This window comes from Notolabrus celidotus, chromosome 14 (genome assembly GCF_009762535.1).
Source record: "Notolabrus celidotus isolate fNotCel1 chromosome 14, fNotCel1.pri, whole genome shotgun sequence".
Lineage (NCBI taxonomy): Eukaryota > Metazoa > Chordata > Actinopteri > Labriformes > Labridae > Notolabrus > Notolabrus celidotus.
The window spans coordinates 24,376,804-24,664,000 of record NC_048285.1 but is presented as its reverse complement, the minus strand read 5'-3'; the positions used below and the strand labels follow the sequence as shown (position 1 = coordinate 24,664,000).

At 40.5% G+C, this 287,197-nt stretch overlaps 14 protein-coding genes and 1 long non-coding RNA gene across 37 annotated transcripts in view; 8 read left to right on the top strand and 7 right to left on the bottom strand.

Annotated features, from left to right (window-relative positions):
* ywhag2 (3-monooxygenase/tryptophan 5-monooxygenase activation protein, gamma polypeptide 2) overlaps nt 1–5,568 on the bottom strand; it is a 7,003-nt gene extending 1,435 nt beyond the window's left edge. The window contains exons 1-2 of the mRNA XM_034700404.1: nt 5,215–5,568; nt 1–1,896 (exon numbers count right to left, since the gene is read on the bottom strand). The exon at nt 1–1,896 is cut by the window's left edge and continues 1,435 nt beyond it. Of these exons, the coding sequence (XP_034556295.1) occupies nt 1,240–1,896; nt 5,215–5,301 (744 nt within the window). The 5' untranslated portion in view covers nt 5,302–5,568 and the 3' untranslated portion in view covers nt 1–1,239. The remainder of the gene's footprint in view (nt 1,897–5,214) is intronic.
* Nucleotides 5,569–8,143: 2,575 nt separating this feature from the next.
* On the top strand, nt 8,144–13,727 carry LOC117825480 (RIMS-binding protein 2). The gene is made up of 6 exons (XM_034701345.1): nt 8,144–8,173; nt 11,289–11,470; nt 11,805–11,961; nt 12,625–12,749; nt 12,860–12,931; nt 13,010–13,727. The coding sequence occupies exons 2-6, from the start codon at nt 11,408–11,410 to the stop codon at nt 13,073–13,075; spliced, it is 483 nt and encodes a 160-aa protein (XP_034557236.1). The 5' UTR covers nt 8,144–8,173; nt 11,289–11,407; the 3' UTR covers nt 13,076–13,727.
* Nucleotides 13,728–17,523: 3,796 nt separating this feature from the next.
* Nucleotides 17,524–20,006, bottom strand: ca4b (carbonic anhydrase IV b). Its single transcript, XM_034701514.1, has 8 exons — nt 19,925–20,006; nt 19,734–19,778; nt 19,477–19,641; nt 19,148–19,293; nt 18,968–19,060; nt 18,288–18,354; nt 17,886–18,049; nt 17,524–17,761 (listed from the first exon to the last, which is right to left on the bottom strand). Exons 1-8 carry the CDS (start codon nt 19,983–19,985, stop codon nt 17,576–17,578), a joined length of 927 nt encoding a protein of 308 aa, XP_034557405.1. The 5' UTR covers nt 19,986–20,006; the 3' UTR covers nt 17,524–17,575.
* Nucleotides 20,007–22,809: 2,803 nt separating this feature from the next.
* LOC117825943 (dehydrogenase/reductase SDR family member 11-like) lies at nt 22,810–26,051 on the top strand. The gene is made up of 7 exons (XM_034701936.1): nt 22,810–23,141; nt 24,356–24,565; nt 24,842–24,936; nt 25,261–25,390; nt 25,508–25,603; nt 25,686–25,751; nt 25,880–26,051. The coding sequence occupies exons 1-7, from the start codon at nt 23,010–23,012 to the stop codon at nt 25,919–25,921; spliced, it is 771 nt and encodes a 256-aa protein (XP_034557827.1). The 5' UTR covers nt 22,810–23,009; the 3' UTR covers nt 25,922–26,051.
* A 4,830-nt stretch (nt 26,052–30,881) lies between these two features.
* proca1 (protein interacting with cyclin A1) lies at nt 30,882–34,729 on the bottom strand. Its single transcript, XM_034701282.1, has 4 exons — nt 34,137–34,729; nt 33,889–34,021; nt 32,966–33,100; nt 30,882–32,862 (listed from the first exon to the last, which is right to left on the bottom strand). The coding sequence occupies exons 1-4, from the start codon at nt 34,663–34,665 to the stop codon at nt 31,107–31,109; spliced, it is 2,553 nt and encodes an 850-aa protein (XP_034557173.1). The 5' UTR covers nt 34,666–34,729; the 3' UTR covers nt 30,882–31,106.
* On the top strand, nt 34,604–40,886 carry zgc:174895 (uncharacterized protein LOC100126024 homolog). Its single transcript, XM_034701283.1, has 6 exons — nt 34,604–34,671; nt 38,732–38,993; nt 39,154–39,247; nt 39,521–39,667; nt 40,299–40,394; nt 40,744–40,886. The coding sequence occupies exons 1-6, from the start codon at nt 34,664–34,666 to the stop codon at nt 40,884–40,886; spliced, it is 750 nt and encodes a 249-aa protein (XP_034557174.1). The 5' UTR covers nt 34,604–34,663.
* Nucleotides 40,887–42,183: 1,297 nt separating this feature from the next.
* Nucleotides 42,184–49,256, bottom strand: rab34a (RAB34, member RAS oncogene family a). 3 transcript variants are annotated; one of them, XM_034701280.1, is made up of 12 exons: nt 48,995–49,254; nt 47,663–47,773; nt 47,013–47,093; nt 46,835–46,926; nt 46,672–46,740; nt 45,398–45,499; nt 45,246–45,310; nt 45,037–45,088; nt 44,866–44,947; nt 43,828–43,918; nt 43,493–43,600; nt 42,184–43,397 (listed from the first exon to the last, which is right to left on the bottom strand). In XM_034701280.1, exons 3-12 carry the CDS (start codon nt 47,085–47,087, stop codon nt 43,330–43,332), a joined length of 804 nt encoding a protein of 267 aa, XP_034557171.1. In that variant the 5' UTR covers nt 47,088–47,093; nt 47,663–47,773; nt 48,995–49,254; the 3' UTR covers nt 42,184–43,329. The 3 variants fall into 3 exon arrangements, with proteins under 3 accessions (XP_034557171.1, XP_034557172.1, XP_034557170.1); XM_034701281.1 differs by lacking the exon at nt 47,663–47,773 and having other exon boundaries at nt 46,672–46,737; nt 48,995–49,256; XM_034701279.1 differs by lacking the exon at nt 47,663–47,773 and having other exon boundaries at nt 48,995–49,253.
* Nucleotides 49,257–54,100: 4,844 nt separating this feature from the next.
* On the bottom strand, nt 54,101–64,581 carry tlcd1 (TLC domain containing 1). 2 transcript variants are annotated; one of them, XM_034700745.1, is made up of 5 exons: nt 64,496–64,581; nt 60,853–61,527; nt 60,155–60,237; nt 56,184–56,266; nt 54,101–54,805 (listed from the first exon to the last, which is right to left on the bottom strand). In XM_034700745.1, the coding sequence occupies exons 2-5, from the start codon at nt 61,056–61,058 to the stop codon at nt 54,404–54,406; spliced, it is 774 nt and encodes a 257-aa protein (XP_034556636.1). In that variant the 5' UTR covers nt 61,059–61,527; nt 64,496–64,581; the 3' UTR covers nt 54,101–54,403. The 2 variants fall into 2 exon arrangements, with proteins under 2 accessions (XP_034556636.1, XP_034556635.1); XM_034700744.1 differs by lacking the exon at nt 64,496–64,581 and adding an exon at nt 61,710–61,725.
* Nucleotides 64,582–66,626: 2,045 nt separating this feature from the next.
* On the top strand, nt 66,627–79,821 carry nek8 (NIMA-related kinase 8). 2 transcript variants are annotated; one of them, XM_034700741.1, is made up of 15 exons: nt 66,627–66,733; nt 69,126–69,331; nt 69,788–70,020; nt 70,113–70,244; nt 70,629–70,837; nt 70,925–71,004; nt 71,098–71,282; nt 71,820–71,967; nt 72,374–72,450; nt 73,315–73,432; nt 73,588–73,738; nt 74,607–74,770; nt 74,987–75,139; nt 76,013–76,171; nt 77,306–79,821. In XM_034700741.1, exons 1-15 carry the CDS (start codon nt 66,687–66,689, stop codon nt 77,332–77,334), a joined length of 2,091 nt encoding a protein of 696 aa, XP_034556632.1. In that variant the 5' UTR covers nt 66,627–66,686; the 3' UTR covers nt 77,335–79,821. The 2 variants fall into 2 exon arrangements, with proteins under 2 accessions (XP_034556632.1, XP_034556633.1); XM_034700742.1 differs by lacking the exon at nt 66,627–66,733 and adding an exon at nt 69,408–69,498 and having other exon boundaries at nt 69,221–69,331.
* A 288-nt stretch (nt 79,822–80,109) lies between these two features.
* On the top strand, nt 80,110–119,888 carry traf4a (tnf receptor-associated factor 4a). The gene is made up of 7 exons (XM_034700743.1): nt 80,110–80,679; nt 108,874–108,925; nt 112,413–112,517; nt 112,747–112,908; nt 113,689–113,850; nt 115,255–115,410; nt 116,461–119,888. Exons 1-7 carry the CDS (start codon nt 80,537–80,539, stop codon nt 117,091–117,093), a joined length of 1,413 nt encoding a protein of 470 aa, XP_034556634.1. The 5' UTR covers nt 80,110–80,536; the 3' UTR covers nt 117,094–119,888.
* Nucleotides 119,889–130,629: 10,741 nt separating this feature from the next.
* On the top strand, nt 130,630–131,257 carry LOC117825595. The gene is made up of 2 exons (XR_004633876.1): nt 130,630–130,742; nt 131,071–131,257. It is a non-coding gene; the product is annotated as an uncharacterized LOC117825595 (long non-coding RNA).
* Nucleotides 131,258–157,614: 26,357 nt separating this feature from the next.
* tada2a (transcriptional adaptor 2A) lies at nt 157,615–173,241 on the top strand. The gene is made up of 15 exons (XM_034701847.1): nt 157,615–157,747; nt 158,176–158,282; nt 158,366–158,425; nt 158,517–158,608; nt 164,005–164,162; nt 164,666–164,754; nt 165,668–165,740; nt 165,848–165,911; nt 167,197–167,240; nt 169,047–169,157; nt 170,565–170,636; nt 171,123–171,255; nt 171,692–171,735; nt 172,090–172,169; nt 172,463–173,241. The coding sequence occupies exons 1-15, from the start codon at nt 157,723–157,725 to the stop codon at nt 172,646–172,648; spliced, it is 1,338 nt and encodes a 445-aa protein (XP_034557738.1). The 5' UTR covers nt 157,615–157,722; the 3' UTR covers nt 172,649–173,241.
* Nucleotides 173,242–185,131: 11,890 nt separating this feature from the next.
* dusp14 (dual specificity phosphatase 14) lies at nt 185,132–194,135 on the top strand. 2 transcript variants are annotated; one of them, XM_034701863.1, is made up of 2 exons: nt 185,132–185,416; nt 190,957–194,135. In XM_034701863.1, exon 2 carries the CDS (start codon nt 191,045–191,047, stop codon nt 191,672–191,674), a length of 630 nt encoding a protein of 209 aa, XP_034557754.1. In that variant the 5' UTR covers nt 185,132–185,416; nt 190,957–191,044; the 3' UTR covers nt 191,675–194,135. The 2 variants fall into 2 exon arrangements, with proteins under 2 accessions (XP_034557754.1, XP_034557755.1); XM_034701864.1 differs by lacking the exon at nt 185,132–185,416 and adding an exon at nt 185,611–185,818 and having other exon boundaries at nt 190,957–192,457.
* Nucleotides 194,136–202,457: 8,322 nt separating this feature from the next.
* synrg (synergin, gamma) lies at nt 202,458–245,711 on the bottom strand. 17 transcript variants are annotated; one of them, XM_034700647.1, is made up of 24 exons: nt 245,624–245,711; nt 239,969–240,009; nt 239,008–239,144; nt 238,415–238,542; nt 237,897–238,002; nt 237,689–237,800; nt 236,315–236,728; nt 234,035–234,313; nt 232,782–232,862; nt 232,473–232,669; nt 231,277–231,528; nt 231,060–231,199; nt 228,881–229,005; nt 227,869–227,931; nt 223,939–224,901; nt 216,666–217,217; nt 214,737–214,900; nt 214,508–214,561; nt 213,771–213,867; nt 213,303–213,451; nt 211,000–211,110; nt 210,829–210,867; nt 207,073–207,105; nt 202,458–203,477 (listed from the first exon to the last, which is right to left on the bottom strand). In XM_034700647.1, the coding sequence occupies exons 1-24, from the start codon at nt 245,656–245,658 to the stop codon at nt 203,346–203,348; spliced, it is 4,404 nt and encodes a 1,467-aa protein (XP_034556538.1). In that variant the 5' UTR covers nt 245,659–245,711; the 3' UTR covers nt 202,458–203,345. The 17 variants fall into 17 exon arrangements, with proteins under 17 accessions (XP_034556538.1, XP_034556544.1, XP_034556545.1 ...); XM_034700653.1 differs by having other exon boundaries at nt 216,666–217,073; XM_034700648.1 differs by having other exon boundaries at nt 203,346–203,477; nt 232,782–232,859; nt 245,624–245,658.
* A 7,537-nt stretch (nt 245,712–253,248) lies between these two features.
* Nucleotides 253,249–277,892, bottom strand: hnf1ba (HNF1 homeobox Ba). 2 transcript variants are annotated; one of them, XM_034700467.1, is made up of 12 exons: nt 277,819–277,892; nt 277,021–277,214; nt 271,310–271,710; nt 268,993–269,192; nt 268,456–268,723; nt 268,153–268,376; nt 261,405–261,559; nt 259,910–260,036; nt 259,627–259,809; nt 258,922–259,040; nt 258,552–258,596; nt 253,249–255,434 (listed from the first exon to the last, which is right to left on the bottom strand). In XM_034700467.1, exons 3-12 carry the CDS (start codon nt 271,687–271,689, stop codon nt 255,414–255,416), a joined length of 1,722 nt encoding a protein of 573 aa, XP_034556358.1. In that variant the 5' UTR covers nt 271,690–271,710; nt 277,021–277,214; nt 277,819–277,892; the 3' UTR covers nt 253,249–255,413. The 2 variants fall into 2 exon arrangements, with proteins under 2 accessions (XP_034556358.1, XP_034556359.1); XM_034700468.1 differs by lacking the exons at nt 277,021–277,214; nt 277,819–277,892 and having other exon boundaries at nt 271,310–272,218.
* Between the last annotated feature and the right edge of the window lie 9,305 nt (nt 277,893–287,197).

Genomic DNA, 287,197 nt, shown 5'->3' with positions numbered 1-287,197 from the left:
ACAGAAAAAAAAGTACTTAAATACTGTTCAAAGAACAAAATATATCATAATCATACTTCAATGTGACAAACACCAGCTGGTAAGATTAAGTGATCACCGGTGAGTTTTTTATCTTCCTTTTTTTTCTTTCATTAACAAATTAAATACACATATTGCATGTCACTATAGCAACGCCCATTTCAGGTCAATTTTTACGATCACCATTTTGGTATAGCAAATCAAAAACCATAACAAAAAATAAATTAGAAATTAGAAATCAACATCTGACAAAGCCTGTTTTTCTCAATCATATGAATACTTAACACCCACAGTATAAGTTAATAAAGTCAAGCTACTGTATATAAATACATCACCAGCATGCACAATATTGAATAATCGATATTATTGTTGTCATCATCTTACACTGAAGAAACAGTATAGTAGGCAAGTGCATTTAATAAAACAAACACAGAAGTAAACCACAAACTCTGAAGCTGCTTTTATTTATTTTTTTGTCTTTTTTTGTTTTGTTTAATATCGTTAAGTCTCTGCCTTTTATAATCTTCACCTCCAAAAGAATCTATGGTTCCAGTGACATAACAGACTAATCTGTGAGATGCCAAATACACTTTAGACAGAAGGTAGGGGATCTGTGTTTTTTTTCAATCCAACCTCATTTTAACTCCAGTATAATTCATCCTCTACATTTTTTTTATATATATATAATTTTGGGAGGGGGGGAACTAATCTGGTTAGAACTTTCTCGTTGTTCGTGTGAGATTACGATCAATAGCTTTCTGGGCCCTTTTCTCATTTTTAGACTTCCACTGGAACCAATGCAAACTAGTTTTTGTGAGGCATTCCCATTCAAGCATTTTCTCTCTCAAGTGACTCAAATGCATCTCTTATCACGCAAAAACCTAACTAAGCAGCTTATCTTGACAGAACAAGATCAGTTCCTATGCCAGTGTGAGGCTGCCATTTCAATCCAACAACAACCACTTCAGGCTGATTGACTGACATATCAGTGGTTTTGGCAAATGTCAAAGAGAAAATCAAGAAGACGGAGGCCCCTTTCAACTGTATATATATTTCTATATATATTTAAACTAAGATTTAACCTCCACTCTCACCTCTCTTTTGATTCTTTTCTTTTAACACATGGAAAAATAAAGAACTGCTGCTGCGGTAGTATCATCGGCAAAAGCGGCTGCCAAAGTCCACCGGCCCTTCATATATTTTTTGTAGTGTGGTTTCTCTTTAGTTGTTGCCCTCCCCTCCCTCGTCATCCTGCTGGTCACTTGTCCACAGTGTCAAGTTGTCTCGGAGCAGCTGCATGATGAGAGTGGAGTCTTTGTAGGAGTCCTCGTTGAGGGTGTCGAGCTCGGCGATGGCGTCGTCGAAGGCGGTCTTGGCCAGATGACAGGCCTGCTCCGGGGCGTTCTGGATCTCGTAGTAAAACACTGAGTAGTTGAGAGCTAAGCCCAGGCGGATGGGATGAGTGGGCTGCATGTGCTCCTTGCTGATCTCATGGGCTTCGTTGTAGGCCTTCTCCGACGACTCCACCACCGTGGCCCTCTTCTCCCCCGTGGCCACCTCAGCCAGGTACCGGTAGTAGTCGCCCTTCATCTTCAGGTAGAACACTTTGCTCTCGTGCTGCGTCTCGCTGCAGTTCTTGATCAGGAAGTTGTCCAGAAGGTTGAGCACATCCTGACACACGGCCTCAAGCTCCTTCTCAATCTTCTCCCGGTAGGCACGCACCATCTCAATCTTCTTCTCATTGCCATCGGCCGAAGTCTTCTGCTCAATGCTGGAGATCACCCTCCAGGAGGAGCGACGGGCCCCCACCACGTTCTTGTAGGCAACAGACAGGAGGTTCCTCTCCTCGTTGGACAGGGCCTCGTTCAGCTCTGTTACCTGGAAGAAGGAGGGAAAGGACTGTTAAATAATCAACTCCTGATCACAAGCCTTGATTAACAGGAGCAGATGCATAAACATTATACAAATAAGAATATGAGGACAATTCATCCAAGAAAATCTGGCAAAACTGAAGAGCTGGCGACTCATTCCATCATTTTCCGGTTCCAGCTTCTCAAAAGTGAGAATTTTTTACTTATCTTTGTTTTACATCATAGCAGATAGAACATATTTTGGTTCTGGATTATCTGATGGGCAAATAGTGGCAGTTTTAGGAAGCTATACGGGGAGATGCCAATATGGCTTCCTAGAAACACGGAGACCGTGGACTGCAATGACCTCAGATTGAGACTGGCCCAAGCCTTATCTATCTTTTCTGCTGACTGCCAGGTAATGCATAAAAGAAATCAGGGCTCAACAAAAGGCTCTGTAAAGCTGCAGTCAGCATTTAACCTGGTTAGTTTTACCAAGCACAAGATGAATTGCTGAGAAGCCAAGAAAATGACTGATGAACCAGTCAGATTGAATCATGTCTTTCTACGTGAATCTACTAAACTGTCTTTACATTTCATCTCAGGGGACAAGTAATATTTCACTGGTCATGTGTAACACCCAGTTTCCATGCCAATCCATTAATTTAGAGCACCAGTAGCTCCAGCTGCCACGTGGACTAGTTTGTGTGAGAAAAATTGAAGATATATAGTCGTTGGCAGTGGAGGGTGGTGAGAGGAAAGGTGGGGTGGGGTGAAAGGAGGACCGGAGATGGCTAAAATGTTCCCACGAGCCCTTCAGGGGCAGCTGCACTGTAAGTGAAAACCATCACTGCACAGGCGTTTCGCGTGTCCCAGTGACCTTCTCTCCGGCTCAAGCTGACCTTTTTACCTGTCTAAAACGCCAAGCAGTGACATCACACTGAGCTCCACTGTTAAATTTAGACTCTGACAGATCAGTTTGATAGCTGGTTAGACTGTTACTATTAAAAGATCACTTCAGTCACAGTTATTTGATAGGAAAGGCAAGCTTGTGTTGGAAGATGGCTTCTGTCAGATCAATAACTGCACTGTGAGTGAACCTGCTATAAAAAAAAAAAAGAAACTCAGCTTTCACAAAACCTTACACTGCTCTTCATCTCAAAAGCTCCCCTTGATGTGCAAACATTTTTTTATCTTGCAGGTTTGACCTTTTCTGCTTGGTAAGAGGAGCACAAAGATGGCGCAGGATCACCGGCGTCACACTCTCACACTTACACACACACACACACACACACACTGAGTGGATGGAGAGTGGAGCACAGAGGTTGAGGCACCTTCTCTCTGTTTGATCAGTGCTGTGACACAAATGCAGGGATGCAAATTCAGTCACAATATGCAGATTTCTGTTAATGAGAGACTCAACTGTTGTTTTTAGGTCATCACTACAGAGTGCACCAGTGCTTGGAAAGTTTACAACCATGCTGACAGATAGGCTGATACTCTAGTTAAAAACAAGAAGAAAATGCATCAGAAATGTCAGTGTTTTACTGATAAAAGTGTATCTTTAGATCCTAAACTAGAGCTTAACTGCATACATAAATACATAGAGCTATACAAAGTTCAGCTGGAAATGTATCAACTAATTGATCATTTGTTAAGTATGTTTTTAGGCCAAAATGTGTTGATTTTCTGCCTCTTTGTCTCCTATGACAACAGCTGAAACAGATATTAAATTGGAAAAACATTCTAAGATATCCCACCTTTTGACTAGACAATGAGTAGTAGTTTAATCAATAATGAAAGTGATCTTAAGTCATATAAAGATGGAGTCTGAAAGCTGCACCAAAGGCTGCTTCTTTATGAATAAAATACATATTTCATGGAGAACTGGATGTTGCTGTCGTTGTCATCTCTGGCTGCGATGGCAAGGGATTCCCTTTTGATTAGAGAGTGAGAGTACACACACACCCCTGCAAAAGGGCCTGGTTTGGACCGCACTGACATGGCAGATTGTTTAAAGGGAAAGGAATCCCTCCCTGCACACACACACACACACACACACACACACACACACACACACACACACACACACACACACTATCCCACCTCCTGCAACCAGAAACCCTCGATGACAAACGATCTCACTCCATCTCCCCCCAGGAACGTAAGACTAAATGTTCCTCGCTTTAAAGCAGGCATGACGACTTCAATCTATATGTGAGGTGTCACACAGGCACCGGGTGAGTCTCCCAGGGTGCTTTTGGTTCCAGTATGAGCTGGTGTGACACAGCAGTTTTTTTTAACCCATTATTGAATCCACCTCCCAGAATTTCTTCAGAGGGCAGATTAGGAAAAAAAAAAAAAAAAGCAGACAAAGGCTTTGTCCTCAACAGAAGCCAATGAGAGCTTGGAAAGCTGAACTAGAGTAAGGCCAGTCATGTCATCCTCTTTGCATCAGATATTTAACACTGAGTCTAGCTCATTTACCCAAAATGACTCCAAATGTCTGTGCATATGTGACACAGGACTAGCACATGCACACACAAGGAGAAAACTAAGCCTACAAATGTGATCATATTGCTTCACTGCAATATGACAAAGAATATTCTAGAGAGATTCTACTGCCTCCTACGTTTGTTTAGAGGAAAGAGCAGTTTAAGAGCTTTTGTTTTTTGGAGCCTTTTTCTATGAAGCACTTGTCTCCAAAAGTACATCCAAGTCTTTCCAACTAGAAGTAATAATGAGCTCATTTTTAATCAGATTTAATATAAACATGAAAAAGACAGGGGGAAGAAGAGCAGGAGGAGGAGGGAGGAGGAGGAGGGAGCAGGAGCAGTAGATGAGCTTTTTCCGAGCAACCTCACATGGCTTCCAGCAGCAGCAGCTTTTATGAAATTCGGCATAATGAAGGGATGAGAGGTGGGGTTGGTTGAGAAGGGAGGACAAAAAAGCAGCAAATGTAATTGAGCAGAGTCATTATCTGATATTAGGCTCTCATTAAAGGAGAGATGAAGCTCAGGCCTGTGTGCATTTCATTGTAATATCTCTTCATTGAACGGTACAGCTGACAGAAAGGCACCGCCCAATGAGCAGACGATTTGGACTCGACACAGGGAAAAGATGGCAATGAGCTGTGGATGAATTGGCGACAAGACATTACAGACATTGAATAGTATTTTTTCTATAGTTTTGACTTGTTGTGCAGCAGTATAAAGCCGGTGTAACACCAGATTTACAGCCAACTCAGTCCAGATTGCAGGAGCGCGTTTACGCACAGAGCAGCGGTTGAACATCATCCACATACATGTAGATCATCAAAAGCCAAGATGTGTTTGAATGGACTTACCGATTTCATAGCTGCTGCCATATCATCATATCTCTCAGCCTGTTCAGCCAGCCTGGCTTTCTGCACCAGCTGCTCGCGATCGACCATGTTTTAAACGAGGTTTGGTTGCTTTGTGTCGAGCTGCTGTACTCGGGGTTTTGGGGATGAAATGATTGATATTTTGAAATCGCAATGCAGTGAAATCCTACGCGAACCTAACGCTGCAGCTGTTCCCTGCTGTCTGTCTGTGCTCCGCGCAGACGGGACACCCTCTCCTCTCTCCCCTCCCTCACCCCTCCTCCTCCTCTTTTTCCTCCCCCTCCTCCCCCTCCTCCTCCTCCTCCTCGCACTCTCTCCCTCGGCTGCGTCATCACTCAGAAAGGTGGGAGTCTGTGCCAATGATGTAACACTCCATAGAAGGGAAGCAGAGGGGGCAGGCTAAGGGAACGGATGGATGGTTAGATGGATGGATGGTTAGTTGGATGGATGGATGGAGGGATGGATGGATGGATGGATGGATGGATGGATGGATGGATGGATGGATGGATCTATGTATGTATGGATCTATGGATCTATGGATCTATGGATGGTTGCCTGGATGGGTAGGAGCAGCTGGACCAAAGGCCTTGTGGGGAGTGGAGTCCTTTGGGGCCAGAGGGCATGTACAAAGGTACACACAAGGTGTACCAGAGCTTATCAAGGTGGGTGCTAATGAGGGGGGAAAGACTTGAAACTTCATGGTACACATTTATTAAGTTTGGCTAGTTTTGGACCCTGACCCATCAGAGGTGGCACAATGTTTCACACTGTCCACAGCCTGCCTACTCAGTGTTTTCTGCTCTTAAACTCAACTTAATAAACAGATTTAACTGTGAACCAGTCTGGTTATTCATTGACGTCACTCTTTGTTTTCTAAAGAGGCAGAGACATCCAAAATGACAGTCGCCATATTGGAACTGCTGATGCCAACTAACTTCTGGCTAAGCTTGTAACAGGTGAAGGGATGGAGTTTAGCCCTAACATTGCTGCTACTCAAACGCACCCAGCTGTACAGAAAAATTTAATCCCTGTGAAGTTGTTACAATAGAGAAATAAGGTATAAAGACCAAAACCATTTTCGTACCAGGCTGTGAACATATAAATTCTGGTGTCAAATGGACCCTTTAATATGGGCTCTGATGCGGTTTCTTTGGCTTCTAGAGTCGGTCTCAAGTTGACACATGAGGAACTGTAGTTTTGTTGCAGCAGCACGTTCACATCTCTTTCAACACCACCTTGGTTTGTTCACAAAATTTTCAGTGACACCATCTGATTACAAGGGGCGCTACTGCTGTAAGTTTCACTTTCACCACGCAACCTTGTCTGCCACTGGGTTCTGTTTCTGTGAGACAACGGAGGCCCAATTTACAGAACAAATAAAGTGTGTCACTGTCAGCAGTGTGCGAACAAAACATAGAAATGATAGACCTTGTTTTTTTTGGTTGTAGTGAAACAACCAGAGAGGAGTGGATGCTCTGACCTACCTGCAAAAGAAAAATGGTCAGGGGTTGCCATTCGTGTTCATGTATCTGTGTGGACCATGTTTTGATCTTGTTGTGACTGGGGGTCTATTTCAGACTGTTTGTCATTTTTCAGACTTTCTCATCTTTGATTGTTGATTGATTTTCACATCCTCAATTCTCCCTGAATCATTCATAAGAAGGGCAACTATCTAAGGTCATTCAGATTCCACAGCTCCCCCCCAAAAGTGGAACTTTCCGAAGTTTCTGACAACTGGGGGTTTTGTTAATTTGATTAATTGCAAATCAGTCTGCATAATGGGACAGCTGTAATTATTTTCCAACTTGCAGTGGATTCCAAAGCTCATCAAAATCTCACCCTGATGGATGAATAATGACTCATCATTATTCATCCATTAATCCTCAATCTGCCCCGTATTCAAGGCCAGGTCATGTTGGCAGCAGGGTCAGCTAAGGAGTGCAAAAGTTGCTCTGCCCAGAAACTTTTTTCCAGATAATCCAAGATGATCTTCATGGGTCTCAGTCAGATGGAATTTACAGTTACATTGTTCCCTGATCATCATTTCTGCCAGATACCTCCTCACCGGCACTTTTTGAGGAGCAGTAAGCTCTTTCCAGATGTTTGAGCTTCTTACTTTCTCTATGAGGGGAACCCCAGAGGACAGTTTGCACACATTTCTACATTAGCTCTGTTAAACAAGTAAACGTCCAAATTTGAATCTCCCTTGGTCACAGAGTTACAGAAGAACATAGTCATTACATTCACTGACCTTTCGTTGTGTACAGAGGAATGTCAAAACAGAGTAATTAAGCCAAGTGTTGAGTTTAAACAGAACCTTTAATAAGGATGGAAAATCTGTGTTTGGGCTGCCAGACTGACTTTTTTTCTGGTCCTTCCTTTCTCAGGATCATTTATTTCACTGCAGCAATGTTTTAGCCTGATATCTGGGTATAAACTACACACTGATGATGTTTTATTTTGAACATTATGTCACAAATATTCTGTTATCCTGGACTGACTTTGCAGAGTATTTTCAATATTTCTTGCCAGCATCACAGCATCCCATGTTCAGTAAGAATTTCCATGTTTTTTTTCTCAATCATGACAGAATCATTTTCGCACAGCAGCTCACAGGACGCCCATAAACTGTAATCCGAGATCGCAGCACTTCCTGTCCTCAAGGCCAAATGTTAGAGAGTGATGGAAAGGACAAACTCTGCTGCTGAGGTTGGATTTTTACAGTTATTTTAATAAAAATACTGACAGCACAACAAACTTAGCAGAAATAAACAAATAAATAAAAAGCTTTAATACAGAGCTACTTATTGCAGCTTTAAAGACTGCTCTGCATGGCTCCCTCTTGTGGATGCAAATGTAAGTGAAACTATCAGGGGATGAGATCATGTTCCGCAGTGAGTCAACTGTCTTCTGAAACCAACAAGAGTCAAAGTGTTTCTAGGTGAGAGGGCGTGGAGGAACACTGAGTGAGAATGAGTTATAAAAGAGATGATTTTATATGAATAGAGCAACCAGTTAGTCACTGAGGACAACTCAGTCCAATTCTTTTTACATTCAATTACTGATCTGAAGTCAGTTTAATTAAGTTGAAAAATCAGAACACACATGCAGTGAGGAAGCCATGAAAACAGACATTTATTAAACAAGAACTGAAACATCTAAAGAGGAATACACATAAGTAAAGAAAATCTTCATGTTACATCTGCAGTCAGTTTATGACAGTTTCAGAAATACTCATGTTGGTGAATTCAATCTTCAAACTGAGGCTGCATGTGGATTAGATTTGTAAGTATGATACCCTTTTACTTGGAGCATAGATAAACTCAACAGGGAACATTCATGCTCTGTAGAGAATTAAAAAACAATCTGTAACAGGGATGCTGGTTAGCCAAGGGGTTTAAGCGCGTGCCCCCCTACAAAAGCTAAAGTCCTCATTGCAGTAGTTGCTAGTTTGACCCCAGGCCAAGATCCTCTGTTGCATGTCTTCCCCCACTGCTCTACATTTCCTGTTATGTTGTGTTGTTTATTGTTGTCTTCATGTAATTTTTACTTTTTACCTTGTAAAGCACTTTGGCCAACACTGGTTGTTTTAAATGTGCTATATAAATAAAGTTGACTTGACTTGACTTGACTTTACTCTACATTTCCAGTTCCTCTTCAGCTGTCCTATCAATACATGCAAAAATGGCCAAAACACAACTTAAAAAATAATTTAAAAAGAACAATCTGGACCAAGGGGTTGTTGTGAATTAAAATGATTATTACAAGATGCTATTAAAAAAGTAATAAAATGAATTAGCCACCTTTATTGGGTTTATGCCACACAAATTAATTCAATTAATCTGGACACCGGGCCTCCATGCTCCCCTCATCGTGAGACGTGGAGCCTTAATAACATCTCGATGTGCACTGACATGTTGCACTGGTAGAGCCAAGGCATGCACAGAAGACAGAAGTGATCTGGCTGGTGGAGCCATGGGACAGATGCCATAACCCTTCCACTAACCAAAACACACATTTAACACACAGACAAAATTTTAAAGATCTCTCAGGTCGTTACAGTCCACAGGAGAACAGATTCTTGTGTGGGTTTGAAGCAGACACTCATAGTTATGGAAAGTTTAATGACTCTTGTGTTAGTGTTTGTCATATTTCTCTTACCATTCTTCCTCTAAGAATGCTGCAGGAACCCTGATTTGTCAACAGAGCTGTCCATCAATCATATTTTTTTATCATAAATTAACTTATTAGAAATTCTTCTCATAAGAATTAACACTTAGACATCGATAAGCTTGATAAGAACTAACTAAATGATGGTGACCATGTTTGAAAAAATCCTAATTTGACTCATGGCTCATCTGTTAACATGGAGGAGGTGGGGCTTATAACTTATAGTGCAGCCAGTCAGTAGGGGGAGCTCCATATATCTTTATTACAACAAACTTCAAGCATGCACACTGTAGAGATTCAATGGGCCTGTTTGGGGAAAAAAAACTAAGTTACTGTTAAATGTTTTTCTCTAAGTTCTAACTTTTAAGATTGTATGGATAAATAAACATGAGATTGTACTGGAAAGCAGATAAACCAGATAGAGTAGGCCCTGAAAAGCAGCCCAGTAATGTGGAAGTAGAATGTGCTGGATTTCAAACACTGAATAATGGACCATGCTTATGACCTATGGTTGAATCCTGGAGGGGGATCCACTTGTATGGTATTCAGTGTTTTGGTTTCCTTCCAGTGTATTGTGAATGCTTCCTTTGAATGGATTTATAGAAAGTAGACCCTATACCTGAAAAAGCACTGACCAGCAGTGGTGGTAGGGACTGCTTCTTCAAAGTGAGGAGGTCATAGATCGCTGCATGGAGGGGAGAGTGTATGGACAGGAAAAAGAATAAAACAACTATCTCCCTTCATCCCTGAGAGACTAAAGATTATTTCATAGTAATCTGATTCCTTAGGAAAGGTAATCTCCTTACTCTACGCCCTTGAGCATTTCCACTTCAGCTTGTGAGACAATTGATTTTGGCACCCAACTATCACCTCACCTAGTTACTCTCACCTACATACATGTCTCAATCCTGTGTCACTCTTACTGTCTCTCTCTCTCTCTCTCTCTCACACACACACACACAAACACACACAAACACACACAAACACAAACAAACAGAGAATAGTTAAACCGTCTCTTCCTCTGCAGGAGCGGATTATCACCTGATGACCTGGCCGGAGGTCAGGAGAGGAAGTGTTGACTTTCAGTGACGTGTAAACTGGGTCATGTCCTGGTGGAGGTGGAAAACAAAGCCTCTACACTAGACTATGGGTTGATGTTTTACAGGTTTTAAATAATACTGATTTGGCTTTACAACTTTGCAGTATTTATGTTTGTATTGTAGTGTGTTATTTCAGAATATAAATGAGTTATACCATTTTATGTGAAGTAGATGCAAAGGTGAGACCTTTAAGTTTCTGTAATACAAGGCTTGTTTTAATGTATTCCTACATTTTGACTTCAATCTAAATCTTCTCTAAGAAAATGTATTTATCTATAGAGGAATCAAACTCTTTACTTTATACTTTTAACCCTTTTCTCTTTATCTGTTTGCTAATTTTGAGGCTGAGACTTTTGAAGTGTTGTGAAAACCTCCTTTCCCATGACAGTCGATCATGCTCTCTAAAGTGTCCATCTATTTTTTTCCTCAGCCGTAATGTTCAGAGTTGGAGCAGCCTTAAAGAAGTTCATGCTATTATCTGGCCAAGATAATGTACTTGTTGTTTCTTTGGAGCCTGTTTAAAACCAATTAAACTCCAATTACACCGCATTGCACAGTCCCACAGAGCAACAAGTAGTGCTGAACTAATGAATAGTTGTTCTGCCTTCCAAGAGGATTACTGCTCCTTCTGCTGAGCTTAGTTACTTCAAATTAGGATAAGGGAAGGGACAGGTCTGCCGTCTACAGCAGCCATCTGTCTGCCAAGTGGACGGTCAAAGAGTGGACGCTCACTGCTGCTGCTGTCAATGGAGACGAGTCTGAGTTTGGATGTTCTGATATTTCCAGATGAGGTGAGGCTCGCCACACCAGATGAGCTCAGAGAATGGGAACTTGAGACTGCGAGCCAGGTGTCAATACCGACTGTCAGACTGTTTGTGGCTCTTTACCCATACAACCCTGCTGCCATGTCGCCCAACCATGAGACGGCTGCTGAGGAGCTGCCGTTTGTACCAGGCCAGATAATCAAGGTAAAAAACAAACATGTAACGTCTTTGGTTTGCAAATCAAAGTAAAAGTGCTGCAGGACAAATAGCAGAAAGTGCATTATGAAGCATTAGCATGTAAAACTCACACGTTTGAGTTGTATTTCCTGACTTATTCAGTTGACATTTCCTGTTTGTGCTTAGCTGTGTGTAGAAGTTTTTATTGTATTTCCTGTCACCACTTCCAACTAAATGATGTGATTGACCTCCTTTTCACTGAGGCCATTTGTCGCTGCAACATGTTAACTCACACATGCATTTATTTTGATTTTAGCGTAACTTTAGAGAAGTATAAGTTGCTGTTTACTACATTTCACAGGTCTGTGGAGACAAAGACTCAGATGGTTTCTATCACGGTGAGTCTGGTGGTCTCTCTGGTTACGTGCCAGGTAACATGGTGGCTGAAATCCCGGTGGATGATGAGTACCTGAAGCATCTACTCTTGCAGCAGGGATTCCTGCCCGTGGACCACGAAGGTACAAAACCTCTGTTTCTGCAGGACACTGTGCTTTAACAAACAGTAACACAGGGCGTATACACAGAAAGTGTCTTAGGAAAGTCAGGTCAGAGAGAAATGCTCTCTGAACTTGAAGGTGAAAGAGGCTCAGAGATTATAGGCGACAGGATGACTGAGTGGAATTTTTTCAACTCTCTGATCGAGAAAGGAAAGTAAAAGTAAATACAAACCTTAAAATAATAATCAGCATCTTTTAAGAAATGCAGCATAAAGTGATAGATAACTGCACCTAAAATCAGAATAAACAGGCCTGCATGGGTGCAAAACAGTCCAAATATGATAAATACAAGTATGGAATAAGGATGCATAGTGTTAGATAGAAAATGTAAAGACATGAGATAACAACAAAATAGAAATAAGAATAGAGGACACAGTAAAAATAATACTAAAGGCTAAATCATGGTTAAAGAGAAGAGACAAAATATCAAAACCATCCTTTTTATTAATGTATCCATTTAATTCTTTGTCTGTGTGTGTGTGTGTGTGTGTGTGTGTGTGTGTGTGTGTGTGTGTGTGTGTGTGTGTGTGTGTGTGTGTGTGTGTGTGTGTGTATCTGTGTGCACACTGATTTTCTGTTTAAGTGTAAAAGTTTCAAAGACCTGACGGTTCATTTCTCTACCAGCAGGTATGTCTGTAACGCCAGCACTAAGTGAGGTCACCATCATCCCTGACGATGTCATCGTTCGACGAATGGTGGCCTTATTCAACTATGACCCGTGGGAGAGTTCACCCAACCTGGACAGTGAAGTGAGCACTACAACGACACTTGAAATATGTATTGCAGATTTTTAACCTTTAGTTTCTATAATTTATTTTTACCATCTGTGATAATATTCTTCACTCTGTTTTCTCTGAAGGTTGAACTCGCCTTCCATTCAGGAGACATCATATATGTGTTGGGTGAAATGGATCAAGATGGATTTTACTTTGTGAGTGTCACCTCTACAATTAAAATTCAACAACTACTGCTCAATTCTTACACTGATTTAATTTCCATCTAATTTCAGGGGGATCTGCACGGACGGCGAGGTTTGGTTCCTTCAAACTTCTTGCAGTCGTTACCCTGGGATTAAAAGAAAACTCCACTTAAGGATTTTCACTACAAATGCCAAGTCTTAGACACAGTGAGAGATCCAACGTTTTTATGAAAAAGATGGTCAAATGTACAATCTTTGTGTCAAAAGGTGTTTTTTTAACAGTTTTAATATACGGCAGTGTTATAGCTCCTGCTTTAGATCTGACACTGATGAGGGTTCACGCAGCAGACTCATGACTAAACCCCCTGCTGGTTCGGATCAGGATGCTGCAAAGTGAAGATAGTTCTCATGGCGAAATTTTCAGATCACTTCTTTATTGAAATTTTTAAAGGACATTACAAATCATCTGCTAAACATATACAAAAAAAAAATCACAAAAACAAAACAATGTGAATTCCAGCAAGAGACAATCTCTAAGATACATGAAATAAATACTTTGTCACACCTGATGGCGATGGGTGGATGCTTTACTTTAGCCTTAATAATTCAGCTTTAGCTCAAGCTGTATATAGTATGTCCTCATATGCCTTATACCCTGTTTTATATTTTCTATCATTGGCAGATAGTTTTTTTTCATTCTTTAGGAGGATTTTTCAGTTTTGCAAAAAATTTTCAGTAAAAAAACAGAACATATACTTTGTACAAAGGAAATGACTCATGTTGTTTTCAGGTTAGAAATGTAAAAACTCTAAAGCAGAAAATAAATGTGAACTTGTACAATGTCTACCTGCTTCCTCACTTGTTTGTGATTTTACTATTTGACAATAAAAAGTTTAACTTCAGGCTTCACACTCTTCAACATCCTGCCAGTGTCAAACTGACCACAACACAAAGTGAATTGATGAGAGGTTTTTTCGTGACACGTCTGAGTCCGATGTTCTTCTTTGACATTTCTCTGCAGCAAACAGTACACTCATCCATAAAGTAGGAAACACTACACTGTGCAGTCAAGTTTAGTAGTGCTTTCTACTTTATGGGTGACAACACTGTACATCAGTAGATCCTGTTGCTCCATCACAAACGCTGAAGACGAGAGGGTCTGTGCAAAAGTCGTCAAACATCACATTCACTCAGAACATCCTCATCTTGTACACTCTATAACTAAGAGACATGAAGCAGATACATTCACAGAATTTCACAACAATGCTGCTGTGAAATATTAAAATATAAAACATTAATGAAAGCAAATGTTAAAACTCCTGTATAAGTGCATTAAAAAAGTTCTTAAAAAGTTACAACAGGAAACAAAAAACAGGTTTTGGAATAATACTTGCCGTCAGGTTCTAACCCGTGTTTGAACTCCAGAGAAGAGAGAAAACCCAGAAGTGAACACGTTCTTTTTATTAACCCTACTGAACCACGTGGTTCACACAGGAAGAGCTCTAACTGTCACACACACATGAACGCACACACCAGCTATACGTGCAGTGTGTGTGTGTGTGTGTGTGTGTGTGTGTGTGTGGGCAGGCTGTTGCATGCACACACACACAACAGTTGGAGTAGTGTTTGAATTACATGCAACAAGTGAACTTCTCATCATTTTCATACATATTTTCATTCATTGTTTGTGTAGAGATGCTACCTTAGGTGGTTGTGAGTGAAACACCTTGATATATTTAAGTGTATTTATTCTAACACTTTAATTTTTTTTAGTTTTTAATAGTTCTATACTCAAGTTCAGATGTTTAAGTTACTGTTACTGTCAGATAGAAGTGTTAGAATGAGAAAAAAGCTTATAAACTCGAATTTAATCTAAGTTTGAGGAACTTCACCGTATTACTTCGCCCATCTGCACACACATGTTCACACACACACATACACACACATTCACACATTCACACATATGCAAATTTTAAGGCCAACACTCATGAGGCCGTGGAAGGCTGCAGCACTGCTTCAAAGCATGAGTTCATCCCTTTTAAGGAGATACAGTTGTGAGGCGCCACCTGTTTTTAAAAAAGAACACTGAAGCAGATCGATATAGATGCCACTAAAAAATTAATGTGAAAGAGAAGCAACTGTCTCAGCATAAAACTCTGTGTGGATGCAGCAGTCAGATGTGAACTTTGACTGAAACATATTGATAAAATGTCAAAGTAAATCAAAGATTATTAAAGCTGTGAGTTAAATTTGATTGAGCTGAATTTAAAGATGTGAGTTAAATTTGATTGAGCTGAATTTAAAGATGTGAGTTAAATTTGATTGAGCTGAATTTAAAGATGTGATGTGTGTATGTTTGTAAAGATGATATGGCTCTCCTGTAATCAGACATTCTATATTTTCAAGCTGGGCCAGTCCAAAAACTTCAGCACAGGTTACAATAAAAGGTTCACACTCTGTCTGTGTTTCTGAGAACTCCTTCTGACAAGGTGTGGGTGAGGAGTGTTGGCGTGAGAAGGCCCTTCCCCTCCCCGACATCAAACCTGCAATATGCTTGCAACAACAGAAACTTCGCAAACAGAGTAAAGACGAGCCTGTGTCCTCTGTTGTCACGACAACCCAAACCTCAGAGTCACACCAAGAGCAATAAGAGGAAGTGGGGGATGGGCAGCATGCACAAACTGAAAAAAAAAAAAAGATGTCCTTATGAGAAAAAAAGAAGACGAGCACTTAGTAATGTAGAAGATGAAGAAGAAAAGACGTTTTAAATTAAAGAACTGGCTCAAAGTTTAACTTGCTGCAGAGTCAGAAACAGCAGTCCTCTGTCCAACATTACGCACAAACACTAGATTGAGATTAGGATTCTTTACATGACTTAGTTGGTCTGTGTGTTGTCTGAGTAAAACAAGGAATGACCCTCTGCTGCAGGAGAGCATGACTGTGCATCCTGCAGATTAGCTCAGCACTGTTGTGCCAGAGGATGTGCTTGCATCAGACATCTATTTCAGTGCAACATGGGATTATATCCAAAGTGATCTCCTGGAGTGCTTAGGGTGATATAGATAGCGTCAGGGTGCCAGCAACAAGCTCAGCGTCCACTGACACCAGTACGTATTATCCTCCCTTGTTACTTCTCAGGACTGATGGAGTTTGTTTCACCTCTGATCATCGGCCTCACACAGAGGAGTGTAAGACTTGAGTTTAGCTGATTCATATACTCAAAAATAAAATTACTCTGAATCTTTTTCAACTATTTGTTGGAGCAGCTTGTGGGAACTCAATCTGTCAAGTAGACAGGCACATGTTCAACAAAAAGGCAGCATTTCTGTGTCTGTACATTCAGACAGGTAACAGACTCATGACATAAAGACTGCAGGTTTATCAGCAAGTCATTATTTATGAGACAAAACACAAGACTCACATATGTTATAAAAAAGTTTAGAGGATATTTATGAACTTTTTGAAGTTAGTTCACGTATTTTACAGCTACAATAAAGTCAAACAGTACATCAGCTTTGTTGTGTGCTGCCACCCAGTGGTTGAATCTTTAGGTAGCACTTAAAAAAAATCTGAAATGATATTCATGAAAGGAGAACATTTCCATAAATTTACATATCTGGCTCGAAAGTGAGGATACTTGATTCATACTGTTTTCTGTGAATTGACACTATATTGCACTTTTGTAAACAGATAACTCTGCGCACTGATGGGAGTTTAAAATGGATGAAGTTATTTCAGATTTCATTAGTCATTCATTCACTGTGTGGTTCTATGTCATGTTTATTTAGTTTCATTACTCAGTTCAGTTTCATTTACACATTTTAATGAGAGGTTCCACATTTGGATCATTCATACCTTTGAAATCTGTATTTGTTCCATGGTTTGTGTCCACTAGAGGGAGCTCTGACATGCAAATGTTCTTTGCATTGAACCAATTTAAATAGAAAGTAAATCCTAATGTCACACCATCTCTGTCAAAATATCATGCCCATAAATTGGAAGATGACTCTAATATTAATTTTGAAGCAGCACCAGAATCATACTGTTGTCATTTATCTATTAGTTTCATGATGTTTTATAAACATTTGAGATGTCTCTTCAAGTAAAAACATCAGATCCTTTTCATCACAAGACTCTTTTTACATCTGAGCTACCATCTACATGATACACCGCAAAGAGGTAAGTGATCTGATTGGACAAGTGGAATTCTGAAGTGCTGATATAAGGCACACTACTGGGCCTACATGCATCACTTTGCTTCAGCCAGGTGCTCTGCATACAGCCGACAGTCTTGCGTAACCAACTGATACGCAGCCATTCTTATTTCACTACTTATATGAAGAATTAAAACAAAGATAAATGTACTTGTTACTCGACTTTCTTACTAATCACCCTGCTGTGTTAACTACTTGATTCTGATTGGTCGAAACTCCATAACGACGGTTATTAATTCTGAAGAGCAAATGTGTGGCTAGAGTGACACAAGACTCCTCTGCTTTGTGTTGGGGTCTTGTCTAACCATGTTGGGTGTTCTAGTTTGCATAAGCACCAGCTAATTATACATTATCCCGTACATATTCCATGTTCAATATAGTTCACAATCATTAAAAAACACTAAACAGTCTTTATTCATGAAGGTAAATTGAAACACAGCTCTCATCCTGTAGTGTGCAGGGATAGTAAACTGGATCCAATCACAGATATGACGAGTAACAAGGTGCTAACCACTCCAACATGGCCTCTGGAGTAATACACGGGACGTCCATTCAAGGGCTGAATAGGTCTGTAAGTTCTGATCATCTGCTTTCCATTAGAGAACTGCAGCTTGGAGAATGCAGCCAGCTGTAATAAAGAAGACATATTTTGTTTTTAAAAAGTTTGACATTTTGTTGGGAGGAACTCATCCTTAGAAAACTCTACATCAGCAAATGAATATGTTGGTGATAGGTGATTGGTGATTGATTACCTGCTTCCTGCTGAGAGGGATGGGGTTTTCAAACAGGCTCCAGATGACAGCTTCAGCACAGCTCGGTGTGGTGAGAGAGCCATAGTATCGATAGTACTTTGTCATATCAGTCCAAGCAGGGAGGAGCATTTCCAGAGACACACCCCTCAGTGTGGTGCTGTTACCTGGTTTTAATAAAATATTCACAAGACACTAAATTAGCAAGAAATCTGTTAATATGCAAAAGAAAAGTCATTTTTATAATTAATTTACTGTTGAGATTTGAGATAAGGTGTTTTATGTTCATGTGTTATCTTAAAGGATTGTAATGAATCCACTTTAGCCTCCCTCTTTATGTTGAAACAGTAAAAATATGTCTGGTAGACATAAATGCAGTTATCTTATCTGCCAAAGAGGACTCACTGGATCGGGTGACATATTTCAGAGAGTTTATGAGGGGATCAAACTTCTTATTGGCAGACTCTGACTCCTGTAATGACAAAGAAACATGTCAGTACATTTTTGTCAAAGCTGGGATAACAGACACATTGGGAAAACATATTGTTGTTCTTAAAGCTCCCATAAACTCTTTTTATTGGTTATGAAACAGTATAAATAAATACTAGTTCATCTTCATGACCTACAAGAGCAAACAATGCTCTACTAGAGTCTTTAGTTATTTCTCTATACATGTTTCTTTGTGCCATTATTTCGAACCAGTGGAGATGGTTGTTGATGCAAAAAAGTCTAATATCTAATGTAATATTGTCCCATCTTCTTCCCCCAAGTGTCTTGCTCTTCTCTGGAAGTGATGGTGCAGCTGTAAAATGCAAAAAAAGGTCTCGAGCCATTTCTTCAGATCTGACTGGAAAAATACTGAATATTCCCTGCACTGCTAGACCTGTAAGTTATGAGACGGACGACATATGTTCAATCATCCTCTGAGATAGGCTACTTTGCCAGACTTTAATGTCCCTATTTTTTGTTGATAATTCTGGACCCTCAATATTGCACTTTTTGTGTTACATCTATTGAACATCAATTTTCACACGATCCCTTCATTTTTGATGCAATAAAATGAATTTAAAAAAAAAAAAAATTACCTGAAAGAAAAATCCAAGAACAGCCACACCAGTGTGGTCTCTTAAAGCCTGGGATACAGTCTCATATTCTTCTTTTATATGGACAACGTGCATCTGTGTATGACGTCGAAAAATAAATAATTGTGCAAAAATTATGCTTGAAATTTAGTGTTTACTGCAAAACAGTTCCACAGCTCATACCTCCATTGAAAATTGCTCTCCATCAATCGTGTGTTCAGACCCCGGTCCTCCATCTTTGCCCCAATGCAGGTGAGCTTGCACGGCTTTGTATGATCCAAAAAGATTTCCTCCTCTGATCCTCAAGCTTGAGGGCAAATCCAGGTGGACTACAAAAATATCAAAGTCAGTGATTCAAAAATCCCTAAACTCATCAGTCAGGTTAATAAAAATACCCTAAAATCTTATTCCATATTAATTTATGATCTCTGTTGCTCATCTCATTACCATTCTAGGTTCATTTTGAGAGGTACATTAATAATTTGTCTTATCCCTAATTTACAAAGACGTACCAGTGTGACCGTTATTTATGAGACGACCATGAAAAGCTTCTTGATATCCACTGAAGTGAAAAGGAGTGAGACGTCCATCTGGTAGCACTTTCCTTGTTACAATGTTGACTGGAGACTGAGATGTGCCGCTGCAATGACGTGAAACTGCTCCCCATATGTCTGGTCCTGTGAAAACACAAAGACAAAAATAAGTAACTTCACAACTTTATAGATTCTTCTTTCATTTTAAAGTCTCTCAGGCTGATGCTCAGGTTTACCTGTGCAGGTGTGACCACAAACATCTTGGTCATTGTAACACCAATCTATAAAAACACAAGTATTTTACAGATGTTAAAAACAGCAGGGACAAACAGAAGCCCTAAAACTGTCTTTTACCAGAAGTTCAATAATATCTGACACCATGCATGCCTGTGTACACAACTGGACTTGCATTATGTAAAGAACATACCTGACCCTGATGCAATCTCCATGGAAGATGCAAACAAGAGTAAAACTAATATGAGCAACATTATAAATGAGCTGCTTCTATCCGAGTCAGCATGCTCTGAGCTTTTCTGAAGTTGAAACACTTCAACCAGCCTGTTATGACTCAGGTAAGACCACCAGTAACACCGCCCACACGGCCTGCCTTGGTTTTATCAGTCCCCATCCTGTGACCACTGATACACAGCAGACTGAAACCTGCACACAAGATAAGGCAGCAGGACCCTTACTTGCAGAGTAAAGCTTAAAAAGCCAACAGTTTGAATAGGATTTGACAGAAAATCTCAATTTATAGATTGGCAGTAATTTATTTACAACTACAACCACCGCTGGTATCTTGTTACTTCTTCAGCCTTTAGGAGTAATATTACTGTGATCTGGCCTGTTTCTTCTCCCATTCTTCTCCTTCTCCTATTCTTATGCCTTCTTATGCCTTGTGCAAAGAGAGCACAGTTTACCAAAGTCAAATTCCTTGTGTGTTCAAGCATACCTGGCCAATAAAGCTGATTCTGATTCTGATTCTGATTCACTAAAACTGTTTTAGGAACCCTGATAATATCAAATACATCACTGCTGCAGCTCAGGAAAGCATAAGCATATTTTGTTCAGAAAACTATCACTATATGCTCTCCCTAACTTTAGACCTACAATGACAGTATGTTACATAATATCCAGTCAGTTTAGTGTCTGTGATTATTTGATTTTAAACTTCTGTTTGGTGTAATACATCATAGATTGGTATCACATCCCTGATCCTATAAAATGCATCATGTTGGTTATCAAGTTCAACTATCGACCTGACGAGGCATTGAAGAGTATACATTAATATTATTTTGACATTTTCCAAATACTTTTGGGAATTATTAAAACGATCACTGTTCATCTCAGGAAGAGACTGTCTGTCTGTATCATATTGTATAAGCTTGAATTAAACAATGTATTTACCTATGTGAGTATTTTACCACAACATTCCTTCAAAGCAGTCCATGGCACTGGGACAGTTTGATAAGATAAGCAATGATAAGACATGATATTGATTTATTAATCAAGACAGTGCCAAAGATGTCCATAAATTAAATCCATACAAGGCAACCTGTAAAATAAACTCTGTATATTCATAGAAAGCAAATACGATTATCAAAATATGAAAATACATAAGACCAGAAAGTGCATACATGCAGGATAAAGACGGTACAAAGTACAAATGATGCAAGGGTGAAAGTGCAGGGTTGTTTGCACCATGACATGTTTCATGTAAAGAAAAAGGGCAGTATGCATGTCAGTAAAACAGATAAAGAGCACTGATTGAATGAACTGTGTCAACTTGATGTATGTAAATTGAAGTTGAAGTGTAAATAAGTTGAATGGCTGATTTCCTTATCTTGACTGATGTGAAAACAATGTCATATGAAGTCTCTGATTATGAACCTTTGTAAAATATTGATCTGGAGCCTCTTTCAACGTAACAAATCCAGAGAGAATCAATCTGCAGGCGGCTGTAACAGAAAAGCACAGCTAGTGGCTGTTTTGAAAAACAGTCATCCATACTAGACGCTGTAAAGCCTTATATTGCTGTAAAGACGTGTGAGGGCCGAAACAGAGCTGAGGGACAGACACTGTAGGCTACTTGCAGCCATCAGGTAGACAGCAACCTAACTCTTATTCAGAGAGACTGTTGGCTAACATTTTTTATCAAAAGCAACACAGTGATTTGTTAACAATGTGTTCACAACATATTTCATGGGGCCCCCAAGTGATGCTGTTTTCCCCTTCATAACAGGTTGATTTGTCTCTCTCAAAAGAGCCTGTTTTCCCATGATAACGGATTAATTTTCTGGTAATCTGGAAAATGAAATAATAGACTTGTAACTGTTTGCCTTGGTGCTCCTGTCCACAGTAATGAAGTAAGTTGAGCCTATATTCAAGTTTGCTACGTGCTTTTGTAACTCTGAGAATACAAGTTCAGTCAGACAACTCACCTTTAAATTGTTTATTGTAGCAGCAATGCATCAAGTTTGGCGCCCAGGCTCCGGCCTCATCACTCCCTGCAGATAAGTTTACATGCAGACATTGAGGAGTGATGAGTAAAACATACTGAACACCCACCCGGAGCCTGCAGGTGGATGCTGGGTAGGCGGTGGGGATGAAAGAAAATTCAGCAGTAGGCATGCAGCAGCAGAGGCGTTGACAGGCTGGATGATGGTACTGCTCGAGTTGTCTGCCTGAACTAGCTCGCAGGCATCGCTCCATTTATTATCACCTGATGTGCCATAAAGTTTCTGGGATACAACCGAAAGTGACTTGTTATGTTTGTTTGTATGTTTGTTTGTTTATATGAATCCTAAGGTGGCCCTGAGGGACAACAAACAAATTTACCAAAGATGAAACACTTTTAAAAAGTTCGAGACAAATTTATATTTTGGAAAACATTTTTACATTTTATAAAACAAAACTAAATCAGCAAAACACTTTTACCAAGGCCAAAACAAATGTACAATTAAGATTTTTTTTTATTTTTTACAAAAGATGAAACACTTTTACAAAGTTGGAGACAATTTGCACAAACAGCTCACAACAACAGGATCCCCACCAAGGTAGCAACTACTCTTCCTGGGGTCCACTCATGCAAATATGTACAATCCACATGCAATTTACATGAAAAAAAAAAACTCCAAGTCAAGAAAGTAAAATAAATGATTGCATGTTAATCTGCTCAGGTCTTCCGTACCTTAAATATGAGAATACATGGTTGCTTTATTTTAGATGCAGCAGAGGGGGGCAGTATTGCACCCAAGTGAAAAGTTTCAGGAGGGAGTCCCGGGCTGTTGCATTAAAATTGCCATGCTGTTTGCCCCTCTGCTTTCATGTGAATAAACCAGACTCCTCCTCCAGCACCAAGAGGTTGAGCTGCAAACTTGCACCGTGCTGCGTTCACGAGCACCTGGCCACAGGAGTAGCTTCCGCCCATGGTTCCGCCGTACTCGGGTTGACTTCCCTTACTGTTGTGAGCATTACTGTGTATATTGAAGCACAACATTGACCCGGCTGAGATGGACCGATGGAGGGGCAGAGTGGCTCTGGTGACCGGGGCCTCGGTGGGGATTGGTGCCGCCATTGCGAAGGAGCTGGTCCGGCACGGTATGAAGGTGGTGGGCTGTGCCAGAGACGTGGAAAAAATTCAGGTTTGTTTGGACCTTAAACTTAAATTTGCACTTTAAGGTGGAAGCCTAATAAGAGTTATTAGCTCACTGAATAGAAACTGTCATGGTGCACAAGCAGAGACTGTAGCTTTGACAAGTTTGATACATTTCCATAACATCACTGTGTTGGTTTAGAGTTTAAGTTACAAGAGAGTAAGTTTTTTTTATTGATAAGTTCAAATACACTAATTTTTTTGTGTCAACATCAGAAACTTAACACCAGATTAAAAAAATAATATGAAAAGATCATTAAAAACACAAACATGATCTGTATTTTCAATGTTACATGTTAATTGTTTCTGCTGTGTCAGTCTTACCTTGGCTGATCTATGATTGGTGGGATTGATATCTTTGTTAATGTTTCTCCTGATCATTGGCTTGATTCCCAAGACATCTAACAGAGGCTACTGACTCCTTTCCTTTATAGCACTCTTTCACTAGCAATGACCACACCACCATCAACAGGATTTGACAATGCTTTATTTATATAATTGGAATAATTATAAGAGCCTTAGGTATAGAAAGAAAGAAAGAAAGAAAGAAAGAAACTTTGCAATATAGTATCCCTTCAACAGAGACCACTCTCAAACCTTGCTGTTAACTTCTAACAATGACAAAATGACTTATTTTTTAAAGAGAAACATACCTGATCCACGAGTTTCATAAAAGTTTACCTGATAACACATTAACCTTTTCATTGGAAATAGGCAGAGGTGAGAGAGAACAGGCAGAGAGAAAATGCATCAACCACTTCAGTCAGGAGATCAAATGCATCAAGACCTGTGTGCTGTCTTCTCAAGACAACTTGTAATAGATGCTGCCAAGTCTACATAAGGTGCCTATGAGTGGGCAGTTTTCAGCCTCAAACTAAGTTACTAAGTTAAACTTCTTTTTATATTATAGAAACAGCGAAAATGTGTTTTTCACCTTTTTGAAGGAGTGTGAAATAATAACCAAAAGAAGCAGGGATCATGAAAGTGAAGGGTCCAAAACACTATTCTTGTCCTAAATACTTATATGAACAGGCACTTCTTAATATTGCATAAGATGAAATTTAATATATATTTTAAGTTCTTTGATAAACCAAGTCAATGTCTCTTTGAATACAAGATTTTTTTTTTAGTATATGTATGTTTGTGAAAAATATCCTCCAGGACAAACCTGATTTGTCTGGCATCTGTTTGATATGATTTCAGAAACTGGCAGCTGAGTGTCAAAGTGCGGGACACAGCGGTGTTTTGGTGCCTTATAAATGTGACCTGAGCAAAGAAGAAGAGATCCTGTCCATGTTCTCTGTCATCAAAGCTCAGCACAAAGGTGTGGACGTGTGCATCAACAACGCTGGTTTGGCTAATCCAGAGCCTCTGCTAAACGGCAAAACAAGCGGATGGAAGAACATGCTGGATGTGAGAGCAAAGAGGCAAAACTGTCTCAAACAATAGGTTTAAAAAAAAAAAAAAAAAATGTATTTAAACTACAATTCTTTGGTTTCTAGTTAACATTACTGCAAACTGTGCAGTGAGATTTTAAGGGACACACTGGGTGCAGAGTAATGTACAAGAAGGGAAATAGCATGCATTTTAAAAAGAGTCTGTGAAGGGTAGTGGATGCCCAAACAGAAACTGTCCTCTGTGTTTTAATAACAATGTATGAGTTCGTATTTGCTGTTTATTGTCTTGCAGGTGAATATTCTTGCGTTGTGCATTTGCACACGTGAAGCGTATCAGTCAATGAAAGAAAGAAATGTTGATGATGGGCACATCATACACATTAACAGGTACAGTTTTAATTAAATATAAGGTTTACTCATGACAGAAAGAGAAATAGAAGTGACGCATTTTCTGTCCAGAGTATGACTCAAACAGGAATTTATCAAGCTAGGTGCAGATTATTTGTAACTGAATGACAACATGTTTCAGCCTTATTCCTAAGAGTTATGCAGGATCCAACTTTTTTTCTGCACTTGTGGCATTTAATAACTCACAGTCAAATTATATTGGTTTAAAAAAAGACTTGAGACTTCCATCATTAATGCATGCTCTGTTAAATAATTATTCTGACCTGATTTATTTAATCATTCGTAAATATTCTTCTGCTTCAGCATGAGTGGACATCGTGTTGTTCCAATACCTGACACACATTTCTACAGCTCCACCAAGTTTTCTGTGACGGCCCTGACGGAGGGTTTGAGACAGGAGCTGCGTGAGGCAAACACCCACATCAGAGCCACGGTAAGACTTCAGCACTGTTTGTCTCCATTAAATAATGAAGAAAATTCTATTCCACACATTCAGCACTGCTGCTTAGGGATATCAACACATTTAAAACTGAAATGGTCTCTCTTCCAGAGTATTTCTCCTGGTTTGGTAGAGACAGAATTTTCTCAGCGACTCTACCGTGACAAACCTGAAAAAGCTGCTGCATTGCCATTATATAAAGTGAAGGTAAAAATATTTTTCATACCTCTTTTAGAGTATTGCTGGTAAAATTGGATGCATAATATTTCACTGTCCATCTCTATTTCAGCCTTTGGATGCCATAGATGTTGCAAATTCAGTCACATATGTCCTGAGTGCTCCTCCACATGTGCAGGTGTGTGGTTTCTCTTTCTCGTGCTCATACAATTACAATGTTTCATGTTTAGTTTATTACATGGTTTCAACCCATGCTCATTATCTGTTGCATTAATTAACGATGAGATAACCTATGTTCTCTGTCAGATTGGAGACATACAGATGCGACCAGTGGAGCAGACATCATAGAATTGCACCATGTCAAGGTCGACAAACTCTTCAACTGATGGATTTTCTACGTCTGTAAACCTGAATACTGATTTTGACATTTGAACTTTAATTTTCCACAAAAAAATAAAACTACTGATTTGAGTAAGAATCTGTTGCAGTTGATCATTTTGATTTCTCCTGCTTTGTGGTTAGGCTGTGAACAGATCACGTCATGGGAAGAAACTCAAAAGGAGAAATGAGCTGCACTAATAAAATATACAAGTGTTTATTTATATTCTGGAGAATATTCCTTTGACAAGCGCCAGAGGAGGATCAGTCGATCACAGGTGATTTGGGAAGAGCAGCCTCATGTCTCCGGTCCTTCATTTCATCACCTCATACTAGAACAGCTCATAACTGTTACATACTGCTGTTTTGCATTAACATATTTTAGTGGAGCTATTGAATTAGGAAAGGTAGATCACAACTGTCACTGAAATTGCACATTGATTAAACTCAGATTGCAAAGTGAGGGTTGTTTTACATCCACAGTTAAATTCATTTGCAAACACTCCAAACTGCTGCCTGACACCACATTTAAACTGTTTCATTTTCTTTAAAGAAAAAAAAGTAGAGAACAAAAATTTGGCACAGGAGCTCCTCTGACAGAAAAAGGAAATTAAGCGATCAGGTGAAGTTCTAGTCATACTGGAGAACCATTACGACTTTTATAGGCAAGCCCTGGTAAGCTTGTATACGTAGGCAGGGAAATAGCCTTGAGATCATAAAGTGAGTTTTTTACAAACTGCAAAAAGTAGGTCAAACCAGACGAGATTCACACATCAAGGAGTTTTGATTTCCTTTGAGCAACTTGGCAAACATGAAGGCCCTTCAAGCTTTGCCCACTAGAGGTCACAAGCCCAACATTAGAGGCCTCTAGAATATTGATTACATGGTGGGCGCTCATGTCTTTGAGTGGATGACTCAGATTAGGACACTTCTTTGGCTTCAGCTAACAAACACAAAAAAGGGTTTATTCAAATAGGTTTACAATACTGAGGTGCAAAATGAAAACTCTGCAAACTCGGTAAATCATTCTCTGGTTGATCATTTCTAAGATGACTTTATTATTTACTTTAGACAGAGTGGAAGCAGGATATCAGTTACACCTCAGTGCTGGTCTTTTTTCAACATAAACATTCTTCAGTCAGACCAAACAGCTGTATTGTCACAAACACAATTTGATGAGAGTATAACTAGCTAATTCATGATGAGTTGTCTGAATCTCTCCAATCCCTTCTAGTCTTTTCTTCACCTTCAATAAGTTATCTCCCTCAGTCCTTATTGTATAGCCTCTACCTTCATGTGTATTCACTCCTTCAGTTCTCACTTCTTGAATAAGAAAGTATATTGTACCAAATCATATTGTATCCTATTGTATCATATCATAGTGTGGTGTGTAATTTATTTCATACCATATTTTATTGTATTATATTGTATTGCAGGCTTTTTAACCATGCTAGCAACATAGTTGCAAAAACTTCTGTTTTTGTATTAATCTGTAAGATTACATAAATGTGAAACTTTTTTTTAAACTTTCTTTTATTTCAGATAAGTCCAAAACTATTCCTACCACCTGTACCTGCACTTTAAGTGCCACTTAGGCTAAGTGGCATGCAAACATTAGCTTAATAACTTAATTATAGCATGCTAAGATATCACACCAAGTTTCCGAATAAGGTCATTTTGTTACTTAATAAGCATCCATATGTTAACATTGCCATTGTGTTAGCATGTTGAAGACACCGTGAGTATCTTAAACAAAACGTGTGTGTAAGAGGACTGTATGATTTTACAGTTATGTGTTCCCAAGGTTCAATGTCCCCTAGTAGCCTTTAGCTTTAAATCACAACATGACATTGTTTTACTCTTGGGTTTTTCACCTCATTTAATGTCCTAGACCTGAGGTGTTAATTAAAGAGCTTAAGAAAAGGTGCTAAGCGGATTTTTTTTTCATTTTGGATAAACCCTAGAAGGCTGTTTCCACCTGCTTCCAGTCTGGAGTATATTGTATGTGTATTGTTTCAAAACTCAATGCCCTCTTGAAATAACACATTAAGAAGACCTTACAGTGGGTTTTAATGTTCTTAGCTTTTTTTTCCTTTGGTCAAGTGTTCAGTGTATGTTTTACTGGGTTGTTATGTTGAAATAACCCACTCAAAGCTTACCTTCAAGTGATGTAAGACGGGCAAGGGTGAGACGTTTCTTCTGGGTTTAGATGTGTATCTCACATTTTTCTCATTCAGACTGTATCTGAAACATCCATCTATATTATTGTCGATCATAGGACCCCATAAAACATTGGGATGACCATTTATTTGCATGGAGGCAGTCATTTTACAAGGGAAATGTAAGATATGATATGATGCCCTACTTTCAGCTTGAGTGCTTAGTCTTTAATAGTAATTTGTCAAACTCCAATGTACTGTTCTTCAAAAATAAACCCTGCTTTTTGGTGGGTATTAGAACTTGGACATGGTCCTGGGGATAGAGAAACCTTATTCTCCTTCTGTAGATCTGGCTGCAAAGAACTGCTTAGTTTCCAGTCCTGTGGAATGCCAAGGTTAGCCAAAGACTGCCAACCACCACCCACTGTCTTTCTAATGTTAATTAACACCCCATTTACACAAGGCCTACATTGGAATTGCTGGCAAAGCATTTGGCACAAAGTGATTTTTGGCTGTATGCACTGGACATCTCCTCACACCCAAACACTGAAAGTGTGTCAGAAAAACTGGGCAAGTCATTGCCATCGTCACCTGACAGAAATACAACGAAAGAAAGGAAGGAAGTTTTAACATGGACACAATAAGCAGGTCATCGGATGTGTGGCCTCTTTAGGTGTTTGTATTTTATGAAAAGGAACAGTGTTCTACACAACCTACAGAAGCAGCATCTTGCTTCTTATTCAAGAAAAAAGCAGAAACAGAGCATGCCTTATCCCCATCCATCATTCTCACAGCAGCCAATTTAACCACTACAGGTTAGGTTTTCTCAATCGATGAATTTTCTCCTGTATCGGCAAATGTAATGGGATATTGGATTGGCTTACTAATGGGATACCATAGACCGTGAAGTCCTCCTACTTAAAACAAATACTATGGATTGTGCATTCATGTGTGTATGTGTTTTTGCAGAAAAACTGAATTATTCCACATTTTCAATAAGCACAAGTCCAGCGACCTTGGTACCAATTCCTACTTCTGATATATAACCAGTTTATCAGCATTAAACCCCCTCTTGTTGCTTTAGTCATCTTTTGCCCATTTACAGTCACTGTACTGTGAGAAAGTGAAGTCTTCTCACACCCACATCTTATTCCCTCACAGTGGCTTCAACCCATATTGTTATCATCACATCAAATAACAGCATAATGTGGGTGTTGTAGAGCATCACATTCTAAGGAGTTATAAAAATGTAAACATTGAGTTTCAAACGTAAGGCTAAATTGTGTTCATAATTTGAAGCATGAAGCGTGAACCTAAAAGTAACTCTCAGAGTTCATAAACCTGCCGATGTAATGGAAAATTCCTGCCACATTCTCTTCCCTCACTGTGAGAAAATAGTCTTATCACAGATCCAACTGTGTTAGTCGCTCTACCATTTCAGTTTATGATCGTGTCTGAATGCCAAGCTCCTTTGAAAGCTTGGGTATCTTCCAAAAAATGTGGGAACTTGTGCTGCAGCATAAAAGTCTTCATTGTTACACAGTTCCCATTGTTTGTAAGCTCTGCACGAGATGATTTCATGCTCTACAGTATGTCTGAGAATCTTTCCTCAGTATGACTTTATGCCTTTTTACATGTGCCAGATGTGATGAAGATCAAATATGAACATCCAAACCCCCTTCAAACTCATCCAGATAAACTCCTCTTATGTAATCATGTGGGAATCAGCTGACCAGGAGGATTTCAGCCTCCGCACTGGGTGTTACAACCAACCCTTAGGGGTTAAAGGTGAAAGTAATGTGCAAAGTGTGCACCTAATCTGTGCCGAGAATGTGACCCGGCCTAAAACCCCACAGGGATGCAACTATAAGGCCAAAGCCTCTAGTCTACTTCGAACAAAAGAACACCTGTGCATAAACTCTGAGTGCGCAGTTTGGAAGGAAAGACTCACAAAAAATAAAAAACAGGTTAAGTGGGTCAGCATTAAGATTCCTCACCAGATTAAATAGTTACAGCTGAGATAATAGGGATTTGTACCCACAAATCAACTATCTATTATCTATCCTAGCTAGCTCACTCTGTGCTATCGTTTCATATGTTGTCTGAATGTATGACTTCAGATATCGTAATAAAAACAGTTGTATATGTTGGACATTGTGGGAAAAAATGTTTTTACTTATTAAAATAATACAAGTTTACACACTAACTATGAAACTAGGGCTTGCAGTGGTAAGCTAAGCTTGCTCACTAAAAACGAACTGTGTCCGTGTTTCTGAAAGCTAGTTAGCGCACTCGCTCTGCGTTTAATCTGAATATATAGTTCCAGAGACACCATATTTTATTGTTGAACATTGTAGGAGATAAATTTGTTCATTTTCTTGCAGAAAGATGAAATTTGAAAAAATGTATAACACTTATAACCAGAAAATGTTAAGCTACGGCTAGTAGAAGTTAGCTTATATTAGCTCACTGAAAACAGAGGTACTGTGGCTTTGTCCAAAATTACCTGCGCCACCTAAACACAATCTCTTAAGCTTACTTATTGACAAATCAGACCCAATTAGTTAAATATGTGCAAAATTCAAAAAATATCATGTTGTTATTTTTAAGCTAACCGCTAATGGTGGCATATTTAGCGAAAAGTGGTGACAGTTCTCTATGCTTACTCTCTTCAAAAAACAAGAAAGGCATATTTCCAAATATCTTAGGAGTAGGAGGAGTAGGTTACCTTTCTTTATAACTTATCAGACACACTGTTGGATACATTCACAATCATTCACAATTTTATTGTAGACATGCAGCATACAGTTTAAACATGATTCTCACATCACATTCAAATATGATTTCTGTTCATTTAATGTGATTAAAACTCTGAACCTTAAAAGATTACACTGTAAATGTAACTCATATATTGCAAGTTTATGTGATCAACAGGAGCTAGCCTCATCAGCTAAGCTTGTTTGTTTAGCCTATCCTGCTGTGCAGCGCATCATGGCTCATGGTTGTCTAGCGGTCAGTGCTGCTTTCCTTCTCTTCTTCCTGCTGAATTGTGCTTTTGCTTTCTCAATAGATAACTGAAGTGGACTCATAATGGGAGTTGCTAAGGTGGACTTGTAGGGCTTTTCCATTGTTGGCAGGTGCAGCTCTACGGCGGTGGTGACTTTGGATGGGGTGGTTGTAAATGTCATTGGTGTTTGTTCAGTTTGTTTAGGCAAAGACATGCCATCACTGGGAGAAGTGGGCAAGGCTTTTTTTCTTGGCTTTCTCTGCTTTCTGAATGTCTGCTTGTGTGTTTTTGTAATGACAGATGGGGCCACTGTAGTAGTAGAAAGCCTCCATTCATTGTGAGTTCCTGTTACTTCTTTGGGCCTGCTAATCGTAGCAGTAGATGCTGGGATGTCCAGTGCTTTGCTTGTCCCTGGAGCAGGAAGAACTGGAAGCACATTGTCATAGCTGTTGTGGAAAAGTGGATTGTCACTTTGCTGAGGCAAAACTGTCTTCCTCCTTCTGCTTCTCAGCCCTCTTCCTTTCAACTTTTGCCTTTTTAAAACACTATAGGAGGAGTTCAGAGCTGTAACTTGGACACTCATCTGTCCTGCATGAAAGTCAAGCTTGTGTGAAACCTGCTGCTCTGTTGTGGGCAGCAAGGGCATGATGGGAGTCCCTGTGAGAGGGATCACTTTCAGATTGTCCATAGAGGAATTTTCATGGGCGATGGCCACAATGGGAGAAGCCGAGCTGACTTTCCTCCTTTTTTTCCTTCCTTCTCTGTCTCCTCTCTCCTTTGACCTGTTTCTTTTGACTTTGGGGATTACAATGGGCGTCCTGGCAATGCTGAAAACAGGTCGCTTCTCAGTGTCACTCGCAGTGCTTTGTTTTTCAGGCCTTGCTGTTGGGACTATGGTAATGGTGGCAGGGACAGAAGTGGTTTTTGAGTCATCTGTTGTGTTAGTAACAAGCTTCTCAGGAGGAAGAATTTCCTTGCCCTTTTTTCGCCTCCCTTTTCTTAGCCTTTTGGTTTTTGCTTTCTGTGGAACTACTGTTGTGGTGCTTGTAGGAGAAGGGATTTGTTCTGTAGACTCTGTCAGCGCTTCAGAGTCTAATCTTGCTGGTTTCTCCTCCACTGTTGTAGTTGTCGTTATGGGAACAGGCTCTCCCATTGCTGGTTCATCTTTCATGACTTCATTAGAGGGCTCATCTCTTTCTCCAAGCTCATATTCCCTGTCTTTGACGCCGTTTGTGTTTCTACTGGATGGGTTGTGTTTGTGAGACTCCCTGATGAAGTTACTCAGAGAAATGGCATCTTCTGCTTTGTTGCCAGAGGTGGACACTACAGCTCCTTCCTCTACTTTAACACCTGCCTCTGCTTTTTGCTTTCTCTTCCTCCCTTTTCCTTTTCCTTTCTGCTTTTTGGTCTTCTTCTTCTTTCCTGTGTTTTTCCTCTTCTTCTTCTCTGAGCTTTGTGTCTCTGCTTTATCAGGGTCGGTGGTGGAGCTTTGAGAGGTGGAGACTGTAGCAAGAACCTTAATGAAGTCCTCGGCAGCGGTGACAACATTTGTGAGTGAAGGCTCTTCGGGGCCTGACATGGAAGACTGAGTCGTACTCTCTGGTTTCTTTTCTTCTGGGCGGTTATCAGACTCTTCAGTCATGGGAGGAGCCAGTGTCAACACATCAATGACGTCAATACCACCAAAGTCATACGGTACCGCCTCTTTCACCACAGCAATGGGAAACTTCTGGTACCGTTTGCACCTATGAGAGAGCAAACGAGAGGGAGGAGGTTTCAGAATGTAGCACAGCTCAATGTGCTGCAAATCTACTTAAAAGTTCAACACAGGGGTCTACTGATACTCACATGCCATACCAGTGCCGCTCAGCACACTGCTCTTCGTAAGCAAACTCAAAGCAAGGCACGCCGATGACATTAAAGAACGCCTGACCAACCACTCTGGAGGATGTGTCGTTAACCCCCCTTAGACAATCTTTCAACCTGCAGAGAGAGGAAGGGACAAAAATACTCAGCCTCAAATGTAACTGCAATTTTCAGGAGATGGGAGTTTGATCTGTAAAAGAAACATGCTGTGTTTGATTGCTGCTGTGAATTCAGTTCTGCAGATGCTCCCTGCTCTCATTTTACTGTGTACCTGTTGTATTATATGTTGAACATCAAGAAATACTGCAGTTTAATTTTATTCAAAGTTTTGCATCAGTAAGTAAGCTCAGTTTTAAGTGGGTATTACCAACACATTACTCAGATGTTTTTTTAGATACCTTAATATGTTACTTCATCTCTATAAACCTTTTTGACCCGCAGCTTTGAACACACACCTGCCTTCAAATGGTCAGCACATTTCCTTAAAGCTTTTTATAAAAACAAAAGTTAATTTTCTAAAGGAGAACTTTTAAATGTGATTTGACTGACTTCAAGGTAGGCTCTAACATTTAGAATTTACAGAATGTATCCTAACAAGTCGGCTCCAAATGCCAATGCCTTACAACTATTAGTCTGTAGCTCATGCTTTTAAACCTCTTGAATTATATGGTAAGTGCATAATGCAATATTTTTATGAGTTTCAGAGTGTAAAAGTAGCCAACACTGTCTCTATCTAAACCCCCTCAGTCTGAATGCATTTCCCTTTACATGACTAGTTTAAGGTGGTTGGACATCTGCAGAAATGCTTTAACGGCAGTAAGTTGTGGAACTAGAACCAGAATGTCTTGTGCATAGAGGTGATATTTAATGTGAGGATGCATCAATAAAATGATGTTTGCACTCACGCATTGTCACAGTCACAATGACAGACAGAGTGCCACTTAAAGTTAGTGTAGCCGTATTTAGAGGAGAAGGCGTGGATGACATGCGGACAGTGGTCATGGATACGGCAGCAGCTATCCGTCTCTGCAAACTCTCCTGCAACACGGAGGTCAGAAACCGGTTGGTATTTGGCACATAGTCATATAAAGCATACATGGTAAACTTTATCTGTTAAGCTATCTGTTAAGATATTTGAAATTATCTGACCTACCCAACTGGTCGTAATTGTCAGCCATGTTTCCAGCTCCACACCACAGGGTCCCCGGATAAGTGAATCCTCTCTTGGATCTTTTTAAAACCTGGTCCTGCAGTGCCGAGTCATCACTTTCATCCTTCCCCAACCTGCCGCTGCCTTCCGACTTTTCTTTAAACTCCTTGCACATCATCTTGGCTTCCTCCATGTGCGTAAAACGCGTTTCCATTCGTTGCACGGCCCTCTGCTCTTTCAGTCCCATCCAGCACTCATGCATGAAGGATTTCACCTGCACCGGGTTCACTATGATGGAGCAGTTCACAAGCTTCCCGGCGGGGCTGACGAAGGAGCGAACAGCTTCAGCTCCATCTGACACCTGGTAGAGGAAATTCTCCCTCACGGTTGACATTTTTGCGCATAAGGTACCATTGAGCATGGAGAACATTTCTTTGCTCTCCTTTTCTGCATCCAAAGCGCGGTTCAGGAAGTCGCCTTTGACAAAGTTTCTGTCCAGATAAGACAGAAAGACAAAGAAGACCGACCACATGATGCGGTAAGTTGCACTTTCAGCACCACGCGTAATCGAGACAGCTCCTCGCGGTTTTCCAGGGCTCTCGAGCAGCCCTCCCACTTTTAAGGCGACGCGCAAGTGGTGTGATTATTAATACGATAAATGGCAGAGCTGGGAGGAGTTAGTCGAATTAACCTCTCCAGATTTCCAGCCTGGCTCCATCTCCATCTATCACACAATCAGAGAGAAGACACTTCAAAGACTTGTCCCAGCGTGCGTCAATGCAGAACCGACGTGTGGTGGATTAATTGATCTGATACCAACTAACTGTTTTCACTCAGTCCATATTAATGTAGTTATCCTTACTGTGTATGTGCAGTGCTACACTGAGTTCAAACATGCGCATGGCGAGGAGAGGGTTTATTTGTGTGTAGAGCATGAACTCCAGATCCTTTCAGTGCGGGGTGAGAGATGACCGAAAGTGACCTCCCAGCCCCCTCAGCTCGGCCCTGCAGAAAGTGGAGATTTACTTTGGGAACACGCAAGGAGGAGGTTCCTGCTCGCCTCTCTTTCCATGGTAACAGGCATGGGGTGACTGTGCCAACCTAGGAGATTGGACATCTTTCAAATGCCACAAAACAGGCAGTGAATTGGTGATGACCTAAATCACAATGTAGGGACAAAACTCTTTCATTGTGGAATGTGGAGAAAGGTTGGCTCTGTCACACGCAAACCTCACTGACTGAAGGGTGAATTGATTCAGAGAAACGCTCCTCACGATCCTGAGCAGCTTACATATCAGCCGAATTAACCCAAATCACACTTTCCAACTGACCCTTGATCTAACATTTTTTACTCACCCTCTCACCTTTTTGTTGAGCAGGACTAAAAGCTCTGATTTGTTTATTTCTTATTTGATAACCAGTGAGACATTACGTCTGTAATGTATTATATCCTTTTAAAAATTCAGCTCTGTCATTAAAATGCAATTATGAATATTTCATCTTTATCATGGCAATAGATTAAGGCTACATTTTAATCTCTAACAAATAAAAGTATAGAAGTTCAGCAGGCAAAGGTCAGCAGTTGAGCTGAGTGTGAGTATTTTTTCTCCTGCAGATGTTTGAAGACTCAGCAATATTTTAAAGACTGTGTGAGTTTTAGGATTTGGGGAGTGAAATGTGCCTCATTTGTTATGTGTTATAATCAGTCTTGATTTTCAGAAAGAGAATGTCTTGATCGACATGTGCAGATCACTCACAGTTAGAAAGGTTGATGTGTTTAAGTCAGTTTACTTTGGTTCAAATGCCTTAAAAAAAACAACAACAGAGATTTTCCCCTAATTAATGTTTGTTAGTGAGTATTCATGTTGCTGAGGACAATGGGATTTTAATGTTTTATTATAGGAACTTTAAGTGACTGTAGAGACAAAGGCTTGTATAGAAAGTGCAAAACAATGTTAGTCACCAGTGTGTATTGCCTGAAGTCAAGATGAAAGACTCAAGAAAATCAATAATACATACAAACAGAACAAAATGAAACACAAAACCTGTCCATTTGTTTGTGTACTTTTGTATTTTTTGAGTGAAAGGAGTTTTTTTATTTGGCCCTATATATTTATGGTATGTGATAAATCCATCTGCACTGGTTGCATAAATGGCACAATAATAGAAAAAGAGCCTGATTCAATAATGTGAAAAAGTAACAGTGATGATGTACTTGAACATTTACTCTGTCAGGTGAGGAAATGTATGGCATGATTGTTTTGAAGTTCTCCAAGCTATGTGATTAACTGCAGTCACTGTAAAAGCACACGTGACTTTGGACACTGATGCACAGCATACAGTTCTCTGCATCTGTTCATCTGTAACTTTTTAAGAGGAAAAGAAAAAACCTCTTGTCAGGTTGGGTTTCTAATCAGCCCAGTGTTTAGTCACATGGTTGGTCTTACAGGGAGCTCTAGAGGCGGAGATCCAGCCTACTCAAGGCACTGAAATCGGATTGTTGGAAGGCGGGGAGAAATGATGTAAAATCACCAGAGGCAACATTCGAGCAAACGTTGAGAGAGAGAAAAAAAGTTTCCCATGAATCCAAGTGGTCACTAGAGGAGGGGCTGAAATGAGGGGATATAATCTTGCTGACCACAGGAAAGCTTTGGAGTCAGCTAACACACGCACAGTGAAACAGAAGGGTGACACTTAATTAAAAACCCTCCTGGGTAAGGCTCTTTTTCTTCACTCTCCTCCACACACAGGCCAGGGACACAACAGCATCCCCTGGATAAGATGAGCAGGCAGTGATTGACTCAGGTTAAGAGTGTGATGCAATTAGTTTGTTAGCATAAAAACTCATCCTTAAAGTTTCGATTGGTATCCGCTCTGAGATTACTACTACCAAATATCATGGAGCGAGGAATATTAAGTTCTTAAAGTAAGAAAAACAAAAGCCCTGGGATAAGCTCTTTAAAAGGCCAGCGTGAAGGATTAACACATTTTATCAACACATCTCATTTAGCGTAGAATAGGAATTGTTTTTTCATAGTTTGAATTGAGTTCTTCATATCTACAGAGGGAGCCAGTCTGCTGTTTCCCATGTGACCACTTGAGGCAGGCTCTAAAAGCCAGTCAGGCTCAGTGAGCTCCATTTTAAAAGACAAAACTTTTACACAGCTGTTTTTGTGGATCTACCACCACTCAAATATAGTTAGAAGGATGGTAGTTTTTTGATGTAGGGTTGTATGAGATACTTGTCAATAGTATTGAATTACCAACAGGGGATGCCGGTCAGCTTAGTATGTTGGTGAGAAATACCTGTTCCTCTGCCTACAGGGCTCTTTTCAAGTTTTGAAGGGAGGATGAGGGAAATGGTTATCAGTTGATTGCAATCTGAAACATCACTTATATTTTCCATTAAATCTGGTCCTTCCAAGTGTTTAGTGATCAAACGACAGTGACATATGACATCCAATGAGGAAACCTCCTGGCGTTGTCACCTGACACAACACATGATTTCGGTTAAACATCTGTTTTTATTATCTTTATCACTCTCATCTGTTTGCTTTTGGACTCAACAGGTGAATTTTACTATAAAACGAAGCCAACTTTCCTCTCTCTCACCTGCAACAAACTGTTAGCAAAGATGTTAGGAGTTGGATGGAGAACATACAGGAGCATTTGGCACCAGAGTAGATCCAAGGGAAATTAATCATGGCCTTACATTCATCAGATAAAGAGTCATCTTGTCCTCGAGTCCTCACTGTCATAAATGTGTTTGTGGTATTTCTCTGGGACATCATTTGAAAGCCTTAAAATTATCATTATAAACATAAATCAGCAATGTATGTACATTCTGTTCAAAATGAGGTTTTAAATATATTAGTATAAAAACACTGTGCAAAAGTGCAGGTAAGCATTCCAGTGTTACATTCCTGGAAGTTCACTTGGTTCGAGACACACAAAGCCTGGCTGTGGGAAAGTACAGTGTATGCTTGCAAAAAGATGAACCCTCAGCTTGAACCCTGTTGCCCAAACTTGAATGATACTTGATATCAAGTTTATTTGATTACTGAAATAACAGTCCAGTCTGAGATTCGGAGAAGATGCTGTGAGTACGGTAAGAGGGTTAGACTGTGATTGCAACCTGAGCTTGTTGAGACACCTTTTCTCAAGACGAAGGCCTGAAGACTGCGGCTCTGTCCAACATCTGGAACAACAGCCTGAGGCTCTGTCCAACATGTGGAACAACAGCCTGGGGCCTGCACCCTGGGAAAAATGAACATTTAAAGAAGATCATTTGTGTAACTCCTGTCCAGCTTTGATATACAGTTATTATCAAGTGGCTAAAGGCTACATTTGTTTTGTATCTATGTCAATTTAATACAAATGATTGTATGTCTTTAATTTACTTGTTTGCAGGTGACTTTTGAAAAGGCAGTAAAATTACTTGTAATGAGATGCCTTTTTCATTTGTGTGTTAGTTTATTAATTTCATGTCTGTTTAAGTTTTTCATTTTAGATATATTTTTTAAATGTAATCTGATTACTTGCTCATTGCCTGATATGATGAGTTGTAATCAGTTTATTTGTTTTCTGTTTCGTTGCAGTCTAATGTTATTTACAGCCCCCTCCCACCCTCCACCAGCCCCACATGAACTTGATACTCAGACTCTCACACTCATTTACAGCCCGGTCCATTCACCACAGTTTCTCTCTTGCTCAGTGGAGACCAGTGTTATTGTACAAATGGACGTGTTGGATATTCCTGCAGACCAGCCCAAAGGATGGTACCTTTCTCTGATGGCACCAAACACAAAAGGACCAACATTTGCCTGGCTGGACCCGTCCAGACTCTACTGCAACTCTAAGGTTTGATGAGGACAACTTGTACTTTGAAGATTTTGAAGCTGTAATTCTGTTTCTACTGTCTCCCCTCTCATGTTAAACAGCACAAAATCATTTATAACTGCAGAAACACACAAGCTGTGTGTATTTTGTACCATTCTGTGCATTGACTGTCTTGATTCAGGCTCTTGCAGACTGTGTCAAAGATCTTATCAGCCCATTTCTGAATGACACCATAGACCTGGTTGCCGGGATCGATGCAATGGGGTTCATTCTTGGTAAGAAACTATTCATTTTATGGAGGTAAAGAGAAATAACTTAACAGAAAGAACACTTGGTGTGTAACTCTAACTTATTTTGAGAGGAGGTTACTTGCCAATGCAACCTAACCCCTCCAGCAAATATTCTAAATTTAGAAAGCCCATCTCCTCTAAACATTGCTGCATCACAATGCATACAGTTAGATCATCCAATGGCTGATTCTGTGAGATATCTATCTGTTAGAGTAAATCAATACTGCTGACTCGTGTTTGTTGTTTGTTTGTTTTCAGGGGCGTCTGTTTCCAGCGTCCTTGGAAAAGGTTTTCTGGCTGTGCGTAAAGCAGGACACCTGTGTGTAGCAACAGAAAACCAAAACTACAGTGATTACACAGGCAGAGAAAAGACTATGGAAGTAAGGCTGGATGTGCTAAAACCAGGTTAATCTTTCTTTTTTTGTACCAAATAAAAATGTCGGCTGAGAAGACGAATGTTTACACAGCTGGTAATGTTTGGGCACCACTGGGCTGAGAGAGCTACAGTGTCAAATAAAGGATCACACTTGGTTACATTTTTTTGTTTCATAGACTGTAAAGATGTTTCACGAAAAACAGGTGCAGATTCTGTCAGTTGATTTATCCTTTGAACTTAAAAATAAACAACGTACACAAATATGACTCACAGATTCAAACCACAGCTCTCCTCAAGTCCTTGTCATTTCCTGCAGCACAACACCCTCTAGTGTGAACCAGCAGATGTTGTTCTTTGTTTTGTAGCTTCTTAAACATCATTATATATATTACAAATATGCTCACATTTGAAACAGCAAATATCTACTTTGTTCTGTCCACAGACAAAAGCACTTATTATTGTGTCATCTTATTTTTCTGATAGAGTATGTTTGATGAGGATCTGACTTATTGAGGCTTAAATCAGCTGCAACAGTTGTCAAGATGCTAACTTTTTTTGTCCATGTACATTTCAAAAATGATGTTTTCTTCAGCTGTTTTTCAGACTTTTTTTTTTTTTACAGTTGGACGTTAGATGGTGACTTGTGTGTCCTGTCTGCAGGCATGAGAGTGCTGTTAGTTGACCAATGGATAGAGACTGGAGGCACGATGAAGGCTGCCATTCAGCTAGTTGAGAAACTGGGAGCCACTGTTGCAGGTCTGTCCAGATAGTTGTGTTGTGACACTACAATATTACATTTTTTAATGGTCTTTATCATCTTTCAAGGGGTGGCTGTGGCAGTGGTAACCATGGTCATCTCTCAATCTGAGGGTTTGGGGTTCAATCCTAGGTCCTGCTGCCCCCGGTGGCTGTGCCAGCAGTGTGTGAATGGGTTTAATTAGATTAGAATGGGTGCTTTGGATAGCAGCCTCTGCCTTCATTGTATAAATGTGGTGTTAATGAGGCACATAATGTAAAAGAGCTCTGATTGGTCAGAAGACTAGAGGAAGTGCTGTGTAAATACAGTCCATTAACATCTCTATGTTGATCTCACACTCACCTGTAGGTGTTGCAGTTGTGGCCATCGAGAACACTGAAGGAGGAAAGTGGATCAAAGAAAACTACAAATTCTCTCACTGCATCCCTGAAGAGCTCCAGAGCCAAATTGACCAAAAGAGTCTTCATTCCTTTAAAAATTTCAAAAACTGAACAAAGACACATGAACGTTCTGTACTTAAAATAAGACAAGTGATTTTTTTGTACGGCTTAGAGAGATTCAAACTATTATTTTATATAAGCAATCTTTCACATCAAACTGTAGCTTCCATCATCTTGCAAATGATACATTTTTATTACTTTGCTGACACAAAATACTCAAACAAATCCAACATCCTGCCTTCACACTTTCCAATTTGAATTTAGTCTAAAGCGTTAACAAGACAAAATATTACCCATTTTCTGTTCTGAGTCAGAGATGTTGACTGATGTTTGCACATCATGACACTGAATACCGACAGCAGGCAGACCCTGACGAGATACACTTACTGATTTAAGACAAAAATAATACTGAACAAAAATCACATACCCTGCTTTTAAAGCCTATTTTTTTTATTTCTGTGAGGAACTTATGGTTGTGTCCATTTTGGCGCCCTCTGTGGACAAGCTGAAACCACTGAACTCATTGCTCTTTTTGTTGTGTACAACGCTTGCTGTCATCAACTTCCTGGTTGGTCCTATAGCTAGAGATCTTATGAGGCGACTAGTTTCTTAGTCTTTTGAACATAAATTTAAATTCTGTGTATCTGACTAGTTTAAGGGAAAGGAAACATTCAGAAATCAGTCAAAATTCAGACAATGTATCTAACATGTCTGAACCATAGACTGTAAATAAAAATGGACAGTGTTGCTCCGCCTCTTACTGTTGTACAGTTCTGAAGCCAAAAAATCCCTCTCCTGGGCGCAGCCATTGTGCAGCCAGAGCCTGTGAAGCCTTTGTAATAAGCTCCGCCCTACAGCGTAACGTCACAAGACGCTGTGTGTCCTTTGAAGTTTCGTTCTACAGCGGCTGTGAATCAAAGGAAACCCGGAAGTAAAACCCCGTTTTTTAAACTCTAATAACTAACGAAAAAGAAACTTTTCAGAAAAAAGAGGCCTTGGACACAAAACAGTCAAATACTAACTACATATCACCACAGCATACGGATGTGAGAAACATTCGTACGACGTGTATTTATTTTTTAAAGCTTGACTGCTCCCTCATTCAAATGAATGGGGGAGACGGATTTTTTGACCTATACTGCAGCCAGCCACCAGGGGGCAGTCACCCTGCTGAAAGCCTCACCACCAGGGCCGTATCCGGCACGCTTGGTCTGAACAGGATCACACATTATCTGACCTTTCTAGCAGTACACTAATGCAAACACTAAACTAACTGGCATTTTCAGCACACAACATAAGTTTTATGTAAACTCGAGTCACTATCAAACAATAAAAACATAATGCATTGTTCTTTGATAATACAGCATTTTTTTTATTTTTGGTTAAGGCTTCACCGTCAAACACTGAAAGGAATTGTGATTTTCTTCATAAAGAACTGTTCTGATGTCTATTCTCTGGACTACAAGTCTTCTTTTCACAATAATAAAAAAAACAAGTTTGTTTGGTTCAGAAACAAAATGTCCTATGATAATAATCTGAATATTTTTTTCTGGTAAAACCTAAGCATTGTTATACAAGCCCTATTGGCTGTTCTCTTCTCTTCTTGTTTCTTTTCTTGTGTGTATTTTCAATATTAAATCCTCTATTAATATTAATGAAAAGAGGGCATGCCCTTAATAATTTAAATCAAGTTTAAATGAAATACAAACCCTCCTTCTTCATCAAGTGACAAACAATACTGTGATTACAATTTAAACTGTTTTTAATAAACTCTTGTTTAAAAACTTGCGGTATAAAAGTAACAAACTTAACTCAGTCACTCATGTGGATGTAAACAAAGAGTGACAGTACCTGTTAAGCATACAACTAAGACAGTTTTAAGTTTGCAAGTCCAGCAATGGTTTTGAACCATGTGATCGTGGATCCAACAAAGGGTTAAAATTAATCTGCTGGGATTGTGTGATGCTAAACTTGATAGCCGAGCCAAAAAAATACATTTCTGTTCAAAAAATAAAAGAGATGAATTAAGAAACTTCTCATCCACAATACACTGAAATGAGAACAAGTACCTTAAAAACAGACAGAAAATCTAAAAGTGTATCAAAGTATTATTGAAAAGAAAATGTTTTACAATGAAACTACAGCAGCAGGAAAATTCAATTCAAGCCCTAAGAAAGGTATAAACTTCCAGGCATGTTACACATCATCCTTTGGAATCTCTGAAGTACCAGAAAACTGTATAATTGTTGTGTCACCCTATGACTCCGGACAAATTAAACTGAGCAACACCACAAGAATCCACATCCCACAGAGAGAAAACTTGCTCTAGTCCAGAAGAAACTGAACTCAAGATGTCAGGAAGTTAAAGTCCAGCCTCCCTCCTCCTGCTCTGACCACAGAAATCCCTCCCATGAGCTAGAGAACAGCCACAGTCTTTTTCCACTGAGGGAAACCTCATTTTGCGACTGCAGCTCTGACTGTAAAATCCAGCTTCTTACTGACAGCAGCTCGGCTGTTTCTTCTTGGACGCATTGTGCAGGTTGTTTGAGGTGCTGCTGATTCCTGAAAAACAAACAAACATAAAGTATGAAATGCTCGGTCTTAAAAGCTTTGTGAAAAATGTGATTTGTAGTAAACAGAGACTGCTGGATACTCACTGACAACCTCTCCTATCTGCCTTGTCCCACTTTTTTCCAACTCAGCCAGAACGTTGGTTTCAAAGGCCAGGGATGCAACTCTAAAGAAGAACTCATTCACGTTTTCTCCTGCAGAAGGACAGAACTTTGTTATACATCATATAGCTCTGTATGATGAACGGCATGTAACTAAGGAACTTATTTTGTCATGCCATGTAGAGCATAAAAACAGTTAAAACTGCTGTCTACTGGAAATATGAAGGGTGTACTCCTTAGGGAGATAATATTTAACACCCAGTACATACAGTTTTTTTTGTTAACAGAAAATCTTCCTTAATTCAAATAGAAAACCTCACCTGTAAGGGACGACAAGGCCCAATACTCTGCTGTGATCTCTTGTGCTATTTTGAGAGCATCTTGTTCAATCTGAGAATACTGAGCAGGAGACTGTTGGGGAAAGCAGAGGCAGTGAAATTAGACAAATATTGACAAAGTCAAACAATGTGAACATAAAGATTCAATGTTTACTGACAAGCAATCGCCCACAGTGAATATTTCCTGTGAAAATGTAAACTATCTGTTTCTGCAGTGTGCTAATTATCTTTGTCTGACACCTACCCAGTGTTGACAGTTAAAAACTGTAAAAAAATGTTTAGGAATAATCAGTCTTCTTTCTGACAGTCTGTGCTGCTTTTGTAAATCATACAGAGACACCAGTGTTTGTATGAGTCTTTTTATAACCAAATAAAAACTCCTCACAGGAACTTTAACATAACAATTCACTTTGTAGTGTGTACTCATTCAGTTTCATGTCTGCAAAGTCTCAGTAACTTAAAAAAGCACATTTCAAATTACTAACTTCCTGAAGTAGTTCTAAAGGAGGATTTTGGCATTGATTTAGCATCATTGTTTTATGGATAGGCTGTAATTCCCCTCAGGGATAAATAGATTTGTTTGAATTGAATTGAATTGAATTGAATTAAACTCTCTTAACATCAGACTCATAACTGTAACTCTGCTATTAACCTGGGTTACAGTGGGGTTGACTTTTTATTCTTGCACACATTCTTCACCTTCATCAAAACCTGACTCCAACATTATCTATTATGCTGCTAGCATACTTGGCTTAAAAAAGCACAGGAAATGAGAATCTCAGCCGCAAGAACCTCAGAAACCCAAACGAACAATCGAATTTTAAAGTCAGTAATGTCTTAGAAATATCTGTGACTTCAACCTCAGTCTGGTTAATGATGGAGAAACAACATTCCTGAGGTCTGAGCGAGGGCACAAACTCTTTGTGCTTCTGGCACCAATCCAAACAATGGACATTTAACTTCAGTAAAAGACAGAAATGTTCACAGGCATTTTAACTTTAAACCTCAGAGCAGACTTACACTCAGGTCTTTCTTTGTGCCAACAAGGAACAGCTGAACAGCGGTGGGGTCGTTCTCTTTCAGGGCGTCTTCCAGCCACTGTCTGCAGACACAAACATTCAAGTGTGAGTCCTCCAGCTTGGAAACAAGCTGTAAAAGTGCTAACCATACGCTCATTATAAATGATCTTACCTCACATGGCCTAAAGATGCAACATCAGTCACATCGAACACGATGATCACAACTGGAATAAAGAAAACATGACATCACTTCAGATGTTTTTACAGATTTAAGAGCTTCAGCAGGCAAGCTTTCACCTCTCTCTGACTTTCTGTTCTTTGTTTGTGTTCAAGCCTATTTCTTATCAGCTCTATGCCCTGAAAAAAACACTAATTTCTCACCCTGAGCTCCTCTGTAGTAAGTAGAAGCAATGCACTTGAACCTCTCCTGGCCTGCAGTGTCCCATCTGTAACATACAGAGAGAAAACATTAAGCACACAACATACAGCCTCAGTTTACTGACATTGTGTTGTTTATAAACCTGAAGACTCACAGCTGCAGGCTGAAGGGAACTCCCAGCACCTCAAATCTCTCCATCTCAAAATCCACACCAATCGTGGCCTTGTAGTTCTTGTCGAAAGCATCTTTGCAAAACCTGAAACAAAAAAATGTCTTTGAAGATCAGGTGGAAGAAGTATTCAGATCCTTTACGTCGGTTAAGTATCAATACCACTACCAGAAAAGGTATTTCTACAGCTGGAGAGAGACAGGATATGTGGGTAGTAGAGAGTGGGGGAAGACATGCAGAAAAGGCTTGTGGTCGGGAGTCAAGCTTGTGACCGCTGCGACCACGTATAAAGCCTCTTTATAAGGGGAGCGTGCTATACTGCTAGGCCAACTATAGCATCCCTTCAACACCATACTCAACTTAAAGTAATGTCTACAAAATATATTTATATATAAGCAAAAGTAGTCACTGTAATATATTTTGATTTTGGGTGAATATTACTGCTGCATCTTTTATTTTGGTACATTTTCCTTCTGTATTTGTTTAAAACTTGGTCTGGGCAGCAGTCGCTCTCTCTGCAGTGACTTTGGTTGAGACCACAAGCGGCACAGGTTCAAGTCCCATCACAGACAAAATTTTGAAATTGTGCGGGTAGCTGGAGAAGTGCTAGCTCACTTCCTGGGCACAGGACTTAACCTCTCTGCACGGTCTTTCTTGTGAAAACCCCTCACTCTGCATCTCTCCATTAGTGCACATTCATAGGGAGCCGTTTGTGCATGTTTGAGTGTATTTCAGCTTATATGTGTGTGTGTTGCATGTTTGAACAGAGTGAAAATTCATAATTTCCCTCAGGGATTAATGCAGTATGTAAATTAAAACAGGAGAAAAAAATCGAAGCTTCTGAGGAGTCCTGTTTTTGGCTTTGGGGGGAGGGATTTGCCTTTTATAGCATTATCAAACTTAAAGGCAGAACAAGCAGGATTGTCCTTTAAAATAATGTATCGAGTCATTTCTGTGTCTGTAGAGAACCTAGAGTTTGATTTGAATGTTTTGAGTCAGGTAAACTGTACGATGAATTACATTAGCTATGTAGCTAGTCTATGCATGTTACTTCTAAGACAGAAGTTACACACTCCTCAGCAGAGGAGGTGATATTTTCAGTGCTGTACCCTGTTTGTTGTGTGAATCACATAAAAATACAAATAATTACAAAATGAAGACCTGAATGATTTCTCTTCCTTGTAGAAAGTTCACATTCTTCCTTGTCATAGTTATTCATTATCCAATCCAGTGTATCAAGTGACCGTGTTAAAGCTTACCTATTAATCAGACAAGTTTTACCCACAGCCAGGTCTCCCACCACGATGACCTTAGAGATCTTAAATCTGCTGAGAAACAAATAAGAAGAAGATGCTAATTGTAAATAAAAATGCCCCAAAACATGACTCCTAGTATCTTCTGTCCTCTGGTTGCAAAACTCACCCCACAGTGCCTGTGCGCTGCTCCTGACAGGCAGTCTTCACTTTGTTGTTGAAATCCTCTTTAGTGTGCACGGCTGCCTCTTTCCTAAAACACTACGATAGATGAAGAAGGAAAAGAATGAGTGAGGCTGTTCAGTCTGTCGAGTACAGAGTCAGGTAGTAATAATACAAGACGTTACCTGAGGGAGCTGAGCAATGACACGGTCCCTTCGAACAGGAGGAAGAACACTCATGGCTGGAACTCGGACAGACATGGAGACCTGGAGACAGACGGAAATCAAGAATGAATGATCTTACTTTGTGGAGCTGATTCTTCATCAGACCTGTGGATGTACAACAGACACCTTGATATGAAGACACACAGATAGATTCATAAATTGACTGATTCTTCTGTCTGTTATTTATGAGCTCTTTCTTAAAGTACACACTTCTTATTGAGTTTTTGTTCCTCTTTAAGGATTCATTTAATGTATTTTAAGGGATGGTAATTACAAATAAGCTTTTGAAAATGTGCTCATACAAATAAACATCAAATTAACTAAGATCTCAACTAAACTAAACTAAACTAAAGTAAATGCATATGTCTTCATAGGATTTTATGATACAAAATGGAAAAATAGTAAAATGCAAAAATGAACTAATGCATTATTATGTTAGGATGCACATTATGAACCAGATATATTGACCAATTGACCATCATTTTTATGGACGGATATCACCTATCACTGATTTGAAGGTGTTTGTTGACTTCTGTATGTCATTGACTTTTAAAGAACAACATGGACTTGCCCCTCTCTATATCTCTGAGCTTTTTTCATCCCCTACAAACCTGGACAGTCTGAGATCCTCTGGTAGTGCTCTGCTAGCTGTTCCAAGGACCCGACTGAAAACTTAAGGGGACAGGGCTTTTTCAGTCGGAGCTCCTACATTCTGGAACAGCCTGCCAGAGGAGATCAGACTTGCAGACTTAGTCCCGTGTTTTAAGTCAGTACTCAAAACACATCTTTACAGGAAAGCTTTTATTGTGTGATTGTATTTAATTCTAACTCTGATTTTATTGCTCTGTTTTATAAGTCTGTATGGTTGTTGTTTTTTTTTTTGGGGGGGGGGGGGGGGTTATTGCTTCATTTTGCATTGCATTTCTTCTTCTTTTTATTACCCACTGTGCAGAACTTTGTTACATGTATTGAAAAGTGCTATGTAAATAAAGTATCATTATATTATTATATTATATTATTATTATTATTATTATTATTATTGTGTGTCCAGTGCTGTTATTCCTATATTCTGATTTCTATTCCATCAATTTTGCAGAAGATGTTTTGGTAGAAAGATAAATTGACATGGAATTAAACTGTTTTTTTTTTTGTTTTGTGGTTGTTTGTCTTGTTTTGCTGACTGTGTGTTAGTGTGCATGATTGTATATGTGTTGGACCCCAGGAAGAATAGCCGATGCTTATGCTTGTGCTAATGGGGATCCTAATAAAGAAAGAAAAAAATAAACTACATCAGTAATCAATCATTGACTTTAGTCTTTCTCTTATTATGGTGTTTACAAACTACAGGCTAGAAACGTGTTTTAAAAACCCCCAAATTGTCCAGTTATCATTGTTCTTCTTTGTACTGGCTTTAAGAAGAAGATCATTTTGAGTCGACTATATTTCCCCCAGTTTGTTTTTGTTTTTCATTAACCAGGACATAGACTGTACCCACCAAATGCCCATGTACCCCTGTCTCTTGAGGCTACAGCTGCCTATATGAATTGAAAGGCATCCAGGCAAGGATCCAAGTCACACAGCCCCGTAACTATGGGGGGAAATATCTGTTATCGTGTGTGTAGCTGTAAGACTACATGTAGAGCCAGACCAGACAACTGTAACCAGTCCTGATCCCCCAACATGTAGACCTTTTTATAATCCTATTGTTCATCGAAGCTCCTGTTAAACCAGAAGAAGACTAATTTACTGGACTAAGTTTGGTCCAACATGTAGCAGAAACCTATAAGGTAATTGTAATGGTTATTTTTAAACACAAACCCTGGGTCAGGTTACATTTAGTCTCATTAAAACTACCCGTTCATAAAGATCAGTACAAAGTAACAAACATGAACATTAAAGAGTTACAAACGGCGTGTTTGACCGCAGAGCCGTAAAGCTGTTACCTTAACAACGAGTCACAGGATGGTCCTCTTAGCTTCTCTTCTTCTCTCGTCTGTGCTCCCAGCAGCTCGTCTTTTCTTCCACAGATGGTTTCTATCGTCCTGTAAACATATTCAGAGACATTATCCTACATTAACGTGTATGTTGTGTTTTAAAGAGCTGAGGTCGATGCACGGAAGTTGGGGGGAGACAACAGTCTGCTTTAGACCCGCTGCTGACTCAGATCCCTGGATCTTTTTTTTTTCTTTTCCTCCCACATTTTCTCTGCTGGGTCCTCTGCTGGAGGAAAAGAGGAATGACTGGAAATAATGTCTCAGTCAGTCAGTCAGTCTCGATGTGAAAAGTACCCTATAAAAAATGTAACTGATGCAAGTATGACCTACATAGATTAGCTATAATATTATTTTTTATTAGACTCAGAATAAGAATAAGAATCAGAATCAGCTTTATTGGTCAGGTAAACTTGAACACACAATGAATTTGGCTTAGGTAAACTGTGCTCTCTTTGTACAAGGCATAAGAATAAGACATACAAATAAAAATAAAATAAAAATAATAACAATAACATCAGCTATAAATACAAAATAACAACAAATAGGCATGACTAATATGTACAGGCTAAAATAATATGATAAAAGTGCAGTGGTGAGTAGCAGAGGTAGTTTTTACATTAAAAAAATAGTAGTTAAAGCTGCTGGGAGCAACTTTTGGTTTGTATCGATTTTGGCGCCCCCTTGAGGACATAGTGATACCTCTCATCTCTTGTCCTGTACATGCAAAATTTGTGTCTTCAGATAATAATCGCATGCTGTTGCGTTTAACACATAGATTTATCACACGGTGTGATTATTTGCCATGAAAACAGCCAAAAAAGGATGTTTCTAGAGCGGGATGTCAATCATCTGATCTGATACCTACCCCCTCAGAACAGTTTCAGGCATTAAAAATGACAACAGAGAAGGTATCAGGGTTGTTGTGGATGGTCTTGTTTGCTTTTGAGGGTCATAAAGGGGCATCAGTATCACTTTCAGTCTGTTTCTCAGCCAGTTAAAAACTCCTCATAGTGCCTTTAAATAATACAAAAAATAGAAATATGGAATTCTGCTTGGAGAATTGTTGCATTTTATATTTACATGTATATATACAGAGAGTATTTATCTGACAGGTATGACACTGTTATGGTTTAGTGTTCATCAGAGATTATGCTTCCATTGTATATTATATTATAATAGCCTATAAACAGCGTTACTGGTTTTTTAAATATTTGTATGTTTACTTATTTAGTTGTGTAGCCTATATAAGATATGCTTATCTCTACTTCTTTATTTTTAATTGCTAATACATTTTTAACAATTGCTATATATGCTATTGTTTACTTTATACTCACTGGCTGATTTTTATTTATAAATTTATTCTTGGACTTCTCCCTACATATTTGTGTGTACACATGTGTAGAAACCTCAGCCGATATGGCCTGCGCTCTCAGGACATCATACAGTTGCAGGTCCCGAGAGTCAGAACTGAACTGGGCAAAAAGGCTTTTAAATTTTCAGCCCCGTTTACCTGGAATGATGTGCAGAAGGACTTGAAACTGACACATCTTGTAACTCTGGGGGAATTCAAGTAACTCATAAAAGACAGAGAAACATGCTCCATTGGATCTTTTGATTGCACTGTGTAATCATGTAACCATGTGAAACTGTGACCGTATTGTGTGTTGTAACCTATTTTGTGCTGCTGTCTTGGCCAGGTCACTCTTGAAAAATAGGTTTTAAATCTCAATGAGTCTCTTACCTGGTTAAATAAAGAAAGAAAATACTGTTTTGCACTGTCTACTTTGCTGCTGTAACACATACATTTCCCCGTTGTGGGATGAATAAAGGATTATCTTATCTTATCTTATCTTATAATTTTCTCTGTTCAATAACCTAACTTATCTATGCATTAGTAGAAAGTGTACTCAGTGTATATATATTTGTTTTTATTCCCTATTTAATTTTTTACCTTTAATATAATTCTGTTTTAACACTGTAAGTGCATTGTCAATTCCTGTCAATTGTTGTAAGCTGCTGTGACAAAATAATTTCCCTCTATGGGGATCAATAAAAGTATCCTGTCTTTTCTTATTTCTTTTCAAAATTCTGCATTTTTAAGATACGACACTTCACATATTTTTCATGTTTTATTGGATTTTTTTTAAAAGTCTGGCTCTGCTCCTGCTTTTAAAGTAAAAATTTATGCCAATGATCTTATTTCCCATTGTGAAGCAAACAATAAAGTTGAGTCTAAGAGTAATGTAAAATAAGTTTTAGCAAAACACTTTTCAAAACACTTGAATCATGTTATTTAGTGTTATTATTGTGTGTTGCATATAGTCCTTGTTCTTAAAAAAAGGGGTAAATTATATACACTGCTCAAAAAAAATTAAAGGAACATTTTGAAAGCACATCAGATCTCTGGAAAAAATCTATACTGATATGGACTTTGTAATGTGTTAGGAACAAAAGGATGCCACATTGCTCACTGGAACTAAAAAATAACAACATACAGAGGGCTGGATTCAAAGATTCAGCCCTGTGTAGTTTCAGCTGCTTTTTTTTTTTTTTTTTTACCAATGTTTTACATCTAAATGCTGAATTCTTACTTGAAGTGTTGTTTTTCTTTACAATATTGAATAGAAAAGACACACACATTCCCTCATCAGTAGTGTTTTACAATAAATAAACATCAACACCCTTTGTAATTTTAAGCACTCTTTTAATTCTCGTATCATTCAACCGTCAACAACACGGGTCCAAAAAATCGGTTGTGTCTTGCCACATCATACATTACTGTGGTCAATTTTAAAAAGTACAATAATCTCTGTGTGTCTTTCACTAAGCATACAGATATCCTATGCTATGTTGATACTTCTCATTCGATCATGATCTTTATCTGTGCTTTGTTTTATGTATTTTATAAAAGGCACTCTGGTAAAGGCACTGAAGCACAGATCAGACACATCTAAATGCTGTCCATGTCTGCTGGAATTTTCTTGGCATTTGGTGGGATATAAAATTAAATGCAAAGATGATAAGGTTTTCTAATTCCACTGTCAGCACTTACAACTCCAGGCATGGTTGGGAAATTTTATGTCCACTAATGGTTTTTAATTCTATTACCATTTGAAATATACATATAAAAGGAATTCACACTTGAGGACATTATCTCTAAACATGTCTACATTTAGGAAAGATGAAGAAGAACATCTTCACCTCGACCAAATCTATTATTATTATTCAAAAACAAGTAAAACTGTACACACTGTGGTGCTACTATACTAATAGTCTACATCAATGACATATCAGTACTGATTGTGCTGCTGCCTGCTCACTTCCTTATGAGCGCAGTTACCAGACTGTTTAACGGCAGGAAGAACCAGCTTCAGCCCTACTTGTGTCAAATACCAACAGATTTAAGAAGCCTGTGAGAACCATCAGAAGGCCATAAATTGTCCTGCTGTTACCATCGAACTGGCCCTTGTACACTTTTACGTAAAAGAATAGTCTGCACTCTGTATCCCTTCAACCACAAATGGCATCATGCAGACCAAGAGAGAAGACATATCTTTTTAAAATGTGCGTTTCTGTTAAAATTCTGTGTCTAGTATCAGTAAATCTTTGCTGTCTGTTGTTCGTACCCTCAAGTTGGGAGGGGTCTGCATATAATAGCTGCCCTCCCATAAACATTGGCTACACATAGCCAAGCTAGGTTGTTGGCCAAGATTGTTAGCACCTGCTTCCTACTTTAAACATCAAATGTGTTGATCTATTTAGCAGTTTTTTGAAGCACTAAAGGAGTAGTTGGACATTTTAAAAGATATATTTGCTCTTAAGTGAGATTAATCTGAGATGATGAACAGCACTCTTGTATCCTAACATGTAAGCTAGTCCTAGCATTCAGTTGGCTTACTGTATTTTGGCATGAAGTCTTAAACTGGCTGACCCATTTCTGTCCAAAGGTGACCGACTCCTTTTAAAAAACATACAGTAGCCTACATTCTGTGTCAGATCTGTGATTACTATGAATTACCGTGCACATTATTCAAGTTCAATTTGTGTTCTTTGCTGCAATTTGGATTATTGTTTGCGCTAATATTTGTTTTTAACACATGGTTGTTAAACCTGTTATTTAAATTGGAAAACTAGTTTCAGAGATTAAAAACAAATAACATTTCTTACTAAGCTACAGGCACGCCAAAGACAGACAGTTAAGGGACAGAAATTCTACATTAGTTAAAAGTTGATATTTAGCTAGTGATGAAGCTTTCTTAGCTTAGTACAAATACTTAAATCAGGTGGAGGCAGCCTGCTTGAAACTGAGTTAAATAAGGAAAGGTAGATTTTTCTTAAACTGTTGGACAGACCCTGGAAGCTCTTTAGCCCTATTTTCAGATATTTTCCTAAATTAAGCTGAACATCTGCTGAATGTAGTTTTATTGACAGTGCATTAGAAAATACTTCTTTAAAGCACCAAAGCCCGTTCTGGAATAAACCAGACAGTTCCTCAATTTGGAGTATTGTTTGACTAAACTGATCATTCAGAGTATCACGGTCTTTAAAAAGGATCCAGCAGAGTTTCATGAACAACAGATAAGGCTAAATGTAGCAACTATGGACTGATAGATTAGTAAAATAATTCACTACACATTCCAATGCCCATTAAAGAGGTAATTTAGTTTTTTTCTGGCAAATGCTTCAAGATTATTGATTATGTGTTTAATTGTCAAGCTATTTAGCTAATATATTTTGCATGCAGACATATTTGGCTAATTTGTTTGAATGGAGCAAGTTACCACCGCTTAAGAAATTGTAAAACTTTTGTTTAATGTTGTGTTGTTTGCTTAAGTCGTTGATGTTTACTTAAAACACTAACATACGCTCTCCTCAGAGAGTTAGATGAATAGACTGACACAGTTTTAATCTTTACTTTCTGCATAAAAGGCTTCAGTTAGCTTAGTTTAGCATTAGGACTCATTACTAGAAGAAATAGCTGGCCTAGCTGGCAAAAAGTTGCAAAACCTGCAAGCAGCACTTCTAACGCTCGCTTATAAGCATGACACGTAAAGATTGTTGAATTTGAACAAAACATTTTTCAAGGGGGGGATTTTTTTTTATCAACACACAACAAACCACAATTAGGCTAGCTTTTCCATCTGTTCTTCTGACTATTCCAACATCCAATCCAGGCTAAGGCACATGGTTAAAGCCACTTCTTGTACATCCAAGTTTTGTTTCGGGGGTTCATCTTTGGCAGTGAGATACAACAAGGGAACCTGCTGTCATAAGAAGTGGTGTCAGTTTTACAGTTAAAGACAGACAAAATGCGTAAACTCCCAACATTAACAAAATCTGAACAGAGTTCTGTAAACCTCAATCAGTGAGGAACTTTTTTGAATTGTTGTTATATGTCCCGTTTTGTCCCACCGAGCTCTTTCTTGTGGAGAAGTCAGCGCGGAGCAGGCGGTAGAAATAAATCATCATCATAATATTCATCATCATGACAGCGATAAGGAAAAAAGTGCAGTGGTCCAGCTGGGAGTAGTTGTTAAGGATGTAGCAGGTGAGGTAGAACTGGGCACCCAGACGAAAGGTGACGTAGGTGAAAATGTTGACACATTTGTTGTAGTAGTACAAGGTGGAGTGCTGAGCGCCTGCCAGCTTCAGCATCAGCCTCAGGTGCAAAGTGATGCTGTTGACTTCTACGAAGAGAGCAATCACAGCCCCGGCCACGTACAGCTGGGTGTAGAGGGCATACAGGAATGAGGAGATTACCTGAGGAGGAGAGTGACGGAGGGAGACAGAGGAGTTTATACCGATATCAGTTGTGATGATGTTTCCTTTTATTTGCATTTCATCTGTTCTGCTTGACTGACTGGCTCTTTCTTTATTTGCATGATAATTCCAAGAGCCAGGTCTAAAAAAAGAAAGCACCTCTATTCCTATGTTTTAATTATAAAGTTTGAGTTATTTATCAGTTTTCTATGTCTGTGTCAACATTAATTTGTTTCTATTCTATTAATGGTAAGAAAATATAATTCTAACTCCCAAAAAGTTGGGACACTATGTAATGTTCATAAAATCAGAATCATATAGTTTGCAAATCATTCAAATCCTATTTCTAAAATAGGGAAAGGGCAGCAAATATGCTGTTGAAAGGGAAAACTTGTATTTCCTTTTTTTGTTCATTTTAAATTTACAACATGTTTCAAAAACATGGGGAAACTGGGACAACAAAACACTAAAAAAAGTTGTGTAGAGGTAAAAAAAAAAATACACAGAGGAACATCTCCCATCTAATTTGTTTGATTAGCAACATGTTAGAAACATGACTGGGTACAAAAGGACATTTCAGGAAGGCAGAGTCTCTCAAAAGTAAAGCTGTGGAGAGCAATGGAAAATATTAACATTTTAAAATGTCCAAAATACTCTGGCTCATCCAGGACATGACTCTAAACAGTGTTCAGGATATTTATTTTATAATAGGTATTTCTAGTCTCCTGGTGAGGTATGTGGATTATCCAGACTCTCTGGCACACTGATTACAAAATACAGATTTGTTTGTTTGGTTGTTTTGTTAATCTTCAATCCCTGCTTCTAAGGGGGTAAAAAAATGTCAGTTTGTTTGGCTTGACTCATTAAGAGTGTAACAAAAGCTTTGCTATGGATAAAGTGTTGTTGAATGTTTGACTATTAGACAGTATGAAAATAAATGGTAGACACTGTTTGCCCTGCAGGTAGGAAAAAACTCTCTTCAGCATGGTGTGCTTTGAAAGGCAGGCAGGCAGTTAAAGGTACCTAAGGTTTGATTTTCCATGAGTGGATATAGAGACATTTTAATGACTCTCAACAATGTAACCGCTGAAAACCTGCTGTCATGACAAACACAGGTTTCTAAAGATACAAGTGCACATAAGATAAATCACAAGTCTGTTGATTTTTGAGCTACACTGACTCTCTGCTCAGTGGTACCATGCTGCCCTCAGCTCAACTAAGGCTGCAAAAGTAAACACTTTTCCCTGTTATTACTCCCCTATTGTGATTTTGTATGTTCAAGTGTTAACGCTGTAATGCTCAACACAACATTGACCAGGAATGCATACTTCAGAGTTTAGAAATAAACACATGTCAACACACAGGTCAGCTTTCTTACCAGTACATGATGGAGTAAGAATTCCCATGATCCTCTTCCATGTCCTGACAGGATGATATCACTTGCATCATGCACAAAGTATCCTAAAAGAGAGGAGAAAAGGAACATGTCTCTGTCACTGGTATGACACTCACAGGGTAAATCAGCTGAATATCTTTGTAAGTCCAGAGCTGGTAGCCAAGCTGTCAATTTTGCTGAAATATAAACTAATGTAGGTAAATCTGCAGCTGGAATATTCCTCTTTAGATACTCAGTGCATGGGACATCAATTCTAATGTCCAAAAAGAATACCAGAAGAAGATATGGTGGGAAAGATATATACTTTAAACTTTAATTCATTGTTGTCGAGTTTTTGCAGTACATCTCAGCCTGTTTGAAAATGTCGCATGACACAACACACAGATGCAGGTCATTCACAAATATGAGGAGTTAAGTCATGACTCAGTGTTAGTAAAAGAAAATGAACTACACACTGCAGCACGTAACAACATTATGACGATATTGTGTGATTTGTTTTGGTGCGCAAGCCTTACCATGTGCTTTAAGTTTTAAGACAGCTTGTTTAGGTCAGTAATTGTTGGGTTTTGTTTACTTTGATTTGTATAAGGAAAATATTACCATTGGGGGAAAAAAGTGAGTCAACATGGGTTTCTCATAAGCAACACCGAAAGATGCCTCTTGTTTTTCTGAATTGATCTAAGTAATTTATGGTAAGCTAACTCCTGCAAACACAGCAGAAGGGCAGGTTTAGGCAGAACTCTAAGTTGCAATAAACTCTTGCACAACAGAAGGTCATATGTCAAAAGTTATGATTGAAACACCTGCCTGTTGTGCTTACAAATCCATGTTTTAACTCTCAACTTTTAGAACATTGATACTACAAAGTGAGCAAGAAAACAGGGATGAAAGGGGGGCTATTGTACTGAGCTGTTCTACCTCACTGAGGTTACAAAAACCAACAGAGTCAAGAGACTGTGAATGCAACACTGTTGAAGGTGGTGTGATTAGAAGTGGTGAACCAGACAGGTGTGACTTGATAAACCAGACAAATCTGTAGCTTCCAGCCAGAATGAGTGTGCGGGTTTACAGTTCTACCCCACTGGACTGTACAGGTACAGTCTTATAATAACATGTCATGAATCAAACAAAGAAAGGAATTTGAGCTTGAGGCAACTCATTGAAGAAATAATCTTAGGTTTGGGTTTATTTTCACGTTCCCTATGAGAACATGTGGTTAAAATGAAAGCTCTTTCATAAGAGATTGTATGATATATTAAATTATAACCTAGCTTTCTTGCTGACCACCCAGCTGTGTTGAACTTGATTCTGATTGGTCATAACAACGGTAATTAAGTCTGAATAGCAACAGCAACACTAGGAACAAGCTAATCACACATGTCATATCAAATCAATCCACAAAAACTGTATGGTTTCATGGAATGACATGGAGGATATTCATAATATTACTCACAGTTGATTTGGAGAGCAGAAAACTAGACTTTTGTGGTTAATGGCTGACTGGTCACCAGCAGAGGAAAGAAGACTAGAGGAGGAAAACAGTGCAGAAACTAGCAGGAGGGATATAATAGACGAGGAGCTGAATTGAAGAAAACAGACACAAAGCTACCACAAACTGCACCAGGGCTTTTATAGTGGGACAGGACTGGTTGAGTGAGAAGAAAATTCCAACAGAAAAGTTACGACTGCTATTATTTTCTGCATCTGTTAAGAATGCAAATGGAAAAACACACATGTTGAGACTAAACTAATGAAGGAAATGTTAAGTTTAAAGTGATTTATTACAGCAAAGTTATATAGAGTTATATATAGTTATTTTATATAAGTTATATAAAGGTAAGAATTTAAGGTGAAATGAAAACATGATTTTTAATATCAAATCCATGTGAGTTGGCTGATAAGAATACCGTTGCAACAAACCATTGAACCACAAGGGTTTTTTTGGCTGCACAAATGAATCCCTTTTAAATCAACACAGTCATCTTAAGATCAATGCTTGAGTCATATTGTTTATATGTAGCTGGATAATTAGCAGGATATTGTAAAATGAGCTGGCAGTTATGCAAAAAAGTATCCCGACAGGGTGAGACCAGACACCGAAGTTTGGCTTCTATTCTGCATTACTACCCACTCAACAATCATTATTACTAACTTATATATTCTAACTGTTATCTTTTGTTTCCTGTTTAGTATTTAAATAAAGTTTTATATAATGAGACAATTAACAACTGCATTATTTTTTTATTAATCTGTTTGGTTTATATGCTGTAAGAAATTGTTAAAGATGCCCATCAATTCTCCCCAAAGCTCAATATGAGATTTTGTTCGCAGCCCTCAGATGTGTGATTCATTATTCGACAAGCTGGCATCACTTTTTTTCTTATACACACTCAAATCTTTTGTCAAAATGCAGGCAATTATTTTCAAGTGGACCACTAATTGATAAGTCATTGCTGCTGTGAAGTAATCAGTGCTTTTAACTACTGTGATGGGAAAAATACAGACATGATAGTATGTTGTTCTCGCTTTGATTAGAAGCTAGAAACAGTCACACATCCAGACCTTCTGTGATTTGCATACTGTTATCTGTTCCCATGGCTGAGGAGTAGCTCATAAGGTGAGAAGTCAGGAAGGTGACCAGGAAGCAAGAGGTTGTAAAAAGAGGTCTTACAGTTCTTTGAAGATGTTTAATGATGTGTTAATCTTATTCTCTGGAGAGAATAAGTAACGTGTTGTATCTTCACTCTGGGTCAGTTGAGCAGACCTTGTCTCGGTTGTTAGATCACTCTGCCAGCTGACCGCTTTGCAAAGCTCACTGAAGGCCAGAATGAAGCTCACAAAGACAAACCGTTGTAGTTTGAGTCTATCATTTCCAGTTTCCACCTCAGTACTCATGGAATTTGCATAAAGATAACTTTTCAATGTTGAATATCTGACAAAGCAGAGTTTCCCTTGTGTCACATGTCACTCAGGAGATCATTGAGAGCCAGAGAGTCAGTGTTTGTTGAACTAATCTGGCAGCACAATACATTCTCTGTTCCTCATTAGTTCTAAAAGATGCACACTTGGAAATTCTTAACATTAACCATGGTTATTATTACACTTTATAGGCCTCATTCAGCTGGAAGTATTGAACTGACTGAGAGTCTTTGTGCATCTGTATGACTGGCATGTTGTGGCTGAGGCAAGACACACAACAGGCCCCTGTGATTAAGAACATGACCTCCAGTATCGGGTCGGCCTCTATGGATCTTATAGCTGTTTGCAGTTGTCAGGGCAGATCTCTACAGATTTATGTCTTCATGGTAACATAAAAAAACACACATAAGACCCAACCACACAGCTTAAAACCAGACCACAGAGTCCTTAGTGGATTGTCTTTGGTGTCTATAGTGATTAGAAGGAGACGCCCATTTGTCCGTTCTTAGAATCAGGTGAGAGGGGTGGAGGCTGTTTCTCTGAAAAACATCAACTGAAGGTGGCAGTTTTACCTCCCCTAGGATGGGAGGGGGGAAGAAAATGCTGCAAATCAAGAACAACTCACATTCATCAAACTACAGCTGCAAGGTCTGATTGATGGACAAAAAATGAGAAAAATGTCAAGTATTTCTTTTTTTTTTTTAACTTCATAAATGTGAAGACGAACAACTTTCAGGCACACGAGTTGATGACAACTCTTTGAGTTAAAGACTATTAATAGAAAAAAAATACCACCATCTTTGTTTGTGGTAAAATGAGACAACCTGTTTTCTCAGACTTCAGGCTAAAGGACATACTGTTATAAAATGCACTGGAAAAACAAGATTTTTTTCATGTGCATAGTCTCCAAAGCACATAACATTTTCAATGAACCACAAATGTAAGTGTTTTCATTTTTCATACAGCCTCTGAAACTAAACTTTGCAGTTGTGCAAATTTTTACCCTGTCAGTCTTTGGTGTTGTGTTTACTGACCTGTTGAGACGCAGATGAGCAGGTAGGACAGAGGTGTGTGGAAGGAGTGGAGGTCTTTCAACGTCTCGGGCCAACCCAATGCACTGAAGAGGGACAGATGGTATGGTTAGGTGGGTCTGTACTTGCCTCACTCAGAAAAACATGGGCTCACTCCCAGAGAGAAAACCCTGACTAAGCAGAGACATTTAACATTCAGTGTTTTTTTTCTCTTTCAACCCCTTAAGTACCCTTCTTTGTGCAGTTATAAGTTTATTCATTTACCTAGAAATAACAAAATGTCTACAGCTCTAAGACACATTATTTCTCAGTTAAGTCCTGATTTTCTGTTGCTGTTCAGCAAAAGGGGCACACCTCAAAAAGCAATGGTATTTCTGCATCCCCTCCCTGCATAAACACAGCGTGACTGAATTATTGTTAATAAATGACTGATAGCCCTTATGTGTCTTGGGAAGAAGTGTCCTTTGAAGTGGCATTTCCCTCCCTACTTATAAATGCCATTGTCTCCCCCATCCCTCACCCTGTCTGAACATGCCCTTCTTCTACTGGCTGCCACAGACTGTCACTGCTGATCACACTCCCACACACACACACACACACACACACACACACACACATATAACACATCATGTGCACTGTGAATAGACAATGGAGTCACAGTGTCACTGAATGTGTAGACAGATGTTTTGATGCAGACTCACCAGGTCAAGGCCCATATTCCAGTCAACCATGAGTGCACCATGGAGACAGAGAGGCTCCTCCACTTCCACAAGTGGTCTTCATTCTGTTTCACTATTTTGGGCACAGGTAGCCTTTGGACCAACGTGTGGACCACCCTGAAAAGCAGAGAGAATCCCAGCGCTGAGAGGCCGGGTCGACTCTTCAGCACAGGAATCAGGGCGTCCATCCTCTTCCCCCACACCCAAGCTCCCCCTCTGTCTCTGGAAGCTTGTTCTTGTTCTCCAAAGCAACTTCTCTTCCTTTCTTTCTTTCCGTCTGTCTCGTTCTCCTATCAGCGTCTCCTGAGCCCGGTGATGGACAGATATGCAGGGTATGCACGGGGAGTTTTTTCCAATATAAGGGGCTCCGGAGAGTTTATATTGTTCTTTGTTTTTAAAAGTCCTCTCTCTGATGCTGCAGCGTCCTTCTTCTTATCACGTTTTCAGCGTCTCGAGCAAGAAGGAAAAGGCTTGCAGGGGATTCCCGTAACAGCTCATGCCAAAACCACAGTCCGTCTTCACACAGAGCCTTGTAATGTTGTTATGCGCTCCCGCTCTCAGCAGAATGAGGAGCGGAGATGTGTAGAGGGAGCGGGGTGGGCGGCGCTGCTGCCGCTGCTCTCAACTCCAAACCAGAACAACAAGGAGGGGCAGAAGCTATGGTCAGATTACGCAAAGAACAAAACCACATTACAAGTTTGCTGAGGCGTCAATCTGAGTAAGCATGACATGAGAGACTTCTTAAAAAGATGAAATAGTGTCACTGTAATCATTTTAGGGCTCCATTTCCTCTTCATGTGCACACACCGTGCGTAAAAGCTCGCTCATTATAAACTTACCATTAATCTTATCGACATGCTCATCTCCAACGCTGGGTGTGATTCTTCAGTTTCTTAATTAAAGAAATCATCAGAGAAAATATCGGAGCAACACATTGCATTCCAAAATGAACGTGGTAAAAAGTGCAAATGTAGAATAAAAGTCATTATGTTGTTGAATTTTCCATTGAATCAGGATTTTATATTAACTTCATGTTATCCAGCAACATTTTAGAGTTAAATATTGACGCCGAGGTTTAGTGATCTCTTGACCAGGGGCACGTCCAGAACTTTTTGACCGAGGTGGCCCAACTGAGGCTTTAACATAGGCAGGGGTGGCCAGTGCATTTACAAATAATTAACATTTACCCTTCCTGTCTTCACAACCTACTTTTATTAAAGTATTAAACAGTTGTTATATTCCTTTTGACTTAAAAAAAATGACAATGTGGCTTAAATCTTCTAAGCTTAATTCTTTAAGGACTATCAAAATATGTTTTTTCAAAGTCACATTTGAGGGCACGAATAAAGACATCTACTGTCAGCCTTTTAACTCATCCCAAATTATAGATTTTAACAGAAACCCCACCTCTGACAAGACAAACAGCCAATCATAGTTTAGGATTTTGGGGTGGTCCATGGGGTGGCCAATTGGATTTCAAGGGGTGCAGTGCCACCCTTGGCCACCCCTCTGGACACGCCACTGCTCCTGACATGGGATCTGAGACATGATTATTAAGAAAATAACACTGGCACATGATTGGTTTTTCTTATTTCTTATCAATATGTCAAGCTGAAGCTGTTGAAGATAAGATGTGGTGGCTTGTTGTACCCCAAAGACCAATTCTATGGTCACTATAAGTTTGTCATATGACAAGGTCAAATGGTTCACAAACATACCGTTCACTTATATTTTTATACTAATACAGAACTGAATCAGCCCCTAAAACCAGTATCCATCCATCCATCCATCCATCCATCCATCCATCCATCCATCCATCCATCCATCCATCCATTTATTTATTTATCCATCCATAATGTATACATTCACCATTTATCCATCCATTGACGCATCAATTTATTTATTCATCCATCTATCCATTTATTCATCCATCCATTTATCCATCCATCTATCCATTTATTCATCCATCCTTTCATCCACCCATCCCTCCATTCATTTATCCATCCATTAATCCGTTCATCCATTCATCTACCCATCCATCCATTTATGCATCCATTTATTCATCTGCCCATCCCTCCATTAATTTATCCATCCATCCACCCCTCCATCCATTTATTCATCCATTAATCCATTCATCCATTTATGCATCCATTTATTAATTCATCTATCCCTCCATTTATTCATCCATCCATCCATCCATCCCTCCATTCATGTATTCATCTATCTATCCATCTATCTAACCCTGGGTTTTCCTCTGGGCCTCATTGGAACTGTATACAAAACCGCCAACAAGAGGCACCCAAGATCCTAACCAGATGCTCAAACCACCTCAACTAGTTCCTCTGGATTCACTTTTATTATTACTTTGTTACTTTTAGAAGAAACTCTGTACATTAGATCAAACACAGAATTCCTTTTTATTTAGATAAATTGGTTGCAATGTCAGCTATAAGGGTTGTGTAACATTAATGCTTTGTTTTGTTTAGATCATTACAACAATATAAATCTGCAGTCCAACAGTGGCACTCTTCTTCTCTGGCCCTTAGTCTTTCCATAAACACAGCGTGGCTCTCATTCCTCATAGCTGGCCTCTCTGCAGCCCGGAGGTGAGCTGAAAAAAAAACTCAGCAGCCTAGACCCCTTAGACACCACACACATTTGCGCCACCTGGACCACAGCTGTCTGAGTGAAACCTAAACCCACATGGGAGGAGTTTACCTCTCTTTGTTGAACTGCTGAAGGTTTTCCCATCTTATGCATGTTTCATTAGTACGCATGTATTGATATTTGCCAACTAAGAATTCATTATTATCAAATTATTTGTTATAATTTCAGTCTTCTTCATCAAATGAAGGCAAACGTGGAAAAACATGTGAAGCAACAGTGTGATATGTCATTACTCTGCCTCTTACATGGAGCATCAGCTTCACTGCAGTTTGAAATTAAACCATTAGGTGGCAGCAAAACATTGTGCTGTGATCCAACATCTCATGCAGACTGTCTTTTAACCTAGTTCTTTATTAAGCCACATGGGGGCTCTCTCTCAAAAGATATTTCTCTCTTGGGTTAGGCTAATAATAATAGACAGTTCCCTGTGATTAATAAAACTGCAATATCTTTAAACTTTAAGATGCACAGCCCTGAGCTATACTCCAAATTGAATTTCTATAGAGAGAGATCATGTGTTCTTATTTCCGTTATAGATCTGAAACCTGTTTTTTTTTTTAGCTGTGAAACTGGCAGCATGAAACCTACGTCTTTTGATTATGGTACTTACATAAATAGGGTTCATGGCTCTCAAGCAACAAAAAAACCCACAGAGAGAGGGAGAAATGTAACTCTATACCAAGCCTGTGTTTCCTGGTTTCCTCACTAGAGTTGGAGTGTGAGAGCAAAGAGAAGCTTTTCCTCTCATTGTTTTTACATAGAATCCTGTCCTTAATCACAGCTTCGGGTTTCCAAAGATACTTGCTTCAGATTCTTTACATCAGATGCAAAATAACTTCAAAAAAGGTCTCTCATAGTTTTAGAAGCTGTTTTTTTTTCTTTATGCACACAGGTCCCAGCATAGGCCAGAGAAACTCTAAATATCACGTGATACATTGAGATGTGAATCCTCTTGTACCTGGCTCAGCATCGAACCATATTGATCTCAGGGTGGTTTTTTCCCTCTCCCTTGGGGCCTGTTGAGAAACAGCTTTTGTAGAGACTCTGCAGAAGCCAATAGAGAGCAAATCTAGGGGTAAATTGATTTCCAGCAAGTGTATCATAAATATCCAAACACAAACAGGCCAGCCTCTGTCAGAACAAGATTAAGTGTCATGCTCAGTTGGTAATATGATACTTTTCAGAGTCTCAGAAAAGAGTGGAGTAATGGCAATTTATGATTTTCAGTACTGTATTGACATTGATAAAATTCACGGATTATACTAAATATACTTCTTTTTAAACAGCAATCTGTCATGTTTGAACCGTTACAGCAGCTATAATAAGAGCTGTAGTATCCAAAATGTTGCTGTTGTGACAGAGTAGAAGGAACTCTTCCTCTCTAATCCTGTACAGGCAAAAAACCCATACATTATTTAAAATAAGAACAACTAATATTTTTAAGGTGTCACAGTCATAGACCAAACGGTACATTCAAATACACACAAAGCTATAGTGTATGTTTATACACAAACACTCAGAATGGATGACTGGTTTCAGATATAATCTGCAATTAATATCTTACTATTTCTGTGATAATTGTAATGTCAAAGTATAAAAGTCATTATTGACTTATCTTTTGGCTTTCTCATTATTTGTTGGGAAACAAACACACCTGAGCCATGCCAGGAGGCCTTTGTCACAACAGACAGTTTGACTCATCATAGTAGGAAAGGAACAGGTGTTCCTCATAACACTAATGATCAAGCTGTCATTAATTTCATTAGTTGCACCTGTGCTCTTCCCTCTATTAAATGTCGTAATGTCTTGTCTCTGTTTGAGAACACAGAGGTGAAAGCATGGCCATGATGAAATAACCCCACCCACAGCTTCCTGTCACGTCAGGAGAAATCTCTCACAGATTAATGGCTCCTCAGGCACAGGTTCATACTTTGGGTTTAGCTTCAGTTTCACTGTCTTATCACCATGCATTCCTGCACACTGACTGAAACATCTCAGACAGATCTTCTGCTGACAGAAGACGGGCCAAATATGTCACTAAGCTGGTCTAAGGAGTGGCATATAATGCTACGCTCCTTTAGATGCTCCTTTGTTGAGACATTATATCCCTGAGAAAAGAGCAAACTATTGTTTGTGAAACCACCTACTCACCTGTCTTCCCTTCACAAAACTTCACTTAGAACATGGCAAATTGTAGAGAAAGGGTTCAATTATGAGATGATCACTATTTGTGGTGATGTGTCATTATTTGAGATTGGTAAAATTTTGGGGGTATGAGCTTCAGCACAGCACAGAGGTGGCTTTGTCACAGCACAAAGCATTTATTATCCCTATCATGGCAGAGAGGGGAAACGGCGCTCATATGCAGCCTCCTTCCTGCTAATCTCAGACAAAAGGAAGGTACTGGCGTCTGAATGTAAGACTAGTGTCTGGAGACCCTGCTCCAGACACAACTCAAATCCTGTCTGTTTCACTGTTCCACTTTATGTTTTTACCTGATGAATATGTTCCCTGGAGGACAACATTGCACTGCATTTTACACAACAAATACAAATCCCATAACATCAAGTGTAAAAACTAGTTAATTTATTCTGTAAGCAAACTACAGGGTCAACTTTTAGAAAGGGGGGGGGGGGGGGGGGGGGGGATTAGTTAGATGTGAGTTAATATTTGGAGAAAAAAAAAGTAGTAATTAAAATATGCACAATACCTACTGATATTTAATGCATTGTTGACCATAAACTATACACACTGTGTTTATAAAAGAAAAATGTATTACCAACTCAAAACTGACTCCAGAAACATGTCAAGCAAGAAAAACTGTCAGCTGTGTAAACAAGGACACACAAATGTACCCTTATAATTCATTAGACTGAAGAAAAGAGACAGGACGGAATAAGTACTTTATATCTTAAAAGCAGAAGACTCTCGACTATCTGTCTCTCTGTCACTAAATCTCTTCCTCTGTGACTACAAACATGTATTAACTTAAATATCCTCAACAGTAGTCATTACATACTTATTAAGTGTTTCCTCCTTTAGAGTGATAATAACGGGAGATTTCGAGCTTCGTCCCGTTTGTCCCTCATGGCTTCTTGTAGGACTTGGGACGGGTTGCCTGGAAACCGCGGAAACGTTTAGGAGCAGCGATGGAGAAGTATGAGAAAATCAAAGTAGTGGGAAGAGGAGCTTTCGGGTAAACTCGTCGTTCACTGACACTTTGTTTACACTTTGTGTTATGAAAATCTTTTTATGTATACAATTCTCGTCAGTACGGTGTAAACTAAGAAAACTAGAAGGCAGGAAAACCTTAGTTTTCCCCCAGATGTAACGGGATATGTGTCAGATGAGCGCCGCCCACTAAAGAAGACATGTCTAGAAACTTTCTGAGGATTGTTAAAAACAAAAAAAAGTTGTCAAAAAGCATGTGGAGGTTAGCTGTGTGTTAAATACGAATGCCAAATTACATCAAAGTTTCCATACTGGTCAGGTTTTGTGTAAAACAGCAGAAGTTTGTGTTTCTTTGGCTCCATACCTTTTAGCTGGGCTAGTTGTCGTTTGTTGAGTAAGCCAGGATAGACCTCTGCGCACAACGCAGAGTTTATGTGGCTACATGCTTGAAGTTTGTAAACAAAGTTGTTAAAAGATTGTAAGTTATTTGTCAATGTCTGCAGATTTTACTTCCAACTATGCACTGGAACTAATTTCATCCTGGACCATGGTCGTGGGAAGTAGGGGTGCTGAGGGTGCTGCAGCACCCACTGTTGGAAAAGGCATCACACAATTTTTTCTGGATGGATAAATAAGTTGAAACAAATACATTAATAAACACAATAAATCCGGTTTTTTTTCGTTGTATTATTTTCTGAAAATGTAATGCCTGAGGAAGATTTGAGAAATAATTATAACAATTTTAAATAATTATTCATTTTAAAATAACCCGATTCATGGGCCCTGTTTGTGTGCCTGCTTAAAAACTGAATGTATTTGGATAAGTTCTGTTCAATGCGCTTTACTGTCTTTTGGGCCTGTTTTACCAGGTTTGGCTTGTATGCTCTTTGCTGTACAACAGGAAATGAAAGTTGCAATTTGTGAATTTATAATGAAAAGTTCTCTTGAAAGCTTGTATTCAAACTAGATAAATAAAAATAAAATGTATGTGCGCTATAGCCTATCAGTTGCATAAGTAACCTAAATGCAAAAAGAAAAAAAAATTGCACCTCTTACTACAGCACCCCCAACTTAAAGCCACTTCCCACGGCTCTGTCATGTAAAAGGGAGAATAGAATAGAATAGAATAGAATGCACAGTGGCGGTTTTGGGGAGGGGCCAACAGGGGCCAGTGCCCCTGTAAAACTGAACCTGGACCCCCCTGTGGCCCCCCCTCCACACCAAACAAAGATTATACAATAATAGAAAGCTTCGGTATCGCGCCGATGTTACAGGCGGAAAACATGTGTGTGGCACTTGGTTCCAGTCCCTTAGAGCGCTAAGGGACTCATGTTGAGTGTAAACAGCCAAACAGCTGCTGTCAGTCTGCATTTTGATATAGTACACAGTAGTATATATGTCTAGTATAAAGGGATGCACTGATGCTTTGCCAGTTTGTTCTCAGCCGGTCCTCGCCCTTCTCAGTCTCTTTTGTCAGGATTGAATGTGTCCCTCTGACAACACCCTTGGCCCAAGCATGGCCCCCCCAGTAAAATTGGTCTAGAACCGCCACTGATAAAATGTACTTTATTAATCCCCAAAGGGAAATTCAGGTGTCTGGCTGCTCATCTCCCATTGGCTAGAGAGTTATGAATCCTAATGGCTGCAGGGATGAATGATTTTCTGTATCTCTCAGTCCTGCAGCGCAGAGAGATGAGCCGTCCACTGCTGCTGTTTCTCTGGTCCACAGAGAAGTTGTGAAGTGGATGATCTGTGTAATTTAGAATGGCCTCTAGCTTCTTCTGTGTGCATCTCTCCACCACAGCCTCCAGTGAGTCCAACCTGGCGACCTTTTTTTACTAGTTTGTCCAGTCGCCTCGCATCCTTGTGTTTTATACTGCTTCCCCCGCAGACTGCAAAGTGTCAAGTCAAAATTCTGTTCAACTGGACATTATTTATGACTACCTATGTATACTACAAGATTTAAGTGGGTCATTTTTGGCCGTCAACACAACTAAATGCAGACAATAACACAAAATTCACAGTTTGACTGGATCAAGGAAAAGACGACCTGTCTCACTCATGATAAGCAATTGAATGCAGGATATGTGCAGGTCATGGAGCTTTATTTACCCTTTTAAAATTTACCACAAAACCGTCAGTGTTTGTGTTTCATAGTGCCGAAGATTAAGATTTTTAAAGTAGTCCTCAAATATCAACAACACTTAAAAATAAGCATACATAAGTAAAGGAATCAAGCCACTGATTTCTTGTCCTACTTTCCAAAATTGTCCTCAGATATTTCCAAATGCTACTAAACCAGCACCAAAACACAATGACACCAGCACCCAATATCTAAGCCCCAAAAGATCATCTTGCTGTGTTGTTTATGGGTCATAATCAGCATCAGATTTGTTCTAATTTTCCCCTCCTTTCAGGATCGTCCACTTGTGCCGCAGGCGCAGCGACGGGGCCTTCCTCATCCTGAAGGAGATCCCAGTGGAGCAGATGTCACGAGATGAACGCCTAGCAGCTCAAAACGAGTGTCAGGTCCTGAAACTGCTGAACCATCCAAATATCATAGAGTACTATGAGAACTTCCTGGAAGACAAGGCTCTCATGATAGCTATGGAGTATGCTCCAGGTAAGCTCACTGTAATATCTTATTACATGAAAGCCTTTTGTTCAGTGTCTAATGATTCACTTTTCCCATGGTTTAGTACCGGAGGGCCACATACCTTGTCTTGTTCCCATGTCAAGCCTGGGAAAAAAAGTTGAACATCAGTCTGCTAGGTCGGGCGATATCATGGGGTAACTTTTCTGTCAGTATTACATGGTACAATTAAAAAAAAAACTAGGTTGTCATCAAGTATTCCAACTTTCTGTAGCAAATCCCAGATCCATTGTTCAGTCTGAAACCTTCCAACAAGGTGCTTTTAGCTCTTTCTATGTTCAGGTAAGAGATCAGACTTTAACAGGCTCTGGATTATCTTCTGAATTATATTTCTTGTCCATGTTTTTCAAAAGTCAAAAGTTACACTCTTTTTTATGAAGACTTAATATCTAAAAGGTTACTGTTTGTCCTGTTTTCTTCATACAGGCGGAACATTGGCTGATTACATACAGAAGCGCTGTAACTCTCTGCTGGACGAGGAAACCATTCTTCACTTCTTCGTCCAGATCTTACTTGCCCTGTATCATGTCCACAACAAACTCATCCTGCACAGAGACCTCAAGACGCAGAATATTCTTCTTGATAAGCACCAGATGATCGTCAAGATTGGTGATTTTGGCATCTCCAAAATCCTTGTCAGCAAGAGCAAAGCTTACACGGTGCGTTAAATTCACCTTCATCAACAAACTGTCCATGATATTTTGAACCCTTGGAATAGAAATCAATGTCTCATTCTGACTTAACTCTGCAGGTGGTTGGGACCCCGTGCTACATCTCCCCTGAGCTGTGTGAGGGAAAGCCGTACAACCAGAAGAGCGACATCTGGGCTTTGGGCTGTGTGCTGTATGAGCTGGCAAGCCTGAAGAGGGCCTTCGAGGCTGCTGTACGTAGAGCATTTTCATTACAGATATCCCTGGCTAACTTGCATGTATCGGTTAAAATCTCTCAATTCATTCAAACCAACCTCTCAAACCATCATAACAACCATCAGAGCTACAGTTTGAACACCACAGTGAGTGATTCTTTTGATTCCTCAGGATACTTTACAAAGAAAACACAGCTTTTCCCAAGTTTTACTCCAAATCAAGATTGCTGGGGCTTCTGATTTTAACACATCAATAATAAACAAAGTTTCACACTTTTCTTTCTTCACTATCAATTCTGTGTGAAAACAAGAATGTGAGAGTCTCTTTCCTTTTAGCAGTGATGCAGGGGATTCTTCTAATTTTCATGATACAAAATGAAATCCTTGGACTGTCTCTTCCAGAATCTTCCAGCCCTCGTTCTGAAGATCATGAGTGGAACATTTGCTCCAATTTCAGACCGATACAGCCCCGAACTTCGACAGCTCATCCTCAATATGCTCAATCTGGATCCATCCAAACGGCCTCAACTTAATGAAATAATGGCTCTTCCCATTTGCATCAGGCCATTACTCAACCTGTACACAGATATCGGCAATGTCAAAATGCGCAGGTAGTTTGTGAAAGCATGATTTATGACAAACACATTATTAGGTTTTTATTTGGGGATAAAATCACCACCTCTGACTTTTTTTTCCAGGATTGAGAAACCACTGTCTACTGTGCAAACTGGGCCTCAAGGTAGACCAGGAGGGAGAGTTCCTGCCGGCAGGTCCAGAGGTCAGAGTCATAATACATGTATTTTACTGAGATGCAGTTCATACCAGGTTTGTCATTGTGACTATGAAGTTGTTATTTCTTTGGATGAAACAGATGGATCGGTCGGTTTGGGATCAGGAAAGGTGCACTCCCTCCCGCTGTCCTCAGTGTATACGTGGGGAAGTGGAATCTCAGCGCCTCTCCGCCTACCAATGCTCAACACAGAGGTGCTCCAAGTGTCTCTTGGCCGCACTCAGAGGATGGGGGTGACCAAGTCAGGGCGTCTGATCACATGGGAGGTCTGTCACTGGAGTACTACACGTTTTATTTCATTTCTGTTTCTTCCAAAGACATCAAACTCCTTCCATAATAGATATAGAAGAGTGAACATTTCCAGCTATCAACACCACAAAAGGTAGAATTCTGTTATTTATGTAAACCCCTCAGAGAGTCTCTGTGTAGAATCAAAGATCACGTCAGAGGAGAAAACCAAACAGCAGTTTCTTCAGTAGCCCACAGGCAGAAACTGACAACTCCATTTAGTTAAAAGCAACATGTTTGGGGTTGTAATTTCTAGGAACTAGGAAACTCAAGAGAGTAGAGTTTAAATGTAAACTGTAACAAGACTGGAAAACACAGACAGTTAACAAGAACAGAGTGCCAGAAAGCACCATCACTGGAGTAATGGTTCCTATCAGTGTCTCAGAGGGTAGATTTTATCCTCACAAATCCTGAATTTCTTACATTTTCCAGGAAAGAGTTACGTACTCACTCTGTTTCCTCCATTATGAACTATCTTTTTCTAACCATCGACTGATAACCTCTTCTCCTTACAGGCTCCGTCAGTGGGTTCTGGTGAAGGCAGTCTACCTGGTGTAGTGGAGCAGATGCAGCCTCAGTTCATTTCACGTTTCCTGGAGGGTCAGTCCGGAGTCACCATCAAGTCTGTGTCCTGTGGCGATCTCTTCACCACTTGCATGACAGGTTGGTGGGCAGGAAATCAACAGTTATTCTCTTTTTTCTGCCCTCACACACTCACACATGAAGGCTGTGAAACACTGAGGCAGCCTTTAACTGTACAGATGAAACTGAGGACAGGATCAGCTCTTTTTTACAGACTTGATCAGATAGAGTGGATGTAAAATATAACTCTGCATGTATTCCTAGCTAGATCCAAACTGTGCTGCTTCCTTGGTCAGTGTGCTGAAGTCAGATAACACAGGATTAAAGACACACTTTCCTGACTCTGACAGCTTCCCACTTACATCACGTTTCCCTGTCCCATCTCCTGAATATGGAGTATTAGTATTCTGTTAGTCTAAACAAGAATACACCTGCACTCATCAACTAAATGTGTCTTTAATCTTACGCTTATATTTCCAATTTGCAGACAGAGGAATCATCATGACATTTGGAAGTGGAAGCAATGGCTGTCTGGGTCACGGTAACTTCAATGATGTAACTCAGGTACACGTCCACTGTTCAAAGGAAAATACTTGAATATCCAAATCATATCAGATCCACACTCAGTGCAGAGTTTAGAAGTGTTCAGAAGTTAGGTTTGTGTGGTTTGTTTATCTTATCAATAAGACTAAAAGTAAAAGATGGTCTCAGGTGCACCACATTAGTGACTAGTCACTAGCTTAGTCACAGCTACTCTAACATAGCCAGACTGATTAAAGCTGCAAACAAGTCTGAAGCTATATTAGTTACTTTGGGATTTCTGAGGGTTGTTGAAAAGGCAAAACCAAAATTCTTCTTGACCCAACAAACAATTAGAGAGAGAGAAAAAGTAGCTGCAGGCCACTGGGAGATGAATCTAGATCAAACATCCAGTTTCAGTTGACGTGTAGTTCAACAAAATACTCAGACATTCTGCATGATTCTGTAGCCAACTCTCAAAGTCTGCAGGCAGTGTGAGCAACCCTGCCAGTTTGTTTAATACTGATGCAATAGCAGATTAAACTCATTTTTAAATCAGCAGCGACCGTCTTGGTTGTTTACAAAAATGCCTCAGTGGAGCTGAAATCTGACCAATGCCAGATAAACAGATGTGATTGGCCTGACCTGAGGGGGACCAGAAGCATCCACTAAAGAAATGAAACAGAAGCCCTCAGATTAGCCACATTATCATCTGATTCTCATTCAGTCTAAAACATTAGAATCTGAAGTAGTCCAATACACTGTGCATTAATGTATTTTTGTAACGTACTGGAGGTTTCTGATGGTAAACTGATACATGGATTTTGCCGTTACCTATGTGAGGTCTGTCTGTCGTTTAAATCTCATGATGGATGCACTTCTTATCTCTTGCTTTGTTTCCCCCCACAGCCTAAGATAGTCGAGGCTCTCCTCGGCTATGAGCTGGTTCAGGTGTCATGTGGTGCTTCCCACGTTCTCGCTGTGACCAATGAAAGAGAAGTATTTGCCTGGGGAAGAGGAGACAATGGTAAATGAGTGGGTTGTTTTTAGACCCACTCAGTCTATCTTCATGCTCATCTTTTAGTTTTGTTTTTGATTGATTGATTTATGACAGCGGCGTCTGAGCTCACGGCGTGATTGCACACTTTGTTCTTTTCTCTGTTTCCGGTTTCTGTCATGAAGGTCGCCTCGGGCTCGGCACCCAAGACACCCACAACTCTCCCCAGCAGGTGTGTTTACCTGTGGAATTTGAGGCACAGAGGGTTGTGTGTGGAGTTGACTGCTCCATGATTATCAGCACTCAGCACAGCATTTTGGCATGTGGAAGCAACAGGTAGTAATTCTGTTTTTCAGGCTAAGCCTTTGAGTTTAGTAAATCTGAGCTAAAAATCACTTTTGAAACATCTCATTTGATATTTAATGAGTAAAGTGTATGTTTTTCAGAAAGGATCCTTTTTGACTCTGATTTTGAAAGTGATGCCCTAATATTAACCCCAGATAAAATTACACCACTATAGACCAATGTTACCAGCTTCTTTATGTGCACGGAAGAATAAAAAAATGTTAAAAGAAGCAGTTCAAAAAAAATTGAAACTCAAAGTAAATTTTGAAAAGAACCTCAGAGATAAGTATTTATTGAGAAGGAGCTGACATGACATCAGTGCCTGCAAAATGTCAGACCTCTTCAGGTTGAACAGACAAAAAACCTACTTGAGCATCTCAAAGTTGAAACTATTATGAACAGATCTAAGAGATCCACAAAAGGTGAGGAGAAAGGTCATGATCGGCCTTTAACTCAACCAGTAGGTCTTGAAATCTGCCCTAAAACATACTTGAGCCAGTATAAAGAGGCCAAAGCATGAGGGATGTTATCACGTTTCTTACTGCTGGTGGAACGCTATGGTGCACAACCAGTGAGGCAGCATTCTCCCAAAATGACAAACACTTCTCTTTCATTGTTAATCCCTCTCTCTTAGTCTGGCTTTGGGCCGGATGTAAAGCTGCAAACAAGTTATTTTCAAGCCTGAGTCAGAGCAGCATAATTCACCTGCAGAGCAGCATAATTCACCTGCAGCAGACAAAGAAACAACATAAGAACAATATAAGATATGAGTTTTGTGATTGTTGCATTGTTCAGAAGTATGAATGCGACACACTTATTCTGTTTTCAAAATACCTTGCTTTTGTTGTCTTGGGGTCAGGTTCAACAAGCTCGGACTGGATAAAATAACAACTGGAGAGGAACCACAGTCCTCAAATCAGGTGGAGGAAGTCCACTCTTACATTCCTGTCCAGTCAGCCCCACTCAACAAGGAGAAGATTATTTACATCGACATTGGGACAGCACATTCTGTTGCTGTTACAGGTGAATGACTCTCATTAGCAGTCAAGAAATCACATGAAATAAGAGAAGGTCACAGTTTCATTTAGCACTAACCAAACTTGTTCTCTTTGCTCTTTGCAGTATCGGAGTAAAAGAGTTCACTTCTAACATGTTTCAATGCTATCGGAAAACCACAGTGAAATAGATATTGAAAGAGATAGAGTTTTAATAAACTCAAACTTCATTTTCCTCTTACAGAAAAGGGTCAGTGTTTCACCTTTGGCAGCAATCAGCACGGCCAGATGGGCTGCAGCTCGCGTCGTAGCAGCCGTGTGCCCTACCTGGTGCCGGGGCCGCAGAGCATCAGCATGGCCGCCTGTGGAGACGCTTTCACATTAGCTATTGGATCTGGTGAGTTGGACTGTTTGTTGATGTGACTTTCACACACTGCAATAACAAAGCTAACAGGACAGGTAATTAAAAACAGTCTTCTCACACACTTACACACACACAGCTTGTCAGGTTGCTGTGGTTTAGCAGCTTGGAACGAAAAGAAGAGGATTGTGGGAAACTGATGCAGTCTGATGAGAGTTTCAAACAGTCACTGTGAGCAGCTTTTTGACCCCAAAACAGCAGTGTTACTTAGAAATTATTATTAACAACTTTTAAAATAGTAATGAAATGGGAGTTAAAAACTTGGTGTGTGGAAAAACTTGCGGTTTACTTTTGAAAACAATCAGCAAAAGTGTTGATCCGCTCTTTAAGCCATAAGGCCCAACACAGAAAAACATCTTATGTGTAGTTTTAAAATCTGTAAAGTCTCAGATAAAACACCAACAACAAAACATTGTTGGTTTCTGCTCAGTGTCAGTGTCTGAAGCCTCAAAATATATACTGAGTGGACATGGCACCCATATTTCATTTTTCAGCAACAAAAAGCAGATGCCTTTTCGCCAGCCTGGCAACTGTTATTAAAAGTCAGCGTTGAGCATGTTAAGTGAGTGTTTTGTTCTTGAAGCCGAGGGTTAAATGGTGAAATGTCACACTGTGCCAACGATTGGCTCCCCAGGGAGACTTCCAGCAGTGGCAGTCATGCCTGTAGGGTTTCTTTGTAGTGAAAAGTCTTTGTTCAGCTTTGACTTCCTTCAGATTGAGCCATTTTTCTCCCACTGCAGGAGAGGCAGGGCTGTCAGGGAAAGATTTGTGTGGATTAATGTGTTCTGAGGGTTGTGCTGTGGATTTGGAGAAACGATGACTAACTCTCCTCCTGCTTTCTCTCCTCAGACGGTGAGGTGTACACCTGGGGAAAGGGGGCCCGCGGCCGCCTCGGTAGGAAAGAGGAGGACTCTGGGATACCGAAGGCGGTGCAGCTCGACGAGAGTCACCCGTTCACGGTGACATCGGTGGCTTGTTGTCATGGCAACACTTTGCTGGCAGTGAAACGTAATATTTTGCTCATTACCCCTTTGTTAAAAATGCTGAGATGTTAGGATGTGGAGGAGGGAGAGGAGGAGGAGTCCAAGAAGGAGAAACAAGCCAAACTTTGAGATGAGAGTCTCTTGATGACACGGATGTGTTTGTTAGTGAAGAAATGACTCAGTTCCAAGTTTCAAAGCTGGATGGACGAAACTTTGTTTCATACTTTGAGCATCTCCAGTTTTTATTACAAGAAACATTTCCTTTTAGAAGAACTAATCTCAGCTGCAGACTGAAAGTAATAATTCAGTTTACCTTTTCATTGTTGTTGATTTTAAGTGAACAGCAGTGTGTGCCCCGTCCTGCCAACTGTGACCATCTATTATCATGAAAACTGAGGAACAGTTAAGGTGGGATTAAAGCGTCCCTCTACACTACTGAAATGAAAATAGCTGCAGATTTGGAGGAGATTAAACTGCATCACAATTTAATAAATAACAGAAATGTCAGTAATCCTCACCACAGCGTGCAGAGCTGCTGTTTACATGTGGCCTGGACCTGAACCATGAGACAAGGACATGACCTCAAAGATGCGGTTTACAGGGTCAGTTTCACGAGTGACAGCCCAGACTAGAAACTTTAAACTGATGAGTGCTGCTACTGGTTTTCATATACGGTCTAAAGTTTTTACCACTTTGAGATGTGACACCTCAGCGTCATCATTACTTTGTTACAAAATGAAATATAGAAAGCATCATGAATCGTAGTAATAGATGTTATCGGAAGGTAACTTTTAAATTCATGGTAAAGCAAGACGAGCTTTGACGGATGTTTAATCAACCATCAGCCTCTATTGGCCTCATTATTGGAATCTGCTTCTATGTTCAGTTGATTGATTGTGTTGTCTGACAAATGTTGAGAAATTGTGTTGTTGATATTTTCTAGAGCTGAATGTGGAATATTTGAATTTCTTATTTTTTCCACTGATCAGTCTAGAGTAGAAAGATATTTAGTGAACTGTCACATCTGTTGAAGAAACCCAGTATTTGGAAATATGTCATCAAAATAGTTCTCATTTCATTTTCTGTGAGTCAGTTAATTGATAACTGAACCTTTAATTTCAGCTCTACTGACACTCTCGCTTTGTCCCTCTTGTTTCAGCCTTGCTTGAGGAGCCTGTGCCGAGATGATCTGGTCCTGATAAAAAACAAACTCTCTCAGCATTCATCATGAAGTCCGGCGGTGGTGTGAGGTGAAGGACAGCTTCCTCTGAATAAGTCCTGCCAAAGGCCCATCTGCGCTGCACTTCAAAGATTCCCTTTCACACTGCAGCTGCGGCCTCACATTTTCACTCTCTCTTCCTCTCTAGCTTTTTTTCTCTCCTCCTCCAGGAATGAGTGTTTGTTTCCTTTAGTGGGTTGATATCAGAAGCACAGAAAAGATCAAGAAATGTGCGTTGCAGCAGGTGTATTTCACAACAGGTGAGTTGAAGGATTGCGGTTACTGAGGCAGGATTACAGGAAGTCGTCAACAGGCAGCTTTCATGTGGACAGCTATTGTCCTCTCTCACGTGCAGGCTTAGCATGAAAAAGGGCAGCAAAAGTCAGACTGGTTTGAGCTCCGCTAAGCCACTGATGAATGAGATGATACAAAGCAGAGAAAGAGAAGAATGACAGCCACTCGAGAGTTTGGAAAGTCATCAGTCAAGTGAAGCAAACATGTTAATCTTGATCACATCGTCAGTGGTCACATTGTGCTTTATTGGATTAGTCCTCAAATACATTTGTAACTCAGCAGCAGAGTTCAAAACAGATTGCTGCCTGTTGTTTGGAGCTCAACTGAACAAAGTATTAGGACTTAATGAGCGTTGTTGTGTCCGGAATTACTCTCTCGTTCGCTCATCCCTTTTTGTGTTATATGCACACAGCAGTGTGCACTAACAGCTAACCACAAATCAAGGTTTAGGATGTATGAATCATGTACAGTGACATATATTTAGTGTGACAAATTGCATGATGGGATTGTAAGGAGAAAGTATGTTTACACAGGGTGACTCTTTCTTTTCAGAGGGGAGGGTGAGCATCAACACTTTTTTCTGAGTCATGCTGAGCTTTTTTTGGAACAGATTGTGCCCTTTCTTCATCCATTTATTTGTCATATGAGAGGTTTATGAAGTTATATGATTTGTTTTTACTAGGTCATCGATTAATGAAACAGTTGAACTCAATATCTATGGTACAAAACATGAACACTATTAGATTTAATCCTACAATGCAACATTTAAAGCACAGATAATGGTAGACAATAAATGAAGGGTCACTAGAGTGAGTCATTTTCAGACACGTGTGTATGTTCATAGGTTAGTGTTTTAACTTCATAAAATGTGTAGAAATGTGATTTTTAACTTATATAATGTCTAATTATATTGTGTAATCTGTATTCATGTGAAGGTGTAATACTGCTGGAAATAAGTTTGCTGAAGTGGTGGAATAAGAACTCATATCATACCTTTAAAGTACTTTATAATCTGTAAGATTGCTTAAACTATTATAACACATGGTAATGTTTTATATGCATAATGATATTCTGATGATCTGCGTCTGCAAAATGACATACAGCTAAGGCTACCAAACTGATACAGTGAAGTAAAGTGTAGCTAGCTACATACTAAAGCTGCCTGTGCCTGTGGGTGAAATCTTGTATTTCATTCATTTTTATTGTGTTTGATGTTTTTATATTTCATTTTCTTGAATTTTGCTTTTCATTCTTAAATGTCAAAGCTCAAAAATAAATCATGTTTTAGAGCTGTCACATCCTGGGATAACTCTGAGGTTATCTGTGGTTTGACAGAGCATATGCTCAGTTTGGAGACTGTCAGAATCAGTTGTATGTGTTATCTCCTGTACTTTAACACACACAGACACCATTAATGCTCAAATGAACTTTGAATCTACATAATTCTCCAGAGGTTGCAAATGTATTGTATCATTTTTATCATGACTTCGACCTTTTAACAAAAACAAAGCTGCACATCTGCACCTGAAACTGTGTACATGGCCTACAACATAGTGATGATTACCAGTGCTATAATCTCCCATCCCTGTTCCCCCCCACACATTAATCTGTATCATTTTCACAGAGCTGATATAATCCGGTTTAATTAAAAAACTATTGTTTGCATTTTCTGTAATTTTGTTGATTAACATGCAAATCATCCATTTCTCTGTAAGTTTGTTTATAATGACGCTTTAGTTCAGATGTGTTCACACCTCTGGAGACGCAGATCGTTCACCATTGTTGTCCTGTGTGATGATGTAATGATGATGTAATCCGGTGGCAACACAGCAGGTGAAAAATGATCAGTGTTAGTGCTGGTGTGTAAGTTTGTGTGCTGTTTCACACTGTCATAACATTATGTCATATTTTTTTTAATTATTTTTTATTATGAGTGTTAAATCTATAAACCATGTTTTATTTACTTTAACATGTAACGGAATATTTTAACATTTAATTCAGACACAATGTATCATATTTCTGTAACTTGTGTGTGCGCTCCACCACCAGAGGGCGCATGTCACCTCTGACTGGACTGTATTCTGCATTATTAGGTCATATTTTTTATTTATTTGACTTAAATATTTGACTTAAATACAAACCACTTCTCACTCTTTTTCTTACTTTTGAGGACTGTAAGTGTTTTATTTCTAAGCAAATGCATGATGACAAAATGTGTGAATTTCTTATTTAAATAGACATATTGATGGCATAATTATGACAATGCAGAACAAACATTACTTATTAGTTTAGGGCCTCTGCATAACAAATAAGGCTTGAAATGTCCATTTAAAGAGCCGTAAATAGAGATGAAATGGGGGGAGAAAATGGTGTGAATGTGAGCGTCTCAGCTTCTTGACTCCTCCTGCACAGAGGGAGGAGGCGGGACTCGGAGCACCTAAACAGATAGAAGGGTTGTGCATTGTGCTCAGTGTGTCAGATCTGCATCCACCGCGGACGAGAGGGCCTCGCACGGCCTCTGTAACCCCTGAGCTGTAAACCTGCACACACACACACACACTGACTGATAAGGAGAGGAGGAATCTGTGACCATTTTTGCAGCATTTCCTGGACAGAGTCGCTCCTTTTGTTGCTGTCAGTCTCCGGGCTGCAGGAGGGAGAAGCTGGGGGAGGAGGAGGAGGAGGACGCGTCTCCTTTTATTAAATCCCGATCTGTCGGCGGTGGCGGAAGGAAGACGGGACGTGATATGAACCCCTCATCGGCTTAAAACGGCTGTGCAGCTAATAAATAGCCCCGATTTCAGGGGGAGGGGGAGACACCACAGAGGACATTTGTACCTTTAACCTGAAAAAGACTGAACCACGGAAGCTGCAGCGATGCCCGGGTTTGATTACAAGTTTCTGGAGAAGCCAAAGAGACGCTTCCAGTGTCCGCTCTGCAGCAAGGCGATGCGGGAGCCCGTCCAAGTGTCTACATGTGGACATCGGTTCTGTGACACCTGTCTGCAAGAATTTCTAAGGTACGAGCTCCATTTGTGTCTGTGTGTTTATTCAGATGGATCCACCTCCCTGCTGCAGCCGATACCAGAGACTGCACTGTGCAGCCTTGTCTAGTTTCGGTCGAGCAACAGTAAATAAAGGAGGTGCATGTAGGTGTGTCCTCCTCACCTTTCCTCAGCAGGTTATTTTTACAGTAATGTGGTGTTTTCTGCAGCCGCACATTGAGTATGACAGTGCATGAGGCCTGGTAAACAACGCCTGGCTGAATTCCCCTTCTTGTAGTTGCAGGTGTTGTATCCCTCTGTGCATTAGATCCAATGCATTATGAGGCACTGTGTCAACACAATGACTAAGGGTCTTTTGTTATTGTTGTTTTGATCAGGCATGCAGGTATTTTTATGACAGGTAAAGGACATCCTTTACCTGTCATAAAAACAGACGGAGGCTGTGATTCAAAACAATGAGGATTCATATTTGCATATTTTTTTGTGATTTCGCAGCTCTAGTCCTTTTATTTTAATTTTATCCCCTAACAGAAGAAATGTGTTATATATCTATAGTGTTTGGGTGTCGGTGTCCTGCAGAGGGCCTCTGCCTCCCCATCCTGTCTGTGTTTCTGCCCTCAAGGGTGACTGAGTCTGCATGGGTCTCAGGGATATTGAGGCAATCTGCCCTGACTCCCCCCCTCCAGCACCTCCACCACATCCTATTATGTCCTGCAGAACACTGTAGTCTGTGTTCACACTCTTAGAAAGCCGGTCTTTGTTTTATCTAAAGGTAGACAGCACTGTCCTGAAACCATGACTAATTATCAAACACCAAAAGGAAGCTCATGTGACGTCTTCATCTCTGATTCTCTCCTTGTATATCATGAACCCTTTGCCTGCTCCAATGGATGGAGCAGGCAGAGTATGTGGTGATGTTGAGGCGTCAATCAAACAGTTTGCCAGTAGAGCTGCTCTGCCTTTAAGGAGGTCTATAGCTTAAGTGCATGGCTAATCTGTGCTTTTGTTGTTGTACAGAGAAGTGATGTTACACGTGGTTTATCTGTAAGTCAAAGATCGTCAGGTGCAGAGTTGAAGGCGTTCTTGTTCCTGCAGGTAAACAAAGGGCTCAGGATGAGAACTGGTTGTTGAATTTGGTGGAATATTAAGTCGGTCCTGTTTTCTTTTCCACTAATTGTTTTTGCTGTCACTGTGTTTACTTTTTTTCTTGACAATAACTAAAACCACAACAAAAACACATCCAGTTTCCCAGAGCTCATGAGACATCTTTAGACATCTGGCCACCAAACTTGGGCTGCAACCACTGATTTATTTCTTCTGCTGTTATTTTCTTGACTCTAGGATGAGTTGTTTGTTTTATGAACATGTCAGAAAACTGTGACAATGGTTCAAAATGTGGGTCAGTGATCCTGTTAACCTAAAGTGATGTCTTGTTTTGTCCACAACCCAAAGATAGTCCGTTTACGGTAAGGACATGAAGCCTACAGAAAGCAAATTAAAGAATAAGGGATCACAGTGTTCTGACTTTACGCAAGAAGAGACCTAAGACCCATCTGGTAGAAGTTAGTCAGCCAATTTTATAGTCTAGATTTGTGGAAATTGGGTATCTTTGAGTTTCAGCTTGGTTGGTTGAACAAAACAAGATATCTGATGATGCCTCCTCAGATCTTGTACTATTTCAGACCCTATTTGACGTCCAAAATCACATTGATTGACCGAGAGAAGAATCATCACCCACAACCTTTCATGTTAGATTTGATGAGGTAAAGCTCCTATGAGGAATTTTGTGTTTATGTTGGTTTTTGGCACCCCTGTGGACATGTCAATTTTTCTAATCTCTGTGCTGATGTTGTCCTGTAGTGTTTTCTGACAAAAAATTCCACCCTGTTTTCCGTTAAGAATCAGACATATCACTCACTGTGAATACTTGTTGTGAAAGAAAGGATTAAAGCTGTCTCTTTAGTGTGCTAGCAGTCGTCTGATCCGACGCTTTCCCCTTACAGTGGTTACAGGCATTAGAAACAACAGTATAGAAGTCATCAGTCTTGCTGCTGATGATCTTGTTTGAAGTTCTCAGTCATAAAAAAGCATCACTGTTAATTCCAGTCTGTTTTACATCTCAGTAAAAACTCCTAACAGGAGCTTTAAAGTTTCTTGACTTGTCTGTGTGTTAGGATCTGGTCTGTGGAGTTTTGCCGCTGTAGTGATTCAAGAACAGCTCAGTGGATCTTATGAGTGTATGAATTCTTGTGGAGGCTGTGTAGAGCTGTGTGCATGAATCAATGCTAAAATCTTCCTTCATTCATGCATGTGGATTCCTCCCTCTCTCACAAACATCACGCTGTTGTTTACTCTAATGTTGAATCTTATCAACCTGATACAGTAAGATCAGCGGTGCTGACATGTTTTGTGCCTGAAATCAGAGCTTTAGTGATGTGTTTGAAAAAGATAAACAGAGAAAGACATAAGAAGTCTGACAACTCTGGGTTGGAGTTAAAGCCCTAAAGCTCTCACATGTAGTTAAATATAGCATTTCAATTGTTTTACAGCCCCTAAAAATGCTGTGGTTTTGGTCTTTGCTGTATTTTTGGTGTAATAACATTTGAATGTGACTGGTCTGCAGTTTAATTTCAGTTACAAGCTGTTATTTCACTGTAACCAGCGCTGAAAAAGATCATAAAATGTCTTCAGTTTTACTTGATGAAACTAGAAAACGCCCCGAGGGGAGACTCTCAAGCAAATAAAACTTCTTTGAAAACAGCACTTGCTTTTAGGAAAGAGGGATATCTCATCTAAATGTAAAATATCTTGTATCAACTTTCCCTAACCTCCTTCTGTCAGAAGAAACAGTCAGCTAGTTGACAGGAGGGAGCTAGGGATGTGACTTCATGCTCTGAATTCATAAACAACTGTTGTCGTGAGCTCCTGGTTTACACCTTGAGTCATCAGGAAGCCTCCTCTGGCTCACCAAACTGCAGCAAATTGCATCTGGTTGAAAAGCAGAGGCTGCGATGAACAAAGAGAGCGAGGGAGGGAGAGCGCTCGTTCACTGCTGATCAATGAGTTTGTCCCGACGCTTTGTCTGCATCATCCCGCCTCCGTCCTCATCCTCCGGTTTACGCTTCTGTTCTTAGTCCCACAGACCGACTGAAAGTTTCATAACTCCTGAAAGTTTTTGATGAGTAGCTCCGTGTGTTTCTGTTAGGTTGAGATATGAGTGCAGATATCAGTGTGAGTCCTCCCTGTCTGACCTGAATGTCGTAAAGTTCAAACAGCTGGAGCAACATCTGTGAGAACTGCACACTTTAATTGAACAGATTCACAGAAATCATTGAGAAGTCCAAATAGATGATAAGAACATTTTACAAAGTAGTCATAAATGATTAAAATGCACTTATAAAAGGTTACTTCATGATTGATTGATCCTTTTGTAAACAAGACATACACCAACAAATCAAAGATGTAGTAACTTTTAAAGCTCCTGTGAGGGACTTGGTGTTTGTGACATTTTGGCACTTCCTGTTGACCAAGTGATACCTCTTATCGCTCGCCTTGTGCATGTGTAAGAAAAGTTATCTGATGAAGAATGCCATCCTGGTTTCTGTTGACGGTAACCTGTATTACTCACTTTGAATGTTTGTGGTGGAAAAGAAAAAAGAGTCCCTTTCTTCAGGGTGCTGTCGGTTGTCTTGACTGACACCTACCACCTCAAAGCGGTTACAGACATTAAAAGTTACCACATAGGAAATGTCAGTCTTGCTGCTGATGGTCTTGTTTGATTTTGTAGGCCATAAAGAGCCATCAGTGTTAATATCAGTCTGTTTCTTAATCAGCTAAAAACTCCTCACAGGAGCTTTAAGTTGCCAGATTAACTAAATGTACCTTTTACAGTTCAACTGCTGCATGATTTACAACTTATGCTGTTACATTTTGCAGAGGGGATATCAAAAGACGCCTGTATATGACTTATTGTCACTTATAAATGACAGATAAGAGCATTAGATAATAGATCATAACCTTGAGCGTTTGCTTAGAGCTTAGTTTACAAAGCACAATTACAAAAAATCATCAACCAATGTTATTGCCAACCTGGCAACAAAACAGGTCTTCTTTAAGCATTTAACTCTGAAGTATTTATGAAAAGGTTTATTACACATGAATAAAGCCATTAGTTCCAACTTGTAAACTTTTTATAATGGCAGCCGTGTTGAAAGTGGAATGTCATTGTTTGAATCAACTTGTACATCAGATCTGAATGATTTGTTTCAGTCGGTCCGATTCTTTTGTTTTTGTGTCTTATTGTAAAAGATCAAGTCAGACCACAGCTCGAACAAACATTCATACCCACAGCAGATGATCATTCAGCAGAAACAGAGCCAGAGCCATGCGGCAGATCTTTCACCTCTTTAATGAACAGCGTGTGCCAGTCCAGGCCATCCTCAACTCTCGCTCTCCATCGAGCGCACGCATCTTTTGTGAGGGGCGTTCAAGTTTATTGGGGCTGACAGACAGTAGTTAGCTAATGCTTCACTCCCATTGTGCAACTAGCCTGATCCCTCTCCTGTAATTACTGGAGGCTGTGTAACATCGAGCCCGGGCCTGCCAGCAGAGTCTGCCCACTTTCACATTGACGGACTTCTCGCCGCCTCCAGAGCCCCGCTGCTCTGTCGCAACAAGCTGCAAAGGAATGCTGCTGCGTGGCATCACTACAGTGTTAATCATCCTTTCTCAAGGAAACGGAACAGTTGTTCCTGAAATCAATTATTGCATAATCACTATCACTATTACTTTTACCCCTCCTTTTTTAGCATTAATAAGCAGTGTAAAGCAGCGTATACATGCTTTATTGCACAATGTAAAGCAGAGAAGTGTTTATTATTGACATACATGGCAACATCTGTGCCCACGAAGAAGTTATTTTTAATGATGCGGTTGCCTGGAGTTTTTATTTCTTAAACCTGTTATTATTCATCTTTAAAGAATGATTGATTGAAATGGGTTAATCTTTTATTCCTACTACAAAGGATGTCAAAACAAAGCTCCCTGAGAGGCACTCGAGCTAACACATGAATTGTTTTAACTTCACCATGAGACTGCTGAAAGGAGCTGCAGTGAGCCTCCTCTCTGTTAGCATTTGATGCTAATGGGCTGTGTTTCCGCCTCAGGAGGAATGTGTAAATGCTCCTCGGAGTCCTGAAGGCTGCCTCAGCTCTGAGGGAGAGTCATGGGGTGAGAGCAGCTCAGCCTCCAGCCTCTCTGCAATCAAACATGAGTCACATGCTTCAACAATCCAGTGTGTGCTGACCAGGGCAGGCCTTTTGTTTTAGCAACACTGCCTCCCTAATAAAGGACAATCGACACTTAATGACAGGGCTGATGGCCGTGCCACACATGCCAGGCCTCCTGGCTGATCAGTGCTGGGTCTACTGAGCTGTGGAAATGAGTGCAGTGAGACAGTGGTGTCTCTGTGGGATGATGCAGTACGGTGCCACGGCCCTGACAGGGGTGTAATTGGTTTGTTGGGCTCAGGATCGTCCTCCTACAGGCCTCCACGCAGTTGTGTAGTGCTGCTGCAACTGCTGACTTACCCAGAGTCACGAGGAACTCCAAAGTGGGCTAATGCGAGAGTTTTTCACAGCTCCATTATTCACTGTCCTGCAGCCAGGGGAGGGTTTTTTTTTATTTTGGAACTGGCGGTGATTCATTATAACTTTGACACATCCTGTGTGTAGTGCTGTTTTTCTCTCCTCATTGATGTAGGTGATACTCACTTCTTCTGCGTTCTCTCCCACGCTTTGACAGTCTGAATGCCCTGATGCTCAATCACCAGCATTAGAAGTACTACAGCCAAACGCCTCTTCCCTCTGTTTGCTCTTAGTCCACGAGCAGCTGTTTGTCTTATTTCAATATGTGGGCACTTAAGTGGCAGAAAAATTAATACCACTTCCTGACAAGTTAACTGTTATGACAGATTTATAAGGTTCAGCAGACAGCTTTATAGATGGCTCATAAATCAATCAATGAAAGTAGCAACTTACAAATATTTCATACTTAATGAATAAAAAATAAGTCTCAATAACCTTACGCTGTCACAGAAAACCCAAAATGATGTGTTGAGACATGTAGTTTTGTACAAACGCTTTATGTACCATGATATAACCAAGAAAAAACAGCTTTTACTCAAGTAAAAGATCTCAACCTTGATTTGTCAGGTCATGTTAAATCCTGTTTGCTAGTATAAGGGCCTGTGTCCACTAAGAGCTTTATTTACATACAAAAAACACCTCTGCTGTCAGCAGTTTTTTGTCACTGCTCACAGCACTCTCAGGTTAAAATAGTTAAACTCTTGGACCACCACTGCGCTCATCTATATCACTTCCCCCTGAAACATCAATCAGAATAAAGAAAAAGCAGGACTTCTGATAGCAACTTTGTCAACAACAATGGCAGATGAGAAACTAATCAGGCTCATTTTTCTGAGTTTACAGTTTCATGCTCTAAGCTGCTGCTGTCTCCAGGACACAATTCCTTGCTATTGTTTTTACATTTTCTTTAATTATTTGCAAATGTTCAGCATACAGAACCAATTCAATCAGATTTCATGGTGAAGGAAATGGAAGTGCTGTGAGACAACTTTTGTAACCTAGAAAGAGTAAGCCTAGGTGATAATCATCTTAAAATTGAGGTCATGGGCACTGCCAGTGTAAAATTTTGCTGTTAGTGGACACAGGCCCTCATTTCTTTCTTTTGGTCATAAAGTTGTAAATCTTGCTACTAATCAACCCTTGTTCTGATAAGGCATTAAGTTTGCTGTTTCACATTTACATAAACTGTTAAACAAAAACTGATTTATGTATAAATTCAACTTATAAGGGTAGCAGCTGGTTAGCTCAGCTTAGCACAGACAATGAAACAGAGGTACCAGATTGATGACTTAATGTCACAAAATCCTCCAACTTGCACCTCTAGAAGCAAAAGCTGGTTTGCTGAATGTCGTTAAAGCTTTATACATTGAATTAAAGTCAAACCACAGACCTGAAATGTGTCTGTCTCTGCCAGCATGTGTTGATCTATCTTATTTCTCTCCTTTAAACTCATAATGAATCCTCCTCTGTCCATTGTGTGTGCAGCCGTGCAGAGGGATGTAAAGAGGGGCTCCTCAGCTGCTGTGACGGGGCGTTTCTTTAAGGCCTAAATGGAGCTGTGTTGCATTGGTGCCCAGTGTTGTGTGTAAGTCTGCCACTTGAGGCAGCTGGGGCTTTGTCTCTCTGTGGGTATCTGTATGTGAATGAGAGCGATGCCATGGATGGCTGATGAATGACTGTGTGTTCGTCCCTCGGTCCCATCAGAGAGACATTCACAGTCCCCCGCAGGTGTCCGAAAAAGGCTGCAAGGACATCCTGAGTCCAGATCCGGAGAGTCCTCTGCAGTTCTATCCTTCTCTTACGACAACAGCGGTCAGTGATCTGCACACAGAGAGAGGTTGTGTTCAGCTGAGTGAAAAGCCCTCAGGCCTCCGCTCTGCACTTTGGGGTCTGTGAAGGCCTCTCAGAGCCAAGCACTGAGGCCGCTGTCAGCTGATGTACTCGGGGTGACGGAGCTGGACAGTAAATTTAAACACATCAATGCTTAGAGAGAGAAGTTCACTCTGAGAGAAGAGAAACACGTGCAGAGTAGAGAAATGCTACAAGATACAGCAGCATTTATCTGCAAAAAGAACAGTCAGCTCTTAAAAAACCCTTCAGATGTACCTACACCTCCGTGATGTTCAGTACCTGAACGTAGAAATCGGCACCGCCCACTCTTTCCTTTTATTCTCACAGTGGCTCGAGTTGCTGAATGTTCCTGAACTTTACGCGTCATCACACTGTGGACTTTGAAACTATTGAGTGCAGGAGAAGTCACTGATCTTTAAAGTTTAACATGGATGTTTACTTCCTTCCTGCCAATGCTTCATATAACTGACTGAATCAGAAATAGAGATTGAAATGAAGTCACAGACACCAAGCCTGTATAAAGCTTATTTAAAATACGGACTTTGATTTATGGAGATTGGATCAGTAATGACAAACTAGAGCTGCTGCTATTAGCCAGCCTGCTAATTATTTTGTTCTTTCCATAAATCAATTAATCATTTGTCTTTGAAGTATCAGAAGTTTAAAAAAGACGTAGCTAACAGATTCACTCAGCTTGTTTGATCCAAACACAGTCATAAAGTTTTCTAATAAAGGAGATGAGCAGTACATTTTTTTTATTTGAACACAAAGAACCAGAAATATAAGGGTGAGACTAAACACTGCTCACTCTATCTGAATTCTAATTTGAATGACCCCCTGCTTACTTTACAATACCCGGTTTATTACCCGGCTACCAGGTAAAGACAACTTAGTGGAAAGAATCAGCAACTACATGCACCAGCTGTACTGTTGTTGCCTGGATTGCAGGACAGCATGTTGCTTCACTTTTTCTGATCAGAGATTGCTGGAGCCCAGAAGCTCCTCAGGCTTTGTGCTGGTAATTGTCATTATTAAAGACCAGACAGACATTAACATTTTTCCACAATGTTTACTGTTTTAAAATGCTTATAAATATGTTTTTGCCTCAGTGTCAACAGGCAGAGGTGAAATTTGCCAGACTCCTTATCGCTGATCGATTTAGTATGATGTGTGTGATCAGGTTGTCCTTGGCATTGCTTTTGTTGTTGAGAATTAATCATCATTATAATGGAGATTTTGACCAATCAGGATCGAGTATTTGGCACAGCCTGGTAATAAAATAGGATATTTGTGCCTTAGAAAAAAAAACATATCCATTCAAAAAGAGTTTCTTCTTCATGTCAGCTCTAGTAGGAACCACTTGAATTTGGATGCACATGAAAGTAGCTGCACAAAGCTGAAAATGAAAGCCTGAGAACATAACCAAAACAAACGGGAGGAAACGACCCTAAATCACAGTATTTTATGGGTGTTAGGAAATGGATGTTGACATCTGATAGCCAGTTATTACCAAGTGTTTATAAGGCTAGCATGAGAAAAAGACCTCATGGTGCAGTTTTGACCCACAACCTGATTTAAAACGAGTAAACTCTCATTTTGTTTAAACCTCAGAGGGGGTGCATTGTTACAGATTGTCCCAAAAAAATTCACTTCTTTGGAGCAACGCTGTAACAAATTACTCATGTGATGTTTGGTTCAGTTTGCTTTCCCATTATGGTTTGAAGTAAACAAACACAGCTCTGTGGGATGCTTTTTGCTTTTTTGCATTCCGGTTAAGCTTTCAAATTGATCTGAAACATTTCTGGTAATGAATGAATTGGGTTTAAGCAAGAATAAATGTCAAATTCCTATATTCATGATGCATTTTTTAAAATTACTGAACTCTTCTGCAATAATAAACCAAATATCTGTTCAGTTTTTGACACTAAAAGCTATTTGGGAGTGTCATCACTGACTTTGATAAACATGGTGGACTTCTTTAAGCATTTTTGGGATATCTTACAGACCAAACATTGAAACCATTCACATAAAAAATATTACAAAGATGGATGGATAATGAAAATCGTTGCACAACTCAGGCCAGATTTCATGCATTTGATGGGGGAAAAAAGGCACTCGGAGAGGAAACTTTGCTGAACTTAATATCCCTTAACTGTCATCAGATGCAGATTTGCTCTGAAATGTTTCATCTCTGAGAGTTTTGGATAGACAGAGACGCAGAGGGATGTTTGAGGATAAGGTAATCACAGCAGATCTCCTGGGAGGAAGCGGAGGGGCTTTAGAGATGCAGCTGTGATGATGACATCGCTGAGAGAAAGTTCTGTGACCGTTTCACACAGCTGCACGACAACACAGACGGGATGATATTATGAGCGTCAGTATTGTGACAGCTGCTCTGCGCGGATGAAGAAATTAGAGCGCCGGGCACTCGTGTCAGGAGGATGAAACTCTCAGAAGTCAGAGGGGGCACTTAAAATTCTTAGGTGGATTTTCTCATTTGAGCCTCTCGATGTGACGGGGCGGCTCTCAGCGCGTCACTTTCAGGTCACATCATCTCCTCTGCTGCTGCTGTGAGGGAGGTCAAAAGTGACAGCCAGTTCAAGCATAATTCATCGCTTATGAAAGACTTGTTAAAGTGACTGATTTTATTTGATTCACAGGCAAAGCAGCCTTCAGAGTTCAGCCAGCTGCAGCTTAGACACCCTAGATACTCAGACACATGCATGTCTCAGTAGTTATCAAGAACTCAGGGTGACTTTTACACGAACTGTGTATGCTCGTCTTAAGAAGTGACCACACATGTTGTCTTTTCACCGCTCTGTGGTGGAGTATGATGTGATAATTTGGACGGAGGCAATTTGTGGTTTGCTGAAAGTGTTTAAGCGCTGACTCATCGTCCAATCACCTGAGTCTGTGAGTTGAAATTACAGCAATTACTGTTTGACTTTGTGTTACATGAAGAGCCTAACCCACCTACACAGGTGGTTTGATTTGTTGTTGTGTAAGTTTGTGAATGAACTATGTCTTTTTTTTATTTTCTGTGTCATTGAGGCCAAAAAAAGTGTGACATTAAGAAAAGAACTACGGTTTTTGTTTGGTGTTTTTACTTTTAGACCTTCAAGGTTTAAAAAAAGAGAGACTCACTGGAAGAAAAACATGTTTAATTACAACTTTGGTGTCATTTTTAGCAGCTTTGTGGCTGTCATTTCTACTTTTTATGATGGCATTAAAAAGATTAGAGGAAATGTGAGAAAAGCTTGTCACAATTTCAGCAAGAAAAAAGTGAGTTTTTCATAAAGCTTTTTGCCACAGCAGCCACAAACCCACAGACGCTGCTATTTTTACTGCCACCGTTATTTTCTCTTCCAAATAAAGTAAGCTATACAGCAGATATGTTCGGAAGGAGGTGGGGGTGAGACTTGTGTTTTGAATGTGGTGTAGGTGTGAAATGTACCCATGCTATGTGTTAATTTGATTCATATTAATACCACTCAATCAAATGACACTGAATGAGCTAGAGAAACAGTGTATGTGTGTGTGCAGCCATCCCATAAGAGCCAGTTATAGACATGCCTCAACTTGTCCTGGTGTATAGGAGCTCTTTAAATGAATCTCACAGGCTTTTGGGCCAAACAAAGACGGAAAGCATTCCAGCTATGCAGCGCAGCACCTTGCCCCTCACACAGAGAGCATGCTGGGACCGAGCAGACAAACCCAGCCCTGCTGCTGCTGGACTGCAGCCAGTTGGCCCACATCTGAAACGCATGACCAGTGTGTACACGTGCCCCGGTATGTATGCTATGTGAGACAGCGTAGATAAATGTATGTTTATCATAACACGTGCATGCTTCCTGCATGTTCCCACTGCTGGAACACAGACATTTGTAGTTCTATAATTAAATTTTAAGAGTTTTAAACAGCAGATATTTGAAGCTATGAAGCACAGATTCCAGTAAAAACATCTCTGTGCTCAGTCTTACTCATCTGCACTAATGCAGTACCTCCAGCCCCCTCCCTGCCCCCCTTCCGTCTGTTTGTCTTTTGTACAGGTCACTGAGCCAGTTAGGAAGCAGACCGACCCAGTGCACATATGCATACAGCAACACACACACATGTTCAGACTCCCACAGAAATTATCCAGGAGGATGATTTTTGTTTTTCTGCTTTGGGTTTCTGCATAACTGTCGAGTTAAATGAACTCCCATCTGAAGAGTGCAGAGACAGATACCACTGAGAATCATAAATAGGGCAGATTAGCAGAAAATTAATTGGCAAATAAATCATTTTAAAAGCAAATGGAACAATAATCCACCCAATGTCTGCTTCTGATTGGAAGTTTTGGGTGCTTTTCTTCATCTTAAATGAGAGTAAATTCATATTTGTGACAGAAAAAGAAATTTCTGATGACATTTTGAGCATTTGAGAAATTTGTTTGCATTTGTTTGCTTTTTTGACATTTATTCAAACACATGTGTTTATGTCTAATTCTTGGCACAGTTCCACCTGAAATTGACTCCTGACTGACTTTATATTTTCTTGCACCTTTAAGTCTAATGGTGGTCCACTGTTTGCAGTGAGATCTCTCCTCTTAATTAATCCTAAAGAAAATGGAGCTCACACTTTGAGGGGACTTATTCCATCTTAACTGAACCTTCTAATGCTTTCTATGTGAACCATTATGTATCAAGTCACCATTAAATAAGAATCCTATAGTTTTTGTACCTCACTCATGTCTACCTGCTGTGAGGTGCTCCTGTGATGCTCCGGCAGAGACTCTGTTTGTATAGTGGATTTGTCTCTTTGATAGCATGCAGCTGAGCTTTCTCTGCAGTGGTTGCTGAGCAGATCGACCGGCATGTGAGGAATCTGTGTCTGAGATCTGAAAGGCCAGCAGCTGGGAGCGGAGCAGAGAGCGCGAGGAAGTAGACGGCCCGCTGCCGAGGCACCTGTCCTCAGTGAAAGGCTCCTCTGTAGAGCCGAACAGGTGCCGTCGAGCAGTTAAACCCTTCACTTGAGCACACTCTGAATTATAGTCATTTATCCACCAGGGACCCCGTCAATGTTAAGGTCATCGCCCAGTTGCCCCTCAGCGTTTCCGCCTTTCGTTTTTTCTTCTCAGGCGATGAAGGCGTCCTTCCTGCCAACACTCCTCATCTTCCTCTCGCCCAGCTGCTCTGTTTACTGTGGCAGTCCTTTAACCAAACAGCTCATTGACTCTGTTGAGGACACTAACTCCCTTGTGTTGTGTCTCCGGCTCTTGCTTGCAGCTCATTTTCAGATATGTCAACACAGCGTTGATGCTCTGAACCGCGTCTTCCTCCCTCTGCACAAGCCAGCTATTGATCCAATCAAAGAGCCGCGCAGGAAGTCGCTCTGTCAGGTGCACGTCCAGATGAATCACTCAGTCAGCTCTGCAGGATGAAGGAGCGCTTGTTTTCTAGACTCTCTCAGCTTACAAACAAAGGAAATAGGATTGGATTGGTTGATTGTTGTGGTAGTTTAATCAATCACACTATAAATTATTGAGAGAGAAGGGGAAAAACTACATGGCTTATAATCTCCACAAGCTGAAATAATCATCTTTTGAATGATGTTTTTTGTTCAGCTAACATTCTAGGACCAAAAGAAACTGAGACAGCTGTCATAAAAGACAAAGGAGACTAGAAAACATCCCCAATCAAGGAGCTAAAGAAGCTTAAATCTGTCCCTCAAATGCATCTCTGCTTCTTTCACAAACTTGTTGCAGAGTGGAAACAGTCCAGAAATACACCAGAGCTCTTCTTGGCTCAAGTTTTCTTTTCTTAAAAGGAATTGGTGGCATCCTTTTTTTTTCATGGCTAATTCCTCCTCTTTGCTCTTTTTATGCACTGATTGAAAAATCTGGTCACTTATCTCATTGTTGCTCTCAGCAACAGCAGCAGGTTGAAGAATTCACACTACACAAACAATGCAGCTGAGGCGCTTCTGAAACAAAGGAGGCGATTTGACGTCAGCACCTCGCCTCGCTGAACAAAGAAATTGCACCCACAAAGCAGAGAGGTGGACAGCTGCAGGAGGAGCAGCTCGCAGCGCGCTTACAGGCGGCCACAGGAGGGCATGTACAGGCTGGAGGCGGTTTTTCTGTACTGTTTTAGATTTGATCTGCATGTGCTCTCTGCAGTGAGACTGATGCAGACTAGCAGCAGCCAGAGAGTCTGATATAGTGGCAGATTATCAGAGCAGAGAGCACTGATTGTTTATTTTTTGTGAATCAGTGCATGTGCCTGTGTGTGATCTCTGTCTGCCAACTGTGCTCACACACACACATGCGCGCACACACACACACACACACACACACACACACACACACACACACACACACACACACACACACACACACACACACACACACACACACACACACACACACACACACCTACCTGAAAAGCTCTCACCTTCCCTCCCTGTTACCATGGACACAAAAGCACAGGACCTAAAATTGTCACTGCCACTGATGTGCACACCTCACACACTGACAAATCAGGAAAAGGAGCTTTTCCGCTCAGAGTTCAACGGAAATGCAAATGAGGCGGAAGCAGAAATTTAGCGTTATATAACTTTCCTTTTTGAAGCAGACAGTGAGGCTTTAATTTGACATCTTTTCGGAGGTAAGCAGCATCTAGGACGAAAAGTTAAGACGACACTGAGAGGGGAAGAAGTTTGCAGTTTTTCCGCCTCAGAGGAACACGAGTGACTCATGACACATCAGACTCGTGGCTGAGCCTCCCGCACTCCTCGTTGCGATAACGGTGAATCACAGCGAGGCAGGTCTCACTCTGACAAGGGAAAATCCAAATCATTAGCCTATCTGTCTCTTCTGCAACGCCTTCACTTCAGTTCTGTGACCTCAGAAACAAGGAGTTCTACTGATGCAGAAACTAATGTTCTTATCAGTTTCCTAACTTTTTAAGCAAACACACATGAAGGCTGAGCCATTGTGTCGACACATAAAAACATTTCCTGACTCTGCAGAATGAGACTCCTCCACCTTGAGCTAATAATTGGGTATGTCAAGGAGGAAAATCACACTTTTTATAAGGTATTCAGGCTGGAACTGGACTAAAACTACTTCCTCACACTGCAAAGTTGATAATGGTTTACCCACACCTACTATCTCACTAACACATTGTGGGCCAGCTCGAGAGGTGTGTTAGTTTGTGTCTTTGTGTGTGTTTGTGTGAAGAGTGGGGTGCTCTTCTGTGAAGGACAAGAATGGAAAGACAGCTGGTTAATGACTGCAGGGCTGTTCTTTCTGGTGTTACCAGCAGTTTGATGGAGTAGGTGTTCAGAGCACAAAACCAGAGCATCAGGTCAGCAGTGACCTTTTGACTGGAAACACTTCACGATGATCCTTTTTCTTCAGAGCATTACTCAGAGCAGACACAAGTCTAGTCTCATTCAAGTGTTGCACAGATTTTCTGAGAATTTGCAGAAGTCGTTTAATGTTGTGCAAATATTGAGAGGAGGGTGCATTGATACAAACAGCTGATGGTGTCTACTGAAAAAGAAAATAAGGGGCAGTGAGTAAGGAAGCGTCCTATTGGTTAATGAAGGTCTGGAGTTTTCATCTGCTACCATTTTTCAACTGTCAAGTTCAGCGTTTTTGTCAAACATGTCCTGTGAAGCATGTCTTTTTCCTCATTACTTTCGATTTAATTCAATTTTACTTTATTGGCATGAACAAAGACATGTTATTGCCAAAGCACATAAATTAATTCACATACATTACATATATATTCACGACATATTATATTCATTACATATATATGAATTACATATTATATATATTGCATATTTTATACGCATTAATGAATGATATTAACTATTGCGATTTTTTGTTTGCAATATTTCAACTGTTTTTGTATTTTCATCTTATCATCTTCATCACAGACACATTTTTTTCTATTTTTTTACATATAAGAGTTACTCTTTCCAAATTTAGTTTTACGCATCCAACAATGCTGTAAGTGAAACAGACAAACGTGCCCAATCCCAATGTCCACCCTAAAGCACTCAGAAAGTGGGTAATTTAATGTGTTGTAAAGTCTGCATCAGAAAGCTCACACTCTTGATGATGTGACGGCAGGAAAGCCAGTAGAAGTCACACTGTCACCGTGAACCTGCCCATAAGTCTGTGTGTCCGTGAGTGCAGAGTTTGAGATTGGGAAACTGTAGTGAATTGGCTGACCTGTTCCACCTCTTGTTCCAGTTCAGGGGTGAACAGGTGCAGGTTAATTAGAAGATCTGTGGTCCATAAGACGTTACTGGTTGGAGAGATTATCTGCACCGCCCACCTGCTGTTGTAGGAGGTTACAGTGAAGACGGTGCAGGACATAGAGGAGCTGATCTCCTCGGCTCTATTTTATAAGTTATTCAGATCTGTTTTTGTTTCATTTCAGTTTTATAGCACACATTGTGTTTTCTGTCCTTTGAGCTTGTTTACAACTAATTTTTGCTCCACATATTTTCAAAAGAAGGAAAGTCACTGCAACAAAAATAGTTTTGATTGAAGGGTGATGAGAGCTGTGTTTCTCTGAGGCTCTTTTCCCCCCCTGAGGATTTAGAGTAGATCTGCGTGCATTTAAAACAACTGTCCTCTTTCTCTGTTATTGGCTTTGGCATCAAGAGAAAGACTCCATAAATCAGTGAACTGAAGTGCTCTGCTTAACAATTGCTATAAAATAAGAATCATGATGAGAGCATGCAAAGCAGCAGCAGCAGCTCATGAGCTCATGTGTCTATGTGTGCTGCTAAATTGTGAAACTTTACCTCCAAGTGGCCTCTGATTGATGTGTTGCCTCTGGTGGCCAAAAGCTGGGTAAATTCTCTTTAAAGATAAACTGTCCCTCTTGGCCTCGAGGCTCGGTGAAACTTATCCTAGCCGTTTTGGAAGCCATAAAACAAACCCCACGGAGAGCAAAAGGAGGTCGTTACGCAGGAATAATGAGCCGTCAGGAGCAGCTAACAAGTCATTGGCATATTCCTCTTCATTCTGCCACAGGGGTTAGGACGGTCACCACAAAAAAAGGCAGTTGACACTAAATTCACTCTGAAATCCACACTGCTTCATTTAACAGCAGCTTGTGATTTACCCCACTATGGGATGACCTCATACACGGCGCCATAATTGGTTAAAGGAGCATGAAACCCCTGGATGTAAAATCCCGTTTTTACATTTAATGGCTTTTTAACACAAAGGCTTTGAGGGATTTTATGTCAGGATGTTTTTTTTTTAATCTTTGTTACAGAAAAAAAAGAAGAAAAACTAATCTAAAGCTCCACCCTGTCTTGAATCATGAAGGTTGCTCCTTCTCTCACCAAAAACAGTCTTGCATTTCAATCTTGTGTTATGTTTACCCAAAAAGCTCATCTATCTCATGTAGCTGCTACTATCCCAGCAGATCAGAGAAAGTGTGATTGCACTAAAACACTACACAAATGTGTAGTATCTCTGGATTTACAGGGTATTAGCATCCTAACCTCTCCATCAACCATCTGCCGGATACTGTGGCCATCAACGATACATTAGCTTGGTCAGAAGTCTAAAATTAGCGATAAAATACTTTCTGAAACTAAGAAGAATAGTTGACTATTTGGGGAAAACATAGCCTGAGTATTAATGATACAAAAGCCTTTTACCGCCAAATTTTTCAGCTTGATATGAAGCTAATATAGCAGCAAGCTGTTGATTAGCTTAGTTTAGCTTAAAACTGGTGTAAAGTTGTTAAGTAGCCAGTTATGGAGTTACTTAGGGTAGATTTTGTTCATTTTGAATTAGCTTGTTGTTTCCTTCTGTTTATGGTCTTTATGCTAAGCTAATTAAGGTTTCTGGCTGCAGCTTCTTATTTAGCAAACATAAGTGTATGAATCTGATGCCAAACTTTTCGTCTGACTAGCAGCACAAAGCTAATGTGTCTCCAAATTGTCTCGCTAGATCTCCATTAAGTGCATCAAGGTAACCAGACACCAGACGTTTGTTGTTTTAATGCGGATGTTTTCCTGAATCCTCCAAAAATGATTCTTTAAAATTCTAAAATATTCCTTTTGTAAGTGTTTACAGAAATGTATTCTGTATTTTTTAACTTTTATAACTACTTAATAAAATGATGTTATGAAAATGGATCATGTGTCATAATTCAACCTTGATGTAATACAGTTTAACTTATTGATGTTATAGATGTAAAACTCACATTATCCATTTTTCTTTTATTTTGGATGGACAGCTTGTCTAACAGCCATGAAGCACTTTGCGGCCTCCACACTTAATCTGGAGCCTATTAATGCTGACTTCAATGCTGCTCTCCTTCATGACTGCGACTCCAATAGCTGATTCATTAATACCATTTTAAGGAGGACTATATTGCTGGTACGGCTTTTCTAATGCCATATGCATACAGTTGGCAGGAAGCGCTCCTTTTAATAGGCCAGGCAATAGCTTGGCAGTCTCAGAGCCCCTCCGTCCAGAGCAGGCATTCCACAGGATTAGTGTGGCAGCGCCGCAGCTCCTGAGAGCCAGCCGCCGTCACTGCAGATCGCCCTTTTGAGCAGAAATCTGCCCTCCGAGGCTGAGTTAAAAATAGACCAGCCATCTGTGATTAAATCAGCTAAAATTCACACGTGTCTGGAGAAATTTGAAGCATGTTGTCTTTGTATTAGGGCTAAGTGGGTGAATAGCCGTTTGATCCCTTTCTTGCTCCATCGCAGCATTTGGATTTTCACAAATGTGTGTCAGTGGGTAGTAAAATGGTGAGTGGGGTGTTTCACACCTACTGCAACCTTGACAGCAGCTTTTAGCACATTTTCACCCACCAGAAGGTACCTCTCACATATGCGACATGTTAAAGCTCAGGACTTTCATTGATCTGTGGGTGCAGTCCTCCACCCACCCCGCCCCTCCAAAATCCGCCCTTCAAACCAGCTCAAACGTGAAGCATCTCCTTTCAAGCCCTCTTTTCCTTTCATGTACGCTGTGCGGGCCTGCATGTGTGTGTGTATATATGAGTGGGTAAGCCTCTAGTATGATGGTGGTCTCTTTCTCTTTTTTTTTTTTTGCTGTGTGATGCGTGGGTGAGGGTAACTGCACTCATGCATGCATGAGCTCAGCTCTTGGTGCAACTGATGGGACAGACTCCTCTCTCTCTCTTTCAACCCCCCACCCTGCATCCAGATCAACAGCAGTTAATGAAAGTGGATTGATTTTCCCGTACCTCCTGCATACAGCGAATAATCTGGGGGATGAAATCGACCGGGAAAACAAAAGATCCCACTACATTTGCAGATTTATTTATTTGAATGCCTGCCAAGCGCTGGAGAAAAAGACACATAGAGGTATGAAACGGCAAAACTGTGACTGAAATCAATATCATCGCCTGCAGTTTTTTTTTTACTATACATGGCGATAAAACAGAGTCTGACATTTTAAGGAAACATGGGTATTTACTTTCTTTAAAAAAGCTAGATTAGAAGACTAATTATACTTGGAAGTTATGCCAACAGCCAGCCGCCAGTTAGCAGAGTAACTTGAATCAACAAAGATGCATCTTTTGAGCTAACTTTATAACACAGCGTTCTATACTGTTTGCTTCAATTGCATATAAAACTTTGCATGTAGCTAGCTTGCCATTTCTGGTCTCGTTGGTAAGTTAAGCTGATTACCTGCAGGTGCTGACTTTATACTCGCAAGACAGACGAGTGAGAGATGAGAGTGGTCTCAGTCTTTTTATCTAGCCCCTTCTCAAACAGGAAATAAATCTCTTTCTTACAGTGAGGATTTATTCCTTTGACAAATACACCAGTTGAGAGCTAAGAGGAAGTCCCTGATAACTGTGTTGACAATATGGAGGCTATAAACTCATCAAGTCAACAGAAACAAACTAAGTAGGGCTGGATTAGAATTTCATGTCATAGCCCTCCCCTTTCTGATAAACACTCCATGTCAAAACTAGATCACACTGATGGAGGGAGACAGTGCGAGGGATTAGAATACTTGCTAGCGATGCCTCCCCTCCTCACACACTTAAAGATGGATTATTGCGACTCTTAGGTCTGCACTCAGCCTGCAGATGGCTGCTCCTCCTCCCTCTGGCCCTCCCTTCATCTATTCATCCATCCATCCATCCATCCCTTCCTTTTCCTCTTCCTACTGTTTTAGCAGGCTGCTTGTTTTCTGGCAGGTGGCTTTTTCCTTTTTTGTTATCAGGGTGGTGTGTCAAATCTGCACCTCTGGCATTTTGATGAGTCATCGTCTAATTGCTCACAAAATTGAAACGACTGTCTGAATTTGTCTCGCTAGCGTGTCAGAGCTACTTTCATAATCACGCAAGAAAATACATCAGTCCAGGAAATGTAGAACTGTTATCACTAAAGGAACTAAATAAACCGGTAACACAGTAACATAACTGAGTTATAATTCTTCCACCTACATATAGGAGAATCATTGCTGGGAAATCCATTATGCAACAGTCTTTTATTACACAATGACTGCAACATTTCACACCTGTTTCCCTGGTGTTATCAGACTTTATGTTGATGATGCAGGGGTTTTCTTTTCAGAAGTTATTGAAAACAAATATTTCTACTGGATCATGATGTGTTAGTTAAATAGACACCTTTTTATACCACTCATACATATATAAATAAACTGTTTACAGTATATTTCATAATATTCATATTGTAGTCTATTAATTGTAAAGCTATATGATCAGCGCAATGCAACAAATGAGCTATCTTCGGTTCAAAGTATTTTTCATTATCTAAAGTTTGCAGGTTGTTGTCAAAGATATGAATAATCTCCATCAGTGTGCAGTAACAACACACAGTACACAGTTATATATATACTTTTTATCTGCTCTAGATGCTTCTGCAAAGGTGACATTTAAGAAAAAAACAAACTGAGAATTTGTTAACCTTTGGACGTGTTATATCGCAGTATGTGAACTCCCTCACAGATGGCTTGTGCTCACAAATGTCAGCACGGTGAGGTGAACTGCAAGGAGACATGAATATCATTATGTAAGCGATGATGGCATGAGGATGGCCTCAGGTGTCCTGGCAGTGAGGATCTGCTCTGTGTAATGTACAATCAAAAAAAAAAAAATCTCTGTGTTGGATTGTTGCAAAGGAGCAGATGCAAAATCCCAGCAGCCTCAAAGAAAAAAAGTAGTACTTTTGTTCACTCTTGTTCACGTTTTGTAGGTAGTGTGAGTGCAGCTTATAATAAAACCATCCTTTTGAATATTTTTCTATCTTGGTCCCAGCGAGTGTGTTACATGGGGTGCTTGAGATGAAGCCAGGGAAAGAGGCCAGACATCCACCCACACACACACGCAACATACACTCTCATAGTAGTGCCTTTCTTCCACTTGCATCATTTCTCATCTCTTTTGGCAACACAACACAATAAAAAAATAGTATCCGTCTGGCAAAAGGAAGCATAAAATAGAGATTTTAAACTCTGCCTAAAAGTTTAGCTGTGCTTGATTTTTATGAATACGTGGTAATCACCTTTGGATGTGGTTTAATTTTCCGCCTGTCTTTTTAGGCTTGTCTGACACTGAATCAGATGTGATTTATTCCTGTCTCACTGATGACCATGACCTGCAGACTGTCAGCCATTGTTACTTCATATGCAACAGCTGCCAGTGGCTGTTAGGAGCGAGCGGAGGGCGTCAGATGAGATTTTACAGGTGTCATATTTAGTAAAGGTTTCAAATCTCGACAAACCGGTTCCTGAAATCTATCCGAAACCATAGGGTAAAAAATATACTTTAGGGAATCATGTCCCACTTTCACCAGGCTAGAATAAACGGGACATTTGAAAAACAGACGTATCTTTTTCTGTGATTTTTAGCAGAATTTCTCTAAAATGTAATCTTAGTTTCACTTAGATTTACGGACTCCCTGATGGCTCCCAAAATTGCTGTATCACTAAATCACACTGCTCCAACACTCATCAGATGGTCCTGTGTAGGGTGAATTAAAGTGTTATTACTGGACTTCACAACGTAAGGACACAGAATACTAGACTGAGCTTAGGCCCAAAGATAACTGTAGATACATTTAATCAAATGTTCAGAAGGTCACAGGTTATCATAACCAGTCCCATAAAACAGAAAGGAAAATGCTCTCCATGAGCGTTTAAGAATCCTTCGCTTAACTGGCTGAAAGGCTTTGCTAGGTTGTGAAGGGAGAATAATAGATAAACAGCGAGAAGACTATTGTTCCTAAGCCTTTGTGTCTGACTTACTTACAGCTGAAGTTGCTATAATTAGTGTGATTCAACAGAGCAGAATCACAATAAGCTCTGCTGGCCAAGTACACATATTTTATCAGATTTTATTATATTATTTTGTACAGTTAAAGACAAGACAAAGAGGCAGGACAACTACAATTAAGACGCAAAGATAATGAATAAAGGAAGGACTTTTAAACAGATGGATGTTAAAAAAGTGTTAATGATAGCAGTTGCACCTATTTTAGACTTCCATCTGCAACTCAAAAGCTGTTCAATCTGCCATTTTTCCAGTGGTACATTTTGGAAAAACTTATAAATGTACCTTTTATCTGATTTACAGTTTAAAGTGACTTCATATTGATTTTGTCACATAAATGACTGTTATGTTGCTCAGAATCTTCTTTATCAAACTATTGATGGTGTAACCTGCTGTAAGTAAAGTCAGTTGGTTTTTTTAAGTCTGACCACTCCCTTAAACCCCCAAATAATCACTTTACCACAATGAGAATGGAAGGTAAACCATACTCTATCATTTTTGAGCAGCTTTACTGAAGTAATGTTTGGATGTTTTACTTAAAGAAAGCTTGAGTAATCTGAAAATTCACTTTCAAAAGTTGGTAGAAGTGAATAGAACTGATAGAAGTTAGTTGTCCTTAAACACCTCACTGTGTTCTGGGCACCGTGAGTCATCTGTGATTCTTGGGATATTAGTTTAAGTTATTGGATTAGCTCAGTGTCAAACAAACTTCTCTGAACTCCTCCAGTCTGGTCTGTTCTTATTGTCTCTGAGAGTTAGAAGGTGAGTTGTTTGTGCACATTAGTCTTCCCATTAGAAAGTCCCCGCCAACGCTAGAGAAGGTTTACGCACAATATAATCTCCAGAGCACCACAGGTATGGACTGCTTATCATGTAGGTATTAAATCCCACACATAAGGCTGCCACAGCATTGTTCTGTGTGGATGCCCCACAAAGCCTGTGAAGGAGCAGTTGATCCACCTGTAGGCAGATTTGTCATCACAAACTCTGTAAGAGTTGGAGCTGCTCCTCCCTTTTCAGACAAACAAGAGGGCTGCATAGAACTCGGCTGAAAGCCAAACCGGCCTGTGGGCGAAAGGAGCTCTGAGCTGATGGGGGTATCAGGTTGCACAGGTGGAAACACCACCCAGCCCCTGCCCCCATCACTTCAGCTCATGAAGAGTCACCACTGATGGCTCACGTTTAAGGTCTCAATGCAGCTGGTGGTGGACGACAGAAAGAACCTCTGCAGCCAAACACTGTCAGAAGCTTCAGGTTGTTTGAAAGATGGATTATAAATTGATTTCAGCAGAGGTAAAATAAGCTGCACAGAAAGAAGACAGTTCATATGATCACTCAGTTGTATTCTGTTGTTCAAAATTGCTTGAAACAAAAAAAAGAACGGACTCTCCCCACAGGCAGCTCCTCAATTTTCATTTGGAAGAAGTTAAAGCAAATTGTGGGTTGTGGTGAGACAGCTCCAGAGACAGCTGGGAAAACATAAAACAAACTATTAAATCCTTGGAACAACATTTAGCTTTCTCTTGTGAATTTTCCATAATTAAAGTGCAATAACTGTCCACAGTCACACATAATTAAATGTCAGTACTAAACTGCATAGGTCCCTGATTTCTTCTGTACTATGAGCCTCTTTGCTCAGCAATATTTGTACTACTGTATTGGTGCAGGACTCCATGTATTCAAAGTATGACTTGGAGTGATAGATACATAGACACACGTCACAAATTACAGAAATAAAGTCATATATTTAAATCTATATTTGGGTTTTATACCTTAACCCAAAGACAAGACAGGGGATGGAAAGGTTAATTAGTGACTCTGAATTGCTGGATTGCTTATCAATAAATTCTTTTTTTTTAGCTCTCGTCAAAGAGATATTCCAGGAATATGTTTGACTGTCTCTACTGTCTCTGTAATACTCAATGTTCACAATAGGAGGATCAGAGAGAAGTCACTACTTCACACAGTCTTAGACACACAAACTCAAAACCAGATGGATTTATGGGGATTATAGAAACTCTCACTCTGAGATAAAACAAAATTCCAGTTTTCTCCAAACTTCCTGAGAGGAGTTAAGTTTCATCTGAGAGACTGAGTGTCTGCACAGAGGCCACTGTTGGAATTTAAGGTTTTGTTTGTGTGTACAAATGTTAATCCTGGTTATAACCCGAAAAGACAAAGAGGGTTTAGTATTAGGATGAACATGAAAGCTGTTAGTGAGCTCTAGCAGTAGATAAGCAGGAAGATCAGTCAAAGCTTGAGATGTTATCTGAGTCAATGAGAAAATACTTTGTGTGACAGAGTCTGTTTGGAGTGTTAATGTGCCACAGACTGGTGTTCTCCAAAGGCCTCATGCTTTTGATTTAGTTTGTTTAGTGTGCCTGGACAGCCCTGCCCGCCACATCGGCAAACACAGGGGGGTTTGTTTAGGAGTCTCTGTTAGTTAATAAGGAGCAGGTTTTCAAGGTTACCCATGGTCCTGATTTGCGTGAGGAATCGGCTGGTCGCCAACATGTCCCCTATGTGTGGCCTGCAGGGATAGTCGCTGTCGCTTAAAAAAAACACCCCTCCGCTCTGCACCAGTGAGATTACACCTGAGGGATTTGCAATTCTCACCGTCTGCCTGTCAGGAGCCGTGCATGGAGTGAAGAAGCGTGTTGTGACGCCTGAATGAATGGTCGGCTGTTTAATCTGCACCAGCAAAGAAGATTGGAGGCCCCATGGAGGGGAGAGGGGGCAACAAGAGGGGAGAGAGAGAGTTATGAAGGGGTCGAGTAGTGGGTGCATTTCACCTGGATAAAGGTGAATGTGTTATCCAGGAGCTATCACAACGTGATAATAACATGCGCACCCCCCATCTGACAGTGAACTTGAGGTGATTTAAACACAATCATCTCTGCAGCAGAGCAGCTGTGGAGCCTCTCTCAGTATGAGCAGACAGAAGGAGGCAATGAAATTTTAATGAGGTGATTGTATAATACAGTTAGCTGTCCGGTCTTAAGCTGCTCCCCTGTGACATCAAAACATGACACTGAAGCGCTTGTTTATCGCCCTCTAACCCTTCGTGTTGTTTCTCATGGAGGGTGTGAACTGTGGTCAGAGATCTGTGTTGTAAAGACATTTGTGTGAAACTTGTTTTAAAAGTGAGGTGCAAGTTCCCACTTGCATGGAGGTTACTCACACCGTTATCCCTTAGGGCTTTGTGTAACACAGTCATGATGCCTTAACGGCTGCGATTAATTTTCCATGATCAGGCTAATCAAGGGCCTAAGGGGACATGTTTAGATTGTTTGTTCTGTGTGACCAACACCTTAAGAGCCAGTTTGTGATCCTACAAAAGGGTTGGTTGTATGTTGTGCAACTGACTCACAAATGACTCTATGTTTGTCTTTGGGTAAAGCGTTCAGTAGATCAGTTATTGAATTAGATGAACAACTAAAAGCAATGCAAACAATTCAGATAACATCTTCATTTCATCAAACAATTAAAAAGCTAAAGCTATCATTCCAAGTCCAAAGCCTTGCTAGCAGCGCTGTTAGGCTATAGTGCTACTTCCAGCTAGGTATTAACATCAGCACGGTTACATGCAGGCTAGTACTGCACCTAAATGCCATTGTTTAGCTAGCAGTGTAATGTTTACCATCTTCACTGTCAAGCTGTTAGCATGCTATCATTTACTAGCTTAAAGCCACATCCCTAAGAAGCTAAACTGCACAAAATGACACTGATATTTTGATGTGTTGGTGTTTAGCTAGCAGGTGTTTACCATTGTTCCACATAGCAGTTTTCAAGTCAGCATAGCTGATTGCTACCCTGATGCCAAGCCTCCATATTACACAGCACACAATAAGATTACTAACATGTTTAGCTACATGGTAAAATTGTTTTCTTCATCAGTTTAGGGTGTTAGTTTAATTGATGTAGCTAATTTAAAGCCACACTATTACGAATAAGCATGCAAAGCATACAGTCCAGCTTACAGTGGGCCAATTTAATATAGTATTTGCTTTTGGTACTTGTATCCACTGACATTTTGAGGACAGACAAATTTGTCATTTCAGTTGGGAAACAATAAGAAAAAGATAAATCACTGATGTGCTTACAGTCCTATGTGTGTTATTCAGTTCTCTTTAATTGTCTCTCTTGACTCTACTAGAGTGCCCTCAAAAGTGAGAGAAACTATTCGATGGTGTACTGGGTGGACTGAACTGGAGCCTCAGCCCAGCTTACACAGTTAATGTGCTGTCACAAAGCGGCAGTGAGTTTGACTCACAAGCGACTGAGAGAGGGAGCGAAAGAGAGAGAGAGAGGGTTGATCTGTATTATCAGCAGTGGGTCCGTACACATGAGTGTGCGTCTCATGGAGCTTCTCTGCTACCATGGGTGGAATTATCCTGACAGTCTGTGACTAGGCTCTTTTCGCCTGTCTGCCTCTCTGTGCGTCAGATACAGGACCAAGCAGGACTGCGCCTCTGGCTGTCCCCTGTCCGGAGCTGAGAGCATGTCGTATTCTATCTCCTGTAGCTGCCTGGTTGTGGGAAAGGCATTGCTATCTATACTTGTCCTTCAATGGCCGGTGATAGCGATGAGTACTGTAAATGACTTCACACTACACATGAGATGCTGACTGGGCTCTACTAGCCTGTAATCGATTGACCCTGTTTTGCTGCCCGTCGTGGCTTGTTAATTGGTCTCCAGCTCCCTGCTGACACAGTGACCCTAATGGAAGAGAATTACTGCTGTCTCGTCATGCATTAACCTCCCTCCTTCCTCCACCCCCCTTTTTCATCACTCCTCCCTCACAGGCCTAACCTCTGCTCCTCCCTCCCCCTCCTTTGGCTCACTCCCTTGTTTCATAGCAGCTGGGTAGACGGGGCGAAGTACACATGCACTCCCGCTCTATCACATGTCCATGTTCCTTTGGGAGTCTCGGTCAGGTGACTCTGCAGCCAACCTCATTAAAGCACCCAGGGGCAAACACTTAATGTTTGCACACTGTTGTCCCTTAATTAGTTTAAGCATGGTTTAGGTATGGTCGGGGTTAGAGGAGGCCTCTTTGTGCGGGGGGTCAAACCAAGCTTGAGGACGCATGACTCTGGAACAAAACACAGTTGTGTGCATTTCTGTAGTCTCTAGTTTCAATAGATTTTAGAAACATCAAAGAAGGCATGAGGGTTGCAGCTAATGATTGTTATCTGTGTAAATGAATAATCCTCTCATTCTCAAAATGTCTGTTGCAGGCCAAATAACAGTTTGAACTCAAAACTTTGAACTTTCCATAAAAAAAATGGAACAAGCAGCAAATTCTCACATCAGAGAAGCTAAAATCAAAGAATGTATGCATTCTTGCAAGACTTAAAGCATCTTTAAGATAACAAACCATAAGATAAAGACAGTCTATGTAGGCATCTTTAATCTAGGAACAGCAGGGGGGCTCGAGACAGTCATACAAAGAGATCAACCAATGATTGCCTTTTCTTTATTTCTTTTTTTATAAGTAAGCTTGTGATTGTGTGTGTTTGTGATTGTGTGTGTGTGGACATGTTTTCTGACTTGGTTAGCAGCTCACCCCTTGTGGATGCTGCCTCTATTATTACCATGTGTGAATATTTCATGATGACATTAGGGTAGGGGCGTTGTGATAGGGCTGCATTTATAATCCCTGGCACCCGCTCATCTGGCCCTGAAAAAGGCCAGTGGGGACTCCTCTGTGGTGCCACAAAAAACACACAGGTGCCTGTTGTAGTATGATGGTTTCATTTTTATTTTGGGGGTTTTAATTGCTGCAGGAGGAAAAGAACAAAAAACTCTTCTCCCTGTCGCAGTGGCAAACCAGCAAATTGTTGTTTTATCCTGGGGAAGAGCCGTGAGCAGGAAGGCGAGGTTTACTCTGCTTTATTCTCAGAAACTAGCACATTGTTATCGAGACTGGAAACAAGGGCAGAAATTAGACACTGGAAGCTGTGAGAGAAAGTGTAGAAGTGTATGGAAAGTAGAATCTCGGCAATAAATAGACCACTTTTGTCCTCTGTGGTAATAAAAATCTGTGCATAACAATCCTCAGGTGAAGAAGATGAAAGTCATTTCAGCCAAAGTCTCAAGGATCTGTCTTTTTCAGACGCACACAACGATGTGTCAGAGAACCTCTCATATTGATAACGTTTGAAGAGACAGAGTAATGCAATGCAGAGCTGCTTTCACACACTGTCAAAGAAGTGCCTGTTAGCCGTGGTCATTCTAGGTCAGGGTCAAAGTTAGTAATGTGACTGAAAGCTGATTGTGATTTAAAAAACGTCTGACAGTCCTTGTTGAGCTGTTGTGAAGGGTTTTTGTCTGTAATCATATTAAACTCAGGGACAGGGTGGATCTCATAATAACAAAAGTTTTCTGTTGTTTTCTTTCAGTGAGGGCGTCTTCAAGTGTCCAGAGGATCAGCTGCCGTTGGACTATGCCAAGGTATGATATCACACACTGCTGTTGTGTTCTCATCTTAACCTGGAGTGGGAGAAAAGCAAGAATGCTGTTACAGATTCAGTCTCAATTATGGTAGCAATGACTCTTTTTATATAACACATAACAAAGAAACAGCAGGGAAGCTTATAGAAGTGGTAAGACTGCGTGCATGCTAGTAACATGTAAGGCTGAACTAATAGCTGCATTCTAGTGTCAGCATGCTAACTTACTTACATTTTAATGCACATGTTAATATTCAGCATAAGAGCTCTTAAATCAAAGCTGGAGCTGACAGAAAGTTCAGTAGTTTTGGAGGAATTTGGTCATAAACAAAAGCATTGGACAAATTGAAATGTTGACCTGAAGGGGAAATCATCTTTTATAACAAATGTTTAGGAAATTCATGCCAAAGGTGTTGAGATATTTCTCCAAAAACCATGTGTTGGTCATGTTGTGGCACCAGAGGACAATTTGAGGACAATTAGGGTTGAAGTATTAATCCTCTACTGATCATAAAGGACTGTTTAACAATTCATAGCAATCCATAAAGTTACTCTTAAGATATTTTAATAATTTAACCCTCGCTGTAGCCGCGCTAAAAGCCTGGCTATAACCATAAGAATGCCAGAACTTGTTAAACTTGTTAAGTAAAAGTAACAATGATACACTCAGGAGGATACAAAAATAAAACCAATAGTTTGATTTTTTTTTAAATAATCTGAAAGCATAAGTATAGCCTAGAGGTGCAAGAATTTGAATACATTTATTTGCAACCGTTCAACCAGTAAAATGTAAATCAGACGAGGCAGAGAGCCCAGATAGTGACAAAAATATAGTCCTGTCACATTACATCTACATATAGCCGAGATGTGAAATGCAAATAACCAGATTTTAGGAGTAAAAACATTTCATGCTCGGATGGTACTCTGACTCTAAAACAGAACATTTGTACTCGTGAACCTCTGAAAAACATAATCCAGAGTCAGAGGTTACCTTTCATTTCATTACAGTGGGAAAGTAGAGCGCATGGTTGATCTGAACTGCTGTGTTTTATTCCCAAATAAATCCCTCCCAGTCCAGGGGAAGAAACTGTATCCAAATTTCAACTGAGCTTTTGTCCCCTTTGTTTTTTAATCAGATTATGCCCAGGGGGAGAGATGGTGACTAACTGTACTCAGAGTCAGAGGATGTCTCTCTCTCTCTCTCTCTCTCTCCCTCTCTCTCTCTCTCTCTCTCTCTCTCTCTTGCACGTGATTTCCTCGTTAAGCAAAAAGAGAGCAGCACAAGAATAAAGGCTTCCTTTTGAAGTATGCATGAGAGACCTACAAATGAACAGTTAATGATATTCCCTGTTTCTGAGCCGCTATAAAAATATGCTGCTCTTTCTGAATCTCCCATGCAGTTAGTTAGCATTAGCACGAATTAGCCATCGAAGCATTAACCCCGAGCTGCAGCAGGATCAGCGTGTGCAGCAGTGCAGGTCTGCATGCTGTGCTGAGAGCGAGGAGGCGCCTGTAATAGCAGGGACTCATCCCAGGAAAGGATGTGCTCATGGCACACCTGTCAGACGTTGTTATTTACCCTCGCAGGCTTCCAGTCGCCTGCAAATTACCCCATCCTGGTGGTCTACTCTCAGGGCTTTTGTTGTGCTCGCTGCACACTCTCCTTTTGAAAAAAAAAGGACAAACACAACCCAACAGAACGAGAGCGCTGCAGTCATTAAAGCATTGCTGTAGTAGTAGAGGGACTAACAATGGCTAAAGCAGACAGAATAAACCCTCAAGTTGGAGCTCCAAAGAGCTTAACCCCCCTGATCTGCCTGGGACTAAGTTATTAAAAGGTCATCATTGCCGTCTCCCTGCAGATTCCAAGACTGGAACAATGAGAGAGTGTTTCACTTTGCTTGAGAGGATTTTTCCCCTCTTTGCCTCTGCTGAAAGAATGTGATAATGGCAGCAAAAAACACATCTGCTTCTCCGTATAAGTGGAGTGAAGCAAGTCAACCATGTGTTTAAATATTTATACACAGCTTTGTTTCTTTAGAGCATAATTAACAGGTTTGGATTTGAGTTTAATACTCTTATTTAGCCTGGCTGAGGCTTTTTCTAACACTGCTCTGTTTTATTGTGGATTGGTTTCAAAATTAACTTTTAATTTGAAAGCAATTGCTCCCCTGTTCTCAGTGCAGAGGCACGTGAGCGCGGTCCCACTGATACTGAGCTGTTGTTTGTTTAGAGGGCTGTTGTGACATTTTGTTGAAGTGGCTTTTCTTGTTTGACCAGTGCTCTGCCTGTGTGACAGTATGGGGGGATGGAGATGCAGAGCAGAGCTGTAAATCCTCAGGACAGCGGACTGTAGGGGAGGATTTGGGGTGTTTGGGACGAAAACTGACTCATCCCCATCGCTCAGTGACCGAGGAGAAATAAATCTTTTGCTCTGCTCTCTCAAAGGTCTCATAAAGCTGTAAACTAACTCATAATCACTGCAGTGACAGGGGCGACAGACTGCTGCAGTTTCCCGACACAATTATCGTGAGTGATTGTGGCGTGGAAGGATTTTTCAATTCCTCACATTCAGTTTAATAAAAGGCGTAAAAACCAACATGATACCAGCATTCTAAGAAAATTAATCACTTCCTTTTGCAGCAAAAAAGGATCCTTCATATGACTGGTTTGATCATCAACACTGATATCACATCCTCAACAACTGTGGTGAAGACATCCTCTCAGAACACGCATTCAAACTCAAACTCACCTGACATAATGGATGTGTTTGTTTAATTTACAAAATAAAAAACAGCCAGTCTCTCATTTTGGAGGGGGCTTAATGTTGGAGCTACTCATCTACACTGAACTGCGTTTTTTATATGCAACTGACCATGAAGCAAACACATTGAATCAGACATCAGATCAAGACAGTGATGTTTATTAAAGCATGACTGTCTGCTCCTGAAGGTTCAAGGCTCCCATCAGGATCAGAGTTAAACTGGGGTCAGCACTTCACAAACATCCTAATTATGTATGAAAAGCTCACAAGTACAAACTTTACATTTTGAAAATAGAGAACACTAGTTTCCATAAACAGCTGGCCACTTAAGTTTTAGCAGGCGTGACTCAAACAGGAATAAATACTGTATTTATTTGGTACTATTTTCTCCTGTGGACTGACACGTTTGGCACTTATTAGAAGAGTCACTATGTTGTTAGTTTTGTCTTTCTCTGGAAATTGTTGGTGTAAGAACATTTAGAAAACCACAGGGGTTATCCTTAACTGTATTTATTTAATTCTGCTAATTTGGTAATTTATAATTTTCCATCCCCATAAAGAAAGTTTATAAGATGTTTTTTTTAATCCACTCAGTTTGGTGTTATATTGGTCCAAACAGCAACATTCAGAGCAAAGCTTACAAAATCTTTGTTGTGGAAAGTGGTGTATCACAGTCTTTAAGTATGACCTTCTCATCCTAATGATCCCGTTTTTCTCCCCTCAGATTTACCCAGATCCAGAGCTGGAGCAGCAAATCCTTGCGCTGCCAATCCGCTGCATCCACAGTGAGGAGGGCTGCCGCTGGACGGGCCAGATGAAGCAGCTGCAGGTGAGACACTCCCATTCCTCCTCTCACTCCCCCTACATCTTATTATTTATTTTTTAGCTCTGCTGCCTGATGAAACATGCACCTCATCTTATCTCCTCCTGATACCTGTCGCCTCCTCCCTTCCCAACTTCTTGTTTTCTGTCAGCTTCCTGGCTGAACGCCCGAGGTCTGTATATGTGTGTGTGTGTGTGTTTTGGTGAGTCTGACGTTGTTGTTGTGTCTCCCTCAGGGCCACTTCTCCACCTGCGCCTTCAATGTGATACCCTGCCCCAACCGCTGCTCCGTCAAGCTGACGCGCCGCGACTTGCCCGACCACCTGCAGCACGACTGCCCCAAGCGCAAGGTCAAGTGTGAGTTCTGTGGCAGCGAGTTCACCGGTGAAGCCTACGAGGTAAACAACAACCCTCAAACCTGTTTTTATTCCCTTTTTTTTCCTGTTGGAACACAGCGAGAGCTTGACGTAAACAACCCCGAGTGACACCACATAATTTCCATGCGTGTATGAAAGACAGCTTTGAGAAAAGCAGCAGGAGGGACTCAAACACATGTGTCCCTGCTGGTCTGTTTTGAAATAACACGTGTGTTGGCAGAAGGAAAGAAGCGTTGACTGGGTCTTTTATGCTGAAAGTGTTTTCCTCAGTGAGCAGGATGAAGTACCTCAGACTCTCCTCGCTAACACCTTTCCACCACACCGCCTCTCCTCTGTTTACTCTGGCCCACATGTTACCCCTCTGCACACAGTCACAGCAGCATTCACCTCTTGGCTCTCTTGAATCACACAGTCATGTTTACAACTTGATATCCTTTAAATCCTTTTGATGCCACTGGATATGAAGCTGCAGTAAAGTATATGAAGTGCGAGAAAAGTAGTAAACATTCACTTTGATGAAGCCTCAAAAAAGTGATGTCACTTATGAGTCTGTCCTATTTTATGCTGATGTTTTATCAGCTTATCAACTCTCTAATCCATACTTGATTCATACTCTTGAAAAAACTTGACAGGTCTAAACCTGCTGCCTCTTTGTTGTTATGAAAATTGGGTTTCCTTTGTTGTTACAGTCTGCAGTGTTGACTGCTCAAAACTGCTTTTTTAAGTGTTTGAAATGTATCTGCAGTCTTCGTAGCATGTGTCAATACTAAATTGTAACCATGTTCTCCCCCTCCTCCCCAGAACCATCAGGGTGTGTGTCCTCAGGAGAGCGTTTACTGTGAGAACAAGTGTGGGGCAAGGATGATGCGTCGTCTGCTGTCCCAGCACAGCATGGCCGAGTGTCCCAAACGCACACAGCCCTGCAAGTACTGTGGCAAGGAGTTCGTCTTTGACACGATCCAGGTCAGTCTACCGTCACAATCGGTCATAATCAGTCTCCAATGTAGTTATATTTGGCAGGATCAAGCCAGGTAAGTGCCAAGACGCATTCACACTTAAAATGTGACTCCTGTCACTTTGGATGAACATGTCACCCGTCCTGCATGTGACTCATGGAGGGTTTCCAGCCTCAACAGAGCTGCTGTAGTTGCAGGATGCTGCCTTTGTGGTGTCACTGTTCTGTGGCAGCTGGATGATAGTATGAACTGCTGATCTGCTCTGTGTGCTTTTGTGTTGAAGCACCTGCCTTTGTACACAGGTGGAGGCTGACTGCTTTTAAAATGTAGAAACAATATCTTAAATACTGTTTGTGATGCACAAATCATTTAATCTAGCTGCATTCTTTTTTGGACTTCCTGATGTAGGCTTGATGCTGAAATGCGTTGAAGGGTTATTTTAGGGTCAGCATGACCATGACAGGAAAGTAAAGTTATTTTAACCGTTCAAAAGAGATTGCCTTGGGAACTTTTTCTTGTTTTTCTGAGACTGCATGTATCCCTATCCAAAGAGCACCTCAAACTAAAACCTTATTTTAGTCAGGAAGCAATCCTTTCTCAATTTGTTTACTCTAAATCTTTACCCACGGCAGCTGGATCAAAACATTTACCCTCTGGACACAACACAGAGCAACTCTTCTTGACCTTAGTTATAGTTAATGAAATAAAGTTGCATTGCATTTGTTTGTTATGCAGATGCAATTCTTGTCAACTACTGTATTTCAACTTCTAGTTTGTTTCCTGCAAATATTTTGATAATCAATGTATTGTTTGAGTCCCATTTAAAGTAAGAATGTCCAAAGTTATCCCCTTTCAGCTCCTCACAGTTTATTTTTTATTTGGCTTATCTGTTTATGTTTTATTGCAAATAGAAAATAAATCAAGTTGATAATAAAAATAATCATTATTTTGGACCTATTAATTTAATTGATTAATCTGCAGATTATTTTCCTCAATGAGTATTTGTGTCTACGAAACCAGACCCTGAGGGATCTCTTTAAATTGTGTCCTTTGTCTCATCAATGTAAACACAAGTATTATATTATAAAACAATATTTAAAAAGAAAGATAGACAATCAGAATAATTCATCCATTGATTATTAACTATACTCTCAGGTCAAGTGTAAAGGGTTTAATTACTCAGATCACAATGACCTACTTGGCTTTGCGTGTGTTGTTAGCATTGTTGTCTGTTCAGTGGTTTCAGTCTGGCTCATTTTGCAGCCTCATGTTTATCACCACGTGTTTTAAGAACTTTCAAGGACAGCTTTCATTTTGCAACCATCAGTTTGTAACCCCACTGTGCAGCGTCCATGCTGTGGGGCAGTAAGTGCACGCATATTAAACACTGTCCCCTCTTCTCTTTCTGCAGAACCACCAGTACCACTGCCCCCGCTTTCCTGTCCAGTGCCCAAACCAGTGCGGCACACCCAACATCGCCCGAGAGGACCTGGCTAACCACGTGAAGGACAACTGCGGCAGTGCGCTCGTTCTCTGCCCCTTCAAAGACGCCGGCTGCAAACACAGAGTAAGACTGACCTGCATCATTTAACCTTTGAAATATCATTTCAGCTTCTGGAGGAACTGTTGATTTATGATTATCAACCCGCTAGTTTGTTTATCTTGGATTTTCTTTCATTGCATAGCCTTCATATCCGTGCCTGCTGTGTCCAAAGTAATGATTTTTGCCTTCTTGAGCATACAGTACTGTGCCTGTAGGGTCTATTTTAATAAGAGCAACATTTCTACATTCTGACCACGCAATGCCATCTATTTCTGAAGCTGACGTCAATTAAAGATAAAAGAAGAGCGGTGGATGTGCATCATAGTCTGCAATATTGGCATCCATAGAGCTTGATATGCAACGTTTGTAGATGGCTTGATTGAAAGCAAGAAAATTCACGATGAAATATAAGAATCAGTGTCTTCATCATGTTCAGTGTGTGGCTCAGAAATAGATGTTCTGTGGTCTCTGTTCAGTCCTCAAAACCAATTAAGGTACATTACTATGACAAGAACAGATCTTAAAAGCATCACATTTTTGCGGTAAGGTTCATATTTTCAATTCAGAGTATGCCACTTAAGTCAAATCTCTTCTTCTGACAATCAAAACCAAGATAAGAAGTCACTGTCACAGTACAAATAGAGCATGACTCTATCTCTATCCACAAGGCATGTCAGTTTTACTCTGTATTTTTCTTCACTCTCACTCCTGGACATCCTTCCCTCAAACATTATAATGTATTATAACCTAGTGTTATTCTTAATTGTATATATTAGCATTATTAACACAATGATTTCCATGATTCAATCTCAACCTTTCTGAGTTCAGCAAGCAACGTTTTCTCAAGAAGAAGCTTGAAACAAGATGTAACACTTACTTCAAGAAATGCATCAATGAAATTTTATCAGCTGCAATGGCTGCCATTTATACCGTTATTATTTTCTTCTCATTGAATCTTAAATGTGCATTTTTTGTGTGGAGGAAATAGATGTAGTTGATAGCTGTTTAAGTAAAACCTGTTCTTACTAAGGAGCTGCTTCTTCTTCATAATAAATCTCTATATTTTCTTCGCAGTGCCCCAAACTGGCCATCGGTCGTCACCTTGAAGACACCACTAAATCCCACCTCACTATGATGTGTAACCTGGTGGGGCGTCAGCGACAGGAGATCCTGGAGCTGCGAAGGGAGATGGAGGAGCTGTCCGTCAGTCATGATGGCGTTCTCATCTGGAAGCTAAGCGACTACTCCCGTAAACTCCAGGAGGCCAAACTCCGGAGCAACCACGAGTTCTTCAGCCCGCCCTTCTACACTCACCGCTACGGCTACAAGCTGCAGGTGTCGGCCTTCCTGAACGGTAATGGAAGCGGAGAGGGCTCGCACCTCTCCGTTTACATTCGAGTGCTGCCCGGCGAGTACGACAACCTGCTGGAGTGGCCCTTCTCCTTCAAGGTGACTTTCTCCATCCTGGACCAGAGCGACCCCTCGCTTTCCAAACCCCAGCACATCACAGAGACCTTCAACCCCGACCCAAACTGGAAGAACTTCCAGAAGCCCAGCAGCACCCGCAACTCGCTGGACGAGAGCACCCTGGGCTTTGGCTACCCCAAGTTCATCTCTCACGAGGAGATCAAGAAGAGAAACTACATCCGAGACAACTGCATCTTCGTCAAGGCTTCTATAGAGATTCCCCAGAAGATCATGGCTTAAGATTCAACCTTTCCTTCTCTTTTTATGAAGGAGAAAGAAGGTCAAAGACTGGAACTGACACTTGAGCTTGAAAACGTCTACACACTTACCCTTTAGATACTTTCTGCCCTTGCAGCCTCTCCACCACAGAGCTTGAAGTGAGTCTGTTTGGCTGTGTGAGCTGACTCGGAGGACCTTGATATATCACAGAGGAGCAAGTGTTTGGTCTGCAGAGCCATCACTCTCTGGTCTTTCTTTTTTAATTTTTTTTAATCTGTTTGCTGACCTTTTATCACAGTCTACAACAAAAAGCCTTGGAAATCAAACAGTGCCTAGAGAGTTTATCTTAAGTTATATTTTTGTTGTTATTTCTGCAGTACAGATGCTTAAGATTAAGGAGAAGATATAAAAAATAGGGGTGAAGGGCTTCACTAAGCCTCTGCACTTAGAGAGAAGTTAGAAGCTGGTTAGAGAAGTCCTGTGGGGGTGATCCGAAGAAGAGGGAGCTCAGCAGACCCAAGCTCAAGCCCAACTGCCTTTTGTTTACATGCTCATACAGTATACTCCCGCTGATCCCTCTGCAAACACAGAGCCCTTGGTGAGAGACTACTTGTGATGTCTGTTGACACACAAACACGGATCGATGTTTTTGAGTGAGAAACTTGCAGCATCAATCAATTCTTGAGTTTTAAAGGAACATTTTGGATGAGTTGAATGAGAAGATCAATATCACTCTCATGTGTCTGTGTCACTATGAGGCTAAGCCTAGCATACTGTTAGCTCCACTAAGCACATCAACTAAAAATCTCCCAAGCTTACTTTGTGAAAATATAATAGTTCAAAAAACCAAAACATAAAAAAGACAAACAAAATATTTTATGTTAAAATGAGCTCTAAGGAGCGTTTTGGAAGAAGGCTTTACAGTTATTACAGAGCTAGGCTCTCTGTTCCCCTTTTCCAGTCTTTATGTTAGCTGTAATAAGCTAACATGCCTTTGGCTCGAGTGTCATATTTGAAAGAATGATTTGATTTTGGAAAATGTGCACATTTGAATTCCTGGCAAGATTCAGAAAGGAAGACTGAAAAAACTAATTTTACTATTGTAAAGATGAAGCTACAGCCAGCATGCGGCTAAGTTAGCATAAAGACACATCTAGCTAGCTTAGCTCTGCACAATCTCAGTAGAATCCTTGTTTGTTTGTTTTTTTCTTGCTCTTTTATTTTATCCACACAAAAAGTAACTCTGGACAAAGCCAGAGTCTGGCTAGTTATTGTGCAGAGCTAAGCTAAAGGGCTGCTGGCTGTAAAAAGAACTGAAGGTTTAGCTTAGCATACAGACTAGAAACAGATTGAGGTAAACAAAAAGAATAAAGTGCTTATTAAGTGAATAAAGAAGTGCTTGGAGGTCTAATTTTTGAACTTCTTAAGCAAGTTGGTCCTTCTGTTTCCACTCTTAATGCTACGCTGATTAAGCTAAAGGGTTGCCAGTTGTGGTTTAATGTATTAGAAGACATATGAGTGTGGTATTCATCTTCGAATCTAACTTGAAGCAAAAGAGAGAAGAATCATATATTTCAAATGTCAAACTGTTGACACCATCACATGCTGTCTTTTCATTTATCAGGTTTTTTACCAAACAACATTGAAGTTTCACTTCTGTCTCTTCTCCCATCCCCAGAACTGTCTGTGACTTTGTGTTTGTCAGTAGTTTGACCCTGATGGAGCGAACCAATAGGAAAAAAAAAACTGAAAAGCACCTTTCCTCTGTCTCATGATGAGCAGAGCAGAGCAGACAAAGAGGCCAGTTGTTAAGAGTACATGCGCATTTAATAGTGAAGGAAAAGCCATGTGGCCTTTTTATACGGTATGTCTTCGCATGAGGGTTTTAGGGGTGAGCAGGGCAACACAAACACATGCATGCTTCATGTGCAACCACCTGGACCACATTTTTGTACTGTAACCTGTATTCTTGAAATCTTCTCCCGTTAATGGCTATGTCGTCTCTTTTTTTGGACCTTTTTGAAAGTTGACAAATTGTCAAAAGAATACTTTTTTAAGTTTTATGTTTTTATATACAGAAAATGTGAACGCTGTTGGTTAAATAACCTATAAAGACAATGACTGGCTGTGAAGTGTATTGTTTTACATAGCCTGGGCGTAGATGGTGTGTTTGAAAAGATGCTTCATGGCACGGTCTCTGCAAATATGTGGGTGTCTCTGAACCAGCTACACCTTTGTTGTTACCATGGTCACCGGTGTCTATCTGCAAATTTGCAATGAGGAACGTTTGGAGGGACGCAGCCCTGTGCGATACATCTGTCTCCATCACAGCACCATCAGAGGGGTGGAGGACTTTAATGATAAAGTATGCTCATCATGTGTGTGAATACTAATGTAAAAACGCAGGAGCACATTCTGTCTTTTTATTAGTATACATGGAAAAAAATCCTGATTTCTTGTCATAATACCAGCTGATATTTTACAGTGATTTAAAGAAATGAGAAGATTAAAAAAAAACACTTTTTTGTAAGATTCTGTATTTTTAAAAATACTTAGCTGTTTTATACAAACACTTTTGGTTGGAGAGTCGGGGTTGACTTAGGGAATTTTCAGACCCTTTCGTCTCTTGGACATTTGAATAATTTGTTTGTACTTGTGGTTTGAGCCTCACATACTCTGTCTGTATTATTTCCTCTTAAAAGTATTTATTTTAAGGAGCTGTCATGTGACTTTGCGCTGACGGCAGAAATGTTTTAATATGTTGATTGATGAGTGCTTGTCAATTTCATAATTGAAATAAAATACCATATATTATAGTTGTTTTCTTCACTGGTGTTTTGTAAAGTGTAAAATAACAGTATACGGTCGAGGACTTGATAAATAACCTCACAATCCTCAGAACATCACCTCAGAGATATTTTGGGCCCAACAGCTCCTCAGGCCGCTCTCACATCTTTGCCCAGTAACTGTCTTTATTTCCTGACTCTCACGACCAGCCTGAGGAGGAAAGTCACTTTTTTAGCATAATGTTTGCCAATTTAGAATGCTTCGTGAAATCTAATGTTTTTTCCACAGTGTCAACAGGCAGAGGTAAAATGTGCTGGAACTTCTGTACATGGGTTGATTTGATTTTATGTGTCTGATCAGGCTGTGCTATTGAAAATTAAGTACAATTTTCACCATCAATGACAATTAAGTCAAGTGTTAATATTCAAGACTAGTTGCATGCAGTTTTTTTAGCTTCAAAGTTGTCGTTTAGATTAACTCAGCAATATTGTCAAATGTGTGTAACACTTCTGTTTATTTCTATGATGCTATAAAACATTTATAATTGTATAACATATTTTGATGATACAAACAACAAGAGTTGTGATCTGGACTTCCTACAGCAGCTTAATAGTTTTATTTCCATGTCAGTGCCTTTTTCAGTGATCTGGGTCAGGGGTGAAAGCTGTTTCTGTCCTGTCTGTTTTGTAGTCTTTGCTCCGATGCTGCTGGAAGGGGAGAGAAGCAAAGGAGCAAAGGAAAGGGGGCAGAGGAAGCGAGTCAGACGCCAGCCTTTCTTTGAAGCCGTGCCAGGAGTTTGCATTAGCTTGCAGTTTGGATGACGTTCAGTGCTGCAGGATTTAGGAAAGAGGAAAATGAGCTCTTAACGGCAAAGTCACTGGAGGTCCCTCAGGAGGACAGTCCTGTTTAACACCCACTGTGCACACAATAGTACGCAGTAGCCTCCTAAAATGCATTAACACCACTAAGCCTACATTTTTCTGCCTTTAAAGTGAAGAAATCTATTTAGACAAATACAGCGTGACCTTTCTTCACTTCTGTACAATGTCTCCCTTTTTGGTGGATATTGCCAATTTCCTTGAGGAAAAAAAGCTTCTTGAGTGAGCTTGTATTTCATTCAGGTTTTGCTGTTGTTTTTCTGAATTCCTTCAAGAGGGATCATTCATTCATTTTAGGGAGGGGTTTTTGGTCAGGACTGTCCCCTCTGTCTCTCTTTAGACCTGTACAGAAAGTAAAAGAGCCTCAGTTAGAACCTCAAACTTTCCTGGCAGTGGGTGTACAACCAGCAGCTCTGTGCAGCTCCAGGGCGATGCAGAATGAAAATAGTAACAGCTAATTACACGTTAGCTAGCTCCATGATTCCCACGCAGAGCAGAGTCACGTGCAGCGCAGTGTACAGTGCTGCCCTTTGGCTTTGCTATCCTTCAGTTGACCCTCCACTCTCTCTGTTAATGATTTGCAGGTACAGTCACGTTCTCATAAACACCGTGCACACATAAGTAGTGAGCTCACCCAACCCTTGGTCAATGAATGCTGAAAGTCCGACTCCAGTTGGGTTAAGGGAGAGGGAGGTTGTGGCGGTAGTGGTGGTGGTGGTGAAGGAGGAGAAAGGCCCAGCCCATGAGGCTTTCCTTGCCTGTAAAAAACAACACATCAAAGAGGAGCTGTGGTTTATGAAGCGGTGCCATGCTGTCGTCCCTCATGCTGAACTTAAACAGTTTCAGCTTCACGACGCAGGAGCTGAACCAGGCTGGTACCAGAGTGAGTCAGTGAAACTGACTCAAACCATTTGAGCTGAATTGTGAAAATTCACTCCTGACTAAATCATCCGATACGAAGCTCACTGACTGCTCACTGACCTTTGAAACAAAACAAAGAATATCCTTACTGAACCTTGAGGATGCTTTAGCTCAGTGATATTTCATTAGGGTGAAGTCAAAAGAAGAATTGGTGAAGTAATAAAAAATATTATATCTTTAATGGTACCCAATAATAATTGGGTTACACTGCAGATTACAGAGTAAATATAATCATATAGGGCAGTAATGGAATACTTATTAATGGAATAGTAATGGACATCTAGTATCTCAAAACAAAGCTGTATCTCAAATCTCAAAGAATGTTTCCTAAGATCGTTTAAAAAAGGATTTCAGTACTTAGTTGGGGCTTTTTTTAAGTAGATGATAATGGCAACATCTTCATTATATTCTAATATATCCAGATGCACCTTTGGTATCAGCTTTGACACTACCTGAGTTCACATTAAAGGATCTTGGGTCTGTTGAAGCAATGTTGTGTGGGTTTCTCATTGCCATGTGGTAGAGTCAGTGATATAAAGACGATCTGTGTGGGGTATTGGTAGGGGGCTGGCTCTGTAAGGTTGATCTTACTGTTGAGGCTCTCTGATGTGTCATGGGCTGGACTTAACAAAACACCAATGAAAGGAGGCGACCAATTGATCACGTGTGTTAACAATAGAAACTTTTTTTTTTGCATCTCATGGCCATTAGCAGTGATATTATTGAACTAATAAAACAACACACCTGATTCAAATCTCAATCATGGGCCTGCCTTTAATCCAGACTAAACAGGCAGCTTCAGGTGTCAGAAATATCTTCCTTTACATCAACAGTACTTTCACAAACAACTCATTTGTATTCAGACACATCCCGATTTGCAAGAATATAAACATGTGCGTTCATAAACTCTCAGCATTGATTGAGTCTGCCCCAAAGGTGTTGAGAATCAAGTAATCTGACCTTCTGGCACGTTCTTCCCCGGATTATCCAAAATCTAATCTTCTATTACTCACAGTCAGCTCCACCCTGCCTGCCCCTCCCTCAAGACCCAACAGGCATCAGCTGTGAGTCATTGATCGAATTCCACTTATCAGCGCGAGCCGGCACAGCTGCAGAGGTGTAAAAGTATTGTACATCATTTGACCTGCGTTGTTCAAGAGCTGTGTATGTAACAAACACGCATCTCATACGTAATAATCATTAACAAAATATGGGAAATGCTCAGATGAGACGGGAACCACACATGAGTCATCTGATTTAATGAGAGGTTTGTTTGATGCTCTGCTGCTGCAGATGTTATTTTCATATTTTTTTTAAAAAGCTTGTAGACAAGTTTTCACAAACCTCTGTCAAAGCTCCCCTCAGCACATTTCTCTTGAATCACAGGCTGGATGACACATAGTTCTTGCCTACAAATATTTATGATAAGGTTTTCCGACCACACTGACCTCCCAGCTTGCTCCTGTGATCAACACCTGGACTGCACAGAATCCAAAAAGCAGCAGAAATGCAGCTGGGTGCTTTATTGTCAGAGCAAATAAAAGTCAGACTCTCCTGCCTATTGATTTATTCATACCTTCTGATGTGCATCCACCAGGCGAGTGATTGATAGTTTCATCTCTTTTTAGAGGCAGTCGAGTAAGACCAGAAGCAGTGACCCCGGGGGTCAAAGGTCAGTAAGACCCTCTGTGCATACCTGCCAGCAGCAGAACGATGCTGCCAGGCTCGGATCAATGGCTGGCCTGGATTACTGGAATAACACAAACGCCCCGAGAGAAGAGAATCTGGAGGCGTTCGCAGGCCACAAGCTCACATGAACACATCAAAGAAATCTCAGATACATCTGCCACACATTCTTGAGTCTTCTAAACAGGATTACTGGCACAAAGTGAATTTAGTGTTCACAGTTTAAACCAATAAGATCAATGAGGAAACTAAATTTGTTTAAATGGAGACACGGTGCTTAACTCCTTCATTTTCCCAGATTTTCCACATCGTTGTATGCTGCCAGGAGGCTCAGGTTATCAAGATTACACACTATGGGAAAACAGCATGTCCTTTTTTGATATTGACTAGATGGTGATCTTGGAAGAAGAAAAGGTGAAGACAATCCAAAGTTACAATAATAATTTTTTTAAAGGTACAAAAAGAGCTTTAGCAATATCCTATTGATGATGAAATGTTGACATTGTGCTAAAAAAAATAACAGCATGCAGTAACACTGTGTAACTGGTTCATAGCAAGGAACAGTGGTGGACCTTTACTCTGGCTGCCACCCAATAGCAGAAGAAGAAACCAGCTAGTTAGCTAGCCTTCACCGCAGAGTTTGGCTACTACTGCAGTGCAAATCAAGGCTGTTTTCACATGTAAGGCCCTTTACTTTGTTCTGATTCAAATGAAAAAAATTATTCATTGTTGCATTTGAGCATGTGGGTCCATCTCTCTGGAACAGTCTTCCGCCCCAAGTGCGCTGTACTGATTCGACTGAGACTTTTAAAAAGCAGCCTTTTTTTTTTTTTTTTTTCTGAAGTTATATTTTTTGCCTTTTTGCCTCTATTTTATAGGACAGCTGAAGAGAGACAGGAAGTGTGGGGAGTAGAGAGCGGGGGAAGACATGCAGGAAATGGTCGACTGGCTGGGAAACAAACCAGCGACCCCTGCGATGAGGACTGTAGCCTCTGTATGTGGGGCACTTAGACCGCTAGGCCACCAGCAGCCATAAAAAGCAGCTTTAGACACATATGTTTGTTATGGCTTTCGACCTTCCGTCGTAATTTGATGTGATTCTGTCTGCTTTCTTTATTATCTTATTTATTGCTCATTGTATTGTCTTGTCGACATTGATTCCCTGTAAAGCACTTTGTGACTATGTCTGTGAAAGGTGCTATACTAAACAAAGTTTACTTCTCCCTTGGGTGATTTTGGGGTCACACTGCAATAGTGCAAAGCAGGCCAAAGGAAACATCACAGGGCTTTCTCTACACCATTACACCACAGTCTCCTTTTCCCACTGTGTAGGTAAACAAAAATCGTGTGCAGGCCTACGGGTCACACTGAACGCTGAAATTAGTTGGTTGACTTGGGGTAGCGAGGAGGTCAATGTGTCACCGATATTTGGCTTATGCTAACTGTTAGTTGTAATATAAATGAACCACTGTATTATTGCATCTACTGGTCCACTACAACCAGTGTGATGAGTCAAGCAGCTGTTTGTTCCAGTTGATAGCGCCCTCACTGCAAACAAACCAATCTTGGGCTTGATTGGAGCCGAGACCACCTCCTTTAGGCGATCCTGGCTCACTTGTTTTGTTTTGCATCAGGGTGCTGTGTTCACAGGTCCAAAGCATTCAGGCCAAAGGGGGGAAATGCCCCCATTTCAGAACATCCCCAAAGGATCCGGATGTGAAAACAACCGTATATACAGTAGATCATAAATTTAATGAAAAACAAGGTTAGTGTTCCTTTATTTTTTCACCTCCTCAGTAGGAAACCACTGAGGAAAGATGAATTACACCTTAACACAAGGGGATGGGCAAAACATTTCACTCTCAACTCTGTTCATCATTGATATTTTATGACACGCTGTAAAAACAGACAGCATTTGACACTTCTGTGAGGATTCTGTGGCTGCTCTGATCAAAATACCCAAGAGGTGAGAAGGTCTGTCAACTGCTGTTTGTATACTGCACAGGACAAAAGTCTCTTCTGTAAATGTGGTTTCTTGAAATCTGTTGCTTTCTAAATTCTCAGTGAAGATAGAAATTGAATGTGATTGTAAATAATTCTAATCATTGCTGACTGCACACACTAACACACCTGTGTTTGTAAAAATGTGGGCATTAAATTCTGCTGGAGTGTTTAGCACTGTGACTTTCACATGAATTATGAATGTTTGCAAAATGCAGCTTAAAGGCTAGAAGATAAAAACAGCCTGCAGTCCATTTTTCTGCTGCTAAAAAAAAAGTGTTATTCTTTTGAATTGGTACTCTTTGCTCCTTGTATGGAGTCTGTTATTTCCACATTTGGTCCATGCATTGCAGAAATTCACCCTCAATGCATATTTGCCTCCTGCAGAGTATAAATATCTTTTTTATGCGTGTGTCTGAGAATAAATCTCACTTGCAGAGTTTGGTATTTTAATCAGCACCCTCTTGGATAAAACAGTACATGTTTAACTTTCATGGTCATGTGTTCAGTGAGTACGCAGGAGGCTTGCGGTCTGAGTCGGTGATCCTGAAAGCGCTCTTCAGTGACCGTTGCTTACATGAGCTGACAGTCATGATGACAAATCATCCCGGCAGCGTGTGAACCTCTGGAGGCTTCCTGGTCATCAACATCAAAACCTCCATGAAAGAATGTCACTGTGACTGTACTATGTGTCCTTTCCCAAATCCCCCTGCTGCATAGGCAGGTCTTCAAAGTCAGATGTTTCCACTCTGAGAAGGAAACCTCTTATTTTCTTACACAAACCCACAAGGCCAATATTAATGTTTATTTTAACCATTAAACTGACAATTAAACGGGCATGATGTGGATCATACCTTCCATCTAGTCAGAGAGGATAAAGGCCAAAATCAAGGCTGAATGCCAAAGCTGGCCTTAAAACCGTAGACCACAAATTGTGTGTCAAAACCACCGCAACATCTACTTTTATTGTGCAGTCTCTGCTTGACTCCTCAACTGCAACATTGTTGAGGTTTGAATAGAATGGCTACAATTTATAGACTTGTGCCATTGATATTATTTGGAATAGGATTGAGTCTCTATCCTCCCTTCCCTGAGATGAGCTGCCACGTCATTATCAACAATGGTGGAACATTTCTCCCAAAAATTCCACCAAAATGCTCACAGACACAGATTAAATTAGCTTAATCTTGGATTTAACCGTTTGAACCCCAGAATCCTCTCACTGCACTGTTGTTGTGCCTGTGGAAACAAATCTCTTTGGCCAGAGGTCCTGCTGATAATCTGAACTCCAGCCTTTAGCCCCTAAGTAACGGCTTTCTGTGGCTCCAACCATGCAACCCATAATCTTGCCGTATGGTAGAAGGCCACATGGCAGATACATGAGCTGACCAAAAGACGCTCAGATCCCTCAGTCCAGACTAAAATAGAGATGTTATGTCTTTCTAGACTATTTTTATCTCCTATTTCAACTCAACTGTACAGTTTTATGAAATAAGTAGGCACTGGCTTTCTAAAAGTGACATACAAAGTTAGTTCTGAACATCATTCACATCAATTCATCCTGCACCTCTTACTAGAAATGAAACATTTCTCTTGTATTGTGATGACAGAAACTATGGGCTGCCTCAGCGCATGTTTTTTATTGTGTGCATTGATTTTCAACAGTGACAGTGATGTTGTGACTTACACACCAATCATCCATAACATTATCACCACTGACAGGTGAAGTTAATAACAGTGATTATATCTTTACAGCGGCACCTGTCAGTGGGTGGGAAATGTTAGACTGCATGTAAACATTTATTCTTGAAGTTAATGTGTTGGAAGCAGGAAAAAAAAGGCTGCTGACTTTGGCAAGGACCAAATTGTAATGGCTACATAGCTGGGTCAGAGGATCTCCAAAACTGCAAATTTTGTGGGGTGTTCCCAAGCGGGAATCTCCGGTCTAAAAAATATGAGTCCAATGCGGAAGTGTTAAAAGCTGCAGTTCATTGAGGGTCCACTTGAGGCTGGCTCTGGAAGTAACAGAAGCCACATACACATGAATGGGAAAAAGACAATCTTTGCAGCAGAGATAAACATGTTTATAGCCTGGTACAAAAGACGAGTGTAGTCTGGATAGCTCATTTCTCGATCTGCTCTCACTGGAAGGGGGGTGAATTTTTTTCTAACGCGGCAATTTTGGAGATATTGAGATTACTAGTCTTCCAATGAGAGGCACAGCTGCCTGCGGGAACGCTGCAGCTGTTGGCTAGGAGGCTCAAACTCTGCCTCTTTACGTCACACTGGCTCGACAGCAGCAATATGGCTGCCTCCAACGATTGGCCTCAAAACAGCGCTTCAGAAACAGATGGGTGACGTCACGGATACTACGTCCGTATTTTGTCTATGGGTGTTTCCCGTCTGCAGAGGTCAGTACCAAAAGTGGTCTAAGGAAGGAAAGCCAAAAGCAATATGAAAAGACATACAAGGGGCACGTGAGCATCACTGGATCACAGATCAGTGGAAGAAGGTGGTCCAAAGGAACATGACGAGTTCACAGTGTTGACTTGGTCTTGTAATTCCCCAGATTTCAATCCAATTGAGCGTCTGTGAGACATAAGGGTCAACCAAGTTGCATCCATGGAGGCCGCACCTCGCGTCCCTCAGGACCAGAAGGATCTGCTTCCTATGTCTTGGTGCCACAGCACACCTTCCAGTCCATGTCTCATCTAGTAAAGTCTGTTTTGGTCCGGAACCGACAAGAGAGGGGACTACACAACATCAGACAGGTGTTAATGCCAATTTGAAACTTAGTCCTCAAAATGTATGACTCCAAAATTTTAAAACTCTCCCCTCAGTTTTACTTCATTCAACTTATTTCCGATATCTTTATTTCTTCAACACACAATTGATCTTTCCATGGTTTTACATCTTTGAGACGTCAGACTTTTGCCACAGTTCAGGTCATCCCGCTGGTTTCAATTCATTTTGATAGTGTGAAGTTTTATGTTGACACTCTAAACAGTTGTAAAATCATCAACATTATTCTTGTAATTTCTTATTTCATCTAAGTTAAACTAAGCCGATTAAGGTAAAGATGAAGTACATACAATAAACAAGCATACCTTGTTATATTCCTGTGGGGTACATATAAGTCTAAACTGGATTTCACTGGGATCAAATTTATGATGTAAGCAGACTTCAAAAGTGCTAGATATTTTTACAGTGTATAAAAGTCTAAGGGTGTGGAACTCTATAAAAGTGTTTGTAGTTAAGTCATCTTCTTTTAATCTCTCAGATAATATTCTTCAGTCTGGGTCTTACGGTCAATACGCAGCAGGTTGCATCCTCCCAACAGTGTAATTCAGTGTTGTAAAGCTCTGCAGTAGCAATGTCACTCTCCTGTCAAGCCCGCTTTAATCCTATTACAACCACTTTCATCATCACCAAGATATCGAGATTAAATTTCCTGTGTCAACAGCGATTAAACTAGGAGGGCGATGGGATTGCAAAAGCATCCAGATGGGCGGAAGCAACTGTAAGTGATCAGTAATGGTTTGAGTATAGATTATATATAGTGTTATAAACTATCGGACAAAAATATCCATTAAAACAAACTGAATCAGATCCACTTCATCCCATCATAGAAAAAAGAGAAAATCTTGACCAGATGGTAACGTCAAGATCATCCTTTATCCATGGCTTCCCAGTCGCAACTCTATCGTTTTAAAGTGAGTAAACATTCAGCCCTGTGTCAGACAGGTCTCTCCTCAGGAGGGGGTCTGCATGTTTAGTATCTCTGTATTTGTTCCTGAGCACAGATGTGTGTTTGCTGCTGGCGGTCAGGGAAGGGTTACTCAAATAAGTGTGGTCTGTCTTTTGACCCAGCTGCATTGAAACACACAGCACCTCCCACACTTGTCTTGAGCTGTGTTCCCACATCTGTGCTGAAGCTCAAATATCACCGCTTCCCCCCACAAGCATCTGCTGCAGGCGGAGGACGCAGCGTTTCACAAGCCTCTTTTCAGATTGTCTCATGTTTTACTCATTTGTAGTCAACGCCCTCAACCCTGGAGATAACCTCCCCTCATGATATGAAATATAGACCCCTAAGCCAGAGTTTAATGGAAAATTTGTCTGGAGAAAAAAGCCGGATATGGTATGTAAAACACCCACAATCCCCTTCCTCTACTGGGTCAGGATTTACCTCATCCCGGTCTGCAGGAGTTGGAGCTGCAGTTTCAGTTCACCGGTGGGTGTTATTTTGGACATCTGACGAATCTTAGAGAGGACGGTGTGAGGAGTGTCAGTGAGCAGGGGTAGAGTGGATCGGTTGCCACGGTGAACGTGCTCTGTTCCACCAAGCCGGTCTCTGATTGGCTGCAGCCTTGGCTGAGGGAAGGAAATTCTGCCAATTGGAAACAATTGATGTTTTGTTGCCGGGCCAAGCTGTCCTGACACTAAGCTGACATTTATTGGCGACCAATTGCTCTTCAGGTTTGAAAAGGTGACACTTTAAAAAAAAAAAAAAGGGCTCTCAAATGTGGCCATTTATGCTGCTGTATGACTGGACAGAGTTTTTCCTTCTTTTTTTTAATGGACAGTGAATTGAACATTGGTGGTGGTGGCAGATATATTTCGTCTGTTACCTCAGAAAAAATATTAACACCAGAATGACAAAATAATCTACACAAGTCAGGTCTTTTATTTGTAAATTCACCCAGAGATGAATTAACTATAACAAAGTTTAAATCTCAATATACCCCAAGTTGTACATTTACATTATATCATACTTAATATTAGTGTTTTTATTTATTCTAATTAGATGCATGGTGAGCAAATAGCTTGTAAAAACCCACCAGATGCGACATGGTATCAGAGTACTGAATCAGGCAACAAAGCAGTAGTTTCCTTGGCAAGGTAGTTAACTACTACAATCCAACTCCACTGGCTTCCAGTTCAGAGTACAGATACCTTGAATTTCATGATTTAGTAGGAGGCAGTTTCTTTAATACTCATCTGTTTGTCATTTGTCGGCTTTTATTTAGCTTTTTATTTGGCCTTCATCCTTCATTTCCTGTTTTATTTTGTAATTCTTGTATTCTTCTCTTATACACTCATGAGTAGTTTTAGTATTCCTCTCTTCAGTTGTAGTTTCTTGCATTATTTTGTGAGCCCTTGTTTATCTTACTCCTGTGTGTCTCATGTTCCCTGTTTTCCATTCTAGTTTTCCTTTCTGTGTTTTTCCCTCCAGTTTGATTGCTTCCCATTTGTTTCACCTGTGTCTCATTATCACACCTGTGTCTGATTGCTCTCCTTGGTGGTTCATCGTGTCGTTCCTCCTCTTTGTGGTTCTTCTTGTGTTTTTGTTTCTTATGTAGGACATTACTTTTCATTTATTTCATGGACATTTTGGTAAGACTTTCTGTTTGCTTTTGAACTTTGTTACTAAAAAGTATTTTGTTGGTATGCAATTGGGTCTGGCTTTTGTTTTTTTCCTCAATTCATGACACTGTTAGTTCTTCCAGAAACTTTAAGATCAGCAGCAGTCATCTTGGTTATGATTAAAGATGCATAGGGAACAAGTTTGGCTCACTGGTTAAATCAGAAGTATCTTGGCCTTAGTGTGAACGTTTGCTCAGAAGAGCATTGAAAGCCCCTTCCATTCCCTGATTCACAACTTTGTAAACTTCTGTATTTCTGTGGCATCCAACATTTTACTTACAGTATATGTTCTTTCTAGGAGGCGTTTGATCTCCTTGCTGTTCCAAGTCTGGGTATCGTGAGCTAGCGTGAAGCTGGTGTTATGGTGTAAATGGTGACCTGGCCAACTGGCGACTTGCAGCCGAATGCATGTCTCGCAAATTTTTCAATGAAGACATATCTGATGACCACATTGTGACATTATAATATAAAGATAAGCAGCAGTTGTGATGACTCTTTCTGCATTTAAACATCTGATGTTCGACAAGCACCTGAAAGTCACTGGATTACAGGGGTCACTCTTTAAAAGTGAAACACTGGCTTACCGCTACCAGTATGCGACCAGTATGCATGGGATTTGTTGACCTATGCAGTGGGAAAATGAGGCTGTGACGTAATGTCCTAAGGACAGCCTAGCGATAGTCTGTGCTTTGGCCAGCTTTGCAATACTCACAATATCTGTTTTCTAGCCTTCTCTACAAGTGGCAAATACATCCATTATTTATGCAGTCTATGCTTCTCTGGCACCAGGCTCTGAAGGAAAGAGAGTATCAGAATTAGTACAGCAGAGCGACAGATGTAAATATTGTAAGAACCAACATTACACAAATGCCTCTCAAAGACCAATACTAGAGGTATAGGTGTTTTATGCTTGTGTTAGCTGACAAACCTTAAGGTTTTAGGTTAAAGCAGAAATGCGGGGCCAAAGGCTATAAAGGTCTGAACATTTGTAACTTCAAACACACAGATGTTTTTCATTTTTAAACTTGTAGTCTCACTGATTCAAGTCACTTCACTTGGGGCAGTTTAGAATAGTTTGCTCACCTCCCTCTGGAGTTACAAAAGGCTTGATACTTTTTTTTGTACATATGCAGTTGTACTCCCAGAGAGCTGTAAACAGACTTTGATGTGTGAGACTCGTATGTGCTTCGTATCTCCTGGGTATTGATTGCTCAGGGCTGCCAACCAAACAATAAAAACAATAAATTTGGAGTTTATGTGGCGTACAGAGTCTGTGTAGCATCAAAACCCTTGAGATAAGTGCTTAATGTTTGTATGAATGATAAATTATTACAAAGTTTAGCAGGTTAAGCAACATGCTGATTTCATTTTTTCTTCATAAAACACAGATTATCCTCAGCTGAGTATGTCAGTTAAGATTATATACTGTACATTTCAGGTTTGTCAAAGGAAGATGCGAGGAATTATTTAGGTGGGCTACTTTATTAAATCTGACTAGTTCATACAAACAGATCCACCCCTGCTTTCAATAAAATCCCATCTTTCGTGATACAAGGCTGTGTGAAGCAGTGGGACACAAACTTTCTGAACTTTGTGCTATGGATGAAAAACAATGAGCTCATTGTGCTCCGTGGAGGTTTCTGCCTCTTCTAAGTAATTTTTTTTTTACCTCCTTTATAACTCGGGTGTGAGCACAAAAACTTAGTTCTCAGACATTTATTTCTTCCTTTCCATGTAAACTGTAAAAATAAAACTAATAATAAAAAAATGAAAGCCCTCTGGGTTTAACAGTAAATTAAATCTTAGTTGCTTCTGTTGTCATTTAGATTATGTTAGACATTCAAAAGGGCATGCATGGATAAACACTAAAGTACACAGGGATCTCCTGTTTCACACCATTTATCACAGATTTTAATTAATTTTGCAGATATTTTAAATGTCTTACATGAAAGCAATTTGTTGGAGGTCTTTTAGGACTGTGTCTTTGGAATTTGTTCTGTAATGCAAGGTGGAAGCATTTCTTGATATCATTCATTAGTTGTGCAGCTCAAACACCCAGACAGTAATTGTCAGCTGCACGCAAGTAATTGAATCGGGCGGGGGTGCTTAAACAATCGGCTCTAATTGCATTACTCTTTTGGACCATGACAACTATTGTCGGGCTGAAATTTGCCCCTTCAGCACAGCTAATTGCATATGTAAATCAGAAATATCTGGCCTCTAACACAAGGGGAGAGTTAATGCGATAAAAGGACGACGATCACTGAGATTGATTTACATCCGGACTGGCAGGCATCCTCTGACGGAAACTAAAGTAGACCACACAGATCTGATCAAAGGTTTGCTTGCTGAAGCAATATACATTACTATTTCAACAAATGAGATCATTTTATTGCTGTTGGTACTGTATTAACACCACAGAATACATGTATATCCGGGTATATTAGGTTGGCTATCTGACGGATGAGTTATGGCTTTAGATGCAAAGGCATAACCTGTGTGATTCAGCACAAAGACTGAGGTTTTAAAATGTATCCACACCCAGCATCAGTTTTTCATATCAAACTTTTATACATTTAATGACAACATATAGTTTTCTCATTGTCAGAAAATGACCATATTCTTCTTTAGTTAGTTTTCCTTCATGAATTATCATAATAAAAAGAAGTTGTTGCACTGTGTTGTCAACAAAGTTAAGGTTAATGTTTTAAAGTTCCATGTGATGTTCGTGGTGGTGGTTCTATTTTTCATAAGGATGAAAAATAGTGCACATAACCTGAAATGTATTTCACTAGAATTCCATTAATGCAGAAAAATGTGACAAGTCATCAACAATCAGTCCATATTATGACATCTTGATTGTAAGAGAGTAGGTCTTGAACAGGTCAAGCAGAAATAATCCCGTAATGGAGACCAGACGTCTGGAGGTCATGACACACGGCTCTTCAGCATCGCAGTTCAGAAGAAGTCATTCCGCCTCTGATGCGCTCCTCTAATGGGAAGAAGAAGGTAGCAATGTTTGACGCTGGTGCCGGCACAGTGGAACAGTGCTCTGTGTGTGCATGTCTGAGAATGTGTGTGTGTATGTGTAAAGCTCCTGCTGTGTGTTTACACGCCTTGGCTTCTGCAACGCCATGGGACACCATGTTTATGGGTTAAATGTTTGAGTACAAAGGCGTAGTGACAGCAGAACTTTGTAAAGATGCTGTTATGGAGCTGTGAGTGGCAACAGTGAAAACAGACCAGGTGAAAATCTGGATGGATGTAGTGTAGAGGTGAGGTAAGATCACCAAAAGGACCCACCACTGGGGAGGGAAAAACCCTGGTGTGTATATAATGTAGTACAAAGACTTGGACAGTGCTCACTGGGTCTAAACACTGATCATACAATTCTAAACTAAAGGCTTGCAACTTGTTTTGCCTGAGACTCAAAGAAAAAGCATTGATCCGTATGTTATGTGCTCAGTGTAGCTAATGAAAGCCAGCTTTGGAAAACAAAGGGGCTCTGAATGAGTTGAAGTTGCAGAGATGTAAATTAAGTCATTCTTTACTGATACAAGATGCTGACAGTGGTCTAAAGCAGCATTCCAATACACATTTGGCTGACAGTAACAATGACATGGTTAGGAGCTTTTCAGCATTGAACTAAATTATATCAACCAGGTTCAACTGAAGCATGTCTGAGTTGGAGGCAGATAAATAACAAATAAAAACACATTATTTGGGGGAAGGTCAGTTGGAGATTTGTCAATAAGTCAATTGGAGAAACAAAGGATAATAACAATAAAGCTGGGTTGGGCCTTGCTTTTTAAAAGTGAAACATTAAATCAGACACCGCCCTCTGTACCCTAATAATTTTCATGCAGTCCCCTGATAGCTCTCAGCCTTCTCAGAGTGAGTTATGTGTCACACGGGGCGGTCCCAGAGAGTGTTGAAGACAACAGGGTGGAGGAGGAGAAGGAAGAGGTCATGTTTCAATATCCCTGCATTTGTCCCTCCTCCCTTTCAATACCGAGAGTTTTCCTCGTCATCTTCCTTGGGGTGTGTTGAGCAGTTTTTCTCAGAGAGAGTGAGGAATCACATCTGGAGCTGCAGCCATGGGGCCAAACATGGCACCAGTCCATCAACCACAGAAACACACAAACAGGAAAACACAATCGTCCCTCATGTCCAAAAATGTTGTTGATTGGTGGCACCAGAGAGATTGCGGTTTCAACTTAACTTTTTTTTTTTTGCATACAGAGTTTTGAAATGTTCAGTTGTGTCACACAGAAGCAAGGTGCAGTTTTCACACTGCTCGACAAAGCAGGACAAGAGTCACTCTACTTTAAAAATCCCTTCCAGTGAAGTGCCCTTAAAAGCCTCTTAAATTAATCCAGAGAAATTAACATAAGCAGATACCATTCCTTTCTCATTGAGGCAGGGCAGACCCTCATGCCTGTTAATTGTTCACAGCTTTTATAATCCAGTCTTCTGAATGTGGGACTTGATCCAGTCTGCCTGTTTCTGATTAGGACTCAGCCACGTGGGACCAGACCAGAGATGCTGGAAGAAGGATCTTGGTACATTTTTCTGGGTTTGTGGGATCCTAAACTATTGTCTTGAATGGGCAGCCAAAACTTCTCTGTCATGCTCAGAGTTGTGATTATTGTTAACTTTTGCAGCTGAATGAAAATCTCTTGGAAAGGCGGCAACAGAGGGAACAGACTGAAAAAGGTCAATAACATATTTTGTCAAGAAGAATATTTTGATCCCAAACCCTTGAAACCAAAAACTACAAACCTGTGCTTTCATGGCAGTGCACTGTTCAGTGATGGTGTTAGTCCAAATTTGTTTTGCTCTGCAGCTGAATTTAAAAAGTAATGTTAATAGTGAAAAACAAAGCCAGATAATAGTTGGCATGGTTAACACATGCTCACGTAACATCGCCCAGTCATAGTAAGAAACTGATACAAGGAAAACTGAGTCAGAAACTGAGGATTTAAACACTATCTATTAAAGGTAGGACTGTGACCCCTGCCGTCTCTTGCTTTCTGGCCCGTGACTGTGTCCTACATGCTGGAGCAGACCAAGCTGCTGGTTTCTGCAGGGTGGGTGTCGGAAGATGAAGAATATGATCATTAGGGAGAACTGATGGGTCACCGGGGAGCTCTCCATCACTGACAGGTCCGTCCATCTTCTAGTGCCTCCGCTGTTGGCCGGTGTGTCAGGTTTCAGGCACATGGATTGGATTAGCTGTATGTGGCACTCTACCAGGGTAACGTCCACCACACCCTAACTGAGCAGTGACTGGTTTCTTTGGAGGTCCAGCCTTGTTTTCTCTATAAACACAATGTACATTTAAGACCTGTTGTTGCAGGGTGGTGATCATTTACTGCCGCCAAGGCCACTGTTGTAAAGCAGCCTGAGGAATGTTGTTGGAATTTGGCACCCATTGTAGAGAAGAGGAGTCATTTCATTAGGGGACAACCCTGGCTTGTACGTCAAGTTCTTATTTTCTCTGCTGTCAAATTACTCTATTAACCCTCACAATAATTTCTTTCTCTCTGTGAGTTCTTCTGAAAAGTGGTATTATCATATACTCGTGGTCCAGACTCTTGAATGTCAATATTCATTCACAGCAGTGGACAGTTCTGTCTGTCAATCACAACTACAGCACTAAGGGGATGACAGATGTGGAGATACAGTGATCAGGAGTAGGTGGTGTAAAAGTTGTCCAATTACTCATCACCTGAGACAAGTGATAATGCAGATTTTAGGACCACCTTGAAAATGAGATGCTGCATCTCAAGGGGCTGTTCTCAAAAAATGCGCCTAGCGCCTTAACCACTGAGCCAAACCAGCCAAAATGCAGGATCAGCAGGTGTGCGTTTTGCTCAGGGACACTTCAGAAATCCTGTGGGACTGAATTGAGCTTGTGTCTACATTGTACAGTGACTTCATGTTTGACTTTCATTCTCTTGTTTGAACTGCACCCAACATTCTTGCCTTCTTGACACACTGAAGAGACTCAACCTTTCTTTGTGTCAATGTCGAAGCTGCTCTGTATGATTCACACATTCCATTTATATAGACTCAGACTTTTTACTGCCGGAGGAAGTGTAAAACATTAAACCGTGTTCAGCAGTCGAACAACTCAGGGACTTTCAGCCTCCATCATGGACCACCAATGATAAACCACAGGAACCACAAAAGATCACAATGACAGTGAACCTCTCCCTCTTAAACAATGCCAGTGTCAGCCCCCAGGTCTGAACATGAAGGGACTGAAACAGCAAGGTGCTCTCCCACTGTTTGTAAAAATCTCAGTACATAAAACCAGACTTCTGTGAAACTTCCAGGAAGGTGATGAAGTTGTAAGAGTTGGTAAGCACGTCAGAAGACAATGATGTAACTCTGATCATATTTGCCCAAACTTGAAACTCTTTGCTTGCTTGGATTAATCAGTGAAATGTGAAGGAAAATTGAACAAGTCAAAGCAGTGAAAGTGAGTGTGTATGTTGTTTGTCTCCTTTTGTTTGTCCTGTCATAGACTGGCTATAAGATCAGGGTGTATCCCGCCTCACGCCACATAATGGCTGGGATAGGCTCCAGTCCCTCTCAACCCAGAGTGGAATCAGTGTTATAAACACTCAGGTTATATTTCAACTGGGTTTTGATGTCAAGTAGATCTTGGTTTTTGGCATCACCTACACTGTGGGTAATCATGCAGGAGTATTTATCAAGCATAGTGTTAGTTCAGACAGGCCACAAAGTCAAGCTCATCCCACAGTATATCAGCTGCTCTTTACCAACCGCTTTGCAACCCACCTCCGCCCCAGCTCCTCCTTTCATGCTGTGTCTGATTTTACCAGTGTCATATGTATTGTCACTGATGCCTGCTTTGTTCTGTACTCATTAGGGCTCTTGATGCTGCTGCTCTCCCTGCCTCAGCTTTTTATGTATGCACATGAAAGAGAGGGGAGGTGTGCTCTCCCCACCTCAGGCTTTGGCATTCCACGTAAGCAAGAGGAAGGGCAGGGAGCTCCCGGAACAAAGCCATACCGACAAGAGTGGTCCTGACTACAGTACATAACTTGACTCTAAGCTTAAGCACACTGCTACAGCTGTCATGTTGAACATTTTTTCTTGAGTGTGACCGATACAAATTATTGATTAGTTTGGCGAGTGCTTTCTTTGTGCTGTTGGTAGGAGGGGCTAATTAGGGGAATGCTTTTATGAGTTCTATTTGACAGAAGATAACAACAAGCTAAGTTGTCATATGGGTTTGGGGACTTGCAAAATTACAAATTCAAGGTAAAGTATCTGCTCATACTATCTGTTGTAAATATAAGAGTGCAGGATTGAATCATTATGACATAAAAAGTGCAACAAAGCCAGTGTGCCAGTAGTGTTTTAACAGTTTTAGCATACGTATATATTTTTAAACAGTTTACAAAGGGTATATAGTGTTAAAAATCAGCAGGAGGGATGGAAATGAGGTAATCAACAGTGACGGAGCTGCTAATTTCTGCAGCACCCAAAGGATGAAAATTGTGTCTTTGTCACTTTCCTGTCTAAAGCTTCTCCTTCATGTCTCCACACTGCATACGTAATTACAGGCTAGAGCCTGTAAAGCAGACTGAAAATAGATAATGATGTGTTATCTCACTCACTGAGGCTGTACAGTATGTAACGCTGCCAGTCACCTCAGGAGAACGTCAGCAAGATGTCTCACGCTTCCATCATGTTCCTTTACATGCAGCTCCGCTGGGCACCGTTAACATTAGCGCCGTCTTATATACGGCTATGACAGTTTCACAATGACAGGCAGTACATGTGAAAGAGGGCACAGCTAAGACTGGGATCTCTGAAACATGCTTACGAGTGACTCATTGACTGCTATATTTAGTCTTTGGAGCAAACATGAAGATGAAGTTCTTCACATTTAATATCCTCTCTCCTTTAGTCTTTGGTGGCATGAGGCTTTTGAGAATGGCCACTTCATATCTGCGTATCTAATAATAGAGTAATACAATATACAATAATAGGGTTTCAGATATGTGTCTAAGATTTCTAATTTCATCTCTGCACTGCTTTACTCTTGAGAAGTCAACTAGAATGCAGAAAAAGCTCTGACATGTTGAGAAGTAAAGTCCGAAATATCCACTATCCACCGACAGACATTTTGACTTTACCAGTGAACGCAAACAGCTTTACTAGTTACCTGTTGTTCTCTTTTCCTGTTGTTGGAATGAGGTGGATAGGTCATATCAGCAAAATGATGTTGGTATTTATGAGATGCAGTAATCAGAAACAGGGATACAAGTATGTATCTTGTATACAGGGACGTGAATAACTAGGTGTCCCTGTGTGCATGTATAGTAAATGACATATCCCGAATATAATCAAAACCAGCAAAAGGCTCATAAGCGGGACACTCAAGGCCATGTCAACTCACAACTGTGATTTCAGATACCCTCAAACTATTTATTCAAATCTAGATCTAATATTTTGGAAAGCTGTGATTGAATTGTTTCTTGAATACTCCCAATTCAGATATCCAGAGTTCAATTGTTACTAGTTGAAATTTTAATCTTAGATATAAATGCAGTTCCAGCTCAGCAGTTAAATCATACCCCCCTTGTACAGAGACTATAAGGCAGATGGCTCAGGATTGATTCCCACCCGTGACCCTTTACCACATGTCATTCTCCACTCTCTCTCCCTATAGTTTCCTACTCTATCCACTCTCTTCTCTCTAAATTAAAAAAATAGATAAACTGATACATATATGGATATCTGTAATTAGATTATTTAGCTCATAATCTGTCCGTCTTTTATCAAAGGCATTGAAGGATATGTCAGGGAATCATCTTTTTTATTAAACTTAATAAAAATAATGGACAAAGGCCCATCAGATGTTTGAAGCTGAAGAGATGAGCCTGATTTCAAGATGCATGAAGTGAAATGTACAGATATTTGTAGAGCAGAGGTAAAATGCTCTGAAAAGAACAACAGAAGTATTTGTACATTACGACTCACCTCTGACAGTGCGGTGTCTTAAAACATGGCTGCCCTCTCTCACTCAGCCACTCACTAATCAAACAAGTATGTAATCTGTCAAACATGAAGAGAAATTAGGGCGATAAGATCATAACAGCTTTGAGCAGGCATAAATCTCAAACTGCTGAGCCTTTCAAGACAGGTGAGGATGAAGGAGCTGATGTTAGAAGGTCATGAACTGTCTTTATGAGCTTTGTGGTGACAGATTAAATAAAGATAAATGATAGGTAGAGGAGGTGACTCACTCCTCTACCCACGTTTCAATCTGTCTTCTGTCATGAAAACAGACAGATAAGAAAATAGGAAGTGTATTTTCAGGCTTTGATTTCAGTTTACAGATGGACACACTCTGGACTGACAGGCAGGGCCCTGACCTTTGACCCCAGCTGGACGCCTTTTCTTGCTGCTGCTGTTTTGACGACATGAGGAAAGAGTCTTTCATCAAGGGTCATCAGGGGGGAAAAGGCCATATGTCTTCCACACCCCCGCCCAGATCAGGAAACACCCCACATCTTCATCTGCTTCAGTCAGGACAGCATTGATTCTCCCTGAGGAGATTTACATCCCCCGTCAGATGTGAAAAAGATTTACATCACTGTCGTCCAGTGCTTGCTGACCTCTGCTAATGAATACATTTCACAGAGAGATTCATACATGTGCTGGTTGTCCCTGTAATCTGTAGGTGCAATATTAGAAAACAGGGACAGGATTGAGGAGATAATGCCATAATCCTCACCTGCAATTGTAAAATCCACTCCGTTTTGAGTAATCCTGGTTAAGGTGTGGAGCTGCAGATTCATGTAATCACATCAATTCACTGTTATCTGCTGTCAATGTTTAATCAGTGTAACACTTTACTCTTGCTACTGAAAGTTGTGTCATACAGTTAAATGGTCCTCTTGTTAAAGCTCCATGAATTCTCCTTATTCCACAAGGTAAAGATCTCTTCTTTAGCTGCAACTAGACGAAGAGTGACCAGAGAACCAGAATATGTAAACTTACGTTTTATTTTCAAGGTATAGTTTTGCTTGATTCATCAGTCTGGTCTCCCTTAGTTCATCTTGTCATTAAATCTTTATATGTTTAAAGTAAACAAGTAGAGTTTCTCTGATAGTTTCACAGTTGATAAATTATAGATAACAAGAAAAACAAGCATGCACACTCACCCAGATCCACAAGGAGTTTAATAAATCACCACATTTTGATGGTAGATTGCATAAAACATGGACAAAATCAAAGTGGCGTCACCCACTGGTCTCTGAGTCATGGTTCGGAAGCCTATCAACTGAGGTAACTGCACAGGAAATGCTGGGAAAAACCAAACTATCAGTCAACCTAGCATGAGGCAGAGTTGAGGTGGGTCTATAGCCTCCTGGCTAAAAGCTATAGCCTTACAATCTTCCAAATGGGTGAGTTACAAAAAAAATATTCATCTCTCATACTGTGTGCAAATACAGAAATGGGCTATCGAGACCAAACAATTTTAGACAAGGCTGCAACATGTTAACTTCTCTTGTGAAAATGTGCATTTCATCACAGGTGTTTATGTGTCTCCTGGGCCTTTTGTGTCACGGACACTCAAGGACCTGCAGTTTTTAGCACCTCCTCATTGGCTTAATTTTTGAATACTAGAGATTGCTTTATGCTTTCACCTTCTGGTCTGGTCAGCTTTTTGAAAATGGGGGCCACACACTTATATGTAAAAATAACCTACATATATAGGGATGCTAGCACCTGACAAAGGCAAGTAGATTGATGTGTAGTGATAAAATGAACAGTTTTTGAGTGCAGGCTTGCCCTCTTTATCTTTGCTGAAGTTTTTGATTGCCCTGCACCTACAGTATGTGAAGTGTGAATAGCCACCCACATTTTTTCAGAACTATAGATCAACAAACACACTCCCATTCGTGCACAGCCCTGCTGCTACAGTATTTTGTGTGAATCCACAAGGGTGGTTTGGAGCCCCTTTGAACAGATCAATTCCCTTTATTTATGAACATGAATGCGTAGTTTTCTTAAAAAATTAAAATCGTCTTGCTTTCCTTTAACTCAGGAACTCCCTGTGAAACTTTTCAGGGGTAAGATGTATTCATACATCTTCTAAATATAAAAAGTCAGTCTCTAAGCTGATGGACTGTTTCGCTTTTGTAGGTCACACTGAGGCAACAGCATTAACTTGAAAATGTTTCGTAACAGGTTCAAAAACTCCTCACATTAGGTTTGAAAGCTAATCCGCTGATCCTCAGACTGAGCATGTCCCCACCTGAATGTGTATTTTGGTAATCTCTCTGTGAGGTTTATGAGGACTTGAAGCAGCATGATTACCTCTCGGTGTGAAGCACCTCTTCACATGCACTCAGGCAAAGTGCAGCGGCTCTCGCTGAATAACATCACCGGTCACAGATGACAACAGAAAGTGTGGTCGAGTATCAAAGACAAGCTTTCACACAAAACCCCACTACCTCCATGTTTGAAGCTGTCAGACGGCCTTGTGTTTCCGCTCAAAGTGCTTTCTCTCTGCTATGCGCTCTGGACTTGTGTGACCAAGCTGTAATGTTAAATAATTGAGCTTGACACATTTTGGATGTAGTAAGTAATGTTGCATGTAGTGGAGAGTTGCTTCTTCTCCTGTGATACATTTAACTTGAGAGTTTAAGCGACTGTGGGAGTCGTGGCCTCTTCATGAATTAAACATTGTGCCATCAAAGCCCAGAGGGAGTGTAAACTTGCTATCTGCAACAGTAGAGGCCTGTCTGGATCTATGTGCACGGCAGACTCAAACTTTAAAGTTAAGTTGCATCATCTCACCAACTTTAGTATTTATAACCCGCTGCAGTGCATCCTAAGGCTGATTAGAAACATTAGGCTTCATGAGCAGCCTCAGCACTTCTTCCTCCTGATTAGCTCCCAAGATCAGCACTTTCATACCACACACTTATTTTTGGCACACTTTCTTTCTGTCTTTGTTGCTGCAGAGTTTGCCAGACTAACGTCTCCGTAGTGGAAATGCCGCTGGTGATCCTGGTAGGCCTGCAGCCTTTCCTGGTGGCCCATAAAAACGAAGAGACACCCTGACAGCAAACGATGGCTGAGAGGCTGAAGAGGAAAAGTAAACGAGAGGCCCATAAGAGGAGAGCTCTGTCAACACAGAGGTAATATGTCAGTGTCACTGGATACACAAGCTGGCACTCAGATGGCAGGGGAGACGACGAGCATGCACTCACGCACGCACGCACACACACACAGACACAAATACAGAGTGTGTGTGTGTGTGTGTGTGTGTGTGTGTGTGTGTGTGTGTGTGTGTGTGTGTGTGTGTGTGTGTGTGTGTGTGTGTGTGTGTGTGTGTGTGTGTTGCTTCTAGATTTTATCTTGTATGCAATTACTCTAATCTAACAATGACTTAATTAGCTATCCATTTGACCCATTAAGGAGTTTGGATTGGGTTAAAGCCAAGAGATTCATATGGGAATATTGGATTGACAGAAGCCTAAAGTGAATTAATAGACACACTTTTGAGATAGTTTGCAGGTTATAGTTGATGGAGATATAATCCAGCAGATTTTTTTTTTTACAATCAGTTCAAATGTTAAATGGTAAATGGACTTGGACTTTTACTTATATAGTGCTTTTCTAGTCTTTCTGACAACTCAAAGCGCTTTTACACTACTCATGACATTCACCCATTCATACTCATTCACTCACTGATGGTAGAGGCTGCTACAGTAAGGGACCATCAGTGTTAGCTGATCTCATTCGTTCACATTCACACACCTCTGAACAACAGAGGGAGCAATTCGGGGTTCAAGGACACTTCAGCATGTGACTGCCGGAGCTGGGATCGAACCGCCAACCTTCCGATTGATAGACGACCGACTCTACCCACTGAGCCAGTGGCAGACAGTGAGTTGACTTGGAGGTAAAATGAATAACAAAACAGTTGCAATATAGTTTTTCTACACTTTTATTAGTAAAAAACAGCACTTATTTTTGTGTTTTAGAGTCCTCCCCCCCATTTCAGCAGCTCCTGGTTTGACACTATGTCACGATCCTTTGCTGCACATCATCCCACACTCCCTACTCGCCACATTTGTTGTCTCCCTTCAGCCTTCCTTTCCAATAAAGGCAAGACAAGACTGAAGACTGAAAATAACTTTATTAACAGAACTGTTTGTATTTATACAGCTTTAATGTTGTTAGTGCAAGCCATTAAAAAACCTTTTTCTGTGCAAACATATCTCACCACTTATATTCCCATCCAGAATTTCTAAATATAGTTGTGTTAAGTCAATCAATTATTGTTTGATTTTCTTAATGATTCATAGGAAGTTATGGGCTGCTGCATGTGCAGTGTGTGTTGTGTTGTGTGTGCACTCATGAATCTTGAGTATTTGTATCACTGTGTGCCGAGCAGATAAGCAGGCTGTTGAGAGATTCGGTGCTTCCAGAGAGTGTGTGAGGGAAGTCCTTTGGGTTATACAGGAAGCATGTAAACTGAGCTGCTGGAGTGCAAACAGGAAGCGAGTGATGGATTTCAGACTGTGTTGGTGGGAGGAAACGCTTGCGAGTTCCTCAATCGCTCCCGCACATGAGTTGTTAGAGAGCCGTTAAGTTTGTTGCAAAGCAGGAAAAGGATTTTTTGTTGTTGATTCAAGGGGTCACGGAGCTCACACAAAGCCCTCTTCAAGTGCTGCTCTTGCAAAAAATAAATAATCTTTTGTGGACTATTTTTGGTGCAAATTAGGAAATAGATGGACAAGTGGCAGGGGAAGAATGTTGAGATGGAAATGCTCTTTTAATTCTCCCACAGAGCTATTGTAGTGTTTGCAGTTCTTCAGCTCTTGGTGGTCTAGAGGTCATAACCCTGTGCTGCAGCAGAGACAGGTGCTGCTTCATTTTTGTCATCCCTCTGCATCTGCTGCCGACAGTCGTCCTCAAATTTCACCTTATTGTGTGACTAAAAGTTCTCACTATGAAATTTCAGGAATAAGGCGTTCTCAGTGAGTTTTATTCTTTTGAATATTCTGTCCATCTTAAGTGTTTTTTATGACATTAACTAAAAACTATTATTAATTTGTAAACTCAAAAATGACCAATGTGTGTATATGAGATATGATGTAGATACAATTGAATATTTGCTCAGCCCAACCAACTGTACCTGTTACAAAATGCAGCCAACAATGACTACTCAGCAAATTTACCAAATAAAATGTACACTTATATATGAAACAAAACGTCCTTGACTTCATGCAAAAGTATGAAACATCTTAATTCAAATTAGAAATCTTCATTTTTCAGAGCCCTCAAGTTTCTTGGTTGTAATAAATTAAAAATGTAACCAACTATAACTTTTAAATAATTATCCTGGATGAATAATCAACACTGTGACAATTAAAGTAAAATGAATACTTGTTTTATTCATGAAATCAGAAAATTGAAAATAGCTACTTCTCCTTGTTTTTATCTGTAAAACATACAAAACCTTCTAGAAAACCAAATGTTGCAATTCATCTGCCAAACAGTTTATGCTCGATTTCAAGATGTTGACTGCCTGTGATTAATTCAGGATCCAATTAAATGTTGTCTCAGCAAGCCTGAAAAGAGAGCAGGAATCTGAATAGCTGTCTTTTTACTGTCGGGATATAAAAATGCAGCTTCATGAGTGCTGTTTCAATGAATCATCAACCGAGCGAAACCTGCTGATGAGACAAACAGAAAGCCTGAAGGAGACTGGAGGCGCTCGATAGCAGCAGAGCTTTCATCCTGTTTATTGTTAATGCATGCATTGCATTGTACACAAATCTCTATCCCTTGACACTCATACTTTTGCATTGGTAATCTGTCTTAAAGCTAGAGAAACATACTGCACTGCACTGTCACGTCTGACTTGTTCTCAAGCCTAAAGGCAGACACCTGTGTGGGAGTCCATGTAGCTGATGATGAACTCTTTGTGCTCCTTCATGACATGGCTTCATTTCCCTCAGCGGGAAAGATCATAGGTCAGATTCAAAGCACTTTTTTGCTTGTCTGTCTCTGGTGTCATATTCTCCTGAAACAGATACAGCTGACACAAAAGATGGACTTAGTGTCTTAGCACATTTCTGCCACAGTCACAGAGGTCCATAAATAGCAGACTTATTCACAACTGACACAGTGACGCAAATGTGAAAGCCACTGACTCACTGACTGGATCTTATAAACCCCAAATCCTTTACTTTGCAAAACTGCTAATGAACTGCATCCGTTCCCTTTCAGTTATTCTGCTGAGAATAAAGTAGGCTATTGGTGAGAGAGAGTCAACACCACATCACCAATCTTTACTATCAAAATGTAATTATTTCCACTGGACCTGTGTTATCAACATCCAAATGAAAATGCCTGTAAATTCAACCATACTGAAGCAAGAGGCCTGCTGTCCTATTAAAGTGAGTGGCCTTATAATGAGCGTGTCTGCTGTGCTGTGGAGGCCCATACACATCCATGCTGTCTCTGACACAGAGCATGATATATGGACATGTCTGTACAGTCTCTCTGGAACCAGTATCCTGGCTGGTGGTGATAACACACAGTGGCATAGTGTGAGGCTGCGGTTGGCTTCCTGCCAGGGGACTTCAGGGCGATTCATTCACACTAGAAACAAAGCTGTGGACATTTCTGCCATCGAAGACAGTCAGTAAATGACTACTTTCCTACTCCGCCATACATTATAGGTCTAACACTTATGGATGTAGCTTGAGGTCTGTGTTACATATGCCCAATACCCAAGGGTACGCTACAGGGTACTTCTGGGTTAAGTGGAAATATTGTAACAGTAATCAGTTAAGATAGCTTAAACTAGATAATAGAAAAACATTTGGTGTACTTGAAGGTAGCTCATTGTAAATTCTGGCATCAGTGCTATTTAGTTGCATGAGTTGTAGGTTTCTAGAACACTGCACGTTTTATTTGTGGCTGAGACTCTTGTCAGCCATCCATAACTTCAAAAGCAAACAATGTCCCTGCCAGACAGCAATAGCCCCCAAAAGTATCAGTCTCTCAATGTATGGATAGTTTGTCATTTTGTTTGGCGAGGATGGGAAATATAAAGTTAACAATTTTCACAAATAATGACCATTCAGTCTTTTGGATTCCTTTCAACAACAGTTCTGTGGCCCACTATAAATCAGCTCCCAAACCCCTGAGTCAGGGAAAATAAACTCCATGTGGAAGTTGTACTATGTTGCATCAGCCAAGAGAGTGGGGGTAAAAGTGTTTTTTAACATGCAAAGAGGGCTCTGTGTGGCTGTGTGAGCAGGAGCAGCTCTGCACTCACAGCTCCATATTTTACAAGCCCGCAGACACAATCACACTGGAAACATGTGGTTTTAATCGACTCACGTGCAAAGGCTGGGGCCAGTTAAAGCACCAGTACTCAACGATCCCCAACTATACTTTAGCAATGAGAACCACATGCCGGTTCAGACCCAAACGCTCAGAGAACCCAGTCCCTGTTTGCAGTCATGGGTTGTCCCATGGGAGCCCTGTTCCCAAACTTACAAACAATTATCCTGTTTTCATTCAGCTTTTTCAAGAAGTTGTTAGACTTTGGAGCCACTCCCAAATGTGCCTTAAAGTGACAGTGGATAAACTGGCTAATGAATTGAACAGATGTAGGGATATTTAATTCGTAAATAGGGTAAGAAGAACAGCATTACCATGTTTGTTGCTGTTGGTATTTTCAAGCCAGTAATGTCTGATTAGACACACTGAATTCAAATCTGACAGGGTACACAATCACTGACTCCCCGGGGCAGCAAACATGATAAAATAACCACTCTTTCATTTGCTTTTAAATACATCTGTCTCTTTGATGTGTATTTACAACAAACTTGAAAATCCCCTTGATTAACTGATAAAGAAACTGATTTTTCACCACCAATTTTGACTAAGAAAGTCACATATGCAACCAGTGTTTCACTTTGTTGGCTACTTGAAGGTTTCTGAAACAAACTATACCCAACACTGACATATCGTTAGCTTTATATGGTGTCAGTATTTCAGCCGGTTTACAGCCTATATCTGGTAGAGGAAGAGCAACATTATCTTACTGAACATTATGTTTCTGTACCTCCAATGAACGTTGCTCCATTTTGGTCTCCACCGTTTCCCGACAAAATAATTGGCTTTGAAGTTACCAGGCCAAAGAGTCACTAGCTTACTGTTAACTTTGTCCATCTAGTGTTTTGTGCTCAGCTAAGTACTTTAGGTTCTTAGTGTTCTTTTCCTCACAGAAAACAGCTTCCTGTTGCAGCCAAAATAATACCACAGGTTCAAACAGTAATGTTAAAAGCTCCACAACAAAACATTTTTCATACATTGTCATTTGATACATGTGTATGAAATGATACACATCTGGATTCTTTCATTTATGGAAAAGTTGAGTCACAAGAAAAGTTTTTTGGCTCTGAGTTCTTACTCTGTGTAACATCATATACTGTAGCTGCAATGAGGAGCTGCAACACGCTGGTCCAGAATACTTAGAGTGTGCCAGACAGTTTGGAAAAGAAGATGTATTTTCCAACCTTACTGCCAATTAAAGGTAAATATTTGTGGAAAGCTGGATGGAGCGTTTGGGAGCATTATTCTCTCTCTCAGTTCATCAAATTTGAAGGTTTTGTTTTGTTTCTTTCATTTAAAATGACCTAAAAATAAGAGATAAGAAATACCTTTTAATCTAATCAGTACCAAAAGGAGAAATATGTGTTGTAGCCCGTAAAAAAACAACACCAAAATGTTGTGTAACAGTTTACACATCCTTTTAGATCCCAGCCACTTGTCACCAATGTCTCGCCTGACTTATCGCGCCTACTCACAAACTATCCCACTGGGATGAACTAGTAAATTTACCCCATTTGCCCCCTGTCTGGGCTGTGAAGTCTGCAACAGCATGTCATCTGTGCATCTCTGCTGTTTGGTGTCATTACACTGCATCCACAGACCATGAGCAGTTTGTTTTAATAGCACACTTTGTACTCTCGTGAACTGTCGACTGGGGAAAAAACCTTCAAATTCCCCTACCAAACAGCTGGCTAATCCCCTTCAGTCATCTGTCCCCACCGAGACCCCACAGTGGACACCCAGGCTGAGGTTTGTGATATACATTTCTGCTGTGTGGTAGAAAGTGGCAAAGTAGACAGGTCGTAACCCTGAACTGGTGGCTGTGTGGGAAGACTGGTGCATGTGTCTTTATCTCGGTCTCTGTTTCTCTCTCATGCTGTTGTCACTGCATTCCTGCTCTGACCCTGACAGCCATTCACTGCCCACTTCACATACACGTTCACTCCTGAAAAGCAGGTGACAACCGAGAATACTTTCACTCTGTCGATAGGCTGCATACCACGGTGTGAAGCGAATGCAGTGATGACGTGACACATTTCGAGACACCTAGTAGAAAGAAGACATTGTAGATTAACGTGAGGCTCTCTGTGGTATCCAATGAGGTCACCTAGTCACGCTCTGAGGATATTATTCTTCTCATGCAACCTCCAGGGCTCAAGGCCATTTATGCTCCAGCTACAACAGATCAGCCTTTTATAAAAAACTTTTTGTATTGTCCCGTGTGACCCATCCCTGTTATTTCTGTCCATTCTGTGCCGTGGATAATGCATAATGCACGTCGTCATTCTTCCCCCAGATTAAGCCGAGGGGGGATATTGTGTTAGGGACGTACTGAGGCACAGGCAGGCTGAATGGTCTGCTGGAGGCAGAGCTAAAGCAACAGGCCCGTGGTGTCCCTCCAGGCGACCACTGGGAGAGCCTGAGTGTGGAAACCATCAAGGCTGCAGCTGCTGATGTGTTCTGACAGTGTTGTGGTAGAGCCGCTCTGCCGTAAGAGGTACATAGGAAACACGGTGTGGTTCACATGGGGAGCTCTTTTTCCATCCACAGCCCCGCCACAGTGGAGTACATCATCTATGTGTGTTTGTGTAAGGCAATATTTCCGCATTTCAGCCACAGAAATCTCTTCTGTCAGCTTTCCCAACATTTTCCCACTCCCACTGAGGCCTTGTTGTGATTGAGTCACTCTTGCTTTTCTTTTGTGTATTTAATTTATGTTGATCTATTATTCTAATCCATGACAAACATTAAATAAATTACTTCTAGTATATCTATTTTACATTTATGTCCAATTACATTACAAAAGATTTTACATAGAAAAAAGAAAAATATGACATCACATGCTCTACTTTTCACATCAAATAACTAACTGAAAATAACATTCCCAGAAAAATGAACACTTTCATATAAATCAGCATGATAAGAACTAACTATGACAGAAAGCATGTTTGAGAACATTTTTAATTGATGCGCAATTTAACTTCTAGTTGGATCTATGTGTCAGGCGGGCATTCTGATCCATGCTGCAGCAAGTCACCAGGGGGAGCTCTAAAAGGTCTGGCTTCTCTTCAGAGGAGCTGTTGTGCCGTCCATGTTTTATGTAGTTTTTTGTCTGTACAAAATGTTGTGCCAATCCAAACTACAGTTGTTGAGATATTTCATTCTTGAACAAATTTGTGAATGCTAAGATTTCTGTACATGATTCTGAAACTGTAAGCACATTCATCCAGAAACTGAACTATAATTGACAAGTAGGGGAGAACGGGGTTGGTTGTCACACGGGTTGGTTGGCACACTTGTTATATCTCGCCACCAGAGGGCACTGTCTCTCAAATTGGTGTATGGACATTTCCAGAATTACAATCAGAGCTCACCTACATAGTCTTCTCTGGAGTAAGACAGCTGAATTTGAGATGAGAGAACTTTTGTGTTTTTCATGTCAAATTGTAAATATTCAGCTCCTCAGTATTTTTCTTCTAGGCTTTTAAACGATGGGTTTATAACAAAACAAGTGTTACCCTTACAAAGTGTGAGGGGAAAGCCATAGTTTAGATTTTTATTAGCTAGCTAAGTAGATGTTAGATGGTTGTTAGCCTTGATGATAGCAAAAAATTCCAGTTGGCATTGGTCGTCACATTCTCTTTGGGGTTGGTTGTCACATGTAACTACCAACCCCTATGTTGGAAAAATCATGCATGGTGAAATTAGTTGGAGTGTGCAGACCCTACATTTGCCATCACTGTAACTCAGACAGTGACTGCATGTAGCCTAGTTGAGTAGACCATTATTGTTTGGCCTATTTGTTTTGTTCTTTATGTTGTTATATAGGCTGGCTTAAAAATGTGTTTCATGCTCATGTTCCTTGCTCATTTCATGTTCAAATGCATTAAGTTATGTAGGCCTATCACTTGTCAGTGCAATTTAACATTCAAATTTAGTTCTGCCCTCTTGCCTCTTTTAAAAGATTATTCCCATTGAAATACCATTGTGACAACCAACCCAATAGTGTTTGACAACCAACCCCATAGTGTGTGACAACCATCCCCGTGATGGGGTTGGTTGTCACAATGTGTCAGAGTGTCTTTGATAGTTAATTGCTTCTTTGTTACACTGAGTTGGAAAATGAGAGGGATACACATTTCAAGCCAACACCGTAAGCTTCAATTTAATGTAGGAATGACTATTGAAAGATGTTTTGATGATGAGCAATCATCAAAACAGTAAAAAGTGTGACAACCAACCCCATTCTCCCCTATTTGGTGTAACTTTTCTTTGTAAAAATTATTCTACTTTTACTGAAGTAAAGATCTAAGCACTTCCTGTTTCCCCGCTCCCCAGAGTGTTTGAATAAACCGGATCACTCCTCAGACACTGTGGCCCTTTGGATAAAACTTCTCCAAAGACCTTGTGGAATTCCAGTTTGCTGTGCTGAGATCTGACACATGTTTTCTCAGGGTCTGTGTGTCAAGGTACGCCGCGTGGGAAACACTTACATTCCACACCCACATGTCGACCTTCCTGAACTCTCACTCTGCTGATTCCTCGGTACTACCTTGGCCGTGGGGAAAAGATGTCCACCAAACTCACTGAGAGGAGGAACATATGTAGGGGGAACCTCTCGCTAGGCAAAAAATAAACTGGTGACACATTTGTGTGGGAGTGTTTTCATTATTTAATTCACATCAAACACTGCTGAGTGTGGAGTGTAAACTGAAAGAAATCAAGTCACTCTGTATAGTTATTGACATTTATTTGATGCACAATGCAGAGTAATCTTAATTTTCTTTAACACCTTGTTGACTCTGCTTCCATATAAACCAGCTGTGTCAAGCACTGTGTCAAAAGCCATTTAAATCCCACTCAAATAGCTGCATAGTGGAGATGAAAGCAAACATGTTTAACAGGAAAATGAAGTTCAACAGCTGCTCACACAATGAAAAATTGTGATTCTTATCAAGAGTTTCATCAACACATGAGCTCTAAGAGTTCAACAGTTCAGTTGAGACACTTCGCACCACGTGAGGATCTCCTTTCGCTGTGTGGATAAGGGGCGCTCACAGTGTGGGGCTCTTTGGTTTAGCAGCATAAAAGTCCTCTAGTTTATGAGTTACAGCAGTTTCAAATGAAATCTCAACCTTCACTTAACGTTATGTAATCTGCAAGATGATTAAGTGTGGGGAGAAAAAAGGACCCTTGTGCAGCTTTTGTTGCCTCCAAGATAAAGAAGAAAGTGAGTCTTGGATAAAAAAGTCATGGGATCAATTTAATTCCTCAAACTGGGCCTTGGTCCATGTCACATATTCAATATGTACTCCACTGATTTAACCTTGCTCTTATATTAAGACTGAAGATTTACAAGAGAGAGATTATAAGAGTTATGAGAACTAACGTCCTGACTTAGTTTTGGTAGAGCTCCAAATCCTTTATATTCTATAGTTCCCATAATGCAACCTAATAAGATCTGTGACTGTATCCATAACTTCTGGGATTTCCTGGTTGTTTTCCTCCAAACACATATTATTAAGACAAAGCATTCTTTTTCATCATCTCATTTATTAATTAAATTCATTAGCATGGCAACAGAGACACCAAACCTTTCTCCTGCAGCAACTGTATGTTAATTAGCTTTAGTGCCCAGATGGGGGCAGGTAGCCCAATAAATCCAAGCTGAAAGCATCCTTTAGAAAGTGATCATGCAATTACTGCTGACATGTCCTTAATTTCAAATTGAGGAATGAGGATTTTCTGTGCTGACCTTTACTCTCAAATCCAATTAAAGTAAAGCGAAGCTCAGAAAGTGTACATCCTCTGTGAACACTTATTTATTATGAGGTTGTTATCAGGTGTGTCTTTGAGTAGTGATTTGTCTGGAATTTTTTAGGAATCTGTGTTCAGTTTACCTCTTTGCTTTTTTATTCTTAAAGAGGTTTAATCTTGTTTGAGAACATTTCCATGACAGGAGCAGTTTAACCCTTTTTTCTTAGCCTCTAAGGCGTGTGCCAGATGCCCTCTTTTCTTCAGAGGGGCCCTCATATTCAAATCACAGCAGCTGGGAAGTGCTTTGGTAAGAGGCAAAGAAGTGGGCAGAGACAGGGGGAGTTTTTAAAGATGTAATGGGGTTTGAGGGTGTGCATTTGTTTGGCCGGCGTAATCTGGCACACGTCTATAACAGAGGAACCACAGGGATCCCCATCTTTGATCCACATGCGCAGTGTGCAGCCTGCAGGCGGCAGGCTGGGCGTTTGCCTGGGCTTTTAGGCCTTTTACTCTGACTGTGAAGCTGCAGAAACACAGAAAGAGAGAGAGAGAGAAAGAGGCACGATGGGCAGGCGGGGGTGGCATGTGGCTGGAGGAGACAGCAGGTTGTCCGCCCGCAGGCAGAGATGCTGCAGCAGGGGCCGTTGTAGGGGAGCACACATGTCACTCTTTGTGAGGCTGACATTATTTCCTTTGTTAGTCACCATGTGGATAATAAACCCACCGCCAAGGAGTGATTTTTTACAGTATGCTCCCACATATGCTGACCCTGGCATTCAAATGGACTTCCAGGGAGAATTTTAATTAATCAAAGTAATTTGCAGGCTGCAGTGCTGTCCTTATACAAATGTTGCTGCAGTAAACATCAGCCTCCTGAAAATCATATGTGCAATTCTGGGCATTTTTTACCTTAATTATTTTGTTGACAGTAGAAAGTGATTTAAATAACTGCCACACATTAGAACTCAGTCTTAAGAATAACACTGAAACCATTATATCCATTGTGGGCACCTCTTTCCACATACTTTTTAGTTGGCTTTTAGTCTGGGGCTTTTTCATGACTTAAATGACATTTCCACCACACAAGCTTTCCAAAGGGATGAGGAACCATTAGAGAAAACCTGGTCCTCAGATTTTCAGAGTAGATACAGGGGTTTCAATAAGTTACAGGTACTTGATTTATAAGAAGGTAGCTCTTTCCAAAAGTAAAGGATCTTTGGTGTTTGCAGAACACTGAACATTTGTGATTGTTTAGGCACTCGTACATGGGCGTGTACAGAGGGTGGCCTAGGGTGGTCATGGCCCGACTGTGCCCACACCAAAATCCTATGATTGGTTATTTGCCATGTCAGAGGGAGGACTTGTGTAAAATTCCACCATTGGGCGGTGTTTCATCAAGCTGCTAGTTACTTTACTGTATTTAAATGAAGCACATTTTCTTTGTTGGCTGTGTCCTTTGGACATACATCTTCTTTTTGAGTCCTTATAAATTCAGTGCAATATTTTCAGGAGGAGCCGGGCACAATGAGGTTGGATTAAGTACCTTGAATATTCACTATTAGGTTTTGGGGCATGGCCTGAACCAAACCAATGAGACTGTCTTTTCTCATTGCATTTGAGAACCAGGTGACCCTGCAGGCAGGCACGTTGTTGTTTATGCAGTCTTCAGTCTTTCTACTTAAACAGACAGAGCTAGGGCCGGTGTATTTACGTTCTCTCCTTCCCAGAAGTCATTGTAGGCCCATGAGTTATGTTGAGACATGGCTTGATGTCATATCAGCTGCCAAGCTCGGCTGTAGAGCCAACATCTTTGGTCCATGTTTCTTAGTGCTGTAAGCAAATTGCTGCAGCCAGATACTGCAGTAAAGGGAAGGTTGATGGCAACATAGCAAGGCTCACTGTTTTTGAATAAGAAGTTTAGCTTTCTCGAATAGGTGTCATATGTGGGTGTTTTGTCCTTTTAGTATGCATAATGCATAAACAGAAGTTTAAATGTTCAAACCTGCAGTAGTTATGATTCTCAGTAAGGGTAGCTCTGGGTAAAACCAGGCCACTAAAACATCTACATTCATGCTGCCAACTGTCACACAGAAAAGAGAAGTTCCTCTTTCAAAGATAAACAAACTATAATGCTTTCACAGGATCGTTAAACAAACCACGATCTAGCAGTTAGCTAGAAATCCCACCGAGGGGGAAAGTCCAACTGTCCTTTTTTGTGCACAGTCTGTGGCAGAATATAGGAGGGTGGGGGGGGGGCACTTTGTCATTACTCATGGATCTATGTTGCTCACGGCTCTCATGCTGACTGAGTCGCTCCACAGAGGTCCAAGGCAACCCCTGAGGGTCAGGAGATGGGACACAGTGCACGCTGCAGCTGAACGCACTTGTCACTGTGGATCGTCCTCACAGAGATGGCTCAGGGTAACAAGAGGAAAGGAGAACGCTCAGATTTAACCTAATGTGCAGTTTGGAAGCCGTGCTATCTCCCTTTTCTGTGTCTGTTGGAGAGTATTTTATGTGCACGGCATCAAATTTCATGAAATATAAATGTCACAGTGATAACAATTCCTCCTTAAATGTCACCAAAGGTACACTTTGGTTGTGAAGTGATGATCCTAGTTTAACTTTACATACCTCTGGTGCCAGCACTTGTTATTTGAGATGCAACTGTTCCCAGCTAGCCGCTAATGTCACATCTGTGTTAAATAAAAGAGTAATTTTAGCCAAATTACAAACAAAACACACTTTCTCACTTACTTTTATTGGTTTGGACACAGGCAGAGTTAAAGTTGTAGGTTTCAAGGTTTTTAGAGATTGTTTTTCTGTGAGGACCTCCTTTCTGCATGTCCCTGAGAGGCAGGACTGGTATTTGATTCTGGGCCCAAAGCTGGACACAGGCACTGGAAACTATCAGGGGTAATAGATATTTATTGCATCAGAGAAAACTGTTTTCACGGAAAGCTGCACTCCACATAGTCAGGCTGTAGTGGGAGAGATTTTGTGGGAAAGGGGGTGTAATGTGATGTAGTCCCATATTCATCTTTCTGTGGCTCTCATCCAGCCTAATTCAAACTAGCCTATAAGAGGCTCAGGTGGTGCTGTTTGCTCAGAGAGAGACAAAGGGAGACTTGCAATGAGCTTATTGTTTTCCTAACAGAAATTATGCAAGATCGCCACTTTGTGGTAGAACGGAGGATGATCACACTCACTGTCTTCATTTAGAGCAAATTCAGCATGATTGGAAGATGTTGCAGAAACAGAGTAGAAGCATGTAGGGAAGCAAACACAATATTTCTTATAAGATAAGAGGGCAAGTCCAAATTTGATAAATCCTACTTGAATAACACAATCGTCAACCTAATACTGGGGCTCTGGTGGGCCTAGCAGTTTAAGAACATACCTCATACACAGAGGCTATAGTCCTCATTGCAGAAGTTGCTGGTTTGATTCCACATTAATTGTTTTATTTCTTTATGCTTATATTCTGTATAAGAGCATCTGCAATGCTCAACTTTCCTCTCAGGGATACATTTAGTATATCTAATGGTTAGATGTTGTCTAGAAAATCAAATGGATCAAACTTTGAATCGCACTGAAACAATAATTATTTTTATGTTAAAAGATCAAGAAGTAGCCTAAAAATGAATCAAATTCCAGAACAATTTCCAAACAAGACAAATAAAAATAGCACGAAAAGCTGGTATGCACTTCTGCAGTGAACTTTCTTGAACCACGATGATTCACAAGGTAATAGTACCATCTGCTGGTTGGACATGTAATGAAAAGTAGACTCACAATACATGCACCAATTTGCATGGAGGACAATGGAATGATTGCATGGTAGTTATTGACAGAAATCTGAACTAACTACAGGATTAGGGGAGACAATTAGGACTCTGAGGTTAATATGGTGAGCTCCATGTGCCTCTCCTGCTTGTAAATGGCACAAAACAAATCTCCAGACTGCCTGTTTTGTAGAAATGTACCTTAATGGGTAACGTGTGAAAATAGAAGATATAAAAATATCTCTGTGAATTTAGCCTTGTCCTACTAACTGTGAATACATGTTTAGGTTAGGGCAGGGAGGCTTGGGTCTGGTCAGGAATTTAAATGAAAAACAATAATGATAAAGGAAAACTGCATAATTGCCACAGGAATCTTAGTACCCAAGCTATCCTCTTTTGATTTGTTGCTGCCACTATAACAGGACTGAACCAAATTCAGCTAAGAATACCTACACAAATCACAATCAAGGAAATGTCCCAAAATGCTCTCAACCAACGCAGTTCTTGAGGCTATTACGCACGAGCATCACAGCCATACATCACCATGGAAAAATGTTTTTTTAGATTCCGGCAACGTTCTTTAAATAGGGCCATAACATAACATAACATAACATAACATAACATAACATAACATGAATAGAATACACAGCAAATGCTATTTCTGATCAAATGTATTGGCAGTGCCCGCCTAAGTTAAACAACAATACATTGTCACATATGAGAAAATGGAAATTTAAAAAATATTCTACAAACGAATAAAAAACTACTTAGAAACACAAGAATTAGACAATCAATGACTCAAATCTGACTTCCAAGCATAGTTTGGTAAATTCAAGTCAAGCTGTGGGGACCTCCTCTGTAGAGTGAACTGTGTCCTGAGGGTGGCAGCACTGCAGCAGTAAAAGATGATAGCTACCGTTTAAAACCCACGAAGAAGAAAACCAAAACATCCATTCTATCTTTAGATTTTTACAAAACATTTTCTCATGGACCGCCTTGCATCTTTTGGAAGTAAGTGTCGATGATATTAAATTATAACAATCAACTGGTTGATGCCAAACACCGTGCTGTTAATTAATTAGATCTCTTGTTATACGGTGGCGAGCATTGCTTCGCTAACATTAGCAGGAAAGCTAGCTTTGCTCTTTATTTACATGCATGTATTTTTTATCTGCCTTTATAAATGTTGCAGGTACAACAAGCCCAATGTGTAATTTCGAATTGGCTGCTTGGTAAACATGTTGTGAGATATACTCGTAATCGTTTGTTTACAACCATCTGCTGGCTTTGATTTGTGGCTGCTTTGAGGGCCTCTGTACCACGGTCTGCAAAGTTAACCACCAACGTGCTTATTGTTTATATAAGCTTGATATTAACAAGACAGTCTGCTAAATCATCTGAGTGTGTTGCATTGTTCATGTATGTGTTTATTTTTCCAGATGATCCTTTTGATAAACCACCTTGCAGAAGCTGCTCATCTTATCTCACTGAGCCATACATCAAGTGTGCAGAATGTGGACCCTCACCTTTCTTACTCTGCCTCCAGGTAAGTGCATACAAAATCACATTATGGGCTTTTGTTTATAATGAGACCACCACCAGTCTGACTGAAACTGTGTTTTATTTCAGTGCTTCACAAAGGGATTTGAATATAAGAAGCATGAGAGTGATCATAAGTATGAAATCATGGTAAGTGAAATAGAAATGGTCTCTTGTTAACACATAGACAGATGCCCATGGCAAAATCATTATTTATTCTTACTCTTAACTCCTCATTCAGACATCAGACTTTCCTGTGTTGGAGCCAGGATGGACGGCGCAGGAGGAGATGTCTCTGTTAGAGGCGGTCATGGACTGTGGCTTTGGAAACTGGTGAGTGCTTTGTTTCATTTGTTTCAAAGTGCTGTAACTACAAGCTTAAGAACAGTCTCTTGGTTAAATGGTGTACACACACAGTTTATACTAGTTTTATTCAATAAATAAGGTTACACACTGATATAGGTTTGTTAAAGCTGAAATAATAACCCCTCGCATTTCTGCAAATATTTAATTATATCTTTTCATGAGACAACACTGCAGAAATGACCAGGGTTCCCACGCGTCCTGGAAAACCTGGAAAACAGTTGACCAGTTTTCCAGTACTGGAAAAATACCTGGAAAACGGGAGAAAAAGTAAAATGTCCTGGAAAATCACATATAGTCCTGGAAAATTATTCCAACATGGCTGCGTTCAACCTGACCCTATTAACAAAACACATCCCCATTCATTGAAAGTTGAGTGCACACTGTGCTGGAAAAGACAGCGACACTGCGCAACTTTTTTCACATCTTTTCTCCTTCACTTCATAATCATGCATTCACAGAAAACGGGGGTATATTGTTTATGTTTTATGGTACATTTGGCTCAATTACCGTACTGTAGCTCAGTTGTTCTCAAGGTGGGGTCCTGGGACCCCTGGGGGTCCCCGAACCATAGCGTGGGGGTCCGTGAAATAGTTTGAATAAATTTCTAGTAAATTATAATATTGTGCTGTGTCATTACAAAACAGCACACACCATTGTTATGATACCATTTGGTGGCTCGAAGGAATATGTGAGTCTTGCTACTTTAAATTTTTTGAAAGCGTTTAAGATCAATTACTTTGAAAAGTATAAATGCTGTCATGTTGAGTCCACAAGGAATGAAATGACCCTCTGTTTTAAAGTATACAAGTGGTATTTACTTGATTCAAATTGAAGTGTTATCTGTTTATCACTATGGTACAGGTCTGAAGGATTTACATCGATACGTTTTACAATACAAATAGTTCCAAGGGCATCTAAGAGTGCAAATGGTGGTAAGCATGTGCTTTAGTGATGGGAAGTTGGGCTTAGGGTTTGGATTAGGGTTAGGGTTAGGGTTTGGATTAGGGTTAGGGTTAGGATTAGGGTTAGGGTTAGGATTAGGGTTAGGGTTAGGGTTAGGATTAGGGTTAGGATTAGGGTTAGGGTTAGGATTAGGGTTAGGGTTAGGATTAGGGTTAGGGTTAGGGTTAGGGTTAGGGTTAGGGTTAGGATTAGGGTAAGGATTAGGGTTAGGGTTAGGGTTAGGGTTAGGATTAGGATTAGGGTTAGGGTTAGGATTAGGGTTAGGATTAGGGTTAGGGTTGGGGTTAGGATTAGGGTTAGGGTTAGGGTTAGGATTAGGGTTAGGGTTTGGATTAGGGTTAGGATTAGGGTTAGGGTTTGGATTAGGGTTAGGATTAGGGTAAGGATTAGGGTTAGGATTAGGGTTAGGGTTAGGGTTTGGATTAGGGTTAGGGTTAGGGTTAGGATTAGGGTTAGGGTTAGGGTTTGGATTAGGGTTAGGGTTAGGATTAGGGTTAGGGTTAGAATTAGGGTTAGGGTTAGGGTTTGGATTAGGGTTAGGGTTAGGATTAGGGTTAGGTTTAGGGTTTGGATTAGGGTTAGGGTTAGGGTTAGGGTTAGGATTAGGGTTAGGGTTAGGGTTAGGATTAGGGTTAGGGTTAGGGTTAGGATTAGGGTTAGGGTTAGGGTTAGGATTAGGGTTAGGGTTAGGATTAGGGTTAGGATTAGGGTTAGGGTTGGGGTTAGGGTTAGAATTAGGGTTAGGATTAGGGTTAGGGTTTGGATTAGGGTTAGGGTTAGGATTAGGGTAAGGATTAGGGTTAGGGTTAGGATTAGGGTTAGGGTTAGGGTTAGGGTTTGGATTAGGGTTAGGATTAGGGTTAGGGTTAGGGTTAGGGTTTGGATTAGGGTTAGGGTTAGGATTAGGGTTAGGGTTAGGGTTAGGGTTTGGATTAGGGTTAGGATTAGGGTTAGGGTTAGGGTTAGGGTTTGGATTAGGGTTAGGGTTAGGATTAGGGTTAGGGTTAGAATTAGGGTTAGGGTTAGGGTTTGGATTAGGGTTAGGGTTAGGGTTTGGATTAGGGTTAGGGTTAGGATTAGGGTTAGGTTTAGGGTTTGGATTAGGGTTAGGGTTAGGATTAGGGTTAGGGTTAGGATTAGGGTTAGGGTTAGGGTTAGGATTAGGGTTAGGGTTAGGGTTAGGATTAGGGTTAGGGTTAGGGTTAGGATTAGGATTAGGGTTAGGGTTAGGATTAGGGTTAGGGTTTGGATTAGGGTTAGGGTTAGGATTAGGGTTAGGATTAGGGTCAGGGTTAGGGTTAGGATTAGGGTTAGGATTAGGGTTAGGGTTAGGATTAGGGTTAGGGTTAGGGTTAGGGTTTGAATTAGGGTTAGGGTTAGGATTAGGGTTAGGGTTTGGATTAGGGTTAGGGTTAGGGTTAGGATTAGGGTTAGGGTTAGGGTTAGGGTAAGGGTTAGGATTAGGATTAGGGTTAGGGTTAGGATTAGGGTTAGGGTTAGGGTTAGGGTTAGGATTAGGGTTAGGGTTAGGGTTTTGATTAGGGTTAGGGTTAGGGTTAGGATTAGGGTTAGGTTTAGAACCAAAACTAAACTTAAGCAAAGAGAACCAAACTCAACCAGAACCGAATCAGAACCGAACCAGAAACCAACCAGAAACGAATGAGAGCCCTACCTCAACTGAACCAGAACCGAATTAGAACCGAACCAGAATTGAATCAGAGCCGAACCAGAACTGAACCAGAACTGAACCAGAACCGAACCAGAACCGAACCAGACCCGAACCAGAACCCTACCAGAACTGAACCGGAACCGAACCGAACAAGAACCCTACCAGAACTGAACCAGAACCGAACCAGAACCGAACCAGAACCGAACCAGAAACGAACCAGAACTGTACCAGAACCGAACCTGAACGGAACCGAACCAGAACCATTCCAGAAACGAACCAGAAACGAACCAGAACCGAACCAGAACCGAACCAGAACTGAACCAGAACCGAACCAGAACCGAACCAAACCAGAACCGAACCAGAGCCGAACCAGAACCGAACCAGAACTGAACCAGAACCGAACCTGAACCGAACCAGAACTTAACCAGAACCGGAACCGAACCGAACCAGAACCGAACCAAATCAGAACTGTACCAGAACCGTACCAGAACCGAACCAGAACCGAACCAGAACTGAACCAGAACCGAACCTGAACCGAACCGAACCAGAACCATACCAGAAACGAACCAGAAACGAACCAGAACCGTACCAGAACCGAACCAGAACCGAACCAGAATTGAACCAGAACAGAACCGAAACAGAACCAGAACCGAACTCAAGTAAAGTAAACCAAAACCAGAACCAAACTCAAGCAAACAGAACCAGAACCAAACCCAAACAAACAATAATAATGTCTACAGGTTGGCATTGAGAAAAATCCGATGCCTCAGCTTGGATGGGCTGATCCGATTTCTCCTCCCAGTGAGTATTTGCCCGGTCTTCAAGAAGACTCTCTCTGAAGGAACAGATGTAGCCACGATACACAGCCTCCCCTCCATCACCTGAATCCTATATCCTCACATGTGATTGGCCGCATGGCCGCCATGCTGACCAATCAAAACAAAATCCTGCTGTGAGCAGAGCTGGGGCTGAGCACTGAGAGAGCTAAGCAGGAAAAGGAACAAACTGGGAGCCGGCTCTTCTGATTCACTATAAACCATCGTCTCTCAGAGCCGCAGCTTTTGATCATGACACATCACTAATGTGCTCAATCTGTGTTACAATTATGAGGGGGCCATGGACAATTTTCTCACCTGTAAGGGGTCCCTGGCTCCAAAAAGTTTCAGAACCCCTGCTCTAGCTAGCAGGAGTGCAAACTCCCAATAGTGAAAACAAACGGAACAAAAAGAATGACACAGAAACTCCACGTTGTAGACATCGCTGATCATAATAGACATCGCCGTGCAGGAAGACAGTTTACATTTTTTTATTCTCTGAGAGATCTTTAAATACAGATTGCGTCTTTACACCGGTGTGATTTTTTCAGAGTTTAACTCATTCAGATCTATTTAGGTCACTAAAGCACTGATCCTCTGATCATTATTATTATTTAATTATTTCAATAAGGCAGCTTCCTGATTCCTTTGCTGGCTCTTTTGTTTTTTACTTAGCTCATTTTATATTTTTTGAGAAAAGAGAAAGCTGAGATGAGATGTTGCCCATCATTGTTACTTGGTTGCACTAATAAAGTGAAGTGCTGTATATCTGTGGTTGCATTATTCTATCATCAATTTGCCATCATTTTTAAGTATGTAAGAGATGATTTCATTGATAGCCATAGACTACATGTCTTTCAATGTAGACTTCCACTGAGAGGAACATATTAGACTATTTAGGAACTAAATTAGGAACTAAATTTAGACTGTCATACCAGCTTGATCATGAATGAAAATGTCCTGGAAAATGATCTCTGGAAAAGAGTGGGAACCCTGAATGACACTTTGATATGTTGTGAAGTAGTCAGTGTACAGCTTGTATAACAGTGTAAATTTACTGTCCACTCAAAACAACTCAACACACAGCCATTAATGTCTAAACAACCGTCAACAAAAGTGAGTACACCCCTAAGTGAAAATGTCCAAATTGGGCCCAAAGTGTCAATATTTTGAACTGTAGCTCCTCAGTGCCGGCAGCACTCATGCAGCCCCAGACCATGACACTCCCACCACCATGCTTGACTGTAGGCAAGACACACTTGTCTTTGTACTCCTCACCTGGTTGCTGCCACCCACGCTTGACACCATCTGAACCAAATAAGTTAATCTTGGTCTCATCAGACCACAAGACATGGTTCCAGTAAATGTCCTTAGTCTGCTGTCTTTAGCAAACTGTTTGCGGACTTTCTTGTGCATCATCTTTAGAAGAAATGTGAGGAGTGTACTCACTTTTGTGAGATACTGTATATGGGTGCTGGTGTACATTAACATCAATTTTAATAATGGAAAATAGTTTATTTATAATATTACATCACAACCAGATTCATGAAATCTCATAACCACATGAAAGATAATCTCTGCACTCCACTTGCTTCTTAACCGTTAGTGTTTGAAAAAAATAGATATTGGTGCAGTCCATCATTAAAAATAAACTATTGCTCTTCTCTTCAATAAATTGTCATTAGAGCAAAAGCCCTGCAAGTATTACAGAACATTATCTTGTGATAAAAACCAAGATCATTTGGGGCTTAATTTTGTCTTGTGAACAGCATAGTAAGTATTTGGACTATCACAGTGAACAGTGATACATCTGAGTCTGCAACAAACTAACGGATAATGTATATACCTTTTGTGACGCTTTCTGTGAGATATTGTTGCAAGTAAACATATTTATTTGTGCCGTTTTTCTCCTGCAGGCAGGATGTGGCTTATCAGATGCGCACCAAAACCAAAGAGGAATGTGAGAGCCACTACATGAAGAATTTCATCAACAACCCGCTCTTTTCCTCCACCTTACTGAGCCTACGCAAAACAAAAGACTCTCGCTTTGCAGAGGGTGCTATTCCCTTCAAACGTCAGTACCAACATTTTATGCTGTGTTTGTTTTTGTTCTCCTAATTCTTCTTAATTTTGATTTGGAGTCCTTCAAAACTATCGTGTCCTTGCATCATACAACCTGAAGAACAGACAGTGTTTGATATTAATTGCTTTGATTTTGTGTTGCTGTGAATATAAGACACAATTCAGATGAATGTTGAAATGATAGCCGCCCTGATAATGGGCCTCTAGAGTAGCAGGTTTTTTCATTAGAAACTGAAGTAAAAAGTCCTTTAAGCCTGAAAGTCTGCGCCCAGTTGGATTGAAACAGTTGGTGAGTTAAGGACTTGTCTCAGTTTCTATCAGGCTTCAGGTCTCCATCTGTCACACTGTTTGAGAGCTTGACAAACACTACTCACACTGTCATGTACATGCTGGTAGAGAGAAAACTGTGTTGCATTTCTAATATTTCCTACTGTAATTAAATCTCAGAAGAGGTTTGTGTTCATGTGCCTGTAACGAATTTTCTCCATATTACAGCCTCAGATGATCCTCCTCGGCCCACATTTGACTCTGTGCTGTCTCGAGATATGGCTGGATACATGCCGGCCAGAGCAGACTTCATGGAGGTAAGGGGGGGCACATGTGTTATAGACTTAATGATCAAGAAATGAACATCCCAAGCGATGGCTCTTTATTAGATGTTAGGAAAACATTGACTCATGCCTTAACTGGTGTCTGTTGCCATTATTTGCTTCAAAGCCTGATCCAAAAAGGCAGCTGGATTTGGTGGAGTCATGATTTGAATTCCCATGACCTGGATGACTGAGATCCTTCAGACTCTTTTAGTCATAATCGATCAATCAATCAATCAAACTTTATTTATGAAGCGTTTTTCATACAAGGACATTGTAACACAACGTGCTGTACATAAAAACAACTTGAAATAGAATAGAATAAAAAAAAATATATATATAAAAATAAAAAGACCCCCCCCATCCTAATCCCAACCCTAGCCCCAAATCCCCAAACCCACCCCACAATCCTAAGGTTAAGAACACAACATTCAATAATAATAATAATAATAATAATAACAATAAAAATAGAAAATAAATGAAAAATATAAATGAAGTTGCTGAACGAACTGAGGAAATGCTCTCATGATACCTTAATGAGGAAACACTGGAGGTAAAATAAGATTGACACAGGAAATTAAACTCACCAAAATACAGTACATTTCTCAGATAATAAAACACTAAAATATTAAAAAAAGAAAATAAAATAAGATGCTATACTTAAAAAATAAATAAGAAATTAAAAGGGACTAAAATTTTAACTAGATAATAAATAAATAAAGTAAGGTGAAATAAAACTGTTATAAGAATAAAACTCAGTTAAAAGCGAGACTGAAAAAAAGGTTTTGATTTGCTTTTAAAAATGTTTTTAAATATTAACTTTCTATCTTTAAGCATCAGTTGATTGCAGTTGAAGTCAGATCAAAGCACCAGATGATGAAAGTCTTTTTTTCCTCTGACCTGTTAGGAGTTCGACAACTACGCAGAATGGGATTTAAAAGACATCGACTTTGTGGATGATGACTCAGACATCCTACGTGGTGGGTAGAATCTCCATCGACACTGTCCTTAGTGTGCTTTTCATTCACAAATAAAAGATCCACAGAATGTCCTTAACTCTCTTAACTGTGTCATTGTTCTGTTTCAGCTCTCAAGCTTTCTGTTGTCGACATATATCATTCGAGGTTAAAGGAGAGGCAGCGGAGGAAAAAGTAGGTCCCTTTTTTTACTCACCAAAACGATGGATACAGAATAACATTTTGATGTAATAACCCCTGTCTGTCAGTAGATGGCACTGTAAGCTTCTAAAGCTGACTCTCCCTCAGTTACTTATTCATGCTTTCATGTTGAATAAATGCATTTCATCAGACTTCAAATCTACAAGGCAAATGACTTTAAATCCCTTGTTTGTATCTTTTGAATATTAATCAATTCATAAAGGCGATATATTTATGATTTGTAATTTCAACTTTTAATTATTTGTTAAAAGCGCTGAAGAGACACGAGTCCTGTGAGACTGAGGTTGTTACAGAATCAGTGATGTGAATATAATTGAATATTTAAGGCTTTTTTTTTCAGGCTGTCATTACAAGCCACGGGGATTTATTCAGGAGCGTTATACAAGCTGTGCCAACCTTTATTCAGGCTTTGGATAACTTCGGAAGTGGGGAAACGTGTCAGAGTCGCTGTGAATGTTTGACACTTTGCCTGGCTGCCAAACGCAACATTTTACCTGTAGTGTTCTGAAATGTTTAAAAGCAGATTGAGTATCTAAGTTGAACCCTTTTGGCACATTAACTACAACAAGGAATGTATTACTATGATACTTAATGAAAAGACTAAGTATGACTGCTGATTGGAACAAAAAAACTTAGGGACATTGTTTATTTGTCTCTGATGTCTCTGAATGATGCTGGGAGAAAGAGCCCTTGTAGATAGAGATAATGCATGCAATAATCTGCCTCCATAATTTTCATTAAGTATCAGTATTTGTGAGTGACCCCTCTTTTTTCAAGTTGTCAGTCATAATCTCCTCCACCTTCAGCCTGTCAGCTGTCACTCTCTGACATACAGGCCATCACTCCTGGCTGTAATCCATCCAGCACTAAATCAGCTGTAATGAGTTTGTGCTCCCCAAGAATGGTGGAATGGCATGTCTCCTCATGATCCTTATTTTATCTCTGTTAACTTGTGACTTGTCAAAGAGGCTTCCAAGCTCGTTACACGTGCCAAGACCCTGAACTCAGACCTTTTGAGGGAGCTCTTCACATACCTCCTAATCAGTCTGACTTTAAATCCAATTATTGCTGGAATATCACCTCCCCGCTGTATACAAGGCGGATGCATATATTGGGTTTTCAAATGTCATAATAACTTTATAGACTGTAACAGCAAAGATAATTACATATGAGGAGATGCCAGGTTTAATTTCGCAGGCTCATAGGAATCAGAAACTTCATTAGCATATTAATAAATCTTCGTCTCTGTTTCTTCCAGGATAATCCGAGACCACGGCCTGATCAACCTGAGGAAATTCCAGAGTAAGTCGTAACTCTTATGAAACTCACCCTGAAACTCGGCTGTGACAGTATTCATAACAACCTAGAGAGGCATCTGATACCTCCCAGCCAAATCGCTGCTGAGTGTTTCTAAGGACACACGCAAACAGCTCCACTGTAATTACCCCCCTCAGCCTCTGAAGCCCCTCGTGTCGCAGAAATATGGCAACTGACGGAGCACCTATTTACAATCAGGGCTGCGAATAGTCCGCCGAGGCATAATGACTTCACTGTGAATAGATCCTCGTGATGAGCCTGCTAGCATAATGGCTCAAAATGCAGGGGGCTTTGTTTATTGATCCACCTGTCACAGGTTGGATTTCAGCGCGCGGTGTAATGTCATTCTCTGCTTCTCTCGGGTTTTGGCATTAGAGGTCAAGCAGACAGGAGTGGGGAGGCTGTGAATGGATTATTCCAATTAAACTCTTTTTTTAAAAACAAGTCTGACCCCCCTCCCGCCAGCCTGTCGTTACCTCCCTCGTGTTGCTCTGTGGTGGGACTCCTGAAGACTTCTTCTCCCCTCATGTTTTATTTACGTTTCCCCTCTGCCTACAGTTAGCCCTCCTCCATTTCTCCCCTCCACTCCCTTATCTCTCCAGTCTTTCAAGACAAAAGGGAACTCAGAGTAGCTGTAGAGCTGCAGACTGGTTGTCATGGAGACTGTCAAAGATGGTGTGTGCTTCCACAGAGAGCGCGCGCAAGTGTGTGTGTGTTTGTGTGTGCCACATGCAATAATGGAAGCAGTTTCTGAGCCCTGGAGGCTCACAGTATCATGTCTCAGTGAGTGCTGGAGGCAGACTGACCAGTGTTGTTGTTCCAGAGCAGCAGGCTGTGTGAGCTCTGTGTGGGGCCTCTCGCTTTAAATGATTCAAGTCTGGGTTTTGTTGTTGTTTTGTTTGTTTACAGTCGTTGTTTTTTGTGCTTCCGCATAAAAGTCTAGTGCTAATGCCTCCTTAGAGACTATATTGGTCCACTGTTATGTTCAGAGCATGACTTCATGTGTTTATCCAAGATGGCAGCTGTTAATTAGCACTCACTTATAGGAGCCTTATGAAGAAACTTCACACACACACACGCACACGCACTCCTCTCACGCCCCCACAACAGCTTTCCTCTCTGGCTTTGACACTTGTCTGTTACTCGGCAACACGGCCGATGCTTTGAGACAAACACAACAGGCTCTTCGGAGTGTGTGTGTGTGTGCTCGGAGAGTGAGTTAAGTGGAAACATATCAGAGGAGCATCGCTGGGACCAATCTCAGAGAGGCAGGATGATTTTTGATGCAGCGAGGCAGCATGATCTGATGGTTCAATGTGTTTTACCTGTTGTGCCTTTCAGCCAGACTCTGAATGAACACAATGAGAAATATCATAAAATGTCTGTTAGCGGTGAACTTTGAAAGCACGGCTCCTTTTCCAGTTTGGAAAAACTGTAGTTGGCTACAAATAAGCCTTGTGTAAAACATGATATACATACAGTTCGAAATGTTGGTGCATACAATCTGTCTGGTAAAAGACAGAAACCCAAAGAGACTAAAACACAGTTCATTCATCCACAGTATTTCTGTGATGATATATACTTGTAATATTGTTTATGTGTATGAACTCATGGTTTATTCAGAGCTACATGTGGATGTCTGTTCCTTGGAGGTAAAGTAGTCAATGCAGTTTGTGAGGAATCAGTTGGACAGAAACTGAATAAGTGCACTCCTTCTTTGGTGCAAATACTTGTCTCCTCCTCTCCTCTTCTCTTCTCTCCCTTCTACACTCATATTCTCTTGTTTTTCAGTGCTGGAGCGATGCTACCCAAAGGAGGTCCAGGAGCTGTATGACGTCATGAGACGATTTGCCAGAGTGGTTGGACCGATTGAACACGACAAATTCATCGAAAGCCACGCACGTTAGTATCTGGCTGAGGACACATGATTAGACTCTGAAATGTTTCCTACAGTCTCAAACAGAATGAATGTAATCACTTTCACGTCAAGCTGCCTCAACACTGCCGGATAATGATGTCCTCAAAATACTTTTTGATTTTACTTTGTGGTCAGATAATGTAAAACTACCTGTTTACACTCTACTTTTGAAGATTCCCTTTATTCATATGAAGATACTTTTCACATCTCTGTGTTGACTCATGAATCTGTAAGAAAAAAATTGCCATTGGGAAATGGGCTCACTTGTTTTGTTTGAGACTTAAATGCAAAAATGACACTGTAAATCTATCACTTTAGCATATCCATTAGACTGCAGCCTATTAGCTTAGCTTGACATTGTTGAACTTGTTAGCAGTTAAACAATGTAATGAGCAGTTATGAAGCAACATTATTGTTCTGTTGCAGTCCTTTATGGTTCCACCTGCTGAACTTCAATCTAATATCCTTTTTCATTTCGCTCTGTTTTTGGTCTCCACCAACTTCTGATGGACATAAAATGGATCTTAAGTTGTTTAAAGCTCCACTGTCTCCTCTAGCTTGTCACTTAGGTCGGGCATACACTGTGCAAATAGAAGTCTACATTTCCATTTTTTGTCAACACATCAGAAAGGTCATAATGCACTTTATTGTTGAAGTCGTATTCTCTGACTTCAAACTTTTTCTGTCTGAGTTTTCAAAGGAAACTTTATTGACAGCTGCAAATACTCCATCCTGATTAAACACATACAGTGAGAACACCCAGGTCGTGGTTCACAATCTGAGCTGTGTGTCGTAAATTAGTCGCTTGTACATTGTAAGTTCACTTTATAGCCCCCCATGGAAACATTCACACAGTGTGTACTTGACCTGACTCTTGCATTGTGCTGTACTAAGCTGAGCAGTGCATGGTCGGTATGCATTCATTTAGTGCTTTTTTATGTACTGCCAATGTAAGTGAAATCTTCAATAAAAGCGAGGGTGAATCACATCAGACGAGTTAAAGCTGGACAGTTAACCAATATCCTGAACCTGTTTTAAGCTCTGTAAAGCTTAGGGAAGCTGTGGATTCGGGTTCATCACTACAGCTGAGTCAGGCTAGCTGTTCCCAGTGCACATGATAGTCAAAGTTAAGCTAACTGCTGCTTTTTATTGCTTCATTCATATAAACAGAAATAAGAAATAAGAATAGTGTGAATCTTTAACTAGTTTTGCCACCAGAACTCCTCTTGAATTTGTTGTAATCTGTCAACAGCCTGTGCATTATTTATGTGTTCATCTTTGTGTGAACTTTTTCTGAACCAAAGTGGCACAAAAAGTGTTGAGGCACAGTTCAGGCACCTCTCCTTTGTAACAGTTTGTAAGGATTTACGTTCCTCTCTCTTTCCTTGCAGTGGAGTTTGAGCTGCGCAGAGAGATCCGCAGGCTGCAGGAGTACAGAAAAGCCGGGATCAAGTCTTTCTGCAGTGAGTCACGTCTGACCTTTTTGCTCCTCCGTTCACAGAAACTTCATTTTAAAGTTGCTTAGAGTAAGCAGGGGGGAAATGTATTTATATTCAGATGGGAGCTGAAGTCTTTATTTTGACTTTGGCTCTAAATTGTGTTAATTATTATTTGCATAAGCAGCAGCAGCAGTGTATCAAGTCTTTGGATCAGTTTTTGGAATTATAATGTTTTGGCTGGTTTGCTGATGCAATGCACACAAAGGAAAGCTCAGCTGAATATTTTGTTGAGCTGCTACATCAGCTAGTCTTGGACTGATATCAGAGAATTGTTGGCAGAATTAATATAACATTTACATAATGAATTATTTTGGTAAATCACACCTTGCCTTGTTCATGGAAAATCTGCTTTTTCACCTAAAGCCTGCTCACACTCACTTTTAACTACATCGAGCTCCACATACTTTTTATAATCCTTTCCCATCGTCCCCTCTGTGCGATCTCTCCCAGGTGCAAAGGTGTACGAGCGGGCGAAGCGAATGCGGGAGGACGAGCGGAGGAAGCGGACCATGTTGTGTGACGTGCTGCAGTACATCCAGGACAGCCGAGCGTGCCATCAGTGGCTCAGCAAACAGGCTGCAATGTGAGACTTCCTGCCCGTTAACGCATGTGTGTAAATGAAAGGATGGTGAAGTCGCGCTCCCTGGAGACGCTGACCTCCGTCACCACTCTCCAAGATGAACACAGCAGACTTTGATGCTGCTGTGCATCCCGCTCTTACCTCAGTCTCTGTGGTATTTTTAGTCTTTTCATGTTCTGTTGATCTTGTTCCTTCATCCGAGGCCTTTTTCTGTGGGAGGCATCCAAGTTCTTCTCATTATTTCACCTCAAAAAAAGAAAAGCTTGAATGTGATGATTCATCTTTTTTTGGATGATGATGCTGGAGTAGGAATAGTGAACCTAATCCAGAAATACTGTGTGTAAGAAGGACTTTAATGTGTTTGTGTGCGCGTGTGTGTGTGTGTGTGTGTGTGTAAATAAGCTTGTAGGAATGCTAACACTGTTCTTTGTGATCACAGAGATGCCGGCATCACTCCAGCTGTCACAACAATCACAGTGTCAGGTATGAGGCTTCTCTCCAACTCTCCCTCTGTGCACCTTCTTCTCTCTGTCATCCTGGCATGGCCTTAGGCATAATCACATTAATGCAGATGCTCATCCACAAATACACTTGAAAAAAAGACCCCAACATGCATATTTCAACTATGTCTCCTACATTGGTTCCCTTTTTTTTAGCCTCTGGACTCAAATGGCAAATGCCCCCACCAGGCTGTACTTACAGAATTTGAAAAGATTTAAACATTTCTTCCCCTTTCTCTTCTAAGCAAATGAATTATCTGCATCAGGCTGCTGTTATGTTATCTGAAATGAAGTCCTACAACATCTGTTTGACTGTTGTTGACATTGTGCTCCACAGCGACAGGTAGACGGAGCGCTCCTCCTCTTAACCTGACCGGGCTGCCAGGGACGGAGAAACTCAACGAGCGAGAGAAAGAGGTACATGTGTGTTTTTAACTGTGTCCAAAAGGCCTCTGCGAATATATGGGGGTGCATCAGTGTCCGTCGTCTGGGTAGCGTACACATCTGGAAACACGATTGAATATTTCAAATGAACTGATATTGAATTCTATCTTTTTTAAACAACACTAAAATGCAGTTTATTTTAAATTCTGTCATTTGCACAAAGAAAGAATTTAACATATATCTAGAGTTTGGAGTAACAGAGTAATTGGCGCTGTCCTCATTAATCTAACCCCCCTTACTAACTCTTCTGTGTTCTGTGCCTGTAGTTATGCCAGGTGGTGCGTCTGGTGCCGGGGGCTTACCTGGAGTATAAGCAGGCTTTGCTGAACGAGTGCAGACGGCAGGGCGGGCTGCGTCTGGCACAGGCCCGGGCGCTGATCAAGATCGACGTGAACAAGACACGCAAGATCTACGATTTCCTCATCAAAGAGGGATACATCACCAAGGCCTAGCTGACCACTGCGGAGGGGGGGGGGGGGGTCGTGGTTAGTGGTTCTTTTCTTTTCTACTCTTGTAACACTGTGAGCCTGTGTTTTCTAAAAGTCCAATGTTGCTGCTTCTTTGATTTTTTGTAACATTTATAAACTTTGTTTGTGTTTTTGAGTCTTAAAATAACCAGCAACGTAGACGTACAGAGGGCTCTTAAAAACATATGGATGTATTTATTTCTCCTGTCATAAAATTATAATGGAAAAAAAAAGTTCTATTGTGTTTGTCAATATTTTTACTCTTTTAGATGTTTACAAAGAGTTCTCAGAGGGGTCCTTGTACTATACCTGCACTCAACACGCTTAAGCCCCTGATCGACTCACAGCAAATTAATTTTGTCACAGTTACTTTACCTTGGGTTTAGTTGAAAGAGTCAGAATTAGCCAAATTGTATTTTTCTTCTATAAAGTTGCATCAAAAAATAGCTTTAAAGGTGAAACAGCAGGAACGGGAAAATATTAAGCTACCAGTTATGAAACAGAGAAACTGCCTGCACCTAGCTGTACTGCACAACGGCTATGTGGAATGTTAACTAAACAAGAGTGTCCCTATTTTTCTATGCTGAAGTAAATGTTGATTTCATTTTTTTTTTTTTTTTTTTTTTTACATTTCCCATTCATTTACTGATTTAACTTTTCAAGTGAGATGACGTATTGCTTTAATTATATTTTGTTTCAATATCTAAATTGATCCTTATAAAAATGTAAAATTAGGTTTCGAGACAATCTGCATAAAAAAACGATTAACTACATGTTTTTTCTTATTGATGATGTGCACAGACATTTGCAAAGTTTCTACACTTCAAGAGGCATTGCTTCTATTCTAATCAATCCCCTTATTTACATTTCATTCATTTAACAATGTACTTTTTTTAGGCAAAGGCTACAATTTTGTCACACTTGAAAATAGGGTTCATTATGCATTTTGTGGCTACATCAGTTAAAGGTCTGTTGAAACTGTCAGAATTCAATATTAACTACCAGCTGACGATGGTGCTCTGATTTCAATTGACTATATCTTAGTGCAAATTCCTCACATCCATAATTAAATCAATCAATCAATCAATCAATCAAACAAGCTTTATTTATAGAGCATCTTTCATACAAATCAAATGCAATTTAAAGTGTTTACAGCAAATGAACTGACTCTGACTGGAGTTTAATGTTTTCTATTTGACATGGCTCATAGTTTCTCTCAAGTGACCTAATTAACTAAATTAAAACATGACTTTGTCTGAAACCTGCAGATATTGTGCTCTTATATTTGAAGAATTATAAAGATATGGGAGGCAGCCTTCAGCTTGTGTTTTTTTAAATAATTGATTTTTATTTAAAGTTCTAGTGAAATAAACAAAATGACTTGGAACAGAAAATGTGAAGTCTTCTTAAATGGAAACGTAAAGTTTACCATACTTACACAGGAGAGAGTTGCCAAGTTTGAATTTAGAATTTCTTCCAACAACCTTCTCTACATCACTGTTTCCCTCATATTAAGTGGCATGGCAAGTTTATTTATAAAGCACCAATAATACAAAGAGCAATTCAAAGTGCTTTAGTTAAAAAGTAAGAGAGTTAAGAGTTACAAACAAAAACCAGAACAGTAACAATCAACAAAAACATACAGCAAACACTTCAAACATTAAAGTGCTAAAAAAATAGTTATTTTCTGACAGTTATTGGGAAATTACATTTTCATGAAGTGTTCTCTAAAGATTTAAAAAAATCTGACAAATGATGTCAATGCTGCTGATAACAGTAAGAGCGTCGATAGAAAGGAATCAATCCCATCACCACACACAATACTTCATGAACTCGTACATCGATGTAGCTCTGACCTCTGCTTCTTAACTCAATATCCTGTTAAAGCAAACTGAAATGGATTGCCAGCAGAGTCCTGCATGTTGTCAGATAATGGATAACACGTAGAGACATTCAAGCTTCTGAGTAGAGTCGTACAATTCAGCCTGATCCATGCTGAGCTCACACTGACACAGAAAAAAAACAGGAGCAGCAGTGACGCGATCCTTTCGGCCTCCATCTGCGGACGTGTGGGCGTGGTGTGACGTGGGAGAGCTGTGACAAATTGAACACAGGCAGGAGGCCACCAGGCTGCGACTGGCTTATCTGACCAAGGAGCGGCCGCCGCGTCAACCTGAACTAACAGCGTGATTCTAATGGCAGATTTGACCTTTGATGATGAGAACAAGACGATGGTGGTGGAGAGTGTGAACGGAAACACTGAAATGCAGCGACTGGGTCTGGATTTACAGCGGTGGGAAACAGGAGACGTACAAAAAGCATTTCTGTCATCAAATCAAGGCTCCACAGAAAGCAGGAAGCAGCAGGTTAAATTGCTCCCTTCACTCCTGCTCACATCACACATGGCATTTTTTACCGCAGTCTAAGTTATAACCAGCCTCTACAAACCTGAGCTTTGATCTCCCTTTTTATTTTCCATGTAAAGCTAATGGCTTCAAAAGTGAGCGTTGGTGTTCGGTACACAAAGCAGATTAGAATGTGACCTGAATTTTATGGATTCAGAACACTGACTCTACGATCCAAACAAAATCTACTCTGACTAAGAAGCTGTCAATATCTCTGATGACAAAGCAGTCACAAAGTCTCCAATAATACTTGATTATACAGAAGAAACTTGATCTTGCATGATCCTGCCCCCCAGCTCTGTCTATACTGAAGTGTCTCACAGCAGCATAACAAAGTTGATTTGAATTTAATAAATTAATTTTGTGAATACTGGTTAATATATTGATACACACGCACACGCACACACACACGCACACGCACACACACACACACACACACGCATGCACACAAATGATCAGTCATCATATATTTGGCAGTAAAATTGGGTTTCTTGGCTTCTCTGAAATTAGTCTAAAGGTTTTTCTGTAAGACAAGTTCACTGACCAAGGCATGTGGTTAAAAGAAAGGTGTCATGTCAGTGAAGTGACAGTGGCCTTCGAGTTTATAGTTTATACCATAAAAAAAACATCCATCAATACAAGTTATTTTACACAACAACCATTCTTCTACTTCTTCTTCTTCTTCTGATTCTTCTTCTGATTCTTCTTCTGATTCTTCTTCTGATTCTGATTCTGATTCTTCTTCTGATTCTGATTTTGATTCTTCTGATTCTTTTGATTCTTCTTCTGATTCTTCTTCAGATTCTTCTTCAGATTCTTCTTCTGATTATTCTTCTTCTGATTATTCTTATTCTTCTTCTGCTGCTGTTTCTGATTCTTCTTATTCTGATTCTTCTTATTCTTCTTCTGCTGCTTCTTCTGATTCTTCTGATTCTTCTTCTTTTTCTGATTCTTCTTCTTCTGATTCTTCTGATTCTTCTTCTGCTGTTGCATTTTCTGATTCTTTTCTTCTGCTTCTTCTTCTTCTGATTCTTCTGTTTCTTCTTCTTCTGCTGTTGCTTCTGATTCTGATTCTTCTGATTCTTTTGATTCTTCTGATTCTTCTGATTCTTCTGATTCTTCTTCTGATTCTTCTGATTCTTCTTCTGATTCATCTTCTGATTCTTCTGCTGCTGCTTCTGATTCTTCTTCTTCTTCTTCTGCTGCTGCTTCTGATTCTTCTTCTTCTTCTGCCTCTTCTGATTCTTCTTCTTCTGATTCTTCTGATTCTTCTGATTCTTCTTCTTCTTCTGCTTCTTCTGCTTCTTCTGATTCTTCTGATTCTTCTTCTGATTCTTATTCACACAGTCACTCACTTTGTCTGTCCTTTCTGTGCTACTGTAGAAACATGGCAGAGATGGCTGCCACCGTGGAAAGAGATACGCTTCTATGTAGATATAAAAGGCTCATTCATAGTGAACAAATACAACACTATTTTTACATTTCAGCGATTGGACACTAATGAAAATACACTTGTGGATATTATATTCTATTTCTTTTAAGTCTGTTCTGCTGACAGCTGCTAATTACACACTGCACCTTTAAGTAGCCGTTCAAACCATGGGTGTTGCTGAAGTAATTTCAACCCTTACAGCTAATTAGTGAAGCTTAAAATCCTTGCACTTGATCTTATTTTCTCTACATGTCTCCCTTCTTTCTCTGAACTAAAATCAGTTCTGGATAATTGCTTTTTTATCCTCAGATTTATCCCATCACTCTCTAGAGTTAGACTTGTTTTTCAAACTCCAGACAATCAGGAGTGTAGATGTGTTTTGCTGAGGTACATGCAGGCTCACTTTTTTGTTTTGCAGCAGCACTCTCTGTTTTATTCTGTTTCTTCCGAGGCCAGCTTTGAGTAAGCTGAGCTGAGTGTTCTATCAGTCTGGACAGCTTTATTTCTTTCTCCAAGGACATGTGTCTCAATCTGATTCTCTTTCTGTCTTCTGGCTGAAAACAAACAACGTGAAAGAAAATAGAGAAAACAGAGAGACAGCAGATCTTTTTTTCCAACCAGGTGCAACAAGTGCAGTGAAATAAAAAAGCACGGACAGATAACATTCTCTATGCTGCAGTGATCACTTATTTATCATGTATACCACACAGAATGTGTCTGATTTCAGCAGTCAAGCTGAGCAGACTTCTCACCTGCTTCACCCCCGGTGCATGTTGTGGCGTGGCCCCTCTCTGTCACCGCTTAGTCTGTGCCTTCATGGCAGGAGCAGCAGATGGAGCAGATGTTGGTGTCAGCGCTCTGCATGTGTGCAGGGATGCAACATTTCTCACTCCACCCACATGCTGTCTCCTCAGACGCTCTATTTGCCTCCTGCTATCTGCTTGTCTGGACGCCCTGTAAAGGTAAACTGTGGCTGACTTGCTCTGGGAGGAAACTGGTATACTTGTGTTGATCTAATAAACACAGAGAGACACAGAGAGACACATCCTGCAGACATACAGCTGCAGATCACTGTGGTTATTTAAGACTCAACACATTCCACAAGAGAGATAATCAGGATCATGTAAGTAAGTGTTGATCATCAGGGTTATGCAAGTTATATAGAACATATACTGACCTCTACTGTTTTATAGTGATTTTAAAAGTTGCCATATTCCCCAGTGAGGATAGATGATCACAAAAACTGAAGATTATCTGCAACAAGATGGATTAATCTTCGTCATTAGATCATTTTGGATCTCACTGAGCTCAGAGAGGCGGGATAGCAAATGATGCAACATCCACTAAGCTTTGTTAATTTGCTGCCCGTTGTGTCTCTTCCTGCATCATCTGATCAGTTGTAGTATGAAGACGTATTTGCTCACAATCTTGAGGAGTTATTTTTGTTTATTGGAGCAGTGAAAGTAGGCTACCGTGTTTTGGCAGTCGAAAAGAAAACACGGCGAACTCTCCAGAGGAAAATCAATCCATAGGTTCTGGAGCCTCTGCTCGGCTGGTGTCTTATTGATTTTCAACTTTGCTGCTATTCAGGGAAAGATGAAGAAGACGTCTCCCGCATGTTGTAACCCTCTTTTAAAAAAGGACACACAAACACCTACACACAGAAGACAACCATTCTGCTTTAGCTGTTATTTCGAGGTAGTGATTAACATAGAGGTGAACCCATCAACACAAGAGGTTACCTTGGCAACCAGGTCTGAGGCGCACTGAAGTCTAGGAGGAGAGGAGGAGGAGGGGCAGCTCTAAGGACGCACATTGCCACCCTGTTGCTTGTGCTCATTTGCTGGGCAGAGGAGTCGTGACTAAAGTCTGCTGTAGCCCCACCACCACCCGTCTGTGTGCTTTTTCTCACTGACTCACTATCATTAAAGAAAGGGAGCCAGTGAACACATCCATTCAGCTCTGTGTAAGAGATAATCATATGAAAAGACACAATACCTCCACTATGTGTGTTATTTCTGTCTGATGATGTGTTTATCTGAGGTCTCCTGGCAGTCAATGTGTGCGTTTGACGTCTGAGTAGCACTGATCAGAGCGTCAGGGAGGCTCAGTGCTGCGTCCAGGCTCCCCACGGCTCTCACATGTTGCCACAGCAAACACTCAGATCCCGTGTCTATTTACCACCGTCACAGCTGGAGCAGGGAGGGGGGGCGTGGGGGGAGGGGGGCACCTGTGGGATCAGCAGTGACTTTATTTAGACCCTCTCCTCCTCTAGCATCTCCACCACAAAACACTTTCCATTCTCCTCATCTTACCTCCGCTCCACCCTGTCCATTGGTCTGTTGGCCAAACACACACACACACACACACACACACACACACACACACACACACACACACACACACACACACACACACACACACACACACACACACGCCCAGACTGAAATAAACAGCTCTAGTGTTACAAGCCAGCTGGATCATGAAGGAGATTTACAGTGCATTTTTACACACTTTGGTTTACTTTCTCAGGGATATTCATTCATCATCTTATTAGCAGTCGACACAGATACTCTGATAATTTGATATATTTCATCACACACACACACACACACACACACACACACACACACACACACACACACTATCACACACAAAGTGTGATAGCACCAATGGCAGAGGAAGTGAGGACCCCCCTGAACTGGGCTGAGCCCCTGTAATGAAAATGTTTGTGGCATGAATAATGTAACGTATCCACTTAGGAGCCTCGGTCTGGCTTTTATTTATATTTGTACGAATCTAACGATGTGAACATTTCAGAAAGGCCATTCCAGTGACACACGTGATGATGCCTGTCGGCCCTTGCGCAGTATAATTGCTTGCAGCGTGTAGTTGCAAGTCTGATTGAGTGAAACATCATAAACATACATTGCTCTTTGGATAGAAGATATTAGAACTGTCAAAACAATTTCATAGAATTTTATCATATTATGCTAATCAACCAATTATGGACTCTTTCTTCTGTTTTTTAAGAAACGAGGGATAGATGATGAAGTTGGTTGCAACATTTTTAGATGGATAATTCCAGCAATGAGACACAACATGGTGGAGGCGTTTTGTGTTGCGTCTCATGTGGAGGAAAACGAGGACAAGCAGGAGGAAAAAGAGGAGTGCTGTCTGAATGAGCTGCATTAAAAATGTAAAGGCATATTTATGTTACACATCCAATATGGATGCAGCAACGGGGCTTTCATTTTGTTTGCATTTCTGCACGCTTTTTGGAAGCTTCAGAATACGGACTAAAAGTTGCAGTACCAACAGAAATTGTGGGGGCAGTGTCGAGCAGTGTAGCCAGACTAAAATGCAATATAGAAGAAAACGGAAGAACTTTTTGACGAAAGATTATTTGAGTTGGTTCGGTACAGGGTCAGACAACTACCATAAAACAGCTGGACTTAGCTGGAGCTGAATGTCAGTTGGACATCAGCAAAGGAGAAATTGAGGTCTGTGCAAGACTGGTTTGCTCAAGCGCCCTCTAGTGGCTGCATAGTTTAACATCTGTCTCAACCACAGACTGTCTAAAATATGGACATAGTATCCGTGACATCATCCATCTGTTTCTGAAGCTCTGTTTTGAGGCCAATCAACGGGGGGAGCGACAGTGTTGCTGTTGAGCAATTGTGACGTAAAGAGGCGGGCTTTGAGCCTCCTAGCCAACAGCTACAATGTTCCTGCCTAAGTCAGCTGTGCCTCTCATTGGAAGACTTGTAATCGCAATATCTTTGAAATTGACGCGTTAAAAAAAAAAATTCACCCCCCGTATTTGCTATCCAGACTACACTCGTCTTTTGTACCAGGCTGTAAACATGTTTATTTCTGCTGTAAAGACTGTCTATTTTGAATTGGTGTGTATGTGGTTTCCGGTACTTCTGGAGCCAGCCTCAACCGGATCCTCAATGAACTGCAGTTTTTCGCACTTGGACTCATATTGCATTGGACTCATATTTTTAGACCGGAGGTTGCCGCTTGGTCTCAATGCAAAGGATGTATGAGAGTTTGTGGGTAGGGATGGTCAGATTGTTTAAAATGTAGGCTTCTATTTTCATGTGTAAAGACAGCATGAATGAGCCTTAAGTCAGAGTTGGCTGAGTGTTAGCTACTCATGCTGTTTGCCTCTAGCTCATATCAGCCATAGCTAGTAGGAAGCTGCCAGCTAGCAGGAGTCATGTAGCATTTTTTTTACAGCATAGAATTTTTCTAATCATTGTTCTTAAGAGTGGAAAGATGTCATTGATTTTGTTTGTGTTTTCCATTATATGAACATAAATTTCACTCATTTTTACAGGATAACTAAACCTTGTTTTCCTTACTTACTCTGTTATTTTTGTGGCATCTGAAATCGTTATCACCTTCAGTTTCGCCCCTCCAAACCCTCACAATCCCCCTTCCCTGGATGACACGTTTTTTTCCTCCTTAAGAGATGATTTTCTGCAGCCTGAATTCTATCTCTCTGCTTACACCTCACTATTTGGACTGGATTGGCAGATCTCTCCTGGCTCTCAGAAAGTGTAAATAAGTGGCCGTGGCTGAACAGCCCAGGTTATCGAGTGTCCGTATGTCTGAGAGATGTGCAAATAATTTTACAGCTAAATCACTGTGGCACCCCTCTGAACTGTCAAGCCCCTCAGTTATCTTGTGTTACAGGCAGTCAGGGTTAATCAATGTCACTACTCGCTCATTGGGAGCAGACAGCTTCTTCAGAACGTGGCTGCAGGTGCTTGTTATTACCATGATGGTGTCATTGTAAATTTCCAGCCTGCATGGCAGACTGTGGAGCCATATTAAACAGGAGCATCTTCCCAGAATGCCTCTGACTCATCTGACATTTTCAGTCTGAACCCCAGTCCCCGTCTCTACAGCCTGCAGCTCTATCTCCCTCGCTCCATCTCTCTATCCATCTTACACTGGCTTTTTGCTGTTCTAATTCAAGGTTAACACTTTTTAAACATCCATCACCCCTTTTCCCTTTTTTCTTCACTTCTTACTCATTCTGCTCACAGACATTTTGTGTCACCATTTCCTTGTCTCTTTAAACATTCATCAGGTGAATTTCAATCAACCCCAGCTCTCATCGTGCCTCTGTGCTATAGCAGGATGTGTTTAAAGCACAGGGTCAGAAATCTGTGCCAGTGACTGTCATTTCCTCTCTATTTCTTCCTCATAGGACAGAAACAGTCACGCTTGCACCGGTTTCTTTGGTGCCGCTGCTGTTTGTTTCCACTTGATTCAATTTGGAATGTAATTAGGAGTGACTCTGAGGCAGGGGCCACGGGTTTATGGATAGAGAAATATCTCCCCCAGGAGCTCTCTGAAACAGGATTGACTTTGGAAGGCATGTCTAATTATGGTTTTGTACACGGCTCCATAGATACAGCTGCTTTCTTAGAGTTGTGACCGTGTAGATGGTCTGAAAAAACACTCATGATGCCGAGCACTGCAATGGATATCAAGCTGATTCCTGCAGGGCAGGGCCTAATGAGATCTGAAATAACAGACCTTTAGTGTGGACAGTGTATTTGTTTTTCAAATATGCCTGTAGCCCACCACACAGGGGGAGACATTTAAATTGGTATTGTGTGCATATGTGTGCATGTGTGTGTTAAACAAGCGCACCACTGAGAGAGAAAACATGTTCTGTGTTTATTTCCTCCTCACCTCTGAGTTTGCACTCCGGGTTTTTTTATAAGTTCAAGACCTGCAACATGATCACACAGGTCCCTGCAGGCATTCAGATAAACATTTCACACTGTACGTTGAAGCTACTGTATCAGGTGTTCCTTTCCACTCACTTTTACTGTGCAGCTGTCTGTGCACTGGAAGGTGTGAGGATTAAAAAATAACCTTTAACTTCTGAAAGCACATATAACATCAATGTTAGTGGGGCTGAGTTTCCTAACACCAGGACGACAAAGACCCTGTTTGAGTTACAGTGTTTCCATCTACAATACATGTCTTTTAACTGTCCACAAATTGATCAATCAACCATAGATCAGTTAAGAATCTAACCTATATTCTATTTCATAGACAGGGTTGTACCATTAAACAACCTAAGATAATGCCCTTTTATTAGATATCTGGAAATGTAAGGGAACAGAAGCTGACACTTTGAGATCACAGCTTATCTAGACTACATTATAATGTAACTGAATGACTAAAACACTGAGCTAAATGTGAAATGTCATGCCTTTTTAGAATAACCTGAATCTTCTACAGAGTTCATTTGGTGGTGAAAACATTCAGTGGGAGTTTTTCTGCCAGGCGTAATTTACAATCATGACCTGCAATACCGTCTAGACCTCTGCTCATATGCTTTGATTTAGAATTTATACTTCACTTTAACTTCTGAGATCAAAGCAGCTGAACAAATATGGAGGGGTACAAACTGTCTCTTGTTTAGAGGGAGAAAGAACTGCATTTCAGTCAGGCTTTGATGATTCTACTATCAGACAAGAGGCTTGTTTGTTCTTTTATTGCATCTGGCCAATAGTTTTCAGCATTGTGCTCTGAGGAGGTGCTGCCTGAGCCTCCCACCTCTTTTGTATGAGGAGTAACTGATGCCAGGGAGAGAGAGAGATAGAAAGAGAGCTAGAGGGAGAGGAAATGCAGGAATAATCCTTATACAGTGTCATTATAAAGGCTGAACCAGGAGTAAACCATTGTATTGGGATACTGCTTCATACATTTCTACAAGGCCTGGTGTCTCATAATTTACAGCACTGGACAAAAATGACCCTGTGCTTTTCTGTTTGGAGGTCATGTGTGGTGTTAACTGAAGTGTGCCAGAGCAGGTGTTAAGAAGACACTGATCACTGATTGAAGTGTAGACTTTTTGATTGGAGAGTTTTTTTCTGGTCAGTTTATTCAAATGAGATCTGCCTAGGAGTAAATATTTGACATTTGCATTGCAGTTTTTCACTTGTAATGGTCAAATCTGTAAAAATGTTGCTGTACTTTTGTCACTCATAGATTCATGTGTATGGTTTTTTGGATTAAATAGACTGCATACTATCAGTAATAACCAAATAACAGAATAAATAACAGAATAACCATTGTATTGGTTACTAAACCCTACTTGGCTCCCTTTCTTCCCAGTGAGCACTAACCAACATTTTAAAGTTGATATTTGGTTGGAAACAGGTTGAAGACAGGTCTGAATGTACAATACCTCTTTTCAACTACTTCAAATACTTCAACTACTTCAACTACTTCCACTGCTTCCACTGCTTCAACTACTTCACAGGTTAAAGACTTAGTCTGCTCTTTATAATTTTTGTATTTTTTTTCTTTATTTCACATTTCAAAATTCAACGCATTTGCTTTCAGGAAATGCAACCTTTCTAGCTTTATGTGAAGCCATGTAAGAGGAAAGTTCTATAAACCAGGGTTTCTCAAACTTTTTGGAGCCAGGGACCCCTTACAGGTGAGAACATTTTCCAAGGACCCCCTCATAATTGTAACATAGATGAAGCACATGCTTACTACCATTTGCACTCTTAGTTGCCCTTGGAACTATTTGTATTGTAAAGCTTATCAATCTAAATACTTCAGACCTGTTCCATGGTGATAAACAGATAACATTTTAATTTGAACCATGTAAATACCACTTGTGTACTTTAAAACAGAGGGTCATTTCATGCCTTGTGGACTCAACATGACAGCATGTATAATTTTCCAGTAATTGATCTTAATCGCTTTCAGAAAATTAACAGTAGCAAGACTAGTATATCCCCTCAAGCCACTAAATGGAATCCTAACAATGGTATATATGCTGTTTTTAATGACAGTACAATTTTATTAGAAATGTATTTTAATTATTTCATGGACCCCTATGCTATGGTACAAGGACCCCCAGGGGTCCCAGGACCCCACTTTGAGAACCACTGCTTTAAACCACATAGAAAGAGTAGGGGGGTCTGAGCTTTTCCATATAAGAGCAATGCATTTATTCCCATCATGGCCACCTTGATAAACCTCACATTGTTACGCCTTGTTACAGGGATGTAAGACGTGTCACCAAGCAGAACCAGTTTAGGTGAAAGGAGAGGAAAGGAAAGGTACTTTATTAATACCCAGGGGGAATTCAATTTTTTCACTCATACTATTTTTGGACATGCTACACATACATTTTCTTGGTATATACATACAAATGCACACACATCCAGTGAACATGCTTAGGGAGAGATGTCAGAGTGAGGATACTGCCATCAACCACCGCACCCAGAGCAGTTGAGGGTTCAATGCCTTGCTCAAGGGCACCTCAGCAGTGCCCAGGCAAGTGAACCAGCAACTCTCCAGCCACCAGTGGACTTGCCAAACTTCGTCCATGCTAGGACTCGAACCAGCGAGCCTTCGGTTCCCAAGCCAAGTCCCTATGGACTGAGCTACTGCCGCCCAAATTAAACTGGGGATCTATAAGCCTGGAATTTCACTGAGTGTCTCTAATATTGTTCCCCTGTACTGTTTTAATCTATTACAATTCCAAAATATATGCACAAGGTTTCCTGTCTCTGTCTGACATGAGTGGTACCTATTTAACATGCTTGTCCTGCCTCCGCCTGTGTGTGGCACTGATCACCCCTCATACTGAGGCAGCGTTGCTCCGTACACGCCGCTCCAGTCAGCGGAGAAGCAGGCGGATACACTGATGGCTCGTATTTCTGTTGACTTTCACATTATGTTGTTGGCTGTTACGGTTTGTCTCCTACCTCCTGGCCTAGCTCCATCCCTCTGGCCGTCTGTGACATCGGACTGACCGAAGGTTAATGCCCGGACTGTGAGAGCAGCACGCCGGATCGGTGCATGCGGTGAAGGCGCGTTAAAAAAAACCTCCATCTCTGCCTGACGGAGAGCCGAGGGGTAAGTTTTAAATCTGATGGAGGCAGTTTGACGGCTGAATGTCACCTTAACATCAGAGAGCTTTAAACCCATCCAAAGACATAATAATGAGTTTTATTCTCAGTTTTCTTTTTTAATTCTATTTCATGATGTAAGATGGGTGAAATTATGAATGTGCGCACCTGCCACGCATGAAAGACGACCTCAGGTGTGTGGAGGACACTGACATCTGGCTGTTTGAACATTTCACACTTTATTGCGGGTTATTTTGGACACCCGAACTTGTAAACGCACGCACATCTACTCGTCCTCGTGCGCGTGCGCAAAGGAGCAGTTCTCGTTCACGGCTCAGTCATACATTTTTAACTTGAAGAGTCATTCACCTAAAAGCTCCACATTTCCACACACTGTGGCACGTGATAGGTACGGCAAGTGTTACACCTTTTTTTCCACTAGTAAACAGACGTTAATATTTGATGTTTGAAACAACAGCATTGTGAACTTGAGTCAGATAAGCCTAGTTTAAGACTTGGTAAAATATTGGTTAAATGTGTATCCAGCTGTGTAGATTCATGGCATTTGATGTATTGGTTAATATCAGAAATGCCTCTAATGATGTTTGTGTGATTAATTGAATATTCAGTTGTGCTGCACATGTAAGCAGAAAATGCAATGCAAATGTCAAATTCCTTCCATAATCTGTCCTCCAGGTCAAAACCTAAATATTCTGCTTTCACACATGAGAAAGAAAAGCAGCAAGGTGCACATGTAACAAGTAAAGTTGAGAAATGTTGCTTTAAAAAGGTTTAAACTATTGATCAGTTTTCAAAAGAGTTGCAAATTAAATTTTAATTGCTGTAAATTTTCTGCTTCATTTGGTATTCATCGCTTTTAGCAGCAGTTATAGATAATGATGAGTCTGCCTCATTAGATTTTGAGCAGGGTGTCATTTCTTTCATTGTTTAAAAGCAGAGTGGATGGATTCAGCCATACTAAGTCCTATAAATGTGTCTTTCTTTGCTTTAATGAGTCGTTTGTCTAAACACAACCAGCCTCTTTGTGTTAAGTGTATCTAAAAGACCAGATAGAAGCATAGGAATAATCTGTAGTCGCACATGCACACTGCTCGTTTCTCACTACATGACACGTGGCGTTCTCTCAGGCTGCACATGTGGGTTTGCAGGTGTAACATAATGTGCCCATGCGAGCAGCTACCATGCTGCGGGAAGGTGCCAAAGCTGAACCCTTTCTTCATGTTGAATTTGACTCTCCCTCCTTTGAACCCTTTGCAGGAGACTTTGAAGGCTTCCCCTGTCTTTGTGGGTTTAAAGCTGCACCCAGGTGTGTTTGGGTAAATTTTAAAAGCTGTGTCCTTCCTCCTCAAAGAGCCATCCTTGTCATTTCTCCCATTTCCTCCTGATTATTATCTGGACTGTCAGCAGCTGCCGAGTCACTTTCATGGATCACTCAGACTGAATAAATTGATTGCCTTTGATTTAGAGGTGATGCTGAGAGCTGTGTGTCTGCTCACACATTTTCCAGACATTTCAGTGAGTTCATTCATCTTACTCTGAGCTGTGAGGGAGCGTCAGTTTGGAGTTTCATGTTCGCCAAGTCCAAGTCCTGGCTTAGATCTGGGTGTCATAGAGGTTTCACCATGAAGTGTCCCGAAGGGGGAGGTTGCTGATGGCTTTCCAATAGCTGGGTAACGTTTCCAATTTGTGTTGGCGGAGGTGGAACCAGACCCCTGAGGAATCCTCTTGCAGATGGAGAGAGTATCGGAGGAGATTTGTGAGGTGAGACCACCTGTTGACAGACCCACCCTGATGATTTAGTGTTGGGCTCATGCAGAATTAATGCAGGGATTGATTTAACTCTGGAGCTTGTGTGTAGTAATAAAGTGTTCATGGTCAGTGCTCCCATTTTTGGCTGAATTTGACTGACAGGAAGCTGCAGCATCCACTCTATCTCCTCACACTACAGTAGATTTTCCTGTGGTGACATCCTCTGCATAATTCCTCCTCCTCTGCTCTTTGCAGCCGCTCTCCTGCCCTCCCCTGCCCGGGGTAAAAATATCCGAGTGGACGGAGCAAATCTCAGCAAAGCCCGGCGCTGTGGTACATCAGAGAGGAGCAGGGATTATTCGGTTCCGTTATCTTCTTCATCTCTGCGTTAATGTGGATGCTGTTGTCTTATACTGTGGTCAGTAGGTTGCCACAGCAACAGAGCGTGTTCTTACCCCAGCTGATGGTACTTATGTGTGTATATATAGCAATGAGGTAATGCATGAAGTCTACGTCCCACTGAAACAGAGAGTCTGCTGTGTGTGGTTCACTTAGTCAGTTTTAGAAAGATTATTTTTGGACTAGTTCAGAATCTGAATCACAGAACAAAGTGATTCACAGAAGTCTCAGTCTGTTCTCATTGATGCAAAAACAGATCAATTGACTTCTTAAGTCAACATTTCAGCAATACCTTAATTTAATTGCAGGTATTCCAATGGGTTGACTTGTTTGTTTTAGTCATGTTTTCTGGGTTTGCATGGAAAGAAATAGCAAATTTGCATTTTGTTCACTCATGTGGGATTTTTTTCAAGCCACAAAATAAAAAATTAACAATAAAAAAAAAAAAAAGTAAAGTTTATTCAAGCATAAGAGATGCTGAGGATGTAAAGCTGTGAAAAACTTGAAGAGAGAGGTTGACATCTTTATTTCAAATCACAAGACGGTACATATTGAAGCTCAAACCTTCAGCAGATGAAAGCAAACAAAGTAAACTGGATTTTTTTTCGTATTTGGATCAAATGCAGGAGTCCAGCCGGGAGTCTAACCAGCAACCTCTGCAATGAGGACTATAGCCTCTTAACATGGGGCCCATGCTTAAACTGCTAGGCCATTGGCGCCTCAAATGCCTCCTTTTTTTTTAAAAGCAACTTTGAATTTTAAAATGATTAGACTCAGAGGTTAGAACCTGTTTCATGCAGGTAGAGGTCATCTCATAGGGAAAATAAAAGATGACAGCTGACATTTTTTATTTGGACCTGCTATGATGTCACATTTGGAGCAGAGGTTCCCAACCTTTTAGATTAGTCATCCCAAAGAAACAAAGTAATATCTACTAAACCTGAGACTGTGTGATCCAAGAGTGATGTTTTTCATTTTAAATCTGGAGCAGGCCGGTTGTTTTCTTTGGAATAGATGGGCCAAAAGTCTACAGCACATTGCCAGCATTTGTTATTGGAGTGGTTAGATGAAAAGTAGAATTCTGCTTCTCCTCCTGTTTTTAGGATTTAGAAAGTCCAGACTGAGATGGGAGTTGTTTCAGAAGCGGTTTTCACGTGAGAGCTCAAGACAAAGTACAAATCATTGGCTGGTATCCGGTGTTGTCCTTTCACACATATGGGCATGGTGAAGAATTGTTTGCATCAACCACATTTTAAATGATTCATTGTGTGGTTGAGGAGGGGGGTGGTGCGAAGAGCTAACAGGAGTAGGAGGACCTTTTGGTAATGATGCCTCATTTTGAATTTATTATATGTATTTGGCTTATCCAGAAAGAACAGTAATGGAAAGCTCAAAACAGGCAGGCAAATAATGCTGTGTCTCCACCAAGTCGGTTTGGTACAATAAACACTGATCAATAGTTCAACTTTTTGATCGCAGCAATGTTCCAAAAGTTCAACCATTTTCAGCTGAGAGGCACTGCCAGCCTGTGATAGGCTGGCAACCTCTGCAGTGTGCCCCGCCTCTCACCCTGTGAAAGCTGGGATAGACTCCAGCCACCCCGTGACCCCAAATGGGAAAAATGGTATGGCTAATGGACGAATGGAGAAGCTGCCAGCACAAAAATAAAACAGGGATAATGGACATCGGTGCTTAGTGGTAGAAAATCTTGCAGTTAAAGTTGCAGTTCAAGCATTGGCAACATTTGCTGACACAGCAGAGCCACTGAAAACAAGGAGGGTTGACTTATTAAGCAGAGAGTTGAGAAAAAAGTGACAAAGCATGTGTCATTGTTGAATAGCTTTACAGGTGAAAAGGGGTTTGCATCTGGCTCCAACAGGTTACTGGTCAAGTTTAGTGTCAGTCTTTGTGCCTTCATTTGTTGATATTGGTTGGTTGGGTTGTGAAGGTCAATTTTAAGAGTAAATCAATATTACTAGCCTGCAGTATGCACATATAATGATGGGCATATTTGTACCTCTGCCTTCCCCAACTTTGAGCTAGATTATTTTAAAAACTGCAAAAAAGTCTAAAAAAAAGAACCCACATTTTTCTCTGGTTCCTAAAGAACACACAGTATTTGGGTCTAAGCAGCCATGTTTCACAAGAAAGGCAGTTGTGAATGTTTTATGTGTTTGATCACAAAGCTGCTACCACTGTCTCATTGTATTGCCAGTCATATAGCTGTATTTAGATTCATGTCTTGTCTCTGATCATTACTATATTAATAAGAAGACTCTCTTCGAGCCTCTAGAGCCTTATCTGTCTCTGCAGCCTCCTCACAGGCCCCAGCAGGTGATCAGGTGTGTTGTTATTTCTGCAGGTTGAATTCCAGTTGAAAGCAGTTGACCCATGTGTCTTGTTAACCAGACTGTAGCAGAAAATGAAAGAAAAAGAGCTGCCGGCCAGACCGGTGCACAGGGTGTGGATGACGCACGACAAGTGCAACAGTGTGTGCAGCAGCGCCCGGAGCTGTGGGCTCTCCGCTGATAACTCAAGTATTAACACAGGAGGCTATTTCCATCACACAGCACTGCCAGAAATTACACATAATGAATCCAGTCCTTTATTGTTCTTCATGATCTGCACTCCTCATCTTACACCAAAAACACGATTAAGGAGGATCATCTCTTTTTTTTTTTGAGAGTGGAATTACATTAATGCATTTCAGAACATTTTGTGCTTAAATGAAGTTTATGATGAACACAGTTGGTTTGATCGTACAGAGCATAATTGTTCTCCATCCTGCAGTTTGGTGCAATCTAAAGCGACAGAACAGCAGCAGAAGATGTAATCTGTATGTGAGGGCTGTGGATGGATGAACATGAGATGAGGTGAGCGTTGGCCTCCAGGGGGTCTGCGCTCACAAGGCAAAGCGAGGCACGTCTCAGTGTGCAGCACGGAGGCCATTCCACCTGAATGTAGGGAAACATACAATAGGGGGGCCTGTTCTCTCTGGCTGAGACACAAACACGGATGTGTCTCTGGATTTATGAAATCCGTCAGAAGAGTAAAATTAGGTTTGCAGATTTGCTGGTCTTTGTTTTTTAAGGAAGGCTGATCTTAAATCGTTTTGTCGGATTTTTTTCAAATGTTTAAAGACTCAGACAGTGAAAAATATTTCCTGGAAACAGCTCTCCCTGCACAGAGTCGGTGTATTTTAACACTTTTGTTTTTGCATCTTTGCAGTACAATGACGTCCAAAGAAAAGGGTATTTTGGCACTCTTGTTTTTGCAAACAGCAGTGATCTTGCTTGTCCTTGTGATGCGTCTGTGTGTTCGTCAGCCCACACTGAAATAGAAAAATGTTTGTAAATGAAATCTTTCTATGTGTTTCAGGAGCTGTCTGCCTGGCCACGCCTAACGACTATGAGTCTTTGCTCTTGAAGATTTCAAAGAAAGAAAATTGTCATCTTGATTTCCAGAGATGGGTTCCCGCAGCCAAGGCTTCTTCCACCACCACCACCACCATCGTAGCTCCATGTTGCCGGCTACGGTGCCAAGGCTGCTGCCTGAGAGTAGCAGCTTGCTGGGGGGCATCGCACAGATCACCCCCAACCTCTATCTCAGCAGGGGAAACGTGGCATCCAACCGCAGCCTGCTGCTGTCCAAAGGCATCACCTGTGTGGTCAACGCCACCATCGAGCTGCCCAACTTCAACTGGCCTCATATGGAGTATGTGAAGGTCCCTCTGGCAGATATGCCCCATTCCCCCATCTCCTTGTACTTCGACAGCGTGGCGGATAAGATCCACAGCGTAGGAAGAAAGCGAGGGGCAGTGCTGGTGCACTGTGCAGCGGGGGTGAGCCGCTCCGCCTCTCTGTGTCTGGCGTACCTCATGAAGTATCACCGTGTGTCTCTGGCAGAGGCCCACGCCTGGGTCAAAGCCCGGCGCCCCGTCATCAGGCCTAACGGTGGCTTCTGGCGCCAGCTCATTGAGTACGAGAGGAAGCTGTTTGGAAGGAACTCTGTAAAGATGGTGCAGACACCGTACGGGGTCATACCTGATGTTTACGACAGGGACCGCAGGAGTCTGGCTCCGTACTGGGGCCTGTGAGGGGCTAACTGTCCACAGCAAGGATCGCAACGTTGAGAGTAGCCCTCTTGCTGCTCTGGACTGCAGGTTCCTGCGTGCTCAGAAGTGGCAAAGTGTGAGTGTACATGTGTGTGAAGCTTATTTAATGGTGTGTTTGGACAGAGGGAGTCATTGGAAACACTGGGTGTTAATGTGAAAGTTGTTCGTTTAAACAGTTGCCTCCATTTAGCATTTGAGTGGGAGCAAGGCAACATAAAGCCCAGAATCCTTCGGACCAAAGGATCCATCAGACCGCTATGATGTCAGACACCAAAAAAGATTGTGGAGGTCGCTGCTGTCTATTTCCTGGTCTGTCTTCAGTTTCCAGCGCTCTGTGAAGGTGTCAGCTGTGAGACTCTGCAGCTCTGACAGAGATGTGACTGAAATCCTTTTCCTGACGTAGTGTCATGTGGTGGTTTTGTGCAAGTTTTGAAGTAGTCTTTAGTGTGAAGGGCAGCAGCATGCTCTCGATTTATGGTAGCATTTAAGATAAGTGTACAGTAAAAATATATCAAACAAAATATTTTAATTGAATGTACTGATAGTGGCAAAAAATGTATGAGACAGTTCAACTGTAAAGGTGTTAGTATATCGATCTTTTTAAAGGTGAAAATCTAGAAGATGTAAGCAGCAAGTCAAGGTGAAAGTTCCTGTGTACCACAGGGTTGACTGTTCCATCCTGTGACCACACTATGTTATTGTAGTGATATTTAATGCTCTATTAAACTAATATCTGCTGGCTCGTGGAAACTGGTAGCTCTAATATCCAAGCTTGGAAGAATATTCTTGACCCCCTTGTGTCCACACAGGAAATCGGCAAAGGATCCAGCTAGTACAGAACACGGGTTTGGTTCCTGTTTGTAGCCCCGCCCACTGAGTGATGTCATACAGGATAAATTCCCTTTGCGGTCGTCGACTACTTCAAATTTCCTATTTGTGCTGAACACATTTTAAAAGCTCTCTTTAGCACTGAATCATCGCAGGGTTGAGTCCCCTCAGGGTGAGACAAGACCCGGAATCTTGTCTCACCCTGAGGGGACTCTTTTAGGCATCACTACCCTCAGATTCAACGACTGGTAGATCTTCCTTGGCAACAGTAATCCTATCAGCTACCTGCAGGTTAAATTAACATTAAATTCAACATTTTCATATTTGGTCTATGGTTTCATCTTCTTCTAAACAGTATCCTGCATTACTGTTAGTGATCACATTTAACGTAACAGCTTCATCCAAGCTTAAAGGTTTAATGGTTCTCTACCTGAAATATGTGTGTCCCTGGCATGCCTACAAACCCCCCGAAAATGAAAAAAATCCATTCTGCCCCTGTTCTGATTTCTCCATTTTTCTGTAAATGTGTGCTGAAACGAGCCGTTTCAGTTTTCAGTGTTTTTCATACGTCACAACGACATCTGGTCTGTAACGGAAGTCAGAGCTCGGAGCTTGTTCAGACCATAGACTATAAAGTACAACTCAACTCCTCCTCCGTTTTTCATTACCTGCACAAATGTGTGCTAACAAGGAGCTTAGGAGGGAGGCATGCTAGTTATAGGCTGTCTTAATAAACACAAAGGTCGGTTTTACTCCCCAGGTCTGCAGATTTGAAGATCTAGTGGAGGATTTTAATTTTTCATGGAAAAGTGCTAGCGCTAGTTAGCATAGCCACATAGCTACATGTTCATAGCTGTGTACCAAGACACAGGTCGAAATACTGACAAATAAAACAACAAGAAACACTAAATCTGTGACCAATCGTTCAGAAAGGTCCTGCTGCAGGTGCTTCTCCGTCAGGATCAGATTCGGGATAAAATTCAGAGGGTTGAAGTAACGAGGGTCTGTGAGCAGCATTGTATATTCAGCCAACATGTAAACATTAGATCAATGTGCTGGACAGCCAGGCCACATCCACTTCCTGAGGGGGCGTGGTCAGAGAGCTCATTCTCATTTAAAGGCACAGACACAGAAAACAGACTGTTCTAAGCAGGGCTGAAAAAGAGGGTTTTTCAGGCATGCCAAAATCTGATTTCAAAGTGTTTTTTTGAGCATAAACTTTGAAGACATGTTTTGGGGACCTCTTAGACCAATATGTTTTGATGAAAAAGAGCATAATATGTCACCTTTAGGTCATGACATTTTCTGTTGGTATTCTTAACAGATGCAGAAAATAGCAGCGCCAGTATAAGGACGTCTGTACTGTAGCTTTTCTGTTGCTGTTTCCTTTTCACTCAGTCAGCCTTGTAACACAGCCAAAGCCCCTACCCTGTTGATGTTTGTTGTTGCGTTGTGTCTGTTTTCCTCAATTTGGTTGATGACTCTTTTACTGAGTACCTTCTTTGTTTGAACATCCTTCACATCTCTGTCTTTAATTGAGTAGTGACTGTCAACCATTAATCACTAATCAAACGTTTTGTGTTCCCCAAATAAATTAAAGGTAATATTAAAGATATCATCAGTGTTGTTTAGCCTCCTGATTTAAAATGGTAATGAAAAAAAGGGTTTCACTATAATTTTACCAACTTACAATGCTAATGGAAAATAGCATTTTTGCTTTTTTGCTAACAGGACTGTGTTGGAACCATAGACTTTAAAAATGTGAACGTAGCATCGGTGACGTCACCTCCTAGCCAATAGCCGTGTGCTCCCGTCCGGGAGTCAAGTCAGTCATGTCCTTATTTGGGCAAAAACTATTAGTCTTAATGTCTTTTAAACCATTGCATTTGAAAAAAATTCACCACCGTACAGTGTGGGCTGAAAGAGAAATTAGCTATGTGGAGCCAAGCCGTTTTTTGAACCAGGCCGTAAACATGTTTATTAATGCTGCAAAGATCGCCTTTTTTGAATGGGTGTGTATGTGGTTTCCGGTGTTTCTGCAGCTTCAAGGGGATTCTCGATGAATTGCAGTTTATAACACTTCCGCATGATCTTCATAGTTTGCGACCGGAGGTTGCAGCTTGGTCGGAACTCCTTACCATGGTTTGCTTGTCTCTGCAGCGTCGTTCATGCTATTTTTAGTTACATAGTAAATAATTTTTATTTCAAAAAGAATTCCGGACCACAAACTGTTATCTCTTTCTATAAAGTATATCCTGCCCCAAAATACACATCACAAAAAGCCCAAAAGGAGCTAATTACCATCACTCCTTGTGTTCAAGTTTGAATAAAAAAGCACAGCTTAACATTTTTTTTACCACTCTTACTTGTACATTTTTCTGTCAGAGAGAAAACTTCTCTGAATCTTTTTTCTCACTGAGGCGTCCCAGCAATGTTTTCACATGAACAGCCTGCAGCGTCTGCTTCTCAAAAGGCCTCTTTATGTTCATTCTGCACAGACATTTCCCCCCGAGGGATGTCTTCAAGATGTCAAAGAGGCATTCTGTCATTCATTTTCATTTGCTGTGACTACAGAGCAGGCAGGCAGATATTGATGAGCGTTATTCGTCTTGTGCCCACACTTCAGAGGGACCTCCGGAGTGCTCTCGCAATGAATTCCATTACGCAGAGAGAGACGAGTCCCCGTCTGATGACAGGTCGACCAATGCCGACATGCAGAAGTGATGGGTCTAAATTATACACTGCAAACACTATTTTCTAAGAGCAAAAAGGAGGAAATTCATCTTTTCTCTCTCCGGCCCCCGCCCCTGACTTTGCTCTGTTAATGTGAGTATATGCCTGACATTTCCAGGGAACAGTCAAGCACTAAAAGTAAACATATCCTTCACCAGCAGCAGGATAATATCTTTTATCCTTAAAGCAGTAAGCAGGAACATATGCATCATCCTGAGCATCAGGGGAAGCCAGAGCTCCTTATCTACTGTACAAGCCAAGCAGAACAATCAATGCTGATGAAGTTTGAGGAGATGAAAATCAGACGGCAGCAGCTCAACAGGATGCATCGGACACAGGTGAGATGCAACACACTGGTGGTTAGTCAATTCATGTAAAGTTGTTGTTAGAACTAAGTGAAAAGGCTTCCCAGATTTGTCAGATGACATTTCTCAACCACAGAAATTAAAAGGAAATGCAGCTTACACATTAAAAACTTCACTTAACTCTTATCTTTGCAACATTGCTCAAATGATGGCAACGTCATTAGTTATACCATCTTATTCTCATGTAATGTCTCAGCATTATTAGATTGATTTCCATTTAACTCTATACAGACATTCACGATGCCTACAAGATGAAGGGACCTAAGGCTATCTGCAGACTGTTCCTCTTGTGCCACTGTGATTTGAATCTCAAATACTAGAAGCTGTATAGCTTTGAAGTTAAAAGGTGCTATAGAATGAAATCACATTTTCCATGCCTTTACATAGAGTATCTCACAAAAGTGAGTACACCCCTCACATTTCTGCAAATATTTAATTATATCTTTTCATGGGGCAACACTGAAGAAATGACACTTTGATACAATGTGAAGTAGTCAGTATACAGCTTGTATAACAGTGTAAATTTACTGTCTCCTCAAAACAACTCAACACACAGCCATGTCTAAACCACCAGCAACAAAAGTGAGTACACCCCTAAGTGAAAATTTCCAAATTGGGCCCAAAGTGTAAATATTTTGTGTGGCCACCATTATTTCCAGAACTGCCTTAACCCTCTTGGGCATGGAGTTCACCAGAGCTTCACAGGTTGCCACTGGAATCCTCTTCCACTCCTCCATGACGACATCATGGAGCTGATGGATGTAAGAGACCTTGCGCTCCTCCACCTTCCGTTTGAGGATGCCCCACAGATGCTCAATAGGGTTTAGTTCTGGAGACATGCTTGGCCACTCCATCACCTTTACCCTCAGTCTCTTTAGCAAGGCAGTGGCCGTCTTGGAGGTGTGTTTGGGGTTGTTATCATGTTGGAGTACTGCCCTGTGGCCCAGTTTCTGAAGAGAGGGGATCATGCTCTGCTTCAGTATGTCACGGTACATGTTGGCATTCATGGTTCCCTCAATGAACTGTAGCTCCCCAGTCCTGGCAGCACTCATGCAGACCCAGACCATGACACTCCCACCACCATGCTTGACTGTAGGCAAGACGCACTTGTCTTTGTACTCCTCACCTAATTGCCACCAAACACACTTGACATCATCTGAACAAAATAAGTTTATTTTGGTCTCATCAGACCACAAGACATGGTTCCAGTAATCCATGTCCTTAGTCTGCTGTCTTTAGCAAACTGTTTGTGGGCTTTCTTGTGCATCATCTTTAGAAGAAATGTGAGGGGTGTACTCAATGTTGTGAGATACTGTACGTACTTTAGTCGTCATCCAGCCTAAAAACTCTGAGAATCAGGACGCTAAAGAGCCTCTGCATCAATTCTGTCGCCCACCAAAGACTTTTAATTATCAATCATTTTCATCATATAGTTTGAAAAGTTAATGTTTTCACATATTTTTTTTTCCATCATAGGTTTAAAAGGATGTTTGAATTTTTTTTAAACTCAATATCTTGACATGTAATTGTTTTGTACACTGATATGACAGAACATTTACATAAAACAAAGGGATTTTGGATTTAATCGGTTAACGTCCTTCCTATAACGTGTTTAATTTCACCACACACAGCCAGCAAACATGAACATCTGTTGTAGCTGCGATGATTTTCTGATTCATGGCCTCTCTGGACCTCAAATTATGCAGCCTTTAATAATTCACTCTAATCAGCATGAGCTACAGCTCCGTATCAATACATGTAAATGTTGAATTTCCATTTTTAACAAAGCCATACGCTCAAGGTCTGTCATTAATAAAAACATGCTGCTTTCACTGCTGCTTCAATTTCAGGCTCGCTGCCCTCATTATAGTTGTAATTTGACAGCCTGGTTTAGCCACACACTAACACACTCTTCAGCTGTTGGATGTGATTCAAAATATGCATCAGCTGCAAACACATCGCAGCATGGAGGATATTTGTTTAAGTCTCAGAGGACAGATTTGAATGATTTCGGTGCTTCTTGTCCTGGTTATCAAAATGTGACATTGAAGTAGTAAAAAGTATCCACATCTGAGCGTGAAAAAGTCTGAAGAGCAACAGGAGACCTTGGCTTTAGTGAAACAAGTCATCCTTCCTCAGTGAGCAGCTGGATGAGTGTGTCGTCTCTGGGGTGTGACAGTGACTCATCCGTCCGTTGCCTTTAAAGCTTCAACTCTCTGAGCTGATTGATGGAGCAGACTATGAGCCAGAGAATGTGAGCCACTGAGCTGCATTCAATTTGGACAGAAGATTTCAACCGTAGGAGTGACTCACAGTCGAGTCTGTGTCATTAATGATGAAACTCCAGTGCCATAAATGTACAAAAAGTGTTGGCCGGTTGTGTTTAGTTTAGTTAATCAGGTTAAGATGACCGAGAGAACTAGTGGTAATAAATAACTAAGTTGATATCCTTCAGTTTTCTAATGAGCGCAAAAACTCATAATACAACTAAAACCATCAAAGAGTTTGTTCTGAAGTAGTTCATGGACCTGAAAGTGAAGCCAAAAAAAATTAGAGCGCCTCCTTGTGGCTGGTTGCATTACAGGTTATACAGCCCATAGACATATAAAGAGTAGATGCCACATTGGCTGCTGGGGCGCAAGAAATACGGCCGCCATCTTGGTCCGGTCATTCTACCCATGATCCTAAACTGAAGCAGCAGAGACTTCAAGATGCTAGAGCACTGTGCGCCAAAATACCTATCATACATCACATATATCACCTATCAGAATACTCTATTACTGTTAAGCCCACAATGAATATTAAAATACGCCGAACCATATGTCCTGTACATGTATGACATTTACAGAAAAAACGAACTGCATGAAAATCAGTTTAGTATTCAGCAAGTTATGATTGATTAAACGCGCTGACACTTAATTGCGCCCGCCAAACAGATTACACTGAGTGGAGTGGGTGAACGGACCAAGATGGCGGCCCCACGGCTCGTCAGCGCCAATAGGTAGTAGCGGTCGATGCGGCATCTACTCTTTATATTTCTATGATACAGCCTGCCTCCCCCATTATAACAGATGGAACATGGGTCAAACAAAAAACATTAAATACACGTCTAATACATTTTTCTCAAACATGCTTTCAGTCATACCCATAGGAAAATAAATTTAGAGAGAAGATCTCGAAAGTGTTTCATTTATGTATCCTAGACAACAATGGGATCTGTTTGAAAGTAAAATGAGACTATAGCTTATGTCTCCTGTTTCTCATTCTTGCCTCCAGAAAAAAGTTGCAAAAAGTCTCAGCTTAGTCTCCCTTTCAGATCAAAAGGAGATCTCTTCAAAATCTGAAATGATTCTCAGATATTTCTCAAGGGTTGTGACTCTTTTTGAGCTCAGGTGGAGAAATCAGGGAGTTTTTGTCAGACTCAGTTTTTGTGTCTCAAGTTGAGCTCAGATGGAACAAAGAAAGACTGATCTCATCTTTTCATGAACATTTATAGTGCCCTGCAAAATTAAGATTTCTATGTAATTGTCCACAAACTTACAATTCTCATTATAACATTTGAAACACTTGCAAGATCAGCTATTTAGATGTGAAATGATCTCTTCTTTGACTTCACAATATGGTCATTCCTTTACAAGTCTGTTTGGAACAAAACAACTTCACAAAGATTTAGTGTATTTGAGAGAAATTGCAAAAGATGGAGATTTCATACCAGGTATGACAGACGATTTATTTAAAATATGAGCAGCAAAAGGGATGAACAGATTTAGCCAGATTATTACAATTAAAGGGGTGGATTCTTTTAGGCGCTGGTGGCCTAGCGGTCTCAGCACCCCACATACAGAGGCTACAGTCCTCGTCGCAGGGGTGCCAGTTCGATTCTAGGCCGGTTGACCATTTCCTGCATGTCTTCCCCTTCAATTTTGTCACCGGAGACTTAGAAGAGAAAGCCATGAGCAGTAAAATTTTCCTCTGGGTAGAACTCGATTCTTATCATACTGATTCATGTCAAAGTGTAGTAGTAGTAGATGAAACCATTTAAATGTGTTATTTCTGCTTGAGAAACGATTCAAACATTCATTTTCATAATCCACATTTTCTATTTGACTTTCATTGAAAAAATCATTTTAGTTAAAACTCTGCACATAAGGGAGAAAAAAGAAAAAAGCCAATAAACAAGACGCAGTGATGTGTTACTAATCATGGATAGTCAAAGAAACTTTCATGCCTTTCTGCCTGATTTCCTTTCCTATTATCATAATTTGATCACGCAAACTCTTAAAACAGCAGCTTCTGCTTTCTAAAATTAGATTTTTGTAGCCTCTGTAGATAAACCAAAATGTTTTAGAAGAGAGTGAAGCAGGAAGAAGATTCTCTGACACAGGTGAATGCAATCAGTTGAACTTATCCTGAAGAAGCAGCTGTTTTTTCTTTTAATCAATAATATGATTTACAATGGCCGTGAAATACCAAAGGGCAGCAGTCAATACAGTATCACTTCAATCTGGCTCCTCTCCCAGAGTGATCATTTCAGTGCGGCACTGCAGACAATAGGCGTGGAGATGACAGGCAAAGGAAAGAGAGAGACGCTCTGCATTTCAAATTACACAGCCTAAATCAGTAATTGATTTCCGTGCTTGTAATTTTCTGTAATCCCGGTGTTCACTGTGAGAGGAGAGAAATTCATTTTCTGCAGGAAATAAATTAAGGAACGCGGAGCGATAAAATGGATGTTGGAGAACACACCTGAACAAAAGTGCAGGAATGATAATGAGACTGGTTTCACAGAGCCTCCAGACATCTCATTTGATTGGCTGAAGCGATGGCCCTGCAGGCTGTTGAAGGAGAATTTATTCCATTTTGTCACAAAGTGATGGAGATGAGGCCTCTCTGGCCGCAGAGAAAGTACATTATTGAGTGAAATGACAGAGCGGGAATGTGCTGCAACATTCATGCATTTATAAGAGGAAGCTTTGTGGAAAAGCAGGAAGAATAAAATCAAAAGCTGCGTGAATTTAATGATCATCTCGTTTTATAGGAGCAGACTGAAGCTAAAAACAAACAACAAAACTTCTTACAAAAACAAGGAAGTGTGCTGATCTATAAGATTTTACGTGACTGAAAGAGTAAGAGAGTGTTTAAAAAATAATAGCTGAAAAGATTTTAATAGTTATTTTAGGGAACTACTTTAATTGGCGCCATAGTTGCACTGCGATGTGCAATGCTCATGATGGATTAAGGTGGGGTCAGACTGAGTCTTACCCTGTCCTAAAGTTGGTTCTCTGTTCATAATTTGACATAGAGTGGTCTAGACCTCCTATGTTTGTAAAAGCATCTTGAGATAATGTTTGTTGTGATTTGAGGCTGTACAAATAAAGATTGATTGATTGATTGACTGATTGATAGTTAAGAGCAGCCAGAAGCTAGTTAGCTAAACTCAGGACAGAAAACAATGTCTCATCTTATTATAACACATTTAATATTTTTTTTAATCCACTAAAAAACAGTGATAAACTACAGCTCTCTCATTATAACTTTGTAACTGTGGATATTGTCTCTTAAAATTACAACGCTACCCCTCTCCTCCCTGCTGTCATAACCCCGCCCACTAAAGATCGTTGTGCGCGTTCTATGAGGAAGAAGTGGCTTCCCAGCCAATCAGGGCAACACAGTGGGGTCTCCACTCGACCAATCAGGACAGAGGGTTGGGGAGTAGCTCTGATTGGTCCGTGATAGCGGGAACGAGGGGAATAATATTGCTTGATACAAAGGTATTGGAAAAACACAGAGATTTTGCCATAATCTCAAATTACTTCACTTACAATTGAGTACCAATTGGTAGAAGTCACTTATTATGACCTTTTCTCCAAACCCAGCAGAAAAAAAGTACAGTTTTTTACACCATTCCTACCAACAGCAGCTTTAAGATAAACATGCTGTCCTGTTAATGTGGTTAAACATGACGTGAGAAAGATATTGGAGCATAATTTTCAGTTTTCAATCCTTTGAAACAGAGAAAAAGAATGAATTGGGTTTTGTTTGTCACGCTCACTAACCAGCCTTTATCAGCTGAAGTGCAGTTCTCATAGCTTTTATTTGTTTTCTTGTTCTTGGGTTTTTGTTAGCTAATACCTTGTCTACAATTTGATATGGTTAGATTAAAACATCAGTCTCTTACCTTTCAAATGAACACTTAATGCTTTAAGCTAGCAGACATCCTCATCCTGTTATAGTAAGAGTTAAATGTTGTCCTGTTGTGTCTGCATGTGTCTTCTTTAACATTCCCTCATTGCTGCTTCCTGATTGTCTTGCTCCATGTATTTTATGTCCATGAACACTTTCTCAAAGACTGTCATATCATGTCCTTATGTGGCTTTTAGCCATTTTTAATCGTATGGTGCTATTTGTACTTTTCTTTTCTATTTTTTTTGTTTGTTTGTTTGTGTTTTGGTTTCTCCTCTACCTCCTTATTCTGATCTTATTTTACCCTATTTTATCTTTGTTTAATCTTGATCTTTTAGGGAGCCTTTTTAACATCTGGCAAGGGACTACGGATGTAAACTAGCCTTCTGGCTAACTCTGGCATATTTACAGAAGTGTTAATTAATATGCATGGTCCTTTTAAATAACAAATAAATAAATCAGTATTACAACCCTGTACACACTGATTAACCAGTCACTGAGATATAATTAAGAAAGCCTTCTGCCTATTCTAGTAGAGGATTTATTGTACTCTAACTAATAACACTGTTTAAATACGTCTGTGCATGTGAGTACTCTTTTGACAGACTAAAAGAAACTGACCTGAAAGTAAGACCAATATGCAATGACACTTTAAATAAGATGTATGCATATTTATTTACATCACATTCACATTACAGTTGGTCATTATGACAATGCTACAGCATGAAACTGTAACATACAAAAAGTGCTGCTGCAATTGTAGTTCAGAAATCACAGTCAACTTCTTCTGGACCTTCAGCTCTAGTTGAACACAACACAGACAGAAAAACAAAACTGTTTACATGTTTCCCTTAAAGTCCCACACATCACAACCTTTTCTTCCCCCAATAAAATACACAATTTAAATACCCAAAGAGATGCAGAAATCCTGACAACAGTGCAAAAAAACAATCAAAGCAGTTAACACAATTCATAAAATGTAGACACCTGCCTAGTTTATAAGATATGAAAGTTAAGATATTAAACAAGAGCAGCCGCAGAGTTTTTTTCTAACAGACCGGACCAAAGAATGTAATTCAAGTACAGTAATAGGCTTTTGATTCAACAGCTCCGGTTCAGTGGGAACAAACAGGATAATGGATAAAATTCCTCCCAAACAGATGGAAATGCAACAAGTGATATTAAAATTTGAGGTTTATAGACTTCTGCTAATATTGTCAGTGATACTGCACACATTATATGATAAATATAAGCCACTTCCTATACTTTTTTTTATTAATATAGACTATTTCTTCATGTAAAAGGAGAATTATTTGTTGATTAATGTGAACCAGAGTCCAGATCTGGACATGAGCAAAGCATGAGTGGCAGTTCAGTGAGAAAAATTGTGAACAAAATGAGAAGAATGTGAATAACAAGAAATAAATACAGCGGGATCCAGTGTTTTTAATATCCTTTCTTCGCTCACAGTCCAAGGTGAGAGCCTGTGCAGTGTGATGGTGTTGTTAGTCCACCTATCTGATGTTGATTAGCTATAACCCTGTTCAGAGCAGGTCGGGCAGTATGAGGCCAGGGGGTTTGGGCTCCACGCAGTTTATCCAGAAATTGGCACAGCTGGCATGGTACTGATGGCCTCCATACAGCAGCTTGAAGTTGTCAGTCTCCGAGTTGAACGCCTGTCAGAGCACAAAGGTACAATATTATGAAGGTGAAATGCAGAGACGTCAAACCTATCTGTGCACACAGGAGGAAGAGACAGAGATTTGCAGGAAGAAAATCAATTAAAGATGATCCTATCCTTTTTTTTTTATCACCAACGCATGATTGTGATTGATCATTTTAAGCATTTGCACCACCATACAGTTAAAGTATAAAAAGCGGCCTCAGTTTTTATTTAGAGAATCTATTTAACAGCAGCTCTGTGCCGCATAGCTCAGCTGTTGTGGACGTGACCCTGCTGTGTGTTGAAACCAAGTCATGGATGGGAAAATCAGCCTGTGGCAAGAAAAACGAATTTCAATAGGAGTTTGCATGCGTACAATACCTGCGCGGGAAGACTTTGAACCGTCTTGTTTATTTAAATTGTCCTGCATAAAACTATCTGAATTTGTATGCAGGGAAATGATGTTGACAGAAATCTTCCACTGCTTATGAATACTACACAACCTTAAATAAATAGGTAGAACTGAATATCTCTTTTTACATACAGATGCATGAGTGAACATATTGATCACATCTCAGTCTAAATTATTGATTCTACATACATCGAAATAATGTTTCACAGTGAAAGCTGTTGCATTTGAATTCAAAGCACAGCGGTTCAACTCACTGTGATACATCCAAGCTCTTAATGAGACCCATGAATGCCGAGCAGTCTCTGTTGTATTTCTGTGACTGTGGTGTAATAAATAAACATACACCACACAACACTGAGGTAAATACAAAGAGGCACAAGATGTAATAAATATGCATCTCTTTACAACTATGTGTATACACTCAAGATCCAGCTGAAGTGTGTGAGAGTTAACTTACAGCTGATCATGCAACTGCATTGTGCAGATTTCTATTCAAGGTCCAACATAAAGAAAAACATGTCTTTCATTTTCTGTACATATAAACTTTGGTCATGCTCCAGCTTAGTAACTCTGACAATGTGGGAGCCGGAAAGCCTCTTTATTATTTCTGCAGCCCCCCTACTGGGAAAACTCAGCTTCTACATGGTCATTTGAATTAGCTCCTGTGGTGATGTTACCACAAGAATGGGGATCACTACAGTCTAAACCTGGGGCCGAGAGAATTACAATGCATAGGCATGCATGCAAAACAGCTCCCACTCCCACCTCTATTACACTTCCTCCTACACTGCTGGGATTTCGTGTCAGTGTTGCAGAGTCAAGATGTCAAAGGTTAGAGCCCGGCATGCAAACTGCTGTTGGATGTAAAATCAACACAAAAGTCTGTATTCTGATCCAGTGCCAGAGGACCAAAGAAAACATGCCGGCTACCGATGGTACTAACATGTTAGTTTGTGCTGACAGCTGGGTTCAGTACAAAGCTGGGTTTGATTCAACACTGACCCTCATTCACCAACAGTTCGCGACCCGACAACAGCAGATGTGACACTGGTAAGTGCTGCCGCTTCTTGATAATATTTACAGTTTACACCCAGAAACATTTGGCCTGGGTGCTAGTGCAGGTTCTTCTGGAGCGCTCGCCACTTTTGATTTGGTGTTTTTCCGCCTCTGCATCCATCTGCACCGGTCTGCTCCCTCTCTCCTCAGACAACACTCAGGCAGCTTAATCTTTAAAACATTTAAAGACATCTTATTATATGAGTCCTTATCACTTCTTCTTCTTGGGAAGTCTATCATTAAATAGGCATCGGCAAGAGGTTTGTCTCATGCAGGTATTGTCGAAGTCCCTGTGCATGGTCACATCTGCATTTATGGTAAGTGTGGGAAAGAAGGTCAAAAAATATAGACAGAAAAAAAAATTGGCCCCTCAAAAAATAGCAGACTGGGATGCTGGTGTCCTAGCAGTCTAAGTGCCCTACGTACAGAGGCTGCAGTCCTCGTCCCAGGGGTTCGCCGGTTCGATTCCCGGCCGGTCGACCATTTCCTGCATGTCTTCCCCCACTCTCTACACCCCATATTTCCTGCCTCTCTTCATCTGTCCTATAAAATAAAGGCAAAAAGGCCCAAAAATATAACTTAAAAAAATAAATAGCAGACTAACACGGGAGTAAAAAAGGAAGGATTCCTGGGAAGATTTTGATGTTGTCTTATGTACAGACATCTAATCCATCCTTTCAGATTAACAGGTGTTAACAGGGTGCATCTATTTTGCCTCCTATCTGTCAAAGTTTCTTAATTCCCTTGCAAATTTTGTCTCAAAGTTAACGTAAGAATAAGTGAAATATCACCTCTGTGTTTATTTTTTTATTCAATAATAATAATAATAATACCTAAGTTTTATATAGCGCTTTTAAATAACTCAAAGACGCTTTACAAGAGAGACAATAAATAAATAAATACAAATAAAGACATACAAGACAAGCAGACGACAAGGGAAGAGGTGGAAAATTAATGTGAGGGGAATGCCTGTTTGAAAAGGTAAGTTTTTAACTGTTTCTTAAATGAATGAAGTGAGTCAGAAGCACGGATGTGTGGGGGGAGAGAGTTCCAGAGGGTGGGGGCGGCTAAAGTCAGAGTTTGAAAATATTCAACATCTTGTTTTTAAACTAGCTTAATACTGTTTCCATCATTGTTAACTCTCTGTGGCAGCAGAGATGAAACTTTGCTCCTAACCTGAAATGTTGTTCGACTAAACACTCCCACGTGTTGCATGGTGTGACCCCCACTTGAGTACTGCTAACGCACATTTTCACTGGATCCAGCTGTACCGATCAGTGTGTGTGTGTGTGTGTGTGTGTGTGTGTGTGTGTGTGTGTGTGTGTGTGTGTGTGTGTGTGCAACAGGGAGATGCTAATGTGTGCAATGTGCTGTTAAAGAGTTTGCATCCCTTGTGAAATACTGGGAGCATGAAGCCGGAGAGAGGAATGAGTCACGTACAGTGAATCACAGCCTCCCACGCAGACAGAGAGGCATGCAGAAAGCAACAACTGCATACAAAAAAACCCCACCAACCAAACACACACACAACATTGAAGTCAGATACATCTTCACCTGCTCGGATGCAGTCTGCAGCACAGATCCTCTGCAGGATGAAGGGCTTTCTCACGCAAACTGAATGACGCATCTCTGTTTTTTTTTCTCACACGCTCGCGTTTCACAGGCAGAGCGATTTCCTTTCCGAGCTCTTTTGTGCCCCTGTCCTATTTGCTTCCACAAACCTGCACTTACAGCTGCCAAAGCGGGAAAACGTCGGAGGGAGAGGATGCAGAATGAAAGAGCGGTCACACAAAGAAGCACTGTTAGACTTCCTCCTTTCAGTGCGGAAACCTGACCTCTCAAACCTGCACTTTTTTTCTTGGTCTTCACCTGTACGGCAGTGAATGTTGACCCGTTTAGTCTATTTTTTATCCAGCTGGCTTGATGCTGTGTGTTTTAAGCTCTTTGGACAGGCTGAAACAAGACTCAGAGAAGTAAAGCTTTCAAGTTGTGGCTTATAAAATAAAACAGCAACTAATAAATCACCTGACCTTTGTAGACGTATGTAAAGGTCAGAGATTCGTACGAGGCTCAAGAGTAGACTATTCTATTTTCTCTACTGTCTAGTGTTTACATGAGAATAAGAAAAAGAGATAATTACCCTTACTCTCCTGTCATTGTCTTTAGTCAGAGCCTGTAAGCACAAGAGGAGTCAGCATGTTCATGCGATGCCGAGAGCAAAGAGAAGTATGCATAACAAGAGAAACAAGCAGCTGTTTCAGCAGGACAGAGCTCTACAAACCCAGTATGTTTGTGGGTGAAAGAGGTCCAGTTATTACTCTCAGGGCTCCTACACATTTAAATTTACAGTATTCAAGGGATTCTGTTTTGAATAATCCATGACTGTGATTAAAGGTTTCAATCATTTGATTTAATGCTCTCCAGAGCTTTGGCCAAGAAATGTGTCCAGCAGATCCTGCATGAAAATTATTTGTGAAATTATGGTCATCAAATCCTGGTAATCAAAAATCAGATGTGCACATTTTAGTCCAGTTCTAACAGATGACAAGATATCTTACTGGGTTGTGCTGCTGTCAGTATCTGCACCAACAGCAAGCTGAAACTGTTCCTGTATATTTTCCAGAAGTTCAGTCCTTCTGAACCTTGATACTTTGGCAACTGTCTGACATTTTGAAACCAACAAAACGTTCAAATTGATTAAGATATTAAGCTAAAGCTGGTAGTCACGGAAAACTAGCATGAATTTGAATGTAACATCTCCTCAGGACTCCGTCTAACCCCTCCCCAGTTTCCCTCGGATCTCCTCCAAAACGACGCCCCCACTCACATGCACTAGCACCGCTGATTCGCGACCATATCTGATTCAAAACCGGTCATCAGCACATCTTTGTGTTTTGCACTACGTCGACTTGTGTCTCACTCAGCGGTAAGAAAACACCAAAACATTATCATAGTGAAAGTTAGAAACATCAACATGAAATGTACGCGCAGGAGGCAGGCAGAACGGCAGGACGGGATTTCATTGGTTTCCTAATTTGGCTCCTGATGGCAGGGACTGATTGGTGTTTTCCCAGGTTTACTCCGGCTGTAGATAGCGGCTTTTTTTTTTGCTCTTTTTTAAGAACACATGTATTGATTGCCATCGGGACATAAAGATCATTTTAACCAGTATAACAAAAAGTGCATCTAAATCTGAGTACCAACCCCAGCTTTAACTGCAGATAACCACAATCCTCTAATTTATGAAATCAATACCACTTTAGTTATTTTCCACATGATTCTTGTGTTTAAATCAGACGTAATCTGAACATCTCAGTAAAGATACAACTAGTCCCTGCTCAGAGTCCATCTTTACAGTATAACGTGTTTTAAAGTGTCTTTAAAGTGGCTTGATTTAATTGGCTCATATTATAGCAAAAAACACTGTCACATTCAGACTGTTTCATATCCAATGTCAGATTCATGCTTTGACTCTGAGTAACTTCCACACACAGAATACCTTCATCTGCCTGAGGAGGCGACTGTGATTAACCCAAACATCACTGACTTCACTGACACTGGACTACAGCTAGAGTCAACACATAAAGTTAAATTATATTCTGTTCAGGGAAAAACTGTGAGAAATTTGAAGAATCAGTGTTTATTGTTCTGTATGTTTGAACTTTGTTTTAACTCCCCAGCTTCTCATGCTGTTTGTATCAAAGTGATTTCCCCTCACTTCATTAAGCTGTGTAAGAACCTTGCTAATCTGGGGCACTATAAAGTGAGATGGGCAACCAAAACACAGATTTTATAAGCTACATGTTGAAGAGAGGGGAACATTAGAGAGAAAAACTGAGAAACTTTGAGTCCAAACCTCTTCTGGCACTGCTGTAATGCTTTCTTAAGTCAAAGCTGCACACTATAATCAATCCAAATCCTTCAGCACTTCAGAAGCTGGCAGTTATATAAGTAGCCATAAATACTAAATTATTCTACTTAAACTCGGTTTAGTGCTTCTCTCTGTGATTGCTGAAAATGTCATTTAAGAGAAGTGCTGGAGCATCATTAGCTGAAAAGCAGCACTTTTGGTGAAACTTCAGCTGCCTCTGACAAACTCTGAAGCTGCTGCTGGTTCTCCACCTCCTTACCTGAAGAGGGAGAAGAAGTCATAACCACAATCACGCTATCCTACAGCTACTGATCCAACAGCAAAATCATGCAACTGGCAACCTCTTCAGCTCTGACTGGATTACAAACAGGATTTCTGGCTCTAACTGTGCCGATAAACTGGTGACGAATTCTGATTAATTCTTTGAAATATTAAAATTCCTGACACGATTAAACAGCAGCCAGTTAGCTCATGTGCTGTCAAGCATTTCTCACATTTTCTTTGATGCCACATCAACATCTCCACTCTTCTGTACCTTTGCTTGAAAACAAATCAGTACCTCTTCACTAAAGGACAATGCAACAATCAGCGGCGTCTGTGGTCGCCAGAGCTGCTCTTTCACTTCATTATACTCTGAGGGGATGCTATTCTCCGCTTGGCTTTTGTGCATTCTTACCAGTGTGGCTCTGCCAAAAATGTAATTAAACGATGGGTTATTAATCTCATGCTAGTGGCACAGAGACAAAATAAAACTGCATTAATTTTCAGCCTGCCTCTGTGCACACAGCAGTGAGAGGTGAGCGAGGGAGTCTGCAGGTCTGTTATCAGCTGTACTTCCTGCTTCTGACGAATGTGGAAGCCACATCTGCTCGCATCCTGGATGCCTCTCAGTCAGACGTATCTCAACCGCTCCATCTATCGGGCTCTGACTGAGCGGCAGAGGGACCGCGAGGAAAAATCAGAGCCACCATCCTGCCCCTGCCCTTTGAGGATACCATTAAGAGCCCACGTTGATGAAAATCACATCCACCCTCGGCAAGGAAGTGGACATAGAGCGATTCTGCTCATAGGACCCTGGTCAGAGTTAATAACTGAACGGCTATAAGAGACACCAGAGATTGTTAGCTGAAAGTGGCAAGGTGAGCAGATACTTCCTCACAGAAGTGACAGAACAGGAAATAGACCCCATCCAAGAAACCTTTGTGACCTGAAGAACCAATCCCAGAGTGTGAAAACCCACCAAGGGGCCAAAGTGACGACTCTCCTCTCTCACTTAGTGCAACAGTGCAGACTCTTCTCTTTGATCAGCCTCAGTGTTGAAAGTGACAAACTCTGACTGTTCATTAAACACTCCTTTCACCTAACTGTGATCATTCAGAGCTTATGTAAGCAATCTGGTGCCAAGAGCAGTAGCCAAATGTTATTACTTCCCACTACTTAAAGATACAGTAAGGAACTTTAGCTTTGTTACAGTTCTGGCGCCCCCTATGGGAAAAGATAAACATCGTATCACTTTGCTGATCATTCAACTTTTTTTTAAACAGTCAAATGTCAGTGCTGGAGTAATAAATCCTAAAACTTAAAAATGATTTCAGCAATTGATTTTAAAGTGATGTCACTGTGGGTTAGTAGGTATATAAGGCCGCTGTTAGCCTTTTAGTTGAGGAGAGCATTTATGCTTCAAATTTTCTACATTTATGCAGCCGGTAATGGGGCTCAAGCTCTGATCGGCCGTCTCTGTGATCTGAATCTCGTATTTAAACATTTGAAATGACCACAGAGAGGTCAACAAAGTGCTTGGACGGAAGTAACTAGGATGGGCGGGGGTTTAGCGAACAGTCAGTTGATCCATCCGATTAAGTTTGGGAGAGTTTTTGTCTATCTGATGTTTGCCTGTGAGAGAGAAGCAGTGGAGACCTGTCACTTTGGCCCCCCGCCGGGCTCGTCTGAAAAAAAGAGGAATAGGCTCCCCCAAGGCCCCCAGTGGGACAGAGTGGATTTGGTCGACAGTTGACTGTCTCATACTCGTTTAAACAGACGTCCAATTGTGCTTCTCTCTTTGTTCTGCAAAACGTTTCAAAGTCAAAGAAATGTCAGTTGTTATCCACTGTGGATGAGCACAATATTTATGTAAACATGAATTCACAAACACTGTGTGTGTGTGAGAGTATGTGCGTGTGTGTGCATTGCACAAACCTTGCTGCGAGCGTCTACGTTGAGCAGACACACCCCGCAAGCCAACTCCTTGGCGTTCTTGATGCCGTGCCTCAGAATGCAGGAGGAGAAATCCAGGGAACTTTCATCAGGCTACACATACACACACACATACACACACATACACATAAACTCATTTTACTTATTGCTGCAGGGGAAATGTTGCATTTCTATTCTTATAATAAAAACAAGTCTGCTCATAGTAAACATTTTCAAGCATCATCAACTTTGTATAAATGCACTACATGACTTTTACTATGTGGAGTAAAACAAACAAGAGCAGCAGATTCTTCCTTCTGTCTTTTAGAAAGATGCTTCCTGCACTCTTAAATTAAACAGTTTTATTTTGTTTCCTCTCTCCCTCCTCAGCGCTGTCAGTTTTATCTTCTTCAGTAAAAAAACAATAACCCTGTGGGCAAGGACGGTATCTTTCCAGAGATTCCTCTGTTTCTACTTTACAGACACCAGCAGACAGCTGGATAAATTAATCTGCACAGTCTTTTTCATCCCCTTTGATACCAACAGCCGTCCTATCAAAGAGGCTCTGGCTACAGAATCGATGAGTCATTGATTTTAAGCTAATGGACCGATTCACTACCATGCATTATACTATGGGTGAAATGAGAAGTCAGTCAAAGCACATGCAGACAAAACACATGGACTGTGTTTTGTGAAGTTGACATCATCTTTTGGTTTATTGACTGTTATTTGGAAGCCTGGAGTTTTGCCAGCTTGGTTATTCTGAGCTGGAAGTTGTCATTTTTGAAGGAGAGGGTGGAGAGGAACTGCTGCTTTTATACCCTGAAGTGAAGTCCTTGTGGTTTGGACTTGTAAATTACAAGGTAATGCTCCAAATCACATCTTTTGCCTTCTACTTTAATTTAAACTGGATGATTTACAGCATAGACATCATGACTTGTGTAAGGACACTAATAAAGTTGGGATGAGACTATAAATCATGATAAAAGTTTGGCACGAAGAGTGTGTACATCAATATTATAAAAAGATGTGTGTGCGTGTGCGTGTGTGCGTGTGTGCGTGTGCGCGCGCGTGTGTGTGTGTGTGTGTGTGTGTGTGTGTGTGTGTGTGTGTGTGTGTGTGTGTGTGTGTGTGTGTGTGTGTGTGTAAGGAGAGGTCCTTCTCAATTGCAATGATAAGAAGCTAGAAGGCCTGATTCAGGAGAGGTCCCAAAAAACATCAGGAAAACAAGAAAGTGTGTGTCGATAAAAGTCCCACATCATTATTAAAACCAGAAAGATGATCCCCCTACTATTGATGACTGGATTGAAATAGTATATCAAATTCATAATCTGGAAAGGTTTCATTCTCCCTCAAGGTTCAAAAGGAAAGATTTAACAGAATCTGGTCCAAATGGACAGACTATGTTAAACCTGTAAGGCCAGATTTCAACTGACTGAATGTAGTAAAGGGGTGAAGATATGGTTCATTTCTATTTTATCTTTGGCTTGCTCTTTATTTCATTTTTGCAATCTCTTCCATCTTTTAAAATGTAATCTTCCCATGTTCTGTTGTATGTCTTAAGTTCCCTAAAAAATAAACAATGGAAGAGCTAAATTGCTGTAGAACTATCAAGTATGTTTTACCTACTAGAAATGTTACATTCTGCTGTAGAATAAATGCTGACTGTAAAGTGATTGCTCTTCCTCAATAAAGAAAGCAGAAAGTGAGTCAAAATCCCTCCCACACTTATTAAAACCAGAAAGTGTTAGTCAAGAAAAGTCCCTACAATGTGTGGAAAATGTCTCTCAAGACAAGTCATTGAAAGGATATTAAAACAAGAAAGTGTGTGACAGGTTTAACTCCCCAGGATGATGTGAAAACTAAAAATTTAATGTCAGGAAGAGTCTTTAAACTGGTTTGAAGCTTGAAAGTCTGAGTTAGAGAAGTCACCAAAAAGATAGGAAACGAGAAAGTTTGTTTCATAAAAAAGTCCTTAAACATCCAGAAAACAGGAAAATGTGTGTCCAAATACATACTGTATGTGTGTGTCAGTTAACGTCTCCCCAACATGAGTACAACCAGGATATGGAAGTTACTTGAAGTCCCCTCAACAAAGGAAGAAGAATGTGCCACTTAATGCCTCATGATCAATATAAATACACACTGTCAGTGCCAGTTTGAGTCCCCATAAGTCTAAAAACCTAGAGGGAGTGTCAGCTGAAGTCTGTACTTTAGATAAAATGAAGGATGTAGTGCCAGGTCTGTTTGTTTTTTTACTGTATAACCATCATGTTCTCTGTCATGTCCAGTTTTATCAGACTCACAGCGAGCTTGGCCAGCGACATGAAGCCCATGAGGTTGTTCCACACACGGCTGATGTCCTTCAGCAGCTGCTGCAGCTTCTCAGAGCACACTGCTGTCGCCTTAATGCCCAGTTCAACGCGCCGGGTGACACGATACACTTCCACCACACCTGAAAGACAAAAATGCACAAGAAGAGTGATCACAAAAACATGCTTTGTTGCTCCTCTTTGTTTATTTTCAGGAGGCATGCTGTGTCAGATTCTCAGCTGTGACACGTTTGCTACTCGCAGCTCATTAAAAGCAGAGGAACACAATAAAAGAGCAGGGACCTTGTCAGACCAGGCGGAGATAAGCCCTCACACACCAGAGCTCCTTCTAATCTTGTCCTGCCTGTCCTTCAGAGCATGCAAGGCCACACACAGGGTTCTCAAACAGACCCGGCTTGTTTAGAGTGTTGTGTGTGCATGAGTGTGTTTGTGATCCCTCACCCAGCAGGTACTCCATGCCCTGAGCAGACTGGATGACCTCGGTGCAGACAGTGGAGCTGCTGATGCCGTTCAGGATATTGTTAGCTTTGGTGATGACCTAAATGTGGAAAGACAGAAGCCAACGTTATACCATGTATCCTATTTACAGCTTTTTATAATCATCATTATAATGCAACAGTGGACCAGTGTTTCCTTTACACTTAAAACTCCTGCTGGTGTGTGCATGCCTTCATAAGCTTTATCAAAGTATTTCACACGTCATGCTGAAAAACTGTGACAACAACTATCTTGACAGTATTTTTTCTTAAGTGAATGCAATCATCAACAGTAGATTTTGTATTTAAAATTTTGAATAGCATGGGGAAACCTCTGACACTGTCTCCCTCACCTCTGCAATACTTAACAATGTGTCCTGATTGTCCAGACAACAATGTGTACGTCAGTAGTAGGGAGACTTTGCAGGAGCTCTCATTATTGTTGGTCACAAACCGGAGATGTTTTGTCTAGAAAACCCAGCTGTCACATATTACGGTGGTGTTTTAATTTTTTTGGGGCGACCTCCTGACGGTGTGCTTAAACATTAAAATTAAGAAAAATGTCCTCGGGTGCAACCACGGGCCAAAACACTCCTGCACCTCTTGGTGATCCTAATTATTCTTCCACATTTGTATAACCACTCTAACAATTAACTACCGCCTTGAGACGAGGTCAGACACAGGATAGAAACAAACACAAACCTCCAGGGCGCTTTCCAGACACCTCTGCCACTCGTATGCGTAGCGCTCGCTCTCCTGCGAAAAAAACACAGCACAACATTATCTCAAATGAGCACAAGGACAGAGCAGAGCAGAGGATGATTTCTGTGCTCAGTAGCCTCCCACAGTCCTGATTTATTGTGGTCAGAACGAATCATGTGAAGGATAACAGAGCGAACATGTGGTGTAGTTAAACAGAGACTGTCCCCACCTCCACTTCGCCAGTCAGGTCCTTGTACTTGTCCCTGATGACAGGCAGGACCGGCTTCTCGCTCAGGGTGTTAGACCGGTCTCTGAAAGGCTGTTCTGGAGCTGGAGAGGGGGGCGAACGCCCGATCTCCTTGTCGCCCAAACTGTGACTGCGTTTGTGGGAGCCTGGGGTTAAGAGAGAAGACTGAATTAATGATATTAGCGAGAACAAAAACTTTTTTATATCTGCTCAGCAAGCCATGGAAATGACTTCTTTTAAGATATGCACCTGTTTGTTTGCATCACCATACCTCTATTGTGTTGTTGCTAATACCTCATGGACTGGGACGCCGTGAGTAAACACTTAATTTGTGACAAACAATAATTATGTACAAAACAGAGGAAGAAATATGCTGCTTTGAATTATTCATAGGGAGTTGCAGACGGACAGATCCTGGCAGGGTACCACAACAAACACATGCTAAGCCTCAGACTATTCCAGTGGGGCTGCCAGTCACTGCATGTGCATGTGTGCGTGTGTGTGTGCGTGTGTGTGTGTGTGTGTGTGTGCGTGTGCGTGTGTGTATGTGTATGTGTGTGTGTATGTGTTTGTGAGAGAAAGGGTTATCCAAACACAGGTAATCTAACCCCATCCCCCACAGAGATATGTGTCATCCTGCCCACAAGATCAGAAGCCCCACCATGATCTGATTACTGTTCCACTGGGCAAAGACGAGCGAAGTACAGCCTCCTCTTCTCCACACAAATTAAATCCAGCATAAAGAGATAAATCGAAGCGGCAAATGGGCTTTTATCACAGCGCAGTGAAACAATCATCAATGATATGTGGACCACGACAACAGCAAACAGCAATTTAAAAACCAACGGCCTTTCAGTGGATACGGTTAATTTCTGCTCATGGATTTGTTGGCCTCTTCTCATCCATCTCAGCAGTCACTGCCATATGAGCAGGGCTGTCATCTCAACACTGCCATCTAATGTCTGACAGCTTTATTACAGATCTGATGGACCTCATAGGCGGGGGCAGGATGGGAAAAGATGCTGGAGGAGAGTGTGGAGGCATGTATTTCAGGGGCAGAGGCATCACATTATCTACTAGAGAAGCAGTGGTGCTTGTAAGATATGCTCCATCTTGAGATTGGCACTATTAAATAGTTCACATTAATTACTGATTGATCAACAAAAACATTGGAAGGGGAAAAATCATTAAGTAGACAAAGTTTTGTTTAAAAAAGCTAATGACAATTAAGATTTGTGGATACATTTCATTCAAAATGAATAACCTTTGAAACTTTGTCAGACAAATATCTAATAACAAATTAAATCTTTCTTTTGGGGCTTAGGAAATCACATTAATTACTGATTGATCAACAAAAACATTGGAAGTGGAAAAATCATTAAGTGGACAAAGTTTTGTTTTAAAAAGCTGATGAAAATTAAGATTTGTGGATACATTTCATTCAAAATGAATAACCTTGGAATCTTTGTCAGACAAATATCTAATAACAAATTAAATCTTTCTTTTGGGGCTTAGGAAATCACATTAATTACTGATTGATCAACAAAAACATTGGAAGGGGAAAAATCATTAAGTAGACAAAGTTTTGTTTTAAAAAGCTGATGAAAATTAAGATTTGTGGATACATTTCATTCAAAATGAATAACCTTGGAATCTTTGTCAGACAAATATCTAATAAATTAAATCTTTCTTTTGGGGCTTTGGAAATCAATCAAACTCTTCAAGATTTTCTATTCATATTCCATAATCCTGATTTAAGTGGGTCTACAAGTTATTTTCTTGCGTGACTAAGAAGGAAGTTGATAAATAGACAAATTTAAAACCTACAAATGAAACCCACGGTGATGATACATTTAAAAAAACATCAGTTTTTTCTCTGCTACATGAAACAGGATCAACATGATGACTCACCTTGGACAGACAAGTCAAAAGTCGCCAGCTCGTTCTTGATCATCTCCTCACTGGACTTGACTTTGGGCTGAGCGCTCGCTTTCAGGAAGTCAGACTTCCCAAACTTGGGTTTGTCCCCCTGGAAGGCTCCGAACTCATCCAAAGCCTCTCCTGGATTCCCCTCGGAGCCCGCCTCAGCGCTGGCGGGGGGCGAGTCAGACTTCTCTGATATCGTACTTGCAAAGTCCCCGAAGTCGTCCCCGTCATCGACACCTCCTTGGTCACTGGAGCCGAAATCCGCGAAGGCTTCGAACTTGTCGTCTGTCGAGGAGCCGTCGTCTGCAGGGAGGGAGGTGGTGATCTTTGCTGCAGAGCTGCCTGTGATGTTTTCAGTGCTGCCAAAGGTCAGCTCCGTCCTCTGTGCGGGAGCTAAAGATGGAAGAGAAGCTCCTTCAAAGCCCTGCGACTTTCTGACCTCACCTGGCAGACATTCCTCCCGGTCTGACCAGTCATAGCTGGACAGGGTGCCGAGGGCCGACGTCCCAAAGGGGTCAAATTTCATGTCGTCTCCTTCTGTAATGACAACACAGATATACCAGTGGTTCCTAGGAGTCGCACCCAAGTAGTAGATTAAGGAGTCCTGATGACAGACTGCTGGATTATCACTCTGTGTCTTATCTACAGTTCTGGTTGTATCTCTTTTCCTCTGAGTCTTGACACTGTGATTTTACACATCCTAAAGGGACCCCTAGAGGAGTCCAGCCATGCAGATAGTTTTATGTGTTAAAGTTCTGCCTCCACACAGACACAGTGAAGATTTGTTTTCTTGGAGTTCTTAAAGGATAACAAATTTCCACAAAACATAAACAGGAGGACCTCGTTTTAAGAACTAAAAATATGAAATGTATAAAAATAAACCCTGTTGTCCTGTTATCTTTCATGATAAATTATATTCAGAACAACTTTTACCTGAGGACTACTCCCCATCTGAACAGACCCTAAAATAACTTGTAGATTCATTCTTCACATGTACTTTTTCTTACAGAGCTGTTAAGTACCACAAAGGAGACCTGATTCAACACTACTACTGCACCAAATGTAGAACAAAATGTAACGGGTATCTCAAAAACGAGAGGATTAAGCTTTCACTGTGATGGTCACCGTTAACGTAAAATCAAAGGCACTGTGGGGAATTTTAAAAGGATTTTGAAATAGTATCTTTTATACTGATGCCTCTTTATGATCTACACAGTACTGACGATTCTCTTTTGACATTATGTTTTGTCCTCATGGCTCATACTGGAGCAGGATTAGCAAAAAGACGCAGGTTTGCTGTTGAAGTAAAGAACTCCACAACCAGGTCAAAAGAGTTTAATATAAATGCCATTATTCTGACACTTATTAAGACACTGTGATGGCTGACATTAAACCAGTATGTCTGCTCACCTTTTGTAAGCCGTAATAAATCAGAGTTTGCAAAGTTTTGTCTTTACAGTTAATAATTTTTGCGTGGCTACAAATCAAAACATTACCTCATCACTCTGCTTCCTGCAAAAAGCTGTCTTAAGTAAGGATGGGCATTTCAAGCCAAAACACTATTCGATAATCATTGGCATCTATTCGACGATTATTCGAATAATCACCCCCCTCCCTCTCACACACACACGCACGTCCCATTAACTGCCTGTTTGTGTGGTAGCCACGTTAACCAGCAGCAGGACGAGGTGCTGCTAGTACCGGGCACTGATGGCGTCTGTCTCGATCATTACGTTGGTTTTTCTGTGACGCGGCGTGGCGTGTGTGTTTACATTTTACAGCCACGCTAAGTCTCTGGACATTCGTGTGTAGTAGTGTGAGATTCAGAAACGGAGAAAACCGCCATCACAAAAGTTTTCTTCTTCTTTTGCTATTTGATGAAGTTAGCGTTCTTCTTCTTTTGTTACTTGATGCGGTTAGCAAACAGCTTTAAGATGCTCTATAGCTACTGTCTGGCAGGAATACGGTATTACAACCAGGCAACCAGGAAAATTTGTACTTTTAAAATAAGAAAATATTCGAGTAACTCTTCGATTTTTACAAAGTGAAGAAATATTTGAATATTCGAAAATCAATGCCCATCCCTAGTCTTGAGTGAAGTAAAGTAATATTAAAAAATATACATCTGTATTCATTAATTTGCTTCCACTACAAAGTAACACTTTGACAAGAGCCACGTCTTTACGACAGTGGGTGCTGGTGCTCATGGGAAATGCAGTCTTCATCCAGCCTAATCTCTACCGATGTCCTCCACCAGTATCAATATGAAATGAAAACTCCTTATAGTGCCTTTAAAAAGTTTGGTTCATTTAGAATTGAATTAATTCAATTTGGAGACGTGACCCTCTTACTTTGCTGCCGTTACCTGTGCTTTGTAGTCATGTAGTCAGTGGTGTCAGGAAGTGAGATCAAATGTATTAAAAACCAACCCCTGACAGTATTTTACATCAGTTGTCACTCAAAAATGGGATGCCAACTTCCTCATATAAGCTAGTTTAGAATTAAAAATATCACGGCCACATTTTTTGCAGAAGGTAAATATGTTGATTTCAAGTCTGAGCTGAATCAGGTTTAAGAGGAACGATTCTTCCACATTTTAACTCAAACTGGATGAACACGCGCACAGTGGGAGGCAGATCAGCTCTGTCGATACAGTAATCCTCTCTGCTCTGATTGATGATGAACACTTTCCCTGACAGTAACTGGAGTTGATGTATTTACACTTTGTGCAACCTGAAAGAGCTTTGATGCTCAAACAACATCAAGTAGGATATTTCCTTTCATCACATCTGCTCTGTTTCTTGCACCGTGTTTTGTTGACAGCACACAGTCTGTTATCAGTTTTTTATGACTAATACGAGCCGACAGAGCTGCCCAGCTTGCACAATTTTGGCAGCACTTAAGGCTTCAGGTCTCTCTCTCTCACACACGCACACACACACACACAAGTCGACCCTGTTGAACCCTTCTTATTTTAACAGACAGGAACCTCCGATACAAAAAGCAATTTGTGAAATTGACAAGGACCTAGTGCTGTAAGCTTCATGTCATTAGATCAATTTACAGCCTCTCAGGAAAAGGAAAGGAGACGGTACGCATTTGAGCAATACCAACAGTAATATTTATTACGACAACATGAGTAGAGAGAAAGAGAAAGGTCACAAAGTACTGTGAAAGAGGTCTATCATTACAAGAGGTTTGTCAAACTAACACTTGTAAAATTAGAGTTCAGTCATTTAGAGTACAAGGGCATGCAGAGTCAGGAGAAAAAGGAAGAAAACAAACAGCGAGAAGGTAAAACAAAGATAATCCGAGGATATAGAAGCAGAAACCAGAATGAGAAGGCACATTCACAGACTAGAATCAGTAATTCTGGGGAGATGACAAACTTTTTTTTTTTACGATCAGGTTGTAAAGCAACAGGTGTTTTTGGAAAAGTACAGAACACTTTGAAAAGCCAGGTTAAAAAGAGAACTCAAAGAAAAAGCTGAAGGCAGGAAGCATTAACCCTTTGAGGACCTGAGGGGGGGGGGGAAATACATACAGCACCCCGAAAATTAACGCTTGTTTGGAAAGGCTGTGCACAAACTGCACGTCAGGAGCAGTGAAGATTTAACAGCCTCGATTAAAGAGGCTGCTTTGATTTAAATTTACACTATCATCACGATGTCTGCGTTAATCAGCTGTTAAACAGGAAGTGGATTCAAGCACTCAAAGGGTTACAGAAAACAAAGAGGGCCATCCTCACACCTGACTTTCCAGACAGGGCCTTCATTTACATCCAAACAGATTTAAAGAGACAGTATCCTTTTTCTCTTGCTACAGTGATTGTTTGTCGAAGCAGGCTAACGTGAACACACTTTTATGATCCCCTAAAGAATAAAATCACATCATTACTACTCAAGACAGAAACCTTTAGTCTGGAATGTTAACCTAAAATATTGAAATGAACATTTTAATCTAAATACTGAAGGCTACATTGAATTTACATTGTAGGAGAATCACATCAAGACCAAGAAGTCTTTCAGAATAAGCTAATATTCCTGTAATAAAAATACACTATTAAATCTGTATACATTTCTCCTTGGATAAAAACAACTTGCAATACTGGTATGCATAAAACGGTATTTTGTATAATGTTCTTGTCAATTTCACAAATTGAAAAAGGCAGGCACACTGCAGCAAAAAGCAAGGCAGGAAGGGTAATACTAACTTCATTATGTTCTCAGAGAGCCGGTCCATTGAGCCACACAGGATTATTCATGCTGCGGTATCACAGGTAACAGTAAAAAAAAAAAAAAAATTGAATGAAATAAAATCAGATTCCTTTTGTGCTCAAAGACTCAAAAGGAACCCTCATGAAAGAAATACTGTCTCTTTAAGTTTACAGAAACACAGTGCAAAGCCTGCTGGGGTGATCGTGCTGCTCGGCCTGCTACACTTTGACAACAGGTGAATCGCAGAGCTCTCCAAGAACATCAGACAGATTCAATTTGAGGAGAAATGTGGAGCGGCTGTAACAGCAGCAGCAGAGGAATGTATTGATGTTAACCTGGGCACTGTCAGCTGAGTAACACTGCGGCACCATGGACTGTTGATTTGAATACATTATCTGTGTCAGTACAGAGGAGCCTGTGTCACTTCCACCACTGGAGAGAAACTGAAATAAGGCAATGGGGATGTTTCATTTACACTTTCTTCTGGTCAGGAGAAAGACTGAACGACTCCTTTTGATGAAATCCGGTTGTGTTCATGTTGTTGAAGTAAAAACTAACTTATTTGTTAAGTTCAAAAGAATACGTAGAGAGAGTGATGTATGAGTGAAAAGGTGCTGTTGTCAGGTGAAGGCTTTATTTTTATACAGGATGATGTCACCTCTACTCAACTCTACTCGCTTTAAACTGGTACTTCTACTTTCACTACTTTGTTTCTACTGCAGAGGCAGGTCTCCTAAGTCAGTGGTTCCCAAACTTCTCAGCCCGTGACCCCCAAAATATAGGTGCCAAAGACACGCAACCCCTACTGTCCCTCAAGGTGATTTAAAGTGGCTTCATTTAGCTGGTCTGCAGAAAATTAGCCGACCTATATGAGCATGTGGCTGTGTTTCATGTGCTGTTATGAATTAACCTACTGCTACTGATGCTTTTGAACATTAACTGTTCACTAACCCTAAACTTAGGAGTCATGTGGAAAAAAGGATGGCAGAAAACTCATTACACTTTCTATTCTCAAGGGTTTTATTTCAAGTTTAGCTACTATTGTCCGTATTTTTTACTATAATGGATAAAATGTACTATTTTTAGATTTTCTAAATGCTGGAAGACATCTCACAACCCACACTCTGGGAACCCCTGTCCAAAGTAGCATAGTATACTCTGTGAATATATGTAAGGCGTGTGTGTATAGTGATGTCAAAAAATGTGTATGCTGTCCACATTCATTTAGGATGACAAGTCTGCCCCTTTTTCCCTCAACCAAACTACAAACTAGTAGGCAGGGCTTTCCCTCTGGCCAATCACTGGACTACAGCGTTTAACTCCGCTTGTAAACTCAGCCTATCCACAACCTCTGCCCATGTAGAAACAAACACATGTTAAAAATGAGTGGAGTTGAGCAAACAATTCAGTGAAAGTAATCCTTTCATCAACTTCCTGTACCTGCTGATAATTATCTTCACAACTCTCAGGAGTTCAAAGCTTCCACCTGACAACGATGAGATGTGTCTCTCAGGTTACATTAAGAATGAGTCTTGAATGTTTTCTGTGAAACGTGAGTCGTGACATGGAAGGTGAGATGCTCGATGAATAAATGATGAGCACACGAGAGAGGAGGTGAGGGAGCACTGACAAGGAGGGTTACAGGATTAGTGCAGGAACTTTGTCTAAGGTCTGCAACTTACAATCATTGACTAATGTGTCAATTTAAATAAAATAAATAGTTCAATAAAGTTTTGAGAAGTCGTTTGATCCATTAATCAAACATAGTTTATCAGTCTGGGGTCAATAAAGTACACATAACTGTCTATAAACAATCAGAACATTGAAAAATATTATTGTCTCATCAAGCCAAAGGAGACTTTTGAGATAGTCCAAAACCCAAAGATATTCAGTTTAATACACTGTAAAACTGAAATGATGGATTATCTTAATACTGGAGGAGCTAGTACATCAAATAATTGACATTTCTCCTGAGAAAATAAATTAAATAGTTAATAAATAGTTGGCCTTTTTGTCGCTGCCAATTCACTAATCAATTACCCAGCTCACGACAAGAAAAAGAGGCTGCAGGTAAACATTATGTGAGAGAGGTAGGGGAAGAAAAGCGAGAAGCTTTCACAGAGAAATCTCATAATTAGATAATTAGATGGCCTTTTGACTGAAATAATACTGCACAGTTAGTTTGAGATACTGCAGGGTAACACAAACGCATCACATTCACACAATCGGGCTGGACGATGTGCCGAACATCTCAACTGCTTTTGTGGCTTCATATCAAAATAGCTTGTTCCTGGTTGTGCATGCAAAATCTCCTATATATATCGATATCTCTCATTTTCATCTGATGAAAGTTATATTATCTTTAATGCACAAACCAAATGTCAAAGTTTAAAATGTGAACGGCAACTGGAAGATTGTGCATTTGTCTGACTGTCTATTGTGCAGAAACAAGAGGGTCATAACTGTACACAATCCTCCTGTCCTCATTTGTATTCTTAACCATTCTGTGAGCGTTGAACGACATGTCAACAACGCACACACAGATTTCAACCTGCGGAGCTACACTGAAGTGCAATTTCTGCTGCTGCGATGGAAACAACGAACAGTGTGAGCTTATCTAAACCAAGACTGCCGACACATCACGACCAGACACCCATCATCATTTAAAGATAAACACAGGTATGGGCCGAGCTTTCCATCATAGACATAATAACGTATGAAGAGAGGGATGAGGCTGAGTAAGGACATAAAAAGAGATTGAGAGAGGCTGGGATAAAGGGATGTAAATAAATACATGAATAAATATTTAAATAAATAGGATGAGATGATTGATGAAATGTAGAATGACAGATGTGATGTGTCTAATCTGATATGTTATTCATAAAGTGTTATATCTGTTTGTAGATTCAATTAAATAACGACCTCGCCCTTTGACCTCTTGTTTAGTGTTTAGCTTTGGCCACAGCTGGCCCTTGAAATAATACTGTGTGTGACTGGACGAGAGGGGGAACCTCACCAGAGCAATCGCACTAGTTCCTCACCTGTAGCGGGGGGCTGGTGGGCCGAGAGACCCGGCAAATCCAGAGAGCTGTCCGACATCACATGCTTCAGGTCCCCACCCATGTCCGACAGCTTCATGTCCAGCTGCACTGAGAGAGCGTCCTCAGAGTCATCCTTTCCTACGCTGCTCCCCCCGATGGACGGGAGGTCCAGGGACTTGACGGAGGTGGAGTCCTCTTTGCCCTGTTTAAAGGCTGACACCTTGTCCACCAAAGTCTTTTCTGAAGCCCCGAGTGCTGTGCAGAACTTTGAGGACTGAAAGTCGGCAAAGTCATCTGTATCGCTCTTAAGAGAAGAGAAAGATCCGCCGCCGCTCTCTTTAGTGTCGTCGTAGGCCAATCCCCCCTCCAGAGACAGCTGTTTGAATACGTCATACTTGTCTGAGCTCTGCTGAGGCCGCTGCTGAGTCGAGGTCTCCCCTTGGACCCCCACACTGCTTTCGCCTTTAGGCTCCCCGCCAGAGCTGCCAAACGCCATGAAGTCTGCAAAGTCATCCTGAGGGGCCGCCACAGCTCCGCCTGCTGCGGGCGCCTGAGCAGCATCAGAAGAGGAGCCAAAAAGAGCAAAGTCACCAAAATCATCTGTTCCTCCCCCTGGAGGTTTAGCTCCACCTGGTAGGAGAACTAAAGAGGGGGGCACAGACACTGAGGGGAATGTGGTGGGTTTTGTCTCAGAGGGGGCAGGGACAGTGGGAGCTATAGAAGAGAAAAGGTCCAGGTCGGCCATGTTAAGAGGATTTTTGGTCTGAGATAGAGACACTGCTGGCTGCTGCTGCTGCTGTGGGAGCTGTTGTAGAGACTGAGAGTTTGGGAAAGCAGAAGGAAAGGCAGGTTGAAAGATCTTGGCCTGTTCTGAGGGGTCTAGTGGAGAGACGCTGTCGGCGGTTTTAAAGTCTGTGAAGCCATCATCAGCGCTGACAGACTTGAAATCTGCAAATCCTTCCCCTGCGAACAAAGGAGAACAATTTGCGATAATTAATAAATATTTAACACAACGGAGACATGATGAGAAATCGACTTGTGACAATAACGCCTCAGCTGTACCCCAACAGCTCTGTCTGTTTTGGTCCTACAAGGAAAGAAGCACAAGGATGAACTTTAGCTGTCTCACATCATAAACTGTTGACCCAGGAGTGTCCAAAGAACAGCACACATCACTGCACAAAAATAAAAGCTCAAACATGGAGACACACACTAAAGCACTGATCTGATCTGTTCAAACTAGAACAGAAACAACAGAAGAAGAAGTTCCTTAGTCTATTTTTCTGACAATGATTTGTCATTTCAAAGATAGACTCCGAGTGAGGTAGCAGGAGCTCCATCTGCTAATTCAGTGCAATAATTTTAAATATTGGTGAGGTATAGTTTGAATTAGATGTGAATCAGCTGGTTTGGAGAAGCCAGGGATTACTTTTGTAGGCAGTCTTGAAAAAACAGCAGTAAAGGGAAATGAAAAAAGACATTCAAGTGAGAATTTACAACCTAAGGTTCCCTTTCCACTAACGCCTTTTTTTGTGCTGGCATCGCCTATTTTCGATCCAGCGTTTCAAGCCTTCAGCGAACAAATGCTCTCAAGCGTCAGCTGATTTCTGTCTCAGCGCTGCTCTTGGAACACAACGCGCTCATCAATGACACTTTTTGATCCCTGACCAATCAGAATCAAGAGAAGGCGGGGCTTCTGATATCAACACAGTAATGGCGGAAGTCTGTACGGAGGGGAAAAGTTACAACACTCGTGTTTTCGAGTCTAGTGCTGCCTGTAATGCTACAACACAATTTATATCTATAGTTTTAACAGTTTCTTGTTGAGCCATTGCACGAAAATAATTATGAGGCATACAGAGTGTTTTAAAACAGACCTAACGGTGACTACTAGGAAGCCGAAGTATCTGGCCTGCTCCGATACGTCGGCGCGGTCGCCATATTGAATGTGGCAGGTCTGCCGTGTCTACTAATACAAGTAGATGTGAAAACTGGGTTTTATGAACAAAATAAATGTTCCGTTGCATTTAACTCACAATAAAGGATTACAATTAATGTAAGTACAAAAAAAGACAATTATATAGAAAAAAAAACGTACAAAGTCTGTTTATTAAATTAATAAAAGGCTACAGCTGGCAGTGAGTCTACTTTTTAGCAGTGGCATGATAGATAAGCTACATTACAGAAATTATAGACATTTTTTAATTGTATAAAATATTATTTCTTGAAAAATAAAGTGCAGTAGTTACTGCCCATCATATTACTGTTTCACTTTGATCACTTCACTCATTTTTATCACATTACTCACCCAGTATTAGTCTACTTCCATACAGCTCTGTTGACTAGTTTGATCACCTTTATCCACAGCCTGCTTCAAATATTTAATAATCATTCTAATTTCATATTTTCAGCCTGTTCCTGCGTTTCGTTTTCATACCACTGCTCTGAGGCCTTTAAATGCCCACACTGAGGAATATGTTTATTTGAATTAAATTGTGTTAAGATCAGTTGTCCATATATTATGTTTTAGATCACGTGAGGACAAAGTGCTTGAGACATTTTAACTGATTGAACAAGTGAAGGGATTTACTCTTTCAATTACAGGATGAAAGGACTGTTATAATTAACACTAAACACATGAAAGTAATTCAAAATCTAAGATGACTTTATTTATACTGACCTTTTTTTATGAGACAGCTACTGTATGTGAAATAAAATCACATGACTTTTAGAAGAATGAGTCACTTTTATTTACATTCTATGGTCACAGTACGTTTAACAGGTGTCCCAGTGTTCATCACTGATTAAGCATAACAGTGAAGGAGTTTTTAAAAGTTAATGTTAAGGCTGTGGAGACTTCTACAATACATTTGTTGTGATATTTGGAAAGCTCTGCTAATGGTAATAAGTCAAATTTACACTGTTGTGGTCATATAACAACAATAGGGAGGTATGTTTCTATGTGTGTGCGCTCATCTTTACAGATTGCCACCTTCAACATGGCGGCGACGTTGACGTACTACTCAGCCAGGCAATGCGGCGTTTACGTATATATATCTATGCCTGGGACAACTTTCATAACCTAGCAACAGTAAACGTTTGTGAAACGCCCTTAGTGGACACGACACAACCTTTCAGTTAAAGTTAGGTTTACAGGAACATGTGTTTTAAAAATGGAAACTAACTGTATTGAATGAGATGGACATTTTTTTTGCGATGAAAAAATGTCTAACACCATCATAAAAATAGAGCAACATAAACATGTCTGTAACAGAATATTTTGGACTCCGTTATTTTGAAACACCCACACAGAAAACTCACTCAGAAATAAAAGTAAGATTTTTGAGTTTCATCCGGTTGTTAATCCGCTGTTGCATTATATATTATATGCAAGGACTGAAACAGAATCTGTTCACACTGTCGGTGTATGCGAAGGAGAAGAGAAGACTAATGGGCTCATTAAGGAGATGGAGCCTGACAATGCCAAGGAAAGGTCACCGCAAAAGCATGACTTACTGGAGTTGTAAGAGCGGTCCCCGTCGGAAACTGTTCTAATGAAACAGGGACGGGAAACATGCGCATCAACACTGTGGGCTTACCAAACAAGATACACAGCAAACATGGAAAAATGGTAATATGGCCTGAGAGCTTGAAATATGTAACACTGTTATATAGGAGCGAATACAACTCTAAAGCTCTCCTCTCATGCAAGAGACTTGTTTTTTAAGGAGGCTGTGATATTGTTCTTTAAGGTCCTTTTGCAAACCATCTGAAGTCTATGGTGTCGTCTTTGTGGTTTGACATAAAGGTTTAAGAGACTGGCTATAAGGATTAAAATTAAAATAAACAATACATGTGCTTCTATAATTATACAAGTGTGTGTTTGTGTGAAACGAAGCAGTGTTAAAAAAGTCTGGTTGAGTTTCTTACCGACTGTTTTTTTGTCAGCTGGTTGCTCAAGCTGTCTGAACACGCTGTATTTGTCTCCAGAATCTGGATAAGAAAAAGAAGAATGGGTTTACTACAAGTAGGAATTACATCACACTTCACAGGCAGGCGGGTGTTGCTTTAATGCGAACTCTGAAACTCTGCAGACTGCGGGCAAATCGGATTTGTTTCTCAAATCAGATTTTAAAGACAGACTGTCGGCATTCATTCTTATTTGCAGGTGATGTAATCGCATTTGTGTCTCCAGACGTCAACGGCCTATCTGCATGGGTTGTTGAGGTATACCGGCGTCAGTGGCTTTGTATGCTGGTGACGAGGAAGCATAAGAAAAGAAGACCTATAATCTCATCCTCCTACCAAACGAGGAGCCTAAGCGTGGTACAGAAGGCCTTCACTGCAGAGGACAAACTCTGTGAAGACGGAGGTTGGAGCTAGTGCTGCTCAGAAGGTTTGATTTGTTACACGTTTGTCAGTCTTGAATTAGCATTGTTGTGTTGTCAGGTTGTCTTTTACATCACTCGCAGAGCTCACAAACTAGATTTAAGAGGCTGAAGAAATTCAATAGGAACCAAATCTATAAACCATCTCCAAAGCTCGCTTTTTTTCAGGCCACGTTACCTTACATCAATCTGGATAAAATCTAGATGTGTCAAAAATAATCTAAGCTGGCAGTGTGAGCAATGAGGCGAACAGTTCCAGGACAAAATGAAGGTTTCTAAGAAGTTTAAACATTTCATAGGACTGTAGGTGCCACGTTTAAAGCTGCTTTGGAAATATTTTTCCATGCATTACAATTTAAGCAGACTTACAGTTGCACCAGATGAATTCCAAAAGCAGTAAGAAAAGAACTGAAGGTGTAAAGATTATATTTTCTCTCCCTAACCTGCTTCTACAATCATCAGCTTCCAAGGATTTTACCTGTCAGGAGCATTTCATGGAGAGAGGATAATGCTTCGTAACATATTGTGCACACTGTGTGAGGTGTAGAAGGTACCTGAGGCAGGGGGTGTAGGCTCTGCAGGCGGATCCACAGACAGCTGCTTGAACACGGCGTACTTATCAGAGGCCGAGACGGAGGCGGAGGAGGAACCAGACACAGGAGTCAGCATGGCGGGAGCGCTGCAGGGACACAAGAGTGAGGCTTAAGGAAGAGTGAGGTTTATCCTGATTATTCTGCATGAGATGATTGATCATGTGCTAAGGTAACTAAAACCTTAACATTGAGAGTCTTTCTGTGTAAAGGTTTGAAAAAAAGACGGATGCAAAGAGGACTACAAAGCTGAGTCACATCACTACTGGATGACCATTATATGCAGATACTTTCTGCTTTACAAATTGCATCTTGTTTAATCGTGAAATATGTTACCATGCACAACCAAAGACTCCTGAAAGTAACTGGTCCTGGCAAAAAAAAAAAGGTTAACACATTATCTTTACTTATTACCCAGGGATTCTGGTTTAGTCAAAACCCAATAACAACAGCAATTATCTCTCAATAGTAATTATGCCACCAGAGACAACCAGATCGCACACATTATGTCAAACAATCCACAAAGGAGAGTCTGGCACATCTAACCTCTGCTTGTTGACACTGTCGCAAAAATATTAGGTACCCTTAGCATCAAATTGGCAAACGTGGCAAAAAAGTTAGCTTGCGTTAGCATTTTAAATCTAGCTGTAGGCTAAACAGCATGGAGGATATCTTAAATAATAGATCCTGTTCTGGTGAGTGTTGTGGTTAAGTTGCCAGTTGCTAAAAAGAAACTTAAATTATGAGTAATAGTGATTGTAGCAACAATGTAAATTTTGGGGTTTACGTTTAAAGATAAGTCATCTGCAAAGCCCTGAGAAGGAAAGCTGAACAAAGACAGAAACCTCAATATTTATTATCCCCAGTTAACTTTGTCTAACTTTGTCGTCACCACCAATAGAAATGTTCAGTTTGATGTATTTATAAAAACAAGCAGGCTAATGTTTACTGATCTGAATTGAAACATTCAGTTAAATGTTAATTTGCACATCAGCTGATAAGACTGTTCATTGAAGTTCTAAACATAATTAATTTTTAATGATCTTCAAATCAATATTTTGTGTCAACTTCTTTAAGGCTTTAGTTTGTAGCCCGGTAATAAGCATGATAATGTACAGTCAGTCAGTGATTATGCAAATTGGAATCTTAACAGGGTAAGAAGGACCCAAATGTGGAGCGGTCTTATCTACATTAAGCCTTAGGAAACAACCTATAAGTCTTTTACACGTCAATGTGGTTCATGAGCAAACTACACAATACGCTCAAAAGTTGAAATAAAAACACCCCAGTGAAATACAACATAGAAGTATACAGGCCTTATTTAACTTTGCAGGAGCAGCAGATCCGATGACATACAAGACAGGAAATCATTCTGCTGACTTCCAGTGAAGTTCTATCAAAGCCCTTTCTTTGAAAAACATCCGACTGTAAAGTGCGCCTGCCGATTCAGGCTGGCAACCATACATGAGCTTTTCAGCCATTCATTTAATTATACAGAGATCTTAGACCGTGGGGGATTTTTTGCTGCAGAGCGAACAGTCAGGAGTGGATGTTTTCAGGGCAGGAATAGGAGAGAATTATTAAAGGCCTTTTGCCTTTTAGATGTGAGATACTTGTGTTTGGATTTTCTTTGTATTTCAACGGGATAATTGCCTTTCAGCTTCCTCCCCGTGAAAGAACACTCGCTCCACATGGGGTTGGGAAGTAATATGAAGAAATGAGCTTATCTAGTGTCCGCTGAAAAGAATTCATTAAGAGATGACCCAAGCTCATTGTTATTCTGGGGAGGTTGTGAGGAGATATTAGGACGGTGTGTCTGAATCTATAGTTTCAAAGAGAGACAATGAAAGACAAAAACGGAATGCAAAATAACTGGGCTATAAATAACCAAACAGGGATGAATATTAGAGCCTTAATCACAGCAAACATTTCCTCTGAAAGATGGAACTAGTTAGAGAGCAAAGGAGATGAAAATAATGAGGAAGAGAGAAGATAAAGAGCCAGCGAAAATCACCTCACATAACTTCTAGGTTTTAAGACCACACTAATTATCCAAGCTAGATGGGGAACCATATTTTACTCTATTTAATTTAAAAGAAGAAGAAACTGTTAATGCCGTCTCAGCATTGTCTCTGCTTTGTACCTGTTTTGATGCTGAGGTGCGATGGTGGCGGGGAAGTTTGCACCTGAATCCCCCTTAAACTCATTGAAAGCCGGGTCCCCTCCTCCTGCTTTTGGGGCCTCCTGAAAATCCTGGAAGTCATCGTCGTCTGTTTTGTTGACCTAAACCAACAACATGTTAGTGAGAGTGAATTATGATCAACTGGAGTGACATACAGAACTGAAGGTGGGCTTTCTACCTGTGCTGGAGGGAAACTGGCGATGAAACTAGTGTTTTTGGGCGCTTGAGTCGGAGCTGCAGGCGTCATGGCCATGACTGGTGGTGGTGGTGCTGGTGTGGGCATTGCCATGGAGACAGGGGGCTGGGTCATCATGGGCTGCTGGTGCTGGGGCATGACGGGGGCCATGGCCATAGCCAAGGCCGGCAGGTTGGGCACGGGTGGAGAGGGGAACTGACTGAGGATTTCTACGTTCATTGCCGGGAGGCCGTTCTGAAACAACATACAACAGATTGAATGGACATCACATGTGGGATCTGCCTCTGCAAGCAAAGCCTGAAATATTTTAGCTTTTATTTCTTCACCAAAGCAACATTGCTTTTAATATTTTAGGTTTGTTCAGCATGGATCCCCTTGCTGCAAGCAATACTTACACGCAAACCGAATGTGTAATCTGCTGCTGAAAAAAGTATGTGACTAAAAAATGAGCTACTCCTGTTTGAGTAACCTTTGCAAAGTCGACCTCGCTGTTGTAAGACCCCATGGCCTTTAATAAGTCTGTCTTGTGCCTGTGATATATTTTTTAAGTAAGGCTAGGAGCGACAGACAGACAGAGCGAGGAAGATGTAAGTATTGAGAGAGAAACACACACATATGGTTGGTTCTGATATTCAAGCTACAAAGGCATGTTCTGAATGTTTATCATTCTATGCCAGCTTGTAATAACCAAAGAAAAAAATACAGACTGGATGTTTGCATGTAAATCATTCAAGTTCCTTTAGCACAGATGTCACAGGCAGACTGAAACCTTTCCCGCTCACATGAGAATGTAGCTTGTTGTGTCTGTTTTAAGCCTGGTGAAGATTTACACCACCAAAGGTATCTTATTATTCTTTGCAGGGAAGCGGTGGCACCCCTTGTTCCGTGAGCTGCCTGCAGATTTGCATCCTCCCAGGGGTGGTGGTGGTGACAGGCCCGGGCTAAGGATGATAAGAAGCCTCCTGCCAAACCTCGGCTGACGGGGACTGAGACATGTATGCGGCTTACAATGCCTTCGCAAGCCCCTGGCTGGTTCGAAGCGCTGCCTCTGTCTCTCTATTTCTAGCTGAGCCTCTCTGATTGCAGCGTGGAGTTTATGGCGAGACTCTGCAGCAGCCGGGAGGGATGATTAGTGAAGTCATTCTAAGTGGATAATTTGTCTTGACTCCGGTGTTTACCTGCGCCACACCAATTAGTGCAAGTACAGTGTAGAGCTCCTCCTTGGTCAGCATGCCAGGTGTTGTGCGGTTGGCGGACGCCCAGATCTGCCCCAGAGCTTCTCTTGGAAGACCTGACGACATCAGGATGGGGTAAAGCTTGGCTGTGTCTATCCCTGCCGGCGTCATGGTGAATTCAAAAACTTTCTTGAACATTTCTATGGAAAGAAAAACAGGAAGGTAAATACAGAGCTGTGCTAAAAACAGGAGAACTGTAAAAGAGGATTATCTGAAACATGGTATTGGATGTGTCCGTGTGCAAATGTTTACCTGGGACGAGGCTGTCGTTGTAAATCCAGGCGGGCAGCATGGGCTGGATGTGCTCTTGTTGTGGGTAAACGCCAACACCTGCTGCCACATGCAGACAAACAAACACACACCAAACAAACACAGCATGAGCGCTTCTAGCCAAAGACTTATCCAGGCTTACGATTTGCCAAACCCCTTGGCAGCTGAGCCCTGCTGGTATCACACTCAACAAAAATCATACACCTTATGTCTGGGAGGCTTGCTGCAGATATGACGCTCCCCTGCACTGAATCACAAGCGACGTGCTGCCACATCAGACATCCATAAATCAGTCTGTGTGTGAGCTTTCCAGCCAGTAGAGACTGCCGTGTGAAAAGAATACTGAGACTGTCATCTAGCTTCTGACACTGACCTAAATAAACTTCTCACAAACAAACATTTTAAGGAAAAGAGTTTACACTATCTGCTAGGCATCTGTTTACTCAAGCAGCCACTTTGCAGCTAATACTCCCTCCCATCAGTCTCAGGCAGTCAAATGAATCTTATTACAAATCTCCCTCTGGTCTGCATGATGAGCCTTTGTTTTTCCCTTGATGACACAGACAGCACGGACAGAGACAAACAGCAGCACAGAGTAGAAGCCCAGCGGCATGCACAATCAGCCTTGGATTATGTTTGGGCCCATGTGGCACTTGCCCTTCCATGCACATCCCTGTTAAACCAAAGCAGTCAGCATGCACCGGCAGTTGTTCTGAGAGGGTTGTTACACTGCGAGGGAGCAGAAGGTAGCTTATTGAGTCAGCAGGTACAACAGTCACAGTCCATTTTCTACTTTGTGTGCATAGAGCACCAACACGAGAGAGCGCCCCCCCTAATGAGATTTGGTCAGAAGTGACACAAGTTTGAAGCAGGCAGAAGTAAAAGCAGAGATTTGGCTTAGAGGAAGATGTAAAGACAGAGGATAAAGACGTCATTGTTCTGTGATGATCTCAAAGGTGAAGAAAATGTCAGCAGGATTTCAGAAAAGAGCACAAGAGCTACATACGGTGTGATGCCCGGAGCAGAATCAGGCAGAAATTCAACTATGACCCAAAAAAATATCAGAATTTTAAGCTGCTGCAGAAGTTACTGATTGATTTTGTCAGGGTAAGGAAGAGTGAAAAGTTTCCCCAGGACAGAAAGATGACCGCTGTCTTGATTTTCTTGTTAATACCGCAGCATAGCAGAGGAGAGAAGAAGATGCTTTAAGTCCAATAAACATTCACTTCTCTCACCACTGTCGCTACCGCTCAGAGGAGATGAGTCAGCAGCTGATGGTGGGGCGCTGGGTGCCGGCATCGGGGCCTCAGGTAGCTTTTCTTGGACGAAAACAGAACTCAAGTCCTGAGGGGCCTCAGCCCAGTTCCTGGCTTTAATGCTGGGCTGAAACTGGGTCGAGACTCTGGTTCTCGGACCCATTTTAGCCAAACTCTGCTTGGCCTTAAAGCTAACCTGGGCAGTCTTATCAGCAGTAAGATCACATGAGGAGAAAAGCTTCTCTTCCAGGGATGGGCCTGAGGGGGGTGAATGAGGGACAGGTTTCTTCATGATGAAATTGTTGTAAACACAGAAGTTCAAGAGACTTACATTTTTAATAAAATGTTTATAAATATGTTTCTATAGTAAGAAAGATATCTTAATTTAGATTCAAATCATGTTTGTTGTTTTAACATGGACATCAAAGGGGAATTTCCTGGGCCTTTGGAGCCAGCCTCAAGTGGACACTTGAAGAACTGCAGTTTTTAGAATTCCACATTGGCTTCACTTTTTAACAGGTTACCGCTTGGTAGAAATAAAATAAGAAATGGATCAATAAATCGATCTGGACGACTAAGCTGGACGATTGATGGGATTTTAAAATAATCTATATCATCTGATGCCTGCGCTCACGAGGCCGATTAAAAAAAATTAACAAGTAATCTCTACGGACACTGCAGGCAGCCTTGTCAGTGTTAATGTCCCCCAAAAATGCCACATCTTTCCCGTCCTACAGGACAGCATATCACATCTAAAACAGGTACTGGCTAGCGTTTAATATATATTCTGTTATGATGGATAGAATAATGCTGTTTAATATTACTTCTGGCTTAAATATCAGCCATGTTCTGAACTCTATAGCAAACACTAATGTATTTTTATTTCATGAGCTAATTAAAAATCCATCTGAAACATGTTACTAAACATGTTAACAACCCCTTGGCAGACCTGCTGTCCATTTATCAGCATCAGCATTGGTCGTTGAAAAACTGACATCCCTGGTTATTTGTTTGAGAAAACATTCAGTCATTTGTCTTAATTTCACAGGTTTGGCGTTCACTTTGAGAGGTCTACAGTTTGTGATCGACCTCCTGCATCACCAGACCACACTATCATCTCTTCGGTCCTCTACCCAGGATTTCTATGTGCACCTTGCGTATGTTTTATGTCTCTCTATTATGATCTCAAGTCTGCACGTCCCCAGCTTTTGAATAGTTTCCTAAAATGCTTGATTCTGTAAATTTGGTGTTTAAGCACCATGTGGGGTTTCTTGTCTCTCCTATAACTGTCCCATTTATATCATATCTGTGTTTTATCTCTCTTGTATTGCTTTTTTCCATTGAATGAATTTGGCTTGAAAGCCCTTCGTGACCAGTGTCTGTGAATAGTGCTTAATTTGTCTCTGAACACAATCTTAATTTTGCAGCTAATGTGATAGATGTGCCCTGAAGTGTGTCGCTATATCGCACAGTTTGTATTCTCTCTCATGTGAGTCAGATTGGGTCACAGTTCTGCCTTCACATAGTTTTCATTCTGCAATACACTTTTGTTTTTTTGAGTATAGCAATAATAATTTAGTAGTAATTGTCTAAAAAAAGAGAAAAATGTAAAAAAATTTATGATACTAAAATAAAAACTGAGTTCTTCCTCGTGGTAGTGATTGAAAGGCCTTCTAATCTGCTTATTCCAAATGCTTAACAACTAGGTCAGAAATGTCTCAGAGGATAGGGGATGACACTCAGTGGAGGGCTGGCACTGTTGCATCACCCTGGACAGAAGTTGATCTCTCTGTCCGTCTTTCATACACTACAGAGCTGTCACAGAGCAGCTGCTCAGCCCACAGACTAGACCACAGATGACACATGAGAGTGACGGGTCGATCAGTGCACAAACCATGCACAGGTTCAGAATCAATGATGGACAAGGACACGGCTACCATTTGGGTATAACCTGCAGGGTAATAGTCTCTTTCTTGTTCACTCTGCATCCACGTCTGCCTTGTTTGTAATGTGTGGCCACTTTAAAGGTTTTAGGTAATGAGGCCAGGCCATCTGTTGTGCTGGCTTCATGCTGTCACACTGCATCTCAGGCCAAAACCAACAGAAAAAAAAGTCATACCAGTCCAAATGTTTAGCATCAGCAACAAACGTGGCATTACAAGTTAAAAAATAAAACTCCAGATTCATTCAGGGAGTAAATGTTGAGTCTAAGTTAAGAGGATGAGAGGGGAAGTGGCAACAATGCAAAAGAAAAGTTACCTTGAAATGTAGATTGGGAGCTGGTGTTGACAGCAGAGTTTTGGGTGACAGTGGGAATGGACACAGAGGTAGGGAGGGAGGATGAGGATGAGGAGGAGGACAGACCTGCCCTCAGAGAAGGGGACGAAGGTTGGTTTTGGGTGTTGGAGGAAGCGTTTAAGGGACTCTGAACAAAGTCACTAAACTCGTCATCCTCCGCAGGAAAACCTGTCTTGAGGGCAGAGGACGAGGGCTGGACGGGTGGGTGAGAAGAGAAGCCGGAGGCTGAAGAAGCAGTGGAGGAGGAGGAGGAGGGTGGAGGAAAGGAGGCGGGGGCATCTACAGGCCCCTGAAAGTCACTAAACTCGTCATTGTCCTCGGACAATGCTGGGGGGAGGGAGTGAGTGGCGACAGACGGGTGTGATGGCGATGAGTCTGCAAAAATGAAGAAATAATGATGATGGCACAAAACATGACAGAAACAGAAAAACAGTGTAATGGAGAATGAGTTCAAGACGTAAAACTGTGAGAGTGGGATCCAGACTTTTCAGTGCAAGACCACAAACTGCAGCAACGCAACCAGAATGTCCACATGTGCAGAAAATATGAAGATTCATTGAAGTATTATTCAACTGAACTGGCTATTATCCATATTTCTAACAACCACCTCTGTATATGTGTTTGTTAGAGTAGACCTCAAAGCTGAGGGCTTGCTTTAGGGTCAGTGTTTGATTTGTCCCTCCTGGGCTGTAGATGTCACCTGCTCCCTTAGTAGATACAAAGGGCTCATTCCGAGATGACAGAATATCTGTGATGATGCACTAAAAAAACATATCAATGATTATTAAATCACATTTTTGCAGATATTTTCCCCCAAAACATGAATACTGGGAAGAGAGGCAACAAGTAGATGCTACTTCTGCTTTTTCACAAAGGTTGGAAACTTCTGTTCGCAAGCTTCAGGCAAAGGTTTCTGAAATGCATGACTTCAGTTTTTTGGATATGCACAGGAAAAGATAGAGTAAGGGAAAATAATAGCTCTAAGTCAGTGTAATGATCCATGTTTAACACTGAGGTTCATACACAGATAATGTGATGAACACAAATGTACAGACTGAGGCACTTCTAAAAAAGTGATGAATAATAAAGGCAGCTGTGGAGATGAGGTGACAGAGGGGAAACGTAATGTGATAAAAGAAAAAAATGGGTGTTACATATCATGTGCTCAGACAGAAAATCCTGGTCTGGCTGCCAGCTGTGCGTTCATCAGGCTGACCTGCCTCTAATCCAGCTATTATTGTCAGGCAGCGGCTTTTCAGCAGAGCGACACGGCTCAGATCAGCTGATGGAGAGGCACAACAGGGATTACATTTTAAACCTTTGGGGTGGAGGTACCTGGCTTCTTGGTCTGTGATGATGGAGTCGGGTGCATCTTAGCATCTCTGCTGAAGCCGTCCAGGTTGCCTTTGATTGCCTCTAAGGCGTCATCACGGCTCTTTTCTCCTGTCTGAGGACAGAACGATAGAAAATTGAGAGCCCGGTAGGTTACAAAGATGAGCCGGAGTGACGTTGAGAAATCATCAGGATGAGGAGAGAGACTCACCTTGGGTTTGACGCTGCTGAGTAACCTCAGCTTCTGCTTCTGCTCCTCAAACTGTCTTCTTTTCCTGTCCTCCTCCAGCATCTTCTGCTGCTGCTCCAGACGCTTTCTGAAAGCAAGACGACAGCAGATGCTTTAATATTCTTGAATATGGAGGACGTACTACTCAATAATCCAAATACAGTTTGATCAAACACAGTTATTAAAAGGCCTTAAGTATCAATATGGTTTAAAGTGTAAACAAGGCGTCTTTTTACTTGATTTTTACGAGATAACAAGGTGTGGAAGGGGCGCAGGTTCAGGTGTTGGTAACAGGTATAAAAAGTTTATAACTGAAGAGATAACAGAGCTGTCAGACAAATCTAGTGGATTAATTCCGTCTGATCTGGTCACTTTTTTCCTCTAAACTCTAACGTGGAGTCAGAACAGCTGCAGTTTTATACACGTGCAGATGTCAGCCTCACACTTGCACAAACACAAACACATAGCAGAACCATGGTGTGAGTATAGAGATGTCTTACTGGTGCTCCTCAGCCATTTGTTTCTGCATGTCAGCAGTGAATTGAGGTCCAGCTGGTCTCATCCCCATAAACTGTGGCTGACCCAGGAACTGCATCCCAGGGGTCTGCATGCCGATAGCCATCCCACCCTGTTAGTCAGAAAAACACACACACACACACACACACACACACACACACACACACACACACACACACACACACACACACACACACACACACACACACACACACACACACAGCAGCTCAGATGTCTCATTAGCAGTCCTGCTTAAACAACACCACAATTATTTGAAATTAAATGCTCAAACAGAGGGACAGCACTGTAATTCAGAATGATGTTAACGGACTTAAGTCTTGTTAAAATCACCAGGCGGCAATAAATCCCTGTTCATGTGCCGATGTTTAAAACAGTGTGATTAGATTTGATTTGGACACAAATGGGACCACAGGGAAATCTAAATCCTGGCCTTCCCTTGAATGGGAGCACTTACGTCGACACAGCAATGACTCAGTTGAGTGTATTTAGTTATAAAAGCCTATCAGTAAGTGGGTCATAACAAAATCAAACTTTGGAAACGTAAACACAAGCTCACCTGCATCGGCATGGCCCCCGGGGGCATCTGTCCCCCAAAGTTCATTCCCATCATGCCTTGCATGTTTGCCTGCATGACAGGAACCATGGGGAAGCCCTGCTGTTGCTGCTGCTGCTGTTGCTGCATGGGAACCATGCCTGCAAAAACAAAACAATATCAGGAGGGATTAGACGCATGAAGAAAAGTGTATTCAATTTCTCTTTTTGAAGCATTGCAGTCAGCACAATTTAAAATACACTGAAGAAAACTTAATACAAGTCTGGAGTTTAAAAAAAGGGCTCCAGAGTCTGGACATGATTCAATATTGCAAATCAATTTCGTGGACAGCTGGGAGAGGCGCGCGCTCAGCAACAACCAAATCTGTTTTTCTGGTGACGACTGTGACAGCTTGGAGCCAAACAAGAGGAGTGAGGAGAGGGAGAGAGAGTGTCTGTTTGTTTTCACAGATGCTGCGTGAGCTGACAGCCAGCTCCTCCTGGAGCCGCCAGATGATTCACTTTGTTAGAACTCAGCCTCGCTGAATAAGTGGCTTGTTTAGGTAGCTGCACACAATCTACTGTGCCTATAATGATGCAGCAAATGGGAGTCAACGGCCTAAATATGACAGGCGTGCACTGGAAAATGATACATCTGAGGCCGGCAATGCACTACTCTGGACATGAGAGACATAGATATTGCCTCTAATGTCTTGTGGTGACACTAAGTGAAAAGTATGATGTCTTTTTTATTCAAATTGCAAGATTTTTAAAGTCTCGTTACAAACATAATGCAGCAACATCAAGATGTTTAATGGCATTCTCACAGCTTTTATTCCCAATTCAAAAATAATGACATGGTGGAAGATTTCATCAATCAACAGGTCATCTTTATAATGCAACATCCTGTGTCAGTGATCTATTAATAAAATGTACCTTTAAAAAGACTGCTCTGACACACAGATCTGAACTGCAGAGTGACTCACCTTGTTGCGGTCCCAGGCCCCCTCCAACAGGATACATAAAACTGAGGAGAGGAAGAGATGACAGGTCTGTTATGAGGTTGAAAGTGTCAGGACACACTCAATAGTTGAGGACAACTGTGAGTTTTCTGAATGTGATACTGGAGAAGAAGGATTTCATCAGCAGCCTTGAGAAACTAAACTAAATGTGTCTTTTGAAACCTTCTGCACAAGTGACAGACGATCACCGTCAGAGGTCACAAGTGAATAACTTTGTGTTGAATTATTGAACTTTTCTATTAAAAGCTGCTGCTTTCATTACAAGCACCACGTCTGATCTGTAAAAGGGAAAAGTCCTCCTCTGTAAGATTAGAGCAGATATATATACTGACGAGTAGAAAGCAGCAGTTACAGAATCATCACTTTCTGAATAAGATGTCATTTCAGCTCAAACACAACACTAGATTCAAGGTGAATTTCCTCTCTAATTTAAACATCAATACCAAGAAGCAGCTTAAATGATGCAGTTTAGTTTCCACGGGCGTCTTGGTCTCCTTGCTGAGAAACAAGCATTGAAGAAATAATCCGAGGAAGCCTCTAGAAGTCGTCCAAGTCTCTCCTCAGCCGAGCCAACACACACAGGCCTTCAGCTATTTGTCTAATAACTTATTACAACTCACTCCTCCAGGCAGGAGCTGATGACGCAGACACACACACACACACACACACACACACACACACACACAGAGGAAAGAAACAGCCCAGTGTCTGCCTCCCCGTCTGACTCCGAGCATCAAACTAATCCAACGCTTGAGCGACATTATCATACTGATAACTTTAGCAGCAACACAACTGTGCTAACAAAAGGGGAGGCAGGGAGCTCAATGGAACACGGCTCAAGCATTTGCCAAAGCAATTACCAACTCCCCGTGGCAAACAGGGCTTTTTTTTCACCCGAGTTTGACGTGTGAATGCTGAATTCACTTCTGGAGGCTTCTAAAATCCATCATAACAAGGAGTGTGTGTGTTTGTGTACAGTGCTAAATCTGCAAACTAGGGCTTTCCAGTATTAATTAACCCTTTAAGACTATTTAAGTTTACGGAACATGTTGTCAGTCAGTGTGGTCTTATTAAGCTGTATGTTACATGATTTCACAAAGAGTCACATAATCCCTGCAGTTTGTCTCCAATAATATGGCATCCTATGGTCTTATTTGATTAATCTTCCCTTGCCATTTCAGGGTAAAACCTCTAAAAAAAACTCACATTATTCACTTTTTGCTCAGCAGAAAAGTAATGCAACATCTATCTGCTTTAAACCCCTCATACTTTTTGCTCTGGAGGTGGTGGAGACCAAAATCAGAGCTAAAAGAGGAGTGAGAAATGCACCCACAGTCATCAGGTGAACACTAACACTATTCAGAGTGAACACTAACAAGCTTCTAGTCTGTTTGGTGTGTGAACAGGCAGCTGTTAGCTGCATCAAGTTAACTTAAAGCTCCAGTAAGGAGTTTTTCAGGGGTTATGAAACAGATGGAAATCGACAGTGATGACTCTGTACAGCCAACAAAAGCGAACAAGACCATCAGCAAAAAGGTTGACACCTTCTACATTGTGATTCTTAATGAGAGGGGATGGATGTCAAATGCAACAATTTACTGTTTTTAATTTTGCCACAGTATAAACTCACAAAGAGAGATTCATTTGACTATCAAATTAAAGCTAGATGAGATTTTTTTTGTCAGAACTTAACTTTTACATGCACTGGACAAGATAAGCATCCGCGGTATCGTTTTTTCTAAAGTTAATTTTTTATGGCATTTTTGCCTTTAATGGACAGGACAGCCGTAGATAGACAGGAAATGCGGGGAGCAGAGAGTGGGGGAGGACATGCAGTAAAAGTTTGAGGCTGGAATCAAATCTGCGACCTCAGCGATGAGGGCTACAGTCTCAGCACATGGGGCGCTCACCTAGACCACCAGGCCAATGGCGCCCTGGTACTAGGGATGGGCAATGATTTTCGAATAATATTCGTTCACTTTGTAAAAATCTAATATTTTCTCATTTTAACAGTACAATTTTTCATCATAATTACCGGTGCCTGGTTGTAATACGGTATTCCTGCCAGACGATGACTACAGTGTCTTAAAGCTGTTTGCTAACTTCATTAATAAAACAGAAGAAGAAGAATGCTAACTGCATTAAATAGCAAAGAAGAAGAAAAAATTAGCGACAGTTGCAGCGAGTTTCTCCATTTCTGAATCTCACACTACTACACACGTATTTCCAGAGACCGAGCATGGCTGTAAAATGTAAACACACACGCCACACAGAATCACAGAAATGCCGACGTAAAGATTGAGACGGAGGCTGTCAGTGCCCGCTACTAGCAGAACCTCGTCCTGCTGCAGGTTAACGCGACTGCCACACAAAACGGGGGGGGGGGGGGGGGGTGTATTAGAATAATCGTTGAATAGATGCCAATGATCATTGAATAGTATTTTGGCTTGAAATGCCCGTCCCTAGTGTCAAATGCAATGATTTTCGATTTTTCATGGTGATGGGAACCCCAGTTTTTACTTTTTCGTGATTTTTTTGACAGTCAAGATAAAGCAAGATGAGATTTTTATGTCAGAACTTCACTTTCACATGCACTTGACAAGCTCAGTAAAGAGATCTGAGGTATTGCTTCTTCAACAGGGCGCACCAAAAATCAACACAACAAGAGAGTTCCTCACAGGAGCTTTAATAAAATAATACTACAGCAGTGTTGTGCTTATGGCTTGTTTCTGCTGCCCCCATGTGGCCAGAAGAAACAGTTTATGCATATTTAGGAACAACAATGCAAACAAAGACACCTTTGATTCATACATAATGTATTGAACTTGTTTCTTGTAAATGACAGCTAATAGAAGATAAAGGTATTTAATACGGTGATAAAGCTGTACCTTTATGTTTAATTTATATGATTTGGAAAACAATGTGTGTTTATTATTATTAATTTAGAATTATGTAATCTTCAAGCAGAGAAGAGGATGCTGCTGATCTGATAGGACTCAGTTTAAACTTCACGATGCTGCTGCTTGACTCCACGGCTTCAGACTCTCACATCTGCTCCTCCATGTAAGATTTGCAGCTTAAAAGGCTTTTATAGAAGCACGACAGCACTGCAGCCCACCACCATCCTGCAGTGAATGACAGGTCATGGCTGGGCAGATTAACACAGGAGGAGATAAGCAGTAAGAGCAGCTGTGGCCGGGCAGGCTGGTGCCTTGTAAAAAGACTGTAATCATCCAGCAGCTATCATCATCACACTGTTGTTCAAGCTGGGAGACTGACGGCAGGGTCAGGAGTTTCAGACAAAGCCATCATCATCACACAGGAGGGAGAATCTGAAATGATTGGGTCTCACTCTGAAGCTGCTCTTATAGGGGGGGGGGGGGGGGGGGGTATACAGGGGACATCTAATCACTGAAGAGGGAACAGTCCTTGAGGTTTATGGATGAAGTTATTGTAAGACAATGAACACATCATTTCCTTGTCGTTACACCGTTACATCTTAAGACATTTATTCAGTCAAGTGATTGATTGAAGCTCTAATGCTTTCCAGCTTATATTCATTTTTATGTGTTAGTGGGTAAAACAAGCGAGATATTCTCTGGATTAAGACATCATTGCTGGAAAAAAGGCATTGAAACACACTTTAAGGGTTCTGAGACATTGTAGATAGTTTTTTCAACAGCAATGTTTGAAAACTGTGTCTGATCCTCAGGTTCTGGCAGAAGTATTTTCTGATTCCAGTTTCTGATATTAAAGGAGTTGCTGTATTTACAGATGTTCAGATTGGAGTTGATCTGGGCATTTTTTCACTGATCAGGGATCTGAGCTGATCATTTCATCCTGATCATTCCCACCAGCAGTCTTAAACTTTTTTATTTTAATTTAATGTTATTTTAATAGTAATCATACTTGCACCTATTGTACGTCTTTTAAAATGTTCTTTTTTGAACCTATCCTTTGAGATTTTGTAAAGCACTTTGTAACATAGATTTTGAAAAGTGCTCTATAAATAATATACTGTCTTCCATTATGATTCTAATTTTTCAACATTGACACTCTACCCACAATTATAACACCACAATAACACCTTGACAAGGAGGTTATCACAAAGTAAAATGTTCAACAAATAGTATCAGAACAAGACATAATGACGACAGAGACATCGTTAGTAACACTGTAATAAGACTAGTGACATGCATCTTTGTCAACATCCAACTGGGGCCAGTATTTATTCATTAGTGATTTGACCCTGAACACCTGCACAGGCTGCTTCACCTGCCAAGTAGAGTTAGTAAGCTGCCCCACTGCTCCATCTCCTGGTTTAACACTCAAGCACTCTTTTCACATTTTACTTTGACATTATTGTATTATAATGTCTTACAACAACATACAGTGCACTGAAACTGCATTTCCTCCTTTATATTAATTATATTTGGCATGCAAATATGCAACAGAGAGTCTTTAGGCGAGTTAATGGTATGCTTGTGATTTATAACCTTCTGATCAGTTTGATAATTTCATAGAATGTGTAACAAAAAGGGACTGACCCTCTAAATCACTCACAACATAGTTTTTAAAACCACATTTTACCAAGACTATAATAACAGACTTAAGTAACTTTCTTTCAGACATACATAGAGATGATCAAATAAAAGGAAAACTACAATTCCTTCCAGGTCCTCAGATTACATCTACTTTTTCCAACCCACACTCATTCATACAGGCTGGAGAGGCTTTGGTTTCACCTGTCAGATCAGTATCACCTGGCCAGTCGAGATGCTTGTATCCAGAGTGTATTCATTATTAAAGCTGCTTGAGCTCAGTGTATGAAAGAATCATGAGGCTGGTGTTTTTATCTTCTCTGCAAACTATCATCAAACTGCTGATTTACATCACTTTTACACGTGTATCTATTCACTGTCAATACTTCTGGATCATGCAAGTAGTGACTGTGTATGTCTGTGACACATGAAGCACAGACTCCCTATGAGAAGATGAAGCATCAAGTCTCTTTAAGTGATGGCAGGAGATTACATTTTCACTGATTTTGCAGCTCTTTAAAAGATTTACATTGTACATTTAACTCGATTTCTCACATTTACAACAATCGACTAACATTATATCAAAAGCAACCCATTGTAGATGATATACAAGTTGGTAAATCAGATTTTAAAAGGCCCAATATGAACACAATCAGCCGTCAACAGGCCTGTCAGTACAGGTACGAGCTATAATCTCACAATGCTACAGGAGGAATACTGCAACTCCTTTCACTAAACACCGTGTTGAATCAGTGGATACAGTGAGCTGTAGGCACAACAATGATTACAGAAGATATGACATATAAATAGTTTCATTCATAAACCTTGTGTTATTATTTTAGGTCCACTCTGAGCAAACACAGACAAGCAGACACGGCTAGCTAGCTAACGTTAGCTGTGACACCTGACAACCAGCCATCTCATCTCATCACCCAGCGTCGACAACAAAAACAGACACCATTTCCGTCTCAAAGCCCTTTAGGGGAAACTAACATGTTTCCAATCGGCACTCTGAGCCGGATACAGCACACAATGTTTACATGTCAGCAGCAGAGTTGGTTTTAAAAGGCTAAAATACCTGCTGCCTCCCCCAGATCCTGGCCGCAGCGCCATCTTGATAACAGCAGTCACTAGTACAGGGATGACGTCATCCGTGACGGTAGGTAAACACGGGGCGTAGAAACCCTGCGCGCAGTCTCTCAGGCGTAAATGCCCTGCGCACAGTCTCTCAGGCGTAGAAGCCCTGCACGCAGTCTCTCAGGCGAGGCTTATGTTTGTAATCTAATGATATTATGCGTCTACAGAGCCGCAGGCAGCAGTTTCAGGACCGACTGTCTGGGACCCTTGTGTTGTTGCGAGAATTATGGTAAGAGTTGGGGTAAGACCAGGGTAAGACACTGAAAACGGCACGGTTACACACGTCAATGGTTACATTAGACACTACAAATGTCTTCATCAATCATATTTCCTGAAAAGGAGTAGTAACTTACATAAAGTAACAGCTCTATCACTGTATGCAAAGGGCCGATATGGAATGAGCTCGACGATGGGTTAAAAATGTCACATCCTTCAAGAAAAAGCTAAAATTGCAACTTCTGGCAATGTATGATTAATTTACTGATCATATCAATGCACCCAATCTATGTCTGTAACCACAACATTGGGATTGTCTGTTGTGTGTTTGTTGTCTGTTAGTATGTTGTTGTTGTATCTTGCCACTTTATTAATGGTAAATTGGACCCCCTATTAAAAGCTTGAAATAGCTTCCTTGGGGTCACCCCTTTCCACACATCCAACCATTGTGAAAATGTTTACTGAATATAGTACTAATAGTATAGTATAGAATATAGTATAATAATAACATTTGTGATGATGTGTGTGACTAAACTAAACTAAACTAACTAAAGTCTCAGCCTTTTTGCTTAAATCCCTTTTTTTCTTTACATTTGATTTATTGCCTTTTTTCCCTCTCTGACAAGTTATTTCCTTATGGGTAAAATAAAGGCAAAATGAACAGAAACAAGATTCAATATGGGCTTGTGTAGAAACCATACACATACATTAAGGTACCTTAATTAATTGCAACTGCTTTCACATCAATCAAGTATTCCAATACTTGTTGATTTATAGCCTACCTCGACAGTCCAAAGAGGCACTCAAAACCCACAATTCACTCGACAGCTATAGCCTACCATAACTTTTAGAAATTTAGATCACCTCTTAAAAAATGCGAAAATCATAGAATATAATACATTAGAAATTTATCATTGTTCTTGTCACACTTATTTTTATGGCATTGTTTGAAATGCACAGATTAGTTTTTTTTTCTCTGAGGGCTTGGAAACAAAAAAACAGGTGGTCAATCTTTTGAACAGGTGAGACTGATGCTCAATCCATAGAGAAAGGACTGCCTTCAAAGCAGAACACAGGGCTTCCTATTCCCATTCAAAAACGCTATTTGCTGCAAAGACTGTTTCACTCCAGCAGATGTCAGTGTTGCGCTTTTAGTTATTCTACAGACACTGTCCTGGTACTGTTTTTATACAACAAATACAGAATACATTTCAGAAGTGCAAGCAGTGTGGTGACTTGAAACATCTAATTTTGAATAGGAAACATCACGTTAAGGATTTGTTTCTACAAGTTAAAAGAATGAGGTTTAAGTTTCAAAACAATTTTATTACTCATCTTAACATCTTTCCAAAGAGGTTCAAAGTGACAGACACAGTTTCCACCACACAAAAGTCAAGCTAATATGAATTATGGTGCTTTTATAGAGAATACTGCTCACACTAATTATGCCAAGTTTTTAACAACAAAATAAAACCCAGCCTACAAAAAATACTTCTGATACTCTTACTAAATCTTTCATACACACCTTTTTTACTACTGCTATAGACTCACATTTACAATCTTTTGACCCATTATGATTTTTTTTACAGTCCCCATCCTTCTTTATGTTTCTACACTGTTCTGGTTTATATGTTTAAAAGAATCTGACTGCATGTCAAACTTTGCATCAGTATACATTTGCAAAAGTAACTTCGATCATCAACTTGTCCCTTTATATCTTGCTCAATGTTTTTATTGGCTGTGTGAAATCTTCAGGCCTCTGTGCGTCCAAACACAGTGACTCAGATTGCAGATTGCAGTTTCATTGTTACACCAATGACAAGGTGGAGCAACAAGGAGAAGCCTCTGTGTCTTTGTGATGGTGGGTGTTGTTGTGAAAGATTTACAGCTTAATGAGAGTAGTGTAAAGCAGCAGATGACAAGCACCGCTGCCATCCATCACCTGGTCTGCCCTCAGCCTCTCCTGTACCAGAGTCCATATACATGACAGAGGGATGAAAGTAACAGCTCAGGACTCAGAGGAGCTGAAAATTCAATGAAAAAGATGAATATGTGAGATATTCTTAAATTTATTCTTTTATTTTAAAGTATTTCTTCCTTCACAGTCTAAGAGGACAGGACTGCAGCTTTAAGTGGACATTTAAATTAAGCACGTTTACAGTATAGATGGTTGACAGGAGATTTGCTAAAGCATAAACAAATTCCCAATTTCAGGAACTCAGTTCTGCAGATGCACACACATCATTCTGCACAGCAAAGGACAAATATCAAACAAAGTCTCAGTGCTGATCACCTTTGTGGTTGGTCTGTTGATTTGAGCTCATTACAGTTTATTTCTGCTGCTCTTTGTCTTTTCCACTGAGCCTCATTAAAAAGACAACCTGGTCTCGTCAGTCTCCTCAGTTGCCTCTTCTTTCTCTGAGGCCTGTGAGAGTCCAGCAAGGACCCCTGCCTGCTGTGTGGGCCTGCTTTAGCTGGAGGCCAGCCGAGTCAGTCAGTCAGTCAGTCAGTCAGTCAGCCAATCAGTCAGTCCCTTCATTGGGTTCGGATCTGTTCGGCCGTGGGCAGACCCCCAAGAGAGGAGGTGAACATTAACCCAGGTCCCATTCTGGGCATCCCAAAGCCCCTCATAAATCATTAACAGTGTGGCATCAAGAGTCTGACAGCATCAGCATGACAACATCAATCTGTCAGGACTCCTCTGAAGCACAAGCTTTTAACCCTTTTATGTGAATACAGTGAATTCAGACTCTTTTTGTTGTTGATGAATTCAGACTCTCGCTCACACAGGTAAAATTCTTAGAGATCAGCCAACAGGTGCTCTTCTTGCACAGCTACAAACTGCATTTCCTCTTAAGATTCAAATATAAAACAAAGATCAGTGAAGATGTGTCTGGAACCACGAACCATAAGACCATACGCATCTCTGTAACACTTATCACAGTCTGAGTCACTGCAGCGGGTCTATAACACATAAAACAGATGGATGAGATTGATTTTTCATTAATCATTTATTTCTAATCTGTATGAATAGATGATCCTGGATAAAATCAATAATACAATTAATAAATATGTTGATTAAACTTAAAGTCACCTTTATGAATATTTTTCAGTATTTTCTTCTTGTTTCAGATACTTTTTGTTTGACTTATTTATAAACTATAATGTTCAATATGCACTCCTTATTTGAGACCAAGCCATGAACATCTTTGCCCACAAACATTTAACATTTTTTGGTCAGTTTGTTAAAGGTTGTTTGCTTTAATCTGACCATTAAGCTTATTTGATTGAAATATTCATCACAAAAGCTGACTCTTGAAAATTGTGTGTTCCTTCTGTACAAGATGAAGTGATCAATGTTTGTGTTTAAATGTGTTTAAGATTAGAAAAGAAGATAGACATTTAAAGTAGTATTCATCATGAATGTATTAGTTTTACGTAGTTCATTGTATTTTCATTGATTTATCAGGGTTTTTTTTGCACAGTTAAACTTATGTGACTTCTATAAAATAATTTTCTTTGATTTAGTTTTTTGTGCATCCATATCTTCAATTTCAATCTGACATGTATGAATTTATGGTGTTTAATCAACACATGTATAACTGTCACATATTGCACGATATCATAATAAAAGTGTTAACAATTTGTCAGCTAAGATCTTGTTTATGTACAGTAAATCCCCTTGTCTGCTTGGTATTGAAATTAAACATAGAATGTCTGTATCTGCTGTCTTCGATGTTGTTAATGCTTTAGCGCATGTATGGTTTTATTTCTTCTCTTGTATCAATATTTTCCACAGATCTATACATTTTCACACTTACTTTAGTGTTTTAAAAATCTGTTTAATGTCTTTTAACAACTTTCAAAATGTCTGTAAGGCAGCTTCAGACTACCTTCAGTTTGTTATGTGCTCTTATAACAATTGTGCACTAGTTTCAGACTCAAGCAGTGCGCTCTGATGCTCTGGGAACACTATATGTAATAAAATAATAGTCACAGGGAAATAGAGATACTCATCTCTGTTCTCATCTTTCATATTAATAATAAAAAAGTGAATGCTAATGAGCTTTAGATCAAAAGCCCTCCATCTCTTCTCGGGTGTAGCCTCGCTGTCACTGTAGGTGGAGCTGATGGCGACGTACGGTAAAGGCAGTTGATTGTTGCCACGGACACCTGACTGATCTCCATGACTGCTCAGGAGCACAACAGAAGCGTCGTTGATCAGCCTGTCAGAACAGCTCCATACATGTGTATGTATTTCTCCATAGAGAAGTTGGCGTTAACTCTGGTCGCAGTGACCAATTAGCCCTGGCAGAGAGTGGCCTCCTGACCTTTGACCCCTGCTGGGCAGTCCTATCCATTAACCCCTCGGGCCTCAGCTGGAGTTGATGTAGTGTCCTTTCTTCTGGCTCTGCTAAACACACGGGCACATTCACCCCACAGCCTCCACTTTCTGTCTCTCTGCCGCCTCTCCTCTGATCCCCGGGTGTCCACTCGCTCCTCTGGTGACCCCTCTGGTCCTCGACCTCACGGAAACTAATACTCCATCATCACCACACACATGTTCTCCAACTGAGCAACTCAATGCTGCTCATTGGATCTTTATTACTGCATAATCTATCCTTTAATATCTAAGGGCATTATAGTATGGACAAGTAAATATGAAACCTGAATCTTTATTTAAAACATTTTGCTAGAACAATCACTTGGGAGAAATGCTGACACTTCCCTATTAAATAAAAACATATTTGATATCAGGTAGTTCAGAAAGGTACTTTTGCATTTGAGTTGCTTGACAAATCACTTTCTTTTTCCTTTAATGATTTATGTTACCGGGTCTCAGCTTCACTGTTATCCCACCAAATGTGTTAGTCTTAACAGCAGAGGTTAGTCTTTTATGTAATTGATTATTTTTGGATCCACCTTCTAGCATTTTTACTTTTAAATTTACAGTTCTGTTTATTAAACTTTTTTGAAAAAATAAAGAAAACTAAAAGAAAACGCAAATAGGGTCTTTAATTCTTGTATCATCTGTTAATACACTTAACTGAAGCTTGTTCATTTTTCTTTGCAATTATTATGTCCTTTGATAGCTGTAGTTCTGACTGTTGCCATTAAACAGAAGCTACCTTTTATTGTTTGAACGAAGATCATTTAAATTAGGCCTACTGTTAAAATAAGCTACAAAGAATTTATTATATGAGTTTTGAATTGCAAAAATTGTGGATTTATGATCAAAAAAATTGATTTTACTTATGTGTCATCCTTCAGGGAAAATAATCAGTCATTAATTACTCAAATAAGTCCCAACTTTTATGACTTTCTGGGCAATTCATTTTAAATACCCATGATTTGCTCTTCTGTTGGTGTACATTTAATGAACAAGACGATGTAATCAGACATTGGAGGACATGATGTGCATTCTCAAAGAAACAAGGAAAGATAAAGCTGAACATGATAATGCCGATATAGAAAGCAGTAGTACTTGTACTAGTAGCAGTAGGAAACATTATCTAAGAAGCTTTAGTGGGTCTATATTTATGGTTTTATTACAGGAAGTTTTATGACGTGTCCAGTGGTCTTAATGCTGATAAAAAGGTTTGACCTTGGGCTGAGGAAAATAAACAGAAACTAAAACTGAAATGGATTTCTGTTGAATGAGTTTCATACAATAGTTGCAGTAAAAAACATCAATAGCTTCAGCTCCCAATTAGGCATACATTGGAAATAAAGTACTTGGAATAATAAGGTTTTCAATAACAATAAACCTGAGACTATAGTGTTAATTGCTGAGCATATATAACTGTTTTTTGCAGCCAGAAAATTCTTCAGTCTGTTTCTAAAAGCCACTGCTAATGGATCAATCTTGTATTCATACCCTAATTCTCAGCTGAGTTAAATGTCACATTTAGAGAGTTTAGTGTTGTATTTCAAACGCTAACAGATGCTAATGAGCCTCCCAGTATTTCAGTTTCTTTTAGGTAAGAACCCCAAAGAGACTTGGTTAGATCTTTAGAGGCCTCCTGGGTCTGAAAATCAAAGGCCTCATTGAAAACCAAATGGAGCAACATCAGTGGATTACAAGGCTTCCCTCAGCAGGGCTCCACGATGTAAACTGCAGGTCAACACAGCAAGGGTCAGGGCACCAAGACACAATCACAATCCTGTTAGTTCTGTGATGTTTCTATGTATATATGCCACGGCTGTGTTTTTATTTTAAGATTCTGCAATTTTTATTTTGAACATGTATTTAAAGCAGCTCAACTCGATTTGGTTGATTTGTGATAGAAATTTCAATGTTGGTAAATTGCAGCGGAAAAGCAGTTTTCATAAAGATGAAACCTGAAGGATTTAACACGTTAGAAAGGCTCATGATAACTTTTGTTTTGAAGGGCCAATCACCCTGGTTATCTGTAAATAAAATCAATGAAGATTTCCATGGACCTGTGCCTTTAATACACCTTCTTCAGTTAAAACAATCAGCATTAAGCAGCTAGAGAGCCAGATTCTACCATTAAGAGCTGGTAGTTTTGGGGTGCAGGTTTAGCTCAGCAGTTACATCACACACCCCACAGACAGAGCTACAGCACTCAGAGCAGCGGCCCGGGTCCAACCCCCACCCTCGACCCTCTGCAGCCTCTCTATTCTTCCTTCTCTCTTCCCTCCTGACTCTATCACTGTCCTGCCCCCACAATAAAGGCATGAAGAGAAACAGTAATCTTTAAAGTTGGTCGACACCAAATTCTTCAAACAAGATAATTGTACTGTGTTGTTACTATAGACATGTTTATAGAAGTCAATGGTTGTTATGCTGAGGCGGAACAGGCAATAAAAGTTATGCCACATTTGACCCAACAGCAATTTCTTAAATTTTTTTAAAGCTCATTTTCTTGTTTAAAATTGATTAAAAAACTATGAAATCAAAATTAAATGCCAAGTCAAAGTTGGACTGTCTGTCACTTCAATCAAATAATTTTTTATAGTCTAATAGATTTGAATATTTACAACATAATTCCCAGACACAAGCCTCTTATTGACTTAAAACTCTGCTGTGGTCTCTTGTGATAATAAAATTGTTTTGAAAAATTTATTTTTTTACAGTGGGCTGTACTAGTATGTCGGATAAAGCTGAAAGGATTTATACTATCAACTAGTTTTACATGTCCCAATGAACTAAATGTTTCGTGCACTTTAGATCTATGAACTTCAAAGAGGCTGTTAACTTATCACACAGCAACACCATGACATATAAGTAGAGGCAATAAAAAGACTAGCAGTGAGCTGCACTATGAAGAAGAGAACTATCTCTCTATCGGGCACACAGAGTAACAAAGACTGAGTTTTCATTTTGGAAAAAAAAACTTTTACTCGAAATATCAACATTTTCTCAGAAAGTATAAATAATGATTTATGATTGATTTCAATTTTATACAAAAATAATACATTAGAAGAGAAAAAAAATCACGTCCTGTCACACAAGTATGAGTGCCCTCTGATCAGAAGGCAGTAAATGTGCCTATAACAGTCACCAACCAATCAACACAATAATAACAATGTAATGACCTATTATTGAACAGGAGACTGGATCTGCCATGCTTATAACACACAGGGTTTGACGGTCAAGACTGCCTTTTTGTTTTAGTAAAACATGTGTAACTTAGTTATTTTGGAGGGAAAACTTAGTCTTGTTGCCAAATTTGGTCCTATGTCTCAACCTTTCTGATCGTCATCTAGCTAGCTAAACAAATATGTGCCTAGAAAGGAACATGCAAATAGATGAAGCTTGAAAAGGGGAAAAGGGGGAATGAGACTGAAGAGAACTGGAGGAAATAACCTGAGTTTGTAGTGAGTTTGGTTTGAGGTTGAGCTGAGCACAACTCTGTCCCCATGCAGAGATAATCTGTTGTTAGCTTTTAGCTTATGAGCATGACTTTAACATTCTTTTTCCCGTTTATGTTTGAACTTCTTGTCCAGTGGACGAAATTTCTGAGCAGCAGTTCCTGGTGAGGTTAGTCTGAGGTTACCTGAACACAAACACACTTCCGTGCTGGTATGTTCGTTAGCTTCAAGCTAGTTAGCATACAGCTAATGTTTGTGTGTCTTTTCTGCTCTTTGTGGACCAACAGTCAAACTGCCATGGATGGCTCTGAGCCAACATAAGCTTCATATTCCTTCAGTACACATTGGCACATTAAAAAGTGTGGCTGTCTGTACCCACAGCAGCTGCTCCCCTCCCTACATTTCTCAGCCTTTTTAGATTCCTGTATGATTGGAGCAGCTGCTGTCACAACATTTTCCTCTTTCATGTGTCTCCTTCACTAAATACCGACTAAGAGGACTGTTTTGTTTCTGAATACTTGTCAATATTTTCATTCTACACTGTGAGGGGGTTTATGATGAGGAGTTATTAAAAATATTTGTCCTATTATGCTATTTCTTCACATTGTAGCAGGACATGGGAGAGCAATGAGGAGGAGGGTGAGTCCCATTCCTGAAATTCACCTGAACCTGTGTGCAAACAACACGGAGGGGAAGGGCCACATTTAAAGTGTGTGAGTCAGTCCTCCCCCTCAGGGCAGACCTGGTTCATAGATACGACAGGCTGACTTTTGAGACATGACGACAAATAAAACCTGCACTCGGCTACACTCTTTCTTTGGCATATTTGTCACACACATCAATCTGTGTTTTTTCCCCTATGTTACAGGCAGCGTCTCACGACAGAAACTCCACTTTATAATAATAGCTGTGGCTTCACTGATAGTGCATATTCATTTCCAGTCTCAAGTGTGCAGAATCCAGTTATACAAAGCATTGCAAACACATATAGACGCATTGCATAGTCCTTTCAAGATTGTCAAAGTCTCTTCAATCACAGTATACACATTGAAAAACATGGAAGACTCCTTTAAAGCCAATGCACAAGATCAATAAAGGTGATTGTGATTGTCACACAGTCCTGCTCAGGTGCAAGGCAATGTATGTGTAGCCAATGAAAGGCATCCAGGAACTCGCTTCATTGAGTCTTTGAGCCTTCTCAGAGGCTGATTAGTGTCTGTTAGATTCAGTGTGTCTTCATATTTCCACCTTCAATCACAGTGTTGGATGATTTCCCAGAGCCTCTCAGTTGTGAGTTTTTTGGGTGCCTGGTTTTTGTTCCTTTGTAGTGTCTCTTTCCTGAAAAGGGGCTTAAAAAACTGAATACTGTTTTAAAAGACTGCGTTCAAATTAGACGTCCTTGTTGATCATGTTTGTGCGACACAGAGGGAAAGTCCAGTCTCCTCACTTTCAGGTGCAGCGAGTTAACTTTTCTTTTTTCTTTCCTTCCTCATGTTCTCATTTTTTCGCCGCCTGGCTCACCGTCGTCACTCCTCCCCCCTGTTAGTTTTGTTGACCGACTCGTCATCATCCAGCCGCACTGCTGCCGGTTATTAAGAGTTGTCATGGTTACCGCTGCAAGAGGGTGGAAAAATGTGCTTGGGTTGCCGGGCACCGGAGAAGTTAGGTGGACGCTCTCACCAGGCCTGAAGAGGACACTGAAAGGACAAGAGGAGAGAAAATGAGAGACACATTCGACTTTACAGAAAACATAAATATACTCTGTCCAGTGAGACAGACACAGACAGGAGAATCATTCTAAAAGATTAAATCTATGCACAGCAAATACCAGTGGTGGAAAGTTATTAAGTACATTTAATCAAATACAGGCACTAATGAGTTTCCCTTTCTATGTTGCTTTGTATAAGAAAGAAAACGTAGTTAAATTGCTGTATGTATAAAAAAAACATAGATACCAAAATATCATTATTCATGTTACTTTAAATAATAATTTAACTTCACTAATGTACAATTTATTCATGCTTCTAATTGATGTTTCAGTGTCACAATTCAGTTATGAATTTAGTGAATAAATAGAATACTTCTTAACGTAGATATGTGGTCCTTGCACTTTAAATTATACTCCCACTACAATTCACGAGGAAATATTGAGCTATTTATATAATTAGAAAAACAAAAACACTGAATACATGAATCAATATTCTTAAACAACACAAACATATTTTAGAATTTAAAGAGAATAATTAAGGGAATTCATTTTCTATTTATATTTTTTTTATTCCTAAGCATTTTAAAAAACTTTTTAGTTACATGTTACTTGCAGGTTAAGACTTCAAATAAGTTAGAAACACTACTGTGAAATATGTCAATGAGATATCAAAATTAATTGTAAGCATATTACTTAATATCTCCATAACAGAGTAAAGGATCAACTGACCTCCAGTTTGATAAATTATAAAATACATTTCAGATACAACAGATATAATAATAAAGTAATATAAGAGCTAATTAGAAAAGCAGCCTGTCTTCATTATGATGCTTTCAGTGCATTGAATGAATCCCTGTTGCTAACAACAATCCACTTCAGCTTCATTTGGAGTCCTTTCTATCGCAGTATTACCACTTGCACTTAGGGATATTTCTTTTCACCACTGGTAAATACCATACATCACCCCTGCACCTTCAGGTGCCACACCTGACCAAATACATTCCTCATCCCTCTTCTCCTGACTCTTTAAAGCTTGTTTCCATTGAAAAGCTCTCTCTCTCTCTCTCTCTCTCTCTCTCTCTCTCTCTCTCTCTCTCTCTCTCTCTCTCTCTCTCTCTCTCTATCTCTCTCTCTCTCTCCCCCTCTCCTTCTCTTTCTCTCTCTTTAGATTTGTTTGTGGAATTTATTTCTCTCCTGCATCTCTCTGGGTGGAGGCAGGTGACCCCGCTGTGACCCCGCGTCCAGCAAACAGCCTCACCTGATAAGCTGAGCTGAGACCTGAGTCATTAGACGCAGGGCTGTGAGCAGAGGTGAGTTTTAGAAGGACTCAGGTATAATGGAGGGTTTCTCTGCAAACAGTGAGTGTTATAAAGCCTGAACACGCTGGTTTGAGTCATGGGAAGAAGGCTGCACTGTCCAAATTAAGACCTGATAAGAAAATACCTGACAGGTAATTACTCTCTAAATAACAGAGCCTGTAAAGTGCTGAAGCTGGTAATGCCAGTGTTGGTAATTGTGAATACTTGCAACACTTTTAAAGGTTTCTTTGGTATTCTATTTATGCCACTAACTTCACAACAATTCAGAGTGAGGTATTTTACCTTCCACTCTACTAATAAAAAAAGAGAATATGACATAACATGATACTTCCTTAGTGTTTCAGTGATTATGACTTTTTTATTTTTAAGGTTTTATTGGCATGTCATTCCTTAAAAAAAAAAGTACAGTTTGGTAAAGCTAGCTTCTTTTGTGCAAACATCTGCTGTTATATATAAAGAAACCTGAGGTATTCTTCTGTGGTCTTCTAATGTTTTATTCACTAAACAATTGATTTACTGCAGGAGAAAAAATCAAGAGTGTGATGAACAACTAAAATTAGCAAAGGTTAAACTCTACAATCTATCATTGAATATTGAACCTTCAAATATTCTGAGTGTATTTATCCTTACAAACAGCAGTATGTGTGCATTAATCCTCTTTGGTTCAGATTAATATTTATTTTTTGTATTCATATTGTTATAACTAAAGTTAATCAAATACCAGGAACCACTATTTAACAGCTGAATTATTTTACACTATTAAAATATCCTTGAGAAGTAACGTACATGAGAGTAATTATTTATTTTTAGTAGTAGTGGTCTTTACATCACCATGTTTTTAGGGATTATTGTGCGTTACTTAAAAAAACTACAATATCATTTGAATTTTTGTTTGGCAATCGTTAAAAGAAAGCCTACTTTCACTTTTTTTCACTGTAAGTTTAGAAGCAAATACAGATTAAGAGCCTTTTAAATTAATTAACGTGAATCATTTCAAGTCATCCCAGGCTATACAGACAGAGAGATTTTATTTAGAAATTCTGATTCAATAAAATATTGAGTACCTTTGTGAATCTGAATACAAAATAAAGGTTGGTTGTTGTTTTTTTTACAAATATTAACAATAAAAAAATGCTTATCCAACATGTCCCTACTTCACAGCCTCACAGAGGCTTTTTCCCCCTCTCTGTCTCCACTTAAGACACACTTTGCTCTGAGCTCCCATCCCATCAACCCATCAGTCTGTCAGCAGCGGCGCGGCGGTGCGAGCGCTCTGCCTCAGCGTGGGAAATTGAGCGTGTGAAAGCACCACGGACAACATTTCAGGCAAGAGCGATCACCGAGAGCAGGGAGAAGTCGGAAAGAGGAAGAGATGTAATTACCAGAAAAAAAAAAGAAGAAAAAAGAAACACCCCCTTCCCTCCCTGCCCGTCTCATCTGTAGCCTCACTGTAGCATGGAGGACACAGGGGTTTGAGAACTTTGATTAACAGTGAGGCTCATTTCCTGATCGCAGAGGTAAGAGGAAAGTGAAAGGAGGCGCCATTAATCAACAGGCGTTCAGGCTGAGGGATCAGCTGATTGATGAGAGGAAGTAGAAATCCTCAGGAGATTGCTATCCATATATCTGTGTCATTTGTTCGTTTACAACCAAATACATGTAAACATAAACATCAGGAGCAGCCCAAAACAAAATCTCTGACATAAAAAGAAATAACAGATTACTACTTGAGATATTTCTGGGTAATTTTCACTCATTTTAACTGTTTGTCTGAAAGTTGTATTTACCCAGGAGAGACCCCCGAGTTGCACCATCTTGTTTACAGGAGCATCCTAATGTGACAGGAATTAAACACAATCATTACACACACGCACACACTCCTGGTCACAAGTTAATACTTAATGTAAGTGTGCGCTTGAATCGTGCAATGTCCTTTAAACCAATCAGAGTGAGGGGGAACTTTGTGAATCAATGGATGAATAATGAGCTGATCAAGGTGTCATATATATTTTACATTAACTTTAATTTACTTCTGATTATTGTGCAGATACCCCTTATTGATTACAGGAATTACATTTCAAATCTAAACCCCACAGTGACAGGCGGACAGAGGTGAGAACATGCATCTAACAGTGATATAATGTGTTAAACACTCACTGTCTTGCTTGAGGACATGGAGCTGAGCGTGCTGAGGCTGTTGGCGTCTGTGACAACCATGGCTGAGGGGAAGCGCGACGGGTGGGAGTACTGTGGGGGCTCTTGCTTGTGAGAATACACTGCAAAGAAAAGTAAACAGGTTATTAGTTTTTAAGCAAGTTTGTGTCTAAAAATATCTTTATTTTCAGGTTGATGAAGGACTTCAAGGTGCAACTAAAAACAACAAAATTTAACATTTCAAAGGTCATAAAAAAACGGACGATGCTCATGTATAAGAGCAACATGGCCAATCGCTTTAATCCCATAGATCCCAAAAGAATGAAGGATAGCAAATCAAAAACCTAATATTCTCTCTTTGTCTTCAGTATTATGAGAAATTAGATCATTTTTAAGCGTTCGTGTGTTTACAGATGCTATATTTCCCCTCTAAAAAAGTTTTTCTAAAGTATCCAAACAGTTGTTGAAACTTGAAACTTGCTGGATCATAATCCGGAGATAAGACCAGCTAAAGGATTCCCAAATTTACCCTTTCCACCTTAATCAAATCCAGCAGGGCTGTACTATACAGTGCATGTGAGGCTTAATAAGATTTAAATTAAACCATTAAAAAAAGACAAAGGCGTTTTTGACTGACTTTTCAATATTGTGACAAGGGGTAAAGCCATATATTGTGTATAGACAAGAGTAGTATTAATTGTTACTGACTGTGTGAGTGTGTGACTGTGGCCATGAACGGCTGCTGGCTCATGTGGCTGGGCGACTGCTGCATCAGGCTCTGTTGGTGAGGGCTGTGAAGCTGCTGTGAAAACTGCACCGGCTGCAGCGCTGCTAGGCTCCCTGCCACGCTGTTGATCACTGGCACCGTCTGAGACTGTGATGAGTTTAAACCTGGGGAGGGAAAAACAAGTTAAACCGTGTCCTGATTAAAAAATCAACTCTACAACTTCTGTTCTGTGTTGGTTTGATGGAGGGATGGAGGAGGACTCACTTTGTGCGATGGCCATGACTCCAGTTAGAGGCATGATGAGGTTCTGTGTCTGCTGATGGCTGTGATGGGAACTGTGGATGTTTGTAAGCGTGCTAACTGGAGGAAGTCCTCCCCCTGAACCTGAAATCTGTAGAAAATTCAGGATTAATATACAAAATAACACCAGTATTTTATTCCGTTGCTTGAACAAGTACAACACTTTGAGTTATGAGAGGATCTGTTCTGTAAAATCAAATATATGTATTCTCAAAGTGAAACTAACGTGTGCTGCTAAACAAACAACACATAATGTTGACTTAGTTCAGATTATTTTGTATACCACTACACATCTGTATCTCCACTCATGCAAAGCACACAAACAAACACTGATAAGAAAAAAATGGTAAAGGAAAAATAAGCATGAGTTTATCTTTTATGTGCATGTTTTTTTTTAAATACTCAGATATGTTTTTGCACAACAACTTAAAATAAAAAAAGCATTGTTGCCTGTACAGTAATGTTTATCTGGATAGGGTCCTTCCACTGACTGGGTCTGCGTCTATTTGACTACAGCAGCTGCCCACAGAGGACAGATGGACCAGATGCATATCTGCAGATAGGAAACTGTCAGCTCTGACCTGCCGGTCAGCTACTCTGTGGTCACTTCATATTACACCGCTCTGAAAGGCAGAAGTGTTGTGAGCTGACAGGGAAGTAAGTCTGCAACTGTGGATATTTCAGTTGCATGACTTTGTATTTGATTTGACTCTGAAAGGATAAGGGGTTTAACCCTTGTTTTACCATATGGAAAAAGATACGAGTACTATCCACTGGGGATCCCAAGAACAAGTCACAGTAAGAATTAGTTTCTCTTCACTCACATATAATAAATTATGCAATTAAGACCTTTTAGAAAAATATGTTATACTACACTAATGATGTCCAGGTCCCCAGTTTGGGGGGTTAAACGTAAATGGTTTATTCATTTTTAATATGTATTACTGTAATTTTGGTTGAGGAAACAGATTTGATTCAGCAGTAAATGAAATATCACAGTATTTCCAAAGTATTGTTGCTTACGATTAAAAAGCTACAGGTTTGTTTCCTTGTCACTGATCAAATATTGAACAAGGGCAGAAGGGAGAAACTCAGAGGTTGACTAAAAAAAAAAACATTGAGTATAATCAAATGTTGGCGTCATTTCTCTGGCAGAACAAGCAGCGCTCCACCTGTGTCTCCTCTCTGTGAGGCATTTAATCAATACAGCAGAATGTTTCTTTGTCTGGTTTATTGGCTGAGTGATGAACATGCCCATTGCCCTCTGGTGAAGCCATCGTGGCCTGCCACCCCCTAACTCCACCTTCCAAACAGAGCAGCACAATGTGCTAATTGTTGGCTGCTGCCAGTGGGTCCATGGGAGAGCGGAGGTTCAGGAACCTGCTTTGTACGTTTATGCTAAACTCAGGCCGCGTCTTATCTAATCTGAGGCTGAGAGGGCCCAGGTGTGTTCACTCACCATCTTGGCGTCAGGTGACAACAGACTGTGGCTGTGGTCCAATCCTCCTGGAGACACCTGCTGGAGTACAGACTGACTGCTTGGCATGGAGCTGCTGTTGTGATGACTGATGGTGGTGGAGGAGGTGACCTCACCGGGGCCTTGGCTGTAACGCACTGAGGAAGAGAGAGAGAGAGAGAGAGAGAGAGAAGGAGAGAGAAACAGACGTGTTAGTTTCACTTGTTCTGCTAACAGTTATGTAGGGCAGAGAGATAGCAGAGGCGGCCTCATTCTGCGCTGAGCTGCACCGCAATCACTCCACCCAACCAGCTCACCTGTTCTTTGACTCAGACGAGAGAGCGCAAGAACAAACAAACACACTGACCCATCACCGCTGCTGCTGCTATCTGTGCAGCTCAGCCAAGGCCATGCTTTATGTACACGCACTCACTACAGCACAACTACCATCAGACGTTTCGAGCGGTGTTTGCTTGTTGTTCACATTACATCAGTGTTCAGTTTCAGCCAGCGGTGGGTGAAGTTCTGGGATCATTTTCTTATAAGTAAGATCATCAACACAACACCTGAGGTCATGCATTCAAAGGGATAAACAGAATTCAGTTGTTCTGACTGTTTAGGGTAGAGCTAGTTTAAACTACTATACACACACACACACTCAAGTTTAGTTAAGTTGTTGCCAACAAATTACCCAGGAAATGTCAAGTGAGAAATCTGAGAGGTTGCAACACAATTATTGGGAGAGAAATAAAAGAAGAAAAAATTGTAGTGTCTACTTTTTTATCCTTTTTATTTCTTTATTCATTTATATTACTTTTTTAAACACATTACATTTTGGGGAAATATTAAAACATTCGTTCTTTGTGGCAAATATATATACATAATAAATCTGGAAAGTGTATTGTATAAGCTTAACTTAGTGTTTTATTCAAAATACATTATATTTATATTATATTATATTATATTATATTATATTATATTATATTATATTATATTATATTATTACCCAGCTTTCATACTAATCCCCTGGCTGTGTTAAATACTTGATTCTGATTGGTCAAAACCCTTGACAATGGATATTGCTTCTAAATAGCAATGTGACATTATGTACAACCTGATCACACACATCAAATCAATCTGCAGAAACAAGTTACTGCACATATCAGGCATATCTGTTTATGATTTCACCTCTTCCTGTTGACAATCTGCCAAAATTATTCCTTTTAAACAACATCAGTAAACAATATAACTCTCAATTAATTTGGAGAGCACAACGTTTAGATTCTAGGTTAATAGCAAACTTATACAGGTGCTGCTGTTGTTTTCTGCATCTGTTAAAAATGCCCATGGTAAAAAGACCCCTTTGTTTTGAGTCTCACCCTGCCAGGATTCTATTTGGCATAACCACCAGTTAACTATGCATTATCCCTTACAGCTCCTTTTTATGTGATGTGCCATCACCTAATCCCGTGTCTAGACCTCTTGCTGTCTCTCACCTGAGACCCAAAGGAATGCTCCACCTCGCCACGACTAACAACCAAATGCCTGTTTGCTGATGCAGGCCCCCTCTGATACCGGCAGAGTAAACATTACACAATAACAAACAATGTTAAACACATTCTTATCCTGTGGTCTCAGCCTCACACAGACACACAGAGTCCCCTCCCTCAGTGACAGTGTAGACAGACTCTGTTTGCACTCAGATCTCCCATCTTCCTGCAGCGCCCTCCGTCCCTGACCCAGGTGTGACAGCATGAACGCCCTGCTGAGGCGAGTCAGACATGACAGGAGGCATTGATATACTGCAGCCATTTTGAGATAAAAAAGAGGGAGAGGTACTGACACTGAATGTGACCAATGAGGAGGGCATTGATTTCTTGTCACTGATGGAAACTGGAACAGGATGTTTTTGTAGACCTTAACGCTTGCATCAGGTATCACTAAGTATATCACAACACATATAATCTCTGATGCCAAATGACCTTTAATTAAGAGTTGTGTGTGAATATTTTCATATCAACACAGCGGAATTAAGGACATACTGCTTTCTAACCAAGCAAACAAATCACTTTAACATCTGTCTACTAAACGGAAAAACCTGTCGCTTCATATCAAACAGACATGAGATTTGTTTTGAACACACTGTAGGGGAACAATGGAATATTTTAAAGAATGTTGAGCTCTTTCTTTCAGGGGAGCTGATACGGGTATTATTTTCATTTGTTGGACAGAGTTTGGCTAGCTGCTTTATGCTGCATCATGTTCTGTTTTTTGCTAATAGTCCGCTGCTTCTAGATACTTTACTTAACAGACATTAAAGTAGTAAAAAGTGTCTTATCTTTATACAGTGAAGGAAACAAACAAGCGTATCTCCCCAAATGTCAAATATTTGCTTTGGAGTTTGTATTTTTTTGCTAAATCATGCTAACTTTCATTGCAGTCTTTTCAATCACTCATGGCAAAGAAAAAGTTGAGCCATGACTTAAATGGATTCTTAAAGTAAGAGTGCAACAATGCCTTAAGAAGAACCACAATGCCATATTTTACAGTCTTAAGTACCTGTCCTCCATTTTGTTAAGTGCACAGACTTCATATTGTCTTTTGCAGAGTAGTAGCAAAACTGTGACACTGCACCGTGCCTTGTAAACACTGCTGCAGAACAATAAAGCACTCTATTGGACTCATGACCCCCATTGCCTCACAATAGAAGAGGTCTCATAAAAAGGCAGTTATCTCGGTGCTGGGCGACCTCTTAAAGTGTCTGGGGGTGGAAAGATGCTATTCACGACGGCTTCTTTTAGTTTGGCAGTAATTCTAACTGCAGGGAAGCTTGGAGTAAGTAAGGAGGAATTCCAGGAGCAAAATTTTGTGTCCACAAAGTTAGAGACCAGGTCAACACTTAAAGTTCTTGTATAACTTCTACTTCGACTAGATTAAGATGATTTTATTCAGAGGCTCGGTGAATCTTAAAGTCAGCTCTGGCAAGATGGGACCAAATTCATAAGACACTGATGACCCTTTTTTTCGAGAGCAGGGGGAGGGCGAGAACTTCAGGAGGGGAGTGGTAGCAGGGATCCTCAGCAGTTTTAAAAGGCCCTTGCTCCCTGTGTGACCCATGTAATATCAAAGCCTGCCTACCCAACCCCAGGCAGTGCTCATTGTAGTGCCACTGCATATGACAGACCTCCTGGGTCTCTGCAGGACGTGTCCAGTCTCTTTCTTTGAGGCCCTCTGTGAGACACAGAACAGTGGAAAGTGCAGAGCTAGGCCATCTCTTCTGTGTGGGTCTGTGTGTTGTTTCCTTGTTGGCTGGGGGTGACGCCTTCGGCAGATAATCCCCCCTACCACTGTATCCGATCTGGAACTTCTGAGTTTGCTAGTTTTGTTTCGTGCTGTAGGATGTAGCTCAGCCTACACAGCAATGATTCAATTTTATGGTGACTTCAGCTGCCAAAGCAGTATTACCAAATGCTCTTTTTTTAAAAAGCAAAAAATAAATTTTAATTGTTTGGCCCAGTGGTTCCCTACTTCTGGCTTGGTCTCCACCAAGCAGATGAATCTGATGCGTTGAAAAACGATAATGAAGAAAAATAAAGTTCTGCCTCACAAAACTTTATCATTTCTTTGGACTTTTCTATGATGAGTGTTATAATTTATAGAAGTTGTATCTCTATCTCTATGAGAATCAAACACTTTTTTCTAAATTAAGGTTTAACTCAGAATTGTATAGCTTTAGAACTGCTGTACAGTCATATAACAGTAAAATAAGGCCCTAATCCCTGATTTTTACTAGGAAAAAGTTTGGAACCAATACCATACTTTTTCCTCAACAGTGCTGAAATTATTTTTTTATGGAATAATATATGTTAGCTCAACATTTGATGCAAGCAACAGGTTATGAAACGGGACAGGGGCAACAAAACACTAAAAAAGTTTTGTAATGCGCAAAAAAAAACAAAAAACAATGAGTAACATCACCCAACCAATTAGGTATATTTGCAACAGGTCAGTAACATGACTGAGAATAAAGAGAGTACTCCTGAGAGGCTAACTCTCTTAGAAACAATGATGTAAAGAGGTCCACCAATCTGTGAGAGACTGTGTGAGCAAGCAGTTCAGCAATTCCAGAATAATGTCCCTGAGTGTAAAATGGCATAGCATTTGAGGATAGAGTAAGATACTGTACATAATATTATGAAAAGATTTAGAGAATCTGGAGAAATCTCTTTGCAAAAGGGACAGAGCCCAAAACTGGTACTGGATTGCCGTGATCTGCATTATAAACCAATATAACTCTGCAGTGGAAATCAATGCATGGGCTCAAAAACTTCACTTCCAAAATTCATTGTCCGTGAACACAGTTTGTCGATGTATTCATCAATGCAGATTAAAACTGTACAGTGCAAAGAGGAAACCATAAACATAAACATGTGAGATGTGCTGTGACCTCTCTGAGCCCGAGACTAGGTAAGATAGGATTGAGGTTGTAATTTCTCCTTGAAATATAGCAATAAAGGTAAATTGCAGGATAAAATGAAAATTTAAGTTCAATTAACCCAGTATTTTAACTAAGGACATTGAATTCCACTGTCTCTATCAACCACAGCAAATAGCTGTTTTAAAGATCATTCATTTAAGTAAAATGTCATCAAAGAGATGGATTACTTGTGCCCAGGTCACATTATTAGGGGATGAACATTAGGTAAATATTGTTTAGGAAAACACAGGTGAAAGCTTGCACACCTGCTAACAGACTTCTTAATCTGCCTGACATCAGTTTAATCCCTCAAAGTAAAAAAAAAAAGTCACCACCCAAACTGCACGTCACACTGTTTGACTGTCTATCCAGTTGTGACCGGCTGGCCAACGAACCGAAGCAGAATCAATAAAAACTCCCAAAGTAAGAAGAGTTTCTTTGATCTGACCCTGCAGTGACCCTTTCTTGTATGACTGAAGGTGCGGTGGTGGCTTAAGAAAAAGGAGGGGGTGACTCGCTTTCTCTATAGGCGAAGAAGGGGTCATCAGTCCTGTCTGGCCAGAAAAGAGCCAATACTTCAGCGGACAGCTCCTGCTGCTCCAAGTCTGCACCCAGCCTCAGCAACTATACTGGTGCCCATAAAGGTGCCGGGGGAGGCTTTAAACTCAGTACTCTTCAAGGCCCAGCAGAGATAAATGAACCTAGGTTACAGTCACTGCAGTCTTCTAATACACCACAGACAATGGGGCCTCCTGCTGAGGAGGAGTATAGAGAAGAGAAGTCAGAGCAGCCCCTTATCAAAGGCCTAGGAGATGTAGTAGCAAAGGATTTTAATTGTCCATTAAGCATGCATAATACAGACCGTGCCCTAGCAACGCAATGAGACGCCCTGCTGGGATATTATTGTCAGACTGGGGGCTGACACTGAAAAACAGCTGATGCTGTCGGCATGATGCCAGCAGGACACCTTGTAAGCAGCCAGCTGAGGGGGGGGCCGGCAGCGACCCTTTCCTTCTGCAACCTTATCGCTGACCTCTCTGGCTTTTCAACCTAAGGTCAATGCCTGGTCAGGTGTTCTGAGCCACAAAAAAACAGAGCAAACAGGCAATCCACAAGTGGGACCAGTTTATCCAAAGGTAAAAGAGCAAGCCAATGCAAACAGTTTGTTTTCCCTTCAAAGCTCGCCTCGTGTCCGAACACGAGAGGACAACAATAGGCTCTCAAATCATGGTTTTATGGTGGGTGAGTGATGGTGTGGTGGAGGATAATGCTCTATGAGGCCTATCAGCTTTGTTTTTACGTCGTATATACCAGGTAGACTCAGTCAATACTAATTACCCCAAATGCAAACATCAGGTCAGGGTGAAATGGTCAGAGCAATAGCTTAGAGCATTTCCTTGTTTTGGCAACTCTCTGAGCGGAGTCATTAGCAACCTGCAAGGGACGAGGAAATGTGGAAATGACGGCGTTATGTGAGTTAATCGGGATGTGTCTGTCCTCCCTCCCTGACCCTGGCCCGACCCTGGCCTGTCACAAGATTGCTGCCCTTTGTGTCATGCTTCTCCATGCTGACTTTGGAGTGGAGATTGCAGGTACAATGTGGATTGTTCTCAGTGTGTTTTCAGAGATCAGAATAACAATGGCATTTGCTCAGCTCACTCACTCACACTCATTGATCACTTGTGCTGTCTTTCTCTGCCTCTCTGATCACATCAGCTGTGTTTCTATAACCTGCACTGACAGGATTTTCACACAAGCAGGGAGGAAAATCCTGTCCTTTTGGTACATGTACTTCATGTGCTAGCATCCAAAATGTAGAGGCCAACAGCTTTCATTTTCTGTGTGATGCTAGCATGCATTTTCATATCCCTACTTTTGTATCATTTCAAACTTAGAGAGTAAAAAAGCAGTGAGACCTTTTTATATGCTTCTCATCACTGTTAGTGGTTAGCATTCTGAGGCTTATTAAGTGGATTCTAGCAATAATAAATGACCAATGATCTTAATCAATGACCCAAAAAAAAGGCATCAAGTTGCATTATGGGTATTGTAGGCACACAATCTTTAAAAGGAAGAAAAGTGTGTAGATTAAAAGAATAATATCTCTGCTTCTCATCATACTTGTTTGTCTTAAACTATTCATCTTTACTCTGGATATGTTGAATGGGAGGGAAAAATGTAATGTAACAACAAAGTTTAAAGAAAGAGATCTCTGTCGACATGACTGGTCTCTGTGATGCTGAAGGGCATGCAAAGTAAAGCCAAGCATCTTACTTGGAGGTGAAGCGCTGGTCTGTGGATGATGTGGGGAGCTGTGTGACAGCAGGGTGTTGAGGCCATGGGGCGGCACAGAGATGGCGTCCATAGCGAGCTTCTGCCTGAAGGCCTCCTCTTTACGACGGTTAGCAAACCAGTTATAGACTCGCACTTCAGTGACCAGATTAGAGCCAAGGCCCTGAGCTTTGGAGGGAGATACCCCTCTCTGAAGACACTCGGCTCTGCAGGAAACAGACGGGAAACATTAGGCTTTGGTAACATTTTTCTCAGAAGGTAAAGTAAGGAAGGATGAGTTTCTACCTGTTGCACTCTTCCACCAAGGCTTCCCGCTCCTCTTTGCTGGGGTTCTTCTGACGCTCGTAGGCCTGGTACAGGATTTGTTGGGACGCAGGCCCCCATTTGAAACGATTACGTCTCATTTTCTTGCTTGAGGGTTCGCTGCCGACCTCGTCACCAGGCTGACCCATGCCCTGACCGGACGGGTTGAACTCTGGGAAAAAAAACACCGGATCCTGATTGCCTTTGTCTGTCATAATGCTGCCAGAACCTTGAACTGCCTGGTTGAACTCTGCAAAATAAGAAGAGGTACATTCACATTAAAACTACCAAAAGCAGAAACATGAACACCAGAAACATGATAGTGTTTGTTTGATTAATAAATCACATTTTTGTCCTTGTGTTTGCAACATGGCAACTTCGGGTGCATTGAAATGTCATGGTTAAGACAGTCCAACATGACATCCCTGCAGGTTTAAAAGCCAAATTAAGTACCATGCTGATGCCAACAACACATCACAGGCAGAGGCCAAGCTGTGAGAAACTCAAATATTAACTTACGTCGAAGAATTTCCCGCTGTTTCCTGACATACCAGGTGTAGAGAGCCGCTCGCTTCTGTGTTTTCATGGGCGTGCCTTTGTTGAGGTGCTGTGAGAGGTGAGACTGGTTCAGCCCTGTGACGTCCACCACCTCCCGTTGGGGGATGTTGTGCTGTTGCATGTAACCTTTGATCATGCGGGCAGCACGCCATGGATCCTCTCTGAGTTCAGAAGAAACACAGGAGCAGAAAACACCAATCATTTCACTGCTGAGCTACGAGCCGCTTTAACAGGAAATAGCACAAAGCAAAGATAACCTTTATACACATTTTATATCAGAAATAAAGCTTGTGTTCATGCCAGGCAGTTAAATCAAGGTTAATGCTTCCTCTATAAGATTTGTTTAGCACTTTTAACGTCAAAGTGTTTTTTGATTTCATTCATAATTAGTCTAAACATCTTCTTACACATTCATTAACTTCTTCTAGCTCCATTTGTTTCAAGGCCTCAAGTTAAAAGGTGCTGCGCTGATAAAATAAAGTCCCTTGACAGAAAACCCGTTTATCATAGCTGCCCGTTCAATAGGCTGTAAATATTTTCAAAGGTTAGTTCAAGTGGATTCAAGCCGGTTGAGAAACTTGGACTTAGTATTTGTAGCTTTAACACATGATTTCAGCCTGGAAAACAGAACATTTAAAGTTGGAATTTACAATGAAAACCTTCATGAGATGGACCCAAAATGCCATGTAACAAACTATTGACAGTACTCAAGTAAATTAGGGATAATCAGATTTTTTTTAATATTTGAAAAACCAAAATATTTTGCATTGAACTGCATGTACTAAAATATACAGCATGTGTGTATTTTTATATATTTATAATATAAGGATTTCTCTCCATTAATTAAAAAATGCAACAAAAATCTGATGTTAAATTGATAATTTGAGGTCAGTACAATCATATAAGTGTCTTAGGCTAGATCTAAGAGTAATGTAACTACAGTCACAATAAGTATTTAGTTTTCGTCTTTAACATTTAACATGCACTTTTATTCACGGAGAGGTAATTGTAAAATGAAGCATTAAAAACTTGCATGTCTTACCTGTGGAGCTACTCCCTCACATTATTATACGACAATATAAAATATGTAGTCGGCGGTAAAAAGCGCGTGTAGTCCAGGATCAGAGGCCCAGACACAGTGACATCGGTAATTATAGCAAATCTCTACACGTCTGTTTGTTTTGGAGAATGTGGAGGCCTGCATCTCAGTCTGCGGGTTAAGTGGGAGATGTTAGTTTATAACTTTGACAATGAATAACCAGATCTCCATTCACTCTAATCACACGCCACTGTGTATCTTTCAGTTGATGATTTATAGAATAAAATTAATAATAACTTAACTACACGTGGGTTAGTTTTGATTTTCTTCCGGTCCTGTTAAAGCCTCAAATATTAGTTTTACAGTGAATTTCGTGGTCTGAGGGGAGACGATTACAAATGAATGCAGCGATAATGTCCATTAGACGTGAGGAAGAATTTACTGACACGTAAAAAAAAATAGGAAAAATATAAACTATTCGATTTATCTAGTTAAATTAAAATGTAGTGCTTTTAAAATACAAAAGTCTGTGTCTAAATTAATGTTTTTCCTTATCCTAAATTTCCTCCTAAGTTTTAGTCAGTTCACTTTCTCCTCATGTAGCCTTTATCGGATTTTATCACGGAGAGGTGGAGTAAAGTTAATAATAAATAGATCTCAGTTCAGCTGATATTTTCCGAGTAAGGTAAAGAAATAATAATCCATGTGGATAATTAGTAACCAGAATGTGAAAACCCAGCCGTGGCGGGTTATTTTAAAATTGTAAACAAAGAAGGGAAAGTGTTTTGGGTATTTTAAAGTCCGTGTTTAACTTTTTAAGACTGATTTTTAAAGTATGAGAATGCCAGCACTTGAACAAATAAAACATTATAAGTGTTCTAAAGTATGTTAGCCATGTGTTAGGGCTGGTTTTCACTTTATCATGACATAATGTTTTTATAAGCTTGTTCATTTTGGTATATTCTTATGGTATTTTATTTTTAGTATCAACTATTGTCTTTATATGTGTCAATTTATTTATTTATTTATTTATTTTTTATATTAGAACAATATTTGGGTGGAGGCTTAAAATAAGCTGAGCTCTTCCTGCACAGTATATTATTTATCTTTGCTCTTTTTTGTGTGTATTTTCTTTTAATTGTGCAAATAAATAAACATAAACATGAAAAAGAAACAAAAGCTACATTACTATGTATAGGCTATTTTTTACACTTTCCAGAAAATGTCATTTTTACTCACGCCAACATGCGATCCACCTCCGCCCTCTGCTCGGCGGCCTCCTCCGTGTTCAGTGACTGGAGCTCCTTCAGGATCGGCGGCGTGTCGTAGTCGTCCCCGTCCTCGGAGCCCTCGTCCCCGGACAGTTTGCCCTTGCTGTGTCCGTTGGTGAGCGTGTGGAAGACGGGCTTGGAGTCTGTGTCCGCTCCGTTCATCTTCCCGCTCTGAGGCGGTGCGGGCGACAGGGGCAGATTCTCCAGTTTTACTCCAAATCCCGGCGGACTCGGGTCCATGTCGTCCAGGGCCTGGATCAGGACATCTTTGGTAACTCCTGAGTCCAGCAGAGCGCTGAGAAGCTCTTGCTGCAGGGATGTCAGCTTGGATACCATTTTAGAGAACATTAAAAACACAACATAGGCCTGCTGGGAATGGAGAGGGAGAACAGAGGGAGGGAGTAAGAATAAAAAAAGTAAAAAATAAAGTTCCTGTCTTCTTTGCTCATGTGTTTCGGGAGTTTCGGCTGCTGGCACCTGCTCCGTGAGGCTACTTCACTTCCCTTTAGACGGGGAGGATGGAGCTACTTTGCCATGATGCTTTGTGAGTGCAGGGGATATAAAACATGATAATGAGTGGGCCGGCTGCCTTATGTAAATCCGCAGAATAAGGTCCTGCTCTGGGCCCAGAGAGACATGTGTTTACACTGCTGCACTGCTGCTTTTATTGGCTCCCCTTATCAGCTAAACTTTCATGGACTTTGGACTCTGTTGTATATGCCATAAAAACTTTTAAGAAAGGCGAACTGCACATATATTCACATCGCTGGATCTGAAGTGGATATAGTGTTTGTTACAATGCATGAAGGAGTCGGTCAGCTTGTACAAACAGCACTTTATTTTACTTTTTTAATGACTTAATTCATGGTATTGTTCAGGTGTGACCATGTGCATGCTCCCATTAAAGGGATAGTACTTGTTAATGAGATGTTTGTCCTCATTAATTCAGCTTTGTGTGCCCTTTAATGAAGCTAAATAATCTCATTAGTTTCAGGGAAAAGGTCTCAAAAGAACACAGGATTGATTTCAGATTTTAGATTTTAGATGGCTTGTAAGAAGTTTTATTTTTTAACTTCCTGCTGCTGCCAAATCAGTAAGATAATGATATCCTAATCTCTTATACAAAAACAATCGAGCCCCTTCCTCAGAGAAGCCGATACATTATAACTTATAGCCTATGAATTAAATTTTAATTTCTAGGCTATTTTTCACAGTAAAGTGTAGTTAGTATGTCATAGGTTAGACTATGTAGAGAAATTACATAAAATCGTAACAAAAAAATTAAAGTTAAAATTCTCAAAAATCGAATTATTAAATGTCTACATTAAATGCCCAATCTTTATCTGACTTTAAATAATATGAAAGCAAGACTCAATTCAGTGCACTCAGGATTTAAATAAAACAATTTATCATCAGCAGAATACTGTTATTTTGGTTCTTTTAACTCTTACAACCTTGTTTCCCTGCATGTAAATTTAGCCTGCAAATAAAGCAGTGGTAAAGTTGAATATAAAAGTTTATTTACTTATAAGCAGTGTCTGTGGTCGAGGTGAGGAGGATGCACTTACGGAAGATGCAGGTGCAGAGCGACGTTTAAGATGGGCTGGATGTTAAGACTCTTTCAGTGGGCAATTAAAGGGAAATAAATCATGACGAGTGGAATAAAGAAGGCTATTTGCACAGTTGTGTTTCACAGTCGATATTTTAATTAGGCTGGAATTTTTTTATTCATCTTAAAGTCACGAAGAAGTCTTAAAATTAAGTCTGCAAAACTTTGGATAATGACCTGCGTCATGACCAGGACTTTCAATATTTACTGCTGTCATTTTCACATAGCTACCAAAGAATGTTACAGAAAAATCTCAGAGTAAAACATGTTTTTGTACAATCAAAATGATGCTGCCCTGTAAAACCAGATGTTCAGCTCAGATAGGCCTAATAGCAGACGAGTTGATACAGACATAAGACAGAAAACAAGTAAATATGATGCATGTGTGGGGGAAAAAAACGTTTTAAAAAAAACTATCCACTTGCCATAAAAGCTTTAACCGGCGGACTGTTTCTTATTTCCTTTTAGGGAAAATATTCCATTCAAGCAAGTTTGTCAAACTTGATTTCTTGTGACACTAAAGCTGAGAGAGTTATATTTAATGTTGATTTTGCAGCAAAATGTTTGCATTGCATAAAAATGCTTATACTTGCACAGTGAATTGTTTGTTAAATATCACATATCATATTGCATGCTGATTAAACCTATAAACAAATTAAATTGGCTTTAAAAAAACACGTTTAAATATTATTTCCCATGAATTCAAATGATCTCACATGCTTACTGAAGGCTTCATAGATAAAAGTGTCTCAGTATGACATTCAAAAATGTTTCATATGTGTTATAGCAGGCTAATACAAATGTTATTTTTATAAATTAACTCCCTGTCCATTTGAATCCAGGGTTTTCTTTAAATTCATTTGAATTAATTTAATCTAATTTGGATTCTAAATTGTGTATTTCTTACATCATCCCTCCCCTATTGAGAATATGCATATTAAACGTCATTTCCTGAGACAGTAATAAACCCAAACTCTCCTGTAAACAAACCACTGTGAGCACAGAAGCCGCTGTGTGAATATTATGGTTTACAACAATAACTTAGCCAATTATTGGTCAGACTTGTAATCTGTCAGTGTAGTATCAATGTGGTTGATCATTAGTAATATGCAGGGTTACCCTAAACTTATTAGCACAAGACTAAACTCGGCACAGTGAGACTGTCTGTTACATTATCTGTGATGTTGGTGGAAGTTCAGCATTTCAGACTATGGTACTAATGAAACTTTTGTACGATTGTAACAACTGAAATGCCCCAGTTACAAGACAGGGAGAGATAAAAACATCATAAAGTTCAGTGAGGTCATTAAAAATCCTACACAGAGTGTGAGAGGCAGTTATAGTCTCTGCAGGAATGTTAATGATTTTATATGACTGATTTCATATTAAAGGTACATTTTATTCCATTGAAAAGAGCTGACAGATGTTTCTACCGTCTAATATGTCTCTTATATCCTCCACCTGTTGAATAAGTTCTCTGATGTGCACCTTTCTTGCACTTCGCTCGAGTTAATAACCGCAAGGGAACAGATAAATATACATCTGTCTGCAGATCTGTCGTCTCTACTGACCCATTAATGACTCAGGTGTCAGATTTTAGGGCCCAGAGAAGTTGATTTATTTTCTTAATAACAGATTAAAATGTTGTTTTACACCTAATCTGTTCACAAAGCAATTCTGAGGCCTAGATACTGATTTAAAGGTAATGAAAGAAAAATTATCTGAATTAAATGGAACATCTATCTCGTTTTGCATCTAAATGTGAAGGAAAATGTGTAAATCCAAGCCCAGAAAAATCCAGGAACAAGAAAAACATACACACACACACATGCACACACAAAAAGTCTCTTGCCACATCTCAAGTCTGTACATTTCACATGTCTCCATTTAAAATCTGTCAACCATTAACAACAAATAATAACAAGCAGCAAAAACAGTTGATCCAGTACACAGAGCATCAGGATGGTTGTGAAAGAGACCTGGGCAGTGGAGCGCATCGAGGAACACGCACTGCACATTACGTTGTCACACACACACAGGTGACACAGAGGTTGAGCAACCAGGGAGAAGGACCATCCAGAGACTGGGACAGTTCTTAACTGTTACTGTTTCTGTCTGTCTGTCTACCTGCAGAACAACCAGCACTGTGCAGGTTGTTCCTTGACGCCTTAAAGCTTCATTGCTGCTTATGAATTATTTAAGACATGTTCCTTTGTTAGAATGAAACAGGGATGCTGTCCTTTGTTCTGAGAAAAGTAACATTGGGGAAAATGACCGCTTCAAGTGTGCAAAGCATGCCAGATACAAAGCAAGGCAGACTAGTCAAGCTGTGTCACTTTTGAATGCTTTTCTCCCTTATTAGAACATAATCATGTATTTGAAATAAACAGTGGTGCACTATTAAGTAGATAAAACTAATGCAGTGTTGGTTAGTTTGTTAAAACTCCATAATATAACACAGAACGTGACCAGTGGAGGTAGGTGAAGCAAGTATCAGCCAATTAGATGTAGCCAATGGGTCCATCTGTACCTCACAACTTTCTATGCTAACATAGGCTGAGCTCAACTACCATACTGGTAGCTGGCAGATATCATAGCAGATGGTAGTTGTAAGAACTACACATCTGCATGGATTCTCCACATTTCTGAAGGCATAAGTCTTAAGGCAGGAAGATAGTTGAAAACTTTCTTCTTTTCCTTTCCTTTAGAGAACCCCCCAAAAACAGGCTGCAGATTTGGTTTTTATATGATCCACTGAAGCAAACAAAACCATCAGTTTGTTGTGATTTGGTGCTATACAAATAAAGATTGATTGATTGATTGATTGATTGATTGATTGATTGATTGATTGATTGATTGATTGATTGATTGATTGATTGATTGATTGATTGATTGATTGATCAGTGACAAGATTTTATTTTTCTTTATGGTTATTTTTTATGCCTGTTGCTGCTACAGAGGGGTCATTTTCGGGCAAAGAGACAGACTGAAAGCTCCTCATCGGAGCTTTAATATTAACCAATGAGTTTAGTTATGAGTCAGCGAGTATTTAGTCAGAAGCAGACCGACTGAGAGAAACTGAAAACTTCAAGTTGGCAGATTCTGTTATTTTTGTTGATGGTCCACATACTTTTTTATTTTATCTGCATTTTAATTGACACCACCTTACATTATATATGACTATGAACAATGTCTTCACGAGTAAAATTAAACTGCTGCAGGAGGCAATGATAATCAAGTAGCTAGTTTCTGTGTGTTTTCTATGTTTTTTTTCACTGAGCTTCCATTTATTACTGCTTGAAAACAGACAACCCAAACCAAGCACTGCCTAACTTTTTGTACATCAGTATCCAGGAAAGTGGGGCGTGATTCGTCCAGATGCATTCTCAACAGGGGTTGGTACCACACTCATAGTTAGTACATGTTCATTCGACATGGTGAACATAAGAAAAATACAGAACCAGCATGTTTCTGTGACAGCAAGGTGTCAAAAATAACACGACTCCTGAAGCCCAATAGCTAAAGTCAAATGTCAAGTTTAGTTATAATAACATTGTTGTACTATAGTTCAATATAGCTTCATAAATTTGCATCTGATATCCATTTCCACACAATTGACACTATACAGGCCATGCATGGTTCAAGGGATAAAACAATCTCACCACAAAGTCCATTTAGTTGCTGTTCCTAAACCCTTAATCTTATCCTGTCATTAACATCAGAAGATTTTGTAGTTTTTCAGCAATTTATCTGCTTGTCATTCTTGTTTCTGTTGTGTTTCTGTTGTGCTTATGAGTTGAAACTGGATGTTTCACTTTCAAATGTGTAATCCATGTGTGGTCATCTTATTCATCTGAAATCATTACAAATCATTTTTGTTCACAACATTTTGCTTATTAAACATGGGTCATTGTCCCTTTTACATTTGGTACCACAATGCTCCTAAGCTGGATCAAGCCAGCGCCAGCCTGTTTTCTGGGTCATTTTCATACTTTAATCCAGGGACAATCTGTGAGTACTCAAGTGTTGTCTCAGCGTGTGCTTGGCTGCTTTTTGGTGTCTTCACTAACCTCTCATGACCTCTCGCTTCTCACCCTGAAGACTGGTCGGTGCACAGGACCGGAACATTTGGAAAGAGTGAAATAAAAAGGGCAAGGGCTACTGGATGTGTGCGTGAGATTCAGGAGAAAGAATCATGTCCCGTTCCACAGACTGAGCTGGACCTTACCCCTGGCCTGAACTCCCCAACCGATCAGTTCCTCTCCTAAAGACAAGAGACAACTGTGGTTAAACGTTGTTGTATCTGAATGAAGAAGTACTTCCAAAATGTTGTCTTCAATTTGGCAGTTTTACCTTAAATAATGGCCTTATTTGAAGTGATTTGCTTCTTATCTTTATTAATAAGACTTGAATTAGAAGATTGATAGCATTTAGATATGATAAGGATAGAAGCTAGTAAGCCTAGCTTGGCTTAGAGACTGGAAACATGAAAAACAGCTCAGTAAATTGAAATCAATTTACCTGCCATTACCTACGATAAGAAATAGATGTGAGGGTTATGGTTTTCAAAGAGAAGAAAAGTAGAAAGTTAACCTTCTTGGAATTTAGCTTAACTCCTGGGCTTCATAAAAAATCCCTCTCATTTAAGTTGCCAACTATTAGCTATCTGTGGCATTGTGCTAAACAATATTCTAATGATACAAACAAGGAGCTAGACTGAGAGGAATATCTGAAAATAATGGAATACAGAGTTAAAGATAGCAGTCTGTTAAATTATGACAGCAAATGCTAACAGTACCTACAAGACATTAGCAGGTTATTGCTCCTGGCACCTAACACTGCAAACACAAATTTACACTTTTACTCACTTATGCTACTTAAGAGAGGTGCTGAAGACCATGAGGTTGCCTTTGGATGTAGGTATGGGATGACAGCATGGTATGGTAACCTCTCTCGCCTGGTGCAGACTGCCATGAAGGTCATTAGAAAGACTGGCAACCCTTCCCTACAGGCCATTTATGAGCACTGTGTTCTTGGGCAGGCTCAGAGAATACTTGTAGATCCATTGCACATCCTTTACTCTGAGTATGAACTTTTACCGTGTGGAAGAAGGTACAGGGTCCCCAAGTGTAAACTGAATCGTTTTAAAAATTCCTTTGTGCCGATCTCTATTAGAATTTTAAACAGTAAATAGCCTGTTACGGTTGGGACAGTGTTATGGTGCTCTCTCTTTAAGAGTATGCTGTGTGTTGTATGAATGTGTATTATTTATTGTATTTTTTCTTTTTTATTTATGTGTCATCTTGTGTCATTTTGGTGATTCTTTTAAAGAGCAGGTAACATATGCAGCACTGATGTCAAAGACGAATTTCTCTACGGGGACAAAAAAGGACATTGTATCGTATCGTATGTCCAAATCTAAAGGTTTAAAATCTGCAGCATACTTTTTTCCTCAATTGCTAGCCTTTAACCGTAGCTTCGGTAACCAGCTGCTGTATTACAGTAAGCTTCATATAGTCAAACATACAGACATGAGAGTGTTTTTTATTTTTTTACAGAACCTGCTACAAAGAAAAAAGGTAACAATATATAAAAAAAAGTACTTCTTTGAAATACACTACAGCTATCAGGGACGATAATTTAATGTCCTTTCAACTGAGACATGCTGGAGACTGTTGGTGGAACTTAACAGGCTAGTGTGTATTACTTTTTAGGAGGAAGTTAGCCGTGTTGATAGGGGACAAAGCAAAGACTAGAAACAGATTGAACTTCACTTACTGTGAAGTATTGAAGAACTGATTCCTGAGATGTGGAAAGAAGTTAGCATTTTGCTCTGAGAGCATTTTGCTCACACAAATCGGCACAAAAAAAACCTCTCCAGGAAAAAATACATGAGTCTGAGCCTTAGGATCTCAATTAGGATTTGGGCCTGTCAGCTCTCCATACTAACCTCATTAATCATGCAAATCCTCTAACTGTTTTATGATAATCACAGGTTGTTTTTGTGTTTCCTTCCCTGAGGTTATCTGTTATAAATCCATCAGTGATCAAATATTTCAACAATTGCTTTGATTGCATCACAGCTTCTCTTCATGGGACGGATCTGCGGCTTTGATCTCTATCAGTGCAATAAGATTTCATCAACACGCCCATGAATCACAGGAAGATGGCTGATTTGCAACACATAGAAAGGAGAACAACGAAGAGGGGGACATTTTCTATTTGCAGTTGACTGATACAAGCCAGGATAAGGAAGAGGAAAGTGATGGAAGACACTGGCATCCATCCACTCCTCCCAATTCATAAACATGACCTGTGGGTGATCCTGCACTAGAGGAACTGGGGAGGCCTGAGGCTGCAGGTTTGTGTGTCTCAGAGACGGTATTGGCTCTGTCAACACACACTGCAGCAGGGCGTGTGAGTGTGTGTAACAGTGTTTCTGTGACCAAAGACTTGAAAGTCTCTCTGCTATGTTTGCTCTTTTTGCACAAGGTGTGTGTGTGTGTAGTTAGGGATCGAGATTTTCCTCTTTTCTTTTGTTAAATCAAGTCAGATCAGAGCAGCTTTGAGGTTTGGTCGTTAGTCAGGTCACAGCAAATTGATTTCTGTGTCAGACTTGTTTTATTACGCCTTAACGTTTTCTCGCTTGTGTAGTATTTTTTTATTTTCTTGCAACGCCAAAGAAGCTAATCAAAGCCAAAAAACAGACTAAACAGATTTGAGTTTTTTCCCATCTGGTGCAAATCAGGTTTTTCACAAAGCCACAGAAGTTCAGACATGATATGAACATGCATTGATGCTGTATTCTGTTCTCCAGGGCAGCACGACCCCTTACATCATACACAGCCCCTACCACGCAGTCTGACACTCCCACACTTCTAGTAACTGAGTTAGGCTGCCCTCAGACACAGCTGCTGTATCTTGTCAAAGCAAATCTTTTTCACTCATTGTTCAAGTCGCCAAACATTTTCATTGCATTTTTATTCTCAAGGAACAAGTAGAAGATATTTGAGAGTAGAGATCATCTGACTTTTCAGTGTATTTTGTGGGCAGACATAATCATTTGAACTTAGAAGTATTCAACTGGGTATTAAGTCCTGAGTCTGGATCACTGCATGATTTTGAATGTAGCTGATGATGATCACCTCCTCCTCCCAGCTGCTGCTTCTGCTCCTCTCTCCTGCACGTTGGGGTCAATATTGACTCAGGGATCGAAGCAGCAGCCACTTAATCAAGGTGCACAGACGGGGGATGGATCTGCATCTCTGTGGCATCAGGTGAAAACAGAGAAGTAGAAAGGGTAAAAGGGAAAACCCATCATGAGATAGAAAGAATGAAACGTTAAATAAAACAGGCACCATTTAAAAATAATGCACTATATGACAAACAAGAGTGACAGTCATAAACATGAAGAGTGTTTTTGAACTTAAAAAACTGCATGATTTGGTTGCTGGTTTGGCTTGGCAGTTACAGCATCTGTCTCTTACACAGGAGCTACAGTCTTCATGGTAGAGCTCACAGGTTTGACTCCCGGCCTGTTGCTTGTCTCCACCCACCCTCCCCACGTTTCCTGTCTCACTTCAGCTATTCTTTCTAATAAAGGCAAAAAAGACCCTAAAATAAAGTTAAGTTTCTTCTGAAGGTGTAGACGATTGAGGTATTGATGTTATAAAGGGGGATACATTGACTTGTCAGATTTGGAAAATGCATACATTTCACATTAAGTCATATAAGAGTGACTGTGAAAGAGCAAACACAACACATGACCATGAAACTGAAGCAGATCAATGTAATTCTGCCACCATTAATGTACATGTTTACATATTACTGTGTCCTACTGTCTTTATTTAAAAATAATGAGCAGTTCATTCCTAACTGTACATACTAAAAACATGTTTGTCTGTATAGGCATAATGTTAAATTCTTCATTAAAGTTAATGAGGGGAGTTTTTATCTGTTAATTAAACAGAATGAAAAGAATACTGATGTCCCACAGAAGAAAACAAGAGTGTTAGCAACAAGATATAATTGAAATGCTGCCCTAATGTAGGTTGTGTGATGTTTTTTACATTTTCAACAACAAAGGTTTTCTATTTGTGGTTTTTTTTCTTTCTTTCTTTCTTTCTTTCTTTCTTTCTTTCTTTCTTTCTTTCTTTCTTTCTTTGTTAAATGAAAATAAAAAAGACATACGCGGGGCGCTGGTGGCCTAGCGGTCTAAGCGCCCCACATACAGAGGCTACAGTCCTCGTCGCAGGGGTCGTCAGTTCAATTCCCGGCCGGTGGACCTTCTCCTGCATGTCTTCTCCCACTCTTTACTCCCCACATTTCCTGTCTTTCTTCAGCTGTCCTATAAAATAAAGGCAAAAAGGCCAAAAATATAACTTAAAAAAAAAGAGCTACGCTTTGTCTACAGGTGGCGCCAAAATTAAAATCAAAATCAGCGCCATAAGTTCCTCACAGAAGCTGTAAGAAATTCAAGAGCTGACTTTTGTAAAAGCAGAAAATAAAAAGGTACTTTTTATTTCCCTGTAGTTGTAAGCATGGATATTATTAATGATGAGTCTGATATATTCAAAATTAGACACCTGTCTCTGAAGCAAATTTAGTTCTTTGTCAAAAATCAAACAAACTATACTTTAAAAAAATGTTCTCATTTTCTACCACAGACAAATACATTGACAGCTGCTTCACAGTCAAACGGATCAACTCAGGGAGGAAAAAGTAAATGGGCCAAAAAAGCACGCGCAGGCACATCGATGCATGAAAAGGAAACTGCAGTCCAGCTAAAAGACAAACAAGCCGTTGCTTTTGAAGTTAAGCTAGATGCAGGGTCTCAAGTTTTAATCTGAAACATGTAAGACAATAGTCTCTGATCAGCTTTTCAGAAAGACTTCATTTAAAATATGCTCACTATCAGCAGACTCTACTTATAGAAGCTCTCTCTTGTTTCTTTCTTTGTGTTTTCTATTGAGTTTCAGTGTGAATGAATTTGACCAGGACCTTCCAGCATCCTCCTCCTGTATGCACAAACACTAACCAAATGTACCCGACAATGTGCAAACGATGAAGATGTCCTTATTAATCCCTCAGTTATCTATTAGTGACTGTTACACCGATGAACTCTGGGGAGATTTGCATGACTCTGACTCTGACTCCGGCTCATGAGCCCCGATGAAGCTGAACTCTGTCCTACAGTTCCATACCAGTGCTTCAGTTTGCATAGTTCTGTGCTGAAGGCATCGACACAGAAGACTCCTTTTGTCTAGGGGTGAATAAGAGTGGGATGTGAAGCTGTTGCCTCCCTGATCCTCAGTGTGGACTCACTACTGACACCTAGTGAACAAACACAGGATCAACATATTTAACATCAAGCAGGTGACAAACACAAGAATCTCATGCATGCACCTGCAGAACTGTTGTTGTCTTTTCTGTTCTTGTTTGAGAGCTTTATTGTGTTTGCCACACCACAAATAGCTTATAATGATCAAACAAACACACACATCCTCACATAGTATCACCTCTGACCTTATTGTGAGCAGACAAACTGTGCCAGCTCCATGGAAGAAGGTGTGTCCCCCCCCCTGCAATAAATCTCCTGAGAAAAGAACACGAGAGTATCAGATCGGAGCCGTTAGCTGCTGTACTCAGCGGGAAGTCAAACACACACCTACAAGGAAGAGTTTGTGATAAATTACGGCATGATAAGAAGTCTCTTTATTTAACATTTGGAAAGGAGACTGGAATGTAGTTATCTGATATTTACTTTGTTCCTGTTAAAACGCAAAAGCTCTGTGAACTCATCGCTGTGCTTTACAGGAAATAAATCACTGTAAACTGGGTCATTTATGAAATGAGGCATACATCAATAAATAAATAAACAAATGAATAAAGAAATAGGACAGTGGGTCCCAAGCACTTTGGATAGGGGCCCTTTGCATCAGTTACGTACACAACTTAAAAGCTGTGCTAGTTTCAAGCTTTTGATCAATAAAAGTAGCAGCCTTAGCCACAACAATCTATAGTTAATTGGAAAATACTAATTTTTGAGCGAACAAAGGTGGTGCTAACTTCCAGGATAGTATGAATATCTCCTGCAGATACCAATGCAGTAGTATAATTCACCTGACACATATCCTCCCTCTGTGGCTTTGTTAATGAGATTAGGTATCAGTAAGAGTTATTAATCCTGTCTTTGCTAGATGTTACATTTTGCTAGATGTCATTTGTTAAGGTTGATTTACGCCTTTTATTATAATGAGGATGTAGTCATTTTGACTTAATCAAAGCCAACCAACCTCAGTTGATTGATTGTACCAAAAGCTAGTATTAGAAAAAATGTGTTTTTTGAAACATTTTTTTAATTTTTCAAAAGTGAGTTAACTGTTTTTGCAAATGAACTCTTCAAATATACACCTCAGTCAGAAAGTTGAGTTTATTTGAGTTTGTTTGAGTAAGGAGGCCGGCTGCAGACGATGCAAGTTTGACTAAAGTTCACCTAAAAGTGTGCAACTGATTGTCTTCCAGTTAAAAAGTTATGTTTACTTTATCACTGCTGCTAAATTCCAGCATAATCTTAAAAAAATAAACAAGTAAAACAAGTCAAACTTATCTTGTGCCATTTTCACCAGCTAAATTAAATAAGTCTTTCAAATATCAACACCTGTATTGACAAGTTATTGATAAGTCAGTGATCACATCCACATTCAGAGGCTAAGGTGTATCCAGGCCTCAGCTAAAGACTCTGAGTGATTGCATACCCCCCTCCCTCCATGTCTGCCTCCCAGCCCGGTGTTTTTCTTTCTCCTTGTCTGGGCACTTAAAGATTCAGAAGTAATTACCTGCTCGGCTTCCTCTGCGATTAAGCCGCAGGTTCACAGCAGCCTGATTAATGCAGAGGCATGCACACCTGCCGTTAGCAGCCAGGAGAGGTGGAACGTTCTGAGAGAAAGCTACAGCACAAACAAACTGCTTTCAGCGCCTGCATCACACACAATTACAAGACCTTATAGAAAAATGCACATAAAGACACACACAGTGTAAATAATGTAGGGTGATAGTAGAACCTGGCTCTCAACATACTGTTAAATAAAGGTAATACAATAATATGATCTAATTGATACCCCCATACTTCATACTCTAATCAGTCTTCTTCTAGGTAAGTTTCTATTGGTGACTAGTCCTTTACAAAACCCTCAAGAGGACCTCTCAGAGAACACGTGATAATCTCTCCATTGATAATATGGACACAAGTTTGACACCCCACATTGTAATGTCAGGTGACACTTCATCTAGCCATCCATGAGCCATGCATCATATAGAGCAATTCCAAGAATGTTCCTCAACTACCTGGAAACTTCTTCCCAGTGTGTGTTTAGAGGAATATCAATATCTTTGAATGGACAGCCAAAACACTAACATGACTAAGTACCACAGTGATTTTTATATATTTACGACAAAGTGACAAGCACACAGGATCATATTTTCTTTGAGGGTTACAAGCAGTCTGCTAATAATCTTATTGGGACTCAAAGGATTTGTTAGAGCTTGTAATTTTCTTTGTATTTAATTCAATATTTCTCCATATTTCATCATCTAGGTAGGACCTTCACTCCAACTTGTTTTGATAGTAGGGTTTTTTAGAAACACTAGAGTGTATATATACATAGCTTCGAATTTTCATCCTTCAGGAAGAGGCTTTAAGAAATATCATTTCAGGGTGCTGTTGGCCTAGTAGTGTAAGCACGTACCCCATGTCCAGAGGCCATAGTCCTCGTCTTGGTCCACTATATCTGAGAAAGTAAAGATTAACGCTTTTATATTTTTGGGACTGGAGCCTTTTGAATCAGAAATGATGAAAAAATAAGTGCAAATGGCACCAAAACAATTTCTGTGTATACTTGAACAAGTATTTTCATTTCCTGCTATCTTAAGATTCTACCCTACAACTCTGCAGAAAATTGCCCAAAACTTCTGATTTTTCTCCCTGCTTATTTTATCTAGAAAATGAACAAATTACCAAAGAACACAAAACACATTCTAACATTAGAATGCTCATTTCACCCTATAAAAGATTTCACCAAATGAAACTTTGAAAACTGTGAGCTGTTAAACTATTATAGTAATGTTTTTCAAAGTCATCCACAACAACATGCCAGGTTTATATAGAAAATTATCTATAGAACTCGGCATGAATGGAGCGCTTTTTGGCATTCAGCAAGTTGCAGTGGCAAGGAAAACTTCCCTATAAACAGGCAGAAACCTTGAACAGAACCAGACTCATGTTAGTCAGCCATCTGCCTTCAATGTGTTGGGATAAAAAAGAGGGATAGAAGAAGATCATAAATACTTAATCTTTGATTCTTTTGGATATATTTTGATGTTAATACTTTGTGTTTCTGAGTGTAGTTACTTGTACTTGAGTCAAAGATCAGATAAGTTTTCTTCTTATACATGCAGTTGCTAGAGGCATCAAACTGCCTATAAACAAATCTCTATTCAAAAATTAAAGTGAGCTGTAACAAGGTTGTTCAAATTAATCTCTCCCTCTTCAAAAAGATATTTTAAAGACACTTAAATTTATGATTGAAATCTGCTCTCTGTCCCTCCACTATCTGACACCCATAGATTTTTATTTTGGCCATAAACACACCAATAACATGAAAATGTGACAGTAGCAACAATGACCTTTAGTGTCCATTTATTTGCCTGGTGGTGACAGATGCAGTAGCAGGTTATCTGTTGGAGTCTGTAAGCTCTTTTTATTTCTTTTTCGTTAACAGTTAATGTGTAACAGACTGAGCGAGGAATCAGCACATTTCCTTTTACCTCATACAGGGATCGATGTTGGTGTGGCTTGCTCTGACATGGAGCTAAATGGGAGCATTGTCAGGACAGCTACAGTAAAACAACTCTGCCTGTGTGGAGGGTTGATAGCGGAGAAAGAGTTCAGTATGCAGTCATGCTCAGTGTTTTAAACTGCAAACTGATAGTTAATCCTCCAAACACTAACAGCTGTCTACTTGTCATCATAAGCTCTAATCTTTTTATAAGTGCAAACCTGTTTTAACTGTAAACATGCACTTTGATAGGAAGGTCTCTCCAAAGCTTCTCTAGATCTGCTTTGCTTATTTAAGTCAGCTTTTGAACAATTAAGATTCTGGCCTTTTGCCACCTAATGTGGAACCAGAGTTATTGATTATATCATGAGTAAAGAGGAAGGCTTCACACTCAGTCAACCGTAGCATCTATCTTGTCCCCCTGTGACTGCTTAAAGCACCTACTTCATTTAGTCATCGGACATGACTCACTTTGCAGGTAAACTAAAACCTCTGAAAAGCTGCTCTCGATCCTGTTTATGTTATCAAATCTGGTTGATTTTTGCATTGAAGGACAAATGATCTACTTTGGTGGTTCCACATAGCAGTAGCAGCTCCTTAAAGGTCACATGAAAGGTCATTCAGAGGAAGAAGAAAGATCAAAACCTTATTTTTCACAGAAGTTTAATGATTTTGTATTGTTTCTAATCAAATATTTTAGAGAGAAGTAATCTAGAACTTCTTCTGGCAATTAAAAATGCTTCCTATGAAAGCGCCAAAAAGAAAAATAGTGGTAACAGCAATTCTAGCATCAATGTCGGCTGTATCTTAGTACTATAATCTTTGAGCTAAGTGCAGGCACTTGCTAGTTAGCACGAAACATGATATGCAGCAGGGGGCTGATGGGAATGTCATGAGTTTTGCAGGTATTTTGTCTTCTAATTTAAAGGATTGCACAATATTGAAAATTCATACCCGATGGCAGCCCCCAATGGATCATAAAACTTACCTAAAAGAAGACTCTGCATGTTAAGCTGTCCGATGATGTGATGAGGAGTCACTCAAGCCAACAAATATCAAGAGGTGCTCGAGCAGAGTCATCATCGAGTAACCTTGAGGGTTTTAAAAAATGTGTGGCGATCAATCCAGTCGCTGATCAAATACTGCAAAGAAAAGTGAGAAAAATGTTGCTTCATGAACAGTCACAAAGACACTTGGATTCATCATCTGGGGACCATGATTGAAATAACAGGATTCATAGCATTCAGTCCAATAGTTGTCGAGACATTGGACTCAAATTAAAAAAATGTCAACCTTATGATGGTGCTGAAGAAAAAAATCTGGATATGGTCTGCTGTTGAGTCACGAGGGTTCATTCTCTGAGGATCATGAATGTCTTAATGAAGTATAGGGATGTGTGTTTACTTAACTA

What these genes read in the sequence shown, in the direction of transcription:
- ca4b (XM_034701514.1), bottom strand. Translation starts at nt 19,985, where the DNA reads ATGTTGCTCATATTAGTTTTACTCTTGTTTGCATCTTCCATGGAGATT. An exon ending in GAGAGCAATTTTCAATGGAG is followed by an intron (nt 19,061 to 19,147) that starts GTATGAGCTGTG and finishes CGTCATACACAG; the next exon opens with ATGCACGTTGTCCATATAAA. An exon ending in GAAATATGTCACCCGATCCA is followed by an intron (nt 18,050 to 18,287) that starts GTGAGTCCTCTT and finishes TATTAAAACCAG; the next exon opens with GTAACAGCACCACACTGAGG.
- zgc:174895 (XM_034701283.1), top strand. An exon ending in GACTCTACTGCAACTCTAAG is followed by an intron (nt 38,994 to 39,153) that starts GTTTGATGAGGA and finishes GTCTTGATTCAG; the next exon opens with GCTCTTGCAGACTGTGTCAA. An exon ending in GCTGGATGTGCTAAAACCAG is followed by an intron (nt 39,668 to 40,298) that starts GTTAATCTTTCT and finishes TCCTGTCTGCAG; the next exon opens with GCATGAGAGTGCTGTTAGTT.
- rab34a (XM_034701280.1), bottom strand. Translation starts at nt 47,087, where the DNA reads ATGTCTGTCCGAGTTCCAGCCATGAGTGTTCTTCCTCCTGTTCGAAGG. An exon ending in AAAACTTGTCTGATTAATAG is followed by an intron (nt 45,500 to 46,671) that starts GTAAGCTTTAAC and finishes TTTTTGTTTCAG; the next exon opens with GTTTTGCAAAGATGCTTTCG. An exon ending in GGCCTTGTCGTCCCTTACAG is followed by an intron (nt 43,601 to 43,827) that starts GTGAGGTTTTCT and finishes GTCCTTCTGCAG; the next exon opens with GAGAAAACGTGAATGAGTTC.
- LOC117825480 (XM_034701345.1), top strand. Translation starts at nt 11,408, where the DNA reads ATGTCGCCCAACCATGAGACGGCTGCTGAGGAGCTGCCGTTTGTACCA. An exon ending in CACCCAACCTGGACAGTGAA is followed by an intron (nt 12,750 to 12,859) that starts GTGAGCACTACA and finishes TTTTCTCTGAAG; the next exon opens with GTTGAACTCGCCTTCCATTC. An exon ending in ATCAAGATGGATTTTACTTT is followed by an intron (nt 12,932 to 13,009) that starts GTGAGTGTCACC and finishes ATCTAATTTCAG; the next exon opens with GGGGATCTGCACGGACGGCG.
- tada2a (XM_034701847.1), top strand. Translation starts at nt 157,723, where the DNA reads ATGGACCGCCTTGCATCTTTTGGAA. An exon ending in CCGCCTTGCATCTTTTGGAA is followed by an intron (nt 157,748 to 158,175) that starts GTAAGTGTCGAT and finishes TTATTTTTCCAG; the next exon opens with ATGATCCTTTTGATAAACCA. An exon ending in GACTGTGGCTTTGGAAACTG is followed by an intron (nt 158,609 to 164,004) that starts GTGAGTGCTTTG and finishes TTTCTCCTGCAG; the next exon opens with GCAGGATGTGGCTTATCAGA.
- proca1 (XM_034701282.1), bottom strand. Translation starts at nt 34,665, where the DNA reads ATGTGGTCGGTCTTCTTTGTCTTTCTGTCTTATCTGGACAGAAACTTT. An exon ending in TGACAATTACGACCAGTTGG is followed by an intron (nt 34,022 to 34,136) that starts GTAGGTCAGATA and finishes TCCGTGTTGCAG; the next exon opens with GAGAGTTTGCAGAGACGGAT. An exon ending in GAGCGGCACTGGTATGGCAT is followed by an intron (nt 32,863 to 32,965) that starts GTGAGTATCAGT and finishes GCTCTCTCATAG; the next exon opens with GTGCAAACGGTACCAGAAGT.
- dusp14 (XM_034701863.1), top strand. Translation starts at nt 191,045, where the DNA reads ATGGGTTCCCGCAGCCAAGGCTTCTTCCACCACCACCACCACCATCGT.
- hnf1ba (XM_034700467.1), bottom strand. Translation starts at nt 271,689, where the DNA reads ATGTTCTCTAAAATGGTATCCAAGCTGACATCCCTGCAGCAAGAGCTT. An exon ending in GAGGTGGATCGCATGTTGGC is followed by an intron (nt 269,193 to 271,309) that starts GTGAGTAAAAAT and finishes TTCTGAACTCAG; the next exon opens with AGAGGATCCATGGCGTGCTG. An exon ending in CACAGTCACACACTCACACA is followed by an intron (nt 259,041 to 259,626) that starts GTCAGTAACAAT and finishes TTTTCTTTGCAG; the next exon opens with TGTATTCTCACAAGCAAGAG.
- synrg (XM_034700647.1), bottom strand. Translation starts at nt 245,658, where the DNA reads ATGGCGCTGCGGCCAGGATCTGGGGGAGGCAGCAG. An exon ending in GGGCCTGGGACCGCAACAAG is followed by an intron (nt 239,145 to 239,968) that starts GTGAGTCACTCT and finishes TTGTTTTTGCAG; the next exon opens with GCATGGTTCCCATGCAGCAA. An exon ending in ACGTAGACGCTCGCAGCAAG is followed by an intron (nt 210,868 to 210,999) that starts GTTTGTGCAATG and finishes AACGTTTTGCAG; the next exon opens with AACAAAGAGAGAAGCACAAT.
- tlcd1 (XM_034700745.1), bottom strand. Translation starts at nt 61,058, where the DNA reads ATGGACGCCCTGATTCCTGTGCTGAAGAGTCGACCCGGCCTCTCAGCG. An exon ending in GCTCATCTGCGTCTCAACAG is followed by an intron (nt 56,267 to 60,154) that starts GTCAGTAAACAC and finishes CCTCTCTTTTAG; the next exon opens with GATACTTTGTGCATGATGCA. An exon ending in TCTTACTCCATCATGTACTG is followed by an intron (nt 54,806 to 56,183) that starts GTAAGAAAGCTG and finishes TCTCCTCCTCAG; the next exon opens with GTAATCTCCTCATTCCTGTA.
- LOC117825943 (XM_034701936.1), top strand. Translation starts at nt 23,010, where the DNA reads ATGGACCGATGGAGGGGCAGAGTGGCTCTGGTGACCGGGGCCTCGGTG. An exon ending in TGCCATTATATAAAGTGAAG is followed by an intron (nt 25,604 to 25,685) that starts GTAAAAATATTT and finishes TCTCTATTTCAG; the next exon opens with CCTTTGGATGCCATAGATGT. An exon ending in GTGCTCCTCCACATGTGCAG is followed by an intron (nt 25,752 to 25,879) that starts GTGTGTGGTTTC and finishes GTTCTCTGTCAG; the next exon opens with ATTGGAGACATACAGATGCG.
- traf4a (XM_034700743.1), top strand. Translation starts at nt 80,537, where the DNA reads ATGCCCGGGTTTGATTACAAGTTTCTGGAGAAGCCAAAGAGACGCTTC. An exon ending in TCACCGGTGAAGCCTACGAG is followed by an intron (nt 112,909 to 113,688) that starts GTAAACAACAAC and finishes CCTCCTCCCCAG; the next exon opens with AACCATCAGGGTGTGTGTCC. An exon ending in ACGCCGGCTGCAAACACAGA is followed by an intron (nt 115,411 to 116,460) that starts GTAAGACTGACC and finishes TTTTCTTCGCAG; the next exon opens with TGCCCCAAACTGGCCATCGG.
- nek8 (XM_034700741.1), top strand. Translation starts at nt 66,687, where the DNA reads ATGGAGAAGTATGAGAAAATCAAAGTAGTGGGAAGAGGAGCTTTCGG. An exon ending in GTGGGAAGAGGAGCTTTCGG is followed by an intron (nt 66,734 to 69,125) that starts GTAAACTCGTCG and finishes CCCTCCTTTCAG; the next exon opens with GATCGTCCACTTGTGCCGCA. An exon ending in TTGGCATGTGGAAGCAACAG is followed by an intron (nt 73,739 to 74,606) that starts GTAGTAATTCTG and finishes TCTTGGGGTCAG; the next exon opens with GTTCAACAAGCTCGGACTGG.